Source organism: Camelus ferus, chromosome 34 (assembly GCF_009834535.1).
Source record: "Camelus ferus isolate YT-003-E chromosome 34, BCGSAC_Cfer_1.0, whole genome shotgun sequence".
Classification (NCBI taxonomy): domain Eukaryota; kingdom Metazoa; phylum Chordata; class Mammalia; order Artiodactyla; family Camelidae; genus Camelus; species Camelus ferus.
In genome coordinates, this window is record NC_045729.1 from 11975052 (window position 1) to 12263409 (window position 288358).

The window sequence follows — 288358 nt, forward strand, 5'->3', positions numbered from 1 at the left end:
AAGGTTTAATCAACGCAACAGGTCTTTCTGCGAGAAATCAGAGGGGAAATGAGCAGGGGGAAAGGGAAGCCTGCCTGGGGGGTGCGCGGAGGCGGATGCTCGCACTCTCCAGCCGGGGGCGGCCTCGCGGGAGGGGAGGAGCGGGGCCCCGGCCCCGGTAGGGGGCGCCGCAGCGCCGCACTGCAGCAGCCCGGCGGCCCCGCCGGGCAGTGCTCGCGTCCTGCCGCAGTCCCTCGGCCGCTAGTCGGAGCGAGCGCGAGCGCGGAGACCCCGGCCGCCCCGCCAGCGCCGGCCGCCGCCGCCGCCGCGATCGCAGCCCAGCAGCTCGGAAGCGCCACCGCAGACGGGGCTGCGCAGCGTGGGAGGGCGAGCGGTCCCGGCGGGCCGATCCCGAAGTTGCAGGGGACAGCGGCTCTGCCGGGCCTGGAGAGTGTGAACAGGTGAGTGTCACGCACGTGCCCAGTTGGCTCTTTCCGGATGACTTCCTGCAGCCCCTTCCGAGGCCCTGAACGCTCGGCCTCTGGGGCGGTCCTCCTGGTCACGGGGTGCGCCCAGGGCGCCTTTGGGGGTCGCCGAGAGGGAGCTGTGAGCGCTGGCGCCCTCCGTCCGAGCTGCGTGCGACCGAGAATGCCCTTTTGACTTAGGCTGCGTTTGCTCCCTAGGTGGAGAGCGAGTGACCTGCCGTCCACAAGCGGCTTGCTTGTTTATCGCTGCAGGATACCTGTTGCTTTCAGAGCAGTGCCATAGCCAGGGGTCTTAATTATCCTCGTCCCTGTGTGTGCCGCGTAAGATGAGGGAGAATTCCTGGTAGTGAGACCAGGAAAACTTGATTTCAGATCCAGGGGAAGGGGCAGCCCAAAGAGGATCTCATCCCAAAGACCAGGCTAGATTCTTTGCTTCCCTAGACACCTGAACTTGATTTTGATGAGACCCTAAACAAAGGAGTTAGAAAAACCAATACCTTATAAAGATGCTTGCTTTTTTTTTCCAAGTGGAAGTAGAAAGCATGGACCTTGATAAGTATAATAGTCTTGGGAATGAATTTACTATGAATAAATATGAATAAATCATTGTTTTTAAATAAATAAGAAAATCAAGTTACTATTGAACTAAATGCCATAGGTTTATTGGATTGTAAGTTCCTTGACGGTGGCCACGTTCGTTTTGATATATGATTGTATATGATTAGCATAAATGTGGAATGAAATCAATGCATGCATTAATAGTAACACAGAATTTGGAGGCTAGCTTCTTTTTGTCTTCTTTCTAACTTTCTTTTGGTATTTTTTTGTTTAGTAGAAAAATCCCTACACGTTTAATCTCCTAAATATCTAGGTGTGATTTTAGCTTTAAGAATGATAGGATATGGGAAGTTTTTGTCCTAATAAAGCACTGTCCATGTAAAAAGTGAATGGCAGTTTCTAGACTCAGCCAGAATATTTCCGCACAACAACATGAAAACAAATGTTTTCCTAGATCCATGTTATGGAAAGTCTTGGATTGCTAATTATTTCGAATATCAATGACCTGGCAACAGGTCACCTTTTAAAACAATTTACACGTTTATCTTTGTTCTCTATCTTTGTCAAATGTAAGAAATACATTTTCTCATGTGAGAAATAAAACGTTGAAAGATATATGTCAGTTTTGTGTTTTCCTTTAAGGGGTTTTTCTAAACATAACGTAAGATTGACAATAACAAGCTGTGTCTTTATTAGATTATATATGAAAAATTTAACCCACACAATTTCTCTTTCTTATGTGAAATTCCTGTGCCTCTGAGGTCATTTAGGAGTTACTGAAAAAATGTGACTTAACAATTTTTTTTAATATGATAGCTACTTCCATGAAGCATAAATCAGCTAGTAAATTATTTGGATTTTATGTGCATGGGAATGAACGGTTTTGCATGAAATAACAAATTGTTGTTTACACGAGTTCCAGACACTTGAATGTTCTATGTATCAAAGGAATGCTTGCAATTCTTATGTGGACTTTATTTAGTGAATATATCTTAATAGATTATGCTTCCACGATGAAGCACGGAACCTTAAGCAGAGACTTTTTTTTTTAATGAATGTGTATAAAATGACAAATAATGAATTCTTTTATCTTTAGCCAAAAGTGTGGGACTGGACAAATTACAGATGTTAAAGCTTCTGGGTTTTGTACTATTAATGGTCACTAAGTATTTTTTTCATTATTGAGGGTGAGATAAACAGCAGCCAATGTTAATGTTGTCTTTTCGTCCTTTAGATGAAGCTTTGGCATTTGGAAATCTTCCTTCTTCACCAAAACTTGTGAGGCACGAGTGGATGGCTTAGATGTCTAACGAAGGAAGCAATTACATGTTAATGTCTTGGTAGAAATGCTTTCTCAGAAGGACATTTACTCTTTCCTTTCTCTGGAGAAGCTCTTTAAAAAAAATTTGTACATGCCAAAACACTGGTGGAAACAGCCCAGATAGAGACTTGAAAGTGAAGTCTTGTGTTTAGCTCGGACACATTGACCACAGAAGTTCAGAATCATGTGGACGATGTGAGCCTTGATGTGAGTGACTGCACCAAAATGCAACCGCAGTGCCCGGATAAAGAAGAGGAAGAATCTCAGGGAACTTTTGCTGGGTCATTTGTCAGGTCGCATCTCAAGGGGCGAAGGTAGTGGATGCCACGTTTTTAGAGTGATCGAAATGGCAAGTGCAGGAGGAGAGAGCTAGGGATGGTGAAGAGGGAAGGTGAGGGTCAGACAAACATAAACAAGAACAGACGTCCCGGGAAGAACAAGGGGAGATGTGGGGTCTCGTTTTCCTAGAAAGTACACGTCTGAGATGGGGCAAAGTTTCCCAGTAGCTGCTAGGCTGCTTGAAGGGCTTTGAGTGAAAGAAAAGAAAAAGTTGACTTAATGCCCTTCCTCCCTCCATACCTGGAAGTGGTAAATTGGACACAGGATGGCTGTTAGATAGTTGTCTGATCATAAGGAAGGATTCCTGTGATGGCTGGGGGATTTTTTTCATTGACCCCAAGGCTCTTTCCAACTTTATATTTCCATGGTACTAACAACCTCGATGTCAAACCCAAAGCATCCATTTATATAAAACGTGCTTACATTGTACATAATGTCATTTCCCAAGTGTTAGGACAGTATCATAAATAATTTACCTGATGCTGTCATAGAAAAGGAATCAGAAGTCAGCACGTGGCATTTATCTTTTGTGTACGAGGGCATTGTGCCCAGAAAAATAGAAAAATATAATCTACACTTTGTAAGTCAATCCCTGGAACAAAGTTATCTGTCACATGACTTGACCATGTGATGCAGTGTGAAATGCAACAGTGTTACAGTGATGTTGGCTAATATGAATGTTTACCATTCAGCCCAAAGGGAAATAGCCACCCAAATGTGAATCTGTCCATCGTGTGTGTGTCTGCTGGATGTTTACAGACACGTGGTAAATACATGCATTCATATACTTCAAGTGTTTTTTATCGAATACTGGCAAAAACCCCGTTCTTTGAGGAAGTACTTTTGAAAATGCTATCTTGTGTAAAAATGTGTATGTTTTAGAACCAAACAGATCTAAGTGCAAGTCCTGCCTGGATCTATCATTTATTAGTTGAATGGTTTACAGTAAACTGCTCCAGCCTTCTCACAGAACGATGGTGAAGATCTCCAGAGAAGATGCTGATCCAGTGAAAGGTGCTGGCATATAGGGGATGCTTAACAGACAGGACCCTCGTTCTCCGGTCATTTATGAATTCCCAAATCTCTACTGTTTGCAGATTTACAATGATATGGTGAATCCACAGACTGGGACCAAAAAAGATCTTCTCAGCTCTTTAATTTGAACCACAGTGAACTGTCTGCCAACACCCGGCATGGCTAAAAGTGCAGAGGTCAAACTGGCAATATTTGGAAGAGCAGGCGTGGGCAAGTCAGGTAAGATTTTTGTGCTGGTTGCTGTAGTGTGTTTGTGTGTCTTTGCTACTGTGCTCTGTTACTGACCGACTGAGCGGAGGGTGGTCTCCTGTGTTGTTCTTCTAGATAAAGCCTCTTTCTCTTTAGCTAGAATTTTCATTTTGTGTAACCAGATTTTACGTCCTCTTTTTCTTCTTTAAGGTAAAGTAGCTCTGCTGGTAATGCATGAGGCAGTGGGTACAGCATGGGTCATGGTGTTCTGAGGAAGGATGTGAAACCTCCAAAGAAATCAGATTGTAGAAATTTTAAAAATTACGTTTGTGCTTTTTTCTCTCCACGAGATCCTGAGGGGCCAGTTTAATAGCTCATCAATCTTGATATTCTCAGCGACCGGCTCAATGTCAAGTATGTGTTGGGTGCTGAATAAATGCTTGCTGAGTGAATATATCTTTACAAGACACAGAATTGTATTATCACCCAAAACTTCTAAATTTTGGGGACGATTGGTGGACACTGAGGCGTGCATGACCTCAAGAAAGACAAGAGCTGTTGCCAGCGCCTCTGGGGTGAGTTTAAACGAGCAAATTGTGGCTTTTATTAGTTATCCAGAGGCTTTTTCATTCTACGCCTGAGTTAAGGTTGACAGACCTTTAAGTGTAAGGGCGGGCGAAATGGTGCAAGCGAAAATGTATCTAATCTAATTTGAAAAAGGTGTCTCAGGTTTTATAATTAAAGAAGGTTAAGGAGATGTTGCTGAAATGTCGGGGCAACATGACTTGTCAGATAACGTTGCTTTGATCTCTTGCTAGAGGATAGACCCCTAATTGACTTGGCACACTGAGCTTTGGGTTCTCAAGAAAGGACTCAAACAGACACCTCGTGGGTGTGTGTTTGGGGAGGGAAACCCGTTTGGATCATCCAGTGTGACAGATAATCCACATAATCTCAAGCAAACACACGTGAGCAGCTTTTAACGTGACCATCCTCTCTTTCTGAACCAGCTCTCTGGTATAATCTCAGCAGGAGACCTTCCCTATTTTGAGTCTCTCTCTCTCTCTCTCTCTCTCTTCCTTTGATTTTCTCAAGAGGGCTGTTTTCTGCCATCACCTTTTTCTTCAACTTGCTGCTTGCTCTGGCCTCTGGCAGAAACTGAGCACACAAAATAGATCGCTGGCAGGGCTAAGAAACTGACAGTCCTCACAAGATTGAAGATCATTAAACTCCTCCCTATTAACCTCCTCCTCTGTGCTTCCTGATGGCGTGAGAACCTAATTTCTGTGGCTGGTAGAGGGATCTGGAGAATGAGGAAGCTGTTCCAATGAGTGGAGGGTGAGGGCGGGGGAGTGTGTGGGAGGCCTGTCTGCCAACAATAGCTGCTCTAAGGTTCTCGCAAGCGAGGGGGTCTCCCCCTAGAGCGAGCGTGCTGTTTAATTCAATCATTCAAAATATAACACAGGCAAGAGGGGACGGAGGATTTTTAACCTTGTATCATTTACCAAAGTAAACTCTATATGATTTGAAAAGTGAAACATAAAAATAAAAATTCTGTTGACAGAGCCACTTGGCTGTAGGCACTGTAGACCCGCCCTTTCCCTCTGTAGGAGCTCAGAGCCAGCTGGATATCTCCTTCTCTCAAGGTTGGTCCATCAGCCTGAGCTTAGACCTCGGTTTCTTTTGTCTTCCCCCAAATTATTTCAATGATTGTTCCAATGATTCCTCTCATTCTCTACTGACCTTCTCCCTTGAGCATTTCTTTGCCCACTGATCCATCTTTTTCTTTTCCCTAAGCTTATTGAACGTGGGCTCTGCCCTCACTGTCTTTAACTTTTTTTAACCTCCCATTCGTGGCTTAAAACATGGCCGTCTTCCATGGTGATCATGCTGCTGGAATTGCCCTTGCTCAGGTCCCCCCAGATCAATAACCAACCAATCCAATGAGTATTTCCCAGTTCTGGGCTTGTGACCATTCAACACAACCGCTTCCTCTTTCCTAAAACCCCTTCCTTCCCAGGCTCCCGTGACATCACACTCCTTGGCTTTCCTACCACCTCTCCATTGACCCTAAGCAGTCGTCTTCATGGGTTGCTTTCTATTGGCCCACCTCTCAAACATCAGGGCTCCCCGAGTTCTGCATACCATCCTCTTGTCTTCTCACTCCATCTACTCTCCCTAGAGGTGAGTCCTCACACCCAGAGCCGAAGATAAGACCTACCCACAGAGTCTAAGTTCTGCTGACCTTGATTTTAATCTATGGGAAATGCAGAAGTTGAACTTGATCATTAAGGAAGACCTTTCCAGCTTCTAAAACCCTGTGATTCTTGATGAACGAATCTTCTTTGGACTGGCTTCTTTATTCACCTTCCATACATTCTACCACGTGTGTTTATTTTCATTTAGGTGAAAACAACAGCGTAGACTACACGCCTTTAAACAATTTCCTTTCTCTCTGTCATCTGTAGACAGACTGTGTTTTCCTATTTCAACATCAGACTGTTTGCCTGAGACCATGTAACCACACCTCACATTTACAAAGTAGTACCAGTCTGACTTCTGCGTGGGAGACAGTCTGGAGACCTTTTCCCATAGCTCAGTGAGAACAGCCACAGAGTACTTCAAATCTATCAACTTTGAAACCAGACCTTAGCAGTATTGAACTCATGTTTATTCTAGTTCTTTATTCATACAGATACATCATTTTCTCATTGTCTCCCACATTTGCCTTCCTGTTGTACAGATTGTTATCTGTCTTATAAGTGACTTTTGTTTTTTTAAGTCTGCAAGGAATTATACCTGTTGGCATGTGGCTCCAGCTCCTTACTCACTCACATGCCTCCCCAAAATGGTCATGATCTTCCTGTGGGCTTGAACAATCCATTTCTCTTCGAACGCCCAGCAGGAGAGGTATTCCTGGGAAGGGGGCGGCAGCTTGTGGCTTTGAAGCGGTAGAAACTGAGCATCTCTGATCTGAACCTGGGTATGTGTGTGCGAATTGCTTCAGAGGCTGCAAGTGTTACTTTGTTAATCTACTTTTCCTCACACTCAAGACTAAATTGGAATTTGAGGTAAATAATACCATATTGTCCTTTGCTAACTAACAGAGGGCAGGATGCCCTGGAGTCAAGAACAGGAGCCCTGGGGTCACACTGTTAGCTCTGACTCCCTGTTCTACGCTTTATCAGCTGTGTGAACTTGGCAACTTTGACAAGACACTTAAATCCTCAATTTCCGCACTTCTACAAAGAATATAATAGTGCCTATCTCAAAGAGTTGGTGTTGGGATTGAATGAGTTATTACATGCAACTGTTTTAAAATAGCTCCAAGGCACATAGTAAGTGCTCAAGTATTAGCTTATATTATTGTAATTTTTCAAGATATGTCCTTTTTAATTTGTAAGTTCTCTAGGGAAAACATACAAAGATATAGTCACATTCAAGTGGGTATTTGCGTTTTCAGTAAAAGTCAGAAAACTTACAAGAAAAAAAACTCCGTATCACCAATAAGCACACCCTAAACACACACACACACACACACACACACGTTCTCTGTTTGTCTTTCTCTTAAATCCAAAGTCTGGTTAATGTCAGTTACAGCTTGACCACTGATGATCATAACAATACTTCTGCTGGCTTGTATCTTAGAAATCTTGGAAAAACAACCAGAAATACTTTGGTGCCATCAATAAATTAACACACCTTAAATTTGAAAGTGCTTCTGGTATGCGGTAGATGGCTTCCCCAGCTGGGGTAATAGATAAGCCCCCGATGTTTAAAACAGAATGTAACGTTAACCAGAAATCTTTGGTTGACAAGTTGACATCAGAAGTGTCTGCCCAGGCAGAAGTTAATAACGTGTTAATTACAAGAAGTGTGGAGTCTGTGTGTGTGTGTGTGGACTGCAGGGTGCACAGCGTCTTCTATATTGAGAGCATTCTTCTTCCTTCTGCCTAGTTTTGGCCGTTCTTGGGGTTCTGCCTTCAAGTGAGCTTCCTGGCTTAGCGAGCTTGCTGGTTTAGCGTGGTGAGCACTGTGGATTCTGCACACTATAGAGCCAAGCTTTCCCAGCCTCTTTGTCTTCTCTTGCTCCAGCAGAGTGAACGTTTACCTTTGTTGACCAAGGGCAAAGCAGCCAGTAATAACAAGGCATTATTCCTGTGCATCAGCCTCTAATGTGACCGGCTCCAAGTAACTAAAGCAAAAAGGCCTGCCATAAAACCTAGAATGCACACCCTGCTTATCTAAATGCTTCCTGAATTCACATTTTCACATCGGTAGTAAGTGTGGGAGGAGCTAAGAGAAAAAAACAGCTGAAATTTTAAATTTCCTTTCACAGTTGACATTCTCATTTTAGAATTGAAATATTGTGTGCCGTAGCTAAATGTATTTCTTGAAAGGGCTGGTCTCAAAGTTAATTGAGTAATGCTATCCTCTGACTCAAAAACCAATTGATGCACTCACCCATGAAGGCTTAAGTTCATAGACTCAGGTTGCTGGGCTAGAAGTTGGGTGCCAAACACAAACAAGCATGTGATATCATTTCCCTTGGCACAAAGAGGGCTCTTTTTTCTTCCTTTTTCTTGTTCTTGTTTGCTTTCCCCTCTCTCTCTCTCAATTATAAAAGGTTTTGAAAGGATTTTTTCGTTTTATTTTCAACTAGGACAGGGACAATTCTGATTTTAAATGTGACTTTTCAGGGGGAGAGTATAGCTGAAGCGGTAGTGCACATGCTTAGCGTGCACGAGGTCCTGGATTCAATCCCCAGTACCTCCTCTAAAAATAAATAAACCTAATTACCTCCTCCCTCCAAAATAAAAAAAAATTAAAATAATAATAAATAAATAAAATATGTTTGAAAATAAATACATATGGCTTTTCCAGTAAGCATGCTTTAACATCTATGTGTCTTTTATGGCTGAGATATGTTTACAAGATCTCACATATATTAAATAAAAATAGTAATAGCGTCTTAGGTATAGCGTCTTAGGTATGCTGTAAAGCTAACCTTTGTATTTTAGAACTTTTTCTTTACCCAGGTAGCTGTGTACCAGTCCATTCCCTTCATTCGTTCTCAATGGTGTACGTGTATGATGCTTCCTAAACATCGTTTTCAAAGTACTTCTAAAAGAAGGAGGAGAAAGATCTAGGGAATTTGGGGCATGTAAGCATCTCATCACAATCATGTAATTCTTTTTTGCATGTTTTATAAATTATATACAATACAGGCAAAATTTAATGCTAACCCATAGTATATTTGTTTGTTTGAATATAAAATGATTTTCTCCCAAAATTAGTGACTGAAATGGAGTCTTCAGGAAGATATAGCAAGTCGATCTGTGGCTCCAGTAACACCCGGGCTTCGGGTCCAGCTTCAGGACCACGAGCAGAGGAAGTAGCCTCCGCTTGTGCATCACGTGAGTGTGAGCTCTGACAGTGGTCCTGGACCTCGCTTTTTACCTACTTAAGGTGCCAGTCAGCTCTTCACGTTCTTGTTTATTCTTGTTCTAAGATTACACAGTATAACCTTAATGGGAAATTTTCTTTAAATATTTGTTTAGGTAAGAGGGGCAGATTGTGTTTTGGGTGATTGCAGAACATCCACAGCTCCTGGAAACAAGTGTGCGAGCGTGTGTGTGAAAAAGCCTTTCCTAGGTTGTCGCTGAAATTTAAAGATTACTGGAAACGAGGCCCATTGGTTCCTTGCATAGTTGGTGGTTAAAGAAATAATTGTGTTTTAATGGATTGGGCCAAAGGGAGGAAGGAGGCATTGAGACAGGTTTGGATGGGGCTGGAAATATAGCTGTTTTCTTGTGGTAAATATGGTGATGGGTTCCCTGTGGCTTTCAAGTGTTTATACCTTCCTCACCTGCAAAAATAGAAAAGCAAAAAGAGGTAAACAGCCAAAAGGAATTGATTTTCACTTCATTCCTTCACCCCAAGAAGAATAAAAGGGTGTTTTCAAATTGCAGGTGTATACCTATGGTTATGTGCAAACGTCAGACTTCTGTGCAAGGCTTAAGGCATGCTGACCTTTCTTGCATGCCCAGAAAGTAAAGCAAAGATGAGGAATGGTGCTTGTGAAGGCTCAGGAAAAGAAAAGAGAAGGAAAGAAAGAAAATGCAAGGAAAAAAAATCATCAGAATTGGTTGTTTATTGGTGGGTAAACATTTTGTAGGTTGACAGTGACAAATTCTTAAGCTTTCCTCTTAAGATAAATATAATTAGGAAGGAAACAATACTGGAAAACAAGACAAAACAAAATCAAGAACCATTTTTCAAAGCCAAAAGGCCATGTCTCTGTCCCTGCTTCTTTTCTATTGAAATACATTATTAAAATTCAATTGTCCTTTATTTTTAGCTGATGGCTAATTTATTCATGGAACTATTTCCCTGCAGTTAATTATCAGTCACCAACTGGTTCCATTTTGATCTTGACTTGTTTTCTTGGCAACTGACAAAGACTGACTGTGAGAGAAGGGAGTGAAGAAAGTTGTAAATCATCCTTGTAATTCCCCTTTTTATTACTGGTATTTCTCCAACTTATGGGTTTGGGGAAATCAGCCAAATTTTCAAGGTGGTACCGGCCTTGAAGCCAAAATTCCAGTGCAAACGCATCCCTGTTGCTACAGCTGCCTTTGAGAATTAATGTGGTTTCAGAGAAACAGGCATAATTTCTTCCATGCCATTAAAAATGAAAGAAGCTATATTAAGACAAGGCAGTCTGAAATAGGTGATTTCAGCCTGGGATAAGCAAATATGTAAAACTCCTATACATATGTATGAGAAATATATATATATGAGAGAGATTCTCACCTAGATCACCCAGCTTCTTGGAGCCATAGGCAAGGCTAGAATCCAAGTTGCTGACTGTGCAAGGCTTTTGCAACTTCGCCACTAAATGTTTCTCATTTTGTAATCAACCTGTTCTTTTTCACATCCTTTCAAACACTTTATGTTAGGAAACAAAATGATCATTTGTAATATGAACTTTGCATATAAAAAAAACCCTAATGAATTCTATTTTTATAAGAAATTTCCAGTAATCAATGAATTACCAATGCATGATAAAGTCCCTTGGGAGTCCTGGGTGTGTAGCCAATCCATACAGCCGAGATTCTCAACAACCTGTATGTATAGGAAAGCTCCCCTGTAATGTACTGCTCCATTTCTTTTAGCTTTGGATCAAGTGTAAGAAGACTGATGAATCATCTTCTGCTAAAGAATACATTTTTCGTTGTTATCAAAAGAGAGTATGATGCACTATGTTCTGTAGTGTCATCTAATGATTTAAAACAGCACCCAGCTGAACTGACTGAAAGGACTGGGGTTGAAACTTCTTCATCCCACCTATGTCTCTCTTTTTATTTATCTGTCAAACGATACATTTATTTGCTTTTTTTTTTTATTTTAACAGTGATGCAGGTCAAATAGGCTGTGAAGGTACTTGGAAAAATTACACGTGTGATTAGCATATGGTCCTAATACTTTCATGCTGTCATTATTGAAATTCAGGTGGTTCTTCCCCTGTGTTCCTTAACATTTATGTCTGGAAAAGCAGTACAGTCAGTTCTCTGGCTGTCCATCACTGGAGGCCGGATGAAACCACTCACTCCAGGGGTCAGCCGGCAGTGTTCCTGCACTGAGTATGTAAGATTACAGACTTTCCAGAGGTTGTAGATTCTATGCTGAAGAAATTTGCACTTTCAAATTTGTGAAGGAAATAGACATTGAGTCAGGGTGTTCTTTTAGAATCAGTATATAAAGGGGTCAAAAAGGGAGGAGCGTTTAGGAAAATAATTTGGATTTATGCCTTATTGGAGAAGGAAGTCTGGCTTATTATAGAATTTTTTGATAATCAAAACTTACCCTTACTAAAAAATGAAAGCTTTACAACATGTAGATATTTTTGATGGGAAGATTTTCAAAAAAATATGTAAATATATCTACCTAGATATTTCCCTATAATCTTACACTACATTTTTATTCATTCATTCAACTATTCATTCAACAAGTATCTGTAGATCACCAACTTTGTGTTCTAGAATAGCTTGTATGTAGTACAGAATTCACTTCTATTCCAAAAAGCCAGAGTGGTAGCTGTTTCTATTTATCATTATATACCCCAAGCAGATGCAGACTGGGTCCTCAATAGAATGAATAAGAGTTAGACCATGTGGTCTATTCATGCTTTATAATTTCATCAGTAATCATATATTTTAAGCAGTCTCTTTATTGTAACCAAAGTGGGTTCCTTGTCTGCACTTGAATATTTCCAGTGACAGGAACTCAGCCTTACTGGAAATAGACCGTTCTATCCTTAGGTAACTGTATCAGTTACAGTCCTCCAGAGAAACAGAATGGAATAGAAAATACACATGATTTATATACGTATGTATGTATGTATTGGGGCTGACAAGACTGGAATCTGCAGAGAAAGGTGGTGGGCTGGAAACTCAGGCAGGAGTTAATACTGCAGTCTTGAGGCAGAATTTCTTTCGCTCTGGGAAACCTCAGTTTTGCACTAAAGGCCTTCCAGTAAATGGATGAGGCCCACCCACATTATTCAGGCTAATGTCCCTTGCTTAAGGTCAACCGATTGTAGATCTTAACCACATCTACAGAATATCTTCATAGCAACTCCTACGTTGATATTTGATTGAACAACTGGATATGGTAACCCAGCCAAATTGGTGCATTATCACAACAACTCTTCCTGTCTGTTACTTTACCTTCTTTGGACCCAAAGGCTTTTTATCAGCTTCTACTCATTGACTTCAGCCCCTTCGAGTTACACAGAGCACTTTAAATCTCTCTTCTTTATAACAGCCCCCAGTGTATTTGAAGACAGCCAGCTTGCCTCAGCCCAGGCCTCAGATTTCTCTTCCATTGCCTGCTTACTCATAGTTATTTCATTTGCTCTGCAGAGAGCATGGTTTCTAGTTGTGGAATCCTCCTTGCCGTCCCACTCCAGTGGTGCACTCCATGAAGTGTGGGTCCTGGAAATGACATTTCAGGTGTAGATCGCCCACACCAGACCAGAGCACAGCTGTGGTTTTGATACTGGATGCTTTGCTTCTGCTAGGACATTCTAAGGTCACTGTTGCTTTTAGGGTAACAGTGGGCACAGTGTTGTCTCATGGGGAGTTTAGTGCAAATGAAGTTTAAAAAAAAAAAAAATGCTATTGCTAAGTCAGATTTTCCCAAACCTATACCTGAGTGTTTGTATGTTTCATTCAGGTGTGGAAGTTAATTTTTACCCTCTTAAATATGGCTTTGTTAGATTTAATTTCTTCTTCTGGAGCCTTTTGGATCTAGCATGTGGTCACCCCTCTTTATTTTCTGTCATCTAGAAATATGTTGGTTTTGGAACATTTTAGGCCCTTCATGCTCTTATTGAATCATAGAATTTTCCATTTTGGTGTAATTTGGCTCAACAAAGTGATGAAGAATTGCAGTGAGTCTTTTGGATAATTTACAGCTAGTGAAGCCAAACGAAGTTCTTTGGCTCTCGGTGGGGACATTAACACCATATCACATTACTTCCATGTTCATTAAATAAGTTCTGTTTAGATTTGCCATAAAAGAAGGCTGTCTGGGAGGAAACCTTACAGTTATAATCCTTTGTTTGATATTTAATTTAACATTTCTTGTTTCTGTCTCACATTCTTGTCTTAGGACTCAAGGCACTCTGCTGTATAAAGTGCCTAACAGTGATCAACTTTTATTGGGCCCAGTATCTATTCTATACAGAAGGTCATTTTCCAGAAACTTATTTCACAATATGTGTGCATACTTCTGTACTGAAATAGCCGAGTTTATGTGAGGCAGATCAGAGCTGAATTTGGGAGAATTTTCTTCATTGGGTTATATCGGGAGACACCAATGCCTCAGAATCACCAGGAGGGCTTGTTAAAGTACGTGCTCCAGGTCCCCATCCCTGGAAGTTCTGATTCAGCAGGTCTCTAGGAGGGCCACAGAATTTGTATTTCTAACACGTTCCCAGACGATACGGACGCTGCTACTCCGGGGACCACATTTTGGGAACCATTGTTTAAGTTTGCTAAGTACTCAATTTCCATTTGCAATAGGTGTTTTCAGCTTTGACAAAGCATGTAGCTTTTTGTGAGCTGCATGTAATAAACACTGAGTGCCAGGCAGTGTCATGAGTACTGATAATACAGAAGGTAAATAAATCAGACAAGCTCTCTGCCCTCATGAAGCCACATTCTAGTGGCAGTAGACTAGGTGACCAAAAAATACTCTGCTGGGGCAGAGCAAATGTGAGGTTTTTTTGTGGTTCCTTAAGACTAGAAGTTTTTCATTCATTTCATAGTAGGGTAAGTTTTATTTAAAAAAAAAAAAAACCAGTGTAAGCTTCAAAACTGTTAACATCCTGAGCTTTGATTTTAAGAGGATACTTTGAGCTATTTGGCAATTGTAGGTGGGGGTTAGGCTGAACTACAGGTTAAAGGTCTGGGAGTTAAACTTGGCTGAAGACCATGATACCAGATATTCTATGGAGAGAAACTAAGCAGACCACATAGGAACTGAACCCAATAAACTTGACCTAAATAAACTTTTTAACACCATGCTCCATCAGTCAGTTAAAGCTAACGTAGAGCCAAATAATGTAAGATAGTTGTTCTTTTGGCAACATTCGGAAAAAATAGTTTTAAATTACTTGCTGACAGTTGCATTTATAAAACTTATGCAACAGTTGTATGGACAGAACTGCAATATGGAGAAAAGTTCGTAAGTTTCCACTTTGGGGGGGGTAGAAAGATAACATCTTTTTCTCAATGATGCATTTCCTGTTTTTTCCTAATATATTTTTTTAAAGTTCTCTTTTATTTTCTGCCATGGGATAGAAATTTAAGAGGTGAAGCCAAAAATAAAAAGGTAAGAATACAATTGTACATATTTCTCTGTCTGAAAAATATTTGACTTCTTTTTGCATGGAAACTCGTAAATTACAACTAACCCTAATAACTGAGCCAGTTTCCTAGTCGTTTGGCAACACATGTTGAGTCTGATGTTTTAAAGGAAGATTCAACCACACTTGGTAGGATGAGTAATGGTTATCGGTTCCAATGACTGGGAATATTTTTCCATTCAAATATTTTATATCTTGAGTCTGTTTTTCTAGCAGCGTTCCAAAAGAGGTGAAGTCAAGAGCACAGTAACCATACATTTAAATCCCTGAGTCCCCAAAACTGAACCCATGGTTTCCTTTGTCTCCTACTCATCAATTTACAAATATTGATGAAAATCCTGCTATGTTCCTAACTCTTCCATCCTCCCATCCTCCCACCATATGACCAATAAAATGTCAGTGTTTGGGGGGGAAGTCCAGAGAACTACAGAATTGTTCTTCTCTTCAGGGACCTTACTGTTTTGTGGGGCATGTATGACTTACACCTGGAAATCAGCTAGGGATAGTTTCCAGCACAATAATTGATTTGTACAAATTTTTATCTGGAAATATTTTTTAGAAAATTGCCAGAGTTGCAAAGGCAGTGCAGAGAGCTCCTGTGGACCCTTCACCTGGTGTCCCCCTAACCCCGGTGATCACACCTCATGTAACCACAGTACGGTATCAAGACCAGGAAATTGGCACGAACACAATGTCAGTTGTATGACATGGATACAACTAAGCCACAGGTCTTAGAATGACTGATTTTTGACTCAATTCAGGCTCAGGGCTGGTTTGAAAAGACAACTGGGGAGGGATTCAGAAGGAGAGCCTTCAAGAAAGGATAAATCTTATCATGAAATTTTCAAACGGTGAAATCCGATAAGCTACTCACCATTGGAAATTTACATGTTGAGGTCCGTGCAGTTTTGAGTCTTGGATTGTACACAAGGCAGCGTGCTAGCCGTCTAGTTCAGGCCATAAATGCTGTAAGAGTCAATGGCGGGAAGAGAAATCAATAAGAAGTACTTGGGGAGGCCTTGAAGGGAGGCAGTGAGACTGAAATACTGTAAGTTCAGCGGGATTTTGATGGTGAGGAGTGAACCAACATCCCCTCTCATTTCTTCTCTTTCAAACTTATGATGCTTTCTTCATTACCAATTCACATATGTCATCAATATTGGAATCAGAAGGGGAAAGAGGACAACCAGGTGGTACAGGAAAGGGGTAAGAACTAAATGACGCTGAGGGAGGGAGAAGAGCTTTGGAGATCCTGCTGATTCAGTTGCAGGAGACGCCCTTTTAAAGCTCCCCAGAGCCAGCTCGCCAGTCCCGTTTCCTTCCAGTAGCAGGAACGTGGGTTTGAAGCCTGAGAGGCCATTTATTCACTGTGTGTGTGGTCAGCTTACTTAACTTTGGTGTACACCCGTTTTGTTTTCAGTAACGTTCACGTGATAATAATCATCTTATATTAGGGCTGTTATGCACCCAAACCAAATGAGATCTGGTAATAACCAGCAATCATGATGATTAGCTAACGCTTACAGCGTTGACTACAGGCCAACTTCCGTTATAGGACTTGACACATATGAGCCCATATAATCATCACGACTTCTTTATGAACTGGCCCTACTGTTGTCCAGTACTTTACAGCTGAGGAGCACGAAGAGTAAGTAAATCACTTGCCCAGAGTCAGACAGGTAGAGATGGAACTCCAGCAGAAGTGGGATTCAAACCCAGGCCCTTTGCCTCCGGTGTCTGTGCTTTGATCCACAGCACTCTCAAAATTTCTTACAAAATGCAGTGCAGAGTTGGCAGTGCTGAAGTTGAAGTTGAAGGCAAGTGCCTTCCTCCCCTTTCCTTCTCTTGTCTTCTCTTCCCCTGTTACTTAGGAATATTCATTTATATTAATCAATACCTACAAAAAGTATTTTACTTCACTTGAACCATCACTAGAGAAAAATGAGGCACCAAAACAGAGAGAACTATGATGAGACTACCAAGAGATCTTAGAGCCTTCTATTACAGTGTTCTGTAGCTCCGTTTTTAAAATAATATTTCTAGTCCAAATTCTGCCTATGATTTCATGCTAAAACCTCTTATTGGGCTTTTGAGGAGCAGCAGTATGTGAAGGAGGTGTTGAAGGGGGAGGATGGAAGTTGTAAAGAAAGATGGAGGAGCTCAACATGTAATATGTGAAAAATGTGGAGCGGAAAGGGAGGATACATGAATAATTTGACCTGGAAAAGCCCCAAAAGCAAAACTCAGAAGCTATTTTAAAATGTCAAAGTCCTAGATGTCAATATTAAAAAAGATATATCATCAAGTCAAAAATTTTAAATGATGGGATGTGTTAAAAATATTGGACTGCAGAGATTTTCTTTATTATTTATCACAATAGGAGGATGTTTTTTTCCTTTGCTGAAATACAAGATGTTCTTGTGAACCAAGTAGCTGGAAGAATCAGGCTCCTACACAGGGCAAAATGCCAGGAGGCTTCAAACATTTCATGAGGGCAGATTGGGTAGGATTGGATCCCATCAGATAACTGGAGATCTTTTATCTGCTATGAATAATTCATGAGTAATTATTGCTGGAGACTTCTGGGTCAATAAATATTGTTGAAGATTATGGTACTCCTCATAAATGCGAAGGACCGCTGTCATCACCGTTGATGATTGTTTTTGATTCCGTAACTCATTATTCAAAATTACATTATGGCGATACTATTCTGGGTGAATAATTAGCATAAACAATTATTGCCTTGATGGCAAAATGGAAAAACTTGTAGTTTTCTCGGGACATTTTTTCAGATTCAGTTAAAAGGAAGCTTTGTTCGGTACAAATTAAGAAATTCCTCAGACCAGCCTTCACAGGAAAATATGAGGTTTTGTAAATGTGTTTCATTTCAGGTGTAATGAAACAAGATTCTTTTTATTATTGTTTATTTATGCAGTGTAGCATTGACACAGTTAGTAAACACTTCTCTCTTACTTGGCCACCTACAGTATAATCATTATAATCTCTCATGTACCCTTGTCTATCTGCTCAGTCAAGTCTATTTAGTCCTGGCATCTCGTGCCGAATTCTAATATCATTCACACTATTGATAGGTTTTATTTCTAAAGTGCTCTGGTTTGAATGGCTCAAAAACTCCTGTAGAGTAATTTTATTACAACAAAAGGATTTCATTTTACTGAGGGACAAATGCAGACCAAAAGAAAGAACTTGCCACAAAATATCAAGTTCATTTTCATCTAAGAATGCTTTTTCTATAAAGATGTGTCGATAAAGTTAGAAACAAAACTGAATTCTTCAAGTTCCACATTTTAAAGATACTGGACTAGCCATTAGATTAAATGAGAGAATTTTCAAATCACCATTTTTATTTGATAAGTGTGTGTATGTGAGCGTGTGTGTTTGTGCTGGCCAAGAGTGCACTCCAGAAAATCAGACCCTAAACTAAATATGAACGGCAGTGTTTTCTGCATTTTTTAAAGGTATGGAACATTTTTAGATACTAATGGGCTTACTAGTAAGTCTCTATTTAGTCTCATATTTAGCGTTTTAACTCCATATGTGGCAAACACTGGTCTAGAATATAGGAATATAAGAAAAACATGTAACTGGCTCTACCCTAGGAGTAGAGAGTTGTAGTCAGAATGGGAAGGTTGAAATAGCAGGTGGTAGATGTATCTACAGGCAGGGAAAAAAAAATCTTGTAATAACCTTTAACAAAAAAGAATATGAAAACAAATATATGTATATATATGCATGGCTGGGACATTATGCTATGTACCAGAAATTGATGCATTGTAACTGACTATACATCAGTTTAAAAAAAAGATATTGGCTCCTTATACGGGTGCTCAGTTTGAGTCATGCTAACTGGCGCCCCAGGATAGCGCAGGGTGTTGTGTCCTTTCTCTCTGTGTGTCTTCGCCGGTGCACGCACTGAACACAGACGGCCTAGAGACCGCTGCTCTGTCTCAGTCGGTGGAGCCAGGCGTTCATACAGCTCGGGGCTGACTTTCCAAGATGATTGCAATCAGCTTCTGATGTTCTCTTGCTGAGGTTTGCAGGCCCATAAACAACAAATAATAAGAATGGTTTGCTTTCTATAATGCCAGGCACTTTACAAAGCATTCTGTTTATATTATGTCATAGTTCACCGCAACACAAGGAATGTCGGTCTTGTTATAATTTCTCTCTTCCAGATGAGGCTCGGAGAGGTTTAAAACTTGCCCAGAGTGTACATGTTGTAAGTGGCAGAGCCAGAACTTAAACCCCGTCGTGCTGACCCCAAGTGCCAGCTCTTGTCTGTTTCACGCCCCGCTCCTACTATTCCCGTGGAGAAGAGCTCAGTGTTCTCTGGCAATGTCAGTCACAGAACGCAAATGTCTCCCAATTGATTCACATTGAACTATTTGTGATCCATGAGATTCTCATCGGTCTCCCAAAGAGGCTGCATTTTGTGACACCTGCTGGTAACTCTAATGCGTTTACCAGTAGCCCAGTAGCCAGACTTCTGGGATTCAAATCCCTGCTGTGCTAGAATGTAAATTACAGAATGCAGACATCGGTGTGTGTTTTGATCAGTACAATAACTTCATTACCCAGACTAGGGCTTGACGCACGAAGGTGCTAAGTGTTTGGTGAGTAAAAGGCTGCTTCAGTTGGCATTGCAAGTATTAAGTGGAAGAATCCATGATCCTACTTAGAACAGTGCCTGACAACTAAGTGCTCAATCAGTGTGAGCCATTGTTCTTCTATATGAGATTGAAGCCCTTGGTCTGTGGTCGAATAGGCCTGTGATCCTTTGAGATGCCAGCGATGAGGAGGTTTGGTTATTTTATGATGAGAACTTTTCTCTCTCCTTCCTGGCTTTTCTCCTTTCTCTCCTCATTCTCACCTAGGATGTTTTATTTCAGTGGCAGCAATTAACGATTACATGGTATTTATAAACTATAAACTGTGTCATGGATGCTTAAGGATAACCTCTCCTCTCCAGTAATAATTATGTATAAAATACCTTTCTCTGAATGAATTACTGACAGTAATTGGGGAATCGGCACTTCTAAAGGTCTTTAGAAACCATTTCTCAGCCCAGAGAGGGGGCATAGGTTTTGTTTTTAGTGTAAACTAGATGCTCATGAATCATCAAAACTTTCCCTTCACTTACGGGTTTACTTGATTTAATTCAGTATATTTTTGGTGCAAGGTCCACCGTCTTGGTAGCAGAGACCTGGCTGGCCTTTATACCATGGCTTTAAACTCGATCACAATTGCTAATATGAAGCCCAAGTGTAGGGCTTCATCTGTTGGAAAAATACTTACTCAGGGGAAAAGAATGGTTAAGACAAGGTGTAATTTTCTAGCGTATGTGTGCCAACCTTGTAACAGGCTGATAATGTTAATTATCTCCATCCAGGAAGCCAGGGTCATCTCTTTTGTACAAAAGCTCTGCTGGGGCAGAACGAAATGTTCTTCTTTTTTCCCATAAATAAATAACAGCTTCACGGCACATCATTTCACTGGGCTGGGCGGCGTGCTTTCCCCACAGTATCCTCTTCTGCTGGGCTGCTTTCTCACTGGACTGAAGATGAATCCTGCTCACCAAATCGTTGACTAGAGAAGGCTCACTTGAAACTTGTGGGGAAACAGCCACCCCTTTCTCAGATTTTAAATGTCCCAGAAGGAGGAGGGAAGTCATGGGATCATAGTCCTCAGGTGATCAAAGCTCACCCACTCCGCTGTGAATGGGGCACGCTTGCTGCTCATTGAGCTTCATGGATGGCCGGTACGTCCCTTCCATGTGCTTGTCTGTTTAGCTTAGAGAGTATCTCACGAATACACAAAACCTACAACCATCCAACTGAGTGGCTCATTACCTGAAGTTGTGCACACATCCAATTTAAACCATGGGAACAGGAGCACAGTGGAACTGAAGCTGTGTGTCTGCTGTGGGAGGAGGATGACATATTAACCGTATCTTTATCATCCGTGATGCAACTTTTAGGTATCTGTTTGCCTCAGTTTGGCAGGCAACACAGATTTCTTCCCACCTTCTTGACTTGATCTTCTTTCGACCTCAGTTTAATTTGAGACAAATAAATGCTGAAAGATTTGTGTAATTAACTAAACCAACAGGGGAAAAAAAATCCCGCAGCCAAGTTTGCTGTGCATTAACAAGGTAAGTGGAGATGTTCCATATGCTGTAGAACCAAGATACACAATCATTTATAGAGTAGGGTGAAAACCACCTACTTAGCAGGGAAAAAAAAAAATGAGTGGGCAGAAAAGACTGAGAGATTTACAGTGACCTCTCTCTGTTGATCCAACTTTTCATTTCCTCATTAGGCACCCTTGGCATTCAGTGTGTGAGGTGCTAAGGGGAGGAGATGTGGTCCTGTGGCATTTGTACCTCATTCCATTTGGGGCAAACCTTCCATTGGACTTTACCCAAAGCACCACCCCTGAAGGCAGTGTGTGAATCTCTTCAATTCAGTCACCATCTCTAGGTGGCTAATTAGAATCTTTCCATTTCAGCACTTTATCTGCTCATTAGCTGTGACTATAACTATGTTCAGAAAGGCTAAACTCAGGTCGCTTTGCAAGCATTAATTTGAGAAGCTCTCTGGCTTTCTGGGTCCTTACATGAAACTTCTCCACAGAGTATATTCTGGAAGATAACATATGTAGATATTTCGAAAACCAAAGCAAACCAAAAAACTCTCCATTTCTGATGGATGTAAAGGGGTGACTCCTTGACTTGAGTTACCACATGCCAATCGGCAACCAGAAATTGGCCTTGCAAAGATAATAGATTTCAAGTTGGTTGTGGAAATCATTACCTGGAGAACCCAGCATCACCAGTACGGTTTTCTCTGTGGATTTCATCAAGTTCTCAGTGGTCAGGCGATCAACCCAGGATCCTGCAGCAAACAGAAGGTGAAAAAAAACGGACATAGCAAGAGATCCTGCTGGTGTCAACAGAATTGCTTTTAACCAATAAAGCAAAGTAGAACTTCTTTCTTGGCAGCTGCAAACTGGACATTGTGTGAAGCATTCCTGGAAAAGATGGGCTCCAGGCTTTTAAACAACATCGAGACTGTATATCCAGAGCCTGAATCTGAGATAATGGAATGTTATTCAAGGAGTAAAGCATTCTTAGTTCAGATTTCACTGAACACCAGTTGTTTTTTTTTTTTCAGGAGATCAGATTTCTTTTTTTTTCCCCCTAATTAAAAACATTCAGTCTAATAAAGTGGATTTCCAAAGGCATAGGTTCTGAGGGGCGAATGTATATATTTTGGCAACTGAGGAGCTGCGGACTGACTATATATAAGACAGAGTACGAAAAGGGTGTTTCAAGAGATCTGTTTCTAGTGACTTTGGAATGATCATTTATGATCATCCTTAAATGTCTTCTGCCTCTGCTCCCTTCCCAGCAGCCTGGAATGTGCCGATGAAGGGAGTCAGTGGTTGTTGTTTAGGGTCCAGCCTGGATGCTGTGAATGGTGCCAGGCGAGTGTGGACGCCCTCCAGCTGCTCTCTCTCTCTCTCTTTCGCCCTTCTGCGTATAATCTAGTATAATCCCCTGAAGTTGCCTCAAAACAGGGAAATCATCTTAAATCCTTGCACAGAGTTGGTGAGTCATTGTTTTGATTGTTCCTGTAAAGGTACTTGTTTTTTTTGTTTGTTTGTTTGTTTTTTCCTGCTGGCAAAGTGAATCTCGAATTCAAATCCTTTTGGTGGGGAGGGGTGGGAACGCATAAAATGAAAAGAAGGAAGCCTCTTTTCACCGATTCACATCTTTTCATGGTATAGTAATAACCTGAATCGTTTGCCTACCTCTGAAATTCGGAAGCATGAGAATGAACGCAGAGGAAATAATAGCCAGGTGTTCATAGGCAGGTTTCTCTCACTTGCAATGGGATTTAGAATTTCCCTTATTTACAGTATCTCTTCTCTCCAAAGAAGACCCAGAGTCAAAATGATCAGGAATGTCTCCCAGCTCTAAATTCAGCAATCTCTCTGCTCTACTGTGTTGCTGTGTGTCCATTATTATGTCCTGGACCCTCAGTTTCTAAAACTGTCATTTTAAGTTTGTCTTTCTTTGCGGGAGACAGAAGCGAAGACTCCAGTGCGGGGAGTGTGGGAATGAGAGTATAGTTAAGACTCTCACTGTGTTTGGAGAGGCAGGTATTACTCTCCAATAAAAAGAACCAGAATTCATTGGAGAAGTGATTCCAGGGCTGGGGCAGGCAAAGGAAAGATGAGAATGGAATTCTTGTGGTGCCAGAAAGTAAGAAAGTGCTGGAAAACGAGAGAGGATGGATGCAAGTCCACCAATGTGAAAGGGCTCCCAATGGCCAGAGTTGGACTAATTTGAGCAAAATAAATAACAACATAAATCCAATAACAGTATTGGTTATAACTCAGTGGACAAAACGGTCATTCTTGAGTCCACGTTGACATAAACAAATAACCGAGTAAATAAAAGTGGAAGAACTAACAAGTCTTCTTTACAAAACAATTCCAATTAATAAATACAGATGAATGGTTAGAATAGAACAATAGAACATCACACTTATAATTTCTGTGGGCAACTATGGATGGATTTCATGGGTGAGCATTTAAGTATAAATAGGATGTTTGCACAGTTTCAAAGTGTCTCCCCTAAAATAAACATTTATTAATTGCAAAGGGAAAGACAATAACTTTACAGAGAAGAACCTGGCAGAGACCACCGTAACCGAGTACTAAAGGGGAAATTTAATCAATTAATTAATTAATCACTAGGGATAAGGCACATCTAAATGGCATGATTCACTGAGAAAGATAAATCATCTCTAGGGCATTCTTTCCAACTGTGTATAACAATCTAATCGTGGGTTAACACCAGACAAACTCAAATTAAAGGACATTCTGCAAATAGCTGGTGAGAACTCTCTGTACTATTTTGACGACTCATTTGTTAAGTTTGAATTTATCTCAAAATTAAGTCATTGCATAAGTGATATTCTCTCTCTGTTTTTCCAAGACTGGAAAACAAATGAGTCTGAGGCGTCCGGGACAGTGGCAAGATAACTGCTTATGATAAAACTTGGCATTTGTTCATTCAATAGTTACTCAGAAGCCACGAGGTTGAATCACTGTGTTCTTCTCAGGGATTTAGCAGCTAACAGGCCAGACAGATCCTGACAAAGCAGTAAGTGCCAGGATAAAGGAGGGACATGATTCAATGGGAAAACACAGAAGTAACACTTGACTTGGGCTTGGGGGATGAGAGATCACAGAGCTGAAGATGAGTACGAACAAGCCAAGTTGGATGGGTGGAGATGGGGGGTGTTGTTCTGGGGGGAAGCAGAGATGTGTTTCAGGCCAAAGAAACAGCATAGCAAGAGTGGAAGCAAGAGAAAACGGAACTGTTGAAAAACAAAGAAATAGTTAACTTGTCTGGACCGTGGAGTTCAAAGGGAGCTAGAAAGCTAAGCAGAAACTAGATGATGTTAAGTTTGTTACTTAACCTAAATGTAGCGAGGCAGCTAGTAAAACTGGCAGCTCCAATTAGAAAATGATCAGATTTATATTTTAGAAAAATTACTCTGGCTTTCCCGTGAGGATCAGATTATACAGAGGGTTGGGGCAGAGGTGGAGGGCTAGAGAGACCAACTCGAAGGCTATTGCAGAAGTCCCAGCAAGGGATGGCAATGGCCTTGACACAATGGTCAGGGATTTAAAGAGAGAATGGACAGATTTAGGAGGTTTCAGTAAGGTATAATCGGCAGAAGTCAATGCTTGATTGTATGAGGGAGCTGAGGGTTGGGGGATCTACTGCTGAGAACGTTCGATTCCACATCCAGAATCTGTAAGTCATTTCTTAGTCCACGTGCGGATTTATGCTATCGTGTACAGCAGCGGCCTCTGACGCAAAGATGATTATCTGAAGGTCTGTGATGGTGCTTGTGTGGCTGTGACGGACACACCCTGGATGATCCGCTAATGAGTCATGTCTCTTCCCCTTGGGTTCAGGTGGAACCTATAACTTGCTTCTAATCAATAGAAAATGGAAAAGGAGATGGAATGTCACTTCTGTGATTAAGTTGTATAAGACTCTGTCTTAAGCAGACTGGAGTGAGAGAGACCCCTTTGCTGGCTTTGAAGAAGATGCCATGGTCTGAGTGGGTACGTGGCAGGGAATTATGGGTAACTTCTGGGAGCTGAGAGCCCCACCCCCAACAGCCAGCAAAAAAATAAACCTTAGTCCCACAACCACAAGAAACTGAATTCTGCCAAAGACCTGAAGAGGCCTGAAAGTGGATCTTCCCCGAGTCAAGCCTCTGATGAGACCAGTCCCCAGCTGACAGCTTGACTGCAGGCCGGTGAGACTCCTGACCCAAGAAACCGTAAGATTCTAAAGGGTGTTTTGAGCCGCTACGTTTGTGGCAGTGCGTTATGCAGCCACAGAAAGTGAATGCACTTGCTCCAGGTGCCCGCATTCCCTCCTGTGCTTCCTGTCTTTCGCTCTGTCCGCTGTCAGGGCCTTCACCCAGGGATCTTTCTTCCGGCTTTTGTCTATCCTTGTGTTTTCAGCCCTTTCACCTGGCTGTCCCAAATAGCAAAACCTCTCTTTGGCTCTAGTTCCAGAACTGGGTTAACTTCAAAATTAAGGAACATCTTACGACCTTTGGAAAACCCTAAGACTATGATGTGTACGTAACTCATGATTGGTGACGTTTGTTTTCAGGTTTTAGAGCAGCCCAAAGGTCTTCCCAGTGTTTAAACCCTGAGGGCCCTTTGTGGACCCAATTTCCATGCTCTCCGGTGTCCCTTACCGTAGGCCCTGTGGATGTCAGGTGCTTCCAGGCTTTGTGTAAGCTGTCATCGTCTGATTCAATTCTTGCAGTTCTTTGAACCCTCTAATCTAACCCCTAAACTGGACTCGATATATAGTGCACCCTCAACTCCTCCATCTTACTATTACTAAGAAAAGTAACATTTTAAATTAATACTAGGAAACGGATGATTATGAAAAGGGCATATGTGGGGATGTTGAGAGTCTAAGAAATTATACAAATTTCTTAATGTCAAGCTCCCCGATTGGTATCCTTGCTGAAGTGGGTGATAACTAGAAGACTGTGGCTTTCTGCCTTTTTCATGAATTTTTGAGGATGAGATTCACCAAGCTCTCTTCTTCCTAACCCTCACTAATGAGGAAAGTCATATAAACTCCTCTCCCAGAAGCTGCTTCTTCCTAATATTCTAGCCGTACAACCATTTATTCAACGAATATTTATTTACCACCTGCTATATTCCAGTCATTGTCTGAGGCTCTGGAAATATAGCAGTGAATAAAATAGTTTAAAACAACAGAATTTACATTCTGAAGGGTCAGAAATATAATAAGAAAATAAATATTTGCAGTGTACATTATGTCAGATGACGGTAGCTGAGGGGGGGGGGGGAATAAAGATGGGAATAGAAACAGAGTGTTGAGGATTGCAGTTCTAAACAGGGACCAGAGAAGATTTCAGTAAGAAGACTGCATTTAAGCAAAGAGCTGAAGAAAGCGAGGAAGTGAGTCATGTGCTGATCTGCATAAGGAGCATTCCAGGCCAGAACAAAGAGTGCCAAGATCTTACGTCTGCAGGGACACCAAAGAGGAAGACGGGTTTAGATGGAGAGGAGAGGAGATGGGGACAGGAGGGTATTGGGGCTGGTGAGAGCGAACAGGTTCCTGGTCACTGTGAACACTTTGCCTCTTACTGGAATGACATAAAAAGCCATTGGAATGTTTTAGGCAAAGGAATGACACTCTAATTTCTATACTAGACTCCAATATGGTGTGTGTTGGGGTAGAGAGATTGAAAACAAAGATGGAGACGGAGAGACCCATTAGGGGGCTATTTCAGTAATCCGGGTAGCACCATGCAAATGTGGGATATTGCCATCACCGCAGAAAGTTCTGTTTGTCTTAGTGGGAAGAGGGACGACATGGCATACTTTGGTTTCTTTTGTTCACTGATGTCAAGAGATCAAAGGATCTCTTTACTCTGAGAGGACATGATGGTCTGGGGTGTTCTCTTAACTCCCACCAGTGGAGAACCAGAGAGTTGTGGAAGGGATGATAGATTCCTCTTCCTCTCAAATTTATTCTTGCATTTATTTCTTTCTAAGAATTGTAGTTTGGGCTGGAAAATCCCTTTTAAAGAAGAACAAATAAAATCTTATTGAGCACCTATTATATGCTAAATCAGTTTTAATCTGACATTGGTTAGTTTAAGCACACATTATGTGTGTCCATTTTGTGCTAAATTTATCTCCACACTAAGTGTGTAAAGTGTATCTTCATTTCTTGGTAAGCCACAGTTCAGAAAAAAATAAATGACACGTTCAGAGCAGGATTTAGTATTAGAGCAAGAATTGATCCCAAAGACCGTTCTCTTTTCATTAATTGACTTGATACTATCTCCTTTTTGAGAATTTCTTCATGCGTGATGATCAAGGAAGAATGTTACTAGATTAGAAATCTTTGTATATGTGTTTGTGTAACTTCCTTAATATTAAGAGATGCTGCGATCATCTCCAAGCAACAGTGGTTACCCAAGCTTGGATCTTCGAGCAGAATGTGCTTTCTTATCCTTTGTCAATAGCCTATTCTATTAGAGCATGAAAGATAAATATCTCTTTGCCAAAGAGGCATTAAAGCTGGCCGTGTGAGTAAAAGAAAACACTGGTGGAAGTACATGAACATTGGATTGGGTGAGGGGTGGGGGACAGAAGTTATGGTCGTGACTTTGCCACTAATTAGCCTTGTGACCTTGGGCAAGTAAGTGGTCCATCTCTTTGGATATCTACTTCTCATCCTTAAAATAAGACTTCTGCCTTTCCAAGAACCCATTCTAGCTCTGGAATTCTGGAATCAGGTTTGGTGTTCTCTACTCTGACTTACTCTGGTGGGAAGACATTTTTCTAGGTCCTTGTGTCTTCAGTATTTGTTTATTTCCTGATAGTGCAGAGGAAATCAATGTGCGGTCTTATAAAATTATCATAAAATCTTTCTTCGGTGTAATTCACCTAGCACAATGCAAAACAAGGTCTCAGAGTATTTTGTTTCACTCTTAAAAACAGCCAGAAGACCAAGAAGGAGCAATATATATGTACAGCGTTAATTCACATTTGTACCTAACGTCATCAAACTTAAGAGCTAACAGTGTTAAGGCTGGGCATTGAAGTGTGAGCAAATTAGTAATAGCCCTGAAACCCCAGACCTAAAGAACTTTCTGGCTGCCAGTTCAATTGTATTTAAATTTCGTATTACTAAATTAATATTTAGCATTTGGTTGTGCTAAATGCTGCATTTACTCTTAGGTTTGTCGTAAGCTTTGCTCTCAAAAAGGGAAGTGTCTTTCACTTGGAATCCATCATGGTGTCTTAACCCTCCTTGTTGGCTAGAAAGCTGGTTCTGCTGCCTCTTGAAATCCCAATTTTCAAAAAGTCCACTCTTCCCCTTTCCCACCTCTCAAAAATTATCTTGATCATAGCTACCAGTTTAGCCTGACGTCGTGGAGAAGTTTTATCTGTAGTTAAGAGGCTTGAAGAGTGAGAGATGAAGTAGGCAGTCTGATTATCACTGTAGGAATCCTAATTGAAACCAAATTATCCCCTGTGTTAATTTTTTTTTTTAAATAGGAAGAGAAAGAGGAAAGCAAACCCAAGCGCCCAAGCGCCCAATCCTCCTCCATTTTCTGCTTCGTAGTGGAGTTCCCAAGAGGCTTCTCCTGGGTATGATTCATTGACTGGGATCATGTGGGCTGTCCCCAGGGCCATCAGCTCTTCCCAGCTGCTCCATTAATCCCTGGGAAATCCCCAGCACTGCAACTGTCACTGTGTAATTAAATGCTGTGTTATTTTCTGCTTGGTCCTGGACTTCGGCAGCTTATTCTCATTATTAGCAGGGCCTGTTCTTTGTCACTTATCCCATAAGGCTGTAGAGGAGAATCCTCTGAAGCTTTTCTCTATTTTATTTTCTCCTCTTCTTCTGAATCAAGTAGTTTCCTCCTTCCCCTCTGCCTCCTCCTCCTCCTCTTCCTCCTATTCCTTCCCCCTCCCACCTCCCCCACTTCCCCCTCCTCCCCCTCTTCTGCCTCCTCCCATCCCTCCGCCTTGTCCCCTTCCCCCTCCCACCTCCCCCCTCCTCCCCCTCTTCTGCTTCCTCCCCTCCCTCCTCCTTCTCCCCTTCCCCCTCCCACCTCCTCCTCCTCCCCCCTCCTCCTTCCCCCCACCTCCTTCCTTCTCCTCCCTTTCTCCCTCATCTCTTTGACTCAAAGACAGAGTCTCTAAATAATATATCAGATTGATATCAATGGCTTTTTATTTTCCTTCTAAATTTTTCCTACTCAGAAGAAGATGGAAAACTTTAGAATTTAATGAACATTTTTTTTTAAATTTTTTTCCCCACGAAGCTTAATCTTTGGCTTAGTCCATGGATCAGCAAACATCCAGGCTATCAAAGGTGAACAGGGAAAAAAAATCAACAATTTCACTTCTCGATGTTGTCATCATGCTAGTCATTTCTTAATGGTGGCCTCAAGGACCACACCTTGATATGAACACAGGAAGACCTTTTAAAATCATTATTTTTCTCCCGAGTCCAACCTCAGAATTTTCCCTGAAGATACTCTTTTATCACCTAAAAGAGATGCCACTGCTTTTCGCACGTTGGCTAGTTTCCTGACACCAGATGAAGTGTCTTTCCCCAGCGGAAGGTAGTGGCATCTCAGGAAATCTAGGGGAATGAGGGGTTCTAAAGGCTGATGGTCACTGATTTGAACTGCAAGCTCCCTAAGGAGCATCCCTCCCCATTTTCATGTCTCCTGTCAACTGAGTCTCAGCCTTTGGGTGGGCACATTCAAATTAGGAGGGGGAGCTTTAAAAATCTTGGTGTCTGGGCCACGGCCAAGACCAATGCTAGAGGGAAATGTTATGGAGAGAGGTGATCAGTTTCTTAACTACAAGGGAGAAACTGATGAGGAAGAATGACCACAGCTCTCCTTGGAGGCCAAGTTATTACACGGTTGCAGATCTGGTACCTGCCTGGCTGTCTCACTTTCTCCTTAAGCAGAGGCAGCATGGTGGAGCAGGTAATGACGCTAAGCGTCTGGAGTCAGATCGAGGTCAGAACTAGCACTGCTGCCTACAAACCTGGGGCAAGGCTCTTGACGCCTTGGGCCTCAGTTCTCTCATCTGTAAATGGGGATAATTCTTTCTAGTATATATATATGTCCCATGACATTTATATAAGAAAAGACATATAAAGTGCACACACAGTGTGTGACACTTGCTAAGAGCCCAGTGAATGATTAAGGCATGTTTAGCGTGATCACTCGGTTCCACAGATTGCTTCTGTTCCCTTTGCCCTCTGTTTCCATACAACATATGATCCAGGATTCATAATTCTCTTTCATGCCTCTATAATTTTATATATGTTTTGCATTCTAACCACAGGACACTATCCCCTTTGACAATTTACTTGGCAAAGTGATATTTATCCTTCAAGGCTTAGCTTGGTTTCTCCCTGCGAAGCATTCTTCTGGCCTCATCTGGCCGAAGCACTCCTTTGGTAACTTTCCTCCTGAACTTTGTACCCACCTTGAGAAGGGTAAAAAGTGTGCTGATGGTTTAAAGGTCCGTCTGTCTTCCCACCAGATTCTAGTTATCAAGACAGGAGCTCCAGGGTTTTGTTTTGTATCCCAGTGCCTAGCACAAAAACCCAGAACAGAGTAGGTGTGCAACAAATATTTTTTGAATGAAATAAACAAATGAGTTCTTGTAATATATTTTTCACACACACACACACACAAAAGCTGGAGTTACCCAGAATATTGTCAAGAGTCAGAAAGGAGAGGAAGACATAGGGAACCAGGTCTCCAAAGGTAGAGATGACCTGCTTGTTAGAGAAAAGAAACTTGGAAGATGAAAAAGAGGTGGTCAGATGCTTTTAGCCTCTCAAGGAAAAGTGTCTTGATTGTTTCTTGAGGGCTCAAATTTTAATTTATTAAATTGAATTAAATGACAAGCTTCCTAAGGAATTTGATGCTTCCTTTACCTCCCTTATTCACTGACTGTCAACTTGTCAGTTTATCCTGGAATTCCCTGAAAGCTTTAAAAAAAAATCTGAGGCCACATCCTAGACCCAGGCATCAACATTTTTTAAGTTCCCCTAGTGACGTCAGTGAGAAGCCAGTGTTGAGAGCCCAGCACAGACCTTAGTCTAGTTTGTTGCCCACAGCAGAGGCTCAAAGCTGTCTTCCGATTGCGTAACTGAACCTTTCACTTGTTACCCAACTCCTTCATAGCTTATCGTAGCTGAGAATGAGAGCAAATAGCAGTGTTTTCCCAATACTGAATTAATCAGCCCTACAAGTCTTCAAAACAGACAAGTGCAACTAATTTGTAGCTCCAGGGAATGCCTGTTTGTTATTACTATTTTTGTGTGTGCTCATCTTTGCTGTCAAATTAATATGTTATGTTCTTTGAGTGGTAAGACAACTCTAAAACTATTGCAGCAGGATGTGGTGCTTCAGGGAGGGAAACAGAAGGATGGGGGCCTGTGTTTCCACCAACTGATCCTTCAGGTATCTTGTCACCTTGACTGAAGCAAACTGATGATTCTCCCATGAAGACACTGGCCATTCAGCACATCAGGGTGGCTAGGCATTCCCCAAAACTGCTGCTCTGAACTTAATGGTTGGTGTCAGTGTAGAATTTCACAACATCATATGTGAAGGGAAAGAATCGAGAAGGATCAAGATAACCTTCGCTCCCAGATAGGAGAGGATGTTCATTGTGCATCTGAAGACAGGAGTTGAAGGAAGAGAGGAGATTAAGAAGGAGTACCACTTTTAACTCTGACCTGCCTTACCATCTTGGAAGTCGAGGAACTCTGACTTCCAAACCAAACTTCAGAGCCTCTGGGTTCATGTTGAAACAGGCAGTGCCAAGATGCTGCTGATTGCTTCTGCAACACTTGCCTGCCACAGAGAGACGCTTTAAAAGCTCATCTTTCATCAGCGTCCCTCCCGGGGTGGGTAGGAAGTTCCTTATAGATTGTCACAGGCAAATATCATTCAGGAGGTTGACTTCTCGTTGTTCAGAACTGCATTACCACAGAAGAAGCAGTTTAACTCTTTAATCTTTGCAGGTGTTCAGTGTTGTACCTGGTACCCTGTGTGCCTAAGGCCCACGTGTTATAAAGATAGATGACATTTGTAGTGGTCTTCTCCTTTGCCGTGTAGCACATTTCCACACGTGTAGTGACGTCACACAATACTTATGATCTCACAGTTTTCATGGGCCATGAGTCCTGGATCATCTTAGATGGGTTCTCTGCTAAGGGTCTCAACCAAGAAGTATATTCTCATCTAGAGGCTTGAGGAGGGGGAAATCTGCTTCCAGGCTTATTTAGGATTTGACCTTACTTATTGCTTTGCAGCTGTATGTCTGAGGTCCCCATTGCCTTGCTGACTGTCAGCTGGGGGCCTCTCTCAGCCCGAGAGGTGCCTACAGTTCCAGGCCTCATGGCCTGCTCACAAAATGACAGCACACTTCTTCAGAGCCAGCAAGGGGCTCTCTCTCATCCCAGTCTTAGATAATGCAACGTAATGATGGGAGTGACAGCCCGTCACGTTTGGCGTATTTCACTGGTTAGAAGGCAGTCACAAGTTCTACACTCCCCAAGATGTGTGAGGAGAGGGGTTTATCCAGGCCATGACTCACTGCTGTGACCATGTTGTGTGGGTTGCCACAATATTCTAAATAAGGATTTTATGGAAGTTGTCGACTGTTAAACCAACTCAGTAAAGGTGGCACAGTGTGAAGTAAAAGAGAGAGCCCTGGGATTAATGCACTTTGCATTCGTGTAGCTCCACAGCCTTAGACTAGTTACTTAAACTCTGAGACTCAGTTTTATCTCCAGTAAAATGGGAACAACTAACATCTACTGTATAGAGTTGTAAATATAAAATTACATGAGTTTTTGAAAGTTGCTGTATGTTGTTCCAAAAATCTTAGTCTCCATTAAAAAGAATGATCCATAGAGATTATTTTAATATGTCTGTGTCCTTTAAACCCAAGATCAAGTCACCAAGATTAAATCCTTCTCCATGTAACTTAGCTTCTGGAATTTTAGCAATTTATCTGGAAACAATATAACTTATTTTCTCTAGCAAGTATGAACGCCTATGCACAGGGTGAACCTCCAGTTGAATCCTACAGGGCCAGATTATACAGAGGGAAAAATAATCAGACAAATTGAGGTAATTTAATTACCATAAACTTTTCCCCTCCCTACGAAGAGGACAGAAGAGGCACACTTTTTAACCTGGAGGTTATAATGAGGGTCTTAGAATATCAAGCTGTAGATCACAGAATTTTATCCTTGCTCATACTGTTCCTTTTTAAGGAATGCATTTGAGGTTTAAGTGTTAAGGGACACTTTTTTAGGAATACAGACCATACCTCAGGAGCAAAGAAACTAAATATTTTGTGTTCTATGTTCTAGTTGTTGAAACATTGCGTGATTTGGATTCAGTTTATGTGTATTCTGGAAATTGTGGCAGTCAGCATAAGATCTAAGGGGAATGAATATTATATAAACATAACCATCAGGAAAAAAATCAGAGGCAGGCCAACCTTCCCTAAGACCTTGCCTACTTAGGGATGAAGCATTCCCGATGGGGGAATTCTGTGCAGGCTGTGCAGTGCTTGGTCTTGGTCTGTGCTTGGTCTGTGTTTGAGAAATTACTAGACCTACTTTTCTGTCACTTTCCATCAGAGTGTTATATGAGGTGAAGGGAAAATAAGATTGCCTATGAAACAGAATATCCTTCTTCATGCCTGTCCTCACTCTTTCCTGGGGCATTTCAAATCATGCCACCTAAGGGAGACATTAAAAGTACCTCAGTTCGTGTCCAGAAAGAACTCCTGAGGTGTTGGTCCACTTAAGAAGTACAGTTGACCCCAGACCGACTTGGTAATATGCATTTTTCACAATTCGCTTCTTACTGCTTTTAGGACACACCCTCTGTCATGATGGTTTGCTGTCTTTAGAGGCTGTTAAATCCATCAGTTCAAACACACTCCCTTCCCAGGTCTACAGCTTGTAACAATGATCTGAATCTCTGTGCGTTCCTGATAAATGAGGTCCGTATGATCGCGTAACATGCATGCGGAAGAAATTTACTGGATTAAAAAAATTCAGACATTCACATTCTGTATCTTCTCTAGAGAAAAATTTCATAGGTCATATTTCTTTCTTTTTTTTTTTTTTTTGGAAGAAGCAAGCCAAAAGTTTAGAAAAGCAAACACCATCCAGCTAAATAAGACCTTCTTTCCTGCAAAACCAGTCCTATATACAAAGGAACGTCTTTCCCTTCTGTTTGGACTATAGGCCTGTCTGGATTAACGCCCTGTTGCTACAGTACTGATAAATTATTTGCATTATTTAAAAAAATACAAAACGTAGACATTTTTTTAAAAATGAGATCAAAATGAATAGAAATAAAAGTTTGAAAATTTGCTTCCTGCAGCCCTTTGGAGACGACTGCTGTGGGGGAGGAAATGGGGTAACTGGTGTTGTGATTCAGTCCTTTCTTCCCTTCCCTGATTTGTGCTCAGCGTCGCATTCTGACGGATGAGTGTCATCGGGTTTGACAGGAGTTGCAGGAACTGGAGAGTAACAGCGGTGCAGTGTGGGTTTCCCTAAATTCTCATTACACATTTTACTTTTAGAAAAGATACTTGGCTTCCTAGAAAAATTTGATTGGATGACAGAGATACTAAGTGTTTTCTTACAGGCTCTGCATTACACTTTTTGGAGAAGGTGAAGCGATACATAGTTGAAATACAACTGGGCATCATTCCCAGTGGAGTTCACAGCAGGCAAACCCTGAAATGTGTGAGTTTAGGGTTAGTCAGGCTGAGCCTTTGTTTTCTACAGCCATTATGGGCCTGTGTAAGAACTGTTTTTTTTATGGATTTAGGATAAACTGTAATAAAATAATCTTTCTAAAATAATACAGGAAGGCCAGTTACTCAAAGAAAAGAAAACATCTCGTTAGCTTTCTAATTTTTTGACATCACAGAATGACAGATTGTAGAATAAACATGCTGTAAGGCGTAAAACTTTACATAACATCAGCGAAAGTATTCTTCCTGGGCTAGAAGTTGTACACCTGATCTAGGAGTTTTAGATCAAATATCATATTTCATGCCTTCACTGGCTTTCTTTTACTAACAAGTTTGATGGATGCTTCCATTTTTTAGGTGCCAAAAAGAAAGACTTTTCTTTGTCAGTGTGTAGTTCAGGAAGATGATACAAATTTTTGAGTTGCAGACATGGTGGAGAATGCACGTACCCTTCCACGTTTGAATCCATAAACAAAATTATTTTTATTTAGCTTTTACTTTTCAAAATTCTAAACTAAGTTGATTGGTCAATTTTAATACTCCAGTGCTTTCTTGATCATGGATTAGTAAATGTTCTCCTGCTTGCATCACAGGTTTATGTTGAAATTTAAGTGATATCATGACTGGGAAGACTTTTTTTTAAACCATTAAAGATGATACGATAATGAATTGTTGTGACATTATGTATTACTACATATTAACTATATTATTATTACGTTTCAAGTTATTATTATTACATGCATTGCAGTTTATGTCTTCCAGCCCACATGGCTTCCATTCCACTTCTTCATAGTGTTTGGACCGGAAATCTCCCTTTAATACTCTCTTAATGAGATAATGTCTGTAAAATGTTGTGAAGTCATCAGGAAGCGAAAGATCATTATTGTTAAGTCAGAACGTAGAGAGGAACAGTTTAATATCACTCAGTGTTGACGTCATTCTGGAATCAGGAATGTATATGTAGAAAACACATGTTTTGCAACTGAGCAATTGGCTCCTCTTTCCTAGAATGATATATAGTTTAATGGCTTTGGACGAGGAGAAAAGAAATAAGACATATACTTTATGATGTGATCATACATCTTTGAGTCAATATTTGATCATTTTTAACCTCTAACATTCTTATGAGCCAACAGCTCTCCTTTGATTCCATTATGGTTAACCCTTGGGGGGCAATTTCTTGGTGTGGATAGTTCTTTTAGCAAGAAGCCAGGAGACTTTTTTCAAGCTTAATCTGCCAGTTGTTTTCTTCTTCTGAGATAAAATTGTCTCATGAATGGTAATTTAATTCTTCAAAGTATAAAAGAGAAAATGACTGAATTTCCTGATGGCTCCCACCAGTGGTCATAATGACATTCTTCCAGAGTTTACTTTATGAATAGCAAAGCCATTTGACCGAACCTTTGCAATGACCTCCCAGGGCATTTTTCACCCCGGCTCTATGTGTGACCTCATGTCTCACCTTCTTTTTTCTGTTCTCCACTCTCTCTTTATCCACGTAAACTTAGAGGGCCACCCCTGCAGGCTTTGGTCATATCCTTTCTTCCTAAATGGGATGGAAAGTGCATCTGTTGATAATAACCGAATCTAACACTTATGGAGCTCCTCTGATGTTCCAGGAATTGTTCTAAACTTTCTATGTATATTAATTAATTCCATAACAACTCTATGAAATCATTAACCTTATCCCTGCCTATAGATGGGGAAACCGGGGAGAGGAGGTTAAGTAAGTGGCACATCCAGGATTTGAAACCTCGCAGCTCTGGCTGCCAGCACGCTACACTGCCTGCAGCCCTTACAATTACTAACCGCTCTCTAAGTCTGCAAAGCCCAGCTGTTAGCTGTCTTAATGAATGGGGCATCTGTGGACACAAACAAGGAAACAAACCCCAAGCCAGCTTTTGAATTGGATATGGAAATTTCGTAAAAGTATTCTAGCTTAATGTTTGACGTATTGTTTGGATTGTTAAGATTTTTCAGGATGGAAACTGTCTTACTGTCTATTAGGGTCCTGGGTTAAATCCACATGATTCAGTCATTACAGGACTTGCTCAGGGCCTCCACTGTCCAGGGAGGGTTGAGGGCTTTATTTGGGGTCCTGTGTGTGTGCTGATTCTAAATGAAACCAGAGACTCAGATGCAGAAAGTGAACCAAAAACAGATTTTCAAAGCTCTTGATGTCTGTGTTTGGTTTCTTCCCAAGGCAGGGGAAAAAAGAGCAGAAAAATGAATGTCTGGATGCAATAGAATTGTCACTCTTAATCATTTGTACATGTTAGAGGAACAGAGACTGAAAACATATGAGATATCTTTATCACTCAAGGTCTGCCTAGTAGCTGGGAGCAACCTGGCTGTGTGGTCTTACTCCTCAGTTTGGACGAAGAACACTGGAAACTTCTGCTTTCCACTTGGAAAGCTGGGAGCCTCTCCTTCCGTCCCTTACCACGTCAGAAGGGGAAGCTTTGTCCCCGTGGAGTGTTGAATGAGGCTTTTAGCGGTGAGTGAGGCTGACAGATCCACTTCAGCGATTTATCAGTAGTGCAAGGGACAACCGCTGGTTCGGAGTCACCTGGTCCCTAGGAGACAGGAGGCCCCGCATCCTCCCTATCGCCTTCAGCCAGTGTGACTTCAGTCTCAAAGCCTCTGCCCCCAGGCAGAGGGTGCTGTTGATGAATTACTGGATTTGCCTCGTGGGTGTGGAGTTTTGCATTTGAATGTTCTTGGCCAAGATCTATGGAGCTGCTGCTTGCAGGAAGCTTGGCAGTCGGGTCTGTGCTGCAGGGAGACTGGTTCCATCTCGGGCCAGAGTCACAGCCCCAGTTCCCCCAGCTCTTACCCCAGGACCAGAAGGGGCCGTTTGAAGCAGGCTTCCAAGGGACTGAGTGGCCTAGGACAGGGGCTCTCAGGACCCACAGAGGATGCGCCTTGTGGATTCATTTCACACTGCAGATAGGGCTGCATCTTCATTTTTGATCTGAGACTTCAAACCTTTGTCACTCCCTCCATCATCAGCCCTTTGCGGTAAAATGCCAAGGTCCCCATTGCTAGTGGGATGCCATTCCTCTCTGTTTGAAAGGACAGAATTGCATGCTATTTTTTGACTTTTCCGTTTCGAAAAAGTTAAATTCCTAGCTAAGAAATACCATTATCTTCTTTTCTTTAACTGTCTCCCGCTGGAAATCTCCCCAAATAGGTTCATGTGCATGAATTTCACGTCTCTCCTTTCTCCTTCCCCAAACGGCTAAACTCAAGCCATCTGCTTTGCATTACCACTCTGGCCTGGCCACTGACCCCGGTGATCTGTGTCCAAGCTTGTGAAGTGCTGTTCTCCGCGCTTTGTGTGAAGTCCAGACAGGTTTTGTAGCTCCCACTGTGCAGTGGGTAGGCTGCAATAAAGCATGCCTATAACTGGAGCTGCCCACACTGTATCCCTCAGTGTCTCATTTTGTTTTCTCTGTTGATTGGTAATTTTCTCCACGAAAAGCCATGAGTCACTCTGTTGTGGCTTTCGGCTTTGGCAATCGGAATAAGAAAACCCCTAGGCATTTTCTCACACATCTCTTAATGCCTTGATATTTTGGGATGTTACGTGGCAGCAAGCAAATGTTGCCTAACAATTTTTTGGAGAGACTTGCAACCTAAATGTGGAAGGTAATGCATACAAGGGAATAAGCCAGATACTTCAAAAATTTTTGATGGAAATTTAGAAAATCTGTACATTTCATTGCAGCACAGCGAGGCAGGAGAACGGTTTCCAGCAGGTACAGAACTCTCATCCTGGGCTTAAGCAGTGATTGATGGCAGAGACCTTAATGCAGTTCTTCAGTTCAGTTTAGAGATAAAAGCAGCGCCGAGCCCTAGCTTTTAGCCTTTCCCCAAACTGCACTGGGTTTTGAGACCTTTTGTTCCAATCCACCTTTGAGACTGCAAAAAGTTATGGCTGATCCCGTAAGGAGAAAATCACTGCTGTCTTTAAAAGCAATTGTATTAATTAAAGGACAACAGAGGAGTTTAACTTGATCCCAGGAGAGCTAAGCAGTAGCTACCCTCTGCAGCCCCCACCACCCCACACACTCATTCTTACAACCCACTCTTCCTCACCACCACCTCCCGACCACATAAACACATTTCTGTCTTGTTCTCTCCTTTCCCTTCCCTTCTTTCTGTTCCTTCTACACTTCTGATGTCCAAAGTCTTCATTTCACTGGGGCACAGGGAAACGACTGTGTTTTAGGCAACACACCACATAGAGAAAGTAGAGTTATAATTTCAACACAAGCTCTTAGTCATTAAGAAACTTTTTACCATAGGCATTCACCTCTTATAACTGAGATAAAATAATTGATCTGATTTTTTCACATAGCTGTACCTCCAGAAAAGAAAACAGTTATTTAATGATCAGGGGAACCTCTTCCGGAAAGCATGTGTTTTTCACATCTCTAATGGGATGGTCCCTTTACCGAATCTCCACATAAATTGAGGAACTTGGAGAATGTTGCTGTGCATCCAAGGTCTCAATCTTCATACTGTTACTGCAGACTCCAAAAATATATAACAGTAAATATTTCAGAAAATGCAATGGTGTCATTTTAAGTGGAGTGAGAAAGTATAATGTTTCAGTCAGAAGAACAGTTGAAATGAATAAGAAGAATGTAATTAGTGAATTTCTAGAGAATTTAAAGCTACTCTTGAATTTATTGCATTTATAAAATCAAGTTCTTCTTACTACATAGTTAAAATGAGAGAATTGTGGAGTATTGCTCCATTATCTCAAAAATCTAGCTTTCCTCTTTCCTGCTCCAATTTAGCAGTAAAATCTGAAATCTTTTTCCTCAGTCATCCAGGGAAGTGTTTCAAGCTACTTGGGGGAAAAAAAAGCTCAGAAGGGCAGATCTGGAGATTATAGCATGTAAATGTCTAAATGTTTGCTCCCAACTCCCTTTGTTCTGGGTGCTCTGCACTTCTGGTTAATACCACAGACAGTCAAGTGTAATATCATGGTTTTAAGCAGCAAAAAAAATGTAAAAATGATACACGTAGAATAGAAAGAGATGGAATCAAGAGAAATCACAATTTTAGTCTCTCATTTTTCTCTTGCTTCTTTATTCTCATTGTCCTTCATAGATTCTGGCTTTTTATATGTGTATGTGTGTATATGTGTGTGTGTGTGTGTGTATATATATATGTATGTATATATATTTATATTTATAAAGACATATAAATTATATATAAGTTCTGTTTATATATATATAAAACATATATGCATATATATATATGTATATATATACATGTCTCTGCTCTAGATTGTATAGCTGTAGCCTACGTGTTTATAGGATAGGAGGCTGATAACACATGTTCCTTTAAGCTGACAGCTTAAGTGTCTTTAACTCTAAAATACTATGATTATTTTTGCTCCCTTTCCTTTCATGTTCACACATGGAGCCACTGGACTTATTAGAAAGAAATGCACTTTGAGGTGTACTATTAAGCAGAGGTATGAATTTCAGAAGGATTTCATAAATAAGTTGGCTAACTTATAGACAGAGAATTTTTCTGTATGAGTTTTAAAGTTTTTAAGAAATCAGAAATCATCGTGCCAAAATATATTCTTCAATTTATTTAGACGTAAACAAAAGGATTATGCACACCAGTATATTATTTGGATGTAAAAAATTCGAGTGATGACATTTTCAATAAGATCAATAGTTTTTATACATTATGGATAACATTTTAATAAACTATCAGAAAGGCATAGTGGCCAAATAAATGTGTTTGCTCTTTTTGCTTGTATTATTGGTATTTAAAGGGTGTGTTTTGGGGGGCAGTGGGTGTTAGTTGATGGGAGTATGTTTTTTCATTGAAAGATCGAATCCTAGAAAGGTGCTCTAACATAATGCACTTCCTAGTAGAAGAAGAAACTTACATGAGTCTAGTGATTTTTGAATATATTAAAATACCTTTAAAGACTAACAAAAGAAAGTACCAAGTATTTTAAATTAGATCCTTATAATCATGAAAGATGGATGGATTTTTTTTCTTTTCATTACTTCCCTAAGGTATTTAGGCTTCATGGCAGGCAGTTTGAAAGCTGTGTTTCAGCAGACTAGCCTTCTGACCATTTTCAGATTGCAATGTACCCAAGTACCTGACCTCCAATAGAGAAAAACTAAGTTTTTCAGCATCTATTTTATAATTTTCATTAATCAGTGTCCTTCTTCAAGCCGATATGAATCTGTGCAGGTTCACATACTGAAGCAGGTGTGTACACTGATAAGCAACAACAATATAAACGTAATACCTATTACAAGGGAGGTGGGAAAGCCTCCTATGTCCTGCAGAGGGCTGGTAGCGTAGGAACACTGTGTTCTGTTCTCGGTACCAATGGCTTAAAAAAAAAAAAAACAAAGGCACAATCAAAATAAGGGAAATGAAAGGAGGGCCACTCAGGACACTCTGTCTTTGTAATATAGGAAGTAAGTGATATGAAGAAGGGGCTGGAAAAAAGGAGGAAAACTCAGGGTTTCTGCCACACGTCATAAATTCATGGATCTTGAACTAAAATATGTGATCCCATAAATAAACCAGATGAAAACAAAGATCAAGAATCACTTATAATGTCTGAAAAGTTTCAAATTACATTTCCCTTTAAGAAAAAATAATGGCAGGAGACTTCTGGAATGGCCAGATTTGTAAATTTGCCCCTCCATAAAGTCAGTGAAAACACTGGCAAAATCATCAAAATTAACTTTTTAGACTGTGGGAAATTAACAAGTCTTGTAACAATCTGAAAATAGTTTATTTAGGAAAAAAACTCCTGAACCTCATTAAGAACTTATAGGGTTTGTGGCATTTTAACTTGATCTACTGTTATCACTAATTTCCCAGCTCTGCAAGTAACCTTGAAAACCACCAGCCTCACAACTATGTAACTAAGAAAAATGGCAGCTTTGCAAAGTCACAGGAGGGGCAGGCAGGTGGGGTTTGGAGCTCCACAAAAAGTTCTACCTGCAGAGCATTGTCACTATCTGACTTACCTCACAGCCTCAGGCGGAGGGGTGGGGAGCCCATTCAGGGTGGCGGTGCTGTTATTTGATCTGACTTAGAACATCTGCTGGAGGAAGAGCCCTATCCCCAGGGCATTTGTCATTAAAAAAAAAAAAAATCAGTAGTGATTGTTTAATATCACAGACAAGAGCTTGAATAGAAATTTAAAAGGAAGAAAAGAGAAATGTGACGTCCATGTGGGGGTTTGAAAAGCTTTAACATGTTTCTAGGGATCTAGAAGACGGTACTCATGTACAAAGTTATATGCATGCCCAGAAGAGACCTGAGAGCGCTTCAATTTCTCATCTCTGGCTGATCTTTCTGTGCAAGGAGAAAATGACGTTTAAGACACAGTTTTAAACTGACTGTCTGGGCATTGAAATCGTGTCTCAACACACATGGAGAGTCTGACAGCAAAGGTTGGAAGACTTATTTTTTCAAGACATTTAAAGAAATCTCTGACTGATGATTAGCTGATTAATAAGTTAACTGAACAGATCCTTCAGCTGTTACTACGGAAAATGCAAACTTGAGAAGATTGGTCCAGGAATGTCACAAAACAAACAAATGGCAGCTACATCAACAACAAGAAAATAACAATGATGACAGCAAAAAACTTGAGGGGGGGGTGATCTAATTTCAGAGTTTCCACATTCTGTTGTTTAAAATGTCCATTTTTCAACAAAAAATTATGAGACACACAAAGGAATAAGGAAGTACCATCCATACACAGGAAAAAGCAGTCAATACAGTCAGCAGAAACAGTCCCTGAGGGATCCCAGATCAGGGGCTTAATAGACAAAGACTTTAAATCAGCTTTTACAAATACGTTCAAAGAACTAAAGGAAATATGTTGAAAGAATCAAAGGAAAGTATGACAATGATAACTTACCAAATGGAGGGTATCAATAAAGAGATAGAAATTATAAATAAAGAGATAGAACTTATAAATAAAGAGCTAAATAGAAATTCTGGTTTTAAAGTTAAAAGAACTAAAATGAAAAATTCGCTAGCGGGGCCCAACAGCAAATTTTACTGGCAGAAGAAACAAATCATTGAACTTGAATATAGGTAAATTGAAATTATCCAAGGGTAAGGAACAAAAAGGAAAAAGAAAGAAGAAATATAAATAGAGCCTCAGAGACCTGTGGGACACAATTAAGAATGCTGACGTACCTATAATGGGAATCCCAAAGTAGATGAGAGAAAGAAGCAGAACTATTTTCTAAAGAAAGAATAGCCCCAAACTCCCCAAATTTGATTAAAAAAAAAAATTAGTCTACATATCCAAGTGGGATACAGATTCTAAGTAGGATAAACTCAAGGAGATCCACAACTATACATATCACAGCCAGCCTTTCAAACGGCAAAGACAAAGAGAGAATCTTGAAAGCAGCATGAGAGTAATTGTCCTTCCTATATAATGAATCCTCATTAAGAGGGACAGCTAGCTTTTCTTCCCACGCTATGGAGGCTAAAAGGCAGGGGAAGGACAACCAAAGTGCTGAAAGAAATCAATATGCAGCAAAACTATGCTTCAGAAAGGAGGGAGAAATTAAGACACTCCACCAGGAAACAGAAGCTGAGAAGGAATTTGCCTCTAACACACCTGCTTTACAAAACACATTAATGGAACGCCTTCAGGCAAAATTGAAAAGATACAAGGGAGTACTTGATACAACATGAAGGAAAAAAACAGCATCAGTAAAGGTAGCTGCATAGATAAATATAAAAGGTGATATAAAAGTATTTTTTAATAAAAGGCATCCAGATTAGAATGGAAGAAGTGAAACAGTATCTATTTGCATATAGCATGAGCACGGATTTAGAAAATCCTAAGGAAGTCACCAAAAAATGTTAGAAAGAAGTAACAAATGGGTAAATCAAGATTTCAGAATACAAAATCAATTTACGAAAATCTGTTATATTTCTATACACTAACAATTCGAAAATGAAGTAAAGGAAACAATTCCATTTACAATAGCATACAATGAATAAAACACTTAGGTTTGAATTTCACAAAATAAGTGTCATACTTGTCCACTGCAAACTACAAAATATTGTTGAAAGAAACTAAAGAATATACTGAAGTAAATGGAAATATATACATTCTGTGTTTATATAGTTGGAGTATTTCTAATTGCTAGGATGGCAAGATGACAGTACTTCCCAAAATGTTCTCCAAATTCGGTCCGTTAAGTCTATGTAGTCTATTAAGATTTCATCTGGCATTTTTGCTGAAATTCCTAAGTTTATCTTAAAATTCTTATGGTAATTTAATGGATCCAGAAGAGCTAAATGATCTTGATAAAGAAGAACAAAGTTGGAGACTCACTCCCTTACAACAAAGCTACAATAATCAAGAACGTGTGCCATTGGCATAAGGATAGAAAGATAGATCAATAGAACCAAATTGACAGCTCAGAAATAAACTCATATTTATTGATTTTTGCTAGAAGTTATCAAGACAATTCAATGGAGAAAGAATAGTCTTTTCAAAAGTGGTTTTGGGGCAACTGAATATCCACATGTAAAAGAATGAATCTGAACACACCATATAAAATTTTAACTCAAAATGGATCATAAATCTAAATGTAAGAGCTAAGATTATAAACTTTGAGAATAAAAAAGAAAAACTAGGACTAAGTATTTGTGACGTTGGGTTAAGTAATAGATTGTTAGATATAACATGTAAACCCAAGCTACCAAAGGAAAAATAGATAATTTTGACTTCACCAAAATTCTGAAATTTTTATGCACCAAAAGGCATTATCAAGAAAATGAAAGAACATCTCACAGAATGTGAGAAAGTACATTCAAATCAAATATCTAATAATGGACTTGTATCCAGGATTCATAAAGAAACTTCAAACTAAATGATAAAATGATGAATAACCCAATTTAAAAATGGACAGAGGGTTTGAATAGACATTTCTCCATGAAAGATACACAGTGAACAAGAAGCACATGAAGAGATGCTCAACATCATTAGCCATTAGGGAAATGGAAATGGAAACCACAATGAGATGTCACTTTGTACCCACTAGGATGGCTATAATGAAAAACGCAGACGATGATCAATGTTGGCAAGGATGTAAAAACATGGAACTCTCAAACGATGCTGATAGGCATGTGACATGCTGTAGCCATTTTGGGGAAAAAAATGGCAACTTCTCAAAATGTTAAACAGAGTTACTGTATGATCAAGCAATTCTCCTTCTAGCTGTATACCCACCCAATAGAAAGAAAACACGTATCTACATAGAACCCTGTACGTGGATGTTTATAGCAGCATTATTCATAATAGCCTCAAAATGAAAACAACTCAAATGTCCACAAACGAAGAATGGATAAACAAAATGTCATATCCACACAATAGAATATTTTCAGCAATAACAAGGAATGAGTACTCATAAATGCTATAGCATGAGTGAACCTTAAAAACATTATGTTAAATGAAAGAAGCCAGTCACAAAAGATCACATATCATACGGTACCATTTATACGGAACTTTTACAATAGGCAAATCTGTAGATACAGGAATAGTAATGGTTGCCTAGGACTGGGGGTGGATGGGGTGTGATGGAGCAGGACTGCTAATATGTATGAGGTTTCTTTTGGGTGATTAAAGTGTTCTAAAATTAGATTATGTCAATGGTTGTCCAACTCTGCGAATACACTAAAACACACTGAATTTTACATTTTAGACAGGTAATTGTGTGGTATGGTAATTATAATTTCTTTAATAAGGCTATTTTTCAAAAGCTACTATGTAGCTGAAAAAATAAACACAAAGTATTGGGTCTTATATGCTAATATACCTCATGAAAATTAGAGTACTACATATCATAATTTTATTAATTATTAGCATAATTTTTATCATTAGGACGTTTGATCCATAGCTCCTATTATTTTAGGTAGGTTGCCCTCTTGGAATGTGTTAATGTTGTTTTCAGTGGAAACACATTAGTTACAAAATACTCATCTGTATGAGTTCAAGGAAATGGAATAATTTAATTTTATTGAAATTGAAATTTCAAGACCTTTTCAGGGTAACGTAAAAACTCATTTCAAAATAATTTAGTAACAATATAAAATTAAAAGAACAGTTGCTCTGTAGGTATGTATATTAGATATCGACTTTGACTCGCCATCACTCCTAACCACAGTCTTACTAAACTGTGCTTTCATTGTGTTCCTGCTCCACTGAGAACCCTTTACTGGTTCCCCTGCTCTCCTAGGCTTCTCTGCTGGCCAGTCCAATCCAGAGGCCAGCCTTATCTTCTGTTCTTACATCAACTCTGTAAATCATCCAAATTATTTGGTCTTTGAACTCACCTGGCAAGTATTCATCATTCATTTCATTAGTCTTTCAATTAAAATACTTGTTCAGTGTCTACTGGGTATCATACGTACTGTAAGCTTAAGGTCTTGATATGTGGGGAGAAATCAGGAGACCACAAGGCAGAGTAAAAAGAAATGGTATTAATTAGTTTGTCCATATGCAGCAAGAAGGCTAAACACCAGCTCTAATCGCCGGCTCTGATTACAGCTTCCCAAACAGGTAGATACACACATCCCAGAGCCAGACAGTGGTACCACATACTGCAGTGATTTCAAAAGCCAAAGAGAACTAAAAATCATCATTTATGTCATACAGTGATAAACCAAATAAACGCACCAATTAAAGCTTCTGGGCTAGTAAATCAAAGAGGATAAAAACCTGTGCACATAGCTGAGATTTTCTGAAGCTCCCTTAAATTGTCTGCAGAGTTTTATGCTCCCAGTCAGATAGTAAAACAGAAAGGCAATTTCTACTTCTCCTGGTTGTTCAGGAAGAGATTTAGATTTTTTTCAAAAAAAGATAGTTGTTTAGGATCATCTTCTCTTTGGGGAGCTAAAGTATTTAGGAGGCAGAGTAGATGGGAAAGCTGTGGTATCTTTCATGAGAGCTGGGAATGTCATTTTTGACCCAGAGCGCCTTAACACTGCAGAATTCTGTAGGCTTCCTTATTAGAATGTGGCTGACCATCCTATGTTCTACAAGACGTGTTTGTTGAGAACAAAGGTCTGTGACCAAAAGTTAAACTAGGGTCTAGCCTTCTGACCAACACATTGTACTCAGAGATTGGAAGCACTGGCCCCTGTGTGTTTGTAAAATGTCACTTGATAGCAATGACCCTAAAGGCTACAATTCCAGAAAGTCTGCCTTTAAAAATTATGAATATTTCTTTTTAAAAATAGACTAAGGTTTAGAGCAGTTTTAGATTTACAGCTAAAGTGAGTGGAAAGTACAGGGAGTTTCCAAACTCCTACCCTCACCACCTTACTGCCTCTCCAACTTCAACATCCCTCCGAGAGTGGTGCGCTTGCTACAGTCAGTGAACCTCCCATGATACATCATTGTCCCCCAAGTCCATAGTTTACATGAGGGTTCACTCTGTTAATATTTATTTTTCAATGATGCAGAGCATTCATTTTATTTAAATAAAGTTGTATTTTTATGTTAAAGTGGTCCTTCGCCTTATTATCATTAGAGTAGTTGAACTTAGTTATGACTGCAATTTCTGGGTATGTATGTGTCACTTACTTTAAATTTGGTGGGGCTTATAACAATTCCAAAATGCTCTGCAAGCTAGGTCTTAACACCTGGTCCTCTCAGAATTCCTGCCTTGATATTTCACACACACACACACACACACACACACACACACACACACATAAACACACACACACACACACACTTTTAAGTGCATGGTGTGTTGGCATATGCCCTCCTTGTTTCATTGCTTAGTTGGTGTCTGGCTTCTGTTAATGTTCCCACCTCCCGCTCTCTATAAAAAGTGTGGATTAATCATTAAAAGGGGAAGTTTAGTACAGGCCAGGAATTGCTGTCACATGAACGCCTGGCTAGGAACTCATAAAAATAAAATTCTGTCCTCATTTAAGACGGAGTCCTTTATAGCTCCAAGAAACACTATAGATCTGTCTTTATAGGTTGGCTCTTGCAGAGCCTGTCGTGAGCTGAAACCATTTAAAACCACCCCACTCCAAACCTTATAAAGTTCGTGTTTATGGCTCAGTTCACTGTCAGACCAGAGGTAACTCATTCTCTTGTTTCACTTCCCTGCTTTGGGATCCCTTTGATTTGTAAACTCAATCAAATCTTTTCTTCCCGAAAGTCATTAAAATAATATTATTCTCAAACAAAGAAAACTATAGTGTATCAACAGAACACACCCTCTGGTTGGCTGTCTACCTTACTGTCCATTCATCCATCATCTGTTTATCTATATGTCTGTCTATCATCTAGTTACCTTCACCTGTCTGTCGATCTACCTACCAGTTTGTTTAATTATTTAAATTTGGTTTCCCAGAAGAAAATCATCTTAGTGATGGAAAGACCATGGACGTTTTGAGAGGGCCAGGTTCTGTCCCTTACCAGGTACTTGGGAAGACAAGTATCTGCACCTTTGTTTACATATCTGTAAATTGGGGGAAATAATATTAACGGTACGATTTAAAGGTTGGAAGTGACTTTGTTAGGCAGACCGCAGCAGAGAAATGTCGGCACCACCGCGGTGGTGGGCGGCCGTGGGTCCATCATCATCTCTCATCAGTCTCCAGGCACACATTTGAGAAGCCGCTCGCTGGGAGCAGGAGCGCAGCCAGTGAACACAGACCAGGGCAACCTAACCATCCATCACTGAGAATGCACTGCGCCCGTAATGCGACACCAAGAAGAAGGAAACCTTGCCCTTTTTAAGGCAAGTTTCCAAAGTGCACTCACTCCTTTATCTCGTTCTTATTTTGATCATCAAAACAACCCTCTGAAGTAGTCCAGGCACAGATTATTGGCTCCATTTTACAACCGAAAGAGTCTGGGGGGCGTCAAGGGCTTCCTCCAGGTTCTGGAACTAGAAAGCGTTAAAGCGGGGTGGAGGCTGAGTCTTAAGACTCAGAACTGGACGTGTTCACTGCACGGTTGCTCGGTTGCTAACAAGGCAAGCAGAGAGCATGAGGCAGAGGCTGGACCGCGCTTAGACTTCACTCTGGTTTGTGGTGGATGATTAAACTTGTAGGGGACACAGCCACGTCATTAATGTTGAACATGAAACGGCACATACATCTCAGGAAATGTAGTCTTTTTAGGAAAGTAGGGAACTTTGCAGGTCTTTGTTGTGAGGCAGCGTACTATTAAAGGAGTGTCTTGGAGCTCTGAATGTAACAACAAAAAGGCTAAGAGCTATCAACCGGTTAATTAGATGAAAAGCGATCGTAAGCCGAAATTGAAAGTAGAGCGAAGGGGAAAACTGAAGTCTAAAGTTGACCTTACCTTCTCTCAGGGCATAATTTCTAATTCCAAGGGACAGATTACAAATCTGTGTTGCCAGTCTGAAAGGCTTTTGGCCTTGATTTGGGTAAAGAACCAATTAAAACGTTATTCAGTCTTACAGCCAGAGGGGTAAAAAAAAGATTAAACAAGCAAACAAAAGATACCAGATGATTTTGTGTCATTGTAAAAATCTTAAAAAGAAAAAAAAATATTTATTTGGATGTCATTGATATAACAATATTATCTATTTTTAAAGTTTATACCCATTATCCACCCTTTTAAAAACACCTTTTTCTATTCCAGCTTCCATCCAAAACAACTCACAAGATTGCTTGTTTTTTTTGTTTTTTTTTTGTTTGTTTGTTTATTTTTTAAGATTGCTTGTTTTTGAGACATTTGAAGAGTTATTTTAGATAGCAGCAAATACAATGGCCCCTCCACATGTGGTCCTCAGACCACCAGCATAGCATCATCTTGGAAATGCAAGTTCTCAGGCCCCACCCCAGACCTACTGATCAGAAACCCTGAAGTTGGGGTCCAGAAATATCTATGTTACAAGTCTTCCAGGTGATTCTGATGATTCTGAACTTCAAAAATAACTGCTCTGGAAGAGTCAGGCATTGACACACAGGTGGGGCGGGGCTGTTCCAACACAGAACCTGAATCCCCACTGATTTCACTGTGAAACAAACAGGGGGGCAATCAAGGGACTGGACTGCTCTCAGGGCAACCCAGCAGAGAGTCACCTTCAATCCAGGCTTGGTCTTGTCCCTGAGAAATTCTGGGGTGCTTGGTCCTCCAGGCAGGCCCCTGGGAAAGCCAAGTCAGGCTAACCCTCAGAAATCTCTACACAGGCCTTACACTAGGAAGGAGGTGTCGCCTCTGCACTTGGCACAGGGGATTTCAAGTCTTGCTTATGCACATTCTCCTTTATAAGACTTGCCTTACTTGCAAGACATTATATTTTCATTGGTGTTGTGACCTTGAGAGAGAAGATGCGCACACAGAATAACAGAATCTTAGGGCCAGAAGGGTTCTTAAAAGCCCTGGAGTCCAGCCCTTTGTCGGGCAGTATAGTGGTTAATTGTAACATTCTGACTAATAGTAATCGTGATAATAATAATTGCAAATGTATGATATATTTTATAATTTCTTATATGTTAATTTAAAGTGATTTTCTAATAACCTGTGTCTTAGGGAACGTGGGTGTCATCATCATCATGATAAAGAAACTGAATGTCAGAGAAGCTGAGTGACTTTTCCGGAGTCCCAAAGTTAAAGAGGAGAGTTAAGCCTGAAATGAACATTTTCCCATCCTTTTGGCATCACAACTCTGTAGGTCAAGGAGATTAGATGGATTGGATGAATATATTTTATCTGCAAAAATTCTCCTTGCAAGCCCATGAGAGTGGATATTCTTTTTCAATAATTTTTAGACCCTAAGGAAGTCTGGGAACGCCAGCTACGTCTTCTTGCTCCTCTGCCCTTGGCAGCCGCTTCGCCTCAGTGCCTCGACCACATATCCTTGCCTGGGCAGACAGTGGGGCAGGCTCTCAGGCTTTTAAGAGGTTGATAACAATAGAAACGTCTTTGGAATTCTTGCCCAAGTTAGAAATGATGCGTTCTCATGGATCCAAGTCCTTCTTCACCCTGTGCCTACAGAAATGAGTGTTTTGAATTATCTCCAGTGGCGTTAATAATTGCATACCACCTGCATAACCTCTCCCTGTTCTCCTGTAATTAGTGACCTACACCTAAGAGATGATCCGGAGAGCTCGTTATAGCTACAGAGCAGACTGTGATCCAGGCACCTCCTTGCCTTTGTTCTTCTGTCTCTAAAAGATTGACAGAGATGGATGGTGAGGATAAGGTTCTAAGATGAGAAGAATGCAGAGTAATCCTGGGGAGTTGGAATGAGGGGGTTAGGTGATCCCCTGAAAGCAGAATTCATTTTAGGGACTCTAAAAATGCACCACGCTAGGAGTGTTTATGTTGTTCTTATTCTTAAACCTTCTTAGATCTCCCTGGTACTAACTCCAGGGTACCATGACACCAGTTTAGGGGGAAAAAAAAAAAGTCTACTGCAAATCTGAGTAGGGCTGTTATTTAAAGCACCTTCGGTCACTGCATGCTGCAGATGGAGGTACCTCATACATAGTAACTCTTACCACCACCCATGACAACAAAACTATTTATTTGCCTGACGGCAGGCAGTGCTTGAAAGGAGGGAGCCCAGAATCCCACAGCATCCGTCCTGCAAGAACTCTTAGGGAAGCACAAAGTGTATATTTTCTGGAAGTACAGTTTATTATGTTGTTTGAAAATGTTACTCTGAGCAACAGATGTTATTTCTGGAGGCCGAGCAACTTTATTTTAGTGACAAAAAAAAAAGGAAGCCTTGGCAGAAGTTAAAAGATTGTTGGCTAGAAGAAGTGCTTGGTATATGGGCTTCCAATCCCGTCTCGGTCGTGGTACTCGGACAGTTTACATGCAGAGCCAGGGGTCTGTAATTTGCAGTCTTCCAGCAGCCGCTGCCCTGCTATGACTAATGCTACCAGGGCTCAGCAGGGAAGCAAGGAACCTTGCTCTCCTCGTCAGCTCTAAAGTGCCATCAGGAGAAGGCACGCGGGGGAGCTGCTGATGGTGTCCTTGGATCCCCTGTCATTTCGGGACACTTCGTTCCCCCTCTTTATTTAGCTTAGAGTCTACTCTGGAGGAACAGATTGAGACCTTGAAGAGACAGCATGGTTCTCAGTGCCAAGAGGATTATTTACAATCTGCTCTTACATTTAAATTCTCAGAGTGGCACTCTGGCTTAATGAAGAGAGAACAAGCACATCAATGGAAAACTTCAGTAACACCCTTTTCAGTTCTCTCCAGAGGCAAAAGGTCAAGTTTCCAAAGGAAATTTAGTTTTATTTCTATCTTATTCTCATACACCTTAGACTATTTTGTGCTAATTAACATCTCGCAGGGGTGGTAAATTACCGAAGCCAGAGAAGGAAAACTCAATTTGACTGTTTAGCGGACCAGGGGTGATCTGAGTGGGGGGATTTGAACAGTGGTTCCGTTGCCCCCAAGGTTGATAACCTCTGGATGAAGGCATGGCACCACGTGGGAAATTCTGCTGTTGACCATACCAAGGAAGTCCAACCTGGTGGGTGGAGACACAGAGCCCTTTGTCCCACACTCGCTGGTGGTGATATGGAAGCACCATAGGTGGCTGCACCAAGACACCAGATGATCAATTCATTTTGGAGCAATATCTTGGTCCAATTTTGAGGGTTCAGGCCTTATTCACATCCCTTGGAAGAGGGAGTTAATAAGAGCTGCCTGGGCTCTCAGAATCTCAGAAAAATGCAGCAGGATCCGAATAGATTCTGATGGTGAGCTGGAGTTTGACTTTATGATGGCCCAAACGCTTTGGTTGTTTAGGGAAACTCTAAAGTTTGGCAAATAGACCATGAGTTTGGAGCTTACTTCAAAAGCGCTAGAGAGGAGGATGGACAAATTCAGACCCTATGGTAACAGAGGTCCTAATGGAAAACTTGCTTCAGTCAGAATTGGCTCAGAAATTAGTGGAACTGGTCTGCTGGAGTCAGACTTTGTTAACTCTGCTATGTGTTCTGCTCAACACATTGAGTAATTTTGGATTTATTGCTGCCTTTTTCTGCTCTTTTCTGTTTCAAATGGAACTACATTCCCTAGGCTCCCACGTCCTTTGCCTTCCTAGTGTGTTTGGCCAATGCCAGGCAATGACAGAAGACTGAAGGGTAGGAAGGAGGAAGAACCACAATATTTCTCCCTCTCTCCCTCTCTGCTCCTTGTGTCTCCAGTAGTAACAACATTTCCTTTTTAGTTCTAATTACCCCAGGAAAGCCCCTCCCTCCATGATCCCATCTCCCACAAGGCAGTCTCCACAGACTCCAGGTCCCTCTGGAAGGGTCCATATGCTAGACCCTGGTTACCCATTTCTTCCTGTTGTCCCTTCAGCTCTAGTTGTGTTTACGGCTATTTGCTGTTGCCTTCCCATCTCCTGACTGGCTTCTCAGCTCTTCCATTGTTTTGCATAACAATTTCCCTCTATTAAATGCCTTCTGTTTGAAAGACCTAGGGTGGTTTCTGTGTTCCTGGCTAGACCCTAGGAGACACTCCCACTGAACAGATCTGCAGTTGCATCAGAGACCATCTGATTATCAATTTACTTCCTTCCCCTTATTCCAGATTTACGTCCTATCCTCTACTGGAAACATTTCCCTCTTCCAGCCTTCTTCTTCACATTCATGCTAAATTTTAATTCTTTGGGGTCATTGCCCTTTTCATCTCAAATCTCTATATTCATCTTAAAATTAACAGGCAGTATTTGAAATACAATTTAGGGAAAATGTGTCTGTGAGTCACAAAATGAAATCATAAATGTTAATTCTCATCCCTCCTTCTTCCCTCCAGCCTGAGTCATCCACTTGTCCTAGGACGTTATTCTTTTCTCCTTTCTGAGTGTCAGGCCACCTGGCAGGGGTCGTGTCTGCTGGGGTTTGTGTAGCGCTCCCAGCACTGTTGACAAAAGGAAAGCACTCATGATCTCCACTACATCTGTCATGTTGCAACAAAACACAGAAATGCCATGTCACCGTGAAGCTAGGGACCCTCATTAACGCAGGCTGGGACTCAAGAGAAAACCATAACTTGTATTGCTTCAGCAAAGTTTGTCAAAATTCTTAGCAAAAATATAGGCTTAACATAAATATCATTCTATAAAGCCACTGCTCGTGGCAGAATTTAAAGTTTTCACAATACAAATGTGTGTTACAGGATTCCTGGGTCTGGCACTACATTGTAAGTAGCCCTGGGTTCCCTGATCCGCTGTGCCAGTAATCAGCTGTGTGACCAGAAGCAAGACTTCCCTTTCTAGGTTCACCTTCACATTTGCAAAATAAGGTAATTGGACCAGATCATCTGTAAGAGCCCAGAAATACAAAGTTATAACCATACAGTCAGTTTGGTTGTGTGTGGGTTTTTTTATTCTTCATGCTTTTTCTCCCCTCCTTGAGAACAAAAGAGATTCTCATGAGTAAAGAAAGAAAACCTTTCTCTGCTCACTTTTCCCCCTCCACTACTCCCATCTGTGTTACCCCTTTACTCCTTAATGTATGGTGTGTGCTCACGATTATCATTTTGTCCTGGGAGCAGGGCTTCCAGCAGTTGGCTCTGAGAGGGAGAGGGAAGACCAACAGGGCTTTTGACTCTCCGTCTTCAGTTTGGGTAGTTAGTACTCATATACCCAAGCTCTCCCACTCTTCTTAGTTTGGAATACCTTAGCTTTGGTATATTGGAAGACTTGATCCCCTGAATTTTTTTCTTTATTCTGATTGACCTACCCATGCTTTTTTTTTTTTTTTTAATTAGAACACCCTGTGGGATGGATAAGGCAGGTGTTACTATCATCCCTGTTTAAGAGATGATGAGATTGTGATTAAAAGGTTAAAAGATATTTCTGAGGTCACAGAACAAATTCTACAGACCTTCTACCGTATGATTCTTTTATGTTTTCTTTACGGATGGAGCCTTTACAAAATTTTCCAAAAATGTGGGCTTTAAAAAGCCGCATTTTAGTGGCATCTGCATATCTCTTGTGTCTGCTTCAGTCTTTGTGTGCTGCCTGCTAGCTCATGACGTGGCCTGGGACTGAGAGGGCTACTTTCTCCCCATCAAGGATCCTGGTGCTTCAGACTGAGAATCGGTGGATATCAACACACTCTAACACAACTTCTTCCAGCACAGTATTAAGGAAAGATTTAAAACAAAAGTGATATAAACATGCTACTGTGTATATAGAACTTTGCAAAAAAGTCCTGCTCAATGGCAGAGAAAGTATACTGGCCATAATAATAAAACATATTTGCAGTTTTATACAAAGAAAAATTTGTCATATTTGAAAAGAACTATGGTCATTTTTCTGTGTCCATTTTCCAAAATTTAAGATAATCTCTACTGCTCTCTTTCTTCTTATGTGAACAATGGAATGTCACAATTTTCCTTCATTGTCTCAGATCTCGGCTAAGTCTCTAAGCCATTAAGTGTCTCTTTTTCCATTCTCAGGTAGATAAACTTGGCTAGAATTTTTTGTTGTTTGTTTTGTCTTTGGCCTGATTTATTCTTGTATGCATAATATAAAGAAATGCCTGAAATCAGTAACTGATGTCAAGGAAACCACAAATCCTGAAAAGCCAAATACATACTTAAAATACACATATATAGTTAAATCAGTCATTAATCACTCTTCTCCTTCCGGTAAAAGGAAAATGAATCATCTTTATGTAAGAATTAAAGATGTATTTCTGTACTAGCAAGGCAGCAAATTTTGCAAAAGAATGAAACATTGTTATTGTTGTGCTCAACAAATGATGGTGGTATGTCAGAAGGACAGCTTGAAAGGGTACTTGCTGGGCAATCTGAGACAAAATAAATATTGGTAGTAATGGATTACAGCTTTGAATAAGATAAGACTGTATGAGTCCATGCTGATATAAATAATAACTTACAGTTGACTATCAACTAATAGGGGTAGAAAGAATGACAGATTTAGACAGCTACTATTTGGGAACCAGTTTGTACTAACTGATTAAGGTAAGAGTCATCCATGGATTTTGAAACTAACAGGTGGAAGTTTGATGAGGACCAGGATATTTACGTAGTCTTAGAGGATCTCTCACACATTATTTATTAGTTAGAAGCAGAAAAATATCAACTTTACAGGAGAAAAGGGAAAATCACCACCTGAATCAAGTGATTGAAGTTAATTTCACCAATGATGGGACAAACCAGCAACCTATGCCTTCTGATATGATTTACTGGAAAGGACACGATTACTTCTGTGGCATTCTACCCCCCAGATGCATGTCACAAGGAAATACTAGACAAATCCAGTTCGGGAACATTACAGTCTGACCTCCTTCAAAACCTGTATACTCTTCAAGACACCTCATACACTCCAAAAATGTCAAAGACTTGAAATATATACATTTCTAAAGATAGTGGGAATATTCCAATTTAAATGAGACTAAAGATGTATAACAGTAAATTCAATGTTTGTCCCTGGATTAGATCCTGGACTAGGAAAAAAAATGTAATTTAAAGGGTATTGTGGGGACAACTTAAGAAATTTGAATGTGAACTGTGGATTAGATAATATTTTTGTATCAATGTTAAATTTTTTGATATTGGTAACTGTATTGTTGTATTACAAAACACCCTTATTATTACATATACATAGTTACATATTTAGAGGAAAGTTATCTGCAACATACTCCCTAATGGTACAGAAAAATGCATATATATATATATATATAGAGAGAGAGAGAGAGAGAGAGAGAGAGAGAGAGAGAAATGATAAAACCAGTAGGGCAATTTGTAAATAAGTGAATCTCAATGAAGAGTATATGAGAGTTATTTATTCTATTTTCAGAGCTTTTTTTTCTAAATTTGAAACTATATTCCAAAAAAGTGACAAAAAATTGGAAAGCAAAATTTCCCCATTAGCGGATGCCATTATTTGCATTTCACTGTGATAAGAAAGAAAGTCCAGCTTCCAGAAATAAGCAGTCAAAGCTCCCATTTCCTAGTCATCAGTATTTTGTATTTTTTGGAGTCAGAGTTCCTTGTGTTTTGTTTTGGTTTTATTTTTTGCATCCTTGAAGTATAAGGTGGGAGCCAAAAAGAGTAAAAATGGGACATTCCTGGTCAGTTGAGCCCTATCACTTTAGGGACAGGAAGCAGTTGATCAGTTTTAGTACCCTGTTTTCATGAAACAGGAATATAGTTGTTTTCCAAGAATGGTCATAAATTTCATCCTTCGGGTCAGCCCCCAATTAGTGGGAATTCATATGAAAAATTACTTGCTAATTCTCAAGCTTCTTGCATGTCCCTCATGGCATTTTGGCAAAGCAAAACTGGGGGTGGCTGGATTGTAAACTATTTCCCCAAATTGCAAAATATTTTGGCGCTGTTACCAGAACTACACTCTTATCTGCGGACTGCAGATAGTTTTAAGCTGTTCTGGTATGTCCCGCACATCTGCCTTATCTGCAGTCTAAGTGGCCTCTTCTCTTTTCTCCTGCCTTCTTGAACCAAAGGGATCTAGAGGTGAGCATGAAAAACAGAGCCCATCCGCTAAAGGGAAGGCTCTAGAGCAGGTGCAAGCAAAGAAGCTGAAAGAGAGGGCAGGTTGAGATGTTTGTTGGTCTGTAGCTTGTCCTCATTCATTTCACGACAGGCGAGGGATACTTCATGGCAGGTGCCGGTTTAGCTCATTACAGCGCTTTATCTCATTTAACACCTTAACGTTTCTGAGAGGGGCACTACTTTTATCTCCATTTGGCAGCTCAGATAACTAAAGTATAGAGAAATAAAATGATTTGCCAGTGTGAGCGGCAGGGTTGAGATCTGAATGAAAAGCTGCCTAACTTCAGTCTCACTCCACTTTAACTATCCTGTTTTATCACCTGGAATGAGTACCCTACTCTACTTATTTTTTCCCGAGGACTCATGAGGCAATGATAATATCATCCACTCTTGCATAATTTGTCGCATAGCTTGGTTTAGAAAGAAAATACCAACAACTATTATCGGTTTTCTGAACCCAGCAATTTCGTTAACAAGCACCCCTCAAATCTACAGGCTGGTAATGTTTGATACTCACAATGTTAACCTCTTGGCATACTGCAAGGTTTTGAAGTGACTTCTGAATCATCAGAGAGATAGAGATTAAGTTAACACCTTTTTGAAGTGAGTAATCATGATGCAATTGCTCGAAAATTGATGTGGCATTTGTGGCAAATTTCTGTATGGGGATGGGTAAACCTCTGGAGTAGGGAACCTAACCTGAGGTTCAGACCCACCGAGCAGTCTATGGGTAGATTTCAGAGGGTCTGTCAGCTTGGATGGGAATACATTTCATCTTCATTTTCACTAACCTTCAAACTTCATTTCAGCGAAATTTAGCACCATCTTCCATTGTGAATGTCAATACAAATTACAATGTTGTGAACAGTACCTGTGACTGTCACCAACAGAAACCACAGATATTTTCAATCAGATCAGTTGGCTGTCGATATTTCAAAATGTCCTTCATACTCATAATTAACTTGAAATTATGTTAATTATTAGATAATTCTTAAACTGGAAAACTAGGTTTCATGTAAAATGTTAACAAGCATGCAGTTACTATATCACAAATTTGGGGTTTTGGGGGAGGTGGGGAGATAATTAGGTTTATTTATTTAATTAATTTATTTTAATGGAGGTACTAGGAATTGAAACTCAGAGCTCATGCATGCTAAGCACACACTCTACTACTGAGCTATACCCACCCTCTACAAATTTGTTTTTTTTTTTAATATTTTTTTACAGTACATCAATATTTTAAAATATTTTAATAGTGGTATGCCAACTTAGATTTTATTTGCAATTATATTTTTATATTATGCACTTTAAAATATTATGCTGAGAATGGATTTACAGGCTATGCCAAAATGGTTCGTGGCACAAAAGTGGTTAAGAATTCTGCTCTGTAGCGTAAACCTCATCATGGCCTGAGTGGGGAATACACTGGCTTAACAAGTGGCTGCTTTCAGAATCCCCTGGAGGCATTGCAGTGACCCCAGGAACAGAGGAAAGTTCTAAATGCTAGAACACAAGAACTGTTCGGTGCTACCCAGTTCCCCCTAGCTGGAAGAGAAAAAGCAGCCCTTCCCCGCTTCTAACCCTAACCCCTTCCAGGTCCTAGAAGGTGGGCAATGACGATTCTGCCCAGCCCCACTCCCCGTGCTCCTTTCTCCTCAATTTTAACAAAAGCAGATCTTCCAGCAGCAGCTCCAGGGCGACCCCAGCACTCTGGTGAACTGGGCCTGTGTCAGCAGGCCACAGGGATGGATCGGAGCCAAGACTTCTGTGATTCTCTCCACCCTCGTTTTCCTGTGAAAACACAGCCCAGGCGGACTGTGCTGGAGGGTTGATCAACCTAACTATATATTTACTTTGCTGGAAACTTAAGCTGTCCTTTTATGTGTTATTTTCTCTAATTTCATGTTTTTTTAATCCTTTATTTTCCAACAGGCGGCTTCTGATCACACCTACACAGGTGACACCAGGTGTGTGCATATTTTTCTGAGAGTTGCAGTCTGTCATACGCCCTTCCCGGAAAATGAAAGATGAAATAACTCAGTGGTGTTAGATTACTTTATATATTCTGATACGACACCTGCTTCCTTTCCTTTTTTTTTGGTAATTACTGTCTTTATATATTCTTCATCTAGGTTTCCTTGTTTGGGCTTTTTTTTTTTTCATTCTGATTATATCTCAGCTGAGGTTCTCATCAACATTTTATACGTATACTATTTAACTTCTTTCCCAAGGCTCTTTGTGGACAGGGATCAAAACAGTTTGGCATCAGTCTAAACGCACATGTAACTTACATTTCAAAAAACGAAAATGTGTGATTCTATAATTGCATTTAAATTAGCTTCTCTAAAGCTTCTTGGTCAGCTATCAGGATAGGCCCCTTCTGAAGTTTAATATATTTTAAAAACTGCAATTGTAAAAGTTCTGTTTGCGTTAGAGTTTTTAAGTCTTCATCTCAGCTAAATGATATGAGAGGTCACGTTCATAAACGTGATTTCTGAGTGTGACTGCGACAAGTGTTAACCCACATTGATTGCTTTGCTGGGCAGGGAACCGATGAACTGTCACATAAGGGATGCTCCGGAAGATGTGCTATATTCTTTGGCCATCGGTGGCTGTCCATGGTTGCTTCTTGTAATTCCAGTGTTTTTTAACATTCTGCAAAATTCTCATGAGTCAGACTACTCCAGCCATTTGGCCAAATTTTCCTTGAAGAAAATGAAATAAAAACCAAGCCCTGATTCTTTTCTAATTATTGGGGCCACTGCTTCCTTCATGAGGAACAAACACCAAAACAGAATTTGTTTGGCTTCATCAGGCAATATGTGAGTTGTTTTTTGTTTGTTTGTGTGTTTGTTTTTACAAAAGAATCTGCCTCTTAATTGTTTGCTTTGCTCTGGCAAATTTTAAGAGGAACTTGCCTTATGCAAATGGCTGTGCGAGATGCTCCAGAACTGGGTGCAGTGGTTGAATCTAAGGCAGTCTGGACACAACTTCTGTTCTCTGTTGATCGCCAGGGAGACCCAGTGGTAAATGGCAAACCAAAGACGGGGAGCAGGAATACAGATCTGTATTTGTTTCTGGGGGCTGCTATCACAAAGAACCATAAATTAGGGGGCTCAAACAACAGAAAGGTGTCATCTCACAGTCCTGGAGGCTGGAAGTCAAAGCTGGTTCCTTCTGAAGTTGTGGGGGAGACTCTGTTCCAGGCCAGTCTTCTAGCTTCTGGCAGCTTCAGGCACTCCTTAGCTTGTAGACAGTGTTTTCTCTGTGCTTCATATTATCTTTCCTCTGTACATATCTGTCCCTGTGTCCAAATTTCCCCTCTTTATAAGAATGTAGTCACAGTGGATCATGGCCCACCCTAATGACTGCACCTTAACCTGATCATCTGCAAAGACCCTATTTCCAAATAAGGTCACATTCAAAGGCACTGGGGTTTAGGATTTCAATATCAATATCAATTCAACCCATAACAATATCCATTCAACCCATAACAGTATCTATCTTGAAAAATTGCTAGAGAGGATAATTTATAACTATTAATAAAATTTATGTGAATCCTATAATTTGCCTTCAGTGAATTTATTTATTCTAAACATCTTATTTAGATGACAGGATGCCAAAAATAATGCACCACGAATATTCTTTTTCTACGATTATCAAATCTATTCAATTATTCTTACATTCTCTAGGGACTACATTTCTCTATTATATTCTTGTAAACCTGGTTGGCTTTTTTCTGAATTTCATTGCTCTCCCTTCATTTATAAACACTAGACTCTCTCTATTTCCTGCTGGATAAGCAAATGTTTAAAGAGTTGGGTAATAGATCTTGTTTGTAAGTAAGGTGCACATCTGGGGCCCTGCTATTTGGGAAATATAATTCAGTTTCATTTGTTTGAAACATTCAAAGTCTATACCACTGCTTCATATATTTTTTTTATTATCCAGAAGTGTAACCTTCACAGTGATGCTATGTTCTCTTAAAGTAGCATACGACTGTAATCAAATTTAAAATTTAGCACACATCACAACTCCCCCCATTCTTTCTTTCATGAAAACCTAAAGAAAACTTGGGTGACACTAAGGCTCTGTGGAATGGCTGGAAAAACACTGACCCAGAAGATAAATGTGTAACAAGTCACATTTTTTCCATTGCTTTAGGGAAATTGTAGTGTTAATTTTTTTTTTCTTAATCTCTGGGCTAAGTATAAATCTGTGACTCACTCGAACTACCTAATTCTTAGACCATAAATATTAGAAGTGATGACTTATAAGGAGGTCATGTTGACGTGTGGGAAATAAATGCTTGTCCACACATATTAATTTAACAAGAAGAGAGCACTTTCCTAAGTGGCATAACATAAACAGTAGAGAATTCAATATAAGTAAAAAAAGCAGTGTTAGTTTTGAAACGTTTACTGTGACAAAAGAATCCTTTTTCTCCCCCAAATAATAATGCAATTGTATTAGGCTTTGATACCTAAGAACATGTGGGTTAGGTCTGGTTGCAATCAAAAAAAGTTCTATTAAATTTCCAATACTATGGGAAAGTTAACTTTTAAAAAATGTTTGTTCAGAGCAAATTTCTATTCCTAGTACATGGAAAACCACAGGGAGGTGTTCCAGCTGGACTGGTTTTCTCAATTCAAGAGTCAGTGTTAAACTCCCCTCCTAGGGCACTACAATATGACTTGAATTTCAGTGGTACAAATGGGATGGTGTCGTGTGTTCTCTGTTCTTGGAGCAAAACCCTAGTGTGTCCAGGATCATGCAAGACATGGTGGGTGAGGACCTCAGTCTCCAAGAAGTGGCTTACTTCAGAGTCTACTCTGTTATGGAAAACAAAAAACAAAAAACAAAAAAAAACTCTATAGATAACAGCTTCGGAAAATACAAAAAGCCTACCTGTTACAGGAGGAAGGACAGAAGTATCACGTGGTCTCTAAAGCAGGTGAATAGGTTGCCTTTGAAAGTTTTCCAAACCTATGTAGGCAGCCAGAAATACTGGATGAAAGGCTTTCATTTTCCGTAGTAATGAAGTTTCTGCTTCATTGACTTTGCTGTTGCCGGCTTCTGCTTCCCTTTCTGCCCATTCTGGTGGTACAGCCTTCTGTGCTGTCCTCAGATGGCTTTCCAGAAGGACCGTGGCCAATATTCTCATTGCTGAACAATAATATTTGGCAGAGCAAAGCAAAGTAGCATCAACCTTCTATATATTTTACAGTTCCTGGGTTATTCCGTGTGCCTTGTGTTTATCTCAGAAGCCATTTATTTTCAACCTGCTGGCAAGAGTGTGGTCTTGTAGTTAATTTATACCGTCATAGTGGCAAGCTCGGGACTTAGCGCACGGGGAGAACTCAACAGTTATCATAGAATGACATTTTTACAAGCAAATAATTATGGCAATTTGAGGCATAATAGTCAGTGTAACTCATAGTCCATTGATCCCTTCACAAGGGGGAAAAACCTTACCTGATGTATGTAGGAAGAGCAAGCAGAATAAAAGTGGAATTCTGTTGACCTCATTCCATTACATTTCTCTGCTTAGAATTAGGAGGTTGAGAAAGGTGTTCAACTTTTCTGGAGAAAGTTTTGTATATACCAGTAGTGCCCTCTAGTGGATGATAACAACTTTCTTGCGCCGTTCAGTTCCTGGACCTTCCATTTCACCTGAAGGGTTCGTACCTTTCGCTACCACTTAGCCCCCCCATCTTTGCATTAGTTGGCTTTTCTTTCAAAGAGACTTGTGATATCGTAGTCTACCATGAATGTCACTGGTGTGTGTGTGTGTGGTTTGCAAGAGATAGATGTCTAAGGTGAATTCAACTGACGTGAATACCACTTTTTAATCCTCCCAAGTCATTCAGTTGCCAGCGTGGGTGCAATGTAACTGTTGCGTGCAAACACTTGGCTTGGGCGTATTTACGTAAACGGTTCAAAGCTGTGGACTGTGTGTCTGGCAAGCTGCTTCCAAGAAACAAAGGAAAAATCAGCATGTTTTCCATTTAAAAGACATGTGGTTCTTATTGCCTTACAGAGACTGGCTTTTGTTTGCACTTCATTTTATTTCTAAAGTGAGTTTTCCACGGTGAAATAAAGTGTGTTTGTTATTATAGAAAATGTTGAAAATACAGAGGAAAAAGAAATCACCTAGAGTTTCACCACAGCCAAGACTGATTTTAGATGTAGTCTGACGAGGTAGCCCGCTCCCCTGGAGGGTATGTCCTAAGGGATCAGGTTCTAATGGGCTGAGGGGGCGCCTGTCACTCACCTTCCTCGCAGCTGTCTTCTCAGTTTATAAAGCACAGTGATAATCTGGCATTTGTTTACTTTCATTTTCTGTCTCATATTAGGTCTGGTAATTGCATAATAATCATTGCAGCCTTTTTTTTTTTTTTTTTTTTCATTTAACACAGGATTTCAAAGCCTAACCCTAGTGTTGCCATTTGCCTCCTGGAGAACAGCAATTTAGCTCAAACTCCATTCTTCCCTTTAAGCCCCCACATCTCCGCCAGCATTTGTTCTTGTGATAGTAATAACTACCCTTTATTCAGTGATTACACAAGATAATACAGTGGTTAAGTATGTAACCCGACTGAATATTAATTCTGACTTTCCCCCCAATAGCTGTGTCATCTTGGGTGAGTCTGAAGTCTGTCCTGCGCTTTCTTCCTCCTTTTTTTCAGGTCATTTTTGGTTTTGGTCTCTGTATTCTTTATTCACCGCTTCTTGTTTTATTCCAGTTAGCATTTCCAGTGGTCCTTTTGGAAATCCCAAAAGTCCCTGTGATGGCCATTCTGTGTCTTTTGACTTTATTACCTCCAATTCACTTACAATTTGTTTTGAATGCACCTGCAGCCTTGTATCCTGGAAAACTTCTCTCTCTGGCTTTTTTCTCTCAGTTCAATTATCTCAGACAGTATTCTGCTCACTCCCTGGGCTGTGAGTCTGTTTTCATGTTTTGCAGTGTTTTTCCTGGCTCTCCATAAGCCCTCTCTCCATGAGAGGAGATCCCAGATCCGGACTCTCCTCTGTGTTACTTTGCGGGAACCTGAAGTACATACATGTATGTCTGACGTGCTCTATGGGCACAGAATGCTATCATCTCTCAAGACTCATAGACCTGCTGTCTGATTCTGGAGTCACATTTTTATAAAAACGGTAGGAGGATTAGCCTCAATTTTATGAACATACATTTTCCCAAGTAGAAAACAATTCAGTGGTCTCTCTTTTCTTGTTCAGCATTTTAATATGTGAATTTCTCAAAATCTACCTTCTAACGCATTCAAATCTTGTAGTAATCATTCTGGAGCAGTACTTTGTTTGATGTTGAATGTTCCTAATTGGTTGATAACATTTTGATAGAGAAATTCTGGTCATTGGGTATAACTTCAAATATAGATCTTACATGTACACGTGTTTATTTTTTTAAGTTTCCAGTTTCTCTTGTTTTTTTTTTAATCAGTATAAGGATTTCCTAATTATGCACTCACTATTCTGAAAAATAAATGTATCTATATAACTACAGTTATAAAATGATTCCATTTTCCTCCATCTTTATTCAGATTATGTGAGCCTGCATTAACTAAAGGCCGTTCCCTCAGATGTTCATCTCATTTGCCTTGTAAAGACACAGTTTTAGTTAAAGAATGTTACAAAATGCTTTTTTGCTTAGAGCAAATTTTACAATATGAATAACGTTCATGTTCAGACCCAGATTTTCACCTTTTGGATTTATAGGATTAATTTAAGGTCACATAATTCTGTAAGCCAAAGCCAGTGCATCTTTCTGGTCACCTGTATAATTATAACTTTTATCCAGTGTTTACCAGAGGATAGTGAATTCGTTTTTGTTAAAATGAGGCCTTGTGTGAACCGTACTCCAGGCTTAACTGAAGCAAACATAGCCTTTTGTTTTGTTTTGTTATTCTTAAAGTTTTACTAAATTAGATTTACAAACTGGACACAGTTAAAAGCTTTAGAATACCAAGTAAAAAAGCAGGTTTGAGGGAGATGTAAATTTTCTTTTAAGAATGTTTGACTAAAACCAAAAGAAAAATAAAACTGAAGAGAGGGGCTGTTAATGTAATATTTCTAAGTTGATTTGCTTAAAGCTGATCTGCACGGTTTGGTACTGCTTGCCAATCCAGTGCAAAGGCCAAATCCCTAAAGGTAAACAGGATTTGGGAGGCAGCCTGCTCAGGAATTCAGGGCTTAGCCTTCACTCTGCTCTGGACTGGCTGCTGTCAGTCTAAGTGGGTCCCATCCTCTGTGCCCCAGAGAAATGGTTTCAGTTTACACATGCATAGTTCTCAGGCAAATCGAAAGCGTAATACTATATCTTACACGACGGCACAGTACGCAGAGCAGCCTGACCTCTCAGGTTGGTGGGCCTAGATTTGGTGTCCTATAAAACAGCATAACCTGCTGTGAGAGCAAATTGCTCAAGCCATTTAAACTTTGAGCACCTCACCTATGAAAAGAAAGTAAAAATGCCTACTTTTTTGTCCTGCATAGATGTTGTATGGAAAAATATATACAGGGTGACCATGTAAGTTATCATCCAAACCAAAAATACTTTTAAGAGTGAAAGGGGCATTTTCAAGAATTATGCCAAGATAATAGCAGTAAACTAAGGCTCTCCTAGACAAGCCAGGAATATATCATATCATATCATATCACATCATATCATATCATGTCAAGTCATATCATGTCATATCATGTCATATCATGTAACATAATTACTATATAGAACATACTAAATATAACATAAAATACATATAATATTTACCATAATTCAAGGAGCCTGGTACATTGTAGCAGCTTGTGTCATTTTCTTTACCTTCTATTTTGGACCGTTTATAGTTTGTAAAACACTTTTACATATAGTGTAGCGTTTTATAATCACAAGAGTCTTGTAAGGTATACTTATTTGCTCTCATTTTACAAATAAGAGCACTGGAGCTCAGAGAACATAATTACCTAGCTTGAAATTCTTGGGGAGGTAACAGAGGTGGGAGTCAAATCCAGCTCTTAGCTTTTCAAGTACAGCACGTTGTATTTTCCTGTCCCACGGTTTCTCCCAGAGAGCTTGTAAGCGCATTTTCTGTGAAATTGTGGGCTCATATGGCTGGTATAAATTTTTCTAAAACAATCTCATTTCACTCTCAAGTCTTGTTCTGTGTTCTGACATGAACTTAAAATAGTCGATTTTAATGAGTATGGTCTGAAACTCCAGATTTTTCTTAGTGGACTTATTTATGGTCCACGGTCGGATTTTGCTGCCACTGTTTTTGTTCTCTGGGGTATGGTATGAAAGATACATGGAATTCATCAAGCATTGGAAGTTCTTCACCATTTGTCCCTGCAGGTATCTGCTGGCAGGGCTGTCCCTCTGTGCTGCCTTCCATCAATGAACTTGAGCACATCTGCTGCTGAAATTCCCTTGTCAGATTGTAGGTCACGCTCAGGTCCATTGGCTCTGGATGTGCCCTGGGTCCCACTTAGACGGTGGCTCTGCAATCCTGTTTGAGATCCATCTGCCTGTTCATCCCATGAGCTGTTTCTGCTGTTCCTTCTCGGCCACGAGGGGTTTGGAAAGGGCTCTCAGGACCATGGCAGGCTGTGGAGGAGAGGTTTCCCCCTGTTCTAAACCTCCTAAAGCTAATTAGAGATTCCGATACCCCTTCTTCCATATCTCTGGCTCAACTTAAGAAGGAAGGGATATAGGATCATATCAGAATTTTTCTCACTTACTTGTCTCTCTGACCTCTCTCTTCCTAGTCTAGAAAGGATGCTTATCTCAGGTGTCTAAGGATGGGAGTTTTGTGGGGTTGGGGATAGACAAGGAGTTCTAGCTAGAACCCAATTGTTAATGCTAAAATCTTGGCCACTGGAATGCTAAAATCCAGGAATAACTATCCAGTGTCTCTGTATTTGTGCTCTGGCTTACCTTCCCATGGGAGAGTAAAGGTCAAAGTCTAATTTAAAAGGAAAAAAAGAATGGGAAAAGAGCCAAGAAATCTTCTACGAAAAAAAAAAACAAAACTTGAGTCAATGCTTCACCACATTATGTTCTTCTCTCATTTTACAACTTTCTGTCATTTTGTTCTAGTTTTGTTTCTACAGCATTGCACATTTAAACTCAGTTAGGTATGCCACTGAATAGTAGCTGAACATATCATTAGATTTGTGTGATTTACCATAGTATCTGCAAGCAAAATGATGACTGGTAAATGTTTAAAATGGATCCATCTCTGTGATTGTTTCGTGACTCAGAACCATTTGATAATGGCTTAAAAGCCTGGATTTACTTCTCCATTTCCTCTCCTCTGTGTTCTCTTGAGCCCACTCCAGTCAAGCTGTCAACCATACCACTCCATCATCAATGATTTCACACAGCCAAGTCCAATTCTCAGTCCCCCTCTTACTTATTTGCAGCATTGAAACAATTGATCCATCCCTTCTCCATGAAAAACTTTCTTTGCATAGCTTTCAGGATTCTAAACTCTTTAAGATTTCCTCCTACGTCACCTTCCCAGTCAGCTTCACTGGTTTTCACCTCATCAACCCAACTGCGGAAAGTCAGAGGCGCCCCAGAGTTCAGGTTGCTCTTATATCTATACTGTCTTTGAGTGACTTCATCTTTGTACTGACGTTATTTGCACATTTCTCTGCATCTCCAGCCTGGATCTCTGCCCTCAACTCCAGGCTCCTACAACGTACTGCCTCTTAACATCTCCACGGCATGTCTGAAAGATACCACAAACTTATCTTATTCAAAATTGACTCCTGGTCTGTCCTCTAAAAACTGGAAGCATCCAGGATGTTCTTCAGCTGATGACTTGAATAAACAAACTGTAATAGCCCCGTACAGTTGGAATACTCAGCAATAAATGGAAATAAGCTCTCAAGCCAGGCTGCAACATGGAAGAAATTTAAATGCATATTGCTAAGGAAAGAAGTCAGACTGAAAAGGCCACATACTGAATAATTATGACTTGACATGTTTACAGGTGGATGGGAGTGAAGGAGCAGGCATTCTGTCTTGCTTTTTGTTTTTCCTTTTGTAGTCCTGGAATAGCTCCTTGGCTGGTTCTGCTATCTCCAGCCTTACCTGCGTCCCCCCCAGTTCATCATGGCACTGAAACAGCAGTGCCTTTTAGAAAACAAAAGGACAATCATGTCATCTTTGTGTTTATCATATTTTAGTGGCGTCTTAGCATCTTAAGCGCAATTAGAAATATCTTAACTTGGCTTATAAGCTGTTCAAAATGTGGTGGTTTTTCCACCCCAATCTTTCACAATTCACTTACATGCTTATTTTTGCCAGGCTCTAGTTTTCCAGACACACTGTGACTTTTTAAGTCCCCATGTTTTGTTTTTATTTTATGAGGTTATGAAGATAGCAGTAGGAGTGGTGGCGGGGCTGTAAGGGAAGGTACCCAGTTGCTAGAGGCAAACCCCGCGGACTTTCAAATCTGTTTGTGCTCAGATGGGCAGGGAGCAACTTGAGTCTGGAGCAGAGGCCATGTGTGAACAGAATAACTTGTAAGGTCCTTGGTTCTCTATAAAAGAAGGCATTCAATGGAAATCATATGAGATATTCATTCCTCTGCTTCTCTGAGACACTTAGTCACTCTGAATCACTTCTTTGCCCCCAACAAATTCTTTATATTTCCAGTTCCCAATTTCTTGTGTGTTCTGTAAGCATAGGAAAAGAAATTCAAACATTGATACCATATGTGTTCCTCTTCCAGAAAAAGTAAAAATTAAAAATTATAATTTTGTATCCAAATCTCTTGAAAAATTTAGAAAAATACTTAATAAATGCAGAGGATTCTATTTAAATATAATGCCTTGGTATAAAATATTATTTTAATGAAAATAATTACAAATTATTAAATTAAAAACCCTGGATTAGGAAATTTAGTAATTTATTTCTTAAGAATTACTCATATAATTAAAATGAGTGACAATCTCCAACTCATATAAAAGTAGTTTGAATTCCTGGGCACAGAATCCATAACTTTTGACTTATTAACCTTCAAATATGAACACAAAAACAAAACCAAATCAGCTGATTACCATATATCAAATTTAATTTCTCTTGTTTCCACTTTCAATTTAAATTCAGGAAGAATTTATTGTCATTCAATCATACAAGTTAATTCTTAACTTAAAATAGAGGTTTTTTTCTTGATTTTACATGTTTTATAAGAATTCTCAAACCTCTGCTCCCTGTCAGAGACGTTAGGAATTATAAGTCATGGTCCTGCCACTTTTTTTCCAAATTTCATTTGTCATCCTAAAACCATGCTGTCACTACCAAATCCTTACCTTACCATTCCATAGCAAATAAGTCAATTTTAATGACTTGAAATGCACTGAATCTGGACTCTGAGGCTAGGTTTCCAAATACAAAGTGTTTTCCTAATAATTCTTGGAGGTTATACCATTTGTCTTTAAGAAATTCCTCGCACAGAAAACTGACATTAATTCTGTAACTCTTTCTCAGAGTGATCTTTTTTGTCAGAATGCAGGACAAATCAAAATGTTTGGACTTAAACAAACAATAATTTAAAAGCGGTCCCTAGACCCCCATCTGGAACTAATTTATTTCTCATTTGAACTTCTGACGTTATTAAGCATCCACTTTTATATTGCATTAATTTAAAGTTTCCATTAAATTGCTCAATTTCAACATTTTTATGGGGCTTAAATGGTTTTTGTTTTTTTTTAATGTCAATTTATTTTAACCATCACAGGAAACAGAGCCAGGAGCAGGTAAGGGAGGGAGTGGGGGAGGGGACTGCTTCAGAAACTACACCTATATGAACCGATTTTTGTCCCCTAACTTGATCTGTTAAATTTTTTAGTTCAGCTAGAGATTTGAGGAGTTGAGGTGGAGGAGAACCTAGGAGGCAACAGGGGGTCACCATGAGATGAAACTGAAAATAGAGTTCAGTGCTAAGTCCTCTTTTCTTACTTTAAACTGCCTATGTGGGGCATCTCAGCCATGCCCACTGCATTTGCCAGTCACTTGAAAGTGTCACTCGGCAGTGATCAACTCTCTCCAGCTTCTCGCTGTGTTGTCAGCTGCCTATGGGACAGCCCTTAGCAGTGCTTGGGACATGACAGACATTCAATAAATATATATGTTGAATGTATGGTAGATGGGTGAATGAATGGAAGGATAGAAGATAGAGCATTGGATGGATGGATGGAGAGATGGTACCTCTCTACCTGTATGTTTTCATTAGTGTCTCATGTTCAACATGTTCAAGTCTAACCTCACTTGCTCTCAACTCATTTTCCGATTACATTCTGAGTCAGAGAATACTGCTCCCCCTAGACTTTTATTCCATGTGGACCAATCCTCTTTCTCACTCTCAACATCTAATCAATGAACAATTTCTATAGGTAATCAGCTCAAATTGAGACATCCCCGTACTTAGAACCTCGGGGTGCCCATGGACTTTAAAATCCAAGCTCCTCAATGTGACATATAAGCCCCTCCATAGTCTGGGTTCTGTGGAACCGCACAACTTTCCCCCCGCGGAGCTCCACCCACACACGACTCAACCTACCCTGAACCACGTGTGATTCCTAAACAAACCAGAGTATCCCATGTCTAGGCTTGAACATAATGCTGTTCGCATACAATGTTCTCTCTAAGTTAGCAAGCTCAGCTCACAGTTTAGGCTTAATATGAAGTCATTGCAAAGATCTTGCTTAGGGAATCTTCTCAATCTTGCTTTCTTTGGTGTCTAGCACAGAGATCAATAAATATTTACTGGTTAAATGAATGTGTTTAAAACTCTTATGTGTGGGGAGGAAAGAAAAATTTAATGAGAGAGCCAAATGGAGAAGCATTTGAAAATTCTTAAACATAGATATCAGTAAATCTATCCAAAATCTGTTTTTTGTGCACACATCTTTGCTCTGAATCCCTCTCCTTAAGATCTGACATTTCAAGTCACATGATTTGCTGGGTTTTTTTTTTTTTTTTTTTTTACGTCTCATTTCCAGTCCAGCCTGTTTCCATCCCTCTTCATTCAAGCTTCTCATTTCAGAAGGGGCTTTCAGCTCCCTTTGACTAGGGGTCCTGAGATGCCAAAGTGCCACATTCTTGGTCTCAGCCATCACTTGTACATGTTAAGCCAAAATTTCAGAAAACTGTGCTGGCCCCCACATGTCCTCCTAAACCAAGGCTCTGTGCTGAGATTTCCATAGTTCATCATTTGATTTGAGGCACAATGGCCCGTGTTTCTTGGGGGAGGCTAGTGTAGACATAGAAAGAGAAGACTGCTAAAAGGAAGACCATGAGCTTGGGAGACTGGTGGTTGATGAGACCCGGGAATACAAAAGACCACAAGTGAGGATTCAAGGGGTGAGGGAAGAGGGAAATTTGGAGGCTTGATTTGACAGGAGGATGATAGAGGTCCAGGTGAGGGTGGGAAGAAGGTAAAACTGAACTTCCTTTTTATATTTTAGCCAAATTCCTTGGTTTTCTATCTCTATGATGGACTAGAAGCAGTCATAGGATGGACGCTTTTTACATATTACTCCGATTTTGTCTATTACACGTTCTCTTCCGGAAAACGCAAAGTCTCCCCCTGAGGCACTTACGTCAGTTAGACTCACCTCAGTCTGGTCTTCCTTCTTTTACCCACGTGCTGTAACAGGACTTAGATAATATTCTAAATGACCCACATGCCTTTTTATTTTTCCTGGAACATGCAAAACGTGCAGATTCTCAGCCCCTTGAGAATAGGAACTGTGCCTAATTTTCTTTGCTGTCTTCATCGCTGCCTAGAATGGTTCCTGACATTCTATTTTGTGATATTGAAAGAAGGAACTTGTTAATGACTAAGGAAAGAGTTGCTTATCGCCTACTACTTTATGTCTGTGTCCTTATATACTTGTTTTCCTCTTCTGCTGCATCTTTTAAAGGCCTTTTCAAAAGAAAAACAAAAATCTCATGTATATGAAAGTTTCCCTCTTGCATCTTGAAATTCATCTTCTATTTCTGTGTTGCCATGGTTTCCGGTCATGACTATTCCCTCCACTAAGGATGAAGACATCTTGTCATGAACAAAACATGCACTTTTCAAAGCATGCCTCTTCGTAAGATGTAAGCTCCTGTGGAAATCAATTTCAACCATTCAGAATTAAATCCTAGCTATAGAAACATTAAAATATAGTGGTAAATATTGGATATCAGAAAAAGCCTGAGTTTTAAAGTAAAGACATCTGGGTTCAATCCAGTTTTGATACTGGACTGCTCTACAAAATAGATTTATTTATTTTTCAGTTCAGGTTTCTTATATGTAAAAGAACATAAATTCCTACTTTTGAGAGTGTTTATGAGATATAAAATAGCTGGTAGTCAGTATTCAGTGCAAACCCCCCTTTTGATAGTTAGCATTCCAGAAGCCCCATTCGTGTTTTTATTTAAATCATAACTAAAATCTACCTAACGGTATTTTCCAAGAGGATACATACACTTTAATCCAACAGCTAATATGGTTATTAAATGAGTACTTACTTCCACAAAATCAATTTATTCAGCAATAAACTATCTCCACAGATCTAGGGTAGAATTCACTCTTTTTTGTAAGTAAGCTTGTTTTTGTTTCTCTGAAGCTTGTGACCACTGGAGGTTTGGAGTTAAACTTAGGGCTGATAGTAGTATGAGGTCAGGGACAGTGGTTCCCTCTGGCCCAAGAGAAGGGGCCTGGGTGGGTCCTGTGAGTTGACCAATGAGGTTTTCAGTGGACATCTGAACTAGCCATTGAACTTGAGGAGTGCCGATATATATTCAATGGAAATTCCACTCTAAAGGATATATTTTCAAATAATAGAAACACATCAGAGTGCAGACCTGAGTACAAGAGTAATATGGAGCCAAATAATTTATCCAGATTTTAATTGTTTCCTCATTCATTTATTGAACACGTGTTATGTATCAGGTAATATGCCAGCCACAAGAGGTAAAGATGAACAAGGCTTAATCTCTGACCTTAAGTCACTCACAATTTGTAAGACATACAGGAATATAAATGACTATCTTACAAGGCAGTTGTGCACGTTCCATAATAGAGAAGAAACAAATGACAATTTCATGTCATGTAGGGAATGATTAATGGTTTGGGAAGGCCAGGGAGGACGTGAAAAAGGAGGTGGTGCTTCTCTGCTTAAGTAGAAATGCTCTCCGGTGACCAACATTATCCACAAGTCTATTGCATTCTAAATACATCTTTCTTTTCCATTTTCTTTGATTTAGCTCCATTCCAGGTTACCCATTTAATAGGCTGACTAGTCTTTTGCTTCTTTGGACTTTCCAGGGTACAAAATTTAGAAAGAAGTTAGCTTGAAATTATTCATGGAGCAGCCAATATAAGTAATGATCTCTGCATTGCATTTAAAATAATGATAATAAACCCTGAAAGGAAACTTAAAGAAGCATGCAGCCACCCACACTAAGATGAAGCAAAATTATATGATGAGGATGATTGCATTGTCTGTGTTTGTGTTTGGACAGCATGGACTACAGAATGAAAGGAGCAGGGCCAGGGCTCCACACTGAAGCAATAAAAGAAGTTCGTGTATGTTCCAAAGCATATGTCTAGAAAGTCACTCTTTTCTAGAGACATTTCAAGCCTTTATTTTCACTAGCGTTTTGATTTTTTTTTTTCTTTTGGTCACAAACACAATGTTGGGTGACTAAACAATGCATTCTCTTCCAAATGGACCCAAATGTAAAGTACATACGACTTCCTCCCCGAAATTTTTCAAATGAAGAGTTTAGTAACAGTGGAGGACCACACCACTGAGACTGCAGCTTCCTGGTGGTAAATTCCTCATCAGTAAAAAAGAAGGGTTTTTTGTTTGTTTTTTGGTTTGTTTGGGGGGTTTTTTTGGTTTTGTTTTGTTTTGTTTTGTCTTTTTGTTTTGTTTACTCCCACTCAACTGAATGTCCTATGCAGGACCTGATGCAGATGTCACTTGATGTCATTTAATAGCTACTGAGGTCAGACAATCCAAGGCCATCATTATGCTAAAATGGATGTTATGGATGGAAGCTCACAGACACTTCCAGAATTCGTTTTACCTCCTACATGGGAACGTAGTCAAGAAACCCGGACGGGCTTACTGGTCTGACCCAATTCTTCCCACTCATCAACCCCTGTTCCCCAGTGGTGCCGAAAGGGGGTACTTGAACAAAGCATTGTACATAACACCTCTACCAAACTAAACATAAACTTTTTTTTTTGTAGTTAAATGCAGAGGGTCAATTTTTTTCCCATCCCTTTCCTCCTTTTCCACAGCAAATAAAGCTCACTGGCCTGGGAGTAGCCTCTCTCTGCCAACCTTTGGCCAGTGAAGAGGATTCAGAGAAAGTAATACAACCATCAATCAGAAAAGGAGGGGCGACAAAGGAAAGTCATTAAGCTGTGGCCTCAGTCATGCATTCTGGCGCAAGGTGCCCTGACTCACCACAGCGGCAACAGTTGACGTCACTCGTCTTGCTGCAGCTGATGGCTGTGACCAGAGGGGGTGACCCCCTGAAAATGTGTCAGACAAGAGCGGGCATATACTTCAGGAGGAAGTGTAAACTGCTTCCTTGATGTACACACAGACATATACACACACAGGTGCATGCATACACACACGCACCTGCTGTACTGTGTACATGCTGGTTAGTGCACGCTACCAGGGCACCGCGGAGGGAAGATGCAGCACAGCCCGTGACCTGTTAGCGCACACCCAGTAAATGAAGGTGGAGAACGATACCAGGAAGACTGCTTTATTCCTAAATATTTCCCCATTATAATTTTTGTGATATTGTTTAAATTGATGTTGTGCTTAGTGAAGTGAGAAAACAGTTCCCAAATGGTATGAAACTCTCTTATCTTTCTCCTTTTCATTATTTTTCCAACACTCTATTTGTTGTGGCATTTTCCCCTATACATCATCAAATTCAAACTGAAAGCAATTTAGTATTGATTTTTGCCACCCATCGAAGCTTGATACTATACAACGATTGCTTAACATTTTTTGCTGGTCAGATAATTACATTGTAAGTACTGTAATGAAGTAGAAAGGGAAAGAAGAGGGAAAAAGGTATTCTGTCATTCTGTGCATCATAATTTTGAGAAGTTTCACATTTAGGATACTGGGACAGTTTATTATAATGCCCTTTCTTAGTTTTTAAGCTTTAGCATTTCTATTAAACATTGAAAAATTTGGTTGTAAAAAAACATGGGGAAAATAATTCAGATAATAAGTGGTGAATATACGTAAAATCCAGAATGGACTCTGATTGTGCTAGTATTATTTGCCTTCCACACTTGCCTTCTTTCCCTATAATAAAATGTTTGTCTGTCTTTCACAGACTAATTAAAACTCTTTGTGAAATAATTGTTCTAAACTTAGTAGACTCTTGTGGAAGGTCGTTAAAAAGTATTTCAAAGTTACCTGGTCTTACAATGTACAGGTAAATATATATTTTTTATGAAAGTCCTGCAGGTTGCAGAATGAAAACCACAGAGATCACTTAATACATATTCAAAGTAACTTTTCATTATAATGTGAATATAGAAGATGATAAGCACCGCTTTAGAGCCGATATGAAATCAAGGCTTTTCACTGCGTGTGTTGTCAGGATCAAAGGCAAGTTCAAAATTTATTTAAAATGTGCACGTGAAAAATCGTGTTCCTTGAAGAACTGTCAGTTGAAGTAGAAATTCCTTTCCTATCCTAAAAGTTCTGACCTTTCCATTGTAAACACTTTTTAGCTCATTTTTTTCCAAAACAATCAATTGAAAGTTCTGTCTGAATCTCTCTTGAGTACATCTCTTAAATTTATTTGGAGTATATGACCATGTGTGTGAGTTCCCATTTACTTTGAAAAGTTCATTTCCTTTTGAACACTTGGTTTCTTGCACAGATTATATCCAATCAATTTCCAGTGAAGAATGTTATCCTGGTCATTAAATCTGGTATTTCTGATGTCTGCCTCATCATGATAATGACATCAGCAATTATTTTGAATAACTAGCCCAGACTTGTTAAACTTGAGGAGTAGCTTGACTATTTTAATGTAGAAATTTTGTCTTTTAGCTCTTGCTTATAAACGGAGTTTTATCCTATTGACTTATTACATTGATGTCACTTTTAATTCTGTTTCTTTGGATTAAATTCTACTTAGTGAATTTTCCATCTTGTTGGAAACCACCTTTCATTGATAATCATGAAATTTAGTGTCAGTAATACCGAAAATAAAGCACAAATGGTGAAGAATTACTTAAGAAAGTTATAAATTAGGTAAAATGAGGAAAATGTTCTCTAAATTATCCATTAGGGTTGTTTGGCTTATTTAATGGAAAGATACGGGTTTTCAAGGCAATGGGAAGAAGTAAGATATTTCAGAATGCAGAGACTTACTTGAAACCAAATATGTCAAACCTTAAAACTTCTGGAAAAACAAGACCTTATGTTAAACTCTTAGTGGAAATAAAGATTATCAGTACCACCATTTTACGTCAAAAGAAAACCTTTGCTTAGGATATTTGGGATGGAAGGGACAAGATATTCAAAAGAAAATTAGATCAATTTTATTGTTTTAATAAACTTTAAGAAGTGTAATTTGTATAAGGATCATAAAACAGGCATTTCAGATTATATATTTATGCAGCCTTTTAGGAAAATGTTACAGCATGGTTCTGCTGTGAATTCTCTTGGGTTAATTTTTCTGCCTGTTCTCTCAATGCCTGGTTACTATTTAACTGTTAAGAAGAGTGAACTGTGATGTGAATTCATACATCTTTTTCATCTATTCAACAAGTATTTTTTAGTCTCCTGTGTACCAGACGCTGTTCTAGACACTAGAAAACAGTAATGAATAAAACAAATCCCATTCTTTAATGGAATATACATTTTAAAGAAGGAATTAAGTAAAACAATCATGATAATAACAAAGCAGCATTTCAGTTATTTCAGTTATTACTGTTGGTAGTGGTGGTGATGGTAGTGATGGTGATGGCAGTAGTGGTGGTGGTGGTGGTGGTAGAGGATTTATGGAAGGGGAAGATGTGACTGACAGGAAATAATCTAATCAGCCACTGCACTCACTAACGCTCATTCTGCTTTAGCCACACTGGCTTGCTTCATGTTCTCGGAGCATATCAAGCACACACTCCTGCTTTAGAGCCTTTGCACTGGCTGTTCCCTTTTCCTGAAACACTGTTCCCCACACATCTTCCCTCATCTCTTCTATAGCCTTCTCAGCAAGAACTACCCTGCTCACCCTGTCTTACTAACATCTCTCACACCCTCCCCTTCCAGTGCTGAATCCGCCTTACCTTGCTCTTCCTCTGTTATCCCATAGCACTTAGCACCTCTAACAGACTGTATCATTTATTTACTATTTGTATTTTATTATCTGCCTCCTCCCAGGAGAAAAGAGGCTCTGTAAGTGCAGAAATCATTTTCTGAATTGCCTCCTGGGTTATTCCAAACACCTAAAACAGGACCAGGCACAGAGAAGGCACTCAAGAAACATTTATTCAATGAGATGAGGTCAGAGAGAATTTAGCGGAAAAGTTGTGACATGAGATGGTTTACGTTTTAACAGAATCATTAGCTGCTGTGTGGAGAGTAGCTTAAGGCAGTTACAGTAGGGACACCACTGAGGAAGCAAGTGTATTGTCGTTATGAGGTGAAATCGTGTGATGAGAGTTGTAGTGGTGGAGGGGGTGAGATATGGTAAATATATCCCATATGAAAATCGTATTTCATAATTAAGGTATAATAAAATTTGGGGTTAAATAATACTTGTGAAGTTTTATAATTACATGAATAAATGGTAAATGTCACCTAAGCATCTCAGACAATTTAAATAACAGTGAGGGGGTGGTATATAGCGCAGTGGTAGAGCACATGCTTAGCATGCACGAGGTCCTGGGTTCAATCCCCAGCACCTCCAATAAAAATAAATAAACAAACAAACAAACCTGATTACCTTCTCTCCCTCCAAAAAAGCAAAACAAAACAAAATTTATAAATAAATAAATAACAGTAGAGCCTTTAGCAGATATTATTTCCACAGCTGTAAAATTATTTTCATTCTTTAGACTGGCCATTTTAAATTATAATAATATTGAAAACTTTAAAATATTTCAAATGCCTTTGTCTTTTTCATGAATAATCTTTGTGAGAGACAGATGAAAACACGTTTTCAAAGAATGAACATATGACATCAAATTTTCAAAGCGATTATTGATTTTTTTTTTTGCTACATTTGAAATAGATTGGATTTTTTAAAAGGGTATGATCCCATTGTTAAAATAACCATTACATAATGATGTGGGTCCCTTAAAAAAGAATATCAGAAATGTGTAGACAGATTTCATTGGCTAAGCCCAGCAGCAATGCCCGTTGGAAGGGGGTGGCGATCTGAAACTGAGCCAGTAACCCAGAAGCAGCAGGAACAACTTATCAACCACAAAATAGTATCTCAAAGGGGCACCAGAATCATTGTTCATTAATAGAACAAGTTCTTTAGAACCAAACGCCAGAACTGATTCACTCCAATAGTAGACAAAATTCTAACAAGCTTGTTAATAAGACTTATCAGTCTTTGGAATAATCAAAGTAATAAGATAGATTTACAAATAGTTATTAAGATAGCCTTGGAAACTAAGACAAAAAAGAGAAAGCCATAGTATTTGAGGGAGGAAAAAATTATATATTTTGTATATGAAAAATACATATATATGCGATCAAAAAACTAAAAATGCTCAAAGGCCCTAACACTCTAGAGTTTTTGTTTTTGTTTTTGTTTTTTGCCTCAGCCACTCTGGAGCTTCTAAAAGTATTGAGTATTGCCAACTAACTACACTGGGCACTGATCAAGCTTCTTAGCTAAGATCCAGACATTTACAAATGATTTAGTTATGTTCAGTCTACTCGGTTTTAAAAGGCAATGGTGTGTCTAAAACATTTTAGAAAGATTTCTTTGAGAAATGATGAACGTTTAATGGGTCTTGGAACTGGGGTACTTCAGTTATGTAAAAAAAAAAAAATGTTAATTTTGATAGCTCATGGCTGAAAGATGCCAGATAAATGAATTTTTCTAAGTCATAAACTTTAAAGTTAACGCTCCATGTTCTAACAAAAGAGGAAACTGTATCCTGCAGGCAGTTACGTTTAGTAACACAGTTAATTTAAAAACAGAAAAATATCTGTCCAGTGCTTTACTCCTTCTTCCATGCAAGAAAAGAAGAAAAAGAGTCTCAAGAGAGCGGACAGTGACAGACTCTGCAAGTTGACGATAAAACCACAAGTACGCCCACTGTGGGAAGGATTATCGGGTCAGTGGCCTTGCTGCTTTAGGCACTTCAAGTATTTTGGCTCAAATCCAGCTTCACACTCTGTAATTAGAAAAGAACATCGCCACTTTCAGTCTCCAGCCAAGCCACGTATACTTGTGGTCTGTTTTATGAGGTTTTCATTGCAATTTGCACTGTGATCTCTCATACAAGCCACTGCAGTGGAGGGTATATACGTTGATCTTAACAGAGGTAATAGGCAAAGGAGAGACGGACAGTAACCTCCAAGTAACTAGTCCTGTTTCTTCAGGGCGTATCTTTCGACTACTACATACAGGGCATTTCAGTAAAAATCAATCTACCATAACGGGTATTTTTAAATGATAAAATACAGTAGACGTTGATTCTTCAGTTAGGGTCAGTGGCATCCCAGGGAGACCATGGAGGGTCTTCAGAGGGCTGGTGACCCTGGTGAAATTACATGCTAAACTATAATGTATATACATTTTTCCAGGGAAAGGGTCCTAAGCTTTCATTCTGTTTTTAAAGTATCTGAGATACTCTCCTCCAAAAAATATTTTCAAAAGATTAAAAACCATTGTTTTCAATTATAATACAAACATAAGAAAATATTCAGCATGTGTCCCATCAGTTCTGAGGGTAACAGAATCCACCTGTCTCAACGCTGCTCTTTCTCTAACTCATCTTCTAGTTAAATATTATCCAGATGGCCTAGGCTTTAAATTTAGCTTGGACAATGGATAAATTACAGGCTCTGGAAACAGCCTTCTTGGATTCAATTCCTGACTCAGGCACCAACTAACTAGGTAAGCTCAGTTAAATGAGTTAACGTCTCAGACCCTCAGTTTCCTGATCTGAAAAATGGGGTCAATCCTAGCAAGTGCCTTGTAGGGATGAAGTGGGGGTCGAGGAGGCCATGCAAGTGAAGTGCTTAGCATCATTCCCGATCTTGATCCTGACTGTAAATGCTTCATAAGCATTACTTTTGAAGGGCTTTAATGAATCACCAATAAAACCCCTAATTTTGAACATTTTTAAAATACAAATATCTTTTCATTACAGTCAAAATGGTTACATTTTAACTCGCCTTTCTCAATCATTATCAGTATTCAAACTTTAGACACCCATGTTGTGATGGTTTATGGCTGAATGCATTGTTTTGCTAAAAATTGTATATGTGAGCATTTTCACATTGCAATATTTTCAACCTTGTGACTAAAGGAATAAATCTAAACTGTTCATGAATGCTCAGTAAACCATTAAAACGTTACACCAATTTTTAGGCCACAATATGGAATTTTAAAAGTACTTGAATAAACATAAATAAATCTATTAGATTTACATGACAAAGAAATATAAAACACATGTAGTTGTATGGCTATTTCTCTTTCCTTACAGGGGTAAGAATGCTGAGAAAATTAACAGATTTGATTGAAATGTTGCTCTTTTTTTCCACAGCTCTTGTAGTGAGATTTCTGACCAAACGCTTCATCTGGGAATATGATCCCACCCTCGGTAGGTCAAATTTTGTTCCATCCTCCTCTCAAGTCAAAGTTTATGACCCAAAAGAGAGAATGACATTTTCTGTTGCCATATTTTTAAAGCATCTTGCAGCTGTTTTGGAAGCGCTTTGTCAAAGAAGCCCTGTAAGCAGGCGGTTGTGTGTTGCACATCATCTGTGCTTAGAATCCTACGGGATTTCAGTGCAGAGATGAGGACGTCAGGTTAAACCGGAGACAAGAGGGAGTGGGTACAACGTGATGCTCTTCCATCAGGAAATGTAGCATCATCCTAATGGGAGAAGGAGGCTACAGTGGACATGGCTCATTTGGTGTGGGAGAGAATGGCATGGGGACGAGAGTGTAACAGTGAAATAAAGCTTGTGAATGCTCCTTTTGGGAAAATGCATAAATAAAAATAAACTATGTTTCTCCTCGACTTCTCTCTAAGGAATCTCATTCAGCCTATTTAAAAAATGTTTTTTAAAGTAGTAAAAATTGATCTCTGTGGATCTTGAAAGCAGCAATAACGTTGATGGGTAAAGTATTCATCACGTATTTTTTTCATAGTCCAAAGCAGAGCACTTAATAGTCATCTATTTAGTTCCCTTCTTCAAAATTACACTGCAAATTCATGGGTTCCAAATTAAGCTAAGATTTTACTCTGAATTAAGCCTCTGAGTTTTTGTTTGTTAACGCTTCTGAACCCCCGTTGGTTTTGTAAAAGTCAACAACTTTGAAATACAGAGGAAGAGGGAAAGATGTGCCTCACGTCATGACTGGGCACAGTGCCCCAGAGCGAGCTGGCCTTGCTGAGAATGATGAAATGGGCAAAGATGATTCCCCGTTGGTTTTTTGGTTCTTTGTGCCTGATTATCACTATAAGTTTACATACATTTACTTTAAAAGGGCGTTTTTCTTTCCCCTTGTGCTCCTTCCATTGCTTTCACTCATTCATTCAACAAATATGTATTAAATGCCTCCTCTGTGTCGGATTATTCTAGGTCCTGGGGCTAAATCAATAGAACGAGATAGCATTGGCTTTTGTTGAAATTACAGTCTAGTGAAGAGAGAAAAGTCGATAAGCAAATAAATACATGTCAAATAGTGATAAGACTGTGACGGGAAACTGAACAGGGAAGATGACAGACAGTGAGCTTGTATTTTATTTAATTTTTAACTCTTTAATCTATGGAACTTATTTTAGTGAGAAGTACAAGGAGAAGACCCAACATTTTTTCCAAATAGTTGACTAACTGTCTCCCTATTATTTATTAATAATACTTTCACTGCTTTAAATGCTACCCTTTTCTTATAGGTGGCATCATTTTCACCAGGATGCAATTCTAGATTTGCTTTTCTCACCCAATGCCAGTACAGCACTCTTTTGATAATTGTATGTTGTTTAGACCATGTTGGTACCCAGGAGAGAAAGCCTTCCTTCTTTACTTTTTTACAAAATTATCTTGGCCATTATCTCTAATTCATTCTTCCAGGTCAATTTTTAAAACTATCATAATATGACGTAATTTGGATTAGAATTGCATTAAAACTATAAATTACTTTGGGAAGATTCACATCTTTATGATAATCTTTTAATCTAAAAGAGTAACATGCCTACATGCAATTCATTTGTCTTTACTTCTCTGTTTTTCCTTTTAAATAGAAAGTTTTTCAACATCAATAATTTGTGACCTTTGTTCAGTATTGCCACCGTCTAATCTTAAGATGATATATTTGGATCTAAAAATACATTTGCTTTAAAAAAAATCATCTATTATCTATTGTTTGCACGACCTAAGTAAATGCTTACTCTTCTCTTGTATTTTTATTACTTATATAAGCTTTATAAAGGTTATTGTCCATGAGAATCTTAATGATTTATGGGAGTTCAATAGAAAAATGCTAATTTTATTTAGCTGTACCAGTACCTCTCAACAAAAGACTAAGCTTATTAAAGATGATCTCATAAAATTTTTGAGCTCTCTCTGAATATGTTCCAGTAACTAACGTTACTTTTTAATTAGTCTTAGGTGAACCACTGTCCCTTTTGTTTCGTCCATTCTGAAAAGCAACTGCTAATAATAGAAATCTCCTGCATCAGTTACTTGTAACGCAGGCTTCTTGCACTGAGCACGATGAAACATTATTGCATGACCTTGTACGGTGCTGCTCAAAAAGAATTGCAGCTGCTGAGCAACAAGAGTGCTCATCAGACTTCAGGGGTAGCAGGTCTATGACTCACTCTCGGGGGAGGTTTGCATTTATTCACCCTGGATACTGGATACCTGCGTGTGCGCGCGCACGTGTTACTAGAAGTCACGCAAGTTCTAGCTTACACGAATTCCCAATCCATTTGATTCAAGACAAACCAGACATTTCCTAGGCTTAACTTCGTACTATTACAGTTGCAACACCACCACCAGAGAGGAAAACTACCTGAGAAAGCAAAGTGGTGTATTTGCGAAAAAAATGTTAGTTTTGAATTCTGAATTCAGAGCCTTCCTCAAAATCATGGTGCCATGTATCAACCTGTAACAGAATTATTGCTCCATAAGAAGCTGGAGATGATGAACACCATTCAGCATATTAACAACATCGGAATATCTATTACTCTGAAATAATTCTGTAAAGAAAATTCTTGCTAGCAAGTGTTTCCCAAACTTTTAGATTTCGGTGTTTTCTGTCTTTTTAAGAAGAGGAACTATCATAGAAATTCCAGTTAAGATGCCAGGCTCAGAGGGCGAGGGAGAATTACACTCACATTCTGCTGGCACTTACATTTCATAAAAGAAGGAAGTATTTTTAACATCCATATGTTTTGAAGGATATAATCTAAGAAAAAAGTTCTATCTTTCTCAAGGACAGTTTTAGTTCTCCTTACATGTTTCTCATTTTGCTGTGGACCAGTGAAATCTTTGTCAGAGGCCAGAGCTGGCCTGTGAATTGCATTTGAAAACTGCCACTGAAGCCCTGTAGGGTTTTGGACTTAGACCATCGAACCAGGAAAACCCTCTGACTGATGGTGGTGGCGGCAATGTTCTGGTTGTAGAATGACAGCTGCCCGTGTTCTGATTAGATTCCCAAAAACAAAACTGAATCTCTACCTCCAAGAGTCATGTTAGTTATCCTCTGAAAATGCTGATGATCGTGGCAGAGAACACAAATAAGGCTTAGATTATGTCCAGTTGTGTGTTTGTGTGTGCTTGTGTGTCTGCGCCGATGAGTGTGCGTTGGGGGCATTTGGAGGGGAAGAGAGGGACTGTATCTCAGCACTTGTCACTGCCACTCCTACTTGGGGGGGCACCTTGCTCTGTGTTTGAATGGGTTATGGTGTCTCCATTTGGTTAGTAAAGGCTCAGACCGGAGTGAGGGTAGGAACTGGGAGACACACTGGATCCACTGGTACTTTGATTTTGTGATTGTTTCTTCCTTCCTGCATTACAGTTCCCTCTGCTGGGAAAGGCTCACCCTAAGAGAGAGACACACCCAGAACACATTTTCTCAACTGGATACTAAAGCAGAGGTGCTTAGCCAACTCACAGAACTATTTAATATCGTCACAGCAAGGAACTTTGAGATCGTCATTTGGCAAATAAAGAAATAAATCCAATGAAGTAAATTTATCCCAGATTACGTGGCTAGTTTGTGGTTAGACCAGCACTAGAATTCAAGTCAGTACAATTTCCACTCTAGCATAAATCAACATTACTATCTGTTGTCGTTACTGTACTGGCCAAAAGTCCGTATTAATACCCTGAAATTTGCAAAAGAGCTAAATTAGTAGGAGGATTAATCAGATACAATATCCCTCTGAGCATCAACTTCTCTTAGTATACAAAATGTGCTTCTCCTCATAAAGAGGCACGGAAACATGCATCTCTCTTATCCAGTGAACTTTACGTGGATAATTGAATATGCCTAATTCCATTTTGAAATGAATATTGATTTTACAGTATACAGTATTTCGGTTCAATTAGAAGTATCTCTTAAACAACCATCCCCCCTACTCTTCAAGAAAAAAAGAGTCAAAATCATCATTTTCTGTGAGCATGAACAAAAAGAAAAGTGCTTCCGCCCTCTAAGCACATACATGTTTTTTCCTTATGTTTTGGAATCAGCAGTAGAGTTTAATTCCAAAAGTACTCAGTACACTGTGTTAGAATTCTCTTCGGAAAAGCTAGCACGTGGATGTACAACAGCTCGCCTCTGTCAGCAACACGTCCACTGTTTTACATGTAGACATGGGTTCCTAATGCAAAAGAGAAGAGACTTAAAGAAAAAAATAGTTGACATGGCATGAAACCATATTCAGCTTGGACCGAATCACCGCTGCCACCCGCTGCTCTGTCTGTGGCCAACATTCCCTCATTTCCTGCCTCTCATCATTTTCATTTCAGTTAACAAACAGCCAAAGAATCACACAACTTCATACTATTTTCATTATATTTTATTTCCCCCCTCCTGTGGCTTTCTGTGGTTGAAATACATATACTATTCATCATGGAAGCAACTGAGAAAAATGGCCCTGTCTGTCAGACAACTTTTGGTGCAAAGAGATGGACTGGAGCCCAGAACTCTGTTTTCCAGGCTCCAGGGCTGATGCCAGTCCTTTTAAAAAGGAAGGCATTTTAAGAACAGTTTTTGTTCAAATGGTAAGTAGTATTGCTTGCTATTATATATTTTTTGAAAAAAATATATTGGATTATATTTTTTTGAATCTATGTTCAAGAATGAAATGAGCTATGATGTTTTTTCTTTTTTCTCTTCTTATTACTTTTGTAATACTTCTCGTTGGAGTTCATGCAATGCCCCATAAAAGGAATTGGGTAGCTAGCCTTTTTTTTTTTTTTTTAATTTCCTGTAACATCTTATTTAATGTTTAACAGAAATCTTCTATTAAGCCAATTGAGTGTAGTTTTTTATGATAAAGAGAAATCTACAATTAGCATTTACATTTCCTTGCTGGCTATTGATCTAGTTAAGTGTTCTATTTCTCATTGTATCAGTCTCTTCATTTTTTTTCCCTCCGGAATTTATCAGGGTGTGAAATTTGTTTGGTATACAGTTCATAATATTATTTTATTTTTATTTCATCAGAATGTGTAATTATTTCCTCTTTTTATGCTAAATTTTGCTTGATCTCACCTTCTCTCTTAATTTACTAGTCAGTACTGCCAGATTTTTACCTCTCCCACCCTCCCTACTTGTTTTGTGTGTTTTTTTTAATTTTTCAAGCCCCATGCTTTGGTTTTGTTAACCTTATCTAATTTTTTCTGCTGTTTTCTCTTTTACTTCTTTCCTTATATCTTCTTGGATTTATTCAGTTTTCCTCTTCTAATTTTTTTTTTCTCTTATTCATTACTTTTTGTGTTTTGAGTTTTTTTAGTGGAGCTACTGGGGATTGAACCCCGGACCTTGTGCATGCTAGGCCTGTGCTCTACCACTGAGCTACACCCTCCCCCTCCTCGTGTAATTTGTTGAATTGAATATTTTACTCACTTTTTTCTGTTCTTTTTATTACATCATCATTTGCAATAAGACAAATACATTAGCTCCCTCAAACCTGCCTCTGGTCTCTTCCCCACCTCCACCCTGGTACTTTGGTATCATCTAGAATTGTAATTCTAGATTGATTTTGCTGTAGTTTTGTTGGTTTTCTTGACTCCATTAAGATCTTGAATTCGGTTTAGGTACTGAGAAGTCCTGTGTCGATCTGAGTCACATGCTTTTGTAGGAGCTGTGCTTTTTTCCTCTAGATCCTTCCAAGTTTTCCTCTTTGCCATTAATATCCTTAAACTTTGTTGTAATCGGTTGAGGTACGGGACTTCTTTCCTTGTGTGTCCTGCTAGTCCTTCTGATCTGATGTTGTTCAATGCCTCTCACCCTGGGGCATTCTCAGTCATTACAGCCTCAAATACTTCCCACCCCTCTATGTATTTTATTCTCTCTTTGAAGTTCATTTTATAAGAGCAAGTAGCATGACTATTTCTGTCACCCATACCTCTTACATTTTACTGTCACATTTTCCTTCTTACCATTTTCCTGGAACTTTTCTGGGAGGGTCCTTCAGCCTAAACTGCATCAACGCAGTCAGTCATTTATCGAGCGCTTTATGTCAGTTGTTTTAGCTTCCGTCTAGAGCAGCACCAGTTGGCATTTACTTTAACCCCTGGTTTCCATTTCATGTGGTCAGGGACATGCCCAGAGCCACCTAGGCTCTTGTCCCTGCTGACTTCTCACCCCAGCAGAGCCTGGGGACCACTCCGATGTTAACCTACCAGCCTCCAGCCTCCAGCTCGTACTGAGCTGCTGGCACTCTTCTACCTTGAAGAGATAACATGAACAAGAGAACTCTGCTTTGTCCTTTCTCCCCTCCATGCTGCCCAGACCCCCTCTACTTTGGGTAACTGTTCCTCCCCCAACCCCCAAACAGTAGGGTCCAACCACCTTCTACTGCCCCCCAGGTTCCCCATAGCTTGACACAGTCATGTTTCACACGGAGAGTCTCCACTTCCCTCTAGTGTTTATCACATTTCTAGGGTTGAGGTCTGGAAGTGAGTAGCTCGTCTATATTCCGCCTTGTTAGGAGCAGGAATTAACATGGTTCCAGGAACTGGATTTTCTGGGGTATCAAGGTAGAACACACTTGGTGGGAGTCACTCCCTCATTTTAGGATGTGGAGGCCTCACTTTAGCAGGAAGAGAACATCAGGAAGCTAGCCTCATAGAAGAATAAAGTAAGAGGCAAAGAGACTCTCCCACGCTACATCCCGGACACCTGCAGCTCTCGTATTAGGACCTGTCACTTCCAGGCGCTCCCAGGGTACAGAGCTGGCACAGATTCTTCCACCTCCTCCCTCTCCTTCCTAAAATGACCATTCCCTTATGCTCGAAAAACAGACATACTCTTGTGACTAATCTGTAATTTTAAGGGTCAAATTAAATCATGCACTTATTTTTTACCTTTTTTTTCGCTCATTCCCTCAGAATCAACCTACCGACACCAAGCGACCATTGATGATGAAGCTGTCACCATGGAGATACTAGATACTGCTGGTCAGGTGAATAAGGAATCCAGCTAAAATATAGCTTGGGTCAAATAAAAATGAAACACACATAATACGAACAAAATTAAGACATTGTCCTACAGTTAACTAATGATGCCTAAAGTCTTTTTTTACTTAACTATCTAGTCATTTTATGTATTAACCTATTTGCAGCAGCCTGTGTATGCTTCCTTATGTGAATTACCCGGTACTCCGAGAGGGTTTTGAAAATACCATAAGATTCACGTGATATCATCTAGAATGAAATTGCCCACCTATATTTGGGAAGATCACAAGATATTAATAGGCTTGTATGGTTAAATGTGTGTTGGAATGCTCTGATCAAGTTAAACAGGTGTCTTTACCAGAGAAGTTCTGAGAGCCTTTTTATATGCTCATGTATAAGGTGAATCTTTAAGAAATTTACTATATATTATATTCCAAACTTATATGACCTCAGAATCTTTTTTCAGAATATTTTTAGGACTCTCTCCTGTAATATTCTTTCCAAGCCTCACCAGATCTGACTGAAAATTTGAGCCACATCATTGAACAATTGCAACTTACTTAAAAAAGAAGCTAATATAAATTTGCTTTGCAGCTAGTCAGTTTGGAAATCATAAACAGATTTGTAGATAGGTTTGGTTCCCAAGAATGGGTGTGACGACTAAGAATGAGAGTTAGGAAGCTGAATGATTTCATGGTGCTTTTCAGTGACTTAGGATCCCAAGAAGATTTGAATTAAAGTATTTAATCCAAGAAATATTCTTGTAGCTAATTATACACTTTCCCTTCTCATCACTACCTGCTTCCTGTATATGCTCTCACCTTCCACCCAACACTGATTCCAAAGAGAGAGGCCACAGGGAAGAACATGCCGGCAGAAGTTACTTGAACCCATAAAGACGATGCATTTTCAAATCACTCATGCTACCTTCTTAGGAAGGACTCATCACCGTATTTGAGAATTACTTCAAATGAGTTTCTCTCATTAGTATGACTGCATAATATTTGGGCTGTTGAGATAAAAGGAAAAAAAAGCCAAATCCCCTGGCGTTGAGTTTGACTCTCCATACGATTTTTCACTTTTTCTTTTCTGCCCTGGTGGCTAATTATCTCTAATCTGAAGAGAGAAGATTAAAAAACAGAAATCAAAACAAAATCAAAACAGTTTCAGTAAGCTGTGCCTCTGATTCTGATCTCCAAAGGGTGGGGTAGGGTCTACTTGTCTGTTACCTATTTGCCAATTCTTTAATTGTGATAAAAGTCTCAGAGCCAATGTGCTCAACTAAGAGGATAATTTATTTACAGTTCTGGGGATTACAGATTTCATGATGTGGCAAGAAAAAATTAGAAGCTGAAACTTAGTGTCTAGGCAGTTAGACAATTTTTAGTTCCCTAAGTAATGCTTCTATTCCAAACTGAGAAGGTAAGCTTATACAGGCAGACTGCCAAGAGACTTTAATGACATTGAATATAAGGACTAGTAATTAAGGGATCTCGGTTAGCATTTGCAACGTCCATATGTTGCAATTACTTCCAGGTCTTCTGACTGCTGTTTTTTCCTTGCTGATAGGAAGACACCATTCAGAAGGAAGGACACATGCGATGGGGAGAAGGCTTTGTGCTGGTCTATGACATTACTGACCGGGGAAGTTTTGAGGAAGTCCTGCCACTTAAGAACATCCTGGATGAGATCAAAAAGCCCAAGAATGTGACTCTCATCTTGGTTGGAAACAAAGCTGACTTGGACCACTCCAGACAGGTTAGTACAGAGGAAGGGGAGAAGCTGGCCACAGAATTGGCCTGTGCTTTTTACGAGTGTTCTGCCTGCACCGGAGAAGGGAACATCACCGAGATATTCTACGAGCTGTGTCGAGAGGTGCGGCGCCGGAGGATGGTCCAGGGCAAGACGAGGCGACGCAGCTCCACCACCCACGTCAAGCAAGCCATTAATAAGATGCTCACCAAAATCAGCAGCTAGGCAGCTCTGTTCTTGGGAAGGCCTTGCGCAGGTGGGTCAGGTCATTGGAAACATTTTCTTGCTTTTTGTTTCTCCCCCCAAATAAAATACTCCATTCCTTGTTCTGACTCTGGGCAATGTCTGGGCTTCCCATGGGTCCCAGCCTCCCATATGTTGGGAAGTTATCGAGTGTTTTAATGCCATTTCAGTCCTGACAATCTCTCCTTTTCCTGCTTGAATAAAATGCTCTTTACTGCAATTTGAATATGTAATCGCCAGATTCTGAAATGGCTGGGTTCGTAAAGCTATTTTTAGGCACCTTCACCTTGCTTCAGTAGGTTAAAGTCTTTTCAAAGGCATTTTAAAATTCCATTCCTTGTCAAAGTCTACAAATGATCACCTTAGAAGTCTAAGATGATAGAAAATACAGTGAAAACACGGGAAGTATGGCTGAGAGGTAGGACCAAGGAATAGAGTCTTAGTTCCTATTTGAAGAGATTTTCTGAATTATCTTAAATCATCGAGTTGTTTTTTTTTTTTAAACCCTTGCTTGGTTCTTAAATTCAAACATGTTCTCACAAAGTTTTCCATTGTCCTAGAGAGTTTCATTTCAGTTTGAGTTGGTTCTCTCCATGATCTATTGATTACTGCACCCTAATTCTTCTTCTGTGGCTCCAATAAAATTTAATTATTACAGAGACAGCAGGGGCCCCTCAATTCAAATCCTGCTAGGCCAGTTCTCACCCAGCCCAGGGTGATGGAAAGACAATAGGAAACTTTTCACCAAATCCTGACTTAACTGAATGCTAACAGAGGATTTAGAATTAGAGGTGGCTCATTCATTTCTCTCCTTACTTATCATTTTAGTAGAAAGACAACATTCCAAAATACAGGAACATTAAGAATGAAGCTTAGCAACCCTTCTGTTGCGAAGCCCAGGCTCTGTTCGAGGCACAGTAAGAAGAATTAGCCTCTGATTCATTAGGTTGGCTCTGAGGCTTCTAATATTTTGGATAAATTAATTCACTTAGGAGAATTCAGAAAAGAATGAGTGATTAAAGTTCACTATACCTGAATAAATGTGTACAAAACAGATTCTTTTATTGTGAAAGTACAGTCAATAACTGATAAAGCATTATGGTTCTTTTTTCCCCTGTTATGCCCCCATATATCAAGATTTGGGCACTTTATTTTAGAAGAAAATATATATCTTTTACATATGTGCGTATTTATAAATGCATAGATATATGTATAAAAATTTGTAAGAGTTGGAGGCTTTAATTCACCAATGCATTTGGACAACTTGTTGTAACTGACTATTTTATGTGACTATAATAAAAAGCATAATTTTCACGTTCTGTCACATTCGGGCAGTCTTTCTTGCGATAACGGGAAAAGTTTGTGATTTTAGGAGAGACCTCAGGAGACAGCTGGATTGCAGAGTTGACGAATCAGTGAATGTGATATAAAAAACAAGCACCTGTTCATCATAATAGCTACTATTTTTACAGTGCTAACGTTGCTGTTTTAAACACCATATGCATGGTCTTATTTTCCCACAATACCCTATGCAAGAGATAGTGTTACATTCATGGCTGTAAGGATGAAAATACTGAACCACGAGGGAAAACAAGTCTGCACAGCTATTTAGTGGGTGGAGCCAGGATCTGCACCCAGAGAGGCAAAGTCGGACTGCTTAGTCCTTACTATTACCCGCTTAGAGTATGTTAGTGGACTGAGATACAGCTTGTGTTTTTGAGCTGTTGGAATGAAGACATAAGAAGGAGAAAATTTAGGAAATTAAAGACTTCATTTAGAAAATGAAGACTCGCTTTATTTTTGCTTTTATTTCTTTATGAACAAATATTTACAGACAAACTGGACATAAAACTTGACACATGTTAGTCCATTTGATGGTTTCTGAGCTGAATCTTGAAGAACACAATTGACCCTTAAACAACACAGGGGGTTAGAGATGCTGACTATTCACGCAGTCAAAAATCCGTGTGTAACTTATGACTCTTCCAAAACTTAACTACTCATAGCCTACTTGTTGACCAGAAGCCCAGCCAATAACATTAACAGTCTCTTAACACATATTTTGTATATTAAATGCATTATATACTGTATTCTTACATAAAATAAACTAGAGAAAAGAAAATGCTATTAAGAAAATCGTAAGGAAGAGAAAAGGCATTTACAGTACTGCACTGTATTTATCCACACTGTAAGTTCGTATCATGTTTATAAGATGAATCGTCTGTCAATAACCTACATCAATATTGTCTTATATGATACAAAACACTGTAGAGGTTATACGTATTACTAACACTGACATCAAAAATGAAAAGATCGTGTGAAAGAAATTCGTATTTCTTTACAGATATAACAATTCATGCACTGATAACAAAGAAGCAGCAACATGATTGCTTTCTGGTAGCCTGGTATAATTGATAAGAGTGTTTCCCGGTAGCCTGGCCTATACACCAAAGAAAGAATAGTTATAAAACTTGTATGCCATACGGTGTTACAGGTATATTTATAAAACAGTATTAGAAACAACATTGCATTTTTTTAAGAAACCACTTGCCCATAATGATAGGCTGACACATAGTTTCTTCAATGAGAGAGAGAGGTATATCGTACTGTAATGTAATTCTTTGAAAACAAAGTTATAAAATGGTAAGAAAACTAACGCATTATTAATTTTACATGAAATATCATTCACCTTATGCCTGTGTAAGGATAGACTAGTATCTACCTATGTTTTATCCATTCATGACATACCTAACTTTTACTTAATTTGATATTTCCAGGCTATGTCTTTTCTTTACAAGTTTTTCCAAATTGAGACAAATCTCCAAAAATTTTTTCCAATATATTTATTGAAAAAAAATCCACCTATAAGTGGACACACGCCATTTAAACCTGTGTGGTGCAAGGGTCAAATGTACATATACAAGTTTTCCAGGAAACAAAGTTGGTGAAAATACCCAGGCAAAAGAAATAGTGTGGAACCAAAAAATGGAGACATGAAAGGTGGCGGTAAGTGTAGTAACTAAAAAGAGTTTAGAGAGCCACCTGTCACTCTTCAGGAAGAAAACGGAAGGGAAGCCGAGAGAAGGCATTAAAAGAAAGAAAAAGGATAAGGGGTTTGGAAGTAAGAAAAAAATGTCAGAAATTCATAAAACTGCAAGTTTTGGTAACTAAGTATTAAAGGACTAAGTAAATCAGTTAGCTGTGATTCATTTTCAGTAATGTCCATTTAGACAGGATAGGGAAAATGAAGGCAGAGTGAAATTGCTTTTACAATGTTGTCATCTTCTAGAATCACATTCTCTCATGCTTATACTCAGGGGTGAAACTCAGCCAGTTCCTATTAAGAGTAAGCTCCTAAGGAGACACAGTGCAGTACCCGGATGCCATCCTACATCAAACACTAAGGTGAAATGTACAGCCACCAACACCAGCAACTTCCCGAGACGTATGCATACAAATCCAGACCTGTTAAAACATACAATCACTGGCAAAAGTCCCATCTGGTAATTACAGAAGAACACGAGATTGCACAGCTACAAATTAGTTACTCCTCTCATGCCTCAAGCTTCTCCACAAATGAATATTATAAACAAGTTGGGTTTTTTCAAACTGTTTTAATGATGGAAACCTGCGTGTTCTTGAATCATAATGATGGGTTGTCAGCACCACACCACCACTACCAACACTTGCTGTTTGGAATTGATTCTCTTTCCAGAGTCAGGGGACTTTTTTTCTGTGTGTTGTGTTTATACTCATGTACCTCACAGAACTGAGAGAAGGGCCCCATTAGTCAGGACTTTGCTTTTAAATAATATGTATAATACTTACATACACATAGATAAACACACTTTGTGTTCTAAGTACAGTACCAACCAAGCTTTCTTATTAAAACAGCCTATGTTCACTTTGAGGATAAGAAAGAAGCCAGTTCACTTGGCCAGATTTAATCAGAATAAAGTTGAATTCAGTTGTCCTGAGCTGATGACTTACTAGGAGAGTCTAAGAAAAAAAAATGAAATAAATAGTTTTACTCCATAGGTTTGACATGCTACATTTAGCAAATTCAGTATTCCCATATATATGAGTCTGGTTTTTGACCATTTCATTGGTCTGTTTGTCTCTTCAGGCTCTAGAACCATACATAGCATTTTAAAAACTGAGCTTGATTATGTTATGTTATAATTACTCCTGTTACAGCATGCTTTTCTGTAAGAGAATATATGATCTTCCAAAATCTTTTTGTTTTTGGCTTTTAAAATTTGGATTGAAATGTGTCTTGGAGTAACCTTTGGGTTGATCTTGCTTGGAGTCCTTTGCGCTTCCTGTAACTGGGGGTACATATCTCTCCCAAGATTTGGGAAGTTTCAACCATTATTACTTTAAATCATCTTTCTGCCCCTTTCTCCATTTATTCTCCTTTTGGAACTCCCTTGATGTAGATGCATGTTGTCCCATAATTCACAGGCTTTCTTCACTTTTTAAATAATTTGTTGTCCCTCTAACTGGCTAACTTCAAATGATCTATCTTTGAGTTAGCTGATTATTTCTTCTGCAAGATGTCTGTTGTTGAAGCTCTGTACTGAATTCTTCAGTTCTGTCATTGTATTCTTTAGCTCCACGATTTCTGGCTGTTCTTTTTTACGGCTGCTATTTCTTAATTAAATTCATTTTGCTCATCCATTGCTTTTCGGATTTTGTTTAGTTGTCCACCTGTGTTCTCTTGCAGTTTATTCAGCTTCTTTAAGAAGATCAGTGTGAATTCTTTGTCAGGCAAATTGTAGAAATCTATTTATTTGCTGGCCAGTTCCTGGAGCTTTTTTTAGTTTCCTTTGATGGTGTCATATTTGCCTAATTCTTTGTGATCCCTGTAGCCTTGCATTGGTATCTGTGCGTCTGAAGGTGCAAAAACTGATTCCAGTCTTTACACACTGATTTTGGCAGGTAAAAACCTTTTCCTGTCTGTTTCCTAGGCTGATGGAATTACTTCCGGAATTCAGTCACGTTGTGTGGGAGCCAGTTACGAGGCTGTTGTTCGTTCTGCACTAGGGTTCACAGTAAACTTGCTGCCAAGGGCTTGGGCAGGCGGGAGTCCTGTCTAGTCCCTGAGTGGACGGGACTGCCGCCAGCACCTTGTTCAGGAGGGTGGCTCTGGGATAAGAGTCCACTGCAAGTTTCACAGTTGGGCCCTCAGATAGCAGCCCTGTTGTGTGGTAGGCATGACTCTCACCACTTCTCTGGGAACGCTGCATCCTGGTCACTGGATGGGTCCCTGGGCGGACAGGACCAACCCCAGCTTGTGACTGAGAGGGGCTGGATCTGAATCCAGGGTTGTTTCAGGTTCCACAACCAAGACTGCTGTCTGCAGACCTGGCTCTGGAGCCACAGATGGGTTTACCTCCCACCAGGTCCCTGGGTGGCTGGACCAGTCCTTGACTATGGATGGAAGGGCTGGAGCCTAGTATGGGTCCCTTTCAGGATCTACTAAGACACAGATGTGAGTGTTTCCCACCCGGTCCCTGTGCCAACAGGACTGCTTGCAGCTGTGGCTGCTAGGGGCTGGTATCAGGCCTTTTCAGGATCTCTCGGGGTACACAGACAGTGGACCCCATTGGCTCACTAGGCCAGGGGCACTACTCATGGACTTTGGCTGGAAAGGGCTGGAGCTAAGCGTGAGGCCCTTTCAAGATCTCTGAGAGGGCAGACAGGAGTATCTCCTGGACTGGCAGGTCTGCTGGCAGACAGCAGCTGTGACGGGGTTGGAGCCTAGTGTAGGGCCCTGTGGGTGTCCCAGGCACAGCCAGCCTGCCTCTTTTTGGGTCCCTCCCTCTCAGCTGCAGCACAGAGGGCAGGTCTGCTGGCACAGGGACCAGACGGGATACATTCCCATCTGTGCCACCAGGTACTGAAGGGACCCTGTACTTGGTTCCAGCTTCCTTACAACTGTAGTCTGCCAGCAGGCTTCAGAGCCAGGGTCCCCCCAGAAGACACTCCAATCTGTAACCCCAGAAGTTCAGAAAGGGCCCAGTTCTTGGCTCCAGCCCCTCCCAACTACAGTTCATGAACAGTCCTGCTGGCACAAGGACCCTGGTGTTATACCCTTTCAGGATCCCCAGGGGTGCAGACGGCAGTGTCTCACGCCTGGGCTCTGGCTGGGGATGGGCTAGAAGCCACTTACAAGGCCCTTTCAGAATTTATATTCTAACCAAGTTTGGCAGGTTTACTACCCCCAGGGCTCTCGGACTGTGACCAAGAGGGCCTGGGGCAGGTTCAAGGGCCACCTCTATTATCTGGTGCGCAGGTGGGTATAACTCCTCCAGGATCCTTTGGTGTGTGGTGTGAAACAGCAAAATCAAATTCCTGAAAAAGAGAACACTTTCAAAGCAGCCAAGCGTAGTGGGTAGTGGATGGACATACATGTGTACAATGGAACAAAGGATGGCAAAGTATAATTATATTTTGAAAGTAGGCACTGATAAGTTGAATTGAATATATTGTAAATCTTAGAATCACCGCTAAAAACAAAAACAAAATACAAAAAAATAAATGTAGCTAATTAAGTCAATAGTGTTTATAGAATGGAATCATAAATACTCAATTCAAAAGAAGGCAGGAAAAGAGGAAATAAAGGAACAAAGAACAGATGAGGTAAGCAGGAAACAAGAGCAAGATGGTAGCTGTAAACTTAATCCTGTCTGTAACTACATTGGCTGTAACAAGTGGGAGCAGACCACAGAGGAACACCAGCAACACTTCCAGGGTAGTGGAACTATCCTGTGTTAGGACTGCTATGCTGGTTATATGGCTACATATATTTTCTAAAGCTCATCAATTTGTAAACTTAAAATTGGCTTATTGATTGCATGTGAATCATATCTCAAAAATGCTGAGTAGGAAAAGAAATATATCTTTCAGTTGGGAATTCAGCATGGAGGGCCTGTCCAGGAAAGCCATCCTGAAATCTACTTAAAATAAATGTTCAGCGTCTCAGAATAGGTTTTTAATTTGCATCTTTTCTACTCAACAGAGTATCAATACTTTATTTTTAAACAGTTTCATTCAAATCCTCCATGTTCCTATAAAATTTCAGGCTCCCTAGCCTGACGTACCTCTGGTCACTAGCGACCCATTGCAAGTAACGGGACATTCTGTTCCCTGGTAAACCGAAAGTCCATTTTATCTTTCCTTAGGATCCGTGAATGAGTGCTTGGACTTACTGAGTTTGGGAGTGCATGTGTGTACATGTGTCTGTCTAATTTTTACATGTTTTATGAGAGAAGAAAATACTTTGGTTTATACAATGATGGAGTGTTTTTAAGAATAAAACCTGACTATTTAGTAATCTAGAGAAGTGCTTGCAGATGTCTTCTTAATGGTCCTTCATGATTTATGAGCTCTAATAAACACTGTCATTAAACTTTTGTTTTATCATCCTCTTCATCTTCTCACTGTTATGGGAAGCCAAGGGCTTATTGAGAAAAGTAAGGGAGGGTGCTGAAACAAATATAGGATATTGATTGCCTCCATTCCCTGAGCTTCTGAGTCAATCTATGCACTGGAAGTGTCCAGCTACAATTTATGTTCTTAACATTTGCTTGTAAATTGGCTTTGGGGGATGCTGAATGCAATTTCCCTGGAAAACAAAGTTATAAATCATATCAAGGTTCCCCAGCTTGTCCATAGCAGCCTGTTAACCCATAACATAGCATTTTTCTTGGTAAAAAATACATTAAATATAACATTTCAAAAAGGATAAATGTGTTTTCAGCATCCCCTCATCTCTCCCACACATCCTGGTGTCCCACTGTCCCTTGGACTCTTCACTATATATACTTTCTTTGGGGAGTGGGGCAAATTAGGAATTTTTAAAAAGGATGATTGATAACACAAACATATCTAACTGGTGATCTCAAAGAATAGAAATGCCAACAGTTAGAGAAGTAAAAGGAACTATTTTATGTAAAATAGAGGAAGGATATTTTTCAGAAAAAAGCATGCTTACACAGAAACGAGTACAGTTTATACAAACACACAAGAGACTAAAGGAACTTGGTGATTCTGTAATTCAACAGCCTTACAACTTTTTTGAGCCTATAGACTGCTACTAGTTTATCATTTTTAAAAAAGAAGATTTTGTTTCAAATGATTGGAAAAACAGCATGATTTCGGTTTGTTTTTTTTAATTGAAGTACAGTTACAATGTGTCAATTTCTGGTGTACAGCATGTCTCAGTCATGCATATACATACATATATTCTTTTTCATATTATTTTTCATTAAAGGTTATTATAAGATGTTGAATATAGTTCCCCAACAAGAAGAACCCAAATAGACTTACACCAAGACTTATTATAATTAAGATGGCCAAGGTTAAAGATAAAGAAATGATTCTAAATGCAGCAAGAGAAAAACAAAGAGTGAGTTGCAAGGGAACCCAAATACATAAAGCAAATACTAACAGCATGTTAATATAAGAAAAGCACCCATTCATTAATTCATCCAAGTATTTGCATTATGCTAATGAACGTTGTGAATCAGTAACTGTTAACTAAACTCACTTGGCTATGATGATGCCCCTCACAGAACTGGTGTTCTGCGAACTCTACTTTAGGAAGGAATGTTTTCATCGCATCTTCAAAGAAATTGCTTCCATCAGTATCGGAGCGTTCTCTGCTCTTCAGGAGGGTCCCTTGGTAGAATGTGCTGTCTCTTGGGAGTAGTCCTACCCCGTAAAAATATACTGTGAGCCATATATGGAAGGCACAGTTTTCTTTTTTTAATTTATTAGATTATTATTGGTTGTCTAATCTCCTTTAAAAGTAAAAAGAAACACATGTAATTCATTTTAAGGTATTGTATTTAACCCCATAGATCCAATATATTATCATTGCAACCTACAATCAATATGAAATTATTAATTCATGAAATAGTTCACAATCTTGTACTAAATCTTTGAAGGTCACTGTGTAACTTGTAGCATATCTCAATCTGGGCCAGCCATATTTTAAGAGCTCAATAGCCACACGTGGCTGGTGGCTACTGTATCGGATGGTGCAGTTTTAAAATAGTTTAACATCTATTGAGTCTTAATCTTCCTTTATTTTGAACAAATCCAGTCACTAAAAACTTGAAATTAGAATCCTAAAATTTTAGACGTGAATGTGTTCTTAGAAATCCTTTAAGGCAAGCCACTCGATTCTGTCACAAAGTAACAGAATAGCAATGGGACTGGAATGCAGATGACATTCTCCTGGCCCCTGATCTGCTCTACTGTCTTAAAATGGAAACATTAGGATTTGAATTTATAAAAAGAATTGCTGGCTTCACCTTAAAAAACAATCACTACAGAATTCCCCTTAAATTTTTTCCACCTCCTGAAAATATAATACATGATTCTTCAAAATAAAAAATCAGTTTGCAAACACATTTTCCAGACTTCATCTCCTGCATAAAGTGATACCACCTGCTCGTTTTGGGTGCCAAGCTAAAAACAGGGCATATTTTGTAGATTAAAGAGCAACTCTTGTCTGTTGCTACATTTTCATTGTATGAGGTACTTAAGTCAGCTTTACAAACAGATAATAAACTCGGCAGCCTTAGCCAAAGCAGTAATATGCTGGTCCTTCTCCATTTTTCTCAGGAGAAGGGGCATCCAGCTTCCATTCATCTGCTCAGCTTTTGTCCCTAAGCCAAATGATATCACTTAAAACTTGAATTTTTAAATTCACTTTGCAAGTTATTCTACTGGCCTTGGGGGAAAAAACAGAAATATGAAAAAAATTAAGACATTTAATAGGCAAATCGAGATTTAGTTATCTATGCAATCTTTATCAAACTATTTTTCAATGGAAAATTGGGGCATTTCACATCCACATTGGCCTTCTGCAAAAAGTGGGTCGTTAATTTTGCTGCCTTAGTTTTATTACTCTGATCTCTAGTTAATAGTCAATGATGCACCCAAGTCAATCAGGGTACCAAATGAAAGCTTTTATGGAAGAAAAGGAATATAATCAAAGGGTATGTGAAAACAAAGCAGGCAGAGCACTATGTATCCAGGTGTCTTAGGGACAATGACAGAAAAACAAATGAGATATGCTGCTGTAATTATGTTCCCAGTTGAAATTAATTAATGGTGAATCAACATCCTGTCTCCAGCTACCACCTTAGCTAGAAATCCATTAAAATCGCAGCTCCACGTGGGGAACAGAAATTATGTCAGACAAGTGACGCTGCTGATAAATGATCTGATCGTGTCCATAAAACATCATAAGCCATTAAAGCAGATTACAACTCGTCTCACCAGCTCTAATTACTGGGCACCTGTCCACAAAATGCTGTTTCTGAATTCTGCATGAACATCAAATGAAGCTCCACTCTGGACTGCCAACCCACCAGATGTTTATTTCCATGTTGCAAGTCATGTCCTTGCCAAAGAATCAAGGGTGAATCATGGGGGAAAAAATCTGAACCCATAAGTAAATAGCTATTTCCCCCAGAACCATCTTGGTCAAAATTTATTGGGAGCACACTAATAGCCAAGCATCCTATTCCATCTCTGCATGGCTTGGGGGGAGTCTAATAATCCCTGAGCAATCCTGACACAGCTGAGCACTCGGTTCCTTACGGTAATGTTTCTCAAAATACGGCCCATGGAACAATTTTAGCAGAGTCATCTGGGAAGCGTGTTTAAAATTTAAATGCTGGACTCACTCCAGACATACTAAACCAGAATATATAGGAGCAGAACCTAGAAATCTGCATTTTAACCAACTCCCTAAGTGATGATTGCATCCATCGATGTACACAAGGTACAGTGACAGCCTTTTCAGTAGGGCCAATGAGACAGAACAAAAAATCTACACTACAAGTATCAAGTATCTAGTTTCTGAAGAATCTATGAATCTTGTGGGGTGAGGAATTATCTCTCAATTGTTACCATTTTCTGCTATCTGACAAAAGGATGTGCCATTGCATCTTCACATTTCTGTGCAGAAGGCACAGTTCTCCAATGTTCTTAGGGTTAGAAGAGCTTTGACAAAAGCACCTGGGTGGTTGGCATAGCTCCTGGAGACAGGATGAAACTGAGTTTCTAATGAAGCCTCTCACTTCCAACTTTATAGTAGCACTTGTTTAATTAAAATGGTATAAAGAACAAGGTCACCATCAGGCACCTGAATATGAACTATTCATTTTTGTTTGTTTGTTTTGCATCCTGAACAGATATTGTCTTGAAATAGCCTTGACATCAATTTATTAGGTCCCTTTAATGCGCAGTCCTTACTTAAATTGGGTGGAGATGTATCTAAGGCATGGGGGGAAGGTGATAGACTAATTTCTCATGCCTCCAGGAAGTATCTCGAGGGATCAGCTTCTCCCAGCAGCCTGTGGACAGCTAATGTGTTAAGCATCCTCAGTGACACTGGGACCTTACCCTGCAGAGAGAAAAAAGAAGCACCCAGATCTTGTGAGGAGGTGCCAGGCTGAATCGTACCTGGGGAGGATGGTGCTTTGTGCTATAGCCTAAGGTTGCTACAAGAAAATTGAAAATTGTTTAACCAGGTATTGGGAGAGTCATAAAGAAGTAAATGCAAATGTTATCTGAAGCTTTTTGCATCTCAAGCATCCAGATTATTCTGCATAATAGAAGGGGCCTTGTCTCTAGGTACCAACAACTGAAAGTCATAAAATCTAGGAAGTACTGACCCTTTGGAAGGAGTATGCAATAAAGCAAGACAAATTTACAACCACTTTATTGGAAGTGCAGGAGAGAGAAAAACCTAAAAATGTCTAGCAAGCAGAGAATAGTATCTAGGAATTCATTGACATTCACTGTACAAAATCTTACTTTAAAAATCAATAAAATTCTGTTTACTTAATGTTAAATCTACTTGATTTTTCTTAACTTAATAGATACTTGTGTGTTTGACCATCTAGTCTTGTTTTTGTTACACAAAGTCCTTGAATTTTCCAGGGCAGGATCTTCTGTCACTGGGATTTTCAGGAACTTGGGCATAATGGCTCAAGAGGGCATATAATATAGTTTACTTTCTCCCTTCACAGAGTCTTCCAAACAAATATACCTCCTCTTTATCAAACTCATCCCCATGGCACCTAAGAAACACATGACTTGTATTAAGTAGTGTATTTTCAGTCTTGGCTGACAGAAAGTATGCAGTTTGGCTTAAGCATGATTGGAAAGGTCAGGGATGAGGGCTTCAGGCATTGATGGATCCAAGGAATTAAAGCATAAACAGATTCTATTTGTCTTCAGTCTCTAGTCACAAGGCAGGAAAAACAGTTACTGGTCAGCCCCAGGGGAGAAAGACAGTTTTTGGTAGCATTTTCTGCTGGGAAAAAAATTCCACAGACCTTGATTGTCCTGACATGTGTATTACATCCATCCTTAAACCACTCCTTGTGATCAGTGGGTTGGGTACTCTAATTGCTCACGACCATATTTGCCCTGGCTGGAGCAAAGATCAGCCGTGCCCAGACACCACGCACTGGTTTCCCTGTGAGAGGGAGTGGTCTACTTCTAGGAGAATGGGAATCGAGCACTGGGTCGTTTGTTTGTTTCTAAACCATTGAAGCAAACAAAATGGAATGCCATATGAAATGGCCAGTGTGCTGGTAGATGTGTTTCTCTTTGCTGCTGTCACCGGGAGGTAAAAAGGGACCATTTCTGGCTAAAGAACATAGCCTAGCCTGGTGTTCCCCTCTACTGGGGCTATCACCAGCTGGTAGGCAAGGATTCTCAGCTCTCCATTCTTTGTGGTTGGGTTGGAATGTAACCGAGCAGGATCCTGAGGGCCTTCCAGGGTCAGACCCCTTCCCCTATATTCTCTGCCGTAGCTCCTCTCTGAAGTACCCAGATAATAGTATGCCATGTGTATTTCCTGAGTTTCTCAAATGCTAAAAACCACCAAAGGAAAGAAATGAACTACTTGATGATGGACAGCATGCGGTCCCAGACCTTCTGGCGCCTAGGGGTTGATGGTGTTGACCGCCCTGTTACCTAAACATCAACCAATCAGAGAATTGTGCCTGAGCTGCTCACATACCCACAACCCCTCCTCCCTTACCTGGCCTTTAAACATGCTTTGCTGAAACCCTTCGGGGAATTTGGGGTTCTCTTGGGCATGAGCCACCCAGTCCTCCTTGCTCGGCCCTGCGATAAACCTTTCTCTGCTCCAAACTCCAATGTTTCAGTTTTTTCGGCTTCATGGTGCGGTGGGCACAAGAACTTGCCTTCAGTACCAGGAGCACATGGATGTTTCCTGACCTGATAAAGATATCCTGGTTAGATCTGCAGCGGTTTCAGATCTCCCAGCAGCCAAGCTCAGCTCCCTAGCAAAGCACTCCAGAAGTCCCTCCCAAGCTTCTTCTTGTTACCTTTCTGCTCTGACCAAAAGAAGCGGCCTCGAGGGCTCATGCCTTGGCTTGTTCCAGTCCACGTGCCCTCTTCTCACCCCACGATTTCATCCCTAATAGAATAAGATCTTTGGATTCCCCGTGTGAATTTTGTGTGTCCAGTAATACATCATGAGGTCTTCTTTTCATGATTTGTGAACCAGAGGCTCTGAATGCTGTGTGTTTAGCTACCTGGATCCCCTCTATTAGCAAGCCAGGAAACTAGCAGATTCCCTCATCTTAAAATCACTTCTCACTTATAACTTACAACCCTCTGCCCACCCAGGCTAGCGGTACATTTCCTCTTTCTCCCATTTGGAGACATCTTCTCTCTGTTACTGTATTCAGGAGTTCACAAAGTTCTTTATAATTTAAAAATATGCTCACAGACTTCTGCTTTATTCTTGCTTTCATATATAAGGGATTCTATATTCACATGTTAACACGGGACCAATGTGGGAAATCGCCTCTACATTTCACTGTCCTCTTCTTAGATGAAATTTGTATTTCCACAGTCATTTTCACAACCAGGGAAATAGGCTGCCTGTGATTGTGCTGCCTCCTGTACCTAGAGCATTATCTCTGTATCTGCCCTGTTATACCTTCAAGGGTTTACACTTGAGAGTCTACTTCCAGAAAACTATTTAAAGAAAAAAAAAAATGCACCGAAGACTTAATACCCAAGTATTAAGGTAATTGCACTGTCTCCTAGCAACAACAAAAACAAAAACAAACAAACAAAAAAACCAAAACCCAAAAAAACCCAAAACAAAAAAAGGAAGTTACCTACTTGTCCAATAATAAGGAATTTGTTTAAAATTATAGCATAGACAAGTATCTTTTATATAGACATTGAATATTATCGACAAAGGTCTAAGAAATATGAATATATGTGACATTTTTAAAAAAGATAAATGGATAAAAATAATTCAGATAAATCTCAGCTACATAAAAACTATGCATAAAAAGGAAAAAAACCTGAAATAAACTCTTAATGCAATTGTATTTTGCTAGGTTAGAGAGGACTGGTTTTGGTATTTGTCAAAGAACCTGCATAACTTTTAGGATAAGAAAAATAAGCTATCGAGAGTATTAAAAATACATACCATCTGATCATAAAAATTCAGCTTAAATATCATTTATTCAGTGAGACTTTCACGGACCTTTCTCCTTTTCTGTCTTTGTATTCACAGATTACTTGGCTTACAATGATCCCTTTTTAACTTGTGTTGTGATGATTTATGTTTTTGTCAGTCTCGTGAACCAGATCGTCATTCATTTAATTGTAGGAGCCATGACTCGTTTGATTCTGGTTTCCACAGCCCTGAGGACAGGGTCTTCTAAAAACTTGGTACTCGTTTGCAATATGTTGTGTTAAGTTGGAAGCATAAGAATTGTAGTTCTGATTTTAGTTACTGCAGTGCAGCTTCCACCATCTATTAATTTTCTGTATTAATGAGCTTCTGAGGACACAGCAAGGGGCTTTAAAAAAAATTAAATCAGCATCTGATCCACAAACAGGAGACATCAGATACCAGCTACCTGAATACAAGACCAGTCTCTGGGTGAAAATCTCTGTTGTTCTCAAAAAAGAGTGAAGGGACAACAGACCAGAACTGAAATTATAGCCCAATGACAAAGCCCAAACTTAAAACTCCAGAGCATATTATCTGTGATCTCTGTCCAAGACAAAAATACCACTTTTTACTTGACGCGTCTGCCTCCGCTCAGTCACCATCAAGGCTTGTTTCTGATCCCCTATTGTAGCCGTGATGGTGGAGCCAAAACCACCAGCTTAAAAATGTCTGGTTAGTAAAGCCAGGCATTTGTTTCCATGGGACCCAAAATAAACCAGTTGTTAAGATTTTTTTTAAATCTGAGGTTAGTAAATGGATCTTGCCTTGCCGAAAATATGACCTTAATTGTGAACTCTGAGTTGCTGAATACAGATCCAACCAACCCACGTTGCAGGGTTGCACTGACCTGGGTCAGAATTGGGAAATACACTAGTTGAAGTTTCCTTCCCTTCCCCTCTTCATGTCCCCTCTTCCTCTGCGTTTCTTTCTTTTCCTTTGTCTCTCTCTCAATATCTGTTTTTTCTTGACCCTAGCTTTTCACAACTTGCTGTATAGCAAATAAATACGTTTTTAACTAAAACCTAATTTCAGAATAATAACATCTTAATTATATTTCTTAGCATCTTGAAGTGAATACATAATCCACAATAGGTTTTAAAATCCTTTCTTCTCTTTACTCCAAATAGCTTCCCCATTCTTTCTCCTCCCGTCCGTTTCTCCAGATTCTGCACTATAAAAGCTCAAAGGACAAACCTAAAAGTGACAGGCTTTTCTCTTGGTGGGCAATAAAGAGGAAAAAACTGATAGAGAAAAACTTTGGTGAGGATGAAAACGGGAGACACCGGGAAACTATTCGTATTTTTAATTTACTCACCATGTCTGCTTCTTATAAATGTCTTTGGGTCTTCACGTGGGAAAGAAAAACTTTCACTTATTATTATCATTCGAAATTATTCTCCCTTCTCATTTGCTTCTTACCAGCCGTTTGGAAAGCTGAAGACAAAACAAAATAGCAGTATTAAATATTGAATTCATCCTGTGTGCTAGACATTGTGATAAATGTATTTCATGCATTATTCAATCCTCAGATCAAACCTAGAAGTCAGATCTTTCCACCATTTAACAGGTGAGGACATGAAGGTTTATATAAGTGGAACTTTCCCAAGGCTATTCAGCTAGTAAGTAATAGCAGACCAAGGGTTAAACCCTGATATTTTTGACCATGAAATCCAAATTCTGAAGTACTGTTTCATATTATGTGACTCTGACAGATTAAAGTATAACATGCATTGTTTATCTCTTGTTTCTCATGCGCTGAACAGGACTGGCCGCTGCATGCCTATTGGAGAAGAGAAGCATATCAAGAAAAATACTCATGTGTACTCTCCAATTGTATCATTAGTTCATTTTAGGACTAGCTCAATAAACTGTGGCTTCCAGGTGTCTTAGAATATGGCATTAATCAGTATCAAGTTTCATATCTAATATATAAGAACCATGTCCAAGTTCCAAAAAAAAATGTTTTTGGTGTGGGGAACATTTGGAAATGGGGTATTTTAATTTATTAAAAGATGTGGTGGCGATTGGGGTACACTTCCAAAGTAGTAACAGGAATCGAACTTGGAAGATAAGAGGGTGCTATCACTAAGGCACCAAAGTAAACAGGAATCAATGTGCCAGAAGTCAAGTGAAGGGGTGGGGTGGAGGGGAGGTAAAAATTTTACCAAAATGTAAGGCGAATTGATAGGATTTTTGTTTATGGTTTTCATAATCAGTCTTTGCTTCTCATATGGCTATAAAATAAAGATAAGAAGTCCTATTCATTATAGCATTGTTACTCTCCAATAAGAAGTTATGTATTAAATTTTCACAAACTTCTCAAGGTGAGGGCAGTGACAGTAGTATGTCCACTTTACTGTTAAAGAATCGGCTGAGAAAATTGTGTCCAAGGATACTGGGGTAGGCAGAATAACAGCTCTCGTTATTGTGAACCAGTGAATATGGCACCTATTTGGCATGAGGACTTGGTAGGTAGGATTAAGTAGAGGAACTTGAGATGGGGAAACTATCCTCAATTATCCAGGTAGGTCCAATCTAATCACGTGGGTCTTTAAAAGCAGAGAAATCTTCCTTGGCTAGGGTCAGAAAAAGAGATGTGACAATGACAGAAGCAGGGTCAGAGAGATGACGGCTCATCCCACTATTGTTGGCTTTGAGGCTGGAGGAAGGGACCCATGAGCCAAGAAATTCAGGCAACCCCTAGAAGCTGCAAAGGACAAGGAAATGTTCTCTCCTCTACAAGTTAATAAGTAAAAGAATGTTGCCTATAGCCTAAAACATACAGGATAACCCATGCTCAAGGTTCTGACCTTTAAAGATATGACACTTTTCCACTGTTATTAAAAAAGCTGCAAAACAGAGAATAAAATTTGTCTTGCTGGAGGTTTATAGGAACATTGTGACCAGACCTACGTGGACAGCTGCAAGAACAACAGATTCACGCACCAAGAAGTTTGAAATAGCCAAACACACCCCCTCCCCTTTTAGTATAAAAGTGGTATGAACGTTTGACATTTGCCATAATCTCATCATTCTGATATTCCTCCTGGGAAAAAAACAGTGTTATTTCTGGTATTTTTATTCATTTTGTTTACGGAGCTCTTACTATGTGTTGCGTTGGTCGCCGTGCTATACGTGGTACAAGGATAAGAGAGACAGATTTTTGCCCACAGAGTTGAGAGTCTGCGGGACAAGAAAGACAAATTATAACATTTTATTGATATTGATGGAATGCTGTGCTCTGGGAGAGGTAATTAGAGACAGAAAACCTGATCCAGCAGAATGGGTGTGAGAGAACCCAGACCTCCTGGGCTGAGAATAAACACTGGGACTACATCCTGAAGGCTGAGCAAGGGCCAGCTCAGTGTGAGTGTCCAGCAGGTGAAAAGAAGGCAACTGTTTGAAGAAGGATCATGTAAAGAACATGCAGAGTGAGAATGGCAGGCCATCCATCATACTGTGTGGCTTGGGAACAAAAAGTAGGTGCTTACAGGCAAAGCTGGCTTGGCATAGAATTTTGCCCCTGTTAAATTTAAATATTCATGAAATGATACAGATCTATATGTCTATACTGGCTAACAAAACCATAGTCTAGTATAATATGACCGTAACAAAAATACCTTTAAAATTAATAAAATTTTCAGGCGCTCTGGAATTTTTCTCCAACCTACCTTCTTTTAAAAACCTGTGATAGAAATTTGCCTTCGATCATGCTAAATAATTCTTTCATCTGGCTATACGTTGTAACTACCTTCTTCATAAAGAGGGCTGCAAGGGTCTCACTCAAGATAGTAAATTGCGATACAAATGTTGAAGATGGTAAGTCACGGAAGGAGGAAGTTAACGCTGTAATTCCTCTGCAGCCCTTAGGATCGCGCCCCCTGGGAGCCAAGGAAACGTCCATTTCTTCGGCAGTTTTCCTGAGTGACCCAGATTCAGCTCCACTTGGGCTTGACTAATAAAAGAAGACTGCACAACTCCCACAGCTCTGCCCGGGTCTCAAAGCACCTTATTTTAGGGTCACATATGTAGGCTTGTATTTGATGGGAAGTTGCTTTATTCCTAAACAAGATGGAGAAGGTTAACACTGCTTTTTTGGAAATAACAAGGAACAGTACCACCTACCGGCCACGTTTATTCATAATGGCTTAAACATAAGTCCCTTTACATTCCTATTTCAATCTCACTTTACTCACAAGTCAAGTAAAAAAGTAGATTCCAGAATAGATAAATAAGAGAGGGGTACTGGATAAGGTCAGGAGGGAGAAGCATTTTCCACTTTAAAGCCCTTTTACTGAACGCTGGGGTTTAGGTTTAAGATACTTTGTGTTTCCTATCTCTATAAATTCCACTACCATAATCACCAGCTCCAGGCAAAACTGAGCTCTTAGTTACATTTTATATGGATAATTAACAGCATCTAACAGAAAAATGACAATCCTGCTTTCAGGATTAGTAAATATTGCCATTCTGGCTAGAAAAGTTCGTTATTGTTGTTGTTTAACAAAATTAGGAAAGGGATAGGGTAGATTGAAAGTCTAGCATCATTAGCATATTTATTCAAATGCTCTTGAAATTTCTGAAGCCAATTGTCATGACGACCTGTGTATGCCCGAATGACCACAGCTGTGCCTGGAAGGGTAATAGACAACTGATTAGTGAAACTTAAAATATAAGATTTAATACCAGAAAGAATCATAGATCATCCACCCCAACATCCTTAGTTTATGAGTAAGGAAATTGAAACCAGAGAGGCTATGTGACATTCCAAATGTCACAGTGGTTGAGTCAGAGTGCTGGATGATTTCATCACCTAGTCTTTGAGCTAGTGTGCTGGGTATACCACATCAGACTAGCATTACATTACAGATATTGGGGGTGAGAAGTAATTTTTAGAACTGCATTTATTCACTCATCATTTCCTTTTCAATTTTTCAGAAGGGTCTAATGACATGTGAAGGCGTTTTACAGAAAAGGAGATAAACATACACAGAAAATAAAAATCTTAAATTACATGAGGGCAATAGCACAAGTGTTCCCCAATGCTTTTCAGATCAATATCACCTAAATCAACTCTATTCTAGTCGATGTCATTTTTTCAGTGTTTATGAGAGTTATACTATACTTACAGTACGTCTTATTTTAGTCAGTTAATCTTACATCTTCTTCCAGGGACACAAAAGATTTCAATACCTTTTTTAAGTAACTCACAGGACTGCATACAGGAGACTAGAAATATTAAGTAATTGGAAAAAATATGAAAATATTATATATGTCTCTTATTTCTAAAGGCATTGTTTTTAATATAAAACATTTTGACCATCAGAGCAAAAATGAATAGCTACTACAATTCTACCTCAAATTGAATTTGGGAGGATTTCTTTTAGCAATAAGTAGAATACATCTGGTTATTACTAACTGATTTGATTGAATTCAAGAAATACCCAAAATCCCATACGTGGGTGGTAGCAATGTCAGTACCAGACACTCATCAACATGCCATAATTTTCAAAGAAAAGGAACTTCAGTTTCCATTGCGGGCAGTCAGTTAACATTTATGAGTTCTTGTGACACTAATAAAACCTGTGACTCCACCCCTGAGAGCTCATGTAACAAAATTGAGCATAATCAGTGTAAAAAAATTAACTTTGATAACCAAGGAAACATAAAAACCAGTGTTTTCAAATAGGAAATTGAATATATGAATGTATAATTTTACTTAGCAATTCAAAACTAAAGGTCAAATCATGTCCCTAAGCCAGGAAGGAGGAGCGACTATTGTTAAACTGTAATTTAATAAGTGAATAAATAGCCAACAAATCTTGCAGGCATGGTAACTGATTTCTTTGTGACTATACTAAAAACAGATTTGCCTGAGAAAATAGAAGTGCTCATTTTATTCATACAGCCTGGATTTTGTATAAGAAAAAATATTGAGACATGAGCAAGCATTTGCTGCTAACATTTTCAATATTTGCTGTTGAGAAAATGGTACTTAGGATGTCTGTAGCAATGGTGAACATTTGATTCACCAATGTACACTCTGATTATTTTTTCAAAGCAATAATAGGCATATATGAGACCACAAAGCATAAAATTTTCAAGCAAGGATCCCAAGCTATGTTTCTGAATCTACTGGCATTAGAAGCAAATTTGTGTGGCAAGGAGTCTACCTATAAAACAAAGGCTTTGATTAGATTTGGAAAAGATACAGATGAAAGGTAGATTTGTACACTCAGTACACGTATAAAAAGCAGCAGATCTCCCACATTCTAACGGCATCTAAACATATACTATATTATACATATATATGTGTGTTATATGTATATACACACATGAGTATATATCCTTAAATTAATTATATAAACATATATGTGTATATGCATTTGTGTGTGTGTATGTGTACATATATATATATATATATATCTCCATACCAGTAATAAAGGTAAGAACCGATAAATGTCATAGCAATGCATGAAATTCTGAAGCTCTAAGATTACTAAAAGGACAGTAAACACTACAACTTAGAACAAATTTAGGATTTATTAGGATTCATGATAAGGATTCCTGCTACAATTTATGCTATATACTCAAAGAGTCCCATGCCTTCCCCTTGAAGCACGTTCTAGTGGAATGCTTAGTAGAACAAAGATTTTTAAACTGAAAGGTGAGCTACTTCTTGCATCGGTGATAGAGATATGAGGTCAAAGAAAACAGAAAAAAATTTCAAAGCATTGAAAACTCTGCAGGCACACAGGAATATTCCAGGCAAGAAGAAGAAATGTGTGATGCAAAAGAGACAATGAAACTGCAGGAACATTAAGCGTAAACAGTTTTCACATAGAAAGAATCCAGAATATCATGTGTTTTTTTTTAACAGATAAAGAAACTGAGGTTTAAAAGGTTCTATAAATCCCCCCTAGGAATTTATCTCAGTGCCAGAAATAGTTCTAGAATCCTCACCACACAATCCTTATTTGAATATGCTTTCAATTAAGCAAGTTGGGTTTTTTTGTTTGCTTTTTTGGATTTTTTTTTTTTTTTTTACTTTCTTAGTCCTGAGACTAGGATGTTATGATCCTACTTCTAAGCCAGGAAAACTACATTCGTTTTTTACATTCTTTTCTCCACCAGGGCCTGGTCTAACTACACAACTCAACTGATAAGGATCCTAAAGGCAGAATTCTATTAAAAAGAAATTTTTCTCCTGTCTACTTCAACCTAAAAGGAGTAATCAAATTTAAAACTACAAAGACAATGCTTCTGTAAACAGGTTCACTCAATAAAGAAATTTATCAGATTTCTTCTTTCTCAATGTTTTTCTCCCTGCAGGATAAAGTGTGATAATCCCATGAAATGAAACCAGTTAGAGTCATGAAAAAACACAATTTTTTTTCATGCCCAGAAACCCCTGTGAGAAGTCATGTGGGCGTCTGGAATGTAAGGAGAAAGAATAGTTCTAAGAAATGGAGGCAAAGCAAGTGACCCAAATGCAGCACACGCATTAACATTTTTATCAAACGTGAATTACGGAACCAGGTAAATAGGGGACACATTCCCTGTTGTCACAGAACTTAGGAGGAAGATAAATAATCAGTCCAGTGATTAGAAAGAAGAAGGCCACGTGGAGATGTACAGCAGAGCAGCTGACGGGGTGGTAGGCGAACCTCACTGCACGTTACAATCACTGGGGGCTTGTTTTCTGTCTGACGATTCCCCAAATGGTGCTCACCTCAGACCTACACTTTGAGAACTACTTTCTCACTTTTTTAAGCAAGGAGATTCTCCTAGAAGTTTAAGCTCAATATTGATAACCAGTGTTGTGGCTGGACCGGACAATTGCAAAATGCCCTCAGCGATAACCATCAGGAAACTTGGAAAAAGAATGAGGTTTGGGACTCACAGGTCCTGGAGATTGCACGGCACGCCTGGGGCCACGGAGTGAGGTTGCGGGTAGGCAGAAAAAGAGAGTATGGGCCTGTGGTTCTTTCTGCTTTTATGGAGTCAAGACTGGGAGCCTAGAGTTTCGCGGTTCACGCTTTCTTGGTGAATTTAAAACATAAGAATAGGAATGAATTTAAAGCACAAGAAGAGAAAAACAAGCAGCCTAAATGCTAATTTATGTAAATCAATCAAAATCTCTGAAACAAAGAGCCTGATTTGAGTAGGAAGAGGGTGGCTTCTGCCTCTTTATCTAGTTGTGTGATTGATACTGTGTTTATTCAAGAGAGCCTTCTCTGAAGTGGATGCCTTGGCAGTCAAAGCTAAGTCAAGCACACAGCATTACAAAACAGAAAAAGCTTATGCTTCAGAAGGGAAAAAATAACTGCAGATGCCACCGATGTGAAAATGATGTTAAAAGGGTAATGAGGATATCTTATGGATAACTTGATGCCAATAAATTGAACAACTTGGAAAAAATAGTTAAATTCCTTGAAAGACAAAATGTACCAAAACTGAGAAAATCTGAACTAGAAAGTCTGAATAGATTTATTCTTATTATGGTAATTGTAACAATTTAAAAGAAAAAAGTTCCACAAAGAAAACACCACACCCAGATGGTTTCCCTAGAGAATTACATTAACTAATTAAGAAAGAAATAATAACAATTTACATAATGCCCTTCAGTAGAAGGGAGGGGGATGGAATAGTCTCAGACTGTCTTGAAGCCAGTGTAAGTCTGACACCAAAACCAGACAAAAAAACTACAAGAAGAGAAAAACTGCAGACCAACATGCATCGTGAACACACACATAAGCGTCCTTAACAAATTTAGCATATTGAATCTGGCAGTCTCTAAGAAGAATAAAATTTAATGGCTAAGTGATGTTTATCATAGGAATACAAAGTTGGCTTAACATTTAAAAGTCAGCATAATAACAGGAGTAAAGCAGATATTTTTTAGACAAAATGCAGAAAACAATAACAGTAGAAAAAAATTTGAGTTCTGCTCAAGACAGCGTTAGAAAATGAATAAACAAGCCACCAACTCAGAGAACATATTCACAGACACATACATCCAACAAAAGATATGGATTCAGAATATATAAAGAATGCCTACAGTCGCTCTTTTCTCTTCTGCAACTTTTCATCTCTATATGAATGGAAAAGTGTCATGCCTTTAAATGTCAGAGACTTGCAAATAGACTATCCTGCACATTTCAGGCTCTGGGCAATAATCTTTTACAAAACTGCAGACCCCACTCGACTGAGCTCAGGCAGCAGGGCTCAAAGGTTAGAGCTAAAAGAATAGATCCAATATAGAGTCAGGTTTGTTTTTCTTTGCTGCAATTGCCTGGAGTGGGAGTTATAGGAAAGGTCCCCCCAGGAAATGCTGGGGAAATAGAATTATTCAATATCTTGACTGATGTGTTACATTTCTCAAAACTCAAATTGGACACTTAATATTTGAATATTTCATTATCAATTTTACCTTAAGCAACAACCACAAAAACTAAAGGCACAAATACCATTGAAGCCATTTCGCCCTGTGATCTAGAAAAGCTGAAAATGAGTTCAAACTCTACCTAGTGACTTTAGAAAATCATTTTAACTTCTTAGTGCTCAGAGTATCTCTTTTTTAAAAATAAGACGTTGATGTTTACATTTTTTTCGGTCAATGTTTAAGAACTTACCTCAGGCCAGGAGTTCACTAAGCAACTCTACTATTTCATAGGCTTATCATAAAGTTCAAATGGGACCACGAAAGTGATTTATAAGTGATGAGACCGTACACAAACATTATGATTTGCTACTGAGTAAAGTAACAGAAACCACCTCACAGGAAAAATACATATATACTCAGGGCTTCAAATCCTGTATAGCAGTGACTAATTTCTGCTTTTTTTTTTTTAACATGAAAGAACATGAGAGATCCTAGATGAGAGAGAATATTTTAAAAAGCAAACTACAAACAGCCGTTTTAGTTTATGATCACAGAAAGGACTCTTATTTGTGCAATTGGAGCTGGTTACCAAGGGAAATAGCAGGACTAAAAGCCTTTAATATCAAAAGCCTGTAGATCAGGAATTTAAATCCCTGACGTGGAAGAGTTGACCCAGAATGAATCAGAAGGAAATATTCCACACAAGAAAATGGAGGTAAAACCAGAATTGGAATAGATCAGTCTTATTCTTACTCATTTTAAACGTATTCCATTTGTACAATCAGTTAAAATAAAAGATTCTTTAAACAGGAACAACATTAATTTTTTTTAATGTTTAAAGTTATAAAATAGGTAGTTTAATTCGAGTGTCGATCTCTAGGCCCATTTATGTTGCTACAAATGGCATTTTTTTTTATTGCTGAGTAATATTCTATTGTATAAATATACCACAATTTCTTTATCCAGTCATCTGTTGATGGACATATAGTTGATTCCATGTCTTGGCTATTGTATATAGTGCTGCTGTGAACCTTGGGGTGCATGTATCTTTTCGAATTAGAGTTCCCTCTGGATATATACCAAGAAGTAGGATTCCTGGATCATATGGTAAGTCTATTTTTAGTTTTTTGAGGAATCTCCGTACTGTCATTATAAGTGAAGTAAGCCAGAAAGAGAAAGAAAAATACCGTATGATATCACTCATATGTGGAATCTAAAACAGAGGGAAAAAAAAAAAAAAAGGACACTATGAACTCATCTACAAAACAGAAACAGATTTGCAGACATAGTAAACAATCTTATGGTTACCGGGCAAAGGGAGTGGGAAGGGATAAATTTGGGAGTTTGAGATTTACAAATGTTAGCCACTATATATAAAAATAGATTTAAAAAAAAGTTTCTGCTGAATAGCACAGGGAAGGAACTATGTTCAATATCTTGTAATAATCTTTAATGAAAAAGAATATGAAAATGAATATATGTGTGTACATGCATGACTGGGACATCATGCTGTATACCAGAAATTGACACATTATAACTGACTGTACTTCAATTAAAAAAAAGAGAGAAAAAAGAAAAGAAAATATGTATTTTAAATCTATAGCCCACAGAAGACTTCCATTATGAGAGCTGCTTTCTCTTAGCACTGAACCTTAGTTAGAACATCAATTTATGAACCTAACATGCAAGCTCCACACCACCCTAGGGATGTTTTAATAAATTCCCCCAAACTTAGCTCCTAGGGGTCTCAATTGAATCTGCAAAGTAGTTTTATCACTTGCATGAATTTAGTTGATTTTATCTTAATGAAGACTCTTACCCTTCTTAATTCCCTTCTGACAAACACACTGGAAAATTTTGATAGGACAGAGTCTAGATCAAAATGGAGAGTATAATTATCAAGGTACTGTTCCTTCCCCTGGCCTTTCCCTGGCTTTCTTCTTACAGTATTTCTAAAGTAAATGCAAGTGATAAACCCTACAAAAAGGTACATTATTTATATTTATATATATCTAACTGATGCTTAAATCTCGTTTCCAAAAGGGTGGTAATGACAAACATGGGATGTTCCTGTGAATTTAGGAAACTAAAAGCTGTTGAATAAAGATTCCAACATTCAAAATATTCACCAACTTATTAAGTTACAATAAGATAAATTATGAGACGATACCCAAAGTTAATGAGACAAGACCTGCCCCGTGAATGTTTTACAAAGCAAGGTGTTTTGGAGAATTCCATTTGACTATTAAATATTCATATGTTAGTAATATAGCAAACTTACAAAAAAGAAAGTTGAAAGAACTAGTTTGAATCTTCTTTTACACATTTTCAGAATAATGAGATTTAATTCATCAAATGCATGGATAAAAGCAAGTAGGGAATGTACAGAATAATCATGATGGTGAGAGTAGGTGGATTAGAGAAAATCTGGAAATCTAAAATTGTAGTATTAGCATCTACTATTTATTAATGGTCTACAACCAACTTTTATTTCCCATGCTTTGTTTCATTACCTCCTTACACTAGTCCTTGAGGAGTATTTTCATATCTCCATTAAAAAAAAAGAAATAGGCATTCAAAACTTTAACTTGCTCAAAGTTACCTAACTACGAGCCAAGATTAAAACCAAAGTCAGTCAAACTTCAAGACTCACGGTTTCTATCTGTGTTTTTTCTTTACCACATCCACAGCTGAATTAAGTTTTTAACTTACAGTGTTTCTAGTCTACACTTCCTTCGTTCCACAAACCATTCATAGTCTTAAAGCAAAGCCAACTTACCACACCGTGGCTTAACCAGCCCTAATGGAGTCAGAATTTCTCCATGTAGCTAAAAGATCACTTGTAGCCATATATGTATATTCATGTATGTCTGAAGCATTGTGCTGTACACCAGAAATTGACACAACATTGTAAACTGACTATAACTCAATAAAAAAAAAAAAACAACGCTTGTAACCAGATGACTAAAAATCTCTTCTACCTGCATGTGAACATAATGATTCAAACAGTACATTGTCCTATCTTCCTAGTCAAGACAGCCTTAGCTTAAAGTCAAAACAAAACAAAACAAAAATCTGAAGGCCCCAAAAGACTGGTTCATATAGGGATAAGACTAACGGATATATTATAAATTAGCACTTTTACCAAAATACAAATGCTTTCCCAAAGCTAAATTGAAACCAGAAGAACTTTAGTCTGTTGCCATTCTTCGTTCCTGGTGCAAGAGAGAGTAAGCGGAAATAAAACACCTTGAATAGTGAGATTTCGTCCGGTCAGGCTCTCATAGCTGAGTGTGAGTTGGGGCCTCGAGGAGTTTGCAGACACTTTGTGAATTTCCTTCTATACCTGCACTTATTTGACACCCACAAAAGAAAGAAAGGAACAACATCACTTTTGAAGAAACAAAGGTTAAATTTATGCTTAAACACTGGGTACTCTACCCTGTTTTCCATTAAGTGAATATATTTTTCATTCAATATCACAGACATTAACTGTTAGATCATTGTCAAGGGGAAATGTCCCTGTCCTTGTTTATATTAGCATACTATTTGGTTCTTAGTAGCCTTGATGGTTTCGTATTTTTAAAAGACAACCATTACTTGCCCGATAATATAGGGGAGCCTATACTGAATCAATCTGTCTGAAAAGAATTTTAGAAATAAATGAAAACAGAAAGTCTTTCAGCAAGAGAATCATATGAGCAAAGACTAATTCAGGGACTTATATCTCCCCCCCCCCATCTTTCCCCTTACTCAACTGAAGTATTCCAATATATTGGCTGTTTTCCTGCTTCCTAATCCTCCTTTGAAAGAAAGTAATCCAACTTGCTTTAGCATGCAACTCCTTGTCATTTTCCCCAAAAATAATTGATAAAGGAAGAGACACTGAGAACAGGAGGGCAAAAGGGGATATTCTTTGGACAGAGGAAAAAGGCTGTCTGGTGCCCTTCAAATCATATGACATAAAACTCCACTGTGTGAGTCCAGCTCTGAACAAAAAGGGAATTTTCTACTGCAATTCTAAACTTTGCAGCTTATGTTTAAATATTAGACATCTAACTACTTGGCTGACATTTAAACATATGGCTAACATATGCCAAGTTTGTTTAAAGTTGTGTCCAAAAGTTCAAATGTGGGAGACTAAAAGTCCTTATTCATGTTTTCTTATTATATTCATCTGAAGATAAATCAGTGCCAATGTAACTCTGTGTGTGGTGGGGTTAGTGGGTGGGGGGCCACGAAGGAGGGTTGGAGGGAGGGGAGAAAATCCCTTTTTGTTTTTCTTTCTCCCTCTTTGGCAAATGGGGAAGCAAGGTAGAATATGGAAAGTCTGGTAGCAAAGCAAGTCTTTGTATCCAACAGAATAAACATTTTAGATGATAGCCGAAGATAAGGGCACAGTTTATCCAGAGCAATGTAAAACAACCATAATTCCATAAAGGGGTGAATATAATAGGGAGTTTATGCTTAGCCTGTGTAATAGTAAATTTTCAGAGGTAGAAAAAATATTATAAAACTAATAGGTAATGCTTAATCATAATTGTATAGCAATTTGTGTTCTTAACTTGTGCCTAGCACTGCTTTAAAGGAACGTATTATTTAAGTCTCAGAACACTCCTAAAAGGTTGCTATTTATTGTCATCTCCATTTTACAGATAAAAGTACAAGTGGACTGAGAAACTAAATAATATTTTGACCAAATCAACAGGGCTAGAAATGGTGGAGTTAGGATTCAAACAAAGGCAGTTTGGCTCCAGGATTCATACTCTGAATCGCAGTCATACTGATGCTTTGGGCTGAACCAATCAACTCTCTATTACTATTACTTTGAGAGTGCCATCCACCAAAATCTAAGGATTATTTAAATTCTTCTTCTATCTATCCATCCACCTCCACCCAGTTATTAGACTTAGGAAGAGCTAAAACAAGCAAACAAACAAAAAGCAAGATGGCTTACTACAAGGGAAACTTTGTTTATCAGCAAAGGGAAGGAAGCAGCCTTGTGTGGGATCAAGAATGAGCTCGCCAGCACCATGAATGTGACAAATGCAAAAACGTAGGTTGATAGTAAACAAGTGGTGACTAGTGACAATGTAGTTCTCAGCCTTCTGCCATTACTAGGAAAGGATGATCTCAGAGATCAGTACTAATTAGTATGATAAACATTTCATGACACAAGGTGTCACAAGAGATATGCTCTCAAATTGCACTAAAGAAGCAACTTCAGCATGATTTTTGTGTTAGTGAATGAGATTTCATCAAAAGGGCAAGTAAATTTATAAATGTTTTTCTTTCTTTTTTTATATAGTGATTCACAATTTTTAAAGTTTATACTCCATTTATAGTTATTATAAAATATTGCCTATATTCCCTGTGTTGTAAAATAGATCCTTGTAGCTTATTTGATACATAATTGTTTGTACCTCTTAATCCCCTACCCCTATCTTGCCCCTCCCACTTCCTTCTCCCCACCAGTAACCACTAGTTTGTTTCCTATATCTGTGAGTCTTCTTCTTTTTTGTTACACTCACTGGTTTGCTGTATTTTTTAGATTCCACATATGAGTGATATCATACAATATTTGTCTTTCTCTCTCTGACTTATTTCACTTAGCATAATACCCTCCAAGTCCACCCATGTTGCTGCAAATGGCAATGTTTCATTCTTTTTCATGACTGAGTAGTATTCCTTCATCTATATGTAACATATCTTCTTAATCCATTCATCTGTTGATGGACACTTAGGTTGTTTCCATATCTTAACAACTATAAATGATGCTGCTATGAATATTAGGGTACATGTATCTTTTCAAATTAATGTTTTTGGGGTTTTTGGATAAGTGTTTTTCTTAAAAGGGATCTGAAATTAAACACAAAATTTTCCTCCAGCTGATGTATCTACTTGTTTTTAGTGATCATACCCAACTTATTACTATGGCACCACCTTAGTTCATGTCATTCCCATATGACAATAATTTCACCAAACACATAAAACCTTCTTCAAGGCATTTCCCTCAATCCATTCCTTTTCCATGAAGCCTGATCTAATTGTATGTCTTTTCTTTGAAATTTGTGGCATTGAATATTTATATGCTGCCCTGTATGTTGCCCACATTTTATGTGTTATCCTGTTATCTAAACCATAAACTCACATTGGCCAGATATTTTTATCTACTCACTGATATTATAAATTTATAAATAAGAGTTACTCAGCATGCTTGAATGATTTTGTATTTCTGTAATTACCATGTAATCTTGAAAGGGGTGACAGAAGATATGAAAATTGATTGCAAATTAATAGCTAGGAACCCCGGTAATGACATCATTGCAAAGCAGTTAAGAAGAATAATTTTATAAATCATAGGTACACATTGGTACTCCTGCCAAGATAAATTTGAAATATTCTCTCTTACAATGATACAGGATTCAAAAAGAATTCACAGTTCTTTCAGTGGGACAAGTTTCAAACTCACACATTTTCACACATTTACTTTTGAAACCAGCACAACAAGCAAGTTACAGTACTTGTAACTTGTGCAGCATATCAGCCACTTACTTGTTTATTTTGCAAGCAGCCGTCGGAGTCATGAAGCTGGCCAACAGAGGTTCTATAGAAACTTTGAAGACCTCTACTTCAAAGGACTGGCATGTGGCCATCTTTACAGGATTTGAGTTTCCTAAGCCACCATCCTACCCAAAGGGTAAAGTCCCAAACATTTGACTTATTCTGCAAGCATCAAGAATTTGTTAATTTTGCCAAGACCCACGAGTTTTAACACCTGCAGTCAAAAGAGGTTGGGTTTGTGTTCTACCGTAAAGTAAAAATATTTAGGTAGGTATTAAGCCTAAGGAGCTTTATTTAGGACACTAGGCTATAACAGTGGTTGCCTGAGGAGATAATAATGAGGAATAGGGTAAGGCAAAGGAAGAAGTTTTCTATGTCTGTGAGTCTGTTTTTGGTTTGTAAACACCAAACATTTCAACAAAGGTGAATTAAAATTATTTAAAAGAGGTCTTCTGATACTACCTCTGATGCTGAGAAAACTCAATCATGATAATGTGCTTCTATAGCCAAGAATGAGAATTTCCTGTGTCTACCCTCCAATCTCTCTCCTCCACTCCTGGCCTTTCTTGGAGATGCTATGATGTAGACACTGTCAGTACCCAGTCTCCTTTTGATTTTATCAATGGAGTGAAAACCAGCCAGATTTCATCTTTCTGAGGACTTTCTCTGAGGGCTGGGAGTGCAGGTGAATCAGCGTCCCCCTTTACATCCATCTCTGAAACATTTCTTAACCCTTGCCCTTTGGATGAGCAAACTATGAGGTGCATTTTCTACATCCTGGGAGAACTAAGCTTCCACAAACAGGGGTGGCTGGCTTGACTGTGCACCCTTTATTGATGGACTTCCCTCACCTTTCTCAATTTCCCGCTCTCCCACTGGGTTTTCCTGGAATCACCATGTCCCAATCAACCTTCTTGCATTACAGTCCTTGCATTAGGATCTGTTCCTGAAGAATCCAAAATAAGAACCCAAAATAACTCACTCCACAAATCCAGGAGTTAATCTTGGTGGACTTGGGATGATCTCTTCTTCCACTGCGTGTTTCTGCTCTTCACATACCCTTACCTACTCCTTTGAAGTAGGAGATCTGAGGTCCATTCTTCTCCTCTGTTTGCTCTGACCTCATGAGCTGTGAGTACAGAACCGGTCTAAGCATTCCTGGTTCTAGTACAGTTCCCGCCCCTTATTAACTCCCTGAACTCAGCCAGGACGAACCACCTCACTGGTTCTACATTTCTTTTCTTTTTTTTTTCTTGGATAAGTAAGGTTAATGGGACCCGCCTGACCACCATCACGAATTTGTCATGAGGATAACATGTGAACGTGATTGAAAAAGAATAAGCATGATAAAATGTGAAGTCAGGACATCTGTACCTTTGTTTTCACAGGGAAATTTCTCTCTGAAATCCCACTGCCCTGGTGTGACCAGCTACAGACAGGGGAGAGGCTCTGAACCATCCATTTAACCTTCTCCTTCAAGGCTTTCTCTGCACCCCACCAGTGCCAAGTGGATTTTGTAAGCAGTCCTAAGTGTGGCTGTGTTCGATCTTGTTGGAAACATCAAGAAATCTAATTCCCTTTCCACAAACCGTGCTCCAACATCTTTTCATGTTCAGCCTAAACCAGCAGAGGCACTTCCATTCTGTTCAAGGCGATCACATGTTCCCTGTGCTGTTTTGTGTGACTCTCTGACAAAGAGATCTGAGTTTTATGAATTTTCTCCTCCCTACATTCCTAACAGAGATGTGCTACTTTTCTCTGTCTTTTAAATTCAAAAAGAATATGTTGCCCAAGGCAGAGATCAGATACTCATTTTTCATGGAGCTTTCCCCCTGCTGTGGCTTAATGTAGAGAGGATGAAGCTGTGGCTCTCACATCGTCTGGGTTTTAAATAAATATGACAAAAGTCTCCCTCACACATCTTCGCCGGAATGGTGCAGAGCTCTTGAAATGAGGGACAGCTTTCAGAGTAAAGAAATGAGAAATATTTGGTATATCAGGTTCTAAGAAGTGAGGCTTCCAAAGCTTCTCCCACTCCCAAACTCTGTTCCTCCATCCTCTTAGAGGCAGTAGGCGCTACAGTGCCAGAGAGGCTTTCACATTATACTTTCATTTAATAGCTGTGTGACCTTCAGCAAGAGCCTTAACCTTGGTGAGTCTTCATCTGGGAAATGGGTATAATAGTGACCACACCTACCCTCTGGGCAAAAATGCTTAGTTCCTGGCACACAGTAGGTTTTTCAATGAATGTTCCCTGCTGCTGTTGTCATTACCAACCGTGGCATTAATACTACTTTTTCCAAAGTAATATTATGATCATTAAGATTTTCTCCTTAGAAGAATATTTTTCCTTCCTTTAAATGGCAGGTTATTCTTTTGTTTCCAACGGTGCAGTGGTGCTGGCTTATTTGAGAATCTATCCCACTCCATAGAAAGACAAAATTTTCATGAGCGTCCTGAGACTCTCCAGTTCTTCCCCTGTAATGCTTGGCACTATCAATGCCAAGAAAAATGTGTCTGCCTATGTCTCCCTAATACCGTCTTTACTTCACTTTCTTAATCCTCTTGTGTTCAGTATCGTCAGGGAAGGTGCTTAATAAAGTAGGCATAAATGGTAAGCAAACTAAGGACTTCCCCGTTTTCAGAAATTGGAGGGTACTTCTTAAATAGATAATTAATAGACTTTATTTTTTTGAGTAGTTTTAGGTGTATGGGAAAACTGAGCAGAAAGAAGAGAGGTATATAATTGTACACTTTTAAAATCAATAAAATAATAAAACAGTGGTCATGAGCCACTTACAAAGAAGACTCCATTTGGCTAAGAAAAGTGCATCTCTTTTATAAAAGAGCTCACCAGACAGGTTTTCAGGAGAGTATTCTAGTTAAAGGAAATAATATGCAATGGCATAGAAGTGAAACCAAGTCTGATGTGGTCTCAAACCAAAGAGTTCAATTTTGTTTGCCAACAGGATGCAAAGGTAATAAAAGTAAAAGATGATGCTTAAGAAGAGGGCCAAGGGAGAACCCAAAAGACATTGAAAAAGTGTAAAGATTTTATCCTATACGTAATGGGGGAACTATTAAAGAATTTTGCACAGAGAAAACAACATGATTGGATTTGTGTGTTAAGGTCATTCTGCTAACAATGTGTCAGATGGATTAAGGAAAATCAAGGCTAGGTGGGTAGAAATGAATGTGTCCACTGAAATCATTCAAATGCGATCATTCAAACGAGAACTCAAGCAGTGACAGAAGGATGAAGGAGAGGATGGACAGGTAATATTTTAAAACTGTTAAAGAGATGAAATTAACAGACCATGTTGGGTCATTCTAGGTGAGGACAGCGTAGAAGAAGAAATACAGAACAACTCTCAGGTTCTGACCTGGGCAATTACATTAACAATGATGTCATTTTCTCATATACAACATGTAGGAAGACAGGACAGCAGAAAAGAGGATAAATATTAAATATATTGAGTTTGGGACATTCAGGTAGATAGAGCTATCTAATAATATAGAAGATGTACTATTCTGGAACCCAGAAAAAGAAGTTTCACCTGGAGATAAGATTTGGGGTCATTAACTAATTGTTGTTAGGGTGTATGTGCTAAGAAGAAAGGGGGAGTCTAGGATACAGCTCTGGAGAACACCAATATTTATGGAGTAGGTGGAGGAAACAGCTCTAGTAGAAAAAGAACTGCATGAAGGTGAAGTCAAGGAAGCCAATAGAGAGAAAAAGTTTTAAGAAAAAGGAAATAATCAACAAGGTTCTGCAAAACATGCTTCTAATGCATTCAGTCTCTAGAAGGTCATTGACAACCTCAGCAAGGGGGAATTTGCAATAGACTGAGGTGTGAAACGGAAATCGGTCTTATTCATCACTGAATTCCCATCACCTAGCACAATATTGGCCCTCTTTCTTTGTTTAGTAAATAGTTATTGATGAGTACATGATGTGTCTTTTTCAAGGTCTCCTAACAGTGAGCAGCAGAATCGTTGCTCTTTGGTTGTGCTCAGAATGCAGCAATTCTCTCTCTCTGACCTGAAAGCTTATCTGATAGACATAGCCTATACTGTTTACATTCTGTGCTCCTACTCTGTTATTTTCATTAGGATTTTAAAACAAAGTTCTTTTCTTTGTCAAATAGTTTAAAATAAAATTTTAATACTTTAAAAAAATTTTAATTGTGGTAAAAAAAATTAAATTTACCATCTTAACCATTTTTAAGTGTTCAGTTCCCTGATGTTAAGTGTATTCACATTGTTGTGCAACAGATCTATAGAACTTTTTTATTGCGCAAGACTGAAATTCTGTATCAATTGAACAACCCCTTATTTCTCTCTCCCCGGCCCCTGGCAACCACCATTTCACTCTGTTTCTATGAGTTTGGCCGCTCTACATACTTCATATAAGTGGAATCCTATATAGAGTATTTGTCTTTTTGTGATGGGGCTTATTGTTCTCAAGCTTCAGCCCTGTTGTACGGTATAAAATGAACCTGTTTTTTAAACATGATTTCAGCCTTTTTCTCTCCAAAATTCTAAGAATCCAACACCACATTAAATCATCCAATTTCAAGTTAAGTAGGAATCACAAGGGCAGAATCACAAGGGCTTGTCTATCTAGTTTGTGAGTTTCTAAAAAGGGAAGAAATCATTCTTCTTGTAAATAATTCAGTGACAGGGAACCCACTAACTTTGAGGGTACTTATCCCATTTCTACAATAAGCCTCACCATTTTGAGAGTTAACACTACTGTACTCTCTATTCTGTTCTGGGGATGCATTCGTTGAAATTCTAGAATTTGACAGAAATAAGGCAGCTATCAGTTTAGAGCACGGATTTTCCTCAAAACCTCATAACTTTCTGCAAGTCCCCTTTGTCTTCCTGGCAACCAGCCATTCTATTCCTTGTACCATTAAACTGTGGTTACTTATTAATTTACCCCCCTGAGATGACTTCAGTAACAATGTTTTACAAATAGGTTGAGCTCTCCCGTTTGAGGGAGTGAAAAAAAGGAGCAGAGTAAAAGGAGAGGGCTCGACTTCATCCCTAAAGACCAGACACAAAAGAAAAAGCAGTCTAGTAGCTCAGCCGCTGATGGTTCCCTCGTATACTACAAGATTTTACAGTAATTAAGCTCTCAGTATCCAACTCAGCACAACTGCAGTTGCCAACAGCATTTCAGATACAGAACGCCTAAAGCGTATTTCCAGACATTCTCATTTGTAACTTGGGCAACAGAAAATTTGATAATGAAAAACAATGATGTCTGCCCTCCCGCGTAAACAGAAGATGGGAACGATCTTTGTGCTTCTCCCTGCACTTTCTCCATCCTGCCACACGTGTATCCCGCAAGAACTGGGTTAATCTTAGCGGATGTGGGTCTTCCTCTGGGCCAGGTACAAAAGTCTAGACTCCTGAGGGCAAACATGCTTAGTTATTTTCACTAGAGTTGAACAAATAAGCAGTAAATCTTTCTTTAAAACTTGAGCTGATCCTCAACAGAACCTTTTAGGAAGTTCCAAAAGGTTTCGTTGCCTCAAGTTTTCAACCGGGGGTTTTCTCTTTGTTTTCCTGTTGTCTGTAAGCCAATCCTCGTCTTTAAAAAAAAAATTTGTTTTGAGGAAGATTTTATCAGCACTCCATATAAAATATGAGAAAATATTCCAAGATTTACTCTGTATACAATTACCTAAAATATCTTTTGAAGTTTTTGCCAGGCAAGTTTTTCCACCATAGAACACAAGCAGTTCAGACAGTACTGTGACCTTGTTACTAGTATTTATTAAGACTTCCTCTTTAAGAAGACCGATAAGGGTACACTGAGATTCATAGAAATTCCTTTATATGGAAGATGCTAACACGTGTTCATTTTACTCATCGGTCTATTCAGATATACGCTCTCTTGAGTATCCTTCATAACTGTTCCCGATGCCCAAGAACCCAGGCTTAGGTTATGAAGTATGACTTGAGTTTTCACTAAACTATGTGTTTCTGCTCTAGGATGAAGCTGACCCTATTCCCAGGCTTTCTGCAGTTTTAAGTTATATCCTCTCAGCCTTCTGACTCACATGTGAGGCACAGCTGTCCAACAATAGTAATTCTTGACACTTTCAAGAACACAATTACAAAGTATGTTCTCATGTGTTGCCTTAACACAACATACTGAGATAACCAGGGCTGGAGACATAGCCACATTTTATAGATCAGGAGCTTAAAGATAATTTTGTGGTCTAAAGACCAAGAGGTGGGCAGAGTGGAGATCAGATTCTTGGTTTCCTGACTGTAAATTGTGGTTTTCCTTCTGGTTATCTGTGTAAGCCCTAGAGGGAACGTGACACTGTTTCCATATTTCTTCTTCCTTTCAGTTGTCTTTCTCTCCCCCATCCCCATCTCTGTCTTCCCCTCAGTCTGTCTTCTGTGGTTCTCCACAAGTTACCTCTGCCCATAATAGCCTGTGCGTATTTACCCTCTGTAGCCACTCCCTGAGGCTTCCTGAGCTGATGATTTTCCGGAGCTCCAGAAACCTCTCATTTTTCTCAATGCCCTGCTAGACTGGTGTGGCCAGTTCATAGAGTGACTAATGGGAGATAATAGTTTAGTGCAGTGCTTCTCAATCAGGGTGATTTTTTCCCCCTTTGGGGACATTTGACAGTGTCTAGAGGCATTTTGTGCTACTGGCATCTAATGGATAGAGGCCAGGGACGCTGTTAAACATCATTCAATGCACAAGACAGCCCCCCACCCAAGACAAAGAATTACCTAACCCCAAATGCCAACAGTGCCCCCAAATGTTAAGATGGAAAAACCTTGGCTCAAAGCAATAACCCATCATCCCATAATATTTATTACAAGCCTTTACCCAAAAGAATGGCCAAGGTGGTATTTTTGTCACAATGGTAGTCAAAAAAGATAATAGATTTCAGGGAGTGATGAGGGCAGCAAAAGAGGGTGATGTTTTTAGTCAGATCATGGACACAATAGCTTGGTTGAGTTGTGTGAACTGATCATTCGTAACCCCACAATGCCACATTGACTTTGCAGGGTTGCTTTTCGGCAACATAGCAGAGATTTGCCATGAGATGAAAGCTGAGAAAATAAATGTGACCATGGAGTTCTCCATCTCAGAAACACTCAAGGTTTGTCATGTGTGTGCCCCACAATGAATCTCCTGCTTCCAGAGGTGAGTTCTGGGCAAATGAGTCCCAAGCAACTCCATGAAATGATTATAGGATGGGCAACACCCTTGAGAATTAAGAGACAAAAAAATATTTTCGATGTGGTACCCCCTGGTGAGGAACACATTGCAGACATGAGAACTTGAACATGAAATCCATAGTCTGCTTTTGCTGGATCTATCAGAGCTGGAGATTATCTAATTCCATTCCATCTATAGAATAAAGTATTTATAAAAATTCATTTGGAGACCTGCAGTAGGTAAATTTCTAACAAACCGTGTGAAATTCCATTTCATCTCAGGGACAAAGAAAAACTTGCTCTCAGCTACGAGTTTCCTTTCTTTCTTTGACATCATCAATTCTGTTCTTGGTTCCTCCTGTCTACCCTCACGTGGGACCATCTCAAAGGACAAAGATATTCTTTCACCCTGTTGTCCCTCCAATTTCATGTTCACAACGTGAATTTACAATATTTTGAATGAACTATCATTACTTAATTCTAATGCTTTTTTGAAAGAACATTTTCCTTAAACTTCTTACTTTCCGACTCCAATTCTCTCATTCGGAAGAAATTTCCCCGGTCCCACTTAGCCAAATCCAGGGACCACGCTTTGTGATCCAGCTTCTGGACTCCTGTTTCACATTTGATGCTTTTCCATGCTCTCTGCTTAACTGCTTTCCAGTGTCAGCTACAGAGGCATTTAGTTTTTCTCTTTCCTCTCTTGTTGCTTCTTCATGTCACCAGAACATTACCTACACACACATCACTGCTTTTTCTTCCTTTTGTACTATAGGATTGAAATTATATGGGTATATAAGTTCTACTCACCACTACTCATGGAAAACTGCATTTACCTTGAGTTTTCATCCCAATTAACTATAACCCATCAGTCACAGTCTGACCCAGCTACTGAGATAAATGGGCTGGAGGTTTCCTAACAGTTCTTTCCGTAATCAATTTTGAGCAAAACTACTGGTGAGGGGTGTGTGTGTGTGTGTGTGTGTGTCTCAGAAAAAGTGAGAAAGAAGATTATTCTTAGGTATTTAAGAAAAGACGTTTTTTTCTTAAGTACATTTCCAGGTTCAAACTTAAGGACCACACTAAGACAAGAAGGATTTAGGGCTGTGTTGCTTTCAGTTCACTACTGGAGTCTCCTCCAATGGCTAACAGTTTTTTACCCTTTAGCAAGGATAAATTTTTGTTTTGTTTAGAAAAACCCTTTGCTGTTGGCAGTAGCAGATATTTCAAGGGAGGATAGAATGAAGGCAGTGGACAGAACTATGTGACAGAACATTTTCCTTAAGGTTTTTTTCCCCAAAAATGGAAGGATGGGGGTCATTTAGGATAAGAAAAATAAGGTATATTTTGACCTCCACAAAGCAAACTCTACTTTACCATCCCACAGAGCCTACTGAAGTAAAACCAGTGAGTGTCAAGTCAGTATTACTAGCAGTCTGTTTTTGTCTGGAAAGCCTAATTTAAAAAATAGTCAAATAAGAACTTCATGTGAAAGTATACATTTTATTTTTATAATACAATACTGTTTAGAAGGTTAAATGAATCCACCCAGTGAAAGGAAATACAAAGGCTTTAAGCCTTTCAATGTGCTGCCCCCTAGTGAGCATTTGTATAAAAGACAGCACTGCCTGAACTCTTTGTGCTACAAGCCAAGGGCCCCGCCACAGCCCGCCGGCCAGGTTGGTGGTGGTGTGTGGAGGTGACCCGAAGTGGCAGGAAACCCACCACGGAGCCTGAGGCAGAAGGGCAGAGACCGGAAAATCAGAGACCAAAACTGGGGTGGAATGACTGCTTATTAGAAGTTCCTCTGATGCATTAATAGATTTTTGTGGACTAAGCCAGGCCAGGCTTAAGCCATGGCAAGTTCCAGTGATAACCCAGGCACTCTGTTTTGGACACCAGGGACTAATGGGAGTGACTGAGAGGCAGTGAGCAAGAAGCTGGCTTACCAGCTAGTGGTAAAAAACAAACAAAGAAATAAACTTGAAGTTCACATACAACCTGAACGCTCTCTGACAGGGCTGGCTGGCTGTCTACAAATATTCCAACTTCCCCATGTTACCTTCTCTTCATAAGTGGCATCTTCTCGCCTCCTTTTAATCTCTAGAGTTATCCTCACTCCACAACAAAATTATTGTGTGTAAGGGGGGAACTCAGAGTGGCACTTAGGCCATGTTGGGAGGGTCAGGTCAGGCCCTGAGAGTTCGTGGGTCCAACATCAGGCCATCTGCCAGAGAAGAGATGTGGGTAAGCAGAACCCAGCTTACAAAGGATGAGGAGTGCAGAGATTTGACCACGCCAGTGAATACTGAACCTTCTGTTCCAGCATCCTAAGGCAGCCTGCTGTTTCCTTCATGGGTATGGAATATAAGATTAACATCCCCAAGAATACAAAAAGGCAAAATGCATTTTAGATGCCATCTCTTTTTAATAGCAACATATCCCTTTGGCAGCATTTTCATCATCATCATTATTATTACTAATGTAGGAAACATACTAACCACTATTTCTGAATACCTACTGTATCTTTCTTTAATTCTAAAAATGAATAACCCTGGATATAAATTTAATTGCCCAGAGAGTGCTGCTCAGAGAGTTGCCCCTGATTAGGAAACTAGCACATGGTACACGGCAGTCCTGAGACTTGAACTGTCTTGTCTGAAACTCAAGACTCAGACACGGAAACACAGAGGACGATTGGAGTGATGCAGCCACGAGACAGGGCACACCAGGGACTGCTGGGAGCCACCAGAAACCAGGAAGAACAAGGATATTTCTTCTCCCAGAGACTTTGGGAGGACTGCAACCCTGCCAACACCTCGCCTTTGGACTTAGCCTCCTGAGCGAAGAGAGAATGAATTTCTGCTGTTTTAAGCCACCCATTTTTGTGGTACTTTCTCACGGCAGCCCTAGGTAACTAACATAACCCTCATCACTAATTGATTTATCCATGTCATTATCCCCTTGAACGCTGAAAAAGCAGAGAATCTGAGAGAATGAAGTGGAAAACGGTCAACTGTCAGTGGCTGCTGAAAGCACAGGAGCAAAAGGCGTCCTAAGTGGTGGCAGGGCAAATCCGGAGACCCAGGGACCGAGGGGAAGGCGGACGGATGAAAAGGACAGGTCAAAAATACACATTCACCTACATGTGGGATCTATAAAAAAGACACTGATGAGCTTATTTACAAAACAGGAAGAGACTCACAAACATAGAAAACAAACTTACAGTTACCAGACGGGGGTGGGGAGGGATAAATCAGGAGTTCAGGATTAGCAGATTCAAACTACTGTATACAGAATAGCTAAACAGCAAGCTCCTACTGTACAGCACAGGGAACTGTATTCAATAGCTTGTGATAACCTATAATGAAAAAATACGAAGAGGAATATATATATATATATATATATATATATATACGTATGAGTGAATCACTATGCCGACACCAGAAACATTGTAAATTGACTATACTTCAATAAAAAAATATGATTTTCAAGTGAGACCATCTGCTGTTCACTTTTGTCAAAGGGTCCTGTTGATGGTAGTCAGTCCTGCCGATTGCCTAAGAATCGTTTAGGAAAGTTAACATGCTTAGAGGATTTCTTTCTTTTTTTTTTTTTTTTTTTTTTTTGTATTGAGGTATAGTCCGTTTACAATATATTAGTCTCAGGGGTACAACATAGTGGTTTAATATTTTTATAGACTATATTCCAATTAAAGTTATGAAAAAATAATGGCTATATGTCCCCATGCTGCACAATATGAACTTGTTGCTTACTTATTCTATACATAGCAGTTTGTGTCCCTTAATCCCACCCCCAGCCCACCCTTCCTCCCTTCCCCCGCCCCACAGGTAACCACTAGTTTGCACTCTGTATCTGTGAGTGTGTTTTTGTTCTGTTATATTAATTCGTTTGTTTTATTTTTAGATTCCACATATAAGTGATAACATAAAGTATGCGTCATTCTTGGTCTGACTTACTTCACTAAGCATAATAACCCCTAGAGGGTGTTTTTAAAATTACTGTATTTCTTTAAAGTTATGCTTTAGATATTTTATGTAAATAAAACCAGTTTTTCCAATAAAAACAGCATTTAACAAACTTTGATTCTGATATGCTAAAGCAAAACATACATTTTAGATAGATGAGTGAATTTTCACAAAATAAATAAACTTCAAAACTGATATTCGTATGAAGGCCTTCCTAAAGTCAACAGTAAATGTACGTTTATATTAGTTCTAGCCAGGAAACGCTTTCAAAACGGTATTTGTACAAACAGTTCTTTGCTCAAGGTTTCATAAAATCCTTAGTGAATACTTTTCGGGGCTCTTTAGAAAAACAAAGTTGGAGTTAAAGTTAATTGCTTTCTCAGAATAAGCAAGCAGGAGTCTTGGATGGAGGGTGGAAATCCTTTCTAGTCTCATTCATTATTAAGGAAGAAACAAAAGGACTTCACAGTTTAATAAGAGGAGCCTTGTGCAGAAAGTCAGGGGGCTCCAGTTGCCCAGGCTCTGGCAGTGATTTACTGTATGACTTAAAGGTGAACATTCATCTCCCGCCGTCTCAAGTTTCAGCTTACTTTTCTCTGTGTAACACGGGACAAGTTATATAATAATGCTCTACCTCAGTTTCCTCATCTATTAAATTAAATAACGCCACCTACTTGCAGAGTTGCTCTGAAGAGTAAATGCGCTAATATCTCGAAAGCATTTAGAGCCACACCTGGCACAGAAGAGCTGGCAGCAGTGGTTGCAGTATTCCATGTCTTCTCTCCCTTTTGAAATTTTAAGCTTCTTGAGGACAGGGTTCCTATCTTCCTCATCTTGGGATCTCTCAAAATACCTAGAAAAGTATCTCACATAGAGTAGTTGCTCAGTAATTATTTACTGACCTGAATTTAAACATCAAGAAAGCATCAAAGACAAGGGTTATATACTATCTAGGTTGTTGGAATTGTATTCATTTGATTTTTTTTTTTTTTTTTTTGAAATCGAGTTATCTGGGAAAATAAGAGCAAACATCTATGGGGAAAACATCTGTGAGCAGAGCATTCCCATGAGAAAGTTTCTATCAGGTTGGGAAAATGCTGTTAAGAGTCTTCTCCCAACGAGGGCAGGAGACGCTTAATCTCTCTGGGCATCAGTCTCTGCTCTCTTAGAGGAGCCTGGAATACACCCTCCTCTTCTTTCCACTTCCTCCTTCCCAGCCCCACGCCTCACCCCAGCCTCTCTCCCACTCTGCTGGAAGCCTCCTTCTCCCAAGAGAACTCATTACAAAATCCTTTATTACTTTAGCTTTATTGCCTTTAGCTCTGGAAACAGTGCGCTTTTCGGCAGTAATTATATTTCATTTATAAATATTATCTCTAAGAGAATAGCTCATAGCTCTTTGGTAATGCTATCTGTAATTCTGTAGCTGCTAAATTTATGTGTCAACTAGAATCTTGAAGCAAACAAAGTTTATACATTGATTCCTGTAGAATCATGTAAGGTCTTGCTAGACTCTTCATACTGCTCACATAAGAACAGCCGAGTCCATCAGCTCAGCCAGCAGGAAAATTAAAAATACGATTGAACATTCTGAGCAGTCTTCAAGAACCTGAACAAAATCAACGTGAACGTCAGTTGTTTCGTGAAGAAGTCAGGTTACATGTTACTCAGCCTCCAAAGGGGTTCATGTGGTTTTTCCCAAGTTAGCTTCAAGTTAGCTTTTCCCATTAAAAAAAAAAAAAGGTTCAGATAGAAAGAGGCTTTAACCTTCCCAGCAAAGAGTCGAGGAATTGTAAAGAAGAATATAAACCCCAGATAGCTCTACTGACCTCCGTAGAGGGTCAGCAGCTGGAAACGCTTCTCTGTAGGAAGTTACCGCCCACTCTGACGTCGTAGCTGTAATGATGGTGTCACCGCGGAGCTGACATCCTATTTTGGTGGTTGGACCCTATTTGCACACGGAGGGGTCCCCGAGGAAAGCTACAACTTCCCAACACCAGAGAGTACTCAATGTCGGCAGACATCCGCATTCTTTGAAGATATTTGCTTTCTCTCGACAGGTTAGCGTTCTGCACCTGTAAACCACATGCACTCTGAGGACAGAACTTGTCTGCTTTTTATATAAAAAAACTGTTGGGGTCAGACTAGCTGTGTCGCTTTCTTCCGTCTATAAAATGGACCGTAGTTGCAAAGACTAAATGCGTCAATACAACTGAAGGACCTAGCCCCTCCTAAGAGATCAATGAGTGTTTGTTCTTATTATTTAAACTTATTTTTATTTAGAATAATGATCAGGAGTTATTTCATTCTGAATTGTCACATTACGCAGAATTATCGTTGAGGTCTCCCTTAGCTCTTGCTGCCTTGATTTCACTCAGCTCCTGCCAAGCTGCTGCCACCAACTTTCCTGTCCTGAAGAGACATTTTGACCACTGTCTCCCCATGGCCTCAATTCCACTAGTCCTCGAAGGAGGAAGCATCTCTCTTTTTTTAATTAAAAGACCAAACAAGAATAAAAAACCATTGCAATCTGGAAAGAAAGATAATGCAGAACACAGGATTCCACAGTGACTTGTTAACTACTTTTAAGGGAACTGAGGTCCCCGGGGAGACTCTGCAGTCCCAGGGTTGGGGGCGGGGAGACTCTACAGTCCCAGGTTTGGGGGCAGGGAGGCTCTGCTTCTGGAAGAGCAAGGCATTTAGGCAGCTCGTCCCCTATTCATGCTGGAATTCCTGTTTCCTCAAGACTGGTTGAAGAGTGGATCCCAATTCTCCCCGAACTTTCCATCTCTGTGCTCCCTCCCCAAATTAATGAGCAACCCTTTTTCACCTAAGGATTTTTATTACTAATCACTATAGAGTAAAAGAATGATGATGCCTGAATTTAAAAAAAAAAAATTTTTTTTTTTTTAAACAAAAAGTGAAATTAGGAAGCTGCAAAGTTCCCAAAGTTCTTGTGAAACTCTGGGGTTTTGACCCGGAATGCCCTCCTTGCATGGAGTCCAGACCCCACTGCCCTCCAGTCCTTGTGTCAGTCTTAAAGTGGAACTTACCAAAGTACCATCCATTACCAAACCTTCTCCAAACCCTTTTCTTTCTCAAGACTCTTCAAACTAGGAACAAGGACATAATTAAGGTGAATGAATTAGGCTCTTCCCAAATGAGTGACCTGTTCCCCAGAGGAATTCCAGGTTTTCATCTCTCATTTGCTATATAATTCTGGAATATAGTCTCTCTGATAAGCACTTTATGGGACTAGGGAATGTGAACGTATTCAGATCGGAAGATCCAAAAGAATGGGATGTAGGAAACCCGGGTGTGTTTTCTGAATTTTCTCTACCATCTCTGGATGATTCCCCTCCTAGACACAAATTAAGAATGAACCTACTCTGCTGGAAAATGAAAAAATAGGCTTAGAAATTTACTCCTCCATTTCTCTGAGATGAGCTACTGAAGCCTCTAATTACGTTCCTTTTCACTGACAAGAATGTTGCTAAACTTCTGCGTATAATTTCCCTCCCTTTCCCATTTCCCCAGTGGCCTTTGCACCTGTTTTACTAAGAATAATAAGTTTAGCCAAATCTATAGTCGTTCTGCAGAGAGAACAAATCTGACTCCATATTGGATCTGTTTCTTTTACTTTCAACTTTGTATTCTATTGCTTTTGCTACAAGTTAATCACTAAAACAGTGTTGCCAGCAACTTAAAGCTACCCACATAATGTACACATCACATACAAGTTATATACATAATGCACATGTTTCATTCAAGTTACATACACACATACATAATGGCCCATCTCCGGAACCCTTCCTCCCGTGCCTGAGCACTAAGCTAAAATACCTTTGTTTAGCTCTCAGAAAACCTCCCTACCCGACCCACCTGGGCATGGCTGCAGGAAAGAAGAAATTAACTCATCCCCTCCAGAGTCTGGTCCCAACCAGGAAATATTTGCAACCACTTATTGCCTTTTTCACTTTACCTCCTAACCCCACCCCCTCTTCGTTCTATGAAGGAAACTAGCAACCAAACCTGGGCAAGATGGTTCTTTGGAACACAGGTTTGCCACCTTTTCGGTCTGCAGGCTTTCCAAATAAAGTGGCTATTCCTTGCCCAAACACCTCGCCCCAACACCTCACCCCTTGATTTATTGGCCTATCATGTGTCATGCTGTTTGGAATAAGCTCTTCAGTTTTATTAAGCATGTATTGTTATACTAGTTTTATAACACTAATTTTTTAATAAAATGTTATTTTAAGAACCATCCCTCAGACCCCTCCCCATTCCTACACCTCATATTTATTCTCCCCCAGATATCTGTCCAACCTGTGACTGAGCTTGGAAGGAACATGGAGCTGATGTAACAAAATGGCCCAAAAGATTGACCAAGTGACAATATCATGAGTGACCGGTCATTTCATCCTCTGGGCCTCAAGCTGCTTCTTCTGTAAAATGAGGGCAGGTAGTGAACAATTTAAAGTTTCTTCCAGTATTAACACATCCTAAGGGTGTACGTGCACATTTATTCCTTCCTGCATTTGTTTTTGTCAGCACAAGACTGCAAAGCTAAACGTCCACAAGATGGCAGCCTAAGTCCGGTTCTATAAACATTCTGTTTTTGTTTTTGTTTTTTTATAATTCTCTTAATCTTGCTGATAGAAATTACACAGCATAAAGAACTAAGAGATGTATTTTGAGGAAAAGTTCAGAAAGGCCATAAACAACACCCAACCTCCCCCAAGCTTCAAGCATTTACTAAACCTCTCCAATAGTATGTGAATTACATTGCCACAAATCCTAATAGCCTGAGTGTTAACGTGTTTTCACAATAGAAATCACAAAACAGTATTTCTCTGGTTTGGACCTCCCCTGTCTGCTGCCCGCTACCATAAGCCCTCCAGTTATTTCTGAGACGCGTGACAGGTGCTTCAGCAAGCAAACCCTTTAGCATCTTCATTTCTGTATTAGCCAGTGTTCTGCCAGAGAAATAGAGTGAGTAGGATATATACAAATTAAAATTTTTATTGCAAGAAACTGACGTATGTAATTGTAGGGGATGGCTGGGCACGTCTGCAATCTTCCGGGCAGGCTGTCAGAAGGGCAGGGTGGAAACTCGAAGGCAGGAGCTGATGTCCACGGGACAAATTTCTTCAGGGAAACCTCAGTTCTACTCTTGAGGCATTACAACTGATTGGATCAGATCCACCCAGATTGGGGGGGACCATCTCTTTTAAATCAACTGATTGTAGCTGTTAATCACCCCTACGAAATACCTTCACAGCCATACCATTGATTGAATAACTCAGCACTGTAGCCTTGCCAAGTTGATAACTAACCATCATAAACGTAAAACTAACCATCATCATTTTCTTGCCATTTTCCTTTCTTTTTGCTTGGGGGCTCTTTGGGGCAATGTTGGCTCCCAGTGATGCAGACATTGCTGGTGCTGCTTACATGTGGTGTTTCTGGAACCATCCCTCTATATTACTGAAGCTGCAGCACCCCTCCCCACCCCCCGGATTTGAATATCCTCATGCTCCTTTGGCCTCTTAATTTCATCACCCAGATTTCAGCAACAGGGTCTTTGATTACAGCCTCTCTCATCCCTAGGTCTCAGGACACAGGATAATTCAAGTGGGAAGAACCTAGGACGAACTCATGTACAAACCCACCCTCAGCCACCAGCTGTTTTCTTGGGACTAAACTTGAAAACCTTGACTTTCCCTTCCATTCTCTTAGAATGGATGAATAAAAGTCTAATTCTTGGCGTGGCCCATGAGGCATAAAGCATCTTACCTTTTCTGTCTTGTCTTGCCCTGCGTTCCCACTGCCACCTTGCGCTGTTGCATTCCTTTGTTCAAGTCCTTGAACTTGCCAACGCCACTCCTGCCTGGGGCCTTTCTATGTGCTCTTCCCTCTGCCTGGTGTGTTCCCACCCACACCACACCTTCACCACCCCATCATCTAGGTAAGTACATTTTTTCCTCCAGATCTCACCTCAGGTTGTCATTTCTTCGAGAATGTCTGTCCTGGCAACCTTACCTGGTTATTTCCCCATTAAATACACATCTAGATTTATGTGCTGCAAATAATTACTGAACTTACCACTGTTGAAGTACTTTCTATATGTCAGTTTTGTTTAACATATTTCTTCCCAACCAGAGGTTAAGTGCCACAAAGCCAGGGACTGTGTCTGGATTTGTTCCTTGTTGTGTCTGCAACCCTTAGCAAGAGCACCTGGCACAAATCGAGGCTCAAAAAATTGGGGGGATGAATAATTAGCCTTTGTATTCCTTTCAAGACCCAACACACTGCCATGACAAAGGCAGATAGGGCCACCACAACAAAGGACCACAAACTGGGTGCCTTAAGACAACACAGATTTATTCTCTCACAATTGTGAAGGCTGGAGTCTGCTATGAATGTGTTGGTCAGGCCATGCTCCCTCTAAAACCTGTAGGAGGGACCTTTGCTTCAGCCAGCTTCTGGTGGTACCAGGTGTCTCTTGGCTAGGGCAGCACACCTTCAGTCTCTGCCTGTGTCATCACACGGCCATCTTCCCTGTGTAGGTTTATGCCTGTGTCAAATTCCCCTTTTCTTTTTTTAATTTTTTTAATTAAAAAAATTTTTTTGAAGTGTAGTTGATTTACAATATTAGTTTCAGGTGTACAGCAAAGCAATTCAGTTATACATATACATACATATGTATACACATTCATTTTTAGATGCTTTTCCATTATAGCTTATTACAAGAAGTTGAATATAGTTTCCTGTGCCCAATTCCCCTTTTCTTAAGGACATCTGTCATATTGGATTATGGACTCATTCTACTCCGGGATCACCTCATCTTAAGCTGATTACATCTACAAAGACCCTATTTCCAAATAAAGTTACATTTACAGGTACCAGGAGCTAGGACTTCAGATCTTTCTGAGGGGCATACAATTCAATTCATAACGCAGAGTTTTAAAAAGCAGTTGATGCTAAAGATGCTATTAAATGTATAGAAACTTCTCTAAACTTCAAGTAAAGAATTTAATCACAACTGAATATGTTTTGACTGAGACCATATATGTCTTATTCTCAGAATGTCTCTCCAAACAGTACGACTTTTTGCATTTCTGTGAAACTGATCATTTACATTTTAATGTTTATCTTTTTAACTTGCGTAAATAATAGGTGTAATGAAAGGAACTTTTCAATTTGCGTTCAGAGACCAGCGTTTTAATCATAGTTCTGCTATTTTAACCTAAGTCTTATTCTCCTGTAGTGTAAAACGGTATTAATAACGCACACACTGCATTGTTGTTCTGAAGACTAAGTGAGATTATCGTAAATCATTAGTCATAGGGGGATGTTAAATAAATATTAATTTCTTCCCCTTGTACAGCAAATTTTTGCCATCTGAGAACACATACACACACAGAGATATGCAGACTTTATATACACTATATAGACATATGCATATATAGCATATGTATATAAATGTATTTAAACTATGTGCATATTAAAAGAGCAAAAAACAGGAACTAATATGCTCTAACTCCTCATGATCGCTAATAGAAAACAAAAACATTTATTCACTATATGGAGATTCTGAAAAACAGGGAGCAATAGATTTCTGCTAAACCAGTGAATAATCTATAAGCAAGGAGCTGGTAGACATGTCTTTAATTGAAATTTCTCATGAAATCTCTTGCCTTTGAGGACAAGAGAGAGTATATGTGGAAGTTTCGGCTGAGCTTACCAATGCTGAACCTACAAACATCTAGGTCAGCATAGTATTTTGCCAGTTTTGCCAAGTAAGCATTCATGAACACAAGGCCAATGTGAAGGAGAGTGCCTTTAGGCTAAGATGGGAATGCTAAGTCCGAGTCTTTTAATTCAGTATTTATTCATTCATTCAACAAACATCTGTTGAGGGCTTACTATCTGCCTAGCTCCATGCCAGACACTGAGTGCACCGCCAAGAATAACACTAAAAGCACCGTTTTCATGGAGTTTACATTCTAAGTTCTGAATAGAATATACAGAAGTCCTTAAAAATGGATAAATATGACTATATCAAATTTGAAATGTCTACATGGTAAAAAAAAATAATATAAATAAAAGTAAAAATAATAGGAAACCAAATGGGAAAACATTTGTACTACAGAAAAAAAGACAAATGGATCTATTCCCTTCTGGTGGATGATAGTTTAGATAGACAGATACATAGATAGATAGATAGACAGACAGACAGACAGACAGATAGATAGATAATACCTTACAATTCAATACAAAGGGCAATCATCTCTTAGGAAAACAAGCAAAGTACATACGCAGACAATTCACAAACACACAAAAGTGCCTTCTAGTGTTGTGAAATTTTGTGAAAAATTTGCTCAATCTCTGAATAAAAATTTAGTAATCTTCTGTGTAGGTTAAATGTTAGGAAAAACATATATTGTATATTTTCTGTAATCATGACAAATTATTTGGAAGCTAATTTGGCCATATCCTTCCCTCAAAATTCATCCATTCTACTGCTAAGAATTGATCCTAGAGATAAATCTATGCGAAGTGTTATTTGAAGAATGATGTGAAAGTCTGAAAATACCCAAATTGTCCCTCAATACGAGGCTGGGTAAATAAATTAGACTTCGGTCGTACACATGGAACCTGTAAGGTGGATTCAAATGTACAGATATGGAGCAATCTCCAAGATAAAATTAGTGAAAAAGCAAGATATAGAACAGTGAATATAATATGTTATCGATGTGCATAGACGTGTGTCTATATACAGATTGTCTCTGCAAGTATTCACAGCAGCCTGATAGCAGGGGTTGACTGGGAATGGGAGTAGGACATAGGGCACTGGGACGAAATGAGACTTCTGTTGTACAATGTTCTTTCAATGTTTATCTTGTGCATGGAAAAACATGTGTACCATAAACATGTGGTATAACAATTTAAATTGGTCAATAAGTGGGAACAAACTCAGAATTAGCTCAATGGGTTCAAATCTAACAGAAATGGTCTTCCAAGGGTTCATGAAGTGTTCATTCACGACAGCAGGGGGCAATACTAGACATGGTTTGGATGAACGGGCCCTGGAGAAATGGGAAAGGAAGTAGTTAACCACTCGTTCTGAAAAGAGCTAGAAATAGGCTCAGTGACTTACAACCTCTGGTCATGAAAAGAATGGTTTGTTCATGTTTGGAATATGTTTAGCTTCAGTACTTGGTTTTTAGAGTTTTATATTGGAAGGGTCCTTGGCAAGTATCTACTCCAGTATCCTTGCTTTAATTCTTAAACACTGAGCCCAAAGAACACAAGGGAATTAGCTGATTATCTATAAGGAGCCGTGCCACAGAGCCAGACCTCCTGACTGTTTTGCCCCAAGGAGATGGTGTGACTGATACGCACAACTGACCACATGATTCTTGCTTCTGAATGTCAGTTTTCAGCAGCCTGACTCTGCCCTCGTGAAGTAAGAAGAAAGTCAAACAGCTCATTTCAAGTTGCACAAAGCACATGCTAGTTTATACAAACACACAACTTTGTGGCCCGTGTAAGCCTTCCCTTCTCGCCTTTGATAAAACATAAGTCCTCTTCTGTTTCTCTTTTGGAAGTAATTTAGAGTCGTATTTACTTAGTTCTCATTAGTTTTTATGCTGTTCAGTCTTGCGTGATTATTTTTCCTCTTGCACTAAATGTTGGACTTGCTGATTATCCGTGTCTCTGTGTCTTTTCCCTTCACTTCTCTAGTTGTTGACAAAATGTTCTCCTTTCCTCAGTTTATGTGGTTCTTGCTTTTCTCACAATCAAGGTCAACTGCACGGTGGCAACTGTCTTCTAGCACCTCTGTCTCTTTGCCCCAGCTGTGCACGCCAGAGGAGCATTTTCTCCTTGTGTACCGTGTTCTGCTCTGACTGTAATGCTCTGAGCGCTGGAATGGGGGTTGGTGCCTACATCACCAGCACCATCATCCCCAACTTCTACTGCGGATGCAAACAAACAGGAAAGGGGTGGAGGATAGGTGAAGGTCACTGCCTCCAACCTGCCGTGAAAAAGCTCACTCCCTCCCTGGTCCCTCTACTCCTGTCAGAGGAGGCAGATGAGGACAGAGGGTGACAGAGGCTACGGAGGGAGGGTGGCCATGCCAGGCAATGGCAAGACGTCAGCCCTGGGGATAATGGCACCCGATCGGCCCTAGCTTCTTGGAATTGGTCCAACACTTAGATTCTGAATTTTCTGACATTCTCTGCAACTGAAGAAGCACTGACCTGGGTCAGGCATGGAGTAGGGAGCTGTTATTGGAGGTAAGTAAACCAGTTAAACCGGTCACTGAGCAGCAACAAGTTAAGAATTAGCTCATCCTCAACGTTTAAAAATACAGGCTTGCACCACATCAGTGTTTTCAGACAAGCATGGATATAAGAATCATGGGGGACCCTTATTAAAAATACAGATTTCAAGATGTTTCCGTGGAGATTCTTATTCAGAAAACCTGGAGTGGGGCCCAAATTTTGTGTGTTTTTAACAAGAGATTCTCAATGGCTTTTATTATCAAGAAAGTGTCAGAATATTTCAAAAAAAAAAAAAAAACTCCTCCAAACCCTAAACTTCTATGAGATTTCCCACTGCAGTTGTTCTCTTTTGTCTGTTGTCGTCTTCCTGTTTGTTCCTCCTATTTAACAGTGGGCTTCCTCCACTTCCGTGGTTTACATTAGAATCACCTTTGGAGGTTTTAAACATATCCGTTATTTCCCAACCCTTAAGGAAACATCACTGGCTGATAAATAGGGTCTGGTCTTCGATACTATTGCTCTGCAGATTATTTCCAATTTGCCCCTTCACATCCACTCTCCACCCTTCTCCACCTGATCTCTGATGTTGAAGGTGAACCCTGCTGACCACATCAATGGGCTCATTTGACTTCTGACTTCCAGTTGGGTTTATGGGAGCCATCAGCCCTCCTTGTATCTCAGGGTTTCACTTTTTTTTGAATTTATACCAGACTTTTTCTTTTATACTTTTTTATTTTCCACTAAGAAGGAAACAAAGTGAAATTCTAGTGGGGCCAAGGATTAAAATGAAAAAAATAGGAGTGCTTTCAATTCCTGCAATCTGGAAATCCAGTCTCCTTACCCACTTCCAGTCCATATGTGTTCCTTGGGTTTTGAGATTTCTGGCCAGAAGGTAACTGTGTCATTTGTGCAAAATAGTAAGGGCAGAGCTTGTAGCAGAAGAAATGTTCTCAAGTCCTGAGCTCCTTTAATTGTCATGTTCAAAGTCACAGAATGTATTGCTACCGTGAATCTTATATTATCTAACTCAGGCCAACTGGAGGATCCCAAGGGTGAGATCTCTGCCCAAAATTAGAGGGCCAGGATTAGAACCCAAATCTCTCACCTCTCTACCATCCTGCCTCTCTTTTCAGTTAATTTACTCCATTCTTACCACAAATTACAAAACAGAAAAGAAGAAATTAATACTGCTAGTACCCAAAGCATCCAAGTCAGAGCACGGCAGCCCTTGAATTACACAACTGCCTTGAAAGTGTTGGGGAAAGATAGTTAGTTATGTGCACATTACATTTGACACAACTTCAGCGATGAAGCAAGCCGTCATTTTAATTTTTGGATGCCACTCCCTACCTTTTGCATCTGAGCATACACTTTAAAGTATATAAATCTTTTCAATCTGAATCAAGGCACTGAAGAGAAGGCTTACATGGTCAGAGTCTTGAGTTTAAATCTCCAGTCTTCCACTAACTTAGAACTGTTCAATTTAAAGCTGCATCAGACCTCAAGGATGACCTAGTTCAATAAAATGTAGACCCAGAAACGTCATGATTCAGAAAGTAACGAAGTAGAAGCAGGACTTGCCTCCTAATCCTATGTTCTTTTGCATGCGCCATGCTCACTTCCTGTGTGACTGTGCCTTCTTCGTTTAAGGGGTTCTCAGAACAGGGCATCAGATACTTGCATATAGCATTTAATACAACTTCATCATGAGATTCGAGGTAAATGTCTCCTTTATTACATGGAAAGGGGAGAGAAGTGACATAAATGGTATCTTAAAAGCCTACTACCAGTCATAATGAATGCCTAGCAAAAACAGATGTGAAGGACTTAGACAAAATTTAGAGAAATACTGATGACATCTATTCAGCTGATAGGGAAATATGGTAATGTCTGAAACGCCCGGTTAGAAGTTGATTTCACCCGCTATTCTGAGCTCAACTATTCTGCATGGGAGAGTCTGACACCAAGAGAACTCGTAGTAGTAACTTATGGGAAATGACTGTGTAAGTCAAAGAAACCACTTCCGACAGCTGAATTTCAAGGCTCAGGCAGATCAAGAGGGCAGAAGTAAGCAAAGCTATAGCAGGTGGCGTGGAGAGTGGCAGATGCTCCGGCGCCTCATATGATCCCAAACTGAGCAAGCTCATGCAGTTCCAGGTGGCTGAATGCCTCCCAGGGACAAATCACTGTGATGTCTGCAAGAGAGGGAAGAAGAACTTATAAGTCAGCCTCACTCCCAGGAGAGCCTTCTGTTCAAAAGGACATCCTTCAGACAGAGATGCCTCACTCCTCTCTCCTATTCATTATCCAGGGACTGGGAAGCTGCCCAGAAGGGCCCTGCAGCCCAGGAAGGAGCAGACCAATTGCTTAATTGATCCTCTGCAGGGTTCTGATGGCCCCGGAACAGCACCCTCCCTCCCCAGGAATCTGTGTTGGTTTTATTCTGCTTCTACTTTAGGGAAATGACCCAAGGCTTTGGACTGGGGCTACTCTGTGGGAGTGCAGCCCTCTGATTGCACAGGGTCTCACAAAAGCACAGCCACAAAGGAGAGAACAGAGCTGGAATTCTAGTTGGGTCAAGGATTAAAATGAGAAATGGGGCTCTTCAAATGCCTGTGGTGTGGAAATCCAGCCTCCTTCTCGCTACCAGTCCAGATGCTTTTCTTGGGCTTCTCTGACTGCCCTTCAGTTCTGCTACATTTTGAAATGCCTACATCCAATCGCACACCGAGAAGTGATCTCAAGGCAGCATCTCATCCAGTCCCTCGCGTCAGGAATAAGATATTATTGTTCCCGAATTACAGAGAAGCTGGCTGATACCCAGAGAGATTAGACACCTAGCCAAAAAATCTCATAGTTGTAGAGATTACTAGAACCAGGTCAAAGACTTTAGAATTTCCCTCAGTAAAAACCTCTTTCCACTACTCCAAATATGTTGGCAGAGTTAAGGATGTATTTAGAATCCATAGTGAATTTGCTGGTCTTGTATATACTTGGCTAAAACAGAGGAGCATATGATTTAGAAGACTAGCACACGAGCTTTATAAAGTGGCTAGACATTCTATTTGAGACCCCAGGGGCGGCACTGGAGAGCAAAGAGCAAATACACTGAGAATTGCCCAGTAAGGACACTGATATCTATGGGTGCCACCATTTGCCACAAGTGTATTGGATGAGTTGAAAACCTATGTCCACACAGAAACCTGCACAAGGATATTTATAGCATCGTTATTCATAATTGCCCAAACTTGGAAGCAATCAAGATGTCCTTCAATGGGATGATACAACCACAGAATGAAATATTATTCAGTGATAAAAAGAAATGAACCATCAAGCCATGTAAAGACATGGAGGAATCTTAAATAAATAAATATGGCTAAGTGCAAGAACTCAGTCTGGAAAAGCTGTATTCTATATGATTCCAACTATAGGAAACTATGTATTTGTTAATTTGTTAATATTCCTGGTAATTATAGGAAATTATATATTTGTTAATTTGTTAATCAAAAACCTACTCTAAATAAATATCAGAATACACAGTAGAAAGCATTCAGTCAGTAACTGTGTTCTGGCTTTACTCTAAATCAGAATATTATAGAAAACAACCTAAACTTAAAAAACTTTAAAAAATAAAATATATTTGTCGGTATTGGTCACAGGATCAGAGGGATGGAAGTCCGGACAGGTGTAATTATTCTCAGTATCTTTATTGGCACTGGCATTGCTTGAGATTCTTTGAAAATAATAATTACTATAATTCAAATTGCAAATTACTACATGCTATGTCTTTCTCTAGTAGAATTTCTATATTATAGATTATACATAGTTAGAACTATATATTCTAACACCTGGAAAAGGCAAAATTATGGAGACCGTAAAAAGGTGAGTGGTCACCAGGGGTTTGTGGGGAGGGAGGGATGAACAGGTGGAGAGTGGGAGATTTGAGGGTGGTAAAACTGTTCTGAATGAACCTGTAAGGGTGGATAAAGGACATCGTGCATTTATCAAAACCCAAAGAACTGGACAACACGAAGAATGAACAAGCCATTTCAGTTAATAATAATGCATTAACACTGGTCTATGAACTATAAAAATGTACTGCACTAATTCAAGGCTGTTAATAATTAGGGCAACTAAATACAGGAGGAGGAACATGGCAGAGAGGTTAGATCGGAACTCTGTACTTCCTGCTTAATTCTTCTGTAAACCTAAAACTGCTGTAAAAACCAAAGTCAATTAATTTTTAAAGGATCTGCAGTAATTTGCGTGCATTATGCAACAAATGAAAATTCTAGCCAATTGAAAACTATTGTACCACATACTCTCAGTGTGTAGGGCCCTGTTCTGGGTGCCAGAGGATGTGTAAAAAGAGGAAGTTGGTAAAGAAGTGGTTCACTCAGTAGAGTGGAAAGTCTTCCCTGGCCCCACCCTTGTTTCCAGTACCTCACTCTGCAGCCTCAGATTGTCACTTAATTCCTCTATGTCTCAGATTTCTCTTCTGAAAAATAAAAATGTTGGGCCAGACTGACTCTGAGAACCTTCCTACCTTGAAAGTCTACAATGCACCATTATATGCCCTCAAGAGTATTTTACCAAAGCAAGAGGATTCTTCAGCTTTGTGCCTAGTCTGGTTTCTGTTAGAGTTTTTGCCTCTGGGCACATCCATACTTACGTAGGAGGGTAAATTAAAACTCTACATTTCTGGGGTTTCAAAGAATCTGCTGCCTTAGATGTTGCTGGTAATTTTCAACTGCCTCTTGAGGCTAAAAGGAGAAAACAAGGTAAAACTCCAAGGGCAAAGTTCTTGCTTAAATCTTCGGGGAGCTCACCTGTTCCTAACCCCTCCATGCCCGGAATGTCATCTCCAAACCTATGGGAAAAAACACAAGAGCCATTAGCTGTCGTCAGAGCAGAAGGATCCTGGAATGAGTCATGTGAAAAGTTTCCTGATTCAAAGGGAAACAAGAGGTTTAAGTTTTTGTATCTGAGAAACTCCTTTTGTTTGCCTGGAACTGGTTCAGAGGAAAGGTCACTCAGGCAGGTTTTAGACATTGAGTCCCAGGGTAGAGGTATATGCTCCCTAAACAAATTTAACCTGAGACAATTGAGAGCCAGAAAAAAAATGATCAGTGGGGCAACTTAGTCAAACTCCACTTTTTAAAATAGAAATTGGAATGAGAGAGCAATAGAAAAGGCATGACAATGATTAATTTATCTGTTGGCTTAGTGAGCCAAAAGCATGTATTTTTTTTTAAGCACCTGCTCTGTGCCTGGCATTGTGTTAGGCACTGGTCGTTAAGAGAAAAACAAACACACACATATTCTCTGGGGGAATCTCAGTCTCAGGGAACAGATAGAGAGCAATAAATGTCATATAAAGTAATAGAAGTTACAGTAGCAGAATGCACAAAATGCTAACATGGAAGTAATGATAAAGTTTATCTAAGGGAGTCAGGAATGGCTTCAAAAAGAAATTAACATGGGTGTGTGTTGAAAAATAAATTAAGTTTTGGCAAGGAGAAAAAGAGAAAAATGAAAAACTGAAGAGAGACGATTAGGAGCCATAAAAATAAACTGCCTTCTGAAAGTGGCCAGTGGTTCTGTATTCCAGATTAAAGCATAAGTTATATCAGTGAAGGAGAGTGGTCAAGAAAACTCTGGAAGGTCAAGTTGAAGGTCACTCTGAAAGGCTCCATTTTCCATGTTCAGTTTGGCTGTCGATCTGGGAGCTGAATGAGAAAGGATTCCAGGACTAAGAACGTGATTCTGCAAATATTGTGTTAGAAAGGAAAACAGAGGGGAAGGTGGAAATTTTTATGTCTATTTAGTATTGTGAGCATTAATTTCTCATAGCCAAAACAGTCTCGTGGAGGGAAAAAAAACAATAGAAAGTCTTCTTTTTCATCTTGGTCTTACCCTTTCACACCTTTCTTAGGAGGCTTGCTCTTGAACTGGCGAGTCTGCCTCTGCTTGAACTTGGGGGGCCCTTTGCGTGGGGTGGTGGGACCCTGGTTGGAAGCTGGAGGAGCCAATGTAGTGCTGTCACTCATCCTGATGGTCCTCGGGTGGCTGATGGTTTTCTTTCAGGCTTCTTAGACAGTAGGAGGGGAAAAGAAGACCCTTCAAGGTATGAGGACCATTGCTTATTAGAACTTTACAGTAAACTGGAAGGGGAAAAATTACCTTGATAAAGAAGCTCAGTATTTTGTGCTGACACCAAAAGGAAGAAGTTATTATCTTTTAAAGGGATTTTTAGTGCACACCTAGCATGCATGAGGTCCTGGGTTCGATCTCCAGTATCTCCATTAAAAAAAAAAAAAAATCACCCAGAGTGACTTTTTTAAAAAGGAGAGGAATTTTTAAGAAAATATGGTATAAATCAATGGGGACAGTCAGTACAGTGGGATATAAACTGAAAACTGATGGATTTCAAAAATCTAGGTAGATTTGTTGTTCTAATAGATCTGCCACTCGCTTTCTGTGTGAATTTATTATAATGGTGGCATTTCTCCGATTTGATCACCGATGTCACCATCTGCAAAGGGAGAGATGTGAACTAAAGAGTATCTACAGCCTTTACAGCACTGACACAATCTTTATACTTTGCCTACTCTTCCATTCGGCTGCAAAATAACCTGGTTCTAAATGTTTATTCCCTCAGTTTTCATAGTCTTTGTTCTTTATGGTCCTTATTTTATTTCATCGTCATGTGACCCAGAGACTACTTTCCTAGATCTAGGGAATGACAATGTAGTCATCTGGGGAAGGAAAATCTGAACCAGGAGTACCAACACCGTGAAAGTATTTCATACATCCCAGCACACGTGGACACACACACACCCACACCCACACCCACACCCACACGCACGTCAGTGCAGAATGTGAAGTAGCAAGTTTTGTGCTTTAACTCTCCACATCCAGACATGAAGTTCTTTAGCCATGTATTTCACAGAAATCTTCAGCATTTTCTCCTGTTCAAATTAAGGACCTATCCAATATGGTTTTCCCAGCTTTCCTTTTAGCTAAAGAAATGCACATTGTAACTCTCCAAGTACAAATAAAACAACATAACACATTATTTTGTTATTACATGTTATGGTAACATGTGATAGTAAATTAACATGATTTATGCTAAGCTGAAGGATTTTTTTCTTTCTCCTTTTCTATCACAGATGTCAATACTACTTACTCTGAGAAGGAAGATTCTGAAAAGCTCTGAAGAACTTCCCAACAGCCTTCATCTCCCAGCTTGGGCCAACCCCCTCCACAGTCTACTGCTTGGGTACTCGTTTTCATAGAATTCCTTATTTCATCCATTATAGACTTAGGCAAATATTGTTAACGTCAATCCTCCCACACACTGTTTGGCTCGTGCTAACCATCTTTCCTCTCTCTCTGCCACATCCCTCAAATCTTTTATTGCATACATTTATCAATTTTTTTATTATTTAAAAAAATTATGTTACATTCTAAACCTTGCCTCCAAGATACTTTTCCCTTATTTTCTTTTCCCCAGTTACTTTTTTCATTCTCTCCTGCCAGTCCTCAACTGGTTCAACAGAAGCACATTGACTCATCTTGAGCTGGAAGCAGGGATGGTGAACCTGGCCAGGGCCCTGGATCACCTGCTCATGCACCATGGATCTGGTCTTCATGCCCCACTGGAAAACGCTCCAAGAGGCTGCCTTTTCACTCTTTGTTCATTTCTGTAGCCTCAGAACCTACAATGGTACCCGGCACATCGTAGGCATGCCATATGTATTTGTCAAATGAGTGAACAAATAAATGAAGAGATTGAACTCACACCCTGAACCTTGGGTCATGAGATCCTGTCCCTGTGACCTTCTCCCTCAAACCACAGGGAAAGCATCAGCTGATCTTTGCCTCACAAAGCCCTCAGTGGCTTTAGGAAATGTACTGCCAGCTCCTCTACTCAGTGAATCCAATTCTTGTGCTGGGGGCCCTCTCCTGCCCTGGTAAACAGGCAAAATTGGTGCCTCTCCCAAGCGTGGTTAGGACCATGGGAATCGCTGGTGGGCTGCCAAGAGCAGCACTGGTCTCGGAGTGTGCCACCAGTAGCTGACACATCCCAGCTCTGCCAAAGCCACAGAGGAGAATGAGAGAATTTCTCACAGATCAAGTTGTGTGGGTTCCCCCATTCTCTCAAAGCAGTAAGAAACTACAAACTTTCCTTTCTCTAATCTGGAGAGCCTACTAGGATGAGGATTGCCAGATTTAACCAATGAAAATACAGGACATCCAGTTACATGTGAATTTCAGATATACAACAAATGATTTTTTTTTTTAGTATAAGTATATCCCAAATAGTCCAGGGTATATACTTACACTTAGAAACTTTTGCTGTTGTTGTGTATCTGAAATTCAAATTTAACCGGGCACCCTCTACATAAGCCGGTGACTCTAACTGGGGCCCCACTGTGGATGTTAAATTCAAAGTCTATCATGGGACAGCCTAAGGTAACCCTAAGTCAGATCACCCTTGAGGGGGAAATACATTGTAAAGAGTAGAATAAAACTGGGTTCAAATTCCTGCTCCACAAAACTGTCTGTGTGACCTTGGGTAAGTGGCATCACCTCTCTAGGCCTCATTCCATCTATAAAATGAATCAAAGAATATCTTCTTTTTAGGGTAATGGGGAAAATAAGAGGGAATAACGTGTTCAGTGAAAAGTGCTCAGAAAGGAGTAATTATATAGGAGACATTCCGACGGTCGAGGAAGCCATGCAAACAAACTTATGGTTGTGACTCAGGTTCCCCTGGATTTGCACGCCCCTCCTCCTGGGCCATCCGCAGAAGGGTCCTGGTCACGCACTGGAGAGGTGACGGTCACCTACGCTTGCCAGGTAACCCTCTGCATCCCTCAAGTGCCCCAACTATTCACTAATGTCTAGTCTCAAGATTCTGTCTTAAGAACCCTTTTAGGATTCCTTGGACACCCCTAACAGCAACTCCAGAGAACTCAAAATTCACCCTTGACTTCTACGCACCCCCGATGACACTTCCTCTTTCCTCTGGCAAGTTTCTTTGGCATGTTTATGTCATTGCACCTCTGGGCTTGGACAGAGTTCGTGTCTAATTCTGAGCGTGAGGCATTACATAAAAGGATTCTCCTCAGAAAGAGTTACATAACCGTTGCAGGCTAATCCTTTGATCCTCGTGGTCCTCGGGATTTGCACTCTGGGTAATAATTGTTATTGCATTTATCGCGTTTTCCTGTCCAGTATTTCATTTTTGAGAACGTAGAACAGTCAGCCAATCCCTAGAGTGTTTCTGTCATGGATTCACCCTCCTTTTCTCCCTGTAAAACCCCTGAGAAAAGCAGAACACATACGACCTTGTCCTGCCTTGGAAGCCAGTCCTGTCAGCCACAGATGTCACCTACGGCTGAACTTATCCTGACCTTGCTTTCCTAGGAATTCCAAGGGCATCCCTGGAGCTGAATAATTCTGAACTGAGTATCAGACCTGATTTTAGCTATAAGAAGACAGTTCACATTTTGGCCTTCAAAAGCGTAAAGTAATTCTTTCCTTTGCGAGGCAGACTGTTTTCCTGTTTTTAAAGCAACGTTAGCCCTTCCCCTTTTGCAGATTACAAATTGTTATTCCACAGAAAGAAGTGGGGGCAGCAATGTAATTAATATCTCAAGGCATCGTCTTGCAGGGAGCTGGGGTTAGGGCTGCCTTAGACACAGGGCAGCAGGGCTCAGCTGTCTGGAGCTGCAGAGGGTGAGCCTCTGTCATTTCCAGCTAAGGGAGGGCAGTCCCTGAAGATTCTTGAGTCCAGCTCTCTGATGCTACTGTGGTCCCCCTAGGTTCCCAGCACCCACCCTCCCAGCAAAGATAGGGGCAGACAGACGACCCCATTGTTGAAGATCCTGGATGGGGAGAATGCAGGTGGAGGGGCTGTGTCCCTCACTGATGGGCTTGAGCCCATAAAAGCTACCCAGGGTCCTGCTGAGGCAGGGAGAACCAAATAATCTGGGGAGCCAAGGAAGACCCAAACCAAAGCCACGAAAAAACAAAAACAAAAACCCAGCAAGCACCTTGCTTCAGCTAGGAACAAACAAACGCTTTAACCTCAGAGGGAGGAGGCTTTGCACAGCGCCCCGCATGGCGGTCACTCCCGCTGGCCCTCCGCCCCTTGCCCTCATCCTCACGCTCCCACGGCAGCCTCTTGGTGCCTGGACCCAGTTTTCAAGCACTTCCTGGTAGTGAAGAACTGTTTGCTCTGTGGTCATTTAGTGCCCCAGCTCCCTCCTTTCCCCCAAAAAACTGTTTATTATGAAGTTGCCAAAAAGAAGGGTCAGTTTGGGGTTCCTTCTAAATGGATTTGGTAATCAAGGTTTGCAGTGACCTAGGAATAATCAAGCTTCACTTATCGGCTTGCCCCAGGGTGTTGTAAGGCAGCTTGGGGGTACTGCCTTCCTGCTCTCTCCCATTTCCATCCCCAGCCCTGGTCCAGGCCCTCAGGTTCTGCGTGTTCTCATCTTCCGTTTCTTTGTTTTAGAGCCTGGTCAACCCCCCACCACAAAGCCTTTTGATGATATCCTGCTTAAACTCTCCAGAAGTGGAGACATACTCACAGAGCTGAGCGTTTCTCCTATAGGCTGTCCGGTGGCCTTCTTCGCAGGAGAGGAATAAAGGACCTTTGCCTCCTGATTTATCTCCCTGTAATACCCTCCTGCTACCTAATCTTGTCGTCATAAGCTTAAGAGGACCAAGCCAGGAGCAAAGAAGTTGGAAGAGTGTGGGGTGAGCCCGGGACAGACTCTTCTGATAATTGGTTACTCTTACGAACTGACGTGGGCTCTCTCCCGTCAACAGGCAGGTCCTGAATCCACACACACACACAGAATGTTGATTTCCAAGGGCAGCTTTGCAGATTGTGATTCAATACTGTTTTTCCCTTCTCCATTGCTGCCTTTAGTCCTTTCTCTCCCCGCATCCTTCCCTTTCCCTGACACACACACTCCCCTGGATACTGCTTCTCTCCCCCGACCTGTCTCTCTCTCTCTCTCACATACACACACACACACACACACACACACACACACACACACCATGACATGATTCTTATGGAACTCTAGAAAACTGGAAAGAAGAGAGTGAACCACAGTGTCCCCTGCTTCAGTGGGGACACTGATCACGTGACCAGTGACATTAAGAAGTACCAGCCTCTCTCCCTAACTGGTATTATATGCATTTCCTCAGAGAGATGAAGCCACAAGTCAGGAATGACACACAGTTCAGTGCTATGTGACCGTGAAAGAGCCCAGGTGATGGCTGGGAACTCTCAACTAACGACATTTAATGGAGAACTGATTGCTGCATCTTCCACACGCAAAGCCTTCAGGGTGCAGGGCCCCGGCTCCCGCTCCATTCGGTGGGACACTTGGCTTCAGTCTTCCAATTGCATTCAGCCCCTAGTATTCATTTATACATCACTTTATACAATTTTAAATAGACCTTAGCTCATACGTCAGCATCTTTAAGATCTTTGGACAAACTTGTCATAGAGGAATTAAATGATATGTTCAAGACTGCACATCAAGTTAGTAGTGGAGCCAGGAGCAAGGCCCAAGCCTGTGAACACTTCCCATATTCAGCTGTCTTTCTAGTGTACCACACAGCAAAGCAGACCTGGACCGAGATGCCTGTGTCGCTTGTCACTCTCATGCATTGCTAGTGAATTGCAGAGTGCTTCTCTAAACTGTTACTTGTAAGAGAATTAACTCCATAAGATTATAGAGAAAGAAGGTCAATTTATCCTTTCTAGGCAAGGAAAGATCCTTTACCTGTAGCCCTAAGCAGATTACATGGGCAACTAACCAGCTTAAGGGTTGGTTGGTTTGTTTGTTTTTCCAGTGAGCGTTCCCTTGGTATTTACCAAAATTAGAGGAGTTTTGAAGGCAGCAAACATCTTGCAGAGCCAGAGAGTGTTTTGTCTCTGGATGGGTCTTTCCACTCGCTCTCATAAAATCAGAAACAGTGGGGGCCAGGAGGAAGTGGCCCATTTTTAAAGCCCTGAGAGAAAAGAACTGTCAACTCTGAATTCTATTATCAAGTGAATTAATCCTTCAAGAATGAAGGGGAAATAAAGACATCCTCAAAGAAGATTAAGAGAATCTGCCACCAGGATACCCTAAGAGAAGGATAAAGGAAGTTCTTGAAACAGAAAGGAAATGACAAAAGAAGGAAATTTCAAACATCTAGAAAGAAACAATGAAAAGGGTACAAGTATGGGATACAAGGAGGGGTATGGAAGATGGGGAATTCCATCACCCTCAGAAAGGCTTGGTAGAGAATGAAACATTGTTCAAGACGCTGTGAAGTTCTAAAGATCTGGTCACCTTGTGTCTTCAGGAAATGAATCCTGGGTCCCTGTTCCAAGTGGCTGCTCTTTCTGCCTCTGCCTCTACGACTCCTGCTGCCGCTGAGTCTTCTAAGAGGATTGGAGTAGCCTGGCCAGTCAGTGATGCACTCTGCCTCCGCTGGACAGAGCTCTGCTACCAGGTCACGCCATTGGCCATTGCCCAGCCTAGTGTGGTCAGTTATCTATCTCTGATCTTGTCAACCAGGTAATGGGGTCACACAGCTTTAAACAAGGTGATCAATGACCAGGTAGTTTCTCTGGAAGAACCTTGGGTGTGCCTGGATTTCACAGACAAAAGAAATAAAGCCAGCAGGGACCTCACTGGGGAAAAACAGAAAAAGAAAGAGGACTTACGGATGGATGACGTGACATAGGTGTCATGACATTATTTAATAGATGAATATTGAACACGTTTTGCTAAGTGAAAGACTCCAACATCAAAAGGCCCTGTACTGTCTGATGTTATTTATGATATTCTGGAAAAGGCAGAAACTAGAGGGTTGGAGAACAGATCAGTGGTTGCCGGAGGCTGGGAGGAGGAGTTGATGATAAAGGGAAATGAAAGGGATTTTTGAAGGGTGATGGAACAATTTGGTATCTTGATTTTAGTGGTGATTATACAACTCTGTGCATTTGTCAAAACTTAGAGAATTGTACACCACAAAATCTAAATATCATAAAAGAAAAAAAAATCTAATTTTAAAAAATATCATAAAAGACAAAAAAAAAAAAATCTTTGTTCCCAGCTCTAAATCCTTGGTTCCTGAGCCTTTCTGACTTATGGGAAAGTATTATTAAGTACAGGAAAAGACTTAAAGGGCAAGTTCTAAGTAATTAGAAAGTAATTCAAATGCTAGCTGTCCTATAAGCTGCTTACACAAGTGCTAATCTCTAATCTTTCTTTAGTGTCTCTTAAAATATCAGTGAGTATGAAGACTCACATCAAAGTCACATCTCCTCCACATTTTGAGCCTCCTAGGTGGAGCTTCCTGCTGTGACTAATGCACAGTGGGCTCCAGAGAGGAACACCCTCAATGGGAAGGAGGAATGTACAAGACTGGCCCCTCCTTCCCTTAATATCCCACCATGCTTAGAAACTCTCCAGAACATTATTAATCTTGAAAAAACAACACAATCAACACAATATTCTTTTTCAGAAAATAGAGAGGAGGGAGCACTTTCCAACTCATTTTATGAAGCCAGTTTTACCCTCACGAATTTTTAAATTATCATTTCATCAGATTTGTGGTGTACAGCATGATAGTTTAGCATGTGTATACACTACAAAGTGATCACCACCACAAGTCACTATAAAGTTGACCCCTGCATCCACACTCTCATGGAATTTTTTGACACCCAAATCAAGCGAAAACAGTAAAAAGGAAAATTACTGACCAATATCTCCCATAAATTTAGATGTAAAAATCGTTAAAATATTAACATATCCAATACAGCAATATATAAACATAATAATACATCAAGACCAACTGGGATTTATTCCATACATGCAAGATTCATTCAGTACTCAAACTCAATCAACATAATGCACTCCATTGATAGACTAAAGAAGAAAAATTATATGATTATATTAACTGATGCAGAAAAAGCATCTCACAAAATCCAGCATCCATTCGTGATAAAAACTCTCAACAAACTAGAAATAGAGGGAAATTAATCAAGAGTTTCTGCAAAAAATCCCTACCGTTAATATCATATTTAATTGTGAAGAACTGAATGTTTTCTCTCTCAGATCAGGAACAAGTCGAGGCTGTCTGCTCTCATCACTTACCAACATGGCACTGAAAGTTCTGGCCAATCCGGCATTAAAAAAAAACAGATACCATAAAGATAGGAAATGAAGGGAAAAAAACCTTCACAGACGGCATGATTATCTACACAGAAAATCCTAAGGAATCTGTATTTTAAAACCCTCCCGTAACTAATAAGTGAGTTCAGCAATGGGTGATCTCATGCATTTATGGAGTTTAACCCAGTGTTTCTCAAACTTTATAATTTACCTGCAGAGTTTTTTAAAATGGTTTCCTGGCACCAACCTCAGAGATTCTGAAATAGCAGGTCTGAAGGTGGGCCTACGAATCTGCATTTCTGACACATCCCTGGGTGAGGCTGATCTGCTGATCCACAGGCCACACTTTGGGTAACCTGGTTTAAACTACTGCCCACAGCCTGATGAAGTATGTGTCATTGGTGTAGGGTTGAAATCCAAGCTTATTATAACTTACTGTCTGTCAGAAATCACTTCCTAGAAATGACACAGGGGTTTTCAAACTTAACACCCAACACGTCCAAACTCAAGTCATTATGTCCCACAATACCTGTTTCTTCTGTGGTATTCTCTATCTCCATTGGTGGTCCCACCAAGGACCCACTCATTCTAGCAAGAAACCCATAAGTCATCTGTGATCCCTCCTTCCTCCTCACCCTCATCCTTCACATCTCATCAATCCCCACATCATGCCAGTTTCACGTAAGTATTTCTCCAGTCTGACCACATCTGTCTATCTCTGTTACGAGTGCTCTAGTTCAGGGCTGAATGGTCTCCAAACTGGTCTTGTTCCCATCAGATCCCTCCATGCAGCCACCAGAGTTAACCGAGAAGTAAAACACAAAACCATCCGTGTCCTTCTCTTTCACTGTCAATGGCTCCGAATCACTGACAGGATCAAGGCCAAGTTCTTTGTCTGCACAGCCTAAAGGGTTCACTGTGATCTGGGCTCTGTGCCTGCCCCGCTCCAGGCACACTCCTCATCCTTCTGTGATGTGCAGTGTGAACTCCAGACACCCTGCGCTGCTTCCTTGCAGTCTTCTGCACGCGCCACATTGTTTTAGGATGCCATGCCTCTGCTCATGCTTCTCGTTTTCTCAAATGCCTTCTCTTCCACTTCCAACCCTCCCCATATCAAGCACCCAGTATCTACTGTCCTTTGAGACTGAGCGCTGTAGTCAGTTCCTTCAAGAAGTCTTCTTTGATATCTTCACTTAGTGCTCCCATAATACCCCATGTATACTGCTTTCCTAAGATCACCTGAAGTTTTACATCTGTTTATCTCTGCCTTCCCCCATTACATCGTTGGCACCTTGAGGCCTAGGACTGTGTCTTGGTTATTTCTGTACCCATGCACTGGTGCTGGTGTAACTGGGAATGATTAAGGGTTTGTTGAGTTAAGAAATGAGCATTTATGCTAAGGCTATGAAATCCTGCATAACGTAGTTAAAATGTCATATATAAATATACACACACACACACACACACACATATACACACACACACACATATATGTACACATATATATATGACAGGAAGAAAAAGAAAAGTTGGTCTCAGTGACCCTTGTGAACACATGACCATTCTCACATTCGTCTTCCCCAAGGCAACACCCTCACCACAAGAAAGAGATGGAGTAGGGGGCAAAATGTAGGCATTTCTGTCTAATTTAGCTAGAGACATTTCTACTAAAGAACTCTGCTCAAATTCTGGTCCGATTTAGTCAAGTCTTATGCTGGGCACTCCAAAGAAGGCAAGATATGTAAGACATAGCCCGTCTCTCATGCATCTTATATTTGGGTGGAGAAATAAGACTTAATATTCATAAAATAATCACTAAATAATACACGACAGTGTCTGCCAAAGTACTAAGTTATATTGTATGAACAATGCATGCTCTAGGAATTCAGAAAAAAATAACACGCTTGTTGTGGATCAGCGGTGGAAAAGTTCAGAGAAGGAAGAGGTAATACTGGATACACCTGCAAACTGATTATAAGCACTGAAATGAAAACGACTCTTTTCTAGTTATTCTAATATTTACTCTGCAGTATTAAGGATCGAAATGGGATGGAGAAATGATGACGGTGATGATTTTCTTAACCTGGACCATTCATTGGGCACTTACTCTGAGGAAGGGATTCTGCAAGATGACTTCCCACACATTCTTTCCAACCCTTCCAGTAACGCTGAAGGTTGGTATCATTCTTCTTTTACAGAAGAGAAAACTAAGGCTCCGAGAAATAAAACCATTGTCCTAAGGACAGAGGGACAGGAAGAGACAGAGCCAGGATACCCACCTGAAGGGTAGCTCTCCCCTCCTCCCCAGGCTGCTGTTAGTGCTGCATGGACACATTACAGAACAGATAATCCTTAGGGCAGAAAGCCTTCCCTGAGATTTTACCGTCCCTACTTGTCACCTCCAAGAAAGATCTCTTTGCAGAAATGGGAAGTCTCAACAGTCTGCAGTCATTGGTTACTTTCTCAAGCTCATGGCACAAGTACCATGGGAAGCTTGCCTAGAATTTACCTTTCTGTTGCATCCTTGTAACACCAAAGAAAAGCTGAAAGATAATTGCAAACATTTGGTCATTTTTCTGGAAAAGCCTATGGAGATTTCCAAGTTCTGCTGATTTCATTTGGCATTACCGGACTAAGGTCCTTCTCCCCACTGTGACAGGCATATTCTTAGACTTGCAGAAGCTCAGGGATGGAGAAGGGGCCTTGGTACACAGCACAGCTTTGTCAGCGTTGGCTGGAAGTGGGGATGTCTGCCATTGTAATCTTCTTTAAGGAGCTCTTAATCTCAGTTTTCCCATCACATAAAACAATGAACTGCCACAGAAGGAAATGAGGAATGGTACTTTCCAGAAGATCCCTGCCCTGCCTGTGATGCTGAAAGGTATTTTCAGAGATTCTGCCAATTGTTCTCCAACTTACTGAAAGTCCATCATTACATCATCCAGAAGAGGCTCTAAATTAGCAACCCTAACTTCTTTTGAGGTCAGGGACCCCTTTGAGAATCTGATGAAAGTTAGGAATACTCTCCCCTCCCGCAATACACACATACGGCACACAAACATGCTGACTTCACAGACACTTTAGGGGCTTCCATGCCTTCCAATGTCCACGCCTAAAGCAGTGCGTGAAGAAAAATTGTGAGGACACATTGGGCTTAGCAGAAAAAAATTGCCAGTTGACTAGTGATGCCTTCCCTAATAGTATGAGAAATGAGCATGTAAAACATGAATTAACCATTCCCGATTTTTGAATCCTTCTTGTTCCAAATAATTCATTCTATCTGTCTTATTTTTAATTATCTGTCTTCCCTATGTTATTAGTTCCACAAGACAGCAGAGATTTTGCCTCTTGTCTACTGCTCTATCTAGAAACTGTATTTGCATACAGTGTATCTAGATGTCTGTGTCTAGAACAGTACCTGGAAGAAATGATGTGCCAGTAAATATTACTGAAAGGAGAAATGCGTCCCTTTTTGAGAGTACTGAACTACAAAATTTACTGTCTTTTGTGAAAATTAATATTTGGTTTTATTTATAATACGATCAGATTTTTTTCAAAAGCTATCTTCTAACATCGTTTTGAAATGTATAGACTAAATCTGTATTTGGTTTTCAGCACTTTTACTAATTTTAAATCTGTACTGTTTTCTTTTTTGTATTTTTCTAGGTTAAACTCGTTGGTCCCATCAAATGCCCACCATCCTCTTGATTATGTCAGTTCCACGGACTAAGGATAAGATCTAGCTGGTGGCATCAACTTACAAAATGAAGTGAACAAAATTCACTACATTTAAATGACAATACAATAAATGCACCGCGTTTAAATGACAATAAAATAAATGTCAGTCTCTCCACATATAGTTGCATAATCAGTTCTAAACATGTTGAGACAATGTAAATACTAATGTAAATGGTGAATATTGAAATATTAGTATAAATACGCATTTGTTATTGGCAGCAGCTATGGAAATGTACGGTGTAAATGTGGCTTGGGTGCTTTAGAAACTGTTTGTTCCCTCAAATGATTTAAAAGCGGCCTCTGCACTTGTTCCCGTTTAAATTACTTCACAAACCATTTCCCCAAATGTGGTACAAAGTCAATGTCAGCACTTGTTAAATTCTAACCAGTTCTGAGTTAGAAGACCACGAATTAATGAAGTTTTATCTTATTTTGTAATCTGCATTCCTAGGTTTAATCAAAACAGTGCCTTGGCTTTTTCTAATTAAAAAAAAATTAGTGAAAACTACAATAAATAACATTTGACTGTTTGTGCTGCATACAAGCTACATCTTGAAATTATGACCAATAAAACTCTAAAAATCTATCTGATGAATAATTTTCAAATTGGGGGCCAAGTACATGTAATTAACATTCATAATTTCTTAGCACCCTACATTTAATGCCAGCATATTTCAGCGTATCTGGCTGATAAGGAAGTTGGCAGTGGCCTTGTAGGAACAGGATTTAGTGATATAAAGTAAGACGTATTGCATTTTTTTTCCTACTGGTTTTAGATTACTTGCCTCAGAAGTGTATGCACTGAGATGACTTGATTTTTAGACATATCCACACAACTGATAGCCTTCATGGCTATAAGCCCAGACCTTTGTCTGAACACTAATGTATATCCGTATTCACATAGGCGGTCATGCTCTGACATGTGCCACTAATTGTCTAGAATGCTGCTCGGAGTTGACTGATCAAGAGATACGCAGTGCAGAGAAACAGGATTTGAGACAGCCCAGGGTTTCCTCTGCAAGTAGGTTTAAAACTTTTTTTTTTCCTCACAACTTCCTTCCTGTTCTAACTGCCAGTACTCAGAAGTCAGACTTGAGAGACAGAGGCACCCCGGACAGAGCCGTGAACCACTGAATGTAAGTTGAAATCCCTTTGGGACGGGGGAGGCTGCAGGTGAGCCCAGAGAAGTGTAGGAAATCTCTAAACGAGGCTACAGCCTTCTATAGGGTTTGTTTTTTTTCTTTGAGGGGCTTTGCTTCTTTAAAGCAAACTTTATGATAAGACAGCACTGAGGAGGCTGCATAGAAGGGGAAGTCAGGGCAGGGAACGGTGGTGATGACTCAGGGGACACAGCTCGGTGAGGGAGGGTGTGCGCTCCAGCCCAGGAGATGAAGTCCTGGATGTCCTGACAAGGGCTGTAACTCCAGGGAGTGCCTGGGCGATTTCCTACAAGGTCGGAGCAGGCATATGACCAAGCTTAGAAGCAAAAAGACTGTAGATCCAAGCTGATAAGAAATGCGTTGGTTGATGGTGAGTTGGTACTGGGGTGGAGATATGTGGTTTCCTGTTTTTAAGCAGACGTAGAGACTGGTTCAAAAAGAAAAAAAAAATGGGTTCAAAATTGTCAAACACTAACCTGTTTTCCAATGAAGAATTTTCTGGTGATAGAAGAGAAATGCACAATGAACGCCTCCCTTAGGCTACAGTGAGATTTAGCCGTCAAGGGGGAAGGACGACACTGCTCCTTACTCATCCGTCGTACAGGGACAGCATTTCTTCCACTAACAAAAGCCATGTATTAAATCCCCACAATGAGATGGGCAGAAAAATAAGAGCTGTTGTTGCCACAGAATAGCTCTTTATATCTGAGAGAACTCAAAGCAAGCCAGGAGACACCGAACGATTTACTAAGAGATACATTCTAGAAAAATCCAAGTGGGCCCAGCTAGGACACCTGGTCAGTGGGCTTTCAGAATGCCAAGGTCTTGAATTTGCTGCCATGGGAAGTGCTTTAGTATGACCTGAAATACTTTCTTCCTTTCTAGAGAATGTCCCAGGCAGCATGTTTTATAAATTAAACTCAAGACTCAGGGTGACTTGTGCCATGGGCTGGAAAAACTGTGAGCTGTTCTTCTATTCAATGTGGGAGAAAGCAGACTGCTCTTACCTAGAGATCCCAGTCACCCTTCACATAGAGACCAAGAACCACTGAGCCCAGGGTCAGCATGTTGGATCCTCAGTGCAGAAATGATCAAGCAAGGGAAATCGATTGGTCTGTGCTGGCCCCGGGGAGGTCAGTCCCAGGCAACCAACATTCATCTTTGCCTTTGCTTTGTCTCATTAAATGTATAAGCCAAGATCCCTCCTAAATCCAGATAGGACACACACAGAGTAACAAGATCATCTTATTCTTTCTTGAGACATGTGGCGAGTAGTTCATTCTGCGTCCGCGCTGCACAGATCCAGCGTGTGTGGAATGACCAGGTCACAGCCGAACAAAGACTGGCTGGCATCTTCCGGGCATAGGAATTTGGTCTTGCTTTATTTGGGAGAGCATGAGTTTGTCCCCAGGGAAGGGTGCTCTGAGCCATACCAAGGTTTTGTTTTTGTGGAAGCTCAGCAAAGTCAAACTGACGGAAAGATGGGGGCCTTGGCCAATCCGTGGGAGCACAATATATCATGAACTTCAGCTGGCAGGAAGAGAGATGCCCTGGGGAGTAAAAATTAAGCAGATAGACGAAGAGAACCAACTTATGTGGAGGGCCTTCTGTGTGTCAGGCCTCATGTTAGAATCCTGAGAGGACACATGGAGGACAGTAAGGCTCAGAGGTGTTAAATGACTTGACTAAAGTCACCCACTGCTGCAAAAAGGAGTGAATAGAAGCAGTGTTTCACAAGGACATTTTAGGAAACGTCCCACGGAAGAAAGTGTCCTCCACCCCACATTCTGAGCATCCTTGTTCCTGAGTGTTACCTCCGCCCAGGATCCTGGATTGCAGGCCACCCTGCACACCCAGCCATGAGTTTCATGTTGTTCCCAAAACTTCAGCAGTGTTTATCCAGTCTGTAAGCAATGATGGAGTCACTGCCAGCTGATTCCCACCCACTCTGGTTTCCATCACCTGAGCTGGTTAAAAATTCACTTGGATTTTCTTAAAGGGGCTGGTAGTCACCACTTAAACTCACAAAAAGATTGTCTTCACTTTCATCTAACTTTTCATGCTTCATTTAAAACCCTATGAATGGATGGAGTAATTGCAGTGTAGTCTTTAGCCCAAAAGTGGCTGCCTTAATGCAATTTTCTTTGAAGATTATTTAAAATAAATATTTATGACAGTACCTAGCTCAGTGACTTCACCCGGGAGACAGTCAGAGACTTTTCCTGCGTCCGTTGAGTTCTCTCTCGTTGCCTATGAATCTGGGTATCCATGGGGGACTGGTTCCAGGAGCACCCCCCTTCCTCCTTGATACCCAAATTCATGGATTCTCCAAGTCCCGTACCGGGCCCTCAGTATCAGCGGGAGGCCCACTGTACTACAAAGGCCCAGGCGAGGAAGAATGTATTATTTCTCTCACCAAGGGAAATGCTAAAGAATTCTGCTTCTAGAGATCTGTACCCTCTTCCGGATTGATCTTAATGTTCAGTGTATGTAACAAGACACTGTCCTCCGGGGCACTGAGACAGTCCCTCTCATTCAGCTTTGCAGTTTCAGACGTCCTTCAAGGGGCTGGCGTGTAGAGAGCTGCTCCGAGGGGCCCCAGAGGCCCCGACTCCTCCATGTCACTGAGGAACACTGACACACCAGAGAGACAGCCACATCCAAGGCCGCTTCTGGTGTCCCCGGGGGGTAAACCTGGAGTCCCCACGTGAGCCGGGTCAGCAGGCAGGCAGCCAAGCTCATCCTGGACTAGCTCTGAAATGCCGGCAGCCCTTCAGAGACAGCCCAACTCTCCATGACCTGCTGTAGGGCCATGACCCCAGATGTGGGGAAGGTGAGGCGCATCCTGGTCAGCGGGGTCAGAGGTGACAGTGACAGAGAATGCTGATGCTTCATAGGTACTTCTCTGATGGAAACCCCCTCCTTCTTCCACTTCCACATTTCTCTCGCTCCCTCACTCAGCTCTACTTCTTCTATCTGACAACCTAACCGCCCCGGCCCCAGGCGTCTAGATGTGTGATCTGGCAACTGTGGGCGTGGGTTAAGTCTGCACTGCGTTCTGCTCCAGAGCCAGAGGGAATCCTCCCCCATAGCTGTGCCTGTGTCTCCCATCATTTCCCAGCACTCACAGAGTGACCCCTGGCTTCACTTCTGACAGGGAGCAATAAATAGAATCTAAAATTGTATTGCTCATGTGGAAACTTTTTAAAGAAATAGAATAGTGACAGGCCCAGTTGAAGGCTGATTCAGTTAATAAACAATCCTTGAGATTCCCAGAACTTTGTGTCTCTTCTGTATGCCTCAAGGAAACAGAATCTATTTTTAAGAAGGCAGGCGTGGACGTTGTCAACACGGCAGATCCAAGGGAAAGCACTGGAGCCCAGGCAGTGCTACCTCACTTCGCTGAAGCTGTAGCGAAACAGCAGCCCAGGGAAGACTGGGAGGAAAGGAATACATAGTTGCCAAACATCTGCTGTTGGCCAGTATCGTCCTTGCCATGTCTTCTCCAACTCCTCAATCCTGTAAGACTGAAGATTACTGTTTCCACTTTACTGGTGGAGAAACTTGGGCTCAGTGACGTTTACAACTCGCTTAAGTCCTGTCATAATTCAATTGGGGATGCACATTTTGTATCTCCGGTCCATCAGATTCAGAGCTCACATTCCAGGAGACATAAAGGGCCACCTTTCTATGAATTAACCAGGTTTTTTGTTTCATGTAAACTCGGGAGTTCTACCTTTTCTTGAAACTCCATTAACGAACTGGACAAGGGAGCCCTATTCTGAGACTGGTAAATTCTTGAGTGTATTTCATTTTCAGTGTCTTGGAAATCTCACCGAAGTTGCAAGCAAAAAACACCGCTTTGTGCTGCCCTTCCCATGCCCTGAGTCCCCATCCTAATTTAATCTGGCATTTTAATGGAGCCTGAGAAGATTAAGCTCCCGCCTCAGCCCACCTAATGCCTGACAGTGGTTCACTGAGTAGCAGACATGGGGGTAGGAGGGTTGATCCGTGCAGGCATCTGTGAAGCAGGAAACAGAGGAAACTAGTGTGGTAAGCACAAGGGGGAAGAAAGCGTACGTGCTTCGGGGCTGAATGAGTCCACCCTAACCTTATTACATGTATAATTGATGATTTTCACTCTCACTGTGCAAAGAACCAGAGTTAAAAACAACATACGAAGGAACGAACAAACAACCTTGCTCTTTGTGAAGCAGGCAGGGAGCTGCAGAGAAAGACGAGAAGAGCCCAACCAGAATGTTCTATGCTGATGCGCTGGGTTCTCCCCCGACCTCACCTCCACTTCCTCTTTCCCTTTCTCGCTTCACAGCTTTCTGTAAATGAAGGAGCATTAGGGTCGTTGAATTCAGAAGGGGCCTCGGGGATTTTTCAATGCACCAATTTCATTTTGCAGAGAACAAAACTGGAGCAGAGGGAGGTTCTATGACTTGCGCAATGTGACACAAGGCTGAATTGCACTGAAACCCTTTTTATGTGACACTTCCCTGACTTGCTAAAGCTGCCCTGCAGAGTTTTGCAAAGAAGCATTTAGCTCTGCCTGTGCATGCCAGGGGGGAGATTCCCTAAGGTGACCAACGAGCTCTCTAATTTCATTATTACTTCTTAATAAAGACAGCCCAGAGAGCCCAGCCGTAGCCACGGAGCGTAAAGCCTGAAGTTCAGACCACCTGGGCTGAGATCTGAATTCTGCCCCCTACACAACGCGTCTTCTTAGGCAAGTTACTTGCCTCTGTTTTAGCTTCCTGATCGGTAGAAGAGACTGATGATAAGGCCTGTCCTTCGGGCTGTAGTCAGGGCTAAATGAGATAATCCCCACAACAGAACCTAGCACTGGGTGTGACCACTGCTGGTATTCTTATCTGTAACAGTGACGCAGGAAAAACGGATGTGGGGCGTGAGGAGGGCCACGTCCCAGGCTTCGGTTGAGCCCCTGGGACGTGCCCTACCAAGTGTGGATCCTTGGCTTCGCGTAGGAAAGAATTCAAGAGCGAGCCACAGTTGAGTAAAGGTAGATTTATTGAGAAAGATACATTTGAAAGGCAAGAGAAAGGCCATGAGGTGAGGGGGTTGGGTGTTCAGATTAGCGTAAAAGTAGGTACACACCCCATAGACAGAGTGCGGGCCGTTTCCGGATGGAGAGAGACAGAGAGAGAGAGGCAGCAGCCGAGAGGCACTGTGTTGCCAGTTTTTATGGGCTTGGTGGCTTCATATGCTAATAAGTGGAAGGACCAGTCTAAGTAGCCTGGGGAAGGGGCTGGGATTCCCAGGAAGTTGGCCATTTCCCAATCTTTGACCTTTTGTGGCCAGCCTTGGGACTGCCATGGCGCCTGTGGGCGTGTTATTCACCATGCTAACATATTAAAATGGGCGTAGAATGAAGCTCAAGGTCTACCAGAAGTCAGATCTCCCACCATCTTGAGTATCAAGGCCGCCTGGGGGTTGAATCTTCCACCAGTTCGATGTTAATTGCTGTATCATTTCTTGAATGGCTGTGCTCTGCCCCCTTCCTGTCTCAACAGGACCAGCTGTTCTTTAGATGATGAGATCAGAAAATACTCTGTGGGATTTCCATGAAATTCCTGTTCTCACTCCAGCAAGCGCCCATAAAACGGGGGGATAAAAAGTAGAAACTTTCACAGTTAAACGTACACACATGCAGTTGGGGAAATCTTTGTCAAAGTGTACCACCCATTGATGGCTGGGACTTTGAGTGAACTGGAAGCTCCCCAGAGATGAATGGTGAAATGAAAAACACAGCTTCTTTGGGGAATTCGCATACATTTGAAATAATAAAACAGAGATGGGTAGTTTCCCATATATGCAAGTGAGATAAGGGAACTCAGTGGCAATTAAGCTGACACCCCGGACTGCAGGCCAGGAGAGACAGGCCTGAGAAAGGACTGCACCTAGAGATGGTCTGCATTAACCCCTCACCTCCCAGGAGGAGGAAAGGAAGATCACAGCGGCTGGAACCCTGGCTCCCAGGGTCACAGCTGGTTAGCAGCAAAGCCACGATGAGCATCCGTGTGCGACGAGGCGTGTTTCGGTGAGGAGGTAATCATCCAGAAGGGAGTAGAAGTACCGCAGAACTCTGCTCCTAGGAGCCGTCCCCTGTGCACGGCGGCTCTTCTGCCAGGCCTCGTGGCCGTGCTCCCTCAGGCACTGGTGGCACCCGGCATCTCCTCCTGCTTCTGCACATCCGGCGTTTGGGGTTCACAGATGTGACCCTTGGCTGGAGGCTAACGTGTGTCACTGGTGGGGCCAGGCCCCCGGGAGAGAAGCAAACTTCCTCTTGAGCACGCAGTGCCTTGCTTCATGTTTCCAGAAGTTACAGTTTCAAGGTCATGTTGCTAATCTTGGACTCCACTAAAGTCTATGAGGGACCTCAGGGGACCATGTACCCCTATATTGCGTGTACAATTTCATGGGCTTTTCCTTTTTTCCATTTGTAAGAACGATGATGCTTATCAGATTTTTAAAGAGACCTGTCATTTCCAAAAAGAGTAAGAACCATCAATCAAACCAGCTAGGCCTCTTTAACATGGCTAGATCGCCCATTCTCCAAGATTTTCTCCACTTTTAGAGAGTAACTTCAACATTAGTATGTGCTAAAGTACAATGTCTTGAAAACAGTAGATGCTCACCAAATATCCATGACCTTAATTTTGCTTTAGAATGGCTTTCCCTGAGAAGTCCTGTATTTACCACATTAGGACATTTTCAGCTTTTTCTAATCAGCGCTCCAGAGTGAGCTGGTATGGGGTCATCTGACCTCATATTTCTTTTTCTTAAGCTATAGAATTAGACAAAATTAAATTAATGTGGTTCTGAATTTCCTCCTCTAAGACTGCCACAATTTCATACAGCAATCCCACATTATCCTCTCTACCATTCAATGTCATCAAATAAATTTGTGGCTCATTTTTATAGAGCAATTATTGTTTACAGTGAATCAAGGAAGTTTGCAGTTGACTTAAGTCTCAGATTTACTGATGAGAAAATCAAGATGTAGATGACAGATAAATTGACTTCTCTGTGATCACACTGTTAGAGGTTAGCAAATGCTCTCCTAGACCAGATCTTTCTCCTTCTCTCTGTCTCTGTCTCTCTCTCCCTCCTTTCAAAATTGAGATTTGAGGGTACAGAATGACAATTCTCTTCAGGTTATTACAATCACCTTGAGCTAATTAGTGGCAGGGCGTGATGTCATCTGATGGTCAGACTTCAAGCATACGACTTGTTAGAACCAAGTGGTAAATTCCACAGAGGCCTGTCCATCAGGGCTGAGACGTCTTCATCTGTACATAGCTGTCCTGACGCCTGTCGGCAGGTTTCTTACGTGACCTCTACCCTGGGTGCCCGGTCAGGCTCCTCCGTGTCACCAGAGGAGAACCTGTCTCATCTGATTTGTCCCATCTGGGTTGCTCTTTATCTGTTGCTTAATGGTTGTCCTTAAAGCACCCACAGCCTCCACCCGCCACCCACTGCATCCTTCATTGTTTTCCCACCAGTTCATTCACTTTCCCTGAGTGCTGTCTGGAACAGGAGTTGAGTTAGTCACTTTGTTTACTGTGCTGTTCTCTAGGGGCTCAGCTCTGAGTGGTGCTGGCTCTTCAGCTGAAGCAAGAGTTGCCATAGGAACAGGCCTACATGCTTCCTTCCTGAACCGGAAGTGGACCTGGCCATGGCAACGCTGTTTTCAGAGTTGATCAAGCCTCATAGTGTTTGGCTTCTTATTTTGCTGGAAGAGGACTGATGAGCCAAGAGATAGCATTTTTCTTCTCTTCTTTTTTTTTTCCCTCTGTTAAAATTGCTTTTGCTTGGCTTCACTTCCAAATTATTTTTCTTCCTGTTGCCAATAATAGTGACATTGAAACTCAAAACAACAACTGACTTTGGCCAGAGATAGCTTTACTCTCAGGGGACTTTATTATAGAGGTTTGCAATCACTTAGGATGCGATGTGACAGACGTCTTATAGTTCTGCCACTTAAAAGAAATAAAGTCTTTACCCTAGGCAGGAAAGAGAATTATCCTCAGAACAGAATGAAAGGAAGTCAGGAAATTATCTCCTTGCCCAAAGATCTCTCTTGTTTCCCCAAATAGCTTCATGGCTGCCTGCTGTGGGGCCTGAAATTCTTCCAGTAGAAATTTCTTCCTCTTTCCTAGGACTCTGTATATCATCCAGCTACGTGAATTTGGGCAATTCTCTTAACCTTTGGATTTCAATTTTCTCAACGATTAAATGAGAGGTTGGAAACATATCACTTCTAAGGTTCATTTCAGCTCTGAAAAGCTCTGACTATACATGCCCTAAGAGGAGTAATTTTGAAATTTATTATTCAGTCATCAACACTTGAGTGTGAATGATTTTCTGAGCTCTTCCCTCAACGTTTTAACACAAAACAAGTAAATGTAGTTTATGATGGAAAAAGACAGCCCCTAGGATATGCCCAGTGAGGTCTTAGAGCATAAGGTCACAGGAATCTGGAGAGGGGAGGGAGGTACTAAAAGGGAAATGGAGGTGGACAGAGGGGTATTAAGGACATAGTTACAATTTGTCTGGAGGAATTTAGAGTCCTTGGCTATTTTGTGCCATTTCAAAAGAACAGAAGACCTTTAGATACAGAGTATACAACCTAATAACTCAATCAATGAATGCTTATAAAATGGCTGAGCTATTCAAGTGTTACAGGAGATTCAAAAGAAATGCAGAAGCTAGTACCTGTCTTCAAGGCATTGTTAGTGTTGGGCAGAAACCCGACTCACTTATGCAGATATCACAGGGGCTACAACTTCTCCTGAGTTACCCTTGAGTCAATGAATGGGAGAAAAGCTAACTTCCTTCAGTAAGTGCTTGAAACCATCGCAACTGGGAGTGTACACGCTGAATGCTTTGACACTGGCAAGGCTGGGTGGATTTGGAGGACCAGGACCACTTCTATAACTGTATGAACCGGGGGTATTTGCTCATTATTTATGACAGCTCATGCTATGTTGTCTCACTTGTAGCATAGAATTCACAAAGGAGTTCTTCTTCCGTCCATGTTATTCAGTGATCAGAGGTACTCATCACAGTATGGAAAAATTCGGGCATGTCAGAGAAAGGACCGGAATGCATTATATTCTTATTTTATGAAAGAGAGTGAGGCTGAATTAGGAAGAAATCTCCTGGAAAATCACTGGAAATTAGAGAAGCTCATTAGGGCAAAGATAATGCTGACAGCAATCCCGCAAATATCGTTCATATCCATTGACTTTTGGTGACTAGACCATCATTCTCTGTCTCGCTCTCTCTCTCTAGACCAAAATGACTGAAAAGGCCCCAGAACCACACCTGGAGGAGGATGACGATGACGTGGACGGCAAACTCAATTACAAGCCCCCACCTCAGAAGTCCCTGAAGGAGCTGCAGGAGATGGACAAAGATGACGAAAGTCTGATTAAGTACAAGAAGACGCTCCTGGGGGACGGTCCTGTGGTAGCAGGTGCGTGTGTGCGGAGGTGGGGGCAGGTGGAGGGGCACAGAGGGGGCATACCTCTCAGTTTACCAAGTGCTTCCAGAGTTACATGAGTGAAGTGCAGTCTACCTACGCGGAATCAAGTAACGGACAGTCCCCTTGGAGATAAAGTGCAAGCTGACAACGAAACAGACAAAAATAACACACACTGAGGATTTGGAAAGAATTCCAGATGACCACTCAGAAGTGCATTCTCTCCGCGATCTCTCTCATTCTCTTTCTTCTCTTTGTCCTCTCACTTGCTACCTAACCTTCTATCTCTTACACACACACACACACACACACACACACACACACACACACTGGCAGACTAAGACATGGCCCCAATATAGGGATGGGCTGTGCCCAACCAGCAGAGTACCTTACCCATGACCACTGGGGACATGTTTCCTGTTGATGATTAAGATGGACCTACAAGTACCTGAAGCAGAGGTAGCCCCACTGTGGTTTATAAGGCCACTGAAACCAAGCACAGTGAACCTGGCTCTTCCATTTCTATTTCTCCTCCAGACAGCGATGTCCCTTTTCTCTTTACGTTGTCCCTCTCCTAATTGAAATGTACACACACGCTGCACGTACATGTCTCTTCTCCGTGCTTACATTCCCTTTTGCATCTTGCAGACCCAACAGCCCCCAATGTCACTGTTACCCGCCTTACCCTGGTTTGTGAAAGTGCCCCAGGACCAATCACCATGGACCTCACAGGTAAGCGGACATGTATCTCCTATTCAGGGGGGCCTAATGGCATCACTGGGAAAACCTCCCTCATCCCAGCAAAAGAAAACCCTAGGAAGGTGAATTCCGGGGAGGTATGCTGGGACCAGTTCACCAGTCATAGCTCTCAGAGCACACGGTATTTACCGGGCTTAATGGAAAACCCAACCTCTGTCTCTGTTTAATTGAAAAGGGGGCAGGCATCAGTACTGGGTATATCAGCTTGTATCATATGTGCTTCAGGATTTTATCTCCACGTGATAGCAGAGAATGAACATTTGTGTAAAAAGACTGCTGATGGAAATCAGCAAGCTGTATGCCTCTGAAGTTGTAATATTTATACAGGCTAAGCCTCAGAGAAAGTATTGATTCATATCAGCTACAGAACTTACCTGAAAGCAAGAAACAGTCTAAGACCTCCCGAATAATGCTAGGAATTCCACTGTTAGATACTCATTATTTTAGCTTAAAGCACTGATTCTTTTAAATAAGCAACTTTCCCCACTAGAGATGTACGTATCAACATGTTATTTGCTCTCACTTTATTCTGACAAGGGTCAAGTTCTTTCCTGAGACTTAGGACTTGAGGAGATAATGAGAGGCTGGGAAGGTGGTTATTCTGAGGGAAACGGGCAACTGAGAGGAATGAGGGAAGGGCCACAGAGCTAGAGTTTGGAAGCATCAAAGGCAGGTCTTCAGTGAAGAAAAAAAAATTATTACCAGATTCAAAAAATGGACTCACAAGACAGAACAAAGCCTGACTCTCGAACAGGAGGCTTGGCAGCAAGGTGGTTCCCCCCTCACAGGACAGATTCACTCTTTACCTTATATGGGCTTTCTGTCAGCGGGAAGAAACTGGAGGCTGAGAAGACACACTTCCTGTTCAACTGAAATCACTAGAGCAGACACACAAACTCAACCACCCCCACATCCTAGCATCTCTCCAGGAGAGAAACTCAGACTGCTTCCCATGTGAAGCTGTGTGACGTTACCAGGTACAACTGTCAGATGAGGTCTGGATTAGCATGAAGGAAGTCCGTTCCGTTCAGAAGCATTTGATGATACTGCAGGGAAAACTTGGTCTCTGGCCCCTTTCCCAGCGGCAAGAAACCCAGATTTGGTTTTCTGTCACCTAAAAAGCTACTGAGGTGAATCCAAGATCTATACATGAGATACGGATGCCAGCTTGTGCATGAGGCACCTGCACAGGGCTGTGCAACACACACACACACACACACACACACACACACACACACACACATCACCCCGAATGTCAAATTATACAGGATCACTTTGGGAGAAGAACAGAGAATAATTACCTCTCTAACCAGGGTGCAGGAATTAAGGACAGATCCCAGCTTCATGGAGACTGAAGCTTCTACACCTTAAGTGACTTTCCTTAAGGAAAATAAAACTAAATTGCAAACGCAAAGGCAAAATTAAGTACAAGAGTGAATATTTATCTAGAATGATAAAAAGGAACCGAACGAGTACGTTTTTAAAAGACTAGAAAATGCCACAGATGTTAAAAAATCTACAAAAACAAACCGCTGGTCCTCTTGTGTAGTATTTGTCTAATATTTCTTTATTTGAGAGGTAGGACAGAATCTTTCATCATAGCATCTTACATATTCTTAGGGTCGAAGTCAAACTTGGGGGAGAAGCTCTAGCACATTTCTTTCATATCTGGCATTTCAAATGCGTGTTTGTGCAGCCACTAATCTCAAATACTCTTTGAAATGTGGGCCACGAAAACCATGTTGCTCTGAGGAGCCCAGCAAATGGCTCTGGAGCTTAAACTTCATTCATCTCCTTGTGACTCTCCTTCTGAGGAGAATTAACTCTTTCTAAATCCACTTCGACAGGGGATCTGGAAGCCCTGAAAAAAGAAACTTTTGTGCTAAAGGAAGGTGTTGAATATAGAGTCAAAATTCACTTCAAAGTAAGTATCTGGTCCTGGAGGTTTTTATAAAGTTTGAATCTTTCTGATAATCAGAGGAAGACAAAAATCAAATTCCTTGCATTATCATTGTGCCCTCTTTTTTGTTTGTTTTCTTTTTGTCCCTGGACCTGGACTGTCCTCTCCCCAACTCTGAGCGCCACCTGTTAAGAACCACCTTTGCTGTCTGCCTTTTCCCAACCAGGACCCTCTCCATGGAACACTTAAGCCAATGGGGTTCCTCGTTCCGTGAGCTTCTAATACCCCCAAGCACAAGGCACACGTCACTTTGCATTGCCCTGTTTGCGTCACGTCTCTCCTCCACAGCCTACGCACCTTGTGATCGGGCGAGATTATCCATCTCTTCTTTGCACTATTTCACACAACACTTTGTAAATGATAGACTTTTCATGAATATTCATTAAGAAATTGATAAACAAATGAATCAATGAATACAAAAAAGAAAATAGCACAGACAGAGCCTCAGCTCTAATTGCTCAATGATTATATGAATCCAGGGAGGGTGGTCCTTGGTAAATAACTGGAAATTCCAATTTAGGTGTGGAGCAGATAAACAAGTAAGAGCAAAACGAAATGGGAGATAAGTGGACATATGATGAATAAACCCACAACCCAATGAGCAGCCAAAATCCAGGAGAAAAATAACACTGACTTTGAAAAAATGAGCTAGAAATTCACTGTTTGCTCTTAACTGCATAGTTGCTCCTCCCTCCCGCGCAGTCACTTCCCACAGGGCCTGGGCTCCACCAGGGAGGACCCCATCTACCCTCTCTATCTGCCCACCAGTCCTCCTGCCCCCGAGGCACAGGATATGATTCAGGGTCCACGGACAATCTCTCACCACCACATACAAATATGCCTCAAAATAATTTCCTTCTGAAAATATTTGTCGATGCCTACCCTATAATCGGCACTGAGCTATGGTTCACTAACTTGTTCCCTGGATTTATTACTAAAGCCCCTGAGAGTTTCTAAGGCATGGTGTCCCAACGTGCCTCAGACGGGTTCCACATCAGTCCAGGTTTTCATCATGAATGCTACTCCCTTCATTGGTCGAGTTTATCAGGCAGTGTTTGTCAAATGAAACATGATGGGGAAATTTTGATGTGACTAAGCTGAGGAGGAAAGGTCTGGAGCCTGGGCTTCTGCCCTGGGTGGGAAGGCCGAGGTGTGGGTCCCTTGGTCGCCAGGGTTCCACACGAAGGTGATGGAGGAGGAGGGCCCAGGCAGGAGCTTGCAAGCCCCACCCACTTTAGAGGTTTGGCCTTGACTCTGACGAGGAAAGATCATGAAGTTGGACCACCCTATGGCCTGTCCCAGCATGGACAGAAGAAGAAACACCAGTTCAAAACTGAGAATATGTAGTTGAAAAGCAGTTAAATCTTTACTGATGTAAATGAAAATGATATAACCTGGAAAATGTCCAAGAAAGTTTGTGCTCATAACAGCAGCAACACATCCTAGAACCCTCTTTCATTCTCTCTCTTAATTGATGTTCTTCTCTGCCTCCCCTCAAACTTAGCAACACTCTCCAAAACCCGGGATGGTTCTTTTAGTTTGTCCCCCTCTTCCTTCTGTAGTGTATCTGACATCCACAGCTCTCAGGAGGCGTGTGCAGGCAGGCAAAGGGAATAACTAGGAATATTCATTTTTTTTTTTGTCTACCTCAAACATATTTATATTAAATACACCCTCTGTGGAACAGTAGAAAAACAGGAGTCTCTCTGTTTTGAAGTCCTTATTACTACTCCACCACCATTCCTGTTTTTTTGGTCTTTTTCCCACCAGATCACACTCCTATTAGGCCCAAGGGACCATCTTAGAAACTTCTAGAAAGATGCATTCATTTTCCCAATTCCTGTGAGCCACACGCGGGAGTCGGAGGAATCAGAAAGTTAGGGTTTTATTTTATCACAGTGTCTTCAGTGAAGCTGTTTTCAGCTTTTGTCTGCTTTTGATAGGTTTATAATACAGATTTTTCTGAGTGGCAGTCTGGAACTTAAGCTGGCGGTATTCACTGCTACCTCACTGCCAACACAACAAAAGCAGCACTGACAGGTTGCTTTCATTATTCTGTCAAAAAAATAGGAGGAGCCCTAGTTATTGTTGGGGGGAAACTCTTTGAAGATGCTTTAATTCTTGTATCCGTGAACAATTAACCAAGGCGCCCAGCTACTGGTGCCATGTCCACTTTAATTTGCTTGTATAAACATGGCCACTGAATAAAATTAACAGACAACCCAGTTCAATCCTAGGTTAAATGATTCATGGGAAAACAAAGTCTTTGGGCTGTCTGTATTTTCATTCTGCTTTAGTGAATTTTCTTTGAAAGACTTGGCAAAGTGACAAGGTCCCAGACAACGTCTGAAAATGACAGCCATCCAAAATACTTGCCAGACACGGTGAATTTCACCCATTATTTACACGAGGAGGGAAGGTTTTCGTGAGACCCATCTCCTCATCTCTAGGCTCCCATCACAGTCATGCTACAGGCAAAACCGTCTTCCAGACCTGAGTTTCCATTACGGCTTTGCTCCCGGCTTGTTTTTCGTGTGCTAGGTGGATCGTGTCTGAGGTTAGGAGTTTTAGGTACTTACATAGCAGTTTCCATTGGTACCTGTGTAACATTTCCTGAGACAAGGACGCTCTTCTGGCCAGTAGCAACAGGGAGGGGGAGCTGCAGACCATTCTTTGGACCACTGAGGAAGGAGACAAGAGATGTTTTAATTAACCTCCCTTTTCCCCCAAACCCCAAATCACAGTATTTTGATGATTAAAACCAGATTGGCAACACTGAATCTTGTGACCTCCTCTCTCCAGTCTCTGCCTCATCACCCTGCTGAATGATAATATTAACTTCTTCCAAACTAAATCTTCAGTCCTTCTGCCCTCAGAGAAGACTCAGCTAGGTAGGGTCAGCATGAAAGATGAGGGAAAATGAAAGGCCCTCTTTCATCTGAATTTCTTGGATCTGTCCCACCTACAGGTGAACAAGGACATTGTGTCAGGCCTGAAATATGTTCAGCACACCTACCGGACTGGGGTGAAAGGTAAGGAAGCCACACTTCCCACTGTCCCAAACTCTGCCTCTCACTGACTTTAACCTTCGAGTTCTTAGCAACTTTTAGGGGGAGGGTGTAGCTCAGTGGCAGAGCACATGCTTAGCGTCCCGTTCTTCACTATTTTTTTAATCAAATTATTGATTTTCCCTTTTCATCTAATTATTCCATCCATGAATTCTGTTCATTCTGATCACCAGCTGTTACTCTGTCTTCTCCAACTGATACGTTTGTAGAATGACACTTTGTAAACAGAAGATCCTTGAAGTTCATTATATAGAAAAGAAATAGAACTGCCCACCCCTGCCCCTGCAAAATGTTAGGTAGTTGCAGACTTAAGGCCAGAACTCAGGTCTCAACTAGTTTGAGACTTTTTTAATTGAGATATCATTGACATATAACATCGTCTTAGTTTTAGGCATGCAACATAATAATTTGGTAAATGTATATATTGCAAAGTGATGACCATAGTAAGTTTCATCAACACCCATCACCACACATAGTTACAACTTTTTTTTCTTGCAGTGAGAACTTTAAAGAATGATTCTTAGCAACTTTCTATGCAATAGAGTATTATTAACTAACGTTACCATGCTGTCCATCACGTCCCCAGGACTTACCATTTATAACTGGAAGTTTGTATCTTTTGACCAGCTGGGATTTATATATTTTTTTTATTGTATAATCTGCTACTTCACCATAAAACAAGTCTTGATCCCCAATGATTTAGGGCACTGACTCCCTAACTTCCCTGACACTCAGAATCATCTGTGATGTGTTTTAGAGACACTGATTTTCGGGACCCACAGCAGATTACTAACTGCAGCCTCTGGGAGTGGGTCAAAGGAAACTGTATTATTAAGAGGCACTCCAATTTTTTTTTTTAATGTTTTTAAGGAAAAAAAAAAGTTGCCCCAGGTAAGTCTAATGTTTAGCCAGGCTTGGAAACCACTGCTTTCGGCTTTGGCCACTGTGAGCTGTGCTCAAATTCTCCAGTTCGCAGTGTTTGTTTTCCCTCTATCAGACTCTCACCCTAATGACCTTTTCTTTCTTCCCAGTGGATAAAGCGACGTTCATGGTTGGCAGCTATGGACCTCGGCCCGAAGAGTATGAGTTTCTGACTCCTACTGAGGAGGCGCCCAAGGGCATGCTGGCCCGAGGCACTTACCACAACAAGTCCTTCTTCACGGACGATGACAAGCATGACCACCTCACCTGGGAGTGGAACCTGTCCATTAAGAAGGAGTGGACAGAATGAGTGCCTCTGCCCGTCCCTTCCCTGCACTTGCCACGTGCCAGAACCCTCTCGGGGTCCCCTCTCACCGCCGTCCCTCCTCCCTGATCACAGCTGGGTCCCTTCTCCAGCACGCCCCCCTCCTCCTCTTATTGCTGCACCCTCTCCCACAGTGTCTCCCACAGTGTCTCCCACAGTGTCTCCCACAGTGTCTCCCACAGTGGTCCTCAGCACAAGATGCTTAAAATCCAGGCTTTAATCCTGCCCCGCCCTTCTGATCCCCTCCCATGGCCAGACCAAGTTCTCCCTCCCAATAAACCATCATTTAATATTTCCCTACTTTATTCCCATTCGAGCAACTAGAGACCAGAAAATGGGCAAACTAGCACTAACAGTCCTTTTGCCTTGGGTTCCGGTAGCTCACTGCCATCCCTGGGTTCCGCCCTGGTTGCTGCTGGCTCAGTGAAGGTCCCAGGTCAAACTCCCTGCCGACGGTGGGTTTCTTTTCCAGGAGACACTGTAAGCAGCATAAGAGACTAAGAATAAAACAGTTGTATGATCTGACTGAGACCCTCATTTCTTTGCTCTCTTCCTTCAAACAAGTATGGTAACTGGAAGGTTCCCATTCATGAGTTTGCTCAGAGAAGGTGGGGCAGAGGGAGGCATTTACCTCACTGGGAGCAGTTTCACCGCCCTGTTCCAGTGCAATGGGCAGCGAGCTTTCAGAACATGAATGGGAGAAAGTCTCAATTTGTTTTATTGTAGAGTATTATCATCTGGAAGTTTCTCCTCAGCTTGAGACTTCTCTGTCCCTCTGCCTATGAGGATCTCTCAGATTTCCACAGACACTTGAGTCAGATCAGGCATTGCTTCTCTGGTGCTTAAGATCTCTCAATGGATTCCCATCAAACAAAATAAAATTGAAGCTCCTACACTTAGTACACAAGGTCCCCGGCAGTCTGGCCCCCGCATGCCTTTCTGCCTGGACTTATCAGTCCCGTTTTTGGTAATATTCAATTACTAATCACTCTTTCACATGTTACATTTGCATCTCTGGGCTTTGGCTCTTTGCATGAAACTCCCTTTCCGCCTTTGGTGCCTGGCAAAATTCTGTTTACCCAGGACTCTGCTTGGGCAGCCGCTGCAGGAAGAAAGGCTTCTCTGGACTCCATCATTGTCTGAAATGTCCTCAGTCTGTCCTCCCAGAGCAGCCTCTCATAGCAGTTTCCCAATGTTTTACCCCTTTCCATTTTATATTTAAACGACCTGTTTGTCCACCTCTCACACTAACAATCTAAGCTGGGAGAGGCGGATCAGATCACAGGTCCATAGATCAATACCTGGCATGGAAGATTTTGTTTTATTTAAATGAACTGACCTGACTTTCTTCTGGTTGGTTTTGTTCTGAGGCCCCGTCACTGAGCTCAGTCTCTTATCTCAGAAGTTGAAGGTCCCCCTGGAGCCAGCTGTGAAGTTCCCAGAGCACTAGAAACACCACGGTCATTTAACTACAGAGTGGGCGACCCTGTGTCTGCATCCCAAACGGCAAGGTCCAGGGCAGGAGCAGGAGCAGGACAATGGAGGCTGCCCAGTCCAGATGCTTGTTTCTGGTTTTTCTTTTCACATGCCAGCTATCCCCAGAAGCTGCCGCAGAAGGCCAGGAACCCTCAGGTGAAAGAAAAGAGCGCTTCGGTGACCGTGGGGTGAAGGAGCTGTCAGAAGAAGGGAAGGGAACTTGGTCGCATTCTGGGTATTCCTCCTCCAAACCTAGAAAACTTTCCAGGAAATCTGGATAAAGATCTGCCTGGCCTAGTGGAGAAGAGGGAGGTCTGGCGTTAGCCTTCAGAAATAGGCTATCATGTGGGGTCACCCTCCACACGTTAGCCAAAAGGTAAAGCCTTGGAATGGTAACTGCACCCCTCAATCTCTTTGTCCTTAGTTTAGAGAGAAAAAGTAGAGGTGCTCTCATTATTTAGAGCTGCTTCTCTACTCAGTACCCCCAAACCTCCTACTTCTCTCTGACTCTCCCCCGCCCTCCTCTGTCTCTGTCTAGATGGTTCCAGTGCTTCCCAGAAACCCGTGCAACTCACAGATGTCCCAGCTGCCATGGAATTCATCGCTGCCGCTGAGGTGGCTGTCATAGGCTTCTTCCAGGTTTGTCCGGATACCCCACCTGCCATTCCTCCAAAGAACCAGAAATATCCTACCTTCAGGGAGCCATGTTTGTCCCCTGCTGGCCAGAGGACACTGCTTTAGAAGCCAAAGGGCACCGAGTCGGCTTTTAACTTGTCAGTCAAGAGCTCTCAGCTTCTAGACATTGCCAGTCTCTGAACTATGTTTTTCTTACATTTGCTTCAAGAGTTCTCATGCTGCTGACTGGGTCTCCCCATCTATAGATGCTTTGAAGCTTCAGTCAGCATCTGAATTCCTGAGGCATGGGTCAGAGTAAACCCAACTCCTATCATCTAGGCAACACATTAGTCAACAGCTTCCTCCAGTCTGAAGCTCCTTACTAAGTAGGTAGTCCCTCGTTCTTCTTTCTCTTTGTTTGCTCTGAAATGTCGTATACAGAAGGTGTTAGCCTCCATCTTCCAGACTGACTGTCTGACTAATAAAAGCAGCCGTAATGAGAGGGCATCATTCCAGCATTTCCCTTTTTCTTGGAGGTAACATCTGGTGATCCTCACAGATGATCAAGCCCCTACTCGAGACTTGCAGACCTTCTTGTCTGCTTCCATTCATTAATTCCAACTCACCATCGCCCTGTCTATTCTGTGTACACAGATGAAAATAGCCTGTGTGAGATGTAAGTGGAGGAGGAAGATGAGGAGGAGCAAATTTTTCAGTGATGAAAGATCTGAGCTGTAGACAAAAGCAGCCGCAGGGACGGAGTGGTGAGAAAGTGGAACTGGAGGAGGGTGCAATAACTTAAATGGCCACCAGGTGTCGTTATTTGATCCGTGAGCAATTTCATTTTAGGGAGCCGAACAAAAAAGAGGAAGCCTTGATTAACAGCTGTTCATACCCTCGAATGATCTCCACACATCCTTGGAATGATCAAGGCGCCAACTCCCTCTGCTTGACCCCAGATGCAAGGCTAACCAAGATCTTTTCTCTCTGCAAATCTCTTCCCCCAGCCAGAGAGATGTCCGGGAAGAATACAGAAGCACTCCTGTTTATTGCCTGGAGTGGCTGTGGGCAAGGTCTGTGACAGCAGGGAGATAAGACCAGCTCGCTATAGAAGGGCTGCTGTCAACACTCAGAAGAGGCTTCCCTGCTCCCTCCTGCAGGCCTGGGTTCTAGAGCTGGAACAATGCATGAGTCGTGTCTTCATGGCTCATGAACAGTGCAACGAGAACTATTTGCTCACATCCTCCACAAGCCTTTGTTGCTAAACCTTCAACTTAAACTTCTTATATATATTTTTTCTTTTTCTGGTCTTTTTGACAGCACATATTTCTTATTTTTGCATTTCTTCTTTCCTCCACAAATTATTCCCCAAATATTTGCCTTCTTTTGGTATATCAGTGACAGGGCAGCCCAACTCTGCAGGTCTCTATGATTTTGAGTCCCCTCTCAGCTACTAATAAGCTGAACGTTCTATGGTAAAGCCAGACAGGAGTCCCAGGATTAGCCACAATTTTGTAGTTACCTATTAACCCACCCAGCCTGGAAAATTCAACAACGTTGCTGCGGATTTAGCCCACATTTTTAGAGGTCGATTTGTCTGACTGGACACTATGATTTCTGATATAAGTGAGTATATTTCTTTGCCCTAGTCTGTTTCTACATCTCTCTCCTCCAAAAATAACCTCTGTGGGGTTTTTTTCCCCCTCTTGTTTTAGGATTTAGAAGTACCAGCAGTATCCATATTCCACAGTACAGTGCAAAATTTCCAAGACGTGTCATTTGGAATCAGCACTGCCCCGGAGGTTCTGGCCCACTACAACGTCACTGGCAGCGCCATTTCCCTCTTTCGTCTGGTAAGTCTGGTGGGCAGCTCCGATCTTCTCCCAGTTTTACCTTAAGTCGTGCATACACAAACTTGTGAGACCAGAAAGGAGTCTCGGTCTTCAGCATGAATGGTGACACCAGAGTTGAGGACTGTGGTGATGACAATGTTGTCATGATATGGAAAGAGGCCAGGAGATGAGCTTTATAGCCCTGCTTTGTCTCTGACCAGCCATGCGACATGAGCAGGTCACTGACCATTTCTTGGCTTCAGTTCTCTCATCTCTAAAATAAAAGGATTTGACCATATCATCTGTAAGGTCATCCTGAGCTCTAAAATTTTATATTTTTATGTCTTTGAGAGTTCACTTACATGTATCGAACCTGTGTTAAACAACCACGGTGTGCCCTCTGCAAGATATCGATAATAAAAACACACTGAGTAAATTCTCCCTGCTCATAGATCTTAAAATGTAGTAGAGATTGTAAACATAATATACAAGTATCTATAACACAAAGAGCACCACTACAGATAAAATATTACAAGGGTTCAAATGATAAAAGCAGGGTAAGAATTATGACCAAAAAAATAATAATAATTATGGAGGACACGAACTGAACTGGGATTTAAAAAAAAAGATAAAACTTGAACAAAATAGAGAAGAATTTATGGCCAAAGTTGGGAGAGAAAATTAAACTTAGGAAACAGTGTTCAGGCCAACTTGACTGGATCTCAGAGAACATGTTTTGGGCAAATGAACATGACAGAGAAGTTTATTGGATCCACATTGTAGAGAAATTTGAATACCAGCTCAATGGGTTTGCACTTCAGTTCGTTGGCACTGGACAGCCCCTCAGGACTTCAGATCCAGGGAATAACATGAACAGAAATGTGTTTTTGCAAGATTATTTTGGCAACAATGATTAGGATGGATTCTTAGGCAAAAAGACAAGCATAGAGAAAACTTTTGTTAGGCTGACAAAATAAACAGATCATCGACTAAGGATCTTTGGTAGAAAGTGAGGAAAAGGCAGGTCCTGCAAGGATTAGATATCAAAATTACGAAAAGGAGGTGAAGTTTAAAGCCAGGGGACCTAGGAAGAGTGAGGGCATAACAGAAATAGGGATTTCTGATGCTTGAGTTGGCTTTGAGTTTGTATTATTGGTAGAATATCAAGGTGAAGATGACCAGGATCCACTTAAAATGGGAAACTGAGCAAAAGTTAAAGTTTTAAGATTTCTGGACTCAATGTCCTTCCCTCTCTCACCTCCATCCTGTCTGTCTCTTATACTTCTCATCCAAACCTCTTTTAAATGGATTTTATATTCAGTGCCTCCAACCTTCCTTAAGCCCTTAAATATATTCCTATCTAGTTTATGTATCACTCCATCAAGTCTGCTTTCATCCAGGTCGGTGTGGCTTCCAGATTTCCAAATCCAATGTACACTGTTTAGGTCTTGTTTTAGGTCTCCGCCATATTTGACATCGTTGGCTACTCTTTTCTCTTTAATATTCTGTCTTCCCTTGACCCAGGAGCCTGCTTTTCCTGGTCCTTCTTCTCCTTTAGTCTCCTTGGGACCCTCTCTTCCTCCATCCACACTGCTGTCTGACTCAAGGCTCTTCTCAGTCGAGGTTATAGAATCCATGCTCCCTGGAAGCAAAGACTGATCTGTTCACTACTTCAACCACTGAGCATTTAAAAGTGCCTGCCACGCAGCAGGTACTCCAGAAGCAGGTCTGTTGAATAAATAAATATGTAAATGAACCATTTTTTACTTTTTAAAAAAGACTTTATTCACATAGAGAGGTTTTAGGTTCAGAGCAAAATTGAGAGAGAGATAACAGAGACTCCCCATGGCTCTCCTGCCCCCACGTCCGTAACTTCCCCAACCATCCACACCCCTCACTCGAGTGGTCCATCTGCCACAATCGATGAAACTACATCGAAACATCAAACTCACCCAGACTATGTTTGTTGAGGGTTTGGAGTGTTTTACTCTAGCCTGGAACTCTCTCATGATTCAAATGTTTGCTGGATGGAACTATTTGAATACCTTCGGAAGCTAAGACTACAGTCTTAACTTAGCCAAAGCTGTTTGTCGTCTCGACCTGCTGGATGCTGTTCCTCCCTCTAAAGCACAATTTTCTTGAATGGCTGTGTTCGTTCAGTCTCTAACTTTACCAGTTGCACCTCCTACCTTACTGAGCGCACATTCTCCTCCCCTCCTCCTGTCTTACTCCTCACTTAGACTCTTAGCATCTTTGGCATAAACGTTTTTAATACCTTCTTAATAAATCTCCCTGTACTAGCTCTTACCCAGTCCCTAGACTGGTATCACAATGATGGGTTTAAAATGGAATTTGACCATGACACCTCCTTCTTAGAAAGCCTTCAATAGTCACCATTTCTTACAAGAAAAAAATCTAGATATTTAGACAAGTAGGTTTTATGACCTGGCCACTTACTACCTGTTTCTCCATTCCCTTTTCTAGCTCTACCCTCTCAATACCCAACTATACACCGTGTGATAATGCAGTTCCACCATTCCACACAGGTTGTGTCTCTGCCTAAAATGCCAACACGCTCAGGGCCCCTCTCACTTAGCCTCAGCCAGCTGACTCCTCTTATTCCAGTGAATCAGTGCATACACCCTACCTTCAAGCACTCTCCCTGGAGTCTCCAAATTGGCCTGACTATTCCTCTACACGTCCATGCCTGTTTTCATTCACCTCTTTGTAGTACATGTCGTGTATTTCTGTGTCTGTCTCACCTTTAACTGTACTAGACCATGGGTGGGAACCATGATGTATTCATCTCTGTATTCCAAACATGTCCAATATGTCTCTGGTACCCAGAAGACACAGGAAGTGAGGAACTGACTCACCTCCAAAATATGTCTGAAGGTGCATGGGTCCCTTCAGTAATTCTTCCCTCAGCTGGACAGCAGTGGCAGGTGAAATGCATTGTGAGATAGGATTAAGTCAAATTCTTTGAAAAGCTTTGGTAAGAAAGATAAAGAAGGATACACTGATGCCTTTCATGGTGCTGTTGAACTATTTGTAGCAACCTTTCAATACAAAAATGCTAGTTAGCTACAGGTCCACAAGAACCTCCTCCCCAGTTTGTTTATAGATCTTATGAAAGCCTGATTTAAAAGTCTTAGTACCACCTACATGCACATGGGGGCAAGAAAAACAAATGCTGCTGCTTCCAATGTCTTCTACAGGCTTTACAACCTCCGATGGGCGCGTTAACTTTGTTTACAAGTCGTTCTTCACAAAGCCCTGTTGATGACTTCCCAGGGCTGCTCGCTTTCCTTCAGAATCTGTTTTCTGTTTCCCACTAGTCACAGACCTACTCTGGAGGAACTCCTGGGGCCTCTGTGGACACCAAAACCAAGCACACACGGGTTCCTGCCCTACTCCACTGGCAGGTCTGGGAGAGGTCCTGCTTATGCAGTGACAGCTTTCAGATAAACATTTTTTTCTCAGTTTACACTTTAAAAAAATTCAGTCCAAATTTTCATAGGTTTATTTGTCAGGAGTTTGGAATAAACTTTTTTTTTTTGAAAGAAGAACATCAACCAAGACTGTTTTTCTCTTTTCCACTGGGAGACGTGACTCAGTTGCAAATTTTCTGGTACCTACTTTCATCTGAGAGCTATAATTTCTTCTGTTTGTTTTTGTGCCAAATTGATGATAGGCATTGTGTCAGGTTTTCCAATATTCTACCAGTTAATTCTCATAAGAATCTGATGAAATAATGATCCCTGCGTTATCAATAAGGAAACCAAACTTCCATAAGGTACATTCAGTTGCCCAGAGTCTCACAGCTACAGAGTAACAGACATCTGATTCATACCCAGCATTGCCAGCTCCAGAGCACACCATTTCTACTACACTAGTGACTCTTTACAGTGCTTAACCCTGAAGAAAACCTTTGTTTTTACTCCTAGATTCTGTCTACTCAAATGTCTCTCATTCTAAAACCTTTAAAAAAAAATACACACTTTCTCCTAAATCATTTCTCTATCTCCCTGGCGCTATTTAATCAAACCCTAGGATTATTTCTCAAGATTTAATGTAGGCATTACAAATTTTGGCAAGGAAATTTCAGAATTTGGACATATTTCAAGATAAGTTGAAATAATAAGTAGAAATTATGACAGGATACACTGAGTTGACAGTTATGCTGGAGCAAGAAGACAGCAAATCCCCTCCAAAACAGTGCAGACCAACTAGATAAACGTGATCAGGAAACATTTAACCAAAGTGGAGCACTAGGAGGTTGGGTATGACAATCTGTTTGAGGACACAGCCTGTCTGCTGTGACAGTGACAGTAGGAGGGCCCTCCATGCTCTCAGCAGGATTCTCACTGTTGCCCTAACAGAGATGTGATCCTGGGCTCAGCAAACCTTGAGCCTGTCCTAAAATGGCACTTCAGATATTATTTGAATATCTACCCAGTGTTGAGTATTCTCAATCACTTTTAGTTTAAGAAATATAAGTAGCCTAACTTTGACCCGGTGGGGTAGTAACGGAAACACAGGAGAGACGCTCGTTCATTCCTTTCACGATTTTTCATTGGATACTTGCCATGAGAAATGCACCTTGCCAAGCCAAGAGAATCAGAAGGACCCAGTGCATACAAATAAGCTGATAAGGAATTCAAGAAGTACAAATTTTAAAATATTTTTCTAAAGTAGATATTTACCAAATATATGATATGCTGAGCAGCTTATAAAAACAAACCCACAGACACCAGGGCATTTGTTTAACAAATAATTTCGCAGTGTCATCCAAGAAATTTAATATTGCAACTGTGGTGTAAACTAAGACAACTTTGATACGCTTTATGAAGAGCTGGGTTGTTCATTAGAGAAACCTATTGGAATTCAAAGGAATACTGCTGAAATACTAATAAACAGAAAAGGAATGAGTGAGTAAATCCATTGGTATGATACAGTGTCTGAAACATAAAACACTCCACACCAGACACTCTTGGGGAACCTCAAAATTACACTGTAAGGTAGCAACCCTTCTGGTTTATGGTTTCTGTTTTTCTTCTGGTGTCTCTTTTCTTGGGGAGAAAAGGAATATGATTTTTCAAGTAAAATTCTTTCCCCAAACTGGAAAAATACATAATTTTCCCCCCACTCTTGGTTCCAGGGTTGGATTTTCTTTCCAGTGCCTTATGCAAATAGATCTCTTTACAGGGGGGAGATTTCCTGTTCAAATGTTGTTTCCAGGAACCCTACACATGAACATTCCAGATTTTTATTGGTTTAAGAAATAGTGAAATAATCAGGCATCTTTGGTTCAAAAAAGCACAGCAAACTGGAGAGGCTTCAGGAGGGTGGTTTTTATCAAAGCTCTTTGCCTCTTAGAGAATGTTATCACCGCTTACCATCCTCTGCCTCCAATATACTGCATTCCTTAAGTCCAGAAACACCTGGAGTAGCTGGCGTTTCCTGTTATCCCTGTTCTGGGAAACAGGAGGGACTGCCTGGAAAAGGGAGGAGAAAGGGAGGAGCTTCTGGCCCAGAGTACAGCTCGGTCAGCTGCAGCACAGGCACCAGGCCTTCAAATTTCTAGAAAAATAATCAGAACGTATTTAGACATCTTAAATATCAAAAGGACTCTGATTGTGACTGTATTGATTGATGATTGCACAATTCGCAAAGCCTTCTAAAGGACACATGCCAGGTGGCAAAGCAGGCCCTAAGCAGCTTTAAAGCTCCCCTGTGCTGGCTTCTGGTCTGTCCTCACCCTACTGACTGCAGGACGGGGATGGGAGCAGGGAGGGCAAGGACCCCATCGAGGAAGACTTTTCCTCCTCCTTTCATATTTCTGCCCCAGGCTTTCTACTCCAACTGTGTGAATTTTAAAACAATTAAATACGCAAAGGTAGTTCGCATTTTAAAACATCCTGTGGTTTTGAGGAATTTTTTTCTCCAAAATGCTTTTTCTGAATTACAAATATTTTCTGTACCTCAGCTTTGGCATATTTTATAAGTTTGAGTTGTGAAAAACCGTCATAAAATAAAGTGATTAAATTGCCATCTGAGTGTCAGCACTTCTGTGCCTCAGTGCCTAACATACAGCAAGCACTCAACACATAATTCAACGCAAATGGATTATGAGGTAGACCCAGATATAACGAGATCTATTCAGAATTAATAAAATTAACCATAAAGAGGGCACTGGGCTTCTTGGAGGTTCATATTGCTTTTAACTAACCCAATGAGAGACCACCCTGAACGAAGGAAGAGAAAGTTTCCATGGGGATGACAATGTTGAGCAATCTTGGATTCTTACTGTTTAGTGGCTATAATTTACCTCTGCCTGAATTCCCTCCTGCAAAAACTTAAATGAGATTTACCTCTGACTTTGCTAGGTAGACTGGGAGAAAGTATCTTGGGGGTAAAATGATGGCTGTAATCTGGGGCAAGATCTGACTGGGTAGGACGCATATGAGATAGCACATGTAAGGGAAAGGGGATGAGAAGGTGTTCAAGGATTGGTGGTCCATGGGTCTCTAAAGTGATCCAAATTATTTTAGGAAGCAGAATTGTTCAGGAGCCAGCCCTGATCATTTTATCTGTAGGCTTAGTTGCTATGGTGACGGAAATATTGTATTATGTCTTTACGGGCTTGAAGAGATGGAAGTGGGGAGTGGGAAACTCTGGGAACAGTGTTTGGCAGCATGACGTCCGATCTCTATCATATCTGAGTATCATGGAAAGGTAGTTCTAAAATGCAAACCTGGAATAACAGACCAGGTAACTAGACAACCCCTTCCACTAAAGTTATATATATTTATTTTTAAGATGAGCAAAACATTATTTAAAAAAAAAAAAGGTATTGGAGAACTAGCAAGAGAAGGAAAAACATCTAGACTAAGATCTGTAATAAAATGGAAACCCGAAAAGATGAACCCTTTATTGGGACTGCTTTCCACCTGGCTGGCTTAGCCAGTCCTAGAAGAAGCAGCAGAGAGGTTGAGAGGTTTATTAGCATGTTTGAGATCAAGGAAATATAAATGTAAATGTCGGAGTCCAGGGCCCACAAGGTAAATCTAGTTAAACCCCCTTTTTCACTTTGAACCCTGAAGAGCAATACCCGAAAATTAAGGATGCACCGTAAGCCGATCAGCCCTCCCCAGGGCTGCCACACAGATCCAGGTCATCTCAGTCCCTGAAATTGCATCCAGGCGATCATATATGAATATACACATGCATGTACATATTACATACACCTACACACATACATGATATATATATATTATCAAAAATCAAAACTCCCAGTCCTGGATACATGCTCAACAGGCACAGAGGCCTGAGTACCAAGACACGTGAACAAGAGTGTTCACTGCAGCATTATCTTAATAACCAGAAACTGGGAAAACCTAAATATCCATCCATAGTAAAATGACTAGCTGTTTTGCACTGTTACACAACGGGGTATCACACAGCAAGGGAAATGAACAAACTGTAGCTAAATGCAACAACGTGGATGACTCTCACACACAAACCTTTGAGCAAAAGAGATCAGCCACACACACAGAAAATGTAGTTTGTCTCCATTTATGTCATGTTTAATAAAAGACGAGACTAAACTGTAATATTAAGAGATGCGTTTTTAAGTGGTAAAGTGATGAAGGAAAGGATGAAGATGGTCAACATAAATGTAGGATCATGATCACCTTTGGCAAAAAAAAAAAAAAAAAAAAAGGATGATGGATTAGAAGGGACCCCAGAGGGCTTCAGAAATTCTGGCATTTCCTGAGTGGTGGTGCCACAGTTGTTTGCTCTGTGATAATATACTGAGGTTTGTATTTTCTATTTTATGCTTTTCTCTGTAGGTGTGTTTTACATAAATAGAACTTTAATCTGATCCAGTAAAGGATGCATGTTGTAATACACACTGGTGATCCTTGCCCTCAGGGTAGAGTTTAACCTCTTGACCGTGGCTTCCAGGCTCTTTGCTCTGCTAGCCCGCTGCCCCTCTCTCCTGCCCACACTTAACATCTACTGCAACGGTCAAGCTAAACCAGCTGCAGCTTCTAACCCAGGGCAGCCTCGTCATTTTGCCTTTTTGTTCTTTATTTAGAACTCCCACCGCCATCCTCGTTCACCTGACCAAGCCCCAGCCACTTTTCGGGAGCTGCCTCTTCCTGGAAGCGTTTCCTCTCTTCCCGGGGTACCTGTGGGCCTGTGATTCCCCCGGGATGACACCTACCACTCTCTGTGGGACGTCTCTGTTTACTTCTCTGTCCTGCAGGACAGTGTGTTCCTCGAGGGCAGGAAACGTTTCCTATTTACCTTTCTGTCTTTGGATCTTTAGTTAGTGCCTGACGTGTGCTAAATAGTCCAGAAACATTTATCAAGGAATAAGGACAGAACAGTGACAATTTCATCCTTTTTGTGTCACCAGGTGGATAACGAACAACTGGATTTAAAGAGTAAGGACATTGAAAGCATGGACCTCCCCAAATTAAGCCGTTTCATTGAGAGCAACAACCTCCACTTGGTGACAGAGTACAACCCTATGGTAAATAGCCCCTGTCTCCAGATCCTGAAGTCCCCATGTCAGGGAGGGTCCTAGCCTTCATAGCAGACATCCTTTCCTGCAGGAGTTCTGGTCCTTTGGCCACTAATAAGAGTAACCACCATTAATTAAACAACTGGTTGTTTATGTTGCCATCCTTACTGCAACACTTAAGATCCCCAACAAAGGAAGAAACAGAAAAGGTAAGTAACATATCAACATGACTAGGAAGAAAGAGAGCCGGAGGGCAAAGTTCAGGTGACTAATTAAAAACTGCTGAGTTTTCCTGCCTGAGGGGGTTCAGTGAAGCCAATTCCAGTCCCAGCAACATCCTAGACCACGCTTCTCAAACAAGATTGCAAGCTCTCCGCAGCTGCAAAGATGCTGGAGGTCCATTCTTTTCTCTAAAGCATCGGTGACCAGTACTTTTGTAAAACACAATAAAAGTAAATTGATAGACAAAAGGAATGTTTAAACACAAAGCCAACTGATCACATACTTGGGTGTCGCCGCAATGTAAAATTTCTAAGAAAGTTTTTATGCTTTTCTGTGCCTGCCTCCTGTCTGGTACCACCTGCATATGCCCAGACCCTCACAGGGTCTCAGGTTTCTCTCTGGGTTTGTCTTCCTCAGGGGTTGTATGCTGCCTGGAACCTGGGTTAAAGGTGCTGGTCCACCCGCTCATCTTCTGACCTTCTAACACTCTGCAACTTACAGGATTACTTTATATGTCCTGCCCTTTCCTTTTCCCAGCATGAATCATAGAATGATAGTGTTAACATCAGCTCAGTAATGCTATGCATTCTCCAATAACAGTACTTTACATGCATGTCATGGTGATTAGAACTTACAAAGCCGTTTCACACCATTTCCTCATTTAATACTCACGGTGATTCTTTCGAAGCAGAAAAGAGGAAAGTATTATGCCCATTTTATAGAGAACTCTCAAATTCCAAATGACATTCAAGATTTTGCAGAAGTAGAAAAGGCATCATTTAAGGCAGAAAATTTAACTGGTGATACATTAGCTCATGTTGTCCATTTCCATTTTACTGGAGAGGAAACGGGAATTCAGAAAAGTAATGCCACTTCCTCACGGCCTGACTAGTAATTTGAGCTCCAGAGACAGCCCTAGCCACTTGTCCCTGCTTTTTTCTGGACTGGTCATTCTGAGTCCTGAGGTTTTTCCATTGGCCCACACATCCTTCAACAGAAAACACCCCTTTTCCTGTTGACTAAATTCCTGTCCACCTCTCACATCATGTTTGTCTCTGTGGAGTGGTGACTCCATTTCCACTTGTGCTAAGATTCCAAACACACCCCCCCCCCCCAGGGGTGTTGGCAGCAATAATTAAAAAGGCGTTTTTTTGCTAGGTCATCGTCATCATTCTGGTCATTGTGTCTATAGAGCTGCCAGGAGTGCACGTGGGATCAGAAAAGATGACCTTACGGTCCTGGTCCCTGAGTTTATGGCTCGGGTCCTAGAATTCTGCAGGTAACTAGGGCAGAGGCAGGGACTAGCCTTCCTGAATTCTGATGCCTGGTCCATCTCTTATCTTACAGAACAATGACACATTTTGTTAAGTTCCACGTTAGTAGTGAAGGCAAATCATGTCAAGAAGAAATTAGGTCAGGATTTCTTTAGAGAAGCCAATTCAACTTTTATTGTGAACTTTTCAGTTCCCCAAAGCAGTGCTTTTCTCTTTCGGAGGCCTGCCCACACTCCTGTAGTTATTCCTCGGCTGTTGCTGGTGCTGAGGTTTGTGCCAGAAGCAACTGGGCAGAAATTCACAGCCATGTAGTCAGCCTCCTGTGTGCCTGTAACACACACACTCAGTACTTGGCTTCAAGGTGAAAATCCTACTCTGTGTTTCAGGATTAAACTAATCACTTCTGCTGGGTCCAATCCCTTCTGCTAAGACAACTATATCTTTTGAGTCTTTAGCTTTGATTTCTTGACTCTTCCCAAGATTTATCCTCCCACTCTGCTCTAGGAAGGTAGATGCATGCTCTAAATTTAAGTAGCAGGGTCATCCAATCTCCCAAATTTAAAATCTAAAAACTGGTTTGAAACTCCAAGGGGGAAGTTAGGGGAAAGAACTCATTGGACCCTCCTTGCCTACATGTTGGCCAGTAGAGCTGGAAAATCGCTACGGAGTAGTGAGTAGCTTCTGGAAGGATCCTGCCTAGTCACTCCCCTTCCACCATCTGGGGACTCTGCCCAAAGTATCGTTAACCCACCATAATCTCTCTTCCCATGCACATGTTAGTTTTATAGCAATGCTTTCTGTACTTAGAAGGGAGAGGTGAAAAGGAATGGGATTTGTTTAAAGTAAGAGACACTTGCAGCACTAATGAAGGGAGCAGTGCCCTAGTTCAGGCTCCCTCTTCCCTCCTCCCTTGGTTCACAGCTGCCCCCTCCCCTCCATCACCGACAACTTCATGGGGAATCATCACCTCTAATCAGCCAAAAGGGGCCAACGCTTCTGGTCTCCTGAAGAGCTTACCTTCTTGCTGACCTGCGGTAGACTGATTCAACCATGCTCTGGGTTGATTTGCTTTAGAAGAGGTTTTGCAATCAGCTATGAATGAGGCAGTACGTCCTGATGGTTAAGAGCGTGGACTCCAGCGCCACACTGCCTGCTGTGGATCCCAGCTCACCACTTACGGAAATTTAGGAGATTTTGTGCCTCAATTTCTTCATGTTTTCATAAAACTGGGGCTTTGGGGATTAAATTAGCTAGTATATGGGAGGCCCCGAAAACGCCCAGCACACAGTTAAGCACTCAAAATTATGCACAATTAACATGCAGTCAAAGGCCACATTTTAAGTGCATCTGGCTGTTCTTCCAACATGAATAGGAGTTGAAAAAAGTGACTAAAATGTTACCTGGTGTCTTTGTTGCCTACTGATGCATAACAGCTCACTCCAGAATTTAACAGCTGAAAACAGTGATAGTGGATGATCTCACACAGTTTCTGTGGGTCAACTATTTGGGGGTGGCTGGGGCTTGGCACTTCTGATCTGGAGGCCCTTGTAAGGTTGCAAGCATTGGTCAGGGAGGCAGTCAGCTAAAGTTTTGAAGATCTGCTTCCAAGATGGCTCAGTCAGTGCTGGCTGTTAGCAGGAGGCCTTAGCTCCTTGCTGTGTGAATGTGCACACAGGGCTGCTTGAGTGCCTAATACGAGAGAGTTCAGTGATACAAGAGAGAGCAAGGCAGAGCTACTTTGTCTCCTGTGACCCAACCTTGGAAGCCACTCTCCATCATCACTGCAGTACCCCTTTGGTTACTCAGCTCAGCCCTGTTCAGTGTGGGGAGGGACCCACCCAGTTGCATGCAAACCAGAGGGTGAGACGTGTTAAGGGCCATCTCAGAGGCCAGTTGCCATCTGTGCTGTGGATGGACAGCTCTGGTGTACGTTCCACGGAACCTGTTCACTGGGTTGCCATTGATTTTTTTTTTTTTTACCTCTTTCCCTCTTTCATCCCACTACAATACATTTCAACTTGCCAGACGGCAATTGGCCTGTTTAAGAGTAAGATTCAGATTCATCTTCTACTGGTGATGAATAAGGGATCCCCAGAGTATGAAGAAAGCTTGTACAAATACCAGGAGGCGGCTAAGCTCTTCCAGGGGAAGGTAAGTCTGGACTGGGAGACACCCTTTGGCAAACTCAGCACCAGGACACTAGAAAGAGGAGGATGGGGCCAGGGAGGTGAGATAAATAGGAAAGATAAGTACAGTTAGGAGGTAACAAAGTGAGAAGTGGGGCAGCGTACATCACATTACTCTGATTTAAAACTCAAGACATGTTTTACACTAGTAAAGATGTATCTAATCATATCTTCCATTAGCAGTAAGTCTGTTTCTTTTTTTAAGTATTGATTGGCGGAGAGAAAATAGAGACCCAAAGATACTGAAAATAAAAATCATCTATTAATCGCAGTTTCCCTGCTCCTTGCCATTATCTCTCAAAGTTTTAGAACTCAGGGCTTATTTCTCACATGAAACACGTCTCACGTACATGGTGCCTACTGGATAATAAATATTTCTTTCTTTCCCGTCTCTACTTTGTATATGTCTGCTTGATATCACTGAAATAGTAAAACTTCAACCACTCTAAGGCTTCTGAATTGAACTAGAAGCCTGTTCAGTGATGAGAGCTATCTGGTAATAAAATAAGCCAGCCTTTAAGTGGTTGTTTCCCTAACACTGGAGGTTGTCAGGGTTACCAAATGTAGATGATCCTCTAATTAGAATATTATCAAGAAGGTTTCCAATCTGGGTAGAAAGTTTGATTTAATAATATAAGATAGTTAACAGTTATCAATCACTTACTGTATGCTAAAAACTGTACCAGAAATATTAAATCCATTCTCTCGTTTAGTCTCCCCCAACAAAAGCCCATTTTTCTAATAAGAACACTAAGTCTCAGAGAGGCTGAGTAATGTGCCTGAAGTCACACAGCTAGAAAATACTAGAGGCAACATTGAGAATGAATTCTCCCCTTTTAGCCATTAGGTCATATTTTCTCCCTTAGCTACTCACTAAAGTCTCCTCCAATTCTATGTTAAATAAACTTGATCAAAGGGTTAATAAACCAAAGCGATGAAAAATAAGAAGAAATTCAGTTGAGATTGAAATTGTGTGGCACAGACCATGAAGTCAATCGGTATAAACTGAAACAATTACAAGGTGTCTCTTTCTCCCCAGGACCACAGTGAGACCTTTCTCTTTTAAACTTCTCCAATTGCAGATTCTTTTTGTTCTGGTGGACAGTGGTGTGAAGGAAAATAGGAAGGTGATATCATTTTTCAAACTAAAGAATTCCCAGCTGCCTGCTTTGGCGATTTACCAGACCCTGGATGATGTATGGGATACACTGCCCATAACAGAAGTGTCAGTTGAGCACGTGCAAAACTTCTGCGATGGATTCCTGAAGGGGAAGAGGCTGGTAAGTGAGAGACTACAGGTAAAGCAAGTTGAGTTTGTCCTCCTTTCTCTGTCCCTTTAATACCCTGTTGAATAAAAATTCTTTGGCCTCCACTGGATTTGGTTAGGAGTAAAAGGATAGGAAAATATGGTGGTCAGAGTTGGGATGCTTTTTAGGATGTAGTCATGGGACCAGAACTAAAGGAGCATTTTTGGACAGGTCTTGAAGCTTCAAAGGAGCTGAATTTTAGATTTGATGCTTCTGTGTATTGTATCAATGGGAAACAAGTCAAATTCCACATAAGGATTTCATGAGATAAAAATTACAGATGGATGTAGGACTTTCAGGAGGAATTAAATAGCCCAATTTGCTAATCTCAGAGCTCAAAAACAAGAGTGGACTCCAAATCTAAATATCTGTGTCATGATGTTTTTCAGAGAGAAAATCGTGAATCAGAAGAAAAGACTTCAAAGGTGGAACTTTAATTTCTCCCTGGTTCTTCTGCATACTACCATGCATCTACTTTCTGCCAAAAAAAGGATTAACGCAGACCTCAGAGACACTAAACAACAGGATTACCAGGTTTTACATACACACACACACACACACACACACACACACATACGCACACATATATAGCTCCAATTTGTTCCTTAAAATCTCATTTACTCTCCTTGGGGTTTTGTTTGTTTGTTTTTTAATTTCCTATACCCTCTCAGTACCCGTCCAATTTTCTCTTATGCATTCACACTAAGTAGGTCCATACACTGTAATACATACCACTGGGTGAAAGCTTTAAGAGAAATACTGGGATACTATGAAGGGGCAACATTCCTGGAGGGAGACTGTTCTGATGTGTCATTAAACACTAAATTCATATACTGCACATGACTTACACACAGCCTCTTGTAGGGTTGCCCAAAGGTGGAGACTCTGCTTCCTGCATAGCATGTCCCTCTCTGAGTCAGGGCCAAGGACAAAAAGATGGTTTTAAACACCTTTCTGGAATTGTCTTTTTGCCAGAAATCAAATGATATTTTCCAGTCTCTGAACTCAGAAGAAACAGACCATGTCTCTGCTTGTTTAGCGTTCCTAACTCCCCATATAAATCAACAGCCACATAATAAATAAAAGGCAATAATGTTATAGGAAAAAAGACTGGCATCTCTTTGCAGACCAACCCTCTTGTAAATACCCCACTGCCCAACTCAGCAGTATGGACCTCACCCTTTGGTGCCCACTGTTTAGGGTCACGCCATGAGCCACTAATGTGTTATTGTTCCCTCTGTGGGTGGGGTGGGAGGTGGCAGAGACCATCCCGCAGGAGGACTGGTATCAACAAGGCAGAGGAGCTAGAAACTGAACTAGGTAAAAGGTTGGGGGATGGGTAGGAGGAGGGGTTCTCCTGGCCCCGGGGCGGGCTGCGGCTAAGTTTGGATTATGGCAGGTGAGGTGTGCAGTCCAGCCCACGCGGGACGGAGGGAGAGTTTGGCTGAGTGTCTCTGGCCCACAGGCTGTTACTGTCAACACACAGATGCTGCATTGTTCCCAGGAGGCCCTTGGCCCCAAAGGAAAGAGCGTAAGTGCTGAAGAGCTGAAAAACCACAGTGTATACCTAAGGACTCGGCCAAGTTGGGAACAGAGACTGAAAGACATAGTTGTTCCTTTCTGTGGGGAAAACTCACAGCCTCTGAGCTGGGAGTCAGCTGCTGGCATGGACTCTGTGAAAGCAGCTGTGTCCGGCACACCCCTCAGCAACAGGAGACCGTGGATTCTGGGAGAGCATCCCGTCCATCCCCAGGGCTTCTGAAAACCACCCAGACAGTCTCCTGCTTGAGGCTGAAAAATATTCCTGGGACAGGCGCATCCCAGAAGCCTCCCTTTGATGCTGCAAACCAGACCTTTTGACATTTACAGTCAGGAAATTCTTCCTGATATCCAGCTGAGGTCTGCTAGCCACACAAGCTTTCTTCTTACCTATAGGCCATGGAAATTCATAGCAGCTGCCAGTCACCATCTCTAAATGGTACCTTTAACTCCTTGCTGGTTGTTCTTAAGCCTGCTTATCCCTTTTCCAAACCCACAATCCAACCCTTTCACCTTTTTTTTTTTTTAATTTCCAAGTCATTTGATTTACTTTACTATTTTTCTCTCTTCCCTCTTTCTCAGCTTTCCCTCTTTCTTGCTTAAAATAACAGGATTCCAAACTATCGTGGGAATTTGGTAAATGCTAAAACATAAATTGCAATGAGCTACATTTTGTTCAATATTGGGTAAATTTTTCAATTATTTTACTTGAAGTCTTCCTCCCAGTAACTATGGTCAATACTGACCACATAGGTCTTAATATTTTTAAGGGTTTTTTTAAATTAATTTTTTCATTTTTATACAATTTTTAAAGGTTATTTTCCATTTTCAGTTATTACCAGATATTGGCTATATTCTCTGTGTTGTACAATACATCCTTGAGCCTGTCTTACAACCAACAGTTTGTGTCTTACCCCCCCCACCCCCATGTTGCCCCTCCCGCCTCCCCAATGGTAACCACTAGTTTGTTCTCTATAACTTTACAGTGTATTTTGCTATTTGATGATATTCAATACCAATTTTATTATACATTGTATTTTGTATGCTTTTTTAAAATCTTTATGGTAGTTAATTTAATTATTCCTTCTCAGTTTATGCTTCTCCAAAACTGAAAGATATTTTTTGCCTATCTTCCTGTTCTTTGCAGGGCACTTATGACTAAAGAATGGAACTTCTTTAGAAAGAAGAGATCTCTAAAAGTTCTCATTCATTCACTTAAGATCAGACTTAGTATTATAAACTTCTCTAATTTTTAGAGCTTCTCTGTCTTTGGATAATATCTTCCTAAGAGTCTATCTACATTTATTTCTCCAAGGCTACATTATTGTTGAAATATCTAGATATATCACAGTTATTCCGCATTGTGGAGTCATTCTTTGCCCCTAGCTGCGAAGGCTGCCATATTTTTTCCTTAGAGTGTGAAGGAAGTGGTGATATTATGCAATAGAACTTTGTAAGAGCTGTTGGAAGGTTTGGAAGACTATGATAGCAGGAAGGAGTGGGAACAGGGCGTGAGTCAGAGGAATGCCAGGAAAGTCTGCGTTTGCGTCTCACCTCTCTGGTGTCTGTGGCTCTGTGACCTTGGAAAAACCACTTCCTATCTGAGGACTCTAGTTCACTGAGAATCATACAATAATAATTCATAGGTTTTTTTTTTTTTTACTGAGAAAAGGCAATGGTGATGGAGGACGGTAGTTTGAGCAAATCTATCTCCTGCTTAAACACTTTGAACAGATGGTGTATTTTAAAGGTACAATGTTGATTAGTAGATTGAGAAAAGATTGCTCCATGACCAATTAAGTTCTCATCTGCAGAGATGTCTAAAGAAAACTGAACAACTTTAATACAAACATGCTTTATGTTTTTCTGGAATAGAATAGAGCCATGAGAGAGTTGGGTTTTCTAACATGGTCAGAATTTAACCATGTCTTGTAACTAATATGCACAATAGTAATACTCTGAATAAACTCTATTAACTTGAAGAAGCATACAGGCTCAGCAGAGGGCGACTGACTCTGAACAGTTTTTTTTAAATAATAATAATAATTCACAGGGTTTTTTGAGATCCCAGGATGATCAGACATATTAAGTAAAGTTTGTCATTACTTTTATTTTTTGACTTAATGTGACCCTACCATCTCCAGGTAATGGTCACTTCTCCAATTGTCAGAACTTACGGCAAAGGAGAGGCTTCCTTCAGGGTCTTAAAAGAATTAGCATGAGAGGCATCGCACTTGAGATTGGAATAGCAGTTGCAATAACTTTTAAAATGTAAGCTTTGTTATTATCCAGGTATGGTGAGGCCAACAGCTCAGGGATGACGGCCATTGAAAAGATAGTTCATTACTCAGTTCCCAAGAGGAGGAAACACACCATGCCACAAAGGGCCACATGGGGAAGCACCAGGACTGGTCAAGAGACAAAGGAGAAGGGGAAAATGTGGGCAAGAGCCTTCACTGAGGTTTTAACCGGAAGGAACATTCAAGAAAAGGTAAGCAGGATAGGCTGGTTTGAATAACTTCAGTAGGCTCTGGACCATAGCAGCTGCCGCTAGTTGCCTGGACCCTGGCCCTGGTGTTATTAGGGCAAACTGATTGTGTCTCAGAGTGTGAGAGCCCTGTGCGAGCTCAGTAAAGGAGGTGGTTGGGGTATGAATTATGGATTTGTTGGTATGCATAAGAAAGAAACTCTAGTAAGTGAGTTGTTCACTATCCCTGGACATCGGCTAGCTCTGGGAGGAGCCATCTCTCCAGGGTCAGCAAGGCCCCAGGTGTCAAAGCATCAGAAACACATGGTGAACACAACACTCTAATACCCACCTGTCATGCGATTGCTCTCCCAACTCCCCGAGTTTGGTCATGCTAGAAAGGAAGGCACACTGTCTTCATTGAGGCCCCTTTTAATACACATATACCTTGGCTGTGCAGGGATAGGACGGGTGCTAGGTGGTGTATTCTGAGGGAGAAGTTCATCTTTTCATATATTCATTCATTTCATTTAAATATGTACTAATCAACTACAAGGGTGAGAGGCAAAATTGCCTCCTAAGAGAGCAAAGCTGGCCTTGGGCGACAGACTATGGAACAGGGGAGTTTCAGTTATAATGACAATCAGCAGCGTGGAAGCCATCCTGCTGATTTTGGGTTGTGGACAGAGAACAGCAGAACAAGAAAAGCTGGCTAAAGGAGAAGACGGTGCTGTGGAGAGGGATGGATAGGAGGCTGGCGGCGGGCTGGGGAGGCCCTAGAGTTGGGGGAAGAGAAAGGACAAAGGGACAGTGTACCGCAAAAGGGAAGAGGCGCATCATGGACAAACTTTATTTCACAACTGAGTTTGTGACTGGCCCTATTTATTTCACCTTCCTGAAAGTATCTGGTTTCCTAAGTAAACAAATAAATAAATAAAATAAAATAAAACAGGAAGTGGGATGTATATGACGCATACTCCTAATTCCAGTACTTTCACAGAGGGAGCCCTAAGAATAGAAAAAGAAGGATGCCTAAAACTTCTCTTGAGCTTTGAAGCTTTGGAGAAAAGGTACTCAAGAAATCAAAGAAACAAATGAACTTCAAAATCATACCTCAGTAAAGAGGCATGAGAGCCCCCCTCCTTCAAATCATTTCTAAAGTAGCTCAGGGTGTCATTCTTCTCTTTCTGTCCCTGCAACCAGAGGTCATTGTTTCTGTGAGTTTCACAATGAAGTATCTGGGTGACACTGGGAGCAGAAGGTAAGGGAGAGCGATGGGCTAGGGGGTGAAGTTACAGGTATAGGTTGTGAAAAGTTGTGTGGAATCCAGACTTGAATGTGCTGTTATCCAAACAGTTGCACTAAGTCTTAATAGCAGGATTCAATTTCTACATTAGACCCACTATTCTTAATATGGTAACATGGTTTTCGCCTAGGCTTGAGGAATTAAAAATAGATGAGATTTGACGTAATTCCAGCTGTAGTGCAGTAAGAATTTAGAAATGAATAAATATGGTGTGTTACAGGTCATGTCTCCCAGGAAAAAGACTCTGAGACTGAATTTCCTAGCAGGAAGCTTGTTGGGGGTGGGGGGGGGGGCAGTTCCTCTTAGGACCTGGGAGAAAATGAAGAAAGTAAGACTGGGCAGAAGGAAAAGCTGAGATGTGACATAGTCACACAAAGTTTCATATCATTCCATGGGGATATTTGGTACTGAAATGTCCTTGCAGAATTGTCCAAAAGTGGAGAATAGGGGTCAGATCTTTACACTCTCACATTGATCATCTGATGCAGGCCACACACAGGAAAGGGTGTGATCATGGGCAAGGTGACACTCCTTAGAAGAGGGCAATCTCTGGCTTTGAGGTTGGTGAGTGGACCTTCAGCTAAGAGTTGTCATCTGTCAAAACACCCAGCAGCTGGAGTGCTATGATCTGAATGACTGTGTCCCCAGTATTCATAACTTAAATTCCAACGTCTAATATGATGGTATTAGGAGGTGGGGCCTTAGGGAGGTGATTAGGTCAGGAGAGCAGAGCCCTCATGAACAGGATTAGTGCCCTTGTAAGACACCCCAGAGGGTTTCCTTCTCCTTCCACCATGTGAGGATACATATTAGAAGTTTGCAGCCCAGAAGAGAGCCCTCCCTTCATGCTGCTAGGCACCCTGATCTTAGACTTCCGGCCCCCAGAATCATAAGAAATAAATTTCTGTTCTTTATTAGCCACTCAGTCTGTGCTGTTTTGTTATAGCAGCCTGAATGGACCAAGGCATGTGGGGAGAGTGTGTCTGCTCTAAAGACATTGGGGGTAAACTGCACACCACAGCATCCACTACACATGCCTAGAACAGGATCTTCTTTCAGGCTGCCATAACCATTGCACTAATGCTATGCAAAAGAATGAGGAAAGAATGAATTTATCTTATCAAATAAAATAGGTAGCACCTTCACTGAATTGAGGTTGGAGGAGAACGTATGCTCATGTTATCGTCACAAAAGGGATTAGAGCAGACTTGCCGGGGCAGTTCAAGACTGGTCATTCTCATGGTCTTTCACTCATTTATCCCTTCACTGAACCATGAGATGAAGATGCATCAGGAGTAGACCCCATCATTGTTGACTTCACCCCTTCCCATCCCCAGTCATCTGGTTTCCCACTGGAGAACAAATATGAAGTTAACTGAGAATTTGGTCTGTTGGTTCTTGACCTTGAGAGTTACCAGGTGAAATCTGAAATTGGCCAACATCTGTTATTTGTGTTCTTTTTGATGCTGGCCATTCTGACAGGCGCGAGGTAGTATCTCATCGTGATCTTGATTTGCATTTCCCTGATAGTGGTGATGTTGAGCAGCTTTTCATGCTCCTGTTGGCCATCTGCATTTCCTCTTTTGGAAAAATGTCTGTTCAGTTCTGCCCATATTTTAAACAGGTTGTTTGTTTGTTTGTTTGTTTGTTGGCTTTTTAATTGAAGGATAGTTGATTTAAAGTGTTGCATTAGTTTCTGGTGTACAGCATGGATGGACTTCGAGGGCATTGTGCTAAGTGAAATAAGTCAGACAGGGAAAGACAAATACTATAAGGTATCACTTACATGTGGAATCTAAAAAAATACACAACTAGTGAATATAACGGAAAAGAAATAGACTCACAGATGTAGAGAAGGAACTAGTGGTTACCAGTGGGGAGAGGAAGGGCGAGGGGCAAGACTGCAGTGGAGGATTAAGAGGTACAAACTATCAAGTATAAAATAAGCTACAAGGATGTATTGTACAACATGGGGAATATAGCAAGTATTTTATAGTAACTATAAATGGAGTATAATCTTTAAAAATTGTGTATCACTATATTGTAAACCTATAACATATAATATTGTACATCAACTGTACTTCAATTTAAAACATACAATATTGTAAAATAAATACATAAATAAAGCTTAAAAAATTAAAAATAAATAAATTACATATTGCTTTCTCAAGGCTGTGTCCTTGAAATGGCTCTGGCTCTGGGAGCAGTGGGCAGAACATACATTCCAAGGACAGGGGAAGGGGTGAGGAACTTCTAAATTCATGGTCTGAATTTCTAATGTACTCAGTAAACATTCAAATAATTTATTGATGATGATAATATATATTCAAGAAAGGGAAAGCGAAGACTTGAACAGTAATTTGTGAGTGAGCAAAAACTGACGTTAGATTTAATTCTAAATTCTGACCATAATGCTTATCTATACCAGCAAAATTTTGTGAACGATCGTATTTCCTGTTAAATATCTTTTCCCTTTGTGTTCAGAGTCAACAATGCCTTACCTTCCTGTCTCCATTTCCTGCTCCTCACTCCCTCTGGTATGTCCACTTTCTTGCTAATAATTACCCACTATCTTGCTAATAATAAGGTCCACCCTTTATTACTTTCCTACAAATTCATGGCCTCTGTCTCCACTTCTTCCTCCATCTTTACCTATTCCCAAGATGTTGCTCCAGGTGGCCACATGGGAAAGAGGTTGAGGCAGATTGACTGATGGTATGAGGAGCACAAAAGGGGCATAGTCAGGGAAGGACGTATCTGGAAGGAAGTGGACATGAACTGAACAGGATATTAAAAGTTCTGGTCCTGTCCTGCAGTCACCACCTTTACCACCATGATCATGAGAATCTTACTGGTCCCAAAGGGCGCTCCACTGCACTTAGGCAAACATGCCACGGGATGAAAATGGGAAATATTATTTGCACACTAACTGCTCTCTTGGATTGACTCATTCTGCTCACTCCACCTGCTCTCTTCCCTTCGTACCACTAATAACATGCCAGGGCTGGAGAAGGGAAGACGCTAAGTCAGTCAATAAGTGGAAATGGGAGGTGTTTGTGGGCAGGCAGGTGGTTTGTGGGAAGATATTTACATGATTGTGAAATGCAGAATGGTAGTGGCCAATGATGGGATGTTGATTTATAAGGCAAGGGCTAAAAGGTCAGAGAACTGTTGCATTTTTGGGGCCAGCTAGTGTTTGAGAAAGAATGGTAGTCAGTGAGGTGAAGGCTGGATATAATTATGGATGCCAGACCAGGGGTTAAAATGGCAACTTACTAAGGGCTACAGTTTTAGAATTGTCATCAGCTTATGACCCTCTATTTCTCCTTCCACTGTCTCATTTTCCAATTCGCTAAATAGCAGTATATTCAAGTTCATCAGGGTTTCCTCAGAGAGAAAGTCACCATTTTCTGATCTGTGTGATTCTAATTACATCTTAGCATCTTAGCATAAGCCATTTCTGAAAAACTCAAGTCATAAAACACAATTTTCACCTAGTTTTCAAAATGTCTGGTTTTAAACACAATGTTCTCAAGTTCCAAGAAGAGATGGAAATTTTAAAAATAAACTTGAAAGGACTTTATTGTTAGATAAGGAATGAATGAGGAGACCCATGATAGCCATGATAATCAGGCAGGATCTTAAAAGGGATGCATTCGGAACAGACTGTTTAATAGTTACAGCTCTTAGTCACCAAAAACAGAACAGGATCCAAACCACAGCAAAAGCTGTTTCGTTTGGGAAGCCAATGTTAATTTCTCATGCACCTCTGCAAACTCTTGACCATATTTCTGTGAGGGACACACCCTTAAATAAACAGATATTTTAAAATCTATCAAGATAAAAGGTTTCATTTTTTTTTTTTATGAAGAGATCAGGCCTTAAGATCTGAAAAAAGTGGTCACTGTTGCATGAAAGGGAAGAAACTCCAAGGGAATAGATAGTCTCATTAAGGAAAGTCATTTCTCCAAGCAGCTGTCCCTTCCATCAGTTATCCCTCTGCTCAGCACTTAGAAGACTGTCACAGATTATGTTTATTTAAGACATCTAGGCTTTTGTAAACTGTCATAGTAAAATGAAGAGGTGGACATGGTGTACGGTTCACCACAAAGAGACCTGTGAAAGGATCTGTCTTTTTAGTATAGACATGGAGAGTTAGACTTTAAAATAACAGGGTCCAGAAAAGAAGTGACGCTTAGGATTCCGAACGCACTTCAAAATGCGCCCAACATGTTGAACAAATTAACCAGAAGCATGATTTGTAAAAATGAACATAGGAGCAAATTAGACAACTTCTCTAATGCACACTAATGGGGAGGGAATGGCGGGAGAGGGGCCTGCTGTTAGCAAAACTGAAATGAGAGAGGGGGTCTTTGGGTTCGAATCTGGACTTGCCCGTTAAATTTAGCTTGTCATCTTGGGAACATCCCTGGGCCTCATTTTCCCTCCATGTAAAATAGAGTTAATTGTATCTCTCTAGCTCGTCACAAGTACAGTGTCTGGATAAAATGGATGAGGGTTGGAAAGCCCTCTGAGATATAAAAATATGCATTGACTTTGGCCTGGACTCAGAAACTCCTGTGAACCAGCCCTCCACAAACACACACACCCTTGTCTAGATGGCTGCACCATAAAAGGCAGCTTCAAATGGCTACGAAGGAGACGGGAGAAAACTGGATAATCCTCAGTCAGAATCTATCAATGACTAAAGAGTTGACTCTGAGAATTTATGCTCAACTGTGTACAAATTGACTTGTTCCCACGTTTATTTTTCCAGCCCAGAAGAACCCAAACTGAAACTCCCCCTTTGTGGGTATTATCAGGTAATTTAGTGATTGATAACGTTGTTCTAATCCAGTGCTGAGAAGGGACATCTAACTTCTCTGGTCCGCGTTTCCACCACATGAAATAAGGTGATAGGAAAAACGACTGTAAGGGTCCCTTTAACTAACATTTTGAGTTTTGAAAATTGAAGGAAAAAGGAGGGCGGAACTGACGACTGACTAGTTCATGTCCTGGGCCCCAGGCCAAACACTTCGCCTCCCCATTGTCTCCTCATCATGAAAATAGCTTTGGTTCAGTTCAGGCCAGAGCAGCCTTAATCTACCACTGGTTTGTAAATCAATCATTAGACTCAACTCAAAAGCAGCTGATTCTATTTCGGTCTGACTTTCGATGCCAAAACTCAACCCCCAGTTTGTTTGGTTTTAATAAATGTATTCTGTTGTTGTGAACGTTGTGCAAAATGGAAAAAACAAGTCTAGACTGGTCTTAGTTCAGGAAGTGAGGGCAGGGTCTCTTTATTAAAAATAAACATCCTCTTTTTGCTTCCTCTTCACTCTTTTCTAACAAATCTGCTCCCCAAAACCCTTGGAACCCAGGGCTCCAACACATGGCACATCTTGGTGAATAATAAAGCCAAGAAGCCAAGAAGTTCCTAAAGGCAGCTGAGAGTAATACAAGGTGGACATGACCAAAAACCAGCTGCCTGAACCCTGGTAGGATCCTTCATCTCCCCTTTGTAAAAGCTGGCATGTTAATCCCAGTGAATGAGACACAATTTTGTCTGAATCCTGCAGTCCATGCTTTCTGGCCCTCACTGCCCTTCCAGCTTTAACTAAGGATGGTGGCCCTTATCACTTCTTGTCCAAACACAGTATTCGGACCTAAAACTAAATCCAGGATTGAGGTTTTTTTTTGGCCCTCTCTCTCCCACCTTCAAGGGCTTTCTTTTCCTTTTGGATCTGCCTTTTCTCTCTCTCTCTCTTTAGGAGATTTTGTGAAGTGCTATTAAAATAGAAGGGTTTATGATTAGTGAGGTACACAAGTGACCCACAAAAATAATTAGCTCTATTTCTTCAACACGCACTTGGAAGGGGCTGGTAGAAGGGAGTCTAACACGGCATTAAGCACACAGACTCTGGGGTCGGACAGCCTGATTCTACGACTTGTTAACTGCGTAATAAAAGTGTAAACTTTCACAAGTTTACTGGTTTCTCTGTGCCTTGGTTTTCTCAATGTAAAATGGGAATGGTAACAGAAATAACCTCCTAGGTTGGCTCCAAAGATTAAATGAAATCGCACAAGTTAAGGACTTGGCACAGAGCGAGCCTCGATTACCATACCTGAGAAATATCCCAAAGTGGGCAGACGTCACACACTTCACAAGCTCTCTTTGTTTTTCCTTTCTTTCCCTGGTTTGAGCTAAGGCACTAGCTGTTCATTTTACCTAGAATGCCGCCCCCCTTCCGTAGTTAGCAGCTCCTCATCAGTCATCAAGGGTCCCACCCAAATGGGTCTCTCTGGAGCTTTCCTCGGGTCTCTGGGCTCCCCTGGCATGTGGTACAGGCTTCGAGGAATACGGCATTGATCACATCTTACTGCTGCTGTCGATTTATAATATATTTATGTATCTTTAAAAAGCATATAGCAGACACTGAGAACTCAATACATAGTTTAGGTATCTCTGGGATACATCCCCAAGCCTGTTTTCAGTAGGTTCTTTCTACCACCATGTCTACGCTGACCTGAAAATGTGTGAGCATGTGACAGTGACCATCAGAAGCCACGCAGCTGCCTGAGGCACAGAGGTTTTTGAGCACAGAAGTGGAGCAGAGCAAATAGGGCTTTAAGCCTCAGGATCAGATCTGAACAAATCAAGAGACTCCCCAGAGTTTATCTTTTTGGTGTAGGAAATCAGCTTGGTTGCCTCTGAGAATAAACTTGCTGGAATCTATTGGTTTTCTCCTCTAAGGAACTATATATACATTTCCCCGACAGGAAGGCCATAAAAATTAGCATCCCTTGCTATCAAGTTAACCTTTTGGAATTTAGCTGGTTACTTACAGAGCCTTTGGAAAATTGTAAGTATGGATTAGACCAGGAATTTACTGATGGAAAATTACATCTGGGAGGGGGAGGAAGTGTTGAAGTATAAGAAAACTCACTTTTTCAAATTAATGAGTGTTTATGAGCAAGTAAAAGGACAAAGAATAGTGAGGGCATAAAAGAAGAAAGGAGAAACCAACAGAGAGGGAAGAAACGGAAGCTTTTCTCATTTGAAATTAGGAGGCACTAAATGTGGGTCTCTCTCTCTCTCTCTCTCTCTCTCTCTCCTTCTCTCTCATTGGCTCCTGTGTAGGCTGCTCTGGAGATGTTCACAGAAGCTCCAAGACATGGGAACATAAACTAGGTAACCAACAACTCAGATTAATCAAATCAACAAACATTCCAAGGCAGCCTCGAGGAGTGGCATGAGCTCAAATCTGAGTTCTCTTCTCAACCCCAGCATTTACTGGTTCAGTCTTTGAGCAAGGTAACCTTTCTAAACCTTTCTAAATTCCAAAATGGGGGTAACATGCATACTTGGAAGGGTTTCTATGAAAATTAGAAATAATATAAGTGAACTATCTGGAATATAATTGGTACTTCATAAATAATGGATATTATTATTATATTATTTAAAAGTATACAAAGCAATGTAAGTAAAACATGACTCCTAACCTCAGGTGGGTTTATAAGCAGTAAGTATAGGAGACATTCAATTTAGTGTACAAAAACATCTTCAGTGATTATTTCCTGAAAATAGAAATTTTTCAAAAGCAAAAAAAAAAAAAAAGAGAGAAAAAGTCTCTGAAAGTTCTGAGGAAAAGGGCAAAATGCCTTAAGACATAAAAGATGGCAAGTTTACCTCCTAAAACAAACATATTACAATGACTTGGCATTTTTATTAGGAAATAGGTTTTTTGCACACTATTTCTCAGGCCAACTAAATACTATATCAGTGGTCACACAGAACATAGGACCGGAGCTGGTCCACAGAAAACTGAAAGGATTTAGGTGGGCATAGGAAGAGGGGTGCATTCCAAAAGGAAAGAGGGGTGTGATGCAGAAGGACCCAGTGTCTGAGATGATCCTGAGCTTTTAAATGCCCCCATCCTCCTGGCCCCAATCAAAGAAACCCCTGACACCCTTGCTTTACTCACAAGTACATTCTGGACCTTCGTCCTTAGTTTGTGTCCTTGCGCTGGGCTGGGAGACCTATTACTGATCTCTTGGTTTCTTGTCACATTTCCTGTCTACAGCCCCAAACTCTTCCCTCGGACCCAATATTGTTCCTCTGGTTTTATCCCTTAACTTCCTATCCTTGATAATAATTTTAAACAGTGTCTTTTTCTGGTCCTTCTACATGATATTCAGCCTGATCCCATGAGGCTACCAGAGCTAGGGTGCATGCCAAGTCCTCGGTCCCTTGAGAGGGAATGGAAAAAGACATGGAAAATACAAGATCTTTGTAAATTAATTTGACTGAGGCAGAGTATTTGGGAAGACGAGTGGTTAAAAACATTGGCAAAATCTTTTGCAAAATTACACAGTTCTTTCCACGTTGCCTGTTTTATAAAACACGTTGTGTTTGCCAAACTATATTAGCTGAGAAGGCCCACGGCCCACGAAAGGCTGAGTGACAGAAAGAATCCTTGGGTCTGAGGTTATGCTAGGTCACTAAACTAAGAGCCAAAGTCAGCCTCTCCAGAGTGGGAAGGGCTTTCTCTTGTCTTCTTAAAAGGGAATGTAAAAGTATTTATGGTCATAGTCGTATTTCTTACACAAACTCAACTATAAGCCCTCATTACAAAAGTGATTCAGCAATACTTTTAGTGTGACTTGGTCAAACAGCAAATATGTATTGATCGCCTACTCTGAGCAAATGATCCCAATGAATTTATGTGGTTTAAATTCCCTATATATAACTCAGCTTTGTTGAGATTGTGCAATATATTGTTTGGTTTTATTATTATAATTATTTGGTTTATTATTATTAGTCATGAAGGAGTTGAAAAATAGTAAGCAAAAGGAAATGACAGTCACTTACTCCTAAGGACTCGTCCCCTTCATTCATCCCTGTGTACAAAGCCATTTGTTCTATGGAGGAAGACAGGGAGGAACCCATTTAGAAAAAAGTGTATTTTCATTTATTTTGAAAAACACATGTAAGCATTTTATTTGCACAGGCTGATGACTCCCAGATTTATACTTCCAGTTCAGATCAGACACTGAGCCCCAACCATTTACTCTGTATTTCTAGCTAGATGTCACAAAAACATCTCAACTCATTATACCCATTGTCACTTCTCCCATAAACTATGAATTGCTCGGAATTAGCACCAGTTTTGCAAACCAGAAACAAAGGAGCCATCTTTGACACCACACCTGTACCTCTACATTCATTGGTTCAACATTACCTTCTAAATAACTTTCATCTCTTTCTTCCTCTTCAACATCATGTTAGTTTAAGCCACTATCACTCTGGCACAGGGGCTATTGCAAGGGTCCCCCCAGGTATCTCCCTGCATTAACTCTCACCCCTTTCCATTCTCTTCTCTTCACTGCAGCCAGACTCATTTTTTTTTAACACAATCTGATTAATGTCACTTTTCTCCTTCTTAAAGTTTTTCAATGGTTTTCAATTACCTTTAAGATAAAAAGAAGTTAGATCTTTGGCATTTCCACACACAGTCCTGCCTAATTCCTCAGGGTTTGTCTTGTGTCTATTCTTTCCAGTTTTATTGAGGTATGACTGACAAATAAAAATTGTATATACTTAGGTCATACGACATGATTTTTCAAGTGTACAGTGTGTGAAATGGTTACCATAGTCAAGTCAATTAACACATTGATCACCTCATATAGCTATCTTGTGTGTGTGTGCACGTGCGTGTGTGTGTGTGTATGTGTGGTGAGAACACTTAAGATCTTGTGCCTTTAAAAACACAAAGCCTCATTCCACCTTTCAACTTACATAGTTATTATTCCTTGAACCTGTAAGATTTCTTCTCTTCCTGTTCTTACTACCCCGTTTATATATTTAACTCCTATTTATACCTAAAATTGCAGATCAGATGTTCTTCTTCAACACATTTTTTTCCTAGCCCCCTAAACTAAGTCTTGGTCCTCTGTCATGTACTTTCTTAATTCACAGTACTTCTCCTTCATAATATTTATCAAAAGTTTATAATCATGCATTTTCATGATTATCTCATATAAAACCATGTTCTAGAAGAGTAGAGATCTCCCCATCTTTCTTATTACAAAAGCACAACACACTGATGAACACATTTTGGGGGCAGATGTGGGGGGGGGGTAATCCAAAAGAACATCCAAATATGAAGTGACCTGCAAACCATGTAGAAGAGGTGGAGACCATCAAAGCAATTCCTATGATCTTTCCATTTACTTTCAGCATTTGCCACTACCCCATATAAAACTATTTACTTATTTGTTTTAGGTTATTGTTTGTCTCCTCTGCTGGAATTAATCTCCACAGGAGCAGGGTTCTTGCCTGCTTTGCTCCTTACTGTATTCTCAGTGCCCAGATCAGTACCTACACATAGCAGTGACCTGATAAATAGATGGCTTGAAAAATAAATGAAAGTGAATGTCACATTAGAATGAAAAAATAATAATTTTAATGAGTCTACAGAAGTGACTCTTAGGTCAAAAGTGAATTTGGGCTCTAGGGAAGAAGGAAATGTTGTCTGTGATTAGAAATCACTCTTAGTGTGTGAGGATGGTCGGTGTCTAAGAACAGTACGTATGGAAAGTGAGAATGAGAACCTAGAAAGACAGCTATGGAAGGAGCACAGGAAGCATCGGTGAGATGTGTGGTTCCATTCTGACGGTTGTTGAATGCATCTTGGTAAGCCATCATCATCATCTTCTTCATCATCACCATCATTATTAGAAGGGTAAAACTAACAACTAGTGGACAGAGAAAGAAAGGAGCTGTTTAATTAATCTTTTTTTGTGCCCACCCCAATTAACCACTTCAGTGAAGGGTGAGGTTCTAATATCTTTTCCAGCCTTTTTACACATCCTAAGCAGCCTAAACTTTAAAACTCCGCTAAGGCAGACCTATGAACTGGGAGGATGTGGTGAGGTCCTTCTTCTAGGTTTCATTGAGCTGTGGGGCTTTTCAGAGGCTACAGACATGAGCAGCACAGCTGGACCAGGGTTATTCATGATGATACGCATTCCTTTCTTTGGGAAAGTTTAAAACAAATAAAACTTCCTAATTCTGGAATCTGAAGAAGTGTAGCCCGTACGTTCTGGCACAGACTGAACCTGACTAACTACTGAGAAGGCCCTACTGCCTTGATTGCAGAAGAGTCTACATTTTTGCTACTGTGATATTTGAGTGACTAACTGACCCACTGTACATTCTGGGTTTCTTGATGTTTGTGTCGGGTCCATCTTTGAATTGAAAGCAGCCAGCATCTAAAACAGTGTGTTAATGTGCAATATAACAGCACGCAATCAATATGCAATGAATCTGGTTGAACAGACAAGTCAATAAATGGCCAGGAAAAAATTCATCCAGCAACACAGAGAGATGGCACAGATGCTTGTTGTATCTGGGCGTCAAAAAAAAAAAAATTCAACCATTCAGATTATCTTCCATCACTGTTGTTGGAGTCTTTGAGTTTTCTTCATAGAGATTCTGTGGTTAAATTAATTCAAAAATACTTGGTATTGTGAAATGTACACTATTTTCATTACATTTTCCAATTAGCTATTACTAATAGAGAGAAATGGTACTGTTGTTGTCAACTGATCTTGTATCGGCAAGTTTACTAACCTCTCACTGATTCTAGTAGTTTGTTGATTGGATGACTATTTTTTATGTTATTCAGATAATATTGTCTTATTAAGAGGCGCTTGAAATAATTTTTTCATTCTTTTGTTTTAAGCTTCTCTATATCGTTTGTCTTAAATGTGTCTCTTAGAAAACATACATTATTAGACTTCTTTTTAAAAATCTATTCTAAGAGTCTGTATGTTAATTGGTGAGTTTGGCCCATTTACATACCTAGAATTACCACCTGATTAAAATTACTTTTTACAGTATAATGCTTTTTACATAACTGATTAAAGAGTTTCTCACAGCATTTATAATTATTTCTTATCTCTCTATAGACTATAATTTTATTGAGGACAGATATAAATTCTAATTAATACAGTATCTGGGACAAAGCAGATAGTTTAAAAGTGTTTGTTGAAAGATTAGCAAATGAATGAATGATTATTATTGTGCTTAGAAATTGCCTTGTCACTAGTATGTTAACTTGTTTTTATAAGTTCTACTTAGCAAATAATTATTAAGTGCTTACTATTTGCCAGGCACTGTGCCATGTGTTACATTAGAACATCTAATCTTTACTCTTTAGATATTTATAGTCTAATATAAATGACATATAATCCAATACAAATGATTATACATTCACATATAATATGCACACAGAGAATCGTCTGAAGTCAGGTGACGCCCAAGGCATCCAAGCCCATGGTATCCCTGTGGACAAGTCGGTCGCAGCTCTGAGCCTCCTTTTCCCCATACGAACTCTATAAAAATAAACCATATTCTCATTATCAAGGTAATATTTTAGGCTACATTTTGTTTTCATACCACACATGTAAATTTTTATTAGACTTTTTCAGTTGTTTGCATATCTGTTATTCCTGGTCCTCTTTGAAGAGTACTAGGAATTATCTTTTTTTATGCTTTTTTTTTCAATTTTGGTGCATGCCTCTAGTGGGAATTTTTTTCCTTCAAGTATCATTTAAGTCCTAGATAGTTTAAATAATAGGCTATATGCCAGGGCCTGTATAAATTTACTTAGATAATCACTGAAATGTTTCATTACCTTTTCCTTTGTTGATCTTTTTTTTTTTTTTTTCCAGAACACTCAAAATGCCTGAGGGTTCTTTAACTGCCTTTGTTTGGATAATTAATTCTAATCTTACACCATATGGAAATCATCCCTACAAGCCAGCCTTGTCAAATCTGTTCATGGCAGCCCATGTTGTTGCTTTCTTGTTGTGCAACAGAAAAGCACTCTGGCAAGAGGAATGGTGAGTCAGTTTTTTCGCTTATCTTTGAGCACACGCAGGAGGCATCCCAGCCAGATGAACGGCGCCTGGCCTTTGCAGGGGTCAGTCTAGATACAAAACACAATATGAACACAAAATGTGGGGCTCAGAAATCCAGGGTAAAGCTGCCAGACTAGCTATGGTTAAAATTGACTTCCAGTTGTTCCAGAAGCAATTTTACTTTTGCATCATTGTCCATTTGATTTATTTCTGGCACCAAAACATTAAGCATTTAAGCACTGCTTTTCTCAGAGTCCACGGTATAGAGGACAGCCAATATCTGTATTTGAGTTCTCCTTCCCAAGAATTTTGGGCTTCAAAATGCCTATTGCCCACAAATCCTCCAGCTCTGGCTGCTGACCTGGTGAGAAAGTTCACACGTCACTGTCATCTGAAGATGGGAAGAAAGTACTGCAATGCATTCCAAGAAATATAACACAACTTCTGGGAAAAGGGAAAATGGCACAAAAGTTTCTTCCTTTCAGCTATTCAGCAAATGTTCTGTGAACGTAAAAAAAAAATTGCATGTAGAGAAAGAGAAGTTTTCAGATGGCCCTACTCTCTCTTTTTCATTAATCAACTTTTTCTTTCTTATAGACAAGACACATATTTTTCCTTTTCGAACAAAAATTGTGCTCTGCTCTAAGTTATTTGGCATAGATGAAAGGCTTGTTTTGGTGAAAAAGTGAAGAAAAGAAGGACATGAAACACTAATGAATATTAATCATTCATTTTTAACTTAAAAAAGTAATTAATTTAATTATTTAGCTAATTCTTCCTTTCGGCAATCTTTCATATATTCTTGTTTTCTGTCCATTGAACGTCTTCTATCCATAATCTGTAAACATTTGCTGCTGTACGTGGAGTCAGATTCCTTATACGACCTTCAACTTTTATATACAGTTTCGCTCTGTGTAAAAATTCCAGATGTAAAGAAAAACACATAAGGGGAAAATTTACATCCTCCACACAGTCAGGGGACATGTCTTGTTTTACTCTTCTAGAGGAATTCTTGCTATTGCAGTGATTTTCCTTGAAGAGAGCACATACTTTTTCATGTATTTACACTATAATTTAATTTTACAATATTATTATCTGGAAATTTTTCAAGAACCTTGCTATTTCGTAAAGAAGATAATCAGCTAATTTAATAGCTGGATTGCTATATAAGCCAAAGGTAGAAAAAAATAGGAGTGAAATAGCATTTTTCCCTTCTTTGAGCATACTTATAATTATTTAGTTTTTCAAAGTATAGCAATTTCCTGTCCTCACAAGGAATTAAATTTACACTTCAACTAAAAGGCAGGGATATATTGAGTGCGTGTTAGGAGACTTCTTGGGGGGGACTGTGAAGGGTAACTTCACTGAGCTCTCATGGTTTTCAAGCACCGCACAAAGTTCGTGGGTAAGACAATGTGTATGGAAATAGGGCTACAAAGATGAATAGAATACAAGCCCTGACTTCCCTTCGAGGAGCTTAAAATTCAGTGTAGGACACAGTCATGTAAACAGACAATTTCAGTATTTTGCAATGAAATCGGGTATGATTTATGAACGGGTGTCCTAGGGTTACTAGGAGGACATACCAGAGGCATTTAACTTAGTATGTGAATTCAGCAAGAGACTTCTTTCTTCTTTCAGCAAGATGACTGTGCCCTAGATAATAAGTTGAAGTCTGGTGGATAAATGTGTCTAGGGTGAAGGAAGAGGAGGAGATTGGTGACTGTACCATCAGTAGTTGGGGAGAGGGCATGTGGCAAATACAGAGAACAGAAATGCCTGTAATTCAAAACGGAAGAAGGTATGTGCTAGTAAAGAAATAAAACAGAATGCCTAGGGAGTGTTTAAAGGACAGAGAAATAACCCAGTTGGGAAGCTTATGTAATACATCATGAAGGAGTGGGTATTTCAGATAAGCCTTACAAGATGCCCAAGGTTGCTATAGACGGAGATAGGAATGCAGAAAAAGAGATTGCACAACAAAGTGAGCAAGTTGTGATGGCAAGCGCTGAGGGATGTCTTAGAACAAGTTGCTCAGTTAGAGGATTGGTTACATGCAGGGAAAATGTGAAGGAACACAATGGGAAAGACAGCTGGGAATATAAGGAAGGGAACTGACACTTAATGAGCAACTACTGTATCGCCGACACTGGGTATTTTACAAGGATTAACTCTTTACAACAATGTATGTAACAACTGTCATCCCTCGCATGCTACAGTGAGGAGATGACTCATTCGGGGTCACATAGCTCAGTTAGCAGGAGTAATAAAAAGAGCTGCTTTAATTGAACATTCACTATGTGCCAGCACTGTGCTTGCTAGATGCTCCTGTGCATTATCTCATTTAATCTTCATTGCAACTCTATAAGCTGCTTTCCATTGGCACCCCCATTTTTTCAATAAAGAAATGAGAATTAGAGAAATGGCAGGGATCACGAAGTGGCAGAGCACAATTCATATTCAATCCTGCCGACTCCAAAGCCCATGCTCTTTTCCACTATCTCCTAGGTCACCAGAGAACTGGGGCTGGAAGGGGGATATTGGCTCAACTCAAGCGCTGGGCAGCTGTTGTAGGTTTTAAAGATGAACAAGACCCAGCGGCTAACCTCAAAACCCTCGCAGTCTGGTGGAAGAGCAAGACAAACAAGTGTTCACGCCGGACTCTCATCCTTTCTAATCCCACGCCCCAGCTCATATCCATTTCACCTGCCCTTCTAATGCTCTCCCAAACAAAACAAAACAAAAAACTACATTACATCTTGTTCCCTTCAGTTTCTCTTCCCTTCCTTTTGATCCCAGTCTTACTCCCACTCATTTATCTCCAACCAAAAGCCAGAGAAAGAATGTCCATGAAAAATCCTTTCACTCCTTCAACAAAATAGAAGTCCCTTCCAAAATTTCACCGTGGCAGGAAAGAAATAATCTAGAATTACGAGAAAGACAGGAAACAGGGAAATTGATACACTGGAAGAAATCGGGGTCAAGGATGATGCCACCAAGCACTGGTTATAGGACTGTTTAAGTGAACGGCAGCAGGCAGGCGGAATTAAATTTCCACAGGTCATCATAACCTCCATTTTGCTGCAGTATTTTCCATCACAGTTCTATCAGGGAGAAATCAGATATGGAAACTATCTCTTACTTCACAGCCTGTTCACTTTTTAGCTTCATCAGCAAGGAAGTGTTCTGCACTATACTCTCCCTAATATGAACCTTGAAATTTTTCCCTTTCTGTCCTGTTTCAGTTTTCTTTTTCCAAAATTCATCCTACTTCCAAGGTTTGCAGTGATTAGATGAGGAAACAAAGGAGAGGAATTGCAGAGTTTCAGATATCTGCCATGAGATTTTTCTCTCACTGATAAAACCCTGGCTAAAAAGATTGCCCTTTATGTTCCAAGAATATCAAAGCATATCAACATCTAGCTTGAATGAATGAAGTTATTTGACGACACTGGGAAATGATAGCAGACAGCGCTTACTAGGAGGCAGTGATATGAGTGGAGTTTTTGCAAGGCATCTTGCAAGCCCAGGGGTGGACATCCAAACACCAGTCAGCCCTGGAAGAACCATCTGCAAAATAGCATTAAGGACACAGTGTTCCTTCAAGCACTGGATTACATAATTATTTCTCTATCTTGTTTATCTATTTCAAGGATGAAGTAATCTAGAAGCACAAAATTATGGAAGTCTATTCCAACTCATGCTTAGAAAGAGAATGAAGTGATTTGTTCAAAAGTCACACAGGCCTTGTGTGGCAGCATCACAACTAAATTGAGTTCTTCTGGCTCCCAATTTGATTCCCACTGAACCAGCCTTTGCTGATTCAATCACTCCCACTTTTTGCATTCTCGCCTCTACTTTGGTCATTCTCAACAATCTCTTCTTTGACTATTGGGGGAAAACCAAAATAACACTAAACCAACAGAGTTAAACCAATCTTGTTTGAAATAACATGGTGTGTGTGTACTCCATGGCATCACAGGCCAGCTGTTAATGGAGGCACTCCATGTGTGTTGTTTTATTTAATCCATCCAATAGTCCTGTCAGTCAAGTTTTATAATCCCTAACTGTGTCACTGAGAAATGTGAGGCTCTGGAACTCAAGAGACCTGTTGAATGTCACATAATAATATTCCATGGTATATATATCACACTTTCCCTATCCATCTATCTGTTGCTGGACACTTAGGTCGTTTCCAAAAACCATATCCCTCAGCCAGAAGGGTTATTGACTTTCTACAGGATCTTTCTTCAGAATCCAGTCTTATATGGTGATTGTTTTTCTGAGGAATTACCAAAAATATGGAGGGAATACCATGATGGAGTAAAGACAGGGGACCATCACTCCAATTTTTTTGTTTTTTGTTTTGTTTGAGGAAATAATAAAAGAGCAGGTGGAAAAGACACAGGCTGGAATACAGAAGGAGTTTGGTAGATTTGATTTGTTCAGCTACCAGACTTTCTTCTACTCAGTTGATTACCTAAAGGTAAAATCACTTTAAGAATGATTTAAATTCCCATTTCAATGAGGTACCTTTGGATTAGATATAAGGTCCATCCAGATATCCACCTCTGACTGAAGGAGTTCGGGGAAGACCATGTTGGCATTTCTCATGTCAACTTTTAAAGTCGACAATTTTTAACTATTTTTAAAGTCTCAATAATTAATGACATCATTACCATGCTTACTTCTCTTGAATCGTTCACTGTTGTTTAAAGCTGTTGTCCTATCTTCCCTAGAACTACTTCAAGTTCTTGAGCACTGTGACCTGGTGAACAAAGCTATCATCCTCTCCCTTCCCTTCACATCTTTACAAACATTTAACATACTCCTGCTCTGCTTCCATCTTGCTCTTCAACCTTTTCATATCCCATTTTACCCATCTTCAAGCCTCCACCAATATCTCCCTTCAGTTCCTACAAGTTACTTGGCTCCATTTCTTGCAGTTGTAAATTTCCTGACTACAAGAAGAAATATTTTTATGTTGGTGAGTTGGGATAATGAAAGGAGAATACAAGGATGTGGCAGAGTGAGGGATGACAGTAGAACAAATCAGAAAGAGCCCTTTCCCTTCCAGCTAAGGCGATGGTACCACCGGAGAAATTCCCCAGACTTTAACTTCACACTTCTCCCAGATGAAGCAGCCAGAGTCTGATGAGAAAATGGCCAGCTGTTTTCCCAAGTTCATCTACAGCCAAGATAGGAGACACAGAACCTGGTCTCTGTTTTGCTTTGAGTTGAAGGAGCATCATAAATTTAGCCTGCATTTCCAGTTTTGCTTGGGGTCTAAGTAACTATTAATTGGCTTAGTAGACACTGCAGAGCCTATATTCCTATACCAAACCTGGTGACAGTCAGCAAACACAAGTGTTCACAGACTAGGGTAAGGCTTGGTGATTCCTGAAGTGAGCTAAAAGGTTTGGGAAAGCAGCATATTTGAGTTGGAGCTAGTTTGGATAGAAAACTTAGTGAGTAGAGTACCAAATAGAGAAATGAGGGACTTGCATTCCAGTACTAAATTCATCCCTTTCTTTGATTTTATAAGTCATTGAACTCTCTGGGATTAAATAGCAACATGCATATTCTTAATTCTTACTGTCCTATTTCAAAGAAAATTGAAGAAATTACTGTTAAATATGTGTATCTTTTTGTATAATTTTATCTTTAGCTCTGAAACTGAGGACTCAAGGATCCCTGCAGACACAATCACAAAATTATTTAAGCAGGTATCAGAACATTAGGGAATATTATGTGATTGTATCAGTGGTTCAAATCATATTCTCCAAAATCAGACAGCCCTGTGTTTGAATCCCATCTTTGCCACTTAGTTGCTGTGTGACCTTGGATTAAATATGTAACCTCTTTGGGCCTTAATTTACTCATACATAACATGTGAATAATCATACTCAGCTTGTAGGGTTATTGTGAGAAGTAAAGAACACAAGGAATAAAAAGTAATTATCATAGTACCTACTGTGTAGCAAAGACTTGATGTGTGATAGTATTGCTTAAATAGTATAATTTTATTTCATATCTGCTCTTGTATTTAAAAATTGAAGCTTTTTAATAGAAAAGGGTGGAGGAAATCATCTATACAGGAAGAATAGAAAAATTAAAGTTGTTCCCAACCAGTTCTATTTATTTAACATCCAGACTTCACCTTTCCCCAGAAGTTTGTGTCCAGGCTTCCCTACTTGTTCCTGCCACACTTGAGTTTGAAAAACACTGATTTTCACTTAGTTCAGCTAAGACAAGTTAAGAAAAAGAATGAGGGATTGGATGCATGGGAAGCTATGCCCATTAATAAATCTGAGACGTAGAATCCATTCAAGGGACTTCCCTTAAAAGCACAGAACTAAGAGGTTGGCACTGTCCCATGATATTGGCTAGATTTCTCTCAATTCATTGCCCTTTGATGTCCTAGAAAATGATTTCTGTTTTTACTTTTAGGACTGCTGCTTCCTAACCCTTCTCTTCTTTGCCTTTTTCCTTTACTGGCAAGAATAAGGGTTTTAGTGCTGCCAGTAAAATAATAATATGAACTCATAAAACCAACATTCTGTGTTTAAAGCTGAATCTCACGGAGCAGAAAAAAAAAAAATCTGACTGGAGCCAAGAAAATTTCTCAAAAAGACAAAATGTCTAGCAGTCTGAAAAAGAGAAAAGATAAGAAAGGACAGAGAAAGGAAGATGTAGGATTGGTGGGGAACTATAGTAACTTTATTACTACTGAACCATTAATTTAGTCACAGAAATACTGCAGAAAAGGGATAACTCTTTTGGTGGATGCTCTAGCACATACTTTTCTGAGAAGCTTCTCCCCACAGTAATTCCTGGCAGCTCTACCAACCTTCTCCCTCCTCCATTCTCTCCCTGAATTCTGATCTTGTCATCAGTGTATAATGCAATATTCTGCAAACAGATATCCCTGGGTGCCCTCCAAAAGGTCAGTCCAATGAAGAAGCATATCACTTGGTCTTCTCTGGAGCCAGCTGGTTGCCTAAACAAATGTTTTAAAGAAGAAGAGCCACTGATTAAATCTGTGATTTAAGAACACACTCTATTCATGAGAGTAGGGTCCATATCTGCATTTTTCTTGACTATATTTCCAGCTTAAGAGTCGGCACATAGTAGATGATCAATACATTTGTAAGATGGATTGATGGATGGATGGATGGATGGAAGAATGACTAAAACCATGAGGCTACTTTTGGCTCTGGAAGGCATGGCCTTGCTTCTCTTTTCCTCCTGAGGGCAGGTGCCACAAGAGATCTTGTATTGCTCTATGGCTTCTGTTGCCTGGATTATACCACACTGTCAATCTAGCATGAGGAAATTCCTTTGCAATCTCAAAAAACTGCCAGTCATATCACTGTCTCTCTCATATCTTTGTTGTCACTTCTGGGAGTGTCTTTAAATATTCTCTTCACTAATGAATACTTCTCTTTAGTTAGGGGGAAATATCTACATAAATTTTTTCACAACGATCTAAAATTCAAATATAAGTTCAAGTTTCATGTGATCTAATCTTTACAAGATGTCCAAATTAAGAAAATACAAACTAGCAGACAACATGAGTTAAAAAAATTTCAACATTTTTGAAAAATTCTCAGTCTTTTGCAATCTCAAGCAATACTAATTGTAACCAAAGCAATTCTTACTTTGTCTTTTCCCATGTCTCATTTTCAACATCTCATGTCTCACAGCTGCCTCAAAGCTTTTCTCTCTACAGTCTCAGCCTAAAACTCCTCCATCCAAAGAACCAAGTCCACAAACCTCTTCTCATTTCTCTCCCTCCACTTTTTTTCTACCTCCACTTTTTTCTCTCTCCCTTCTCTCTGATGAGTCAATCTTGGTCTTTTGAATTAGTCCAAATCCTCTCCAAAAATACACATGGCTGGAGTTGGCACATACAAAATTGTCAAAAACCAGGAGTGATATGGGAGGAGAGAAAAAGAAGAGCTCTGAATTCTCATGCATGTTAATAATCTTTAGGAATCATATATAAATGGGATTGAGCCTAGGAGAATCCAGGAATAGATGGAAACAGTGGAAAAGTGAGTGACTTGTGAGAGACAGTTTCCAACAGAAAGTGTTAGCCTTACAAAAAGCAAGACAATAAAGAGAGATGCTTAAAAGTTTAGGAAACCCAGCAGGAGCACTGTTTAAAACGAGAGAAAGGTGAAGCTTAAGTCGGAAAGAGAAGTAAGATTTTCAAGTTTGCATTTGGAGAATGTAAACATAAACAATTGTGATATCAGAAGGCTGACAGCACAGTTGCCATCTGACCTTGGGAGAAGAGGGGACTTCTGGAATCTGCCAGAAACGACCGAGCTAAAGTACTGGTGAAGAGAGAAGTCTCTTTAATTCAGGAGATGGGGTTCGGGTGGGAGGTGACTAGCCTACTCATTTCAGGGTGAAACAATGGAACTAAACTTGTTTCAAATCATAATGACTGGGGGTTAGTGACTAGGTTGAGTACACTTAAATGCTGTAGGAACCACCCGTAACTAGCTTGTTCCCCTCAAACCATGCCACATAGTAAACTGGCTTTTTCAAATATAATGATTTGGATGATTTATCCTGAAAAAGGCCACAGAAGCCAACAATGAGATCCAGTTTGTGACTTAAAGAGGGAGATAACCACCAATCGTGTGAGTAGAAATTGTGATGGTTGAATATATCAGGGATGAGCATACATTATCCTCTTTCTGAGGTCTTCTTTAAGATTTCATCCCAAAGTATATATCTTTTAATATGAAAAAATCTGGAGAGATAAACCTAAATTTTATTGGTCCCTCACAACTCAGTAATCCTTGGGATTACAACTGAGCTATTCCCTTTAACAGGAAATCCTTTAGTATTTATAAAAACCTTCACAGGGTCGGGCTTGGGAGGGAAAGTCCATCCCAATAAGACAAAAAGGAATGAGGCAGGAGTTGTTCCATCTAGTTGTTCATCACAGCTCCTTGAAATAAATCTTTATTGACAGTATCCCCACCCACCTCCAACCCAGCCCTCTGGCTGTTCCAGCCCAAGTTAGAGGTCCTGCAGCTTGAGCTCTCCTACAATCTGCTGCTCCGTGACACAAGTCTATTTGTCTGTGAAGGAAACTCTTGGGTACCCAGGCAACAGACACACCTGATAGAAAAGGTTTTCTGATTGTCCAAGAGGTTTTTAAAAAGAGCTCTGCCTGCAAGTTTACCAGAGGCACCAAATTGAGATCTTCCTCCTATAAGAAAAGAAACAGCACTTCTGGTACTGATGATGTGGAGGTGGATGCTTGTGAAAATCTGTATTGGAGGATACACAACAGCTAAAAAGCAAAGTGAACAGTAAGCAGTTCTTACTTACCTCCTTAGGGACGCGTCTTTTTGTCTCTACCTTCCCCACAGCACCCAGCATGGTCCCTTGCTTCTCATCTGCCACTCACTAAAAGCATATTGAATTAGTTCATTATCAAGACAATGCCTTCAGAAAAAGTAAGATGGAGCGCTCTTACCCTTGCTGTACTTTAGATCAGTGATACCCAAGCCTGAGAAAGCATTAGGGCGCGGGTTTGGACTCAAGTCACAAAACCGGATGGGCAAGCTGCTAGGGAGCCAATTGATGAAACAGAACTCAGGGAGTCACTGGCCATCTCTGTCCTGCCGGGTACTTGGAAAAATGCAAAAGGAGTATGTCACCAGCAGAACACCCAACTGGTCTAGGACTGATGAATTCAGCCCTACTGGGAAAATAATTCTAAATTAGAAACAGCATAGAAAGTGAAGTCCTTTCTGCCTCAGAACCCCTGGTCCATCCATCAGGGGAGTGAACAGAACACTATGGCTCTGTCTATGGACCAAACCTGAAAGACCCAAAGTCAGGGCCAGGAAGGCAGACCAGAGAAGGAATTAGAAAGGCAAACACGTGTTTGCGGCAACTCCCTTCTCCGTGGACTTTTGCCCAGGTCTGGCCAAAACACAAGGTGGCCACAACCTCTGTACCAGGGCAGCATCCTGTCGGAGCACAGTCAGGTCCAGGAGTGAGGGAAAACTGCTCACCCGGAGCAGATAATATCTGGAAGGAATGAATATTTGGGAAAAGTCCCAGTGCTAGTTGAGTGCCAACTAGTCCCCACCTTCTCCGGCCCCCCTCCCACTGGTTCCTCCCCTTTCAGCTGCTCTGATTCTTATAAAAACTCCACAGCCTTTCTCCAACAGCCTGTAGGAGCCTCTCTCTCCACTGCTGCTGCAAGAGACGGTGAGAGTGACCCACAGGACCCGGAGAGACCATGAAGAGCCTGCTCCTTCTCTCCATCCTGGCCGCCTTGGCCGTGGCAGCTCTGTGTTATGGTGAGAACTTTCTCCTGCCATTTCTGTTTCTTCCTTTTCTGCCTCTGACTTCAGTTTACTTGGATTTGTCCTCTCCCTCCTCCTCTGCTTCCCTCTTTCTCTATTATAATCTTAAGAGTATCATTCTTTTAACATTTCCCAAGCCCTTTGGACACTGACCTGTTCCATCAAGTCTCTTTAATACTCTCAATATGCAGACTCCCATCGGTAACCTAACAGGCAAGTTCTTTCTATGGGATGTCACTCTACTCCTGGAAACTGCTGTTTTAGAAAGAAGATATTAACTTCCTGGCCCTTGAGCTCTTGTTTTTTAAGGATGTTTATTTAGACTTTAGTAACAGCTGGTTAAGGGTATTGGTTGAATCACTCAGCTTTAAGAAAATCAGTTTTCACATAAAGTGTTAAGTGTGGTCCTCTTTAGAAACAGGACAATCTCACAAACTTACGACATTTCTTCAGTGAATGAATTTAAAAACAAAATTTTACATTTAAAGAACCTCAGAGAAAAATCAACTTCATACTTTCTCTTGTTAAAAGATAAACTTTGCCTGGTTTCTCTGTATTAAAAATACCTGTGTCTGTTCAAAGGTTATGAAAGGAAATCTGATGCATTCAGTCTTATGCTTCAACTATGCAGATATTCTAGGTGTTCTTGAGCCATCTGTCTGTTGAAATTCTTACTCTTGAAACTACTCACAAATTTTCTGTGTCAGAGACTTTGTTTTCTTCACCTCCTTTATTAACTTTTCAAGCACGTTCACTTGCTTACAAACATGAGCTGGTCATGACCAGATTTACCTGCCACACTCAGGAGAACAGTAGAAAAAAGAAAACTTCTGCTTTGGCATCATCACAGTTCCTTCTCTGAACTGGCGTGGTGCCCAGGGTGAGATGTCAGCTGGAGCCAGCGGTTTCTGTGGCTGTCAATTTAACACAGGTTCTTAAGAGGCTTCCAGAACCTCTTAGAAACCTGTCTTGGTAAAGCACAGCCGAGCTGTCTGCCCAGCCTGTCTTGGAGAAACTTGCCTGTTGTCTAGATCCTTTGTCCCCTCCTTGAGCCTGCTCTCAGACAGGTCCCAAATTAATCAAGAAAGGCTCTCTGGAGACTTGTGTGCAGTGCTTAAACTGTCTTATTTCACAAGACTAAAGAACTTCATAGCCCTTGGGAAATTTAAGCTAAGACCCTGGCCACCAGCTCCTCCAACACCGGAAAAACTAAAGTGTAGAGATACCCCAGCAAGGACAGAGCTAGAAAAACAACTCACAAATCCTAAATGCCTGAAGTTTGTAACAACCACACAGCTAAATTTACTCTTCCCTCCCTCCCCTACTTTCCCTATATTTAGACTATTGTGGTATGCGAAAAGTAACAATAAATGAATCCTTTTTTTAAATTCCAGAATCTTATGAAAGCTTGGAATCCTATGAAATCGGTAAGTGAATATTTGACTTCTTTATTTAAATCTCATGTATTAAATTGCTCTCCCAATTCTTAAATAGACAGAATGGTAGTACATATAACTACCATTATATGTAGGGAGGGAAAAGAGGGTCTCTTTTGAAAAACTAAAGTAAATTGAAAAAAATCTAATGACTATAACAATGGTCAAAGGAGCTATTTTTAAGCTTCAAGTAGTGTAAGATGGTATTTAAACTGCTTTCAACATACTTGGGAGCCATAGAATCTCATTTGGAAATTTTAGGTTAGCACCACATCAACCACACAAGTGGAAAATGAGGAGTAATGACAAATGACAAAGTACGGAATTGGAGGCCGGATGGGAGACCACAGGCGTCAGCATCATGTTGGATGCTACTGCATATCTGAACTTACAAAGACTGAGCATGGGGAGAAATAACATACCACTCTCATCTTTAATGTTCATGATTTTTATGATGCTTAAACTGTTCATTTACTGGAGATCTAAACTGTACTTCACAAGTCCTTAGGACAGAGAGAATTCCTCCTCACAGGAATGATAAACACACTTGGGTAGGAATACCAAAATCAAGAAAGGCAACACTGGAATTTGACACAACATCGTAAAATGACTACAACTCAATAAAAAAATGTTAAAAAAAAAAAAAAGAGAGAAGAAAAGAAAAGAAAGGCAAAGTGATCGCCCAAAAGCAAAATCAACAAGCCCAAACTACCAGGGCCCCTGTAACAAATCTCTGAGATCCACGTGTGGGTTGTCCATTTCTTTCGATCGGGCAGTCTATGAAATATGCTTTAGCTCCCTCTTCGATTTTTGCAGATCTCTAGTTACATGAAATGCATGAATGGATGAGCCTTCAACTATTTTTGTGTTTGGGAATATTCATGGAAGTACTTTCGATGACTCTTTCTCTAAAACTGCACTTTTATTTACTTTCTGTTTCAAGGTCCCTTCATTAACAGGAGGAACGCTAATACCTTCATATCCCCGCAGCAGAGATGGAGAGCGAAAGTCCAAGAGAGGTGAGTGACAAAACTGGACAGAGGAGGTCGTTTTTCCCAGTGAAGTGAGAATCAGGCTTTTTTTTCCCCCATCTTATGTATTATTTCTAACTGTATACCAAAATCAAAGAATTTTAAAACAATGTACAGAAGACCACCGAATTTCTAGAAGGCTATTTTGTAAAAGGCCCAGAAAGAGAGGGAGGGAGAAGGGGAAGGGGACAGAAAAAAATTCCACTTTCATTAACAAAAAAAAAAAAATTCCCCGACATCCACCTTTCCTTCCTGTTTTTCAAATATCTCTTCAGATTGGGGGATGAATGGGATCTCTATATGGTATTTCTGTATTCTTTCTTTTTTTTATATTTTCCTTTTTCTTATTTCTCCACTTTCTTTATGCGTCTCAGTTTGAGCCTTTTTTTTTTCCCCCCACTTTCCAGAATCCGAGAACGCAGCAAGCCTACCTATGAGCTCAACCGGGAAGCCTGTGATGACTACAGACTTTGCGAACGCTATGCCATGGTCTATGGATACAACGCTGCCTACAATCGCTATTTCCAGCAGCGCCCAGGGGGCAAATGAGACGGGGGAAAGTCTCTTTCTTTCCAGAGCATGGTGCCTGGTTTTGTATTCCTTCGCAATAGCATCACTGAACTATATAGACATATACAAATTGCTTGTTTATTCAGTGTTCTTGTCTGGCTGCACCCCTCTTTACTGCCCCCAGATGGATAAGTAATGAAAAGTGCAGTGAAGTGAATGTCGAAGGGGAGTAAAGTTGTGTGATTATTACATAATAAACTTCTAGTTGGATACTTTCATTTTTTGAATCTAATTTATTCTGCGAAAATGCTGAGGTATTTCAATCATGGCCCACCTAGCCCAGAATAGGAAATTCTGCTAATCATGTTCTAATGTTGATTAGAAGCCTAAGTGCATAAGAAGAACAAAATTTAGAAGACACCCACCTAGCCATAATTTGTCTTTTCTCTCTCTACCTTGGAATCAGTAAAAGATTCCTTCCCAGTATGTGTTTTCCAGAATTTTCAAATGTTATAGATGGTGGTTAGGAACAGAGCCCAGGGCTTCCCAATCCCAATTCAGACCTTGTTCTTCTCCGCTGGGAGAATGGGTGCATGCCCACCTCTACAGTCATTCCTTCTGGTAGGCCCACTGCCTTTATCTCTTTGGTGCAGTATCTTTCTACTCCTTCAAAATCTGGCTTAAGATTCAGATACTTTATGAAATCACTGATGGTTAAATCCATCCAGTTCCCATTCACACTACTCAGGGCAGTATCCAGACCTTCAAGAATGTACGTCAAGAGTCATGTGCAATGATATTATTAAAACCGTTTTGACTAAAGTTTACACACACACACACACACACACACAAACACACACACACACACATTTGCTTGTCTAACATTACAATAAACTCTTTGAGGGCAGGCACCACCATAATGGCAATTTCTTTTTTCTCTGTAACTTTGGCACTATGTTCTGTTCACAAAGGGTATTCAATGAAAGCTGAGAAAACAGGCTGATTAGTCATGCATGGGAGTGATCAGCCAATTCAGAAACTGTTAGATTCATCATAATAATGTATGGTGTATAATTTAAACCATCATCATATTAATATAATGCTGAGTGTTTTATAATTTTCTAAGCTCTTTTGCATGCAATAACTCATTAGATCTTAGAACAATGCAGAAGATTGGTAATATTTATTAGATGGTAAAGTTGAAAATCAGAGAGTTAATTTTCTGAAGATACTGTAGTAAATGCAGTGGTTTGCCCCTCAGACTGAGATGTTATTCATGTGGCCATCAGATATATTGGCAGCAATTAGGAAGGGCATAAGGCTCTGCCTGGGTTCCATTTTCTATCCCATGGCCTGAAAACTCTCCAAGAGGTCAGGGCAATTATAGAGCTCACCTTATTTGTTTCCCATCTCTTATGCATTAATGTCAAGTAATCGAAAAGAAAGAAAAAAATAGAGGGAAAGGGGAGCCAAAAAACAAAAGGGACAAATTGAAAACAAATGGCAAGATGATAGATTTAAATCTACCTCAGTGATCTCATTTTGTGTAGTGTCTAAACAGTTTGATAACTATTTTACATCTACATATGTTATAGATCCCACAATACTTTCTTTTTTATTATTTTTTACTTTAAATAATTATTTTCTAAAAGATTTAGATAAAACGAAAGTATCTCACATTTACCCATGTAATTCCCATTTCTAGTGCCCTTCCTACTTTTGTGTACACCCATATTTCCGTCTGTGTCATTTTCCTCCTACTTGAAGGATTTCTTTTAACATTTCTCATAATACAGGTCTTCTGGAGTCTTTTAAGTTTTGAAAATTTGCCTTCATATTTGAAAGATATTTTCACTATATATCGATACCTATGTTGCCACAGTTTTTCTTCTAATTCCTTTTAGATATTGTTCCATTGTCTTCTAGCTTGCACTGTTTCTGATATAAAGTCTGTCAACACTCTTCTCTTCATACTTCTGTATGTGCTGTGTCTTTTATCCCTGGCTGCTTCTAAGGTTTGCTCTTTATCCTTGATTACGACTAAACTGTTTATGATGCATCTTGGTGTGGTTTCTCTTATTTTCCTTGTTTTGGGGGTCATTGAGTTTCTTGAAATGCATTAAATTTAGAAAAATTTTAGTCATTATTTCTTCAAATATTTTTCCTCCCTCCCTGCATTTCTCTTTTGGAGACTGAAATGGTAGGCACATTAGGTCACTTGAGGTTGCTTCATAGCTCCCTGATATTATTTTCATTTTCAAAAGTTGTTCTTTCTCTGTGCATATCATTGTTGAGTTTCTTTTCATGTGTCTACATGTTTGCTAACTCTACCTTCAATAATATATAATTTACGGTTAATCCTAGTCAGTGTATTTTTCATCTCAGTCATTTTAGTTTTCATCTCTAGAAGGATGATATCTTGAATACAGTTATGATAACTATTTTAATGTTTTTACCTGCTAATTTCAATATCTATGTCACTTCCAAGTTGATTTTGATTGGTTGGTTATTCTACTCATTATGGATCATAATTTTCCTACTTTCTAAATGTGATGCCAGACATTGTAAAATTTACCTTTTTGTGTGCTGGATATTCCTGTATTTCTGTAAGTATTCTTGAACTTTGTTCTGGGATGCAGTTAAATCACTTGGAAAAAACATGACCATTTTAAGTTTTGCATTTAAAATAGGACCAACATAGTATTTAGTCTAGGGACAATTATTTCCCCCACACTGAGGTGAGACCTTCTGAATACTGCACCCAATGTCCCATGATTGGGTGGTAGGAATAGGCAAGAATCCCAGCCCTGAGTTAGTGCCAATCACTGTTCCCTCTATTCCACTTGGACAGTCATTTCCGCACACATATGTGCCAATCAGTTTTCTGCTGCATACATGATGGGTGCCCTCCACAGTTATCCAGAGATCCTTTCTTCTCTCCAGTATTTTGTCATGTGAACTACAACCACCATATTCTCCCAGGACTTTCAACTCCATCTCAATTCAAAATGTCCACCAGATTCCATCTTGGTTCCCCACTTCCCAAGCAACGGCCTGGAAACTTTCTTACGATAATAAACTGCAACAATCAAAGGACTCACTTTGCATGTTTTCCAACTTTTAGGGATCACCACCTTTTGTTTCAAGTCCAATGACTTGAAAACCATTGTTTTATATGTACTGTATGTTCCTTTAGTTGCTTCCAAAGAGAAGGTAAACCCATCCCTGAGACTCACTATTGGCTGAAAGTCTATTATCAGGTACAACTACTTTAAATGGTCACCCAAGCCTCAGAGGTTCCCCCATAGAATTGGCTGAGGCATTTATTGCAATTGCACAACAGTTCAAAAGCTCACTTTGCCTACTCCTACTTTCCTCACCCTTCTTATGTTACACCAAAAAGAATTCCCCAATAAACCATCTGTACACAAACCTCCAAGTCTTAGAGTCAGTTTCCCAGGAGCCAGATCTATCACAGTCATTCAGATAGTAAATTGTGGGACCAAGGTCCTCCAGCTCCAGACCTCTTGTTTTATTCATTATACAACACCAGAGTCATAGTTTCTGAGCTGGCAAGGAACTCAGCAATAACCTAATTCAACCCCCTCATTTTACATTGAGTAATTTGAGAGCTTAAAGATTAAATGACTATTCCAAAGGCAGGTAATTCTATTCTCTTGAGAAATTCACTTGTACTGACTTCATAAAATCTAATTCCCTAAACTACCTTTTATATACAAATGGTCCATACATTTGTATCAATCTCCCATTGTGTATAGTCATACTTTTCAATCTAATTAAGTTATTTTTAATGTAGTTTCCACCTCAGTCAAAATTTTATCTGTCCACTGTCTCAGTTCTATTTCTTTTTTTTTTTTTTTTTGATAAACCAGTTTTTCAAAGCTAAGACACATGAAGTGATAGGTCACAGGTCTATTTTCTTACCCTTTCATGACTGTGGTAAGGCCCTTTCATGGAGAAGTACCTCCTGGGAACAGAAGAGTGTTTAAACACAGGCAGAATGCTCTGCTTTATCCCATAAAAGCAATTTAGCATTTTAGCATTGTATTTGAGAATAAGGATTTTGAAACTAGGTCTCCCAGCTCTACCACATAGAACTATGAAATTCTTGGTTAAATTAATTAATCTTGCTGGGCCTCAGTTTTCTTATCTATACAATAAGATGATTCTAGTACCCACCTTAGAGTTATAAACATTAAATACGTGAATATATGTAAAGTGCACAAAACACTGCCTAGCATCCAGTAAGTATATAATAAGTGTTAGCTACTTATACTGTTATTTTCTACTGTGTTATTACTATTATTGTAATATACTATACCCTGGATAGTAGGAAATGACAAGAGAATTCCTCTTTGGGGATTCTCATTTATACCTTGAAAGAAGCCAGCAGGACTTACATTCAAAAACTAATGACAGCCCTGGACAGTTTGTATCCACTCCATTCTTCCCTTCCTCCCCACCAAGCTATATCATCCTAAACTGACATAGCATGCGGTTTCAGAAGATTAAGCCAAGGAAGTTCATTTTGATTTAAGGAAAATTCATGATCTTAGCTTTCATGTTCAACTGGGTTTGGAATTCTTACAGCCATACTTTTATGTAATAACAAAATATCCACATTAGAAAATCCACATTAGAGTTAAAGTTATATATTTATATAGTAGTTGTAGTAGTAGATTCAAGCACCATTTTCATCCCTACAGTTACCTTTTCAATAAAAGAAACCTGCAAACAATCTGTTGTTCTACATCCAAGTTCTTGAGCACCTTGATTACCCATCACTAGACTTTTCTTCAATTCCTCAACCCTACTGCTTCTGGCCTAGTTCCCTGTCATAATACAGAACTCTAATGAGAGTAAATTCTATCCTAAACTCATTCTCTGGAACCGAGATATTATTACTTCTCTGACTATCACCAGATATACTTTCTGCCATGCCTCCTCGCCCAGTAAGAATTCCTGGCAAGTGATGCTAACTCAGAACAGAGCATATTAATCCACTGTGCTTTCCCTATAAGAATGGGCACCTTTATCCAAGAGGTGTTAAACACCCCAAATTACCAATTACAACATAGTGGTATGTCTCCAATAAGAATAATACACGGGTCTGAGAATGAAGGTACAGAAGGAGGAGTGGCTCTATTTATCATATTTTGTAACCCACATGAGGAATTTATATTTTCTATCCTTAGGATTCTAATACCTGTGGGCTTGGAAATCCTGGTTCATATAGACAGAACAATTTCTCCAGGGATGCTGAGAAAGCCCCATTTAAGCTCTAGCTGCTCCCGAGTCACTAGAGGCTCTTCATGATAAGAGACCAGCTAGCAAGTAAAGGAGTAATTTCCTAAAGGGGGTGAGTGAGTGTGTTTGTCAGGATAAGAAAGGGCTTCTGAATCTAAGAGGGGAAGAACGCATTTGCTACCTGAGTAATTTGTTGGACTATATCCTGATATTTCTCAGCCCAATTGTGATGGTAAATGAACCACACAAGCCACAGTCTGAGAAGGTCATGGTGACCAGCTCACAGCTCTCAGGAATGAGCATCTGTTTCACTTACCAACTTACACACCTAGACCACCAGATGCGCTAACTGCGGGAGGGAGTCTAGAATGGGGAGTTAAAGACGGATGCGATGGCATTCCCAGTGGCCTTGCAACCAGCTGCAGCAGCCCAGGGCTGTAGCCCTCCCTACACTAACCTCCATGAGAATACGAACTTACTCTAGCAAACTAGACTTCGAACATATGAACATACCAAAGGACAAATTACAGAGTTGGGACAGAAGAGAGAGCTGTCACACTGAAACTGGGAACTAGATTTCTACAGAACAACCACAGCACCCAGGAAAAGTGTGACTAGAACCTATGTGCTGTAATTTTTTTCCTGGAGAAGGGACCAACCAGAATCCTGGAGAAGCTGTTCCTGGAACAAAGTGTATGAAGCAAGAGGATGTAACAGTGCGAGGGCAGGCTGTGATTGATGCTACGGTGCTTTGCCCAGATCCCTTTTTCAGGACTAAGGCACTCGGTCCCTCATGCTGGCAGCTGATGGCATTCAGCTAGCTGAGTCTCCTAAAATTGCCCTTAGCTGAAGAGAGCAGCTTGCCCCTTCCAGAAACATCTCACATCCAAAAACTGGTCAATACAAGGGCAAAAAGACCCAGCCCCTATCCCCTAACACTGGCATTTGTCAGTCTTGTGATTACTTCTTTCTTATCTTCCCTTCTCCTGCCACATCAATGTTAAGTCAGAATATGTCATGGCCCAACTGCTCAGTTTATGAATGTATGTGTACACACATACACCACACACGTGCATACATGCACACATATAAAGCAGAAGTAGGTTATGGAAACCTCTTGGTGGACTCTAAACATCCTAGGATTGAAATTGGCCCCAATTTTTCTCACTTTAAAATGTAATCCCCCTCCCCCACCAACTATCCTCAAGTAAGCTGATGCTACGCTAGACACTACATTATGAGGTTTATCTGTGAATTTCTTTAGAAAAATGAACTGGGTGACCTACTGGGGTTTTTTTTCCATCTCTCATTTTTCTGAATTCAGGCATTGAAAGCTAACCAATAAACAAGAAAGCCAGGAACATAAGTCATCCGGGGTTGTTAAAACATGAGGTTAAGCTTTGAAAATACTGTTTAAGAAATGTGTCCTTTTCTCAGTTAATACAGGAGATTTTTATGGTGTTTGCCTAGAAACACTCTGACTCCTTTACTTTGGAGAAAGAAATATACAAAATTCATCTCTACCCGTTTCATCTAAGGGTAATGACCACTCCTTTTGACAACAAACCTGTAATAAAGCAGGAAAATAATCTGCATGCACTTGGATGCATGTGTTTAAACATCCTGAGAGAGAAGTTTTCTTCTTACAAGGAATCTTGGAAAGGTTTCTAAAGGATAGCAATTTTGTATCACAGAAGTATTTAAAGAAAATCACAAATGCTGTGACATATTCATATGAGTGAATTAGTACTCAAACATGAAAGTATACCAAAGAAGACAGTTCAGAGCTGAGAAAGAGGAGATAAATGTTTCACTGAACTGATAAATACATTTCTATGTAACAGGCTCTGTATCAAGGAAAGGCGGCTTGAACTACAAAGCTTAGTAGAAGCATATGGACAAACAGCACCCATCTATTCGAAAACATAAGACAGAATTAAGAGTTGGAAGAAAAAAATGGAGCAAATTTAGAACGAGTTTCCCGAACGTGTACTTAGGGAACAATGTTGCAGTCAGCATCTTGACAAAAGTTGTTTTATGCCCAAATAAGTTCTATTGTCTTTATATATCTCATTTTGGAGACATCTATATACATATGATTTAATGTATTAAGCCCTCTGTGTGGCCCATCAGTAAAGGAATCTGAGTCTATTTAACACAGGAGTTCACAAGATAATTTGACAATAGAGCATTCTTTGCAAAGGGCATCGATCAACATCTTGCACGGCCAATTTTAGAATTACTACAACTGTATATAAAATAGAGAAACAACAAGGTCTTACTGTTTAGCACAGGAAACTATACTGAATATCTTGTAATAACCTATAATGATAAAGAATATGGGAAGGATATATATATATATATGTATAACTGAATCAATGTGCTGTACACCAGAAACTAACACAACATTGTAAATCAACTATACTTCAATCAAAAAAGAAGAGAATTACTAGTCAAGCCCAACCTCTCACTCTTTCCTTCTATAGCATGGCTACTATGTAATTAACACTTAACAAATAGTTACCACATACCTGCTCTATGCCATACGATATGGACATACAGTAGCAGGTGGCCGTTCAGTCTGCACTTCTTAGTGTTACGAAATTCTCTAGGTCACATGATGTACTATTTCAGTTTTGAATAATTAAATGTTAGGAAAGAAACTTTTTTTAAAATACTGAATCAATTTAAACATTTTGGCCTTAATTCTTCTCTCTAAAATAAAGCAGAATAAATATATTCTACCATTTCACTTACTTTTTTTTCAAACTTTCACATTTGATGTGTTGCTCAGACACCTTCATACTCCCAAGCATTTTTTTCTTTCCTTTTTTTTTTAAAGCAAATAGAAACACAAACTCCATTTATATGTAAAATAAACTCATTTTTTTCATGAGCATGCTAACTTTGTATCTCAGCCATGACCTGAGAAGGGCATGGTGACCAGGAGCTCACAACTCTCAGGAACAGTTTATTTCACTTACCAAGTGAAATTTTCTTTCCACATCAATGCGAAAAATGACCCAATGCCACATGTTCCATTTGCCATGATTCTAAGACAGCAAAGTTATATGATTTCTTTTTTATTACTTTATTTTATTGTAGTAAGCAACCTAACAACAGATCCACCCTCTTGATTATTTTAAGAGTACCATACATTATTGTTCACTATAGGTGCAATGATGTACAGCAGATCTCTAGAGCTTATTTATCATACTTAACTGAAACTTTATGTCCTACCCCTTGATTAGTAATTCTTCATCCTGCCACCCAACCCCTGACAATCACCATCCACTTTTCAATCCTAAAAATTTGACTATCTTAGATACCTCATATAATAATTCAGTATTTTTCTTCCTGTGACTGATTTCACTTAGCATAATGTCACAAGATTCATCCACGTCATTGCATATTGTAGAATTTCCTCCTTTTTTAAAGTTGAATAATATTCCATTGTATACCACATTTTCTTTATCCATTCATCTGTCAATGGACATGTTGCTTGTTTCCACATCTTCGCTATTTTGAATAGCACTGCAATGAATGTGGGTGTACAATGATCTCTTCAATATTTTGGTTTCAATTCTTTTGCATCTAGAAGTTGGATTGCTAGATCATATGATGGTTTTATATTTAATTTTTTGAGGAACTGCCATACTGTTTTTATAGCAGCTGCAATATTTTGTATTCCCACCAACACTGTGCAAGGATTTCAGTTTCTCCACAACCTCACCAACACTTCTCTCTTGTCTTTCTGATAATTACCATCCTGACAGTTATAAGGTGATATCTCTGTGTGCTTTAGATTTGCATTTCCCTAATGATTAGTATCAGTTTCTTTTCATTTGAAATATCTATTAAAAACCTTTGTCCATTTTTTAAAAAATCAGGTTATTTACTTACTTATTTGCTCTTGAGTTCTAGGTATTCCTTACATATTTTGGATACTAATATCTTATCAGACATATGAATTGTGAGTATTTTCTGGCATTCCCTTGGTAGCCTTTTCACTATGTTGATTTTTTCCTTTGTTGTACAGAAGCTTCTTAGTTTGATGTCACAATTGTCTATTTTTTGTTTTGGGTACCTGTGTTCTGGTATCATATCCATGAAATCATTGCCAAGACCAATGTCATGAAGCTTTTCCTCTGTGTTTTCTTCTAGGAGCTTTATAATTTTAAGTCTTGTGTTTAAGACTTTAACCCATTTTGAGCTAATATTTGTATAAAGTGTAATATAAGGATCCAATTTCATTCTTATGTATGTGGATATCTAGTTTCCCAAACATCATTTGGTCTTTTTGTTTCTTTGTTCGCTTGTGAAAGTCTGTACATTAAGTTTTTTTATTGATGTATATAGTTGATATACAATGTTGTGTTAGTTTCAGGTATACAGCAAAGTGATTCAGTTTTATATTTTTTTCTTATATATTTTATATATATATTCTTTTTCAGATTCTTTTCCATTATAGGTTATTATAAGATATTGAACATAGGTCCCTGTTGTTTATCTATTTCATATACAGCAGTGTGCATCTGTTAATCCCATATTCCTAATTTATCCCTCTCCCACCTTCCCCCTTTGGTAACCATAAATTTGTTTTCTATGTCTGTGAGCCTATTTCTGTTTTGTTAATAAGTTCATCTGTATCATTTTTTAGATCCCACATATAAATGATATTATATGATATTTGTCTTACATAAAACATCTTATCGCTGTTAACAGTCCACACCACCATTTCCAATCTTCCTCAGTGGCTAGACCCATCAGAGCTCCAAAACTGACAAAACAGATGCCAGTTCCCCAGTAGGCCCAGAGAAGATGAGACACTGGGTACATGTATCAAGACTTGTCCTCCCCTGGGGGAAGCTGAGAGCTGGGGTTTTTGTTTTTTTTGTTTGTTTGTTTGTTTGTTTTTCCATTTGCTTATTCTGTTCTAAGCCAGGAAGGGGACCTATGTCATCTACCTGCCAAAGCCACCATCTCCATTCTCCCTCAGACAGCTAGACTGTGCCAAACCCACCAGTCCTCCAAGACTGACAAGACTGGTACAAGTTAGGATCTTCTCTACAAAAGCTCTGTCCTTACCACCACCCTAGGAGCCCTGGATGGATGATACTACTTTTCCATTTTCATGAACAGATTTATTTTAAGTGTTTCCACATACACACATTATTTCCATTGGTACTAACAGCATCTGTGGATTGTAGGAATTATTATCCATGATCAAGAGGGGTGAAAAAATAAAAATTCACTAGGTTAAAGTAACATGTAAGATAAAAGCAAAACCAACACTGGAACTCGATTTTTAATACCTAGATATTCTTTTATCCACTACAGGTGGGAAGTTTTGAGAGTCTTTTTTGCAAAGGCAAAACTAGGGATGGGCAGTGTTTGCATACTGACCAAACTTTCAACAGTATGGAAAGAGGAGGCCCAGCCCTAATGATGGAAAAAGCGTTGCGAATGAAAAGCTCTTTTGTCATCTTTCAGTTTCTGATAAGACTTCCTTGAGAATCACAGAGTCTCATGTTTGAAATCAGTCTGAAAAACATTTTTTCAGGATTGTTGCTCTCCTGTCTTAGAACAAACTAGATCTCCTGGACAAAATCAAATAATTCAATTTAGTTTTGCAAGAGGGGAAAATAAATCTGTATTTCAAAAATATTTACAGTGTTGGGTTGTTTTTTGTTTTTTTTTTTTTTTTTTCCTTTGCACTCAGTGACCTGGAAGATGAAAAGAAGGCTTCAAGCCAAACCAAAATATACCCATGGTTTTCCACAAGCTGAGCTGGGTTTCTAAATGTTGCAGTTAAAAAGCTTCAAAGTCATAATTCAGGTTTGTGCCTGCCTGGTATGCCTTAGAATTTTAAACAATGACATGATTTATCACCTTCATATTAAAAACAAACACATATTACTTGTAGAGGCTAAATAAGATCTTGATGGATAAACTAGGTATTTAGATATTCAAGCTCTAGAATTAGTCCTATGTATACTGCAGTTTCTCCAGTACCTATATTTATAAGCCTCTAGGTTTCCAAGAATTCTCATACCACTCTGTACCTCTCTAAGTTTAATTGGGATTTATTTTCAGTATCCGTCTTAATGCCCTCTTCTATTCCAGTCATTTAGAACCAAAGAGTGCCAGAATTAAAAGTCCTTTGTTTGACCTCTGTTCATGCCAAAATCTCAAGCAACTCACCACTCCCCTTTAGAAAACTCAGATATATATGTCCCTTAAATCTGAATGCCTGTCTTTATCCTGGCTCATTTTATGGCTCTGTTTTACAGCCCAGAGATGAGCTCTGGAAATCAGAAGCACTATGTCTGGAGGAGAATAAACACGAAAAAAAAAAAAGGGACTTCGTGCTATATGACCAGTGTTTGAAGAAGTGACTGCTATTTTGTTCGAAGCAGAGAAGGTATGTATGACATCTAAGTACAGACATGCAAAGATCTAGGAAACAGAAAAGACTTCTATGTTATCCTAAGGGTAGGACTGACAAAGTGTGAAAAAAAGACAGGGAGAAAATTTTTTTTCCAATGAATTCAAAATCTAAAGGACAGGTTCAAATTTGAAAAGGGCTGTGGAGTAAGCTTCTCTTCATGGGGTATGTCTAAACATAGGACTTGACAGGGACAAAGAAAAGGGAGATTCCTAAAGTGGACTGTCAGACCAGATGACCCTTCAAACCTTAATATTTTATGATTTTTAGCTACTTTCAAAAGGGAGAGATATATGAATACTTTCCTCATAAAACCAACTGTTAGCCCTCATTTTGTTCAGAAAAGAGAGAGGATTATACATAGAAGATCCAAAAAATGACTGAAGGACGGAAGGTGCTCCAGGACTGACAGAATGAGCACGTGAAGATGGGCAAATAAGGAGACAGTTACAGTTGAGCTGTCAGACTGGTGCATGGTCAGAGAAATACAATTAACCACTATTTGGCATTTGTATCTTGATTTGGCATTGACATCCTGACTGTTTATAAGCACAGATAACATGTCTGTGAAGTAGGCATACTTTGGAGCTTGTGTTTTACTTTTTAGATGACTGGTTTAACCCTTTAGGTCTCATTATAACCATAGCCCTAGGTTGTGAATTAAATGTGGCAAAATGCAGGTGACAGTTAAGAGTCTGACAAGGAAGGAACGGATTTCTATTACTCTCTAAGCATCTCATGTCTCACAATCTTAAATGTAATTAAACTAGTAAAAACATGAATTACACATTCTATTTTGCTATGGTCCGTGTGATGTAGCAGAAATGAATCTGAGATTAAAAACAGTGCAGAGTGTATGTCCTTATGGCTAGACCGAACATAGACTAGCTACGAGTAACTTGACAAGGCCACTTAGCCGATTTGACACACAGCTGGGAAAAAAGGCTAACAATGTCTGATCTACCTACTTCATGTCCTATTATAAGGATTAAATTGGATAATGAGAATTTCTAAACTGCTGAGTGCAAATGTGTATATGACGGGGAAAAACACGCATAAAAAGAATGCTTGACCCACGTTAGGTATTTTTATATACACTATTTCACACTTCTAGATATAGAAAATTTAAAAATATACACTAGTCAACTACTTTTTAGCAGTTCATAAATCACTTGCTTTTTTAAAAAATTTCTAACACTAATCTTTAAAATATGTTTCCTCTGTGCTATGTACAGAAGTTTGAAAATATACTAATTCACAAATCTCTGTGTTTTCTAATAATTTTGATACTTTAAACCTAAATCTGAGAATGAAAGACTTACCATACAAAGGACTGACCCAAGGCCAAATCCTAACACAGTTTTGTTTTTCTTTAATGTCTCTCATTTCCCTTTTGTTTGCACTTCCTTACACCACCACCCCTCACTTCTACACAAAGGGTGACCCTGTGCCAACCCCTTTAACCACACGCCAATCAAAAATCTCCCATCAAGAAATAATCTGTGGTCAGTCTTGTATAACTCGGTACATGAAAGTCAATGTATTCATTCTTTCCACAGACAACTGCCTTTTCAGGTGTGTCCCTAGCTACAGATCGTAATCTTAGCCTTATTTAATTTCACGATGATCAGGCACAAGGGAATTGGTACAGAAGATCATGAGCTTAGTTGCCCACATCTTTTTCCCCAGTTGCCTCTGAAACCTCCCAGTTCAAATCACTGAAAGAATTAGATGGTAAACTGAGTTCTGTTGGGCCAGTAAGTGAACAACACTAACCCGGAACTTTTGCTGTGAGTAGCTGTTTTCCTGGCCATTAGTCACAAAAATGTCAATGTTTATGTAACTACAGTCAAAATCCAGAGGCACCAGCTTGACCAAAACTTTCCTTCTCAGTGTTACAGTACAGAGCTGCTTCTGTACACACCTCACATGAATGTAGAACTGTGTGGTTATATTAAGTTGGCCGGAAAATTGTGTTTTCCTTGACAGCAATTAGGGTTTTACACAGAGATCTTCCCTCCTGAACCAACATTTAAAGGCATATTTTTAAAATTATAGGGGAAAAAAAACTTAATTAGGCAATAAAGCTGTACGCCAGGTACAGAAAACCTGTTATATCTCTGTTATCATGCTCTCTACATGTGAACAATGGCATGGTGTCTATCAATCGATGGTTTTACAATTAAATACATTAAACATTTATTGAAATTACAAAGCATCTATTTGCAAAATGTACATACATTTCCTTCTATAAAAAAAAATAATCTTTAAAACAGTCATGATGGCTTCAAACAAAAGGAAAAGTGAACAATAATAAAATGTTGAGCTGTTGCAACATTAAAGGAATTATATAATTTAAATTTTAAAAGAACCCGAAAGGCCTCTCTTCTGATACTTAAAATCTCTTTTCCTTCCAGCCATCTCCCCAAGGTCTTTGATTAAGCAGTCAGCTGATTCAGTATAACTGAAAACATGGATATATGAAAAGGGAGGCCCATTTGTCAGGAAATTATTGTGCAGGTAGATGATTTTGACTCGTCTGATCTGACAATTAGCCTATAGTGCTAAGAACAGTAAAGACAACAATTTGGGTCCAGCCAACCTCCCTCTAAACAGTAATAATCACAGTAATGCAAGCTATGGTAAAAACTGCTGTGCAATGAGCACTCCCTATGTAACAGACACTGTCCCTCCCCACAAACTTTTTTCATTCAATCCTAATAGTGACCATTTCAGGTGGACAGTATTAACTCCATTTTCCAAAAGTGTAAGCTAAGACTCAGAGAGGGTAAGTAATTTGCTCAGTTTCATCAGACTAGAAAAAGTAGAATCTGAGTTGAAGCCCACATCTGCCTGTTTCTTAAACACTGTGTCCTTTGATCATGCAGGACTTGAAAGAGAAATGAATTTCAACATCAAGAATCTAGAGCTGGCCAAGGGGTGTTAAAACTGCGTCCAGAATTCACCAGGACTAGATCAGAGAATCCCAAACACTGCACATCAAGGTTTGTGAACTTGACAAACCCTGTGAGGGTCAGAGAAGTAAGCTGAGTGAGAAGGAGCCACTGGGCACCGTATTTCATATGGACAAGAATCAAGCATAGAAAAATCTGCTAGCTAGGGCAAAGACAAGCTTGTACCACCACTTCAGGAAAATAAGATTCAGCGTGCAAGGGGTCATAAACTCGAGTCAGGAGGGTAAGGACAAAACATCTCTCTTCTGCCCTCACCCCAACAAAGGATCTGGAGAACAAGACATAACAGAAACGAGGAAGAAGGCTGAAAGTTCCTTTAAGTTTCTTCAAATCTTAGTTCCTTAGTAAACTTGGGTTAATGAAAATACTATTACCAAAAAAGGGCAGTTGGGGGAATTAAGTGAGCTTAAACATATAAAGTACTTGGCCCAACATCTGGCTTAAAGAAAAGTACTCAATAAATGTTGATGGTTTTGTTGTTCCAGAGGGCCACCTTCAGCTTTCTAATATAGTGCAGTTTAATACAAAAACTCGCTGACTGGGAGTCAGAAGACCTGGTTTGAATCTTTTTATTTGCTTTGCCCTAACCTAGCTATGTTAGGCGAGGTACATTACCTACCTGAGTGCCAGTGTGCTCATCTGTAAAGAAGGGACTACACTGCCTGCTCACAAAACCATCGGGAGGATTAAATGAGAATAAATTATAAAATGCTTAGCATAGTATTTGGCAAGCATAGGTTGATTCACTCACACATACAAAAAAAAACATATATTCAACAAAAATAATTAATTGAGGGCCTATCTAGGTGACAGGCACTATTACAAGCATAGGTGATGGATACAGCAATGAACAAAAGATATGATTCCTGCCTTCATGAAGCCTATACTCTGAACATGCTACTTAAGTATTTGTGTGATTTGAACTGTATGTTAAATCAGGCTGGTAATATGATTTTCTAAGGATGATAAACCCACAGCCTTGACTTATTAGTAGAAATGACTGGGTAAACCAGACTAAAAGGGGGGAGGGGTAGCTCAGTGGTAGAACGTGTGCTTAGCGTGCCCAAAGTCCTGGGTTCAATCCCTAGTACCTCCATAAAAAAATTTTTTTAATCAAGTAAATAAACCTAATTACCTTTCCCTCCCCACAAAAAGAAAACAAGATTGTTCATCACTGTTTAGAACAGAGAAGAATCAGCAAAGTCATTCTATCCATTAAAATCACAAAGCACACAATCTATCAACAGGTGGTAAATCAGCAGAATCATATTTCCAAGTGAAAAAAATCTCCTTTAAGAACAACAATCGCAATATACTAAATAGAACTGCATTATTGAGATAAGAAGACAAAGACAGCAAGCCCCAAAAACATTACCCATTTTCTCCGGAGTGTATATATTTAAATAAAGGTATACTTAGCTCCTAACGCACGTAGCCGCTAAATATATGGGAACCTTAGGGAATCTCTTGGGCTCACTTGGGAAGTTCAAAAGGCTCATCTAAAACAAAAATTCCTCTCTCTACTCAGCCTTATGGAACCTAAGTTTTAACAATAAAATGATGCTGACTTCTAGAACAAATTAAGTATATTAAAATGATGGAACTATAATTGTTACATTGATGTGATCCATGGTGGTAGCTCCAAAATACATAAGGAAAAGTAATAGGAAATGGGGGGAAATTACAGCAAAGATTAAGAGCCTAGAAAAGTTTCAGGAACTGGAACCAGAGAGAGAACTAACCAAACATGTTGGTATAAGATAAAAAATATGGAAACCAGGAAATAATAACGTCAAATGATTTAGAAGGTAAAGAGAAGAAAAAGCAGAAGCGATGACAATCAAATCAAATCAGTAATTTTTTTGAAGTTACACACAGAATGCTCGAGGAGTACTTGTACCCAGTGGTGAGGGAAATCAGAGAATTAACAGAACAAACAAGATGAGCAGCCTGAAGAAATCTGGGTTAATAAACTTCATGGACCAGGTTCTAATGAAGTAGGCTGAACAGGTTCAAAGAGAAAAGGGACACAACCTCATCGAGAGACTCCTGAAGTGGCAGCTGAATGCAGAGGGTCAGCACGTATTATATTTAGATTTTAGGAAAGCATTTGACAAACCTTTAGAACATCTTTAACCTACTAATCATAGCTGTATGCAAGCTCCTGTGTAACAGCTCCACCACCTGGACCATCTCTAAATTTGGCTCTGTGGATTGCTTTGTCTCTTGGCAATGGATTATTTCTCTTGGTTTTGTGTGTGTGTCATAACTTTTGTCTGAATGCTAGATATTAAGTGTAGAAAAAACTGAGGTCAGCTGTGTTCGTGCCCTGAATAGACACACGTCTTTTTCCTTTGGGCGTTAGTGTTGGGAATAGGTCACCCTACTCACTAGTTGAGCTGGACTGAGGTTTTGTTTCGCTCCAACAGCCTTCAGTGCATCCCAGACCACGGAGGGGGGGCTGCTGTTAGCCTGTGCCTCGCGTGGGGTCTGAGGAGCCTGAGGGACTTCCTCAGTGTGTCCGCCCTGCTCTCAGTTCCGAGCGGGTCCTGTGTGCCTGCACTTCCCGGGGTTGGGGTTATCGCTCTCCGCAGTCTTGCTCCTCCCCCTGCAATAATCAGCTGCTGCCCCTTGGAGGGAGGAGAAGCCTCCAACTTAGGAAAGATTCTTGCAGCTGGCCTCCCGGATGGGGCTATCTCCTCCCTCCTCCATCTCCTCCCACTTCCCCCACCCGCCCCGCATCCCCCACCATGGCAGCCAAATCCTGACTTGGATCTATAAGGAGTCCTGCATGGAGAGAGTTTCCACCCTTCCCAGTGGGAGGAGACCTCTCTTTGCATCATTGCACGCTCTTGAGCCGGACAGGTTTCCCTGCCTGTCCCCAGAGGCAGATGGCTCTCCTTCAGATATGGAAGTTCTGTAGATTTCTGTGTTTTTCTCATTTTTAGCATGAAGGTAGCATTCTCTTTAAGCTTCTTCACCCTACGTGGAATGACGGAGATAGGGTTGCAAATGCCCGGAAGAGTCTAGGTAGATAGGTATTATATTGTTAAACTAGCCTAGGAGTAAAAGATGTGGATTATAGCTGAATGGAGAATGCATGACCTACCCTAGGGTATTTTAATATTTTTTTAAAAATTACTTAAATCAAAAATATCTTTTGAATTTAACTGACAAGTGGTGATCCCTGTGACCCCTGGTTAAGACATCTGCAGAGTTAGATGTGTCCAAACCTGGTTGAGCACCTGTTTGATGCATAATTAAAGAGAACTTTAAAATGTATCATTTTCAACCTGAAAGGAAATTCCCACTGCCATGCCCAGGAATCTCTACTGAACCCGGTGCTATTTTCAATATTTTAATTAATGTTTTGATGAAGACAAAAGAAGCATGGTATTCCAATTTTTCCATGAAACTAAACCAAGAGTTATTGCTGTAACACTTCAGAATCAGGATTTGTGGTCGTTGACAAGTTAAAATTAAGGGGCTAAGGATGCATAAACGCAAAGCTCTAAAAGTGAGCTTGCTAAATCGACTTCAGATATACAGCTGCATAGGACTGGTGATATCTGACTTAATAATAGAAGTTTGTGTCCAAACGACCTTACGATTTCTAATAGATGCAAATTCAGCAAGTCGAAAGAATGACATAGTTACCCAAAAGAGCTCCTTCACCTTAGGCTGCATCAGTGAAGGAGAGAGTTCAGGATAAAAGAAGCCTTTAGCCCCACTGATTAGATACATGTGTGGGGTGTCCTGTTGCCATATTTCGCAAGAGTCACTGACTTACTGGAATTTAGGAAGATGGCCAGGATGATAGTGGGAGGAACAGTTGAGTCAGAATGCTAACTCGAGAAAGGGAAACCTGAAAGAACAGAACAGCATCTTCAGGTGACAGAAAAGAAGAGGTGGGGGCAGGGGGTGAGACAGGATTTGGCCACTCAGATCAGAAGTTACTCAAAACAATCATCAGTGCACTGAGAATAGATGGAACGGATGTAATAATATGTGTTATTTGATATGTTGTTACATTCGGGGTAAGGAAGACAGACATTTTCCCCTCTGGTCACACAAAAAACTAATGATTAGTGAAATGGGATACACGTTTGTATCCTTCATTGTTAGTTAATGTAAGATTTGTGTGATATCTCAGAGCAGGGGAACAGCAAAGAAGTTCTCTCAGCATAACAAGAGAGTGGTGAATTTTATAGACTAAGACCAATTTTATGATTATGACTCAAATATTAATTTTTCAAGTAGAAGATTGGAGATTTTCAAAGAAAATTAATCTTTAAATTGGTGAAGTAGATTTGACTTTAGATATTCATAAAGCCTAGAAGGAAATGGCTGTAGTATGGGTTATTCTTTATCCTCATCATCATCCATGAAAAGACAGCTCACTCTTCCAACCTCTTGAGGACCAGCATTAGACAGGGAACCCAGAATTCACCTCCCTTCTCAGAGAGGCGATACCTGGGTGGAGGAGAAAGGCAATCAATTTTTAGCAGAGGACAGAAGGTTCAAATTTTTCAAGATGCAGTCAGGACTGATGGTACTGGGAGTTCATTATATTTCTAGGGGGTGGTTTGTGGTCCCAGAGAAACAGGAGATGGGATAAAAGCCATTATCTTTGATGGGGTAATAGGTTGAAAGAAAGCTTCAAGGGCAGACTTCCGAGCCACAGGAAGCATTTACTCACTGTGACCATCAGGAGAAAAGTAAGGTTCATCCTCCCTGAGTTACACCCTTCTGCCCTGAGTAGTAGAGACATGTCATGTAGAAAAATTTTTTTAAAAAGTGGGAGGGGGGCAGCCCACACAGGAAACAGATATGAACTTGTTTTAAAAAAAAAAAAAAAAAGCCCTCCAGTTCATTACACCTTAATGAACATGTGTAAAGCAAAGATTATTGAATGTAAAACCATGGTACCAGACAGAAGTATCTTAATTTCTAAGGAGTCTGGGAGCTGACAGAAGCGTGGCACTGAATTTACAACTACTAATCCGCAAACACGGAGAGTTACTGTCGCAGGTTAGACGCTTCAGTCTCCTTAGCAAGTTTGATGAACGTGAGAAACAAGCAGGGCTCCAATCAAAACACATGCCAAAGTGGGGACCGTGCAGAAAAAGAAAGGAACACAACTCAGTAGAAAAACTGTATCATGGAGAATACTTGCCCCCCAAATGTGACGTTATGGCACACATACGTGTACACACACTTTTTAATCCCCTGTGGACAAAGAGTGTCGCCTGCCTTTTGTTACTTGTAACAAGCCCCTTTTAACCACACCTGAGTCTATATTTATGAGGTGACATTTGGAAGCCCCTAAGGAGGGTTGGCAAGGGAACCAACCATGATTCGAGGGTAGAGACTTTTCTGTCACCTCCAGGGAAGGGAAAGGGGCTGAAGGTTGAATCAATCACCAATGGCAAATGATTCAATTCACCATGCCTCTCTGAAGAAGCCTCCATAAAAACCCACCAGGATGGAGTTTGGAGAGCCTCCACACATCCACATGCTGGGACGGTGGTGCACCCCAGTTCCATGGGGACAGACACTTCTGCACTCAGGATCCCTATGGACCTTGCTCTGTGCACCTCTTCATCTGGCTGCTTGTCTGCATCCTCTAGAATACACTGGTACAGGTGAGCATTTTTCACCTTTATGGCTCTGGAGCTATTTCAGGAACTGGAAACAAAAGATGCTCTATAGCTCTATTGCTTGGGAAATTGCAAAGGTTTTAGGCACTGCGTGCCACGAACCATGGACAAGTCCAAATAGATATTTATCATAAATCACAGTATCACAGGAAGGCACAGAGCAGAAGTCACTCTGTCAAGAATGCTGAGAAGGAGATCCACATCTGGTGGAAGAGGATGAGGTCAGAGTTCTTTACCAACACTCAGATCCTATGTTTTACAGGGGAAAAAAAAGAAAATAGAAGTGAGAAAGTTTAGATAACATGCTTTATAATGAATCAATTGATCTAACAACTATTGTTATAAAATATATTGAAACAATGGATGCAGGGGTCTCCTGAGAGCAGGACATGATTTCTGTGATTTCCCTGCCAAAACTGCATAACCTGAATCTAATCATCTGGAAATAACAGAGAAGCTTCAATGGAGAGACATTCCACAAAATAACTGACCTATAATTTTCAAAAATGTCAAGGTCAAAAAGCAAAATAAATACAGAGGCAACATTCCAGTTTAAAGAGACCAGAAAGACTTGACAATTAAATGCAAATTGTGATCCTGGAAGATAGCTATAAAGGAGATTACAGGAATAGTTGATGAAACTTGCATATGGACTGTGGCTTAGATAATAGTATTGAACACACGTTAAATTTCTTGATACGGTCATTGTACTGTGGTTGTGTAAGAGAATGTCTTTGTTTCTAGGGAATAAATTCTGACGTATTTAACGGTAAAGAATGTGAAGGGCAGCAGAATAGGTTGCCCGTAAAAGTACCACTTTGGCATGTGGATTATTTTGAGCTGAAAGTAATCTAGATCCAGCCAACTGGAGAAAAACTTTTACCTCTCGGTTAACTGTTTAAAAGAATTTAAATGGGGGCCTGCCAGAAAGCGAGCTATTTCCAGAGATAACTTTTTATCTGAAGGACTTATCTACATGGCAGGGCAAACATCTAATTACCAGACATCTGCTCTCCTCCCCTTTCAAGCCCCAGGGCCATACCCCACTCCTTAGCCAGGATGGCATAAAAGCCCCAGTTACCTGACTGCCTTTGGGTTTCACACATTTTTATGGGAATCACATACTTATGAAACTAAATTTGTTTTTGTCCTGTTAATTTGTCTTACATCAACATAATTTTCAGACCAGCCAAAGAACCTAGAAGGGAAGGAGGGAAAAATTTTCTGCCCCTGCAGGGATTAAATTAATTAAACACGGAGGCATGAGACTGAGGTGGTGCTAACACCTTACATAGCAGCCTATACAAGCAAACTAAAACCTGAGTCTGGACGGGCCTCAGCGTTAAGAAATCAAAACCAGGACAAGCTACCACAAACAGCCAACGAGTCTTTTCCAAATAAGGCAAAGCTTCAGCTACAGCCAATCGAATAATTTCCTTGCTTCGCTTTTACCTTTTCTTTAAGTACGTACGTCTCTCCCCAGCTCCTGTCAGTGAAGCGTTCTGGTTTGGCACTGCCCAATTTGAACTGATTTTTGCTCAAACCCTTGAAATTTTGTTAATATGCCTCAGTTTATCTAGTAACAAGGGGTATGACGTCTGCAACTTACTCTCAAGTGGTTTAGAAAAAAGAGAGAGAGCAAGTGGGACAAAACATAAGCAACCGATGAATGCGGACAGGGCATCCAGGAGTTCCTCGGACATACATACATTCCTTGTTCAGAAACTTGCAATGTTTCTGTACGTTTAAAATTGTATCTAAATAAAAAGTTATTTAAAAATGAAGGAGTTGGATTCACTTCCATAAGGGTCTGAAGGTAAAAGAGAACAGACAAGTTAAAATGTTAAAACTATCCTGACTATCTAATTTTGGGGTCCCTATCAAACTACTTTCCTTTGGATAACAAAGACTTCTGGCTGTACGCCATTGAAGGAACACAGGTCCAAAGGAGTTTAACAAGATCCAAACAGGAAATACCAAGAGCCACTTCCAAACTCTGAGGCTAATGGCAAAAAATACACTCCCCCCTATTCCCTGCCTTCACCACCGCCGCCCCCCCAGCCAAGAAGGCCCTCTAGCGACTACTTCAATCCATGCTCTGAAAGAAGCTTTAGAAAACGAGTCTAGAACGTTCAGAATGTATTCCAGAAAATTAGCAAAACATTTTCTTAAAGAGCTATTTATTAAAACTTTTCATAGAAATTAACTTTCACCTTGTTAAACACCCTATGAGTTGTGGGTCTTCAAATATCAGGAGGCGCCAACAGGCTCTGAGCACCTGCTAAGTGCCAGTGGAATCAGGAAGCAGAGGTAAGTGGGGAGCAGGGAGGTAAATACTGGCCCAGGTCAAACGTGAAGGACGTGACACAAGACAGGATCGAGCCGAGGTGTCTTTCTCAAGAGCCCATGTTTACCCCTTAATCAGTCCGCTCCAGAGATACTAGCATTCCTGAGTCCACTCCACGGTATTTTGCAAGGTGTCTCAATTTCATTGCCAACACGGCCCTGCAAGAGTGGTGCCGTCATGTCTGCTTTTACACATACGAAGAAGCTGAGACTAAGAGCGAACAAAACTGACTCAAATTCACAAAAGCTGGGAAGTCACGGAGGCAAAATACTAACACAGTTCTGCACAACTGCAAAACCTACATCCCTCTTACCCCTCCAGGCAGCACAAACAGACTGCATTTTGGAGAACTGAGTATCATCAAGAAAATGGTAACTGAGTGAACCTCAAGCTCTAAGTTAACTAATTTTACACCATCTCATGGGAATTTTAATAAAACAGCTCTCAAGACAAAAGGTGATTTTTTTTCTAAACACTGTCAGAAAACTTTTTAAAATTTTACTCAAAAATGTACACACACTCACACACCAGACCTGTGACCCTTCCCCACCCCAGTTATTATTCCTGGTGTTCTCTCTCCTCCCTCCCTCCTCCCTTCCTCCTCCCTTCCTCTGTCTCAGTCTCTTCCCTCTGTTTCTCTCTCTGTTTTTCCCTCCCTCTTTCTCCTTTTTTCTTTCCTCCTACAGATTCCAGTTGTATAAAAAGGTTACAATGGTTCCTGCTGCCCCCTAGTGGTCTCATTTTGGAAGTGACAGTCACATTAGGAAAATTAGCAGAACCTTTCATAGACAGTAATAATAAAATGACACTGTCAGTCCTTTAGAGGTTATGGAGACAGTGGGCCATGGAGATAAGAGGAAAGTGCCTGTCATCACTGACAAGTTATCTGCCCTTACAGTGTTTCAGCAAACGCACCCATAAAGTGGAGGTTAAAAACATCTCCTGGTTGTATTATGGTTTGAGATCATGATAAAAGGTCTTAAAGCAGAGTACACTCTCCAAAAAAGGTAATTACTATCACTTTATTTATTTTTGACATTTCTACACGGTGACGGAAACAGGCTTAGACAGCTTGTAGGGTTTTTAGTTAATTCAGTTAGCAAGCTGCAGAACTAGACCCATAATCCAAGTTTTCAGACTCTTTTTATTTCTCTTTGTGAAACCTCAATATCCCAAATTAACAGTTGATAATGAGGAATTTTAGAATTATTAAGGTCTTAAAGAGATATTTTCATGCACTACTCACGTTTTCAGTTAAGTCCAAAAACGTATACATTTCATTGATTAGTGATCACACCTCTAAAACTGGGGCTTTAAAAATTGCAAGAAGAAAACCGCACAAAGATTTATGTCCAAAACATGATCTCCATTGTTTATAACAGTACAAAGTTGAAAACAGGCTAAATATAAAATATTTATTCAATAAATATTTGGTACAAATAATAATCATTGTTTTTCTTTATTAAACAATTTATCAGTGCCAGGTGCTGTTTTAAGGGTTTTAAATGTATCAAAGCATTCAGTAAGGTAGGTACTATTATCAACTCCTCTTAGCCTATGAGGAAACTGAGTAGCAGAGAAGTACCTTGCACAAGCTCAGACATTAAGTAGTTGGGCCAGGAACTGAACCCAGGTGTCTTTCTCAAGACTTCAGATTCTACTCATTAACTAATCTGCTTTTGACACAGTGCAGTCCATGGATCCATCCCATATGTCACTGTATGGTAGCACCAATGGTAGGATATTGTACAGACATAAAAAAAATCATGTTTTTAATAAATATTAAATTATACGGGGATGTGTGTACGTTAAAACACTAAGGGAAAACACAGCATGCAAAATCACGAACATAATTTCAATGTATGTGCGCTCATCTGTGTGTGTGTGTGTAAAACCAAAATCTAAATCTAAATAGTACCTTCATTCTGTAATTTCATTCTGTCTTTATATTTTTCTAGATACTCTGAACTTTTGTAATGAGACATAACTGCTGTGATCATCAGAAATTTCAGATTAAAAAACATTAGGGTGGTGAAAAAAATACCAGAATTTCCGGGAACAAGATTTAGTTTCCCTTCACAGCTAAAGAATGAATCAGAAAGTGTACATGGGAAAGATTTGCAAGAAAAACAACTCTCCCACGGATTGGGAATAGGGAAAGGATGTTCAGGCTACAAAGTGTCCAAGAGAGTGTTGCGTAGGACACCTACGCTGAATGAACTCAGCGTGATGGAACCTGTTAAAAATACTGGTTGATGTCACCTACTTTTAGGTGCTGTCAGCTATTCAGACACTGTCTTCTGACTGTAGTCATTTGGATTTCCTACAGACTGAAATAGTGTAGATTGAAGATCTGAGCTTTCAGTCAGAAGAAAAAACACAGAAGAGCTGTGACCCCAACAGGTATAATTTCTGGAGTGGACAGTATCAAAGGTATGGTGGGAAAGCAGCAAAAAGAGCCTTCTTTCTGACAGTAACCCTACTGTTCTGCTTCGTGACAGCCCCTCCTGGGCAGGGCCTTTCAGCAGCACCAGATGAGCCCAACACAGGCCCACCTTAAGGTGGCATCTTCCCAGGGACCTGCACCAGCCAATCACGTCACTCAGGATGGACGGCTGCAGCACGAGATAACCCCACTTGGCGCCAAGCACTGTACAGTGTGTGCCTTGTTCTGCTTTCCTAAGAAAGTTAAGGCTGAGCTGGTGAGCCTGACCCTTAACAGGCCTTTGGAATTCCCCTGCATACAGGCTACATTAGGATTTTTTTTCCATTGGGAACGAACTTGAGTTTACTTTAGAAGCCCTTATTTGGTGCACAAGTCTGGGTATTTGACAGAGATTTCAGCTTTGCAAGTGAGTTGGGGTTGATTCCTTCTCTGGGAAAAACTGCTGGTCGCTCTGGTCCACAGAAGTCTCAACATAGACGTAGACAAGGAAGGTTCTTGCTGAGACTTAGCCAAAGAAAACTCCAAAGGAACGCTCTGAGAACTCATTTCAGGATGAAGCTGCAAGGGCAAAGAAGGGCTTCTAACACAGACAAATGCTGTCCACGGACCCACAGACGCCCGTGGACTCTTCTCCCAGCGACTGCAGCCCCTGCGGTGAGAATCCGGCCCTTGAGAGGGCAGCTTCCTCTCGTCCTGCTGCTCTCCACCCTGCAGAGGCCCACGGTGAGTTCCGAGGTGGGAGGCCACGGGGGAGGCGGTCTCTTTACCATCAATCCCCAACAGAGCATTCTCCTGGTGACAACTTTTGAATGACCTTGAGTTCCTTGAGATAGCATTTCATTTAGACATTTTCATAAGTCATGCTAGCAAAGAGGGTCAAAAACAGACTGTGGTGTTCTTTACAGTTTCTAAATTTGGCATTCTGGAAGCTAGAGGCTTGATTCTCCATAAAATTTAAGTAAAACCCTGCTCTGTCAGACAAATAATGCAAAATAAATCAAGTCGATTTGGCTCTAGACTGTATCATATGGATCAACTCAAAAGAAGCCTTACAAAGTTTTATGTAATGAAAAATAACTCATGTTAACAGATAGAATACACATTTGAAATCTAGTAATATATTAAAGTTTGAGAGTTTGTGAAATTTGACAGAGCATTTTTTTTATTTTGTTTCGGTTTAAATAGATACTGTAGAACTATCTGCAAACAGGCTGTAAAGTTAGCGGTTAAAATCATTTAAGCAGTCTTAAAATTTTGTTCCAGTTTACTCGTGACTAGATGACGTCTCATCATAAATGACACAGTAAAAATACCGAATGGTGCATTTCTGAATTCCAGCTGCTACATTCTTGACATTAACTGGCTGGATTCTGATCTCTTAACATGTTCTTTAATAAGTACTGGTTATTAGAAAAGCATCCTTTCTTTGCCAAAACGGAAACATCTTGGAATTTAGATAACTGAAAATATGGCTCTAAATTACAGACTGATGATACTTAACGGGCCTGTATTCAAATCTCTAACTTCAATTGAACATGACACAAATCAACAAGTAACATTCAATCGGCTACCCATGAGAAAATGTCTTTTCCCCACTTCTGGTTTCCACTCCGGGTTCCTCAGAGGAAGGACTTTCCTAGGAAGACTCCTGACCGCTGTCCAGCCCTTCCCTCACGCCGCTCCCCTGGAGGTGGGCGAATTCACTTGATCAGTAAAGTCAGGAAGGATAACTGGATATGCTGAGTTTGACTGCTCTTCTTCCTCCTGGGAGTCAGCCTGATGGCAAAAGCGTGAGTTCTGTATTCCTCCGTGATAAGAATCTAACCTGAACAGACTGCAATCCAATACTGCCCACGGCTGGGTGGGCAAGTCAGCCTCATTCTGAGGTTTACACTTAACAAGCCCACCAGTCATCAGACCTAAAGGTGTGTGCTCCAACATGGCTCACTTAGTAGTAAAAATTATATTGTAGCCTTTTTTTCTCATTTTTTTCAGGTCCTACGTGGAGAGAAGGCTGTCATTAACTAGGGGTCCCCTTGGAGAACTGAACATTACTCATCACTTAAATCTTTTCTTAAATAAATTCCAAAGATTTCACACAGGTTTTAGGTAGTCATAAAAGAGATCTGCTTTAAAATACTCATGACAGATTGTGAAGGGGTCGGGAGAAGAAACAGAAAGTATAATTAAACTTTAACATTGTTAGTTTTTTCCTTAAATGCTCAATATGCAAAAAGACTGTTCTCAGTGATATAAAAAAAGGTCACTTCCTCCCTGGATTTTTTGAGGTTTTGAAATGAAGGTTTTTTTGTGCTTTCAGTAATATTTGTCAAACAAAATTCAATCTCTAGCGTGGGTCACTGACACAGGACGGACTGGAGCAATGTAATGATCATGAGTGAAACTTGCTTCAGCAAATACTGATTTTGAGGAGACAACTTGGTCTTAGAGTATAGCAAATCTGCTATCACACTATACAAAGCTATAAAACAGAAACCTCAATAGAGTCAGGAGACCAGAATGGGGAGCTCTCACACCCTGAGACATAGTGGAGTCCAACAGGAAGAAGAAAGACTTCTTTCCTGGCAAGGGTTCCGTCAAGGAAAGACATGGACTCTTTGTTTACTAAACCGCCTCCCCACAATCTTCCTTTTCCTCTCTATGAAAGTGTTCCTCTTCACTCGTCCTACAGGGACTTATACATGGCACACCATGGTTACAGACCCTGAACTGCAATTCTCTGCTGATCCCAAATAAAACCATCTTGGCCAGAGAAATACCTGGCAGTCTATTTATTTCAGGTCAACAAGATTCACCATCTGATTTGAAAAACTAAAATCAAGATTCTTCCTTCCTTATAGGTTGCAGTTAAAATCGACTTTGACTTGGCACCAAATTCCTTTGATGATCAGTACCAAGGCTGCAAGCAACAGGTCATAGATGAGCTGATTCAAGGGGATTATTTCACAAAAGAACTAGAAGCCCATAGGGATTACCGCAAGGTCTGGCAGTTCACCCATGTAACCTGGTTGAACCAAGCAAAAGCTCTCCCCAAGAACATGAGTACTGCACATGCCTTGGCCATCTTGGTTTATTCATCAAACAACACCGTTCAATCAGACTTCGCTAGAGCCATGGCCAGTGCTGCTAGGTCTCCACAGGAATATAAACATTCATTCCATTTCAAATATCTACACTACTACCTGACCTCGGCAATCCAGCTGCTGAGGAACGAGACTGTTAGGAGGAATGAACCCCTGTGTTATGAGGTGCATCACGAGATGAAGGATGTCTACTTGGAAGCCCACACAGGTGCCACCATTCGATTTGGCCAGTTCCTCTCCACCTCCCTCCTAAGAGAAGAGGCACAGAAGTCTGGGAACCAAACGTTATTTACCATATTAACCTGCCTGGGTGCACCTGTACAAGATGTCTCTCTCAAGAAGGAGGTCCTGGTCCCTCCCTATGAGTTGTTTAAAGTTATAAATACAAGCTACCACCCAAGAGGAAACTGGTTGCAACTGCAGTCAACTGGGAACCTGAGCACGTATAACTGCCAGCTGCTGAAAGGTATTATTATTAATCCAAGTTGAATCCACTCTTACCAGGGTCACAGACCGCTATTCTTTTATAAAAGTTATTTTTCTGAGTGGACTGGCTGGGGGGAAGGCCAAAAACATGGATATTAGCCTTCAGTAATGGTGGAATTGGCAGAATAGAGAAAGCCCACCTTATTTCTTGATTTCCCCTCTCTTCTTTCTCCTCACCTGCCTCCAGGAAAACGTGTTTCTGCACTGGCACTAATCTATGGGGCATGCTAGACAAATACGGTATCTCTACTGGAGAAGATAGGGAATAAAACATAGCATTTAACCTTCTCCCTCAAATTCTTTTTTTGTCATGGTCATTTCATGAGCAAGGAGTGCTAAAAGCAAAGCAGGAGGTGTGATTTATTCATTCACGCCTACCTATTCACCCTTTTCTATGTTCTAGGAACTGGGATGGAAGGGCCCAGGTGACACAGAATAAAGCAAAATCACTATTCTAGAAGGATTTTTAGTCTCACGAGAAGTGGAAATACAAACTAATGTCTACACCCAAAAGTACTAAGTAATACGCCAGATGTTTAAGCAGCGGTTGTGGCAGCCCAGGGCAGGAAGCTAGCCACTCATTCTCTCTGGGGGAAGGGAGAAGGCTTCACAATAGGGGACCACATGGGACTGGAAGTAGGAATGGGAGTTCGCAGTGAAAGAAGAGAGAAAAAGTCATTTCAAGCAGAAAAAGCACATGCTGAATCAGAGATTTCAAACAGCCTGGTGTTTTCAGGGAAACTCCGAAATTCTGGATGACTGGAGGGTAGGATGTATAGGATAGGGAGAGGCTAGGAGTAGAGAGGGAGAGGAGACTGATTGGGGCTGGAGAGTTCTGATGGGGCCAGACTGTAAAAATTCTTGTATTCCATACTGAGAATTTTCGAGCTTCATGCTGTAAGTAGTAAGAAATCCTTAGTTTGTAAGGTAGAGCATCAGTCAGATCAGCATTTAGCAAGAGCTCTTGCTATTGTGGAAAATGAACTGAAGCAGGAGAAATTAGAGATATCACAGTACAAAAAAAAAATGTTAAACTCCTTTTAAGAAAAACACATAACTGATTCCATTTTAGCCTTGCATGTTGCCAGCCAGTCACTTGACAGCAAATGCTGTCCAAATTCTGCAGTAACTGCTGTGCCTGGTTTGATTCAGAAGCAGAAGGAAGAAGACTTTCCTTATCCACATGTGCATTAGTTCACACTGACCGTTGACTGCAACCCAGCTCAGGAGTCTAACTTTGAAACATCCATGGATCTTTCTCTACTCCATCTTCATTACCAGTGTTAATCATTCAGGCTGTCATCATTTCTCAACGCGTCAGGGCTAAAGCGTTGCAAAGGTCCTCAAACTGGCATCCACCCTGCAGTTTAAGTCCCGCTCACCCTGGCCTATCAGTAAACACAGACTCAGGGAGAGGTGACCCGTACTTTTATCTCCTCTCTCCTCCCCGTGACAGCGGGGCAGGCAGCAATTATGAATGAAATGTGTATATCTCTTCAGACCCCAAAGATCAGTGTTTATAGAGGAGAATGAAAACTAGAGTAAAATGTGAACAAAACAGTGAGCTTTAGATAATAAGTGATAATATCCACACTCCACACTCAGGTTCCAGGATTCTTTGGAACCGCGTCTGCCAAGGACACCGTTGCTTCATTCTCATCATGGATCTGAGTTGGGTAATATTTATCCTAGGTTAATGAGCACAATAAAATACACTAGAGAAAAATCATAGACTATTTATGTCAAGGAGGAGGAGACAGGGGGGAGGAATATATAACAGAAACCATTTCCCATGCTCTAGCACTCTGCAAGTCCCAAAGAAACACAGGGACTCTCTTTCTTCAAGACGCTTCTCCCTCCCCAAATTAGTGACCTTTGCTCTCCTGTGGTGAAACTACTCAAACACAGCTTTAACTTGGTTTTGAGTTAGGGCTTATCTGGGATAGCCATGAGTATTACTAGATTCTGGAAATTTGGTTGGTCTTGGGATATTTGAAATCAGAAATCAAACCTAAGGCACTCAATAATCTTTTGCTCTGTAAGTTCTTGGTGGGCAGGGGCTTGACTACATCTTGTTTAAGAGCCTGGCATGGAATCCAGGCAGTCTGACCCCAGACCCACCCTGTCTAGACTCATATGCAACGTGTACCACTTTTTAGCTGTGTTCTCAGTCAGACTGCTTAAACTCTTAACTTTCACCCTCATAATGAGCAAAATGATACGAGCCCCGTAGGGCTCTTGTGAAGGTTAGATAAAATAAAATACTAAATTATTTCTACATTCCCTAGCATATAATAAATGGTAAATAAGTTTTGACTATTATTAACTTTAGTCCCCTGGCACACAGGGGGCATTCAATCTACAATGATTGAATGAGTGAATGAATAAATGCCTCTAAAAGATCTGGGCCTTGGGTCTGATGACAACATAACTCAATTGACTAAAAAGAGTTCCAATATTTGCTAAGAAGGGAAAATATTCTAGAAGATTCAACCCCTAGTCAAGAGTAAGGAGCTGTCACCACAGTGTAAATGATCTAGAGTGTGGTCACTTGAGATGTGAGTTACCGTATCTCAATTTTTCCTAGAAATTCATCACTGGGCGGTTTCGGGAAAAGAGATTATAAATGCAGAATAAAAGTACCACTGGTCTTGGAGGGTAATATTTTGGTCAGAGGCATTGTATGATAGGCCAAGAGCTGGAACTGGGGTGTCCTTCTAGCCAGCACAGCGATAAAGCTACCAGGAGAGTGAATGATGGAGAGTAAACCGAACCTGCAGTGATGATGCTGAAAGTTGCAGGGAAGCTGCTCCATCCTCTGGTCCCACCATCCCCCAGCCTCACAGGGAATCCAGCTGAGGGAAGCCTCAAGTCTGCCATTGGCTAGTTGTTGGCACAGACACTTCAGCTGAGGACAAAAAGGCTATACAGTCTAGGAATGGACCAATAGTCACCTATCTCTACCGGTTACAAAAAAAAAGAAAAAGTTTGATTGACTTCAGAATGCTTTCAGCTATTCAGTGCAGTATTTCATTTTTCTCAGTAGGTAAGCTCTTTCCAAAATCTGAGTCATTTCTATTAACTAGTAAGTAACGTTCTACTTATTCCAACATCCTGGAGCAGCAGTAGATTGGTTGACCCATGCATGAACAATGGGAGCAGGGAGGTGGTGGGTTTTTCTTATCTGCGAGTCCCTTCACTGGTAGGGAGGAAGATTAGTTGTCTCCCCAGACCTGCTTTTCTAGACGGCTGCTATGGCCCACTTCACTCTTCCCACCCCACCAGCTGGACTACACCACTAACCGCAGCCTCGGGGCTTCACAGAGGGTGTGAGTGAGTGAATGAACAAATGAAGCAGAACAGATATCTGATTTCTCATGAAACTGGAATCCTCTCCTTTCGATGTTTTCACAAGCAGGAGTCCTCAAGCGATTCTACGTCCCCCCAGAATCCCCGTGAGGTAGTGATTTATGTTTCCTCTCTGGTTCCCTCTTAATCTGACAGACGCAATATGTGAAAAACAACAGGAAGAACTTTAAAACTGGTCAGCCAGGGCCCTGCATTCTCCCGATAAAAAAGACAGTAATTAGAGAGCAGAGCTTCCCCAGTCCTTCAGTGTATTTCAAAATTGCTTCCATTAACTTGTAACTGCAGTTCTCAAGTTCAAAGAATTCTCAGGAATGTGTCGCCTTCAGAGAGTCAAGGGGTCAAATCGGTAGCATAATACATTTAAGGGAGTGAATGTGCAAAAGAAATTTTCTTCTAATTCTTCTCTCACCTGTACTTGTTACCACAGAAACAGATGTTTTCATGCCCACTGGAAGACTCAAAATACGTTATGTGAGTTATCTGTCCTTAAAAGTTGCTTCTTTCAGCAAAATAATCTGTGCCAAAAATCTGTAAACACACAAATACATGCTCTGTTCTGTGTCACTGGATTCACAAAGAAGAGGGGTTTATTTGTCAAAATGTTTCACATAATCAAAATTCTTAAGCATGTTTCCAGAAAAAATAGTCAATTGTTTGTAGTGAGCCTGGTTTTACGTGTTAATCTTGCCAGTTACCAGCAGCGAGAATACGGACAAATGGCTTCGTCTCTCTGTGCCTCAGTTTCTTTATATGTAGAATAGGAATAATTTTGTTTTAAAAAGTAAAACCTACCTTTATAAGATTCTGGTGAGGATAACATGAAGTGAGAGTAAAAAGCTCCTAGAATCGGATGTGACACGTGTTAAATAAGTACCCAAAACTCTTCAGCTGCTATCATTGCTACCATTATAGTTACCTGTTTTATTAACTTATCATTTCCTGTCTTCTTTTACTCTGGGCTTCAGTTATCTCAGAGCAGTTTTCTCCATTGGTGGCATCACACTCACCTTGAGGTAGAGTGTCTGTCTCAGACAAATGGGCAAAAGGATGGGTAATCGGATAAACGTGGGAGACGGCATGGCATGATGGGAAGAGCAGGGACGGTGGGGCCAGTGAGGGCTGGGCGCGTCCATAGCTCTGTGGCCTTGTGCAAACGACAACTCTCTTTCTTCATGTCTAACACAGGGGCAACACTTTCCTAGAAGGGATGTCGTGCTGGCACTTGGTATCCACCCTCTCAAACACAACTGAAAAACTCTGGGAAAGTACTTTGCACGTGGAAGTGGGATAATAGTTTAATGGCACAAATGTCTGCTTCAGTAAAACTGACTATAAAAGGAAAAGACAGAAGAGATAACACCATTTTTTTAGGGCCAATTTTTTTCTAAATAACATTCTAAAAGATCAACACTCATCACTCAGAATTTTGACACAACAAGGCTCTAGATTGCATTTGCCACCAAATACTAGATTAACTAGATATAATGCATGTCAGTTTTTCCTTTTTCTGCTTTTTTTTCAAGAGATTGAATATTTCTTTCTGAACAATCTGATATAATTAACAGATTCAGATTTCATGAGATAAAAGACATAATAATTATGCATTTCTCCCCAGACTGTGTACCTAAGGCAGAGGTGATGAAATTTAGGTTATAACACAGCAATAAAATGGTATTTGTTTAGCAGTTTAGCTCACAAGACTGTCACACCCCTTAGCTTTTAATTCGTACAAGCAACCTGTATATTGGGCTATTAACCCCACTGTACAAGTCCAGGACAATTTTCTCTATAGGTTGCTTTCAGGAGATTTATTTTTCCCTTCAAAAATGTTACTGAGAACCTACAATCTGTTTCAATCTTCTGTGACTCTGACTATTTACATTATAAACACACTTTGCATTCACATAAATACACATACACAGATGCATATACAAGACAATAGTTGATCTTTTCACATGCATTGTAATGCTAGTGTTTTATATTTTAACCCATTATTACATTATTAAAGAGTGATGGCTATGACCTACTAAACTGATGTCACAAACCATTAATGGATCACAACTTCCAATTTGAAAAGTACTGTACTAGGGAACAGAGGGAGTAAAAAGCATTGACTAGTCTAGAAGAAAAGTAAAGACAAATAACAAAAGTAAAATTAACGTGGGTTGTCTTCAAATGAGAGACTGTAATTAATTTAATTCACAGGTATTTTTCATTTATTCTCCTAAATATATTGCCTGTGTAAAAAAATACTAATATGAAGTAGAAATGATAATGACCGTAAGAGAGGTGGAGAAAAACAAGAGAGGAAAGAAAAAATGACTTTAACCTAAGAAAATAAAATTAAAGTAAGCTATTTTTAATATTCTAGTTTTATGAAGAGGGCTTCAGAGGTAGTTTTGAAGGATGTGTATGATTATAACATAGCAACGTCTCTGTGTTTGTCTCTTATTTGAACATTAGCACAATCACAGTGAAGCAAAGTGGTAGCGGTGATAATGGCATTTCCAAAAACCTGGAGATGCTCTCATTTTTCAGGTGAGAAAACTGAGGCCCAATGAAGGTAACTGACATGATCTAAGTCAAACATCTAGGGTAGAGCTTCAACACCAAAGCCAATCATCCCCCAAAACCATCATCTTTCTCTATTATACTGTTTCCATGTTAATCAATATTTTCTGATAACTCCTCAGTAGAATCTTACCCTATGAAAAAGTACGGGGCTAGAGGTTTTTGTGATCTCTAGCCTCAGTGAAGAGAAAATAAAACAAAAAACACTTAATAATCATTCCAATGAGGGATTTCCTAAAGTGGTGTTAATGGTCCCCGGGTCCCTGTAAGAATTTAGCTAATACAATTTTAAAACAAACTTTGACAAAAGCTTAGAAATATGTATGCAATATTAATTTTTCTTATCTAAGAAAACTGAGGTTTTGAAAATTACTGTTGGTACATATAGAATTTCAAATAGAAATTTCAGGAAACTCAAGGGATTTTATACATTATGTGAAAGTAATGGGGAAAATATTACTCCATCATCTGATGATCCTATCAAACAATATGTTCCAATATTGAGGCAATCACAGAGTTGAATGTCTTCCTACCCCAAATGTCTTTTTTATGCTAAATAATTAGCAAAGGCTGGTTGAAAAGGAGATTCCACTCTTTAGAGCATTTTTAAAAAGGTTCCCATCTTGCATCTCATTCCACAATCTCATCCCATTGTATTCCCAATTAGTAGTTATATCTAACAATAACTTTTTGTATTCTAGTTTTGCTTCCATCAGCCACACCTAACTAGCTGCTAACTTTTCCCCATGAAAAGTGCGTACATGTAAGCAGTACACACATACACACACACACCCCAAGCAGGGGTGAATACTTTTTGCCCACTTTGTAATAAAAAAAAATTTGATGAAAGGACATGCAATATATGGAGAGACAATACAGTGGTTAAAAATATAGAGTTGAACCAGACTGCCTAAGGTTGATCACTGCCTACACTACATACCAGGTGTGTGATGTTTGACAAGTTTTTCCACATCTCTGTGTCACAGTTTTATTAAGTAAAAAGTGAGGCTAATGAGAACACGTGGATTTTGTTACGTGGATTAAATGAGTTAATTTATAGCAAGTGCTTAAAACAGATCTTAGCACAGAATAAACTTTTGATCAATGTTAGTTTTCATAATGGTGATAAGATGATTATAATTAAGGAGAGGGTAACGGTAATGGGAACAATTCTGCTGCTGACGAAAATAAAGACAAAATCAGGAGCTCTGCTGGGCGACCTGAGGTAAACCCCTTAACCTCTTGGTGCTGGCTTCATCGACTGCAAAATAAGCAAGCTGAGTTCTGTCAGTTAGAAAAAAATCTAAGAGAAGACTTTTTTTGGAAAGCAGCTAGCTTCAAATATTTTTATTAGGAATTTTCTAAGTTACAACAGTGAATCTGGGGGAGGGTATAGCTCAGTGGTAGAGTGCCTGCTTAGCATGCACAAGGTCCTGGGTTCAAGCCCCCGTACCTCCATTAAAAAAAAAGAAAAGATCCAAAAAAAAAAGTGAATCAAAGGAGAAATAAGGTGTTTTAAAATAAATAAATAAACTCTGCTACCAAAAACATCGCTAACTTTCTTACATGTTTGTTTTCACAGCTTCCAGCAAAAAGTGCATCGCTACTCCCGCAGTTATTGTTTCCGTCTCCTTTTTGACCAGTGTCATCATCTCTTCCAAAGGTGGCGCATAAAGAAGGCTTGTGGGTTTTGCCTTCCCTGTCCCCTTTTGCTTTCTTCCAGTCCAGGCACCCTGACTCCCCATGGGGAATCCTTCTGCACACCTATCAATTGATGCAGACCTGGCTCAGCCCACTGCCTATGAGTAACTTCTCCATGGACACAGAGATTTATGTTGGAATAGGAAAATGATCCAGTCAGAGCCTGTGAGATACAAGCAGGATACTTTATGGAATTGGGCTGGGAGTACATGGGAGCCATTTTTTTGAGTGAAGATTAGTGAAAGCAGAGTATGAGCCTAGAATCGCCAGTGGCTGCCTTGCTACCGAGAAGAGAGAATCTGCCTCCCTGAGAATGCAGCTAACACAATGAAAAAAGAGCTGAGAAATGAAAAGAAAGTGAAAACTGATGAAAGTGTCTGAGCCCCTAGATCCAGCTGTGCCTGAAACTGCTTTTCATTTCATAAATCAATAAATTGTATTTTTGCTTATATAATTTGAATTAAAATTTCTATTTCATGCAGTCGAAGGAGTTATGATGAATACAAGAACTCTTTCATTTTTAATTTAGCGATCCTAAGTATTAGGAACAAATCAGAGACCCTTGAGTTAGAAAGCGATGGACAAATTCTTCATCAAATGATAAAGCTTTGAGCCTCAGAGACATACTAAAGGTGTGAATAATCTTAATAGATTTTTGCCAGCATTCAAAACCAAACCAGTGTAGTCTCAGGTGTGAGGAAACACGGAAACCCGAGAAATAGGTGGGACAGTTAATGAAAGATGTTAGGGGAATCTCATTCACTGCCAGTAATGGGGTGTGGCACACATGTTTCTTCTAAAATATTACAGAATTTAGAATTTAAACTCATATGTTAATTTACAGAACGCTTTATGGCAAATTGGACTTTGAGTCTTCATCACAAATTTAAGTATGTTTGTTAGGATGTGTGTGGAGATAAAGGAGAAGGTAAGGGAATTACCAAGCAAATATTCAAATTACCACGCAAATATCAAAGATATACTGAGTCCCCATTATGTGCAAACAATTCAGTAAAAAGAAGTATAAATCATCAACTTCACAGCTGGGCATGTCCTCCAACTCTTCTCTCAGGGAGGAGACAAGATAAGTGGGACAATGGGGGACTGCTTGACCTGATCTCCAAAGACCCTACTAATTGGGCTAAATGGAGTGAAGGTGAGAGCTGGTGCCAAACCTTTGAGTTCTGAAAGTCCATGCTACTTAGCTCCTCTGAGACTTAGATAAGATGCAGCAAAATTGGAAATCAGCTCATCTAGCCCCAGTAGGACTTCCCCAAGGGCCTGGGTCATAACAGAAGAGGTTGAGTGAGGAATTAACGGCATCAAATCACCAGGTAGAGAATTCAGGCATCCAGTACTGCCATTCTTCCCCCCGCCCCCCCCCCGCTTCCCCTTTGGAAACCATAAGTTGATTTGTTTTCTATGTCTTTGAGTCTGTTTCCCTTTTGTATCTAGATTCAGTTGTATTACTTTTAGGTTCTACATATAAGTGATATCATATAGTATTTGTCTTTCTCTGTCTCACTTACTTCATGAAGTATAATAATCTCTAGATTCATCCATGTTGCTGCAAATGGCAATATTTCGTTCTTTTTTATGGCTGAGTAATATTCCATTGTCACATATTTACCACATCTTCTTAAGCCAATAGTCTGCTGATGGGGACTTGGGTTGTTTCCATGTCTTGGCTATTGTAAATAGTGCTACTAGTAGAACACTGGAGGACATGTATCTTTTTGAATTAGTTTTTGTTTTTTCCAGATGTATAACCAGGAGTAGGATTGCTGGATCATGCAGTAGCTCTTTTTCAGTTTTTTAAGGAACCTCCCATATTGGTTTCCACAGTGGCTGCACCAATTTACATCCCCACCAGCAGTGTAGGAGGTTCCCAGTATTATCATCCTTTACATTGAGATTTTGAAATGAATAGGGTCTGTTACCTAGCTTACACTGGCCTCTTCACCCAATTAAGCAAACAAAATTTCCATAAACACATACAGTTTCCATGATTCACTGCCCAGAATCTTTGGCAGATTAGCGGCTATCTAGTAGAGAATCCTGAGGGCATGGCTTCAGGAACAAGCTTTGCAGTGAGTCTTGGTGAGGCAGTGGTGAAATGTGCTAGGAAAAGCCTCCTACATCTTGCTTATATATTTTTTTGGTATTATACAAATTTATTTGTTGAGCCATACTATGTACAAAGCACTTTGGGATTTAAATTTGGATACACTAAGCCAGATCTTCAATAAGTTTACAATCTCTTAGAAGAAATTAAGAAAATAACACAAACAAGTCACAAAGGAAATATCAAAAGATACAGGGAAATCAAGCCTTCTGTTCATGAGAGTTCAGAAGAGAGATTCCTTCTAACTGAGGTGAGAGAGGAAGCCAGGAAGGCTTCAAGTAGGAGGCAGCATTAGAGCAAGACCTTGGGACAATGGGATGGGAGCAAAGGGTAAGAGGAAGGAGAAAAAACAGGAAGCATGGGTGTGTATCAAGTGCTTAGTGCCAATAACAAGTACAAATAATAAGTGTTTGAAGTTTATAGAGAAAACCAGGATTCTTCTGGCCTCTAGTTGGGTACAGCTTTCTGTCAGAGACAAGACTTAGAGGATGGTCTTCAGATGGGTGGAAAAGAGACAGCTGGGTAGAGAAGAAGGTGGAATACAGGATGATCACTGCATATGAGGGTCAGAAAACAGGTCTGGCAGAGTGAAGGAGTAATGTAACCGGAGAGGAAAGTTGAAGCCAGTTAAGTCAGTTAAGCCTAGAGAGTTAGCCTAATGCATTTGACATCCATGAGAAATCAGAGTTTTCTAAGTAAAGCATTTTAAACTGATTTTCACAGCATACTGCCAGCACCACTAGCATCAGTATCCCTTAAAAGCCTGTTAGAAATGTGAATTCTAGGGCCTGATCCCAAATCTATGGAATCAGAAACCCAGAAATCTGTGTTTAATAAGCCCTCCAGACTTGTGATCTATGTGATTATAATCATTAAGGGAATAACCAATCTTTAAAAAAGATAACTTAGTTCTTCCTCCTGCTTTATGGAACAAGTCTCTGGAGCTAGAAGTTGTTCTCTTGATGTAGATTTATGGGTTTAGTTAAGGATGATTGTATGTAGTTTGCATCCCCTCCATCTCTCCCTGAGGTCCAAATGTTTTGTGCAAGAAGTTTGTAAAGCGGACCTTTGATTTAAATTGATTTGAAGTCTAAGTTCATGAAATTTTAGGAGATTGATTTCAAAAAATTCACTGTAATTTCTGCCCGTTAGTCTGGGATATCTTCTAAGAATAAAATGGACCCTCAATTGTACATAAACTCACATGGATTGTTAAAATAAACTACATTATAAATTTGCATAGTACGTATCTTTTATAGTAAGTTTATTAAAATAACATGTGCATCTCCCCTTTTTGTATATACAGAACGTACCAGCATCTGAAGGCCACCCATCTTTATTAGGGTGGGCACCACCCATCTCTAACATCAAAGGGCTACACTGGCTGCCATTCCCAATGGCATCTAGTGAAGATTTCCCTTGAACTGTCACCTGTCACTCTTCCAGTCATTTCACAGAAAGACTCTGACCCAGGACTTTTCTTTGCCCCATTCATTTCCATCTGTGTCCCCCAGCAACATCCTGGTATACAACCCTAAGTCCAAGAAAAGGCAAGTGAAGCTCCAGACACATAGGTTCAGAAAAGGTAACAAAGAGGTGCACCTCCCTCCTCTCATTTGTATATGTGTCTTTCTGAGAGGAGAGTAGCAAATGGATCAGCTCAAGAGCTTCCTCAAAATAAGATAGTTGTTAATGGGTATCTACTGCCAGCGAGCGAGGATTCAGCTTTAGAGTGGAGAGAAAATGCAGAGTTAATGTATTGAAACTCATCCTTTTCCAGGCCCTCTAAGCCCTAGAAATGTTCAAAATCCCCTCGACCCTTACCATAGGGCATTCTGAAGGTCTTATTGGTAGGGAGAATGGAATAGATAACTAATATAAAGTTACAATGGTAATTACAATAGCAGCTGTGGCTTTGGAGCTGGGCTCTTGGCTCAAGCTGACAAAAGTACAACTTCAAAGGCGCCATGATTAGGGAGGTCTTCTGCAACCTTCACATAAGTGACTTCACAGCTGGCTAAAGAATATGTAAATGATGGAGGGACGATATACCTCAAGTGCTAGAGCACATGCTTAGCACATATGAGGTCCTGGGCTCAATCCCCAGTAGTGCCTCTAAAATTAAATAGATGAACAAATAAACCCAATTATCTCCCTCCCAAAAGTAAATAACAAAAATAAAATAAAAAATTTTTAAAGAATATGTAAAAGAAGTTGTGGTATATCTATACAATGGAATACTACTCAGCCATAAAAAAGAATAAAAATGCCATTTGCAGCAACATGGATGGACCTGGAGATTGTCATTCTAAGTGGAGTAAGCCAGAAAGAGAAAGGAAAATATGACCTGATATCACTTATATGTGGAATCTAAAAAAAAAAAGATGACACTAATGACCTCATAAACAGAAACAGACTCACAGACACAGTAAACAATCTTATGGTTACTGGGGAAAGAGGGTGGAAAAGGATAAATCTGGGAGTTTGAGATTCGCAAATGTTAGCCACTATATATAAAAACAGATTAAAAAAATGTCTTCTATAGAGCACAAGGAACTATATTCAAATATCTTGTAATAACTGTTAATGGAAAAGAATATGATAATGAATATATGTATGTATATGCATGACTCAGACATTGTGCTGTACACCAGAAACTGATACATTGTAACTGACTATAGCTCAATAAAAAAAAAATTAAATAAATAAATAAATAAAAATTAAAAGAATATGTAAATAGAGCATTTTCTTTGTCTCCATCTAACGCTCATAATTTCTTTCCCTTCTAGTTTCTCATGCTTCAGACCTTTTTTCTTTATTTTGAATAGAGTGTAAGGAAACATTTTTTAAGGAGAAAATGGGATTTAAAATTTTAAACAAGAAAATGTTTAAATGAGGAAAATTCTTAGAAGGAAAACCCCAATGGAGAACTAGAGTTAACTACTTTTAAAGTGAATAGTAAATTCCGTATTTAAAAAAAAAAAACAAACTAGAGTTACTCATTGCTTTTCTTGTTCTTAACAAAGTCCCTACTGGGTATCATGTGACATAGGGCAATCTTGAGAGCATACACTCATTTGCAATCCATGGGAGCCCAAGATGTTAAGGTAGGCAAATGGATGTCTAACTTTTCATCCCTAATACAAGCACAGCTCAGAAATCTTACTTCTTTTATGGTCAAGTAACAAGTGTTATGCTATCTTCTTTGTGAAAGGTTAGATAGAGCACCTTCATTTTCCAGCCTCCAATATCTCCTAATTATAAGATCTCAGTAGGAGACAAACAAGAATAACTCATCTGCTCTCGTCCTATTCACACAAACAAGACAAGTCTATTACTCCTCACTCACTGTTCTTATTTACTTTTAGATAAATCATATTAAAAGTATTTAGTGATGGCTCATGATGGGCAAGGCACTAAAGTATATAAAAATTGGTACATGAGTGATAAAAATATGGAAGTTTATGCTTCCTAGGACTGAACGGTAGTTTCTGCCAGATTATTTAATGATAATGGGTACATTTACCTGGACTTTGCACTGTAGGAACTAGAAATAGGATTATGAAGAGTGGAAATTAGTTGAGGGCTATTTTAATTATCTTGAAGATGAAATATGTTTAGAAACAACCTCTTTTTTACATAAACCAAACCTGATTGTTTTGAATAATATATTCTTTTCAGTAACTGCCATTTCAAGCAGGATTTCTTTGTTCATTTTTATTTGAATAAAGCAAAACTTGAGGTAAATGGTTTGCCAGGTGACTACTCTTTGAACTCATGCCCCAACAGACCACATGTCTGGCATCCAAGGTCTTAGAAAGTATTATGAAAACTCACAGGATTTGAATTGGTTTTCTGACAAAGTGAGCACTTCTGTCTCCCTCCTACTAATCACTGGCTTTCTTAAACACAGAAAACTTGGCTTCCATAGTTTTTATGGCTTTTTGGAGGGTCTCTAAGATTGGTCCCATAGTTTTGACAACTTGCTCCAACTGATCTGCGGCTGACTTAATTGTGTTCTTGGCATTCTCAGTGTTCAGTGCATCCTGCAACTTGTTCAAGGCATCTATTGTAGTGGCTTTGGATGGACCTGGACTTGGGCTTTTCTCAGATGCGGTGGCATCTGATTGCTCTTTGGTGTCTTTTCTATAGAAGTCACTTAATTGAAGATTCATGATAGGATATTTCATTAAGAGTGAAAGAGAGGACTCCAAACTCTCAAGGACGTTACTACTATTCAGCACAGAGACAAGGGCTGGTATGTGGATATTGTGGAACATCTCTTTAGCGGACTGCTGCAGCTCCTTTACACTGCTACTCTTCTCAGCCACAGAGCACATGGCTGCTGCGATCTTGGAACTCAAAGGATCACTCTGCATTTTGTTGTGCTTTGCCTCCACTGCAGACTGCACTTCCTTAAAAATTCTGAGCATCTGTTCAAAGACATCCTTAACGTTACCATCGTTTCTCACAGTCATCAAGGAGATCTGGGTGTTCATATTGCTGTTAAACAATTTGGTGAGTGTATTTGTGAAGGAAGCGAGATCTTGCACGTGAAAGAAGAATGTTTTGGCAGCTTGAACCAGCCTCTCTTTATCCTTTTCCACCTCTGAAGACATTTCTCCAGCAGAAATGTCTCAGCACTGTAAAGCAAGCAGTAAACCAAGTGAAAACTAAAAGTATGTCTGTCAGTCAGAGAGAGATGGAACGTATAATCTAAATATGAGGAAAACTCCTATCAAATGGTAGAAAGCTAAACAAGCTTTAAAGTAGAAATGATCTTGTCCTTTGATAAAAATAATTAAAATAGAGTAGATTAGGGGTGGTTTATTACATTTAAATTGCATATCAAATATGGTGTGCTGGATCCTGAATTAAACATGCTAATATTTGGAGTGATACCATTCTCAGGTTATTACCCTCAGTAACTGTTTAATCTAGTGGAGAAGACTGGATAAAGCATTAAAAAATTACATAGAGGGGCTCTGGTTCCAGTTAAGATAGAGCAACTACACTCCATCTAATCTTTCCTACTGATTACAACTAAAAATTCTGGGTGGAATATGCAAAGTAACTATCAAATAACTCTGAAAGGTGGATAACAGCAGATTGAGGAAGTGCAGCATTCCAAAGGTCAAGACCTTCTAATGTAAACTCCCAAAATGCCTGTCCTGCATAAAAAATGTTTCTGTACTCTCGTGACAAGTCCACCTCTTCTGCTGTAGAGAGAAATGTCAATGTCTCTAACCAATGTTCACAACTTCTTTTTGGTATTTCCTCTAAAATTCTGCTCTGTCAATCATCTCCCCTTTCTCTTGTACTGTGTACTAAACCGTGTCCTCCAAAAATTTATACGTTGAAGCCCTAACTCTCAATATGACTGTATTTGGAGACAGGGTCTATTAGGAAGTAATTATAGTTAAATGAAATCATAAGGGCAAGGCCTTGATACGGCAGTTTAAGTATCCTTGAAGGAGGAAACACCAGAGAGCTCCCTCACTTGCTCTCTCCACCTTGTGAGGACGCAGCAAGAAAGTCACTGTCTGCAAACCACGAAGGGGGCCCTCACCAAAAACTGAATGGACTGGTACCTTGGTCTTAAGATTTCCCAGGCTCCAGAGCTGTGAGAAAGTACGTTTCTGTTGTTCAAGCCTCCAGTCTATGGTATTTTATTATGGCAGCCCTTGACGACAAATACATCTTGTGTTCTCCATCTCTCCCTCTTTATTTTTCCTGCTCCTTTAATTACATATATACTCAGTTCCTTACTTGGTTAAAAAAAAAAAAAAAAAAGAATAGTTTGACACTGATTTCCCTTCAAGTAATGATTCCATCTCATTCCTTCAATTCTCAGATTTCTCAAGAGAGAAATTCTTTACATCACTGCAATTTATTCTGTCCCTCTTTATTTTACCATAGGGCACCAAGAGCATCTAATTATCAAACCTACTGGCCTATTTCCAGGCCCTAACCATCTGGCGTTCTCTGCATTATTTAAAATTGCTGAATACCTTTTCCTACTTCAAAGTCTTCCCCTCCTGAGGCCTCCAGGATGTTGTACAACTCTGGTCCTTCCATATCCTCCCTAAGCATTTACTTATTCAAGCAAGCTTCTCTTCATTATACCACCAGTGTCTCTCCAGTCTCCTAAGCTCTGCAAGGCTGTGTCTTTGACCCTCATTATATTCTACACTTTCTCACTTCAAGATCTCATCTGTCCCCATAACTACAAATGCCATCCGTATGCAGATGACTCCTAAAAGGCACCTTGGTTCTGAATCATCTACCCACTCAATAACCACAGGAATTACTGTTGTTAATATAAGAAGTCCAGCTACCAGTTAGTAAGTTCTCCCCATATATCAGGCCCCATGCCAAGTGTTTTACATTTATTATCTCTTGTAATCCTTATGACATTCTATAAATTCGGAACTAATACATGACACCAATTTAAAAAACAAGAGAAATTAAATTCCCTTCCCAGGGTTACATGCCTAGTAGGTGGTACTTTGGGCACACAAAGTGGGGACTGTCCAATTCTAAAGTCCATGGTCTTCCCACTAAGTTATACTGAGGCTGAGTCATTTCATTGCTTCTGATGTGTCTTTGCTATAACGGAATCAGTGAGGATTAGGACAGAATCTAGAGGAAGAAGCCTGGAAACCTGTAACCTAAGCTTTAAGGGAAAGGAGTCAAGTTGGTCTTTAAGGCTTTTATATTGTCAAGACAATTCACCAAGATAACAGAGATAGTGATGAAGAGCAGAACGTCCAGCCAAGAAAGAAGAACGCACACACAAACAAAACACCTCTGGCTGAAAATATCTGTATTTACATCTCTTGAGAACCTAAACAGGGTAGTCAGCAACAGGAGGTACAAATGCAACAGAAGCTAAAGGAAATTTAGTATCTGGAATAGCTGACAAGATGGAAGCCCAAAATCTGAGTGCTTCAATCAAAGAGGCAGCTTCTCTACTGAACTGAATTAGCTCAGTAGGATAGCACTTTTCAACAACAAAAAAAGTCCATTAAAGAACAAAAAATTGAATGTTTTACCACTATATTAGTCTTTCAAATTATATTACTTAATATTATACCAATTTTATATTAATATAGGAAAAAGAAGAATTTGGAGAACTAAACCATGAACAAACAGCCAATGAACCAGACAGGCAGAGGGACCCAGCAGAGACCAGCAAAGCCTGTAAGTCATCACATTCCATCAGAAACATCCAGATGAAACCAGATGAAAAAGCACTTCAGCAGTGCTCCTAAACAGCACTGGGCCCACTGAACTCAGAGACACGGCAAGGTAAGCAATATGGCTATTTCTGTTAGTATTGATATAACACCCTTTTTCCATATTAAAGAGTGATACACGTCAGATCTGAATCCTAACCATAAACATAATAAAGTAACAAAACAACTTTAAGTGAATCCTATGGCATGTTCCTTGTGATCACTTTTCTAAAGACATTCAGAAAGAAGAAAACTAACAGCTTATATAATTAAGTCAGAGGGAGAAGATAAAGCAGTAAAGGCCAAATTTAGAAAAGAGTAAGGATGAAGTGACACATGCATGAAAGTGTTTTGTTACATGGATTGTAACATTTCCCATTATGTCTTTAACATTAATTCAAGCATTCAGTATCTATGAGAGAATGAATGTGCAATCTAATCTTAGTTAATGTACAGTGTTTATGCTCCTTCATAAGTTGTATTATATTTAAATATCACTGAACACTTGCTGTGTGTCTCCAAATAGATTATTGTCTTCTTGAAGGCAAGAAACATCGGCTGCTTTTTTTAATGCCTCAAGGCACATGATAGAGGTTTCCCAAGTGAACATTTGATAAGTGCTGATGAGTAAGCGTGATATTGTTTTTTGCTCCAAAATATTCTTTTGAAGAATTTGCATCAGAGCATCATCACACAATGATCACGTTTTCTTTTAAAACTTTTGATTTAAATTAAAGAAGCAGGCTCAGGACTAATTAGTAGCTGTTATCATCCCCTGAAAAGCTTCTGACTTTACCCGTATCCTATACTCACACTCCCAAATAAGTGAAGCTTGCATGAAAATGGGGCCCAACGTGGATAGTGAGGACAAGTGACAGCAGGGAGAACGGTAAAGCCTGAGACAGCACTAATGATCAAACAGCAGAAGCTTGGGCAGGGTCATGGTTTTTTTTTGTTTTTTGTCTTTTTCCCTTTCTCTCTGTTTTTGTTATTACGGGAAGAGTTCAAACATACGCAGAAGTGGAGACAATAATATAATGAACTCCTGTGTACCCCTAACCCAGCTTCAAATATTATCAAAACAAGATTGATCTTCTTTCCTCTATAAACCTACTCCAATCTCCCTTCTAGATTATTTGGAAGCAAATATCAATATAATTTCATCATTAACTTTTTCAGGATGTACTTCCAGAAAGGCAAGAACTCTTCAAACTTTGACTATATGTTCCCCAAATCAACAATATTTAACAGAACTGTCTTTGACTTTGAAATATGCCCAGGGTCCTGCTGTAAAAATTTATTTTGATGTTAGTATAAAAGTTTTTGGAATGCATTTGCAATACCTATTAAAAGTAATAAAAAATTTTAATTCCTATTGATTATATAAATTATACATTTATATAATCTGAATTTCCCCTGGAAATTTATCCTGAGGAAATAATTCAGATAATTGAAGGGGAAAAAAAAGAACTATGTGTATTAAAACACACATAGTTAAAAGACAAGTTAAAATGCACTTTGTTAAAAGTTAAAAGATTCAGTATTAAAAGATAGTGAAATGATTAAGGATTTATTAAATTATACTAAAGATATCAGAAATACTTTATAAAATATGCACATAAGTATGTATATTTTCTCTAACCAATAAAATGATTCTAAAACTAGAAATAGGGGAAAGTGTTTAAGTTAATATAAGACAAAAATTTTATTTATACTACCATCACAACTTTGTAAAACTACTGATGCATTTAAACAAATTCCGGGAAAGAATAACAAAAAAACAATTAAGATGCAGTAGGTTTATGTGTGTTTTTCCATCTATATTTTAAAGTGTTTATATATTATTGCTATTAACTTAAAATACTTCATTTTATCAAATCTTTTAATATCTTCATGGTTATTCTACCATCCATCAAAGCACAATCACATGTCACTTTCTCTATGAAGCCTCCTCTAGTCACCTCAATATTAATTTTTCTCTTTAAATTCCTATAGCACTCGATAGTCAATGCATTACTGTCATTTACAACAGTACCCTGGTACATTTGTATTTACACGTGTGGTAATCAATACATTTTTATTTTGTAAGGTGGTTCCTTTCCTGAAAAACTAAAACAACTGTATAGCATTACTAAATAAACCTTAACTTTTAGATACAATCATCAGTGTATTTGCTCTTTAATAATGAATGTTTCCTTCTCATTTCAACAAAATTTAATGAGTTAGGTTCAATAAAAATCCATCTGAACCTAGTCTTTGTTTTCCTTCCAAGTTCCTAAGACAAACTGATCACTGGTATCAGTACTTCCAGATTTGTTTACTTCTTTTTTAGAAACAAAAAGTCAAAATGCATGTGGTTTCCAAACTTTGTTTTAGCAACAGAAGTCTCCTCTATAAAATTTTAGGCACCCACAGCCCAAACACAGCCTCGAAGAAAGCACAGCTGCTTCAGCAAAGGCTGAGTTAAAACTGGCCAGCGGGTGACCACGAGCTCCCCCTGCTGGCTAGCAACTCCCCGGCAGGCTGCCCCAGGGCTCGTTAGACCCAATTTCAGGAACCACCACAATAAAACCTCATATAGCAGCACAAACTCTGCTGTGCAGAAGTGGATGCTAACTGCCCATCACTGACAGGGAGCACTCTCAAGTGATAACAAATAACATAAAAGTTCACATCTGCCATACAAAAGGTGCAGATAATCAGAGCTGGATTAAGCACACCACTGTGACACCTGCTGATGCCAACCTTTAAAAGTCATTTTTTTTATATGACTTTGAAGTGATTTTTAAAAGATTAAAATTTAAAGTCAATATTTAAAAGGTCATCCCTGAAAACGTAACAAGATAGGGGAAAGTATACAGCCCAGAACTCCTCTTGGGCACAGTACTATGTATTTTGACATCACTTGAGGCATGCCTACGTAACAACTGTGATTTTTAGGAAGGGCGACTCCAATAGAAGTAAGGCTTTTGTTTTGCTGAGTGAAGCAAGCAACAGAAGCATCAGAACTAAACCGTCACGGGCAATAGTGGAAATGCCACATTTGTCAACTAAGATTTTTCACGTGGTGTATAATCTCTTCTCTAAGTACCAAGCACATATTTAGGAGTATCTGTTTGAAAGGGTACAAATTGTTAAGCCTTCCTAGGTGACCAAATGTCTCATGGCCCTGGTGTCAATATCATTAAACTGTGAGTTCTTTAAAATTTGAACTTGCACAATGCAAGTACCACCTCTAATTCTGTGTGACATATTGCTATCAATTTGACACTGTAATCTTAAATCTGTCTTAACTAACTAACCAGGTTAGAAATTCCACAAAAGCAGCAACAATGTCTGTTTTATTTCTGTTTGCTCTCCAGAGCCTATCATACTACCTTATAATAGTAAGGACGATTAAATAAATCATCACTGAATTATTAAATTACTTCCTTCATTGGGCTCTTCAAATTTCACCATTCAAAACATAATTCATTGGTTTCACCTTCAAATCTGACCTCTCCTCCATCTAATTCTCTAGCATTTATCTCACTGTTGCGATGGAAATAATCTTAAACTGTACTCAGTACTGAAGCAGGTATAAGACCTATTTGCATAAGGAAGCCTCCCAGTGCCCTTCCCTGGGGGAAAAAAAGGAGGCAAAGCTGACTCAGAAAAGTCTTTTTCACTAGATGTGAAAAACAATTCTGAGCACACCATGATGTCTCTTATTCAAAATTGTTACTGACACAAAATTATGGATATCTGGAACCTAGGAAGGGCATAAAAGTGCATGTGCAGGTGCTTGACTATATAAAGGAAAGAAAAATTACTTTTGTAGCTGAAAATGTATTGTGTCCAATTTCTGGTAAGACTGACCGTTTTTCATCAATTAATTACTAGTTTTTCTTTTACAGTCTGTTCAGAGATGTTTCCATGTTTAGTCATAAGATTATTCATAAGATATACAATAACAACATTCTTTAGAAATCAATATTTTTCCATTTTTCCTGCATCTTAACCAGTTTGCTTTCAGTTGTTTTTACATGTCATCTTTGTTAGTCAAAAATTTTTGTGTTGGTCAAACATGTATCTATTGGTCTTAAGGTTATAAAGCTTTCCATAAAGACATCTGAAAATTATCTGTTTTCTTCTAGCTATTTTATCATCTGACTTTTTTACGTATGTTACACTGATAACATTTTTTAATTAACTTTTAATCCTCCACAAGCCAGCCCATTATGGAATACTAATTTCAATTATTCTGACACTCTACATTTATTATATGTTAAATCAAATGTATAGAAGGGTCTCCTTCAGGGATCATCTACTCTTGCACCTGTACAATACTGGTTGATATTGTGTTTTTATGGTGGTTTTTTTTTTTGTTGTTTAGGGAGAGAAAAGTCCCATCATTACTTTTCCTGAAAAAAAAAAAAAGTTGGCTCACTTATTTAGTCTTTCAGATGTATTTTATGATTCATTTGTTGAGTGGTATCAAAACAATGAATTAACTGGGAAGGAACTGACCACTTGGCAGCATTCAACTTCCTACGAAGGGAGGAGGTTCATCTCCCCATGTGTTTATCTTGAGGCAAATAGACCCACACACTTTTTTTCTAAGCTATGCCTTCAGATAATGGCATATGGTAGCTGCAAGAGAAATTTTCCACTTTTTCAGGGTAAGAAAGACTCCTCTCACCTAAATATCTGAATAGGGATGTAGTTGGTGATCTTCTGAATTCAATGTCAGAAACTGGAGTTTTCACTTCATGATAAGATCTGAAAACTAGGAACCAAAAAAGAAAAAAGTTTAAGGTAAAATTTCTAGGAAGAAAGAAGAGAAATCAAAGTCCCAGTTTGTGGTTACCAAACTGCAGTTTGCAATACAATGGTAAGTTTGGGAAATATTTAATGGACTCTCAACAAACAATTTCTTTAAGGGGAACTGAAATATTTTCTCATTACTGATTTGTGGAGATTTGTGTCTGTCGTGGGTAAGCATGTATCCTGTATCGGAATCAAAGGTAAAAATGAATTTCTGTCCATGATATAATTCATTCCACCAGGGGTACCAGTGCATTTTCCCAAATACAAGAGCGTAAATTATGTTCCTAATCCAGTTTTCAAAAATTTCCCCCTTTCCATTTCCATTTTGTATCTTTATGACTTGGAGGATAGGTTATGTTCGTGTCTACCTGCTTGAGAGAAAACACCTTCATCCCACGCTTCTAAATGAGATATTTTACATTCTTTATTTTTGGCAGGGGGAGAGGTTCGTTAATGGGAGATACTAGGGAGTGAACCCAGGACCAAGTGCGTGCTGTGCGTGCGCTCTGCCACTGAGTCTACTCTCCCCTTCATCTCGTGCTTCTGAGGTTCCCCATACCTGGGCTAAGAACCATAGTCCTAGAAAACATAGGGCCCAAATGAATCAGGATGTTGTTTACTCAAAGAGACAATGTGCCAGACTCCACACAGGTACAAAGGACTCCATTTTCTCCTTCTTTTCTCTCAAGAGTTTAAGCTAGAAATGAAAGCGTCAGGCACAGAGTAAGCCCACTCCAGGTGTGCATTTTGAGGAACATTGCTCTTACTGGGCTCAAACTTTCACCCCGATTCACTCAGAAGAATATGCCCGTTCCTTCTTTCTCTGAGCCCAAAGTACGAACTCAAGAAGGCTCCTACTTGGCTTATTTTATCCATCCTGTGGTGTACTCTCGCCACCTACTCCTTCATACTTCTGTGAAATAGCATCATCTTCTTTCTGAGGCTAACTCTAGGTTATCTTAATAATGGCCAAGTGCAATGTAGGCAATTCTAAATAATTTAATTTTTAAGTTTGCTTTTAAGCTTTGCAAATGGAGAACCAGAGAGATAGTCATAATGGCCCTGGCCCTTCCACCATGCCCACTGTCTCCCCAAGTGAGATTTTAATCCAAGGAATCTTGAACATACACTTTTATCACAAAGATTTTTTTTTTAAAGATTCTAATGTTATATGTGTTGCCTCTGGATGTCCCTTAGGTTTAGAGAGCAAATAATTTGCCTGTAAAAATACAGTTTTTTGATTGTTGTAAATTAAAATAAGAGAGTATATAAATAAAATTAGGTATTATTGCCCTGTAAACTCGGATATCTTAATATTCTTCTGGTCCTACTAATTTAACTCCAAATATTAGAAAAAACAATCTGGTACATCTATTCAATGTGGTGACTAGGAGCTGGGGAAATTAAGGAGTACTGGTAATCAAGAACTAACCGTTTCAAACTGTGGTCTGTTTCAAACATGTTACTAAGTATTACTTGGAAATAATCACATTTATTAATAATCAGATGCTTGATAAACACAAATATTTCCTATCTAGGATTTCCCCCACCGCAAAATCTAGTGCCTTAATTAATGCATCAATAGGTTGTATTTTGTTACCCTATTTTCGTACATTGACTCCCAGTTTCAAAAAAATTGTTACGAAAACCCATTGAGTTTTCTGAGAATGTCCTTACATAGCATACTACTTTGCCATTCATAAAGTAAGACTTCCTGGTCAAATCTATGCACACAGCAGATATTTTTTCAAGATTTTTAGTAAAGATTTACTGTTGTACTTTTCAGAGATCATTTTTGAAATATGGCTCAGAGTGACCTCCTCTACCCAGAGAACCCAAGAAGGAGGCAAGAAGTACACCGTCTTCACCAGGAGCTCCTGGACTGCTTATCTGACAGCTTCTATGCCACCAATAAGCTGACTGGGGTTTTAAATATGCACTTAGGGTGCAGGCTGGCCTCCATTGAAATGAAAAGAGATGGGACCATCAAAGAGAACTGTGATATCATCATCCAAGCCATAATGAAAATCCAGAAAGAACTGCAAAAGGTTGATGAAGCACTGAAAGATAAACTAGAGCCAACCCTTTATAGAAAACTTCAGGATATTAAGGAAAGAGAAACAGAGAAAATTGCAATAGTACAAAAGGTTATTTCAGTCATCCTGGGAGAAGCTACTTCTGCTGCCAGTGCAGTGGCTGTTAAACTTGTGGGCTCAAATATCGCAACTGGCATAATTAACAAATTGGTCACTGTGCTAGCTCAAATTGGTGCTTCTCTCCTTGGCAGCATAGGAGTGGCTGTTCTTGGCCTAGGCATAGATATGATCTTCCGTGCCATCCTGGGAGCAGTGGAGAAAACACAGCTTCAAGCAGCCATCAAAAGTTACGAGAAGCATCTGGTGGAATTCAAGTCAGCTTCAGAAAAATATCATCATGCCATTACTGAGGTCACCAACACAGTGGAACACCAAATGAAATAAACAGCCACTTTTAATAGGCACTGGAGTATTTTTCTGCTTTTGTCTCAATAATAGTGTTTTGCTTCTTTGATTAAGTTCACTTTCCATAAGCTTCCAACAAAGACATAAACAAAGTAAACAACTCAGAAAGAGGAATCGGAGATGCTATAACTAGATGACTCTAGAGAGTCTTCTACCAACAATGAACGCCTGGATCAGTTGGTTCTGGACCCTGCGAGTAAAAGTTACATCCCAGGACCAACTGATTCCCAGTCAAAAATCCTTAAAATTTACATCGAATGCAGAGGCTTTCATTTCTACCATTAGCTTCAGGCATCATTTAGTTCTAAGGGGACATACTTAGTAACTTCTGCCTACATACAAACGCTGAGCCTTAGAATGGAATAGAAATACTACCATAATTTTGACCATCAGTTTAAATTCAACTTTCTGTAAACTGGAATAGACTGAAATGTGATTTATAACAATTTACGTTAATAATGAAAGGACCCAATGGTTTTGTAAACTTCTAAGTACACATTGAAATCTGGGTGGATCTTTAAAAGATAAAAGTTAAAATTAAAAAAGATAAAAGTTGTTTCTATAATTGCAATCAATCCTGACTAACTGTGGTGTGATGATTAAGTATCACTCAAATGAATATTTGAACCACTCTAGAAATTTTAAAAAAAACAACTAAATCCCAGGTATATATAAAATACATTTAAGATTCAGGAGAGGAACTTACTACTCTCTTAAGAATCTGTCCTTGAAAAGAAAGTTGTAATTTATTACTTTATGAGTTTTCAGAAAATGGAAATTTTATTTCCAATACTAGCAGAAAAGAGGACGCTTCCCTTCCTCTATGCAACTTCAGGTGGTCCATTTTATTAATTACCTAATTTCAGAAAAATCACAAGGCTATGGAAGCCAAATGGTTCAGTTGAATTTCTGCAGTTGTGTGTTTTCTAAACCCTTCACCAATAATTTCCCATTGAGACTCATGAGTTCTGCTTACAAAATTACTTTAAAAGTTCTGATGCAAGAACATATTTGTTATAGTTGATTCTTGCACCCAAGTACAAGAAGTATCTTGAAATTTTAAAAACCCAACATATCTCAAAAATGAAAAAGCTAGATGAAATAGTATAGTTTTTCAAACGTCCTCTTCATTTTCCTTCTCTTCTATCAGTGTTTTTAATTAGTTACAAAACATCACAATTTTGTTCACCTCCAAAATTAAACCTTAGTTTATTTTATGTTAATTATCTGATTTATACACTTATATCTTGTTATTGCTCTTCTGGGACTCAAAATTCAGTCTAAGATCAAATCAAGAGTTCTCTAAAACAAAGGTTGGTTTAGGTAAGGGACCAGTCTTACAGGTTAAGTGCTTATTTAAAAATTCTCTAAAAATTAATGTTATCTCCGTCAATACTTTGGAATACTTTTAAATGATAGTAAGAATTGATCTATATCTAACACTTTCCTGTAAGGGATACTCAGATTAAGATCACAAATAACCAAGCGTGTCCTTAGATTTTTTTTTAAGTATTTCAATTTACCTTTCAGGGGAAAATATGAGGAGTCTTAGACAAAGAGCAGATAAAAAAAGAAAGGACGAAGATTTGGCCTAAGAAAATAACCCCCTTTGTATAGGGACATCGTGAAGGATTTTTGGCGGGTGAAGACCAGAGGGAAGAGAGCCAAAATACACCAACTTAATCACTATTAAATTTAAAACTGTACATGCATCCCCACATTTTCTCTTTAAAAAACTAATCCTGTAGATTAGCAATCTGGGACTAATACAGGTACTGATTTGCTAAGGTCTACAAACGCTCCATGTGTGTAAAAACTATTGACTTCCAGGCGCACACCAAGGTAGCGAAGTGCATTAAGCAAGTGTTGTTCTGGGACTCGTTTTCAAACAGAAGCTCCTAAAACGTCGCACTCGCTTATGTCATTTAAAAAAAAAAAAGAAAGAAAGAAAGAAAGAAAGACAGGAACTACAAAAACACAACTCCAGCTGACAGAAACTGCACTTACACATGCGCAGCTGGAATCGGCCGACTTCGGGCGGCGCCACGAAAGAAGCTACCGGAAATTAGGTCAGAATGCCTCCGGCCCGAGAGGTAGACCAGTCGTCTCATCAGCCAATCATATATCCCACCCGCTTCGCCTTCTTACTTCTATTGGCCTAGAAACATGTCAATCAACATGGAGCCTCCGTACTGCGTGATGGAGGCCGGCTTTTAGGCGATCACCAACCAATGCGGTACTGTATTGGAGCGGAAGAGACTCTGGCCCCGCAGTTCTTGGCTACTCTCTATGGTTCCAGGGCGAAGAAACGCGGAGATCTTCGGCCGGTAGGGAGAGGAAGTGACGTAAGGATGGCGGAGGGGCGCGAGGTTTCAAGATGGCGGTGGCTGGGTGGCTAACCGGGAGGCGGAGGTGAAGGCCCCTACGAAGTCAAACGGGCCGAGGATCGTCCCCTCCCGCGTCTCACAGTCCCAGGAGCCCAGCAGAAGTGTGAGTGTGCGGGATCATTCCCTCCGTGTCTTCATCTTTCCCGTCCCTTCCTGGGGCCCGCGCGGTTGCCTCGGGGACGCCAGGCCCCTCTGCCCCGCGCTCCTCTCTTTAGTTGGGGTCCCCCAGATCGCGGACTAGGGGATCCCCGAGCCCAGGGCAGCGCGGCGTCCAGCGATCTAGCGGCTGACTTCGCCGGGGTCGGTCAGCCCGCCCCCTGACGTTGAGCGCTTGCCTTAGGATTGGTATCTTGCACCTCGAGTCCGGCTCAACTGTCGTTGTGGTTTCGGCAGTTGCTAATGCTTTTGGCTCCTTTGGTGGACCTGGGCTCCATCCCTTTGGAGCCTTCTTGGCTGCTGAGAGTTCCCCTAAATAGCCTGTGGCCCGATCGCCTTATCGCCTCTGCTTTTAGGCAGGAAAGTAGTTTGTGCAGACTAAGGATCGTATGTTTTCTGTAAAAATTCTCTGTAATTCGTATCTGTTTTAGGTTTCAGTTGTGGGAGAGGCCGGTCAAAACATGAGCCTGAGGGTAATTGAGAGAGGAAAGCCAAAAAGATACAGGCCATCAAAAGATGTGACAGCTTGTATTTGTGCTAATTTTGCTTGTTTCCGCGTCCTTTCTCCCCGGCTCCCAGTTTTTCTGAGAAGGAAACCTTTGACAGGGTAAATTTGTTGCCACTGGAACAGCTTTGAAGTTTTTAGCAGAAATCAAGGCAGTTGAACACTTGCTGAAAGAGGCGTTAACTAATAAACTTGCCTGACAAAATCTTCATGAAGGGAAGTGTGATTTTACGTCTGCTAAAAAATTTACCCCACAATCGTCCCTTTGCCACCTTTTAAAAGTGTCTGCGTTCAAAAGGAAGGAAATGTATCACCCTTTATTATTGGAAATAGTATCAAGAAGTTAAACTTCATTCATTGGAATAACGAAGAAGTGATAGAGGTCTTAAGTTAATGAAAATTTTGACTTACAAAATGTTTTCCCTCAAACTCAAGTATCCCTTTTGGTTATATGAAAGAATATAAATTAGGGGTCAAGTAGGTATTAGTAAGAAAAATATGTATCTTACTGTTGACGTTTTTAGACGTTCTCTCATATAATACTTTTCATTTTCAATATTGTACTTTTAGTTGTGTTTTAAGCTTCTGCTTAAGAGTCAAGAATTACGTCTGAATTAGAACTATATCTGAATTAAATAGGCTTAAATTAATGAATTTTTACTGTCTTAAAGGTATTAGGAATACATGAGGAATACATGCCAACAAACCATGAAGAGAGGCAAGGATGAGCCGTTTGTCGTTGAGTCTAGATCCTTACCCCTAATTCCCTTTTTATTTTTTTTTCACCCTATTTATAAACAGATAAGAGGATATAGAAAAAGAACTAATGGTTTCTCATGTACATGGTTTGTGTCATTCTGTTGGAGCATTTTCTGACTGAATTCTTTCAATTGACAAGTCAGTGCTGTGACCCATGGATGAAAGTTAATTGATGATTTAATGGAATTCATAGTGATCTTGAGACCCATTACCTTTGTAAATAATAGTAGGAATCTAATTTTTTGTGGTTGGTGAATTTGAGGCTGTCTTTCCTGGACACTGAAGTCAAAAGTAGGGAAAGAACAAGGTCTTAATAATCAAAGGAATGTTTCTATTCAGAGATTGGTAGGAAGAAAATTTAAAAAATGTAAAAAGGAAGAAATTTTGTTAATATAGGAAAGATAAGCTATTTTTTTGTCTTTGCAGGTTTTTTGGGTTTTGTTTTCTGGTTTTTTTTTTTTTTTTTGGTTCTTTTCCTAAACAAACAAGTAAACCATACAAATTGTCAACATGGGACGGAGATCGACATCATCCACCAAGAGTGGAAAATTTATGAACCCCACAGACCAAGCCAGTAAGTGTCCATTAGCGTGGAACGATGGAGAGGAGGAGTGGTAAAAATCGCAAGCCTTAGGGAGTCTGGTTTTTTATGTCTTAATTACAAGATCATCAGCGGTAGGAGGTGTCAGCTGTATAAAGTTATCTAGTGTTCTACTGTGCACATGATTAAAACTTAAAAAAAAAATTAGTACCCATATTTCTAATTTGATTGACTTGCAAAGTAGAATTGGATTAAAGCATTCTTTTTGTATTTGGAATTTTGAACAAATTGTTTTGCAAGTTCCTGTTCAGTATTTTGTGGCATCTTTTTCCTTCAAATTCATAGTTATTTTTTAAGGAACTTAAAGATGTCTTGAGATGCTTTTGGCCGACATGATTAGAAGGGTGCTATTGGTATCTAGTGGGTAGAGGCAAGGAATGCTGCTAAATATCCTGCAGTGCACGGGGCAGCCTCCCACAATAAAGAGTTCTCTGTATTAAATTGGAGAAAATGCTAATGTTCAAGATTTGAAAGTTTTGTTTTCTCTTTCTCTCCCTCTCTTAAGGAAAAGAAGCTCGGAAGAGAGAATTAAAGAAGGTATGATTTCAGAAGCACTCTATTAGATATAAGCATAGTTTGGCACATCCTATTATTTGAGATGAGTGGATTTAGAAAACATTCCCTATTATTTACCGGAAAAGATACTTTATACTTCTTATAACAAACCATAAGATTTACTAAGCCAAAATTTGGAAACATTTGGAAACTGAAATGAAATAACGTTGCAGATAAGCTCATGATGGGTTATTATAACATTATTTAATTACCTTTCACAATGACTTAAAATACTTTAAAAATAATTCTTTTTTTGCTATTTATTATAACATACTGCTTTGTTAAAAGCTACTGAATTAGTGAGTGGGAGTAAAAGTGATGCTAAAAAGCTTTGTACATCCATTTTCCTGATTATTTAGTTGTGGCAAAAAAGCTTCCCCCGATTAAGATAGGATTTACATTTTAGTATCATACCTTACATGTTGAGAGAACCTGGTTTTTTAATAGTTTTCAACTGTTCTTATTTCATTGCTAGCATTAAATTCTGTAAGACTTCCCTAATATATTTTAGAATTTAGCTGCAAGCTTTGTTGTTGTTGTTGTTTTTTAAATACCTTAAAATATTGGGAACTGCTAAAGATCTCACAAGGTTAAAAGAAATGCTTAAGAAAGCACTTCTAATAAATAACATCTTTTTGTCTAAAGTAGAAGCATTTTTGAGAGCAAAAAATTACATAACTGTTTCTGGTGGTTGAAACAAGTGATTAGAAACCAAGGAGAAGTTCAACTTCAGTTTCAGTCGATTTTTGAAATAAAAATTCAGGGGTGTTCAGCTTCTTGAAATTTGCTCTTTTTTCATTTTTCAAAGAACAAAAAACAGCGTATGATGGTACGAGCTGCAGTTTTAAAGATGAAAGATCCCAAACAGATTATCCGGGACATGGAAAAATTGGATGAAATGGGTAAGAATTTATAAAAGTCTGGATTTTACACCAGGATTAATGGTCCTGCCTCCTACACAGAGGCAGGAACGAATGAGTGAAGTGATACAGACATAAGAAAGATAGAAAAGCATGATGGCATGTGATGCGTGGATTTAGTTTTAGTGTCAGGGAAACAAAATGGAGTGGGGGCTGTTATAAACTGGAAATCTCATCTCGAATAAGAGGGAAGCCATTATTTAGCTTTACCTAATTGATACCTAAGTGAACTGACTTTTTCTGCATTTAATTTCATAATCTGCTCTTTTCTCTCAGAGTTTAACCCAGTGCAGCAGCCACAGTTAAATGAGAAAGTGCTGAAAGACAAGCGTAAAAAGCTACGTGAAACCTTTGAACGTATTCTCCGACTCTATGAAAAAGAGAATCCAGATATTTACAAAGAATTGAGAAAGCTAGAAGTAGAATATGAACAGAAGAGGGCTCAACTTAGCCAATATTTTGATGCTGTCAAGGTAATCAAGTTTCTTTTGAGAGATAAACTAAAATTTTCTATTTAAGTCAGCTCTTACAGTTAATGAGAGAGATGATCATGTTGAACCTCCTCCTCTTGGTAATTTCTTGTCAAACTAAACATACACCTACCCAATTAGCCAGTGAATCAAAACCTGTGTGTTTATACAAGAGAAATTGATCCATCTCCCAACATAGTAATAGATATTGAAGAAATAAATAAGTAATTAATAAGATAATGAAGAAATGAATTCATATGTTCATAAAATTGAATACTACTCAGTAATAAAAAGGAATGGTCAACTGATACAACAGCATGGGTAAAAAAAAACCTTTTTTTAATGGCTAAATCTTAAAAATATGCTGTGCTTTCTTCATAGTTATGATTTTATTTGTATGAAATTCTAGACCAGGCAAAACTAATTTATGGAAGAAAACATTTGTAACAGTGGTTGCCTTGGGATAGTATTAGGGATTGACCGGGAAGGAATATGAGGTATATGCACGTCAGAACTCATTGAATTTGTACATTTCATTGTAAATTTTGCCTCAAAAATATAAAAAAACCAAATGATACAATTTTGGTAAAGTAGGTAGTATGGGTCCCTTTCTGCAGATCAGGAAGCTAAGGTGATGTGTTTATTCATACAGCTTGTATATGACAGAAATTTGGCCAAGGCAGACTGTTTTTACAGCCCAGGCTCTACCACTGAATATATGCTGTTTCCAAGTTTCAATTCCTTGACAGTCTAGAAATACTGACTTGAGGCTTTCTATTTTTTTCATGATATTTCTGTTAGTTGGAGAGCAAACCCAGGTTACAAAACAACTGACATTGGGTTTTTAGTGTTGAGTTTTTGGATTCCTCTTACCTACTGAAAGACTCTCTGCGTTTCAGAATGCTCAGCACGTGGAAGTGGAGAGCATTCCTTTGCCGGATATGCCGCATGCTCCTTCTAACATCTTGATCCAGGACATTCCACTTCCTGGTGCCCAGCCACCCTCCATCCTTAAGAAGACGTCAGCCTATGGGTAAGGAAGTGGTAAAGTAATCAAGTAACATTTATTTAAAATGCCTCTTGACTGTGCCAAATTAATGCAGTGGGAGATAAAAGTGGGAGTGTAAGCAGTTCCTCATTTGATTAGATATGAAATGAGAAGTCCTATGGAAATTGTTCATAAGAGGAAGTAAATATCTCATTGGTGTTAATATGATTACTATAAACATTTCTTTACAGACCTCCAACTCGGGCAGTTTCTATACTTCCTCTTCTTGGCCATGGTGTTCCACGTTTGCCCCCTGGCAGGAAACCTCCTGGTCCTCCCCCTGGTCCACCTCCTCCTCAAGTCTTGCAAATGTATGGCCGTAAAGTGGGCTTTGCCCTAGACCTTCCTGCTCGTAGGCGAGATGAAGACATGCTATATAGTCCTGAACTTGGTAAGGAGTGACTGTTGGCTTTTGTTCTTAGAACCTTTCCGCTATTATTTTTTATGTTGGCGATTTAACATCTTTTTCACCAGAAATAAATGAGGATACCACGTACATAGCAACAGATGGACAAATCATGGCATCTACGCTAGTAAAAGCATGCATAAGGAAGTATAGAAATGTTTATTGTGTTTTAAATTAGCCTTTTCCTGGCGATGTCACTCTCTCACCATCAGTTTCTTAAGACTTGGATACCCATTTCTCGTTTAGCTTTATCGTCATTAGACTAGAGCACCATTGTATACAGTCACAGTGACTGTGTATGTGTATGCGTGTATACAACTTTCTAAGTGGAATTTGTTTTCAAATTTGAACCTTAAAAAAATCTTACATTATCAAAAAAGAGAATTTGAAACTATTGTCAAGTGAAAATATTGTCAGACTGTATGAATAGCTGAGGTCATATATAGAAGTTTTTAAAACAAATTATTCTGAGTTAAATAGCATGATCTTCTGTATTTTGGTGCGCCATTTAGTGGAGGACCCAGTCACATGTCTTGTCCCGGCTCCTTCCTCCCTTTTCAGCTCAGCGGGGTCACGATGATGACGTTTCCAGCACCAGTGAGGATGACGGCT

At 40.1% G+C, this 288358-nt stretch overlaps 9 protein-coding genes and 1 long non-coding RNA gene across 25 annotated transcripts in view; 7 read left to right on the forward strand and 3 right to left on the reverse strand.

Moving 5' to 3' along the window:
• Positions 1-274: 274 nt before the first annotated feature.
• Positions 275-91592, forward strand: RERG (RAS like estrogen regulated growth inhibitor). 3 transcript variants are annotated; one of them, XM_006192103.3, is made up of 5 exons: positions 283-440; positions 3780-3936; positions 81176-81232; positions 88206-88279; positions 89841-91592. In XM_006192103.3, exons 2-5 carry the CDS (start codon positions 3876-3878, stop codon positions 90246-90248), a joined length of 600 nt encoding a protein of 199 aa, XP_006192165.1. In that variant the 5' UTR covers positions 283-440; positions 3780-3875; the 3' UTR covers positions 90249-91592. The 3 variants fall into 3 exon arrangements, with proteins under 3 accessions (XP_006192166.1, XP_006192165.1, XP_032329370.1); XM_006192104.3 differs by lacking the exon at positions 81176-81232 and having other exon boundaries at positions 275-440; XM_032473479.1 differs by lacking the exons at positions 283-440; positions 3780-3936 and adding an exon at positions 9204-9323.
• An 11758-nt stretch (positions 91593-103350) lies between these two features.
• Positions 103351-133007, reverse strand: LOC116661308. Its single transcript, XR_004317180.1, has 3 exons — positions 132680-133007; positions 106124-106242; positions 103351-103544 (listed from the first exon to the last, which is right to left on the reverse strand). It is a non-coding gene; the product is annotated as an uncharacterized LOC116661308 (long non-coding RNA).
• A 10868-nt stretch (positions 133008-143875) lies between these two features.
• Positions 143876-208823, reverse strand: PDE6H (phosphodiesterase 6H). Of its 3 annotated transcripts, XM_032473105.1 has the most exons (5): positions 208630-208823; positions 176150-176251; positions 148155-148358; positions 147068-147108; positions 143876-144433 (listed from the first exon to the last, which is right to left on the reverse strand). In XM_032473105.1, exons 3-5 carry the CDS (start codon positions 148286-148288, stop codon positions 144357-144359), a joined length of 252 nt encoding a protein of 83 aa, XP_032328996.1. In that variant the 5' UTR covers positions 148289-148358; positions 176150-176251; positions 208630-208823; the 3' UTR covers positions 143876-144356. The 3 variants fall into 3 exon arrangements, with proteins under 3 accessions (XP_032328996.1, XP_006192167.1, XP_032328998.1); XM_006192105.2 differs by lacking the exons at positions 176150-176251; positions 208630-208823 and adding an exon at positions 161814-162422; XM_032473107.1 differs by lacking the exons at positions 176150-176251; positions 208630-208823 and adding an exon at positions 152843-152915.
• On the forward strand, positions 161158-178409 carry ARHGDIB (Rho GDP dissociation inhibitor beta). The gene is made up of 6 exons (XM_006192106.3): positions 161158-161313; positions 170662-170845; positions 171500-171583; positions 173458-173534; positions 176539-176602; positions 177670-178409. Exons 2-6 carry the CDS (start codon positions 170668-170670, stop codon positions 177867-177869), a joined length of 603 nt encoding a protein of 200 aa, XP_006192168.1. The 5' UTR covers positions 161158-161313; positions 170662-170667; the 3' UTR covers positions 177870-178409.
• On the forward strand, positions 179267-195890 carry ERP27 (endoplasmic reticulum protein 27). Its single transcript, XM_006192107.3, has 7 exons — positions 179267-179516; positions 179899-179999; positions 181691-181828; positions 190236-190352; positions 193865-193990; positions 195108-195305; positions 195722-195890. Exons 1-7 carry the CDS (start codon positions 179423-179425, stop codon positions 195767-195769), a joined length of 822 nt encoding a protein of 273 aa, XP_006192169.1. The 5' UTR covers positions 179267-179422; the 3' UTR covers positions 195770-195890.
• Positions 208824-211087: 2264 nt separating the features above from the next.
• C34H12orf60 (chromosome 34 C12orf60 homolog) lies at positions 211088-282229 on the reverse strand. 12 transcript variants are annotated; one of them, XR_004317168.1, is made up of 6 exons: positions 281947-282217; positions 277311-277397; positions 222926-223003; positions 213933-214072; positions 212926-213639; positions 211088-211402 (listed from the first exon to the last, which is right to left on the reverse strand). XR_004317168.1 is itself a non-coding variant. In XM_032473103.1 (3 exons), exon 3 carries the CDS (start codon positions 270008-270010, stop codon positions 269279-269281), a length of 732 nt encoding a protein of 243 aa, XP_032328994.1. In that variant the 5' UTR covers positions 270011-270034; positions 277311-277397; positions 281947-282229; the 3' UTR covers positions 268732-269278. The 12 variants fall into 12 exon arrangements, 1 of the variants encoding a protein (XP_032328994.1); XR_004317170.1 differs by lacking the exons at positions 277311-277397; positions 281947-282217 and adding an exon at positions 223074-223715 and having other exon boundaries at positions 212926-213043; positions 213346-213639; XR_004317169.1 differs by lacking the exons at positions 277311-277397; positions 281947-282217 and adding exons at positions 222713-222803; positions 223074-223715.
• MGP (matrix Gla protein) lies at positions 223750-227163 on the forward strand. Its single transcript, XM_006192108.3, has 4 exons — positions 223750-223908; positions 225309-225341; positions 226294-226369; positions 226789-227163. Exons 1-4 carry the CDS (start codon positions 223848-223850, stop codon positions 226928-226930), a joined length of 312 nt encoding a protein of 103 aa, XP_006192170.1. The 5' UTR covers positions 223750-223847; the 3' UTR covers positions 226931-227163.
• On the forward strand, positions 251920-263753 carry ART4 (ADP-ribosyltransferase 4 (Dombrock blood group)). Its single transcript, XM_006192160.3, has 3 exons — positions 251920-252758; positions 254897-255605; positions 263148-263753. The coding sequence occupies exons 1-3, from the start codon at positions 252588-252590 to the stop codon at positions 263237-263239; spliced, it is 972 nt and encodes a 323-aa protein (XP_006192222.1). The 5' UTR covers positions 251920-252587; the 3' UTR covers positions 263240-263753.
• Positions 272413-280442, forward strand: SMCO3 (single-pass membrane protein with coiled-coil domains 3). The gene is made up of 2 exons (XM_006192110.3): positions 272413-272702; positions 279225-280442. The coding sequence occupies exon 2, from the start codon at positions 279241-279243 to the stop codon at positions 279916-279918; it is 678 nt and encodes a 225-aa protein (XP_006192172.1). The 5' UTR covers positions 272413-272702; positions 279225-279240; the 3' UTR covers positions 279919-280442.
• Positions 282230-282273: 44 nt separating the features above from the next.
• The window catches only part of WBP11 (WW domain binding protein 11), a 12912-nt gene continuing 6827 nt past the window's right edge, over positions 282274-288358 (forward strand). Inside the window, exons 1-8 of the mRNA XM_006192111.3 lie at positions 282274-282429; positions 284173-284320; positions 284853-284884; positions 285711-285804; positions 286099-286295; positions 287192-287325; positions 287532-287731; positions 288308-288358. The exon at positions 288308-288358 is cut by the window's right edge and continues 141 nt beyond it. Of these exons, the coding sequence (XP_006192173.1) occupies positions 284257-284320; positions 284853-284884; positions 285711-285804; positions 286099-286295; positions 287192-287325; positions 287532-287731; positions 288308-288358 (772 nt within the window). The 5' untranslated portion in view covers positions 282274-282429; positions 284173-284256. The remainder of the gene's footprint in view (positions 282430-284172; positions 284321-284852; positions 284885-285710; positions 285805-286098; positions 286296-287191; positions 287326-287531; positions 287732-288307) is intronic.

Coding starts and splice junctions, on each gene's coding strand:
- PDE6H (XM_032473105.1), bottom strand. CDS start 148,288: ATGAGTGACAGCACTACATTGGCTCCTCCAGCTTCCAACCAGGGTCCC. Junction 147,109..148,154: donor CCTAAGAAAGGTGTGAAAGG/GTAAGACCAAGA, acceptor TTTTTCCCATAG/GTTTGGAGATGACATTCCGG. Junction 144,434..147,067: donor CATGGAGGGGTTAGGAACAG/GTGAGCTCCCCG, acceptor CCTCTCTTGCAG/ACATCACAGTGATTTGTCCC.
- MGP (XM_006192108.3), top strand. CDS start 223,848: ATGAAGAGCCTGCTCCTTCTCTCCATCCTGGCCGCCTTGGCCGTGGCA. Junction 223,909..225,308: donor CGTGGCAGCTCTGTGTTATG/GTGAGAACTTTC, acceptor TTTAAATTCCAG/AATCTTATGAAAGCTTGGAA. Junction 225,342..226,293: donor CTTGGAATCCTATGAAATCG/GTAAGTGAATAT, acceptor TTCTGTTTCAAG/GTCCCTTCATTAACAGGAGG.
- ERP27 (XM_006192107.3), top strand. CDS start 179,423: ATGGAGGCTGCCCAGTCCAGATGCTTGTTTCTGGTTTTTCTTTTCACA. Junction 180,000..181,690: donor CTGTCATAGGCTTCTTCCAG/GTTTGTCCGGAT, acceptor CTCTTGTTTTAG/GATTTAGAAGTACCAGCAGT. Junction 181,829..190,235: donor CCATTTCCCTCTTTCGTCTG/GTAAGTCTGGTG, acceptor TTGTGTCACCAG/GTGGATAACGAACAACTGGA.
- ARHGDIB (XM_006192106.3), top strand. CDS start 170,668: ATGACTGAAAAGGCCCCAGAACCACACCTGGAGGAGGATGACGATGAC. Junction 170,846..171,499: donor GGACGGTCCTGTGGTAGCAG/GTGCGTGTGTGC, acceptor TGCATCTTGCAG/ACCCAACAGCCCCCAATGTC. Junction 173,535..176,538: donor GAGTCAAAATTCACTTCAAA/GTAAGTATCTGG, acceptor TCCCACCTACAG/GTGAACAAGGACATTGTGTC.
- SMCO3 (XM_006192110.3), top strand. CDS start 279,241: ATGGCTCAGAGTGACCTCCTCTACCCAGAGAACCCAAGAAGGAGGCAA.
- C34H12orf60 (XM_032473103.1), bottom strand. CDS start 270,010: ATGTCTTCAGAGGTGGAAAAGGATAAAGAGAGGCTGGTTCAAGCTGCC.
- RERG (XM_032473479.1), top strand. CDS start 9,212: ATGGAGTCTTCAGGAAGATATAGCAAGTCGATCTGTGGCTCCAGTAAC. Junction 9,324..81,175: donor AGCCTCCGCTTGTGCATCAC/GTGAGTGTGAGC, acceptor TTTTTTCCACAG/CTCTTGTAGTGAGATTTCTG. Junction 88,280..89,840: donor TACTAGATACTGCTGGTCAG/GTGAATAAGGAA, acceptor CCTTGCTGATAG/GAAGACACCATTCAGAAGGA.
- ART4 (XM_006192160.3), top strand. CDS start 252,588: ATGAAGCTGCAAGGGCAAAGAAGGGCTTCTAACACAGACAAATGCTGT. Junction 252,759..254,896: donor CCACCCTGCAGAGGCCCACG/GTGAGTTCCGAG, acceptor CCTTCCTTATAG/GTTGCAGTTAAAATCGACTT. Junction 255,606..263,147: donor TAACTGCCAGCTGCTGAAAG/GTATTATTATTA, acceptor TTGTTTTCACAG/CTTCCAGCAAAAAGTGCATC.